The sequence below is a fragment of the Pholcus phalangioides genome, unplaced genomic scaffold (genome assembly GCF_987345545.1).
Source record: "Pholcus phalangioides strain wild (caught in Gottingen) unplaced genomic scaffold, Ppha-v1.0 ptg000015l_1, whole genome shotgun sequence".
In the NCBI taxonomy this organism is placed as follows: Eukaryota; Metazoa; Arthropoda; class Arachnida; order Araneae; family Pholcidae; genus Pholcus; species Pholcus phalangioides.
Window position 1 is genome coordinate 7,780,166 of NW_028301608.1, and position 288,358 is coordinate 8,068,523.

At 35.4% G+C, this 288,358-nt stretch overlaps 1 protein-coding gene across 1 annotated transcript; it reads right to left on the reverse strand.

The window, feature by feature from the left end:
- Positions 1 to 87,982: 87,982 nt before the first annotated feature.
- Positions 87,983 to 224,588, reverse strand: LOC149075430 (uncharacterized). Its single transcript, XM_089242761.1, has 8 exons — positions 223,679 to 224,588; positions 184,986 to 185,298; positions 170,986 to 171,146; positions 170,637 to 170,766; positions 170,383 to 170,552; positions 143,834 to 143,999; positions 110,078 to 110,161; positions 87,983 to 92,839 (listed from the first exon to the last, which is right to left on the reverse strand). The coding sequence occupies exons 1-8, from the start codon at positions 223,871 to 223,873 to the stop codon at positions 92,463 to 92,465; spliced, it is 1,596 nt and encodes a 531-aa protein (XP_089098887.1). The 5' UTR covers positions 223,874 to 224,588; the 3' UTR covers positions 87,983 to 92,462.
- Positions 224,589 to 288,358: the final 63,770 nt, after the last annotated feature.

The window sequence follows — 288,358 nt, forward strand, 5'->3', positions numbered from 1 at the left end:
ATGGAATTTCAAAGTCCACTGAGAGAGAGAGAGAGAGAGAGAGAGAGAGAGAGATCCATTCAGGTACATCCGATATTTTTGAGTATTGGGATTCAATCTGCCTGACAAAAATTGCATTTTAGGCATTTCTATGTTGAATATCATTATGTGGAAATGGAGGTAATTTGGCTCAGACTTCTGTGAGTGTTTCTGAAGTCGTGATTCATCGCGTGAAAGACACACTATGAACCACAAGAATGAAAATATAACTCTTCAACTTAATATGCAATTTTTTTCCTTTCTGTAACAATTGTTTTTCTTCCTCTTGTGTAATGTTTCTCATTTTCTTCCTTTCGAATTAGTAAAAAATCTCCTTTCAGCAAATTGTACAAATCAAAATCAAAATTTTCGAAATTATCAACCTCTTTGCCACTTCTTTGGTGTTTTTTAGATAAGTTATCACCTGCTTTATTATTATCGTTGCTCATTTTGCACGCAATTTCTCTTTTCATTGTGATTTCATTCAAATTGACAACTATTTCCTGTGTATATTTTATTTTACTCTTCCATATTCTATATTTTTTTTCTTAGACACTTTAATCACGGTTTTTTTTCCGAGAGTGTGGATAAGGAACAAAGCAGAAATCACAAATAAATAACAAATAAATTGAAAACTTTGCATATATGTATATATTTAATACTCAACTCTTTAAGCGGCACAGCAGAAATCACCGAACCCCTTTCAAAATGTCATATCTTTTTTAATGAAGTAGGTCTTTCCTCTGATTTTCAATAGGTAAAAGAGATAAGGAAAAGAGTCCCATATTGAGTAATTAACTTTACAAAATATCTCGATTTGCCAATGCTAAAATGAGACATTCTGAATACAAGTGTTCTAATTTTTTTGAAAAAGACTCATACACACTCAAAACACGAGTCGACATTCTGATCCTACAGGTAGACGAAGAGTAATCACTTCTAACAATAGTGTCGTGTTTTTGTTTATGAGGATCTCAAAGTAGGAAATCGAAAGCTACGCTGAATTTTATCATTTAAAATTTCGCAGAAAGTCAAAAATTCCGAAATGTGTATTTCACAAAAATTTCTAGAAAACAGCTGGAAGAAGAAGAAAAAACTACATGGATCGATATCCAGTGTGTGACATGCATCAGAAACGAAACAAATTAGTTCTATTTTTGAGATAACCATTGTCTTCAGTAAGCTAGAACAAATTCAGTGAGATAGTGAGATAGCTGACATGTTTATCATATCAGTCAGTCATATAGTGACCTCCTCCTTCTAACCAGATCATAGCTCGCGACTCTGTCTCAATGAAAAGAGAGCAGGTGGTCGAAGAAGACCTGGAACATGCTGGAAAATGGGCGTGTAGGTATTGTGAACCTACACGTGAAGTTTGTTTCTGTATGATGCTTGATTTAGTTCAGTACTGCCATCAGTTTTTGAAACTATTAGTAAAGTGAACTGATTGGATAACTGTACCGTTGTAGTCCTGTTGCTAGCTGTGGCGAGACTTTTTTAACGAGGAGATCGGCTTAAATTCGTGACTCGAAGTTGAGAACCACAGAAAAACAGTTTCAGCCTGCCACAACTCTGGCGACGGTGGGGTTGGAATCCAGGCGAGTCCGTCACTATGACCACTCAACCACCACAACTGCAGCCATACCGACCATAACGACACACGCGTTTCAGTTTTCTCAGTGCCGCTGCGGTGGCTGAATGGTTATAGTGACGGACTCGCATCGCGACGAATCCCGGTTCGAACCCCCATAGTGGTGGTCGGCTGAAGTTAGTTTTCTGTGGTGCCCATCTTCAAGGCGCGAATGGGAACCAATCTCTCCGTTAAAAAGTTTCGCCAAAGAGAGGAACCGCCCTACAACGACTAAAATTATTCAATCATTACACTTCACTCATAGTTAGAAAAATTGATGACAGATAGTAGCAGCACTACGCAGTTAGAAAAACTGGTGGCAGATGGCAGCACTACACATAGCAAGCATTACACAGAAACAAACTTCACGTCAGGTATCATTACATGTACACGCACATTCCAACATGTACCAATTCGTTAGAGCTTCCGCAGATTAATATGGATGAGGTGCATGTCTGGTGTAGTAGAAGTAGTAGCAGCACTACACATAACAAGCATTACACAGTAACCAACTTCACGCCAGGTTCATAACACATACATACACACACATTCCGACACATGTATCAATTCGTTAGAAGAATATGGACGAGGAGTGTGTGTATGGTTTAGTAGTAGTTCCATTATATCGAAAATCATTAGCTGATGGAATGCTGATGGAAACCCCAGAAACGATCTTTTCATCCTAAAAAAAGTCAAGTTCCATAAGACATAATTTCGCAAGTGACAGGAAAATAGTTTAAAATTCTTTAGGGTGAAAATTGCATGCTTCGAAGAATGGAAGCAAAGTCAAATATTTTCCTTCACTCAATAACTTAAGAATAGCAAAGTTAGTTAGTTAGTTAGTTTTCCAGTTAACTTAACCAGAAAAAACGTTAAGAATTTTCCGGTCAACCTAATATTAACTTCAAATATTTCTATATCGATCTCCAAGTTCATTCAGTCTAAACGAAACAACACTAGACAAAACAAACATTCGTCGAAACGGACTACTTCCTGTATTGATTGTATATAACAGACCACGAATCTTATATCCGAGTAATAACACGTGCTCTGAACGCAAAAAAATCCACGTGAAAACTGTGAAGGCAAAACAACCGTATAAACTATATATCATTATAACTTTTCTCCGAACAGGTAAATTTCTAGGAGAAAAAGACAAATTCGTGTGGAGAGGTCTGAAAAACCATTCAAGTTTTTTTTTTTTTGTCTTCTATCCTTGAATAAATATCCATATTACTTTAAATGCTCCACAAAAAGCAAAGGCTCATCATCTGAGTATTTTAGTTTTTTGGTTCAGGAAATAAAAGACCGACCGGGTCGGAGCCAAAGGAAGGGTAAAATAGAACCCAAGTCAAGTTTCCACGTAATTGGAAAGCTTCTATACACGATACGGAAAAATACACACCACCCTCATATTACGCTATATTTGATACCATACACTTTTTTTTTACAGGTGACAACAACAACGACCAGCTTTACCTCATTTTTTTTACCGGCTACTGATGATTACGGGCTTTTTACCGATGTAATGATAGTACTGGGTAAAATACCAGTACTGATCCGTCTGGAAGTCAAGTGTGGGAGGGCGAAAAATAATACAAAAATAAATCTCTCTCTATAGATTTTTTCGTTAGTCTGCAGTATTCAATGTCTCCCTCAGAATTTTTTTTTCAGCGTTCGCATTCAGTTTTACGTTCTTATATTTTCAGTTAGATATTCCTGGAAAACCAAGTCATGCGTTGAAAAGATGTCCGAGATGAAGAAGGCACCGTAAGAAAATAATTGATGAGTTTCTTCCAACACATACAATTTAGTTTTCCGATAATGGCGTCCATTTCTCTCTTTCTCTCCTTCCGCGTATTTTCTAAGAAACGATTTTCTTTCAAATTCTTTGATTTTCATGTATTTTTTTCCTGTGGATGTGAAAATTCCAAGTATTCATGTCATGAAGATATGTATTGAAACTCACGAATTTTTGGGGAGAAGGAATCGAGTAAATTACAATCTAAAATAAATTTGGTTTTGATGATGTTTTTTAGATGCTTTCTTCGATTGAAGTACGCAAATTCGAAGGAAACGTTTAGATACGAAATGAGGAGCTTATTTTCAGAAAAGAACATTTCCACTTTTTTTTTTCGAAATGCACTTTCGTAGATATTTTTTGCACTTATTAGATATAGTTTCTGAATTTTTGGAATGAGGTCTATCGGATGCAACAGGGTTTATTCAAACGGGAATATTTTTTGGTAGAGATCACAATGCAAAGTTATTCGTTTCTACCAAAAGGGAGCGTATCCACTTTGTTCATGGTATTTTTCATTCGGAAGGATTTGCGAACAAAGCAGTTCTCATACTTACATTAAGGGTTTTTTTTTTTTTTTAAAACGGCCAATTTTTAAGAAACGCTTTCGAACTCGTATTTTTCAATAGAATCTAACGGACACCTATGGGATCGGAAATTTTGCTCGCTGACGAGGAGCGTCCATTATTAGATAGTAAAATACGTCGAGTCCCGTTGACGTAATTCAATGAAGTGGAGGTGTTCGCTAACATGATGCCCGTTATGGGAGGGTCCACTGTAGAAATATCGTGTTTCTTATGTCAGTGACGAGAGGGGTACCTTCCTGGACTAGTTAAAACCTTCTGGAATCAGCAGATGACGCAAAAATTTCAAAATTTTAAGATTTAATCAGCTTTAATTTCAAAATCAAGAGGTAGTATTTCCACTGATTTTCTTCCAAAATGGAACATTTCCAAAATTCAAATGTAGATCACTCTCTTCAATGTTGAGATCAAGAAACATAATATTTAAATATTCTTAATGCCACTCCCTTATGCTGATACCTGCTAGGATATTTCTCACTTTTGCAAAGCAACTCATTCCGGAGAAGAAAGGCTTCTCACTTCTGTGAATTTAGTAATAGTGAAAATGTTCCCTTTTGAAAATAAGCCTTCAAATAAATTCGTCTCTTTGTTGATAAATACCGAAAGAAAATCCATCTTTTAATAATGTTAAAATTAATTTCGTGTAAAAAAAGCATTTGCATTAATATCGATACCCTCGCATTCTCTTGTAGCATATTCCTGGCCAAAAAATATTGGATACTAAATGAATTTTTAAAAATGTGCTATCGTATTCATCATTATCTATAACTTCATTTGATGATAAAAAATGAAATAAAATAAAGAGTATTTATAAATAATGAATTTTACAGGTCATTTAATGTCATGAAAAAAAGTAATATGCATAATTTAAAATCTTATTGCATTTACATTTCTACCAATCTGTTCGTAAATATGTGTTGAACGATATTGAAAAAAATGTAAAAAACTAATTTATATTTCTATATTGGAACTTATTTATTAATTACATTAAGGAATTTTAATCGAAAAAACTAGAACTGGCGTAATGAAGAATTTCGTGCCAAGTACCGTAATTTTCTGTAATAAACTTCAAAAGCCCCAGACCCTATTGAATAATTATTTTTGATAATCAGATTTTAAGAAAATTCATTAATTCCTTTTAATCCAGTTAATGAAAAAGGAAATTTTTATTCCAGAATAATGTTTGATATCGCGTAGTATATATATATATATATATATATATATATATATATATATATTATAAATTTCGCAAAGAAATCTTGGACTGTAATTAAACGTCCAAAGTTTCATTTTATCTCGATGTTTGTTTTTAGTTTTTGAACGAAAATTACGGTCGGCTTATACGAAGGTGTGGCGTGTGAAAAACTGTGGCTTTAAAAGAAAAAATTTTTTTTTCTTAGTGCAGCTTGTTTACCAGAAATTACAGTAGTTAAAGTACTGCTTTTTCCGAGAAGGACGTAAATACTAACTTGTTAACTAAAATAAAAAAAAAAAAGCTATTAAAATGCCTTTTTTTCAACAAAAACATATTTGACCATTGTCCTATTTATAGGACAGCGGCTTCGAATGGTCATGACGCATTTATAAACACTTCTTAACAATTATAAACAATTACTTTCATATTTCAAAATTAAGACTAAAACGCATATCGATGCATCAACATCACTTGAAGTAATTTAAATCAAATCAAATTCTTATAAAATGAAAATTTCCTGAAAAATTAAATGAAAAAAGAAAGATTCCTTCAATAGAAAAAACTTAAAACTTTCTTCCTTGTTGGTAAAATATACAAACATACAAATACAACGCCACAACAGGCAAATTGCCCAACGAGGTGGCTGACTTAAGAACGTCATGGATCCCCGAGACATTTTTTGGTGGCCCTACCTACTACTGCTACACCACACATGCACCCCCCCACTCCCCCACGGAACCCCCAACGAATCGGTACATGCGGGAATGTGCGTGTACGTGTAGGGAAACCTGACGTGAAGTTCTTTGTTTCTCTGTAATGCTTGTTATGTGTAGTGCTGCCATCGCCACCAGTTTTTTCTAACTATGAGTGTTAGGATTGAATGATTTATCGTTGTAGGACTGTTGCTCTCTGTGGCGAGACTTTTTAACGGGGAGATCGGCTCGCATTTGCGCCTTGAAGTTGGGAACCACAGAAAACCAACTTCAGCCGACCACCACTGTGGGGTTCGAACCCGGATCCTCGTATCGCGATATGTTAATACTGTATGAATGTTATACGTAATCCTTGAAGAGAGAGAGTTACATAAATGTTTTAGGGATCACCTGGAAAATGTCCATTGTCCAGAGCAGTGTTCCTCACCTTTTTGTCTCCCACGGCCCTCTTAGACCATATTTTCTTCTTGTGGTCCCTAATCTTATTCCCCCGAACCTCCAGGGGCAAAGGCAGATTTATGGGTTGCCTCCTGTTTTCTAGTTAAAGTACTGCTTTTTCCGAGAAGGACGGAAATACTAACTTGTTAACTAAATTTTAACAAAAATGCTATTAAAATGCCATTTTTTCAACAAAAATATATTTGACAACTTAGTACCCTAACGTGTCGCTCTAGGCTACAGCACGCTTAGCTCCCTCCCCCCCCCGTTTCCTTCTCCTCCGGAAATACGCCTCTATCCAAAAGTGTGACCCTTTCGACATATAGAATAGATTTTTTTGAGTAAATTTTGATAAACAAAAATTTTATAAATGAGGTCCGCTTCCGGATCCCCTGGGCTTCAGTGAACTTCCCTCTTGTAGAGTTTCTATACAGGGCCATTTTAACACCGTGAACCTTCATGATGAGTGATGTTATGAGGCCTCGTACTTAACTGAAAGTAACAGCTTACATTCTACATACATACTTTCAAAAATGATATCAACAGATCTCATAATGTAGTCTCTCTATTCACATGAGGTTCCGAGCCATACCCGGATGGGCTCATGCGTTATGGATGGACTCACACTTAAAATCTTGATTTTTTCACAGCTCTCTGTGACCCCTTAACCCTCTTCCGTTTCACCCGTGTCCCTCTTAGAATATCCCAGTAATGCAAGGGGGGCTATATGGGTCCCGGTTGATAACCACTGGTCTGGAGTAGAGGTATCCAGTGTTTTAATTTAAGCTGGAACTTCGATTATGATGGTTCCGAGAATGCTTCACGGAACCTAAACAATGACGAACACTACTCCAAAAAGATATTTTTATTTTAGGCACAACGTCTGGTAACGTGCCAAATTTTGCATATAGATTTTGTATCGAAATTAGAGATTCGTGTTCGATACGGTCACACTACGGTTGTATCATCTCAATCTCGACACCTAATTTTTCGGAGGAATTTTTCTCTCTACTGGTCCAATGATTTCTGATTAGCGGCGATTAGGGCTAAGAAAAAATAAAATAAAAAAATTACATTCACTTCAAGGATAGAAGCAGACAGTCAACAAGATTAAGTCTAATATAATGAGGTGGTACCTTTTCTTTAAGCTTTCTTTATGGAACCGGTTGAAATAATTCTTTCGTTAACCCGAGCGATTATATACGAGTATGTATATCCTTGGAGAATTCTGTTTTTCGTGTGTAGGAATCCACATATAATCGGGAGGGTTTTTAATATTGTTTTATGGGTCAATACGAACGCGAAATCGTGCCTCATCCCACGATAACTCGGATGCGCTCTCACAGTTATAATATCTATGTTTTTGCGAACATAAAATCCTTAAAGCTTCTCCTAATACATCCATAAATTCTTTTACTACTTTCACTAAGAAACATTTTCTCGAGTTACTGATCTGTGCGAAGGCTTTCGGTAGCCAAAGCTAGATTTTTTTTAGTACCCCATGAGCACCGATTCTTATAAACGACAGCATTAAAGAAACAAGGAAAAAAAAACTACTGTTCAAGTTTCAACCCATAAGAAGATTGGCAAGGAAAGAAGATGAAACACATATATCTATCATATACTATATTGTAGAAAGACTGGGGGGAGGGGGGTAGAATAATAATAATAATAAAAAAGTTGATAATAATAGAAGAACGTCCGATCATTTAATGATGGGTGGGGGTCCCGTAGAAAAATGCAAGAAGTTGTTCCGAGAATTTGATCTGCTGAGTCTTGTGAGGATTGTGATCGCCTGAAAATGCTGCCATACTGCTAGATTTGGCGATATAACACCAATTTGGCTGTTCTTTTTCCCCTACATGAATTAAAAAACATTTTAATTAGAATGAAATGGCTCTTTCACATAATTCAATTTTTTTTTCAATTTAAAAGATGAAAGAAGAAACTAGTTGTGGCATATTAATTTTTCCTTACATTTGAGATCTCAAATTATGTTTAGACTTCAAAAAATCATGATGTAAACAAGAATGGATAATCAAGTGTTCTGGGTCAAAATTCTGACAAACAAAATCTTGATAACACCAAAATCCTGTCAATAGAAAATTCTCAACAGACAAATTCACAACGAGATGATATCCCGATACTACCGAAATCCTAGCAGCCAAATCTCAATAATACCGAAATCTCTCAGCCAAAATTCCGATAATAACGAGTCCTGTCAATTAAAATTCTAACAAGCCGATATTCTGATAATACCAAAATCCCGTCGGCCAAAATTTGAATAAGCCGAATATGATCAGATTAATTCCCAACAAGCTGATATCCCGATAATACCGAAATCCCATCAGCCAAAAAATCCCGACAATACCGAAATAATTTGCATCAAAGCACCAATAAGCCGAAATGTCAACAAATTCCAAACAAGCTGAAATGCCGACGATATCGAAATCCCCGTCAGCCAAAATCTTAGTACTACCGTAATCTGTTTAGGCCAAAGTCACTGTGGGGGAAAAAAAATCATATTTTCGGTTTATGAATTTTGTCGTGATTCTGAGGCTGTCAGGATTTCAGCTTGATGAAGGTTTCGGTACAGTCAGCATTTCAGATTTCCGGTTTTCGGAATTTTAGCAGAGTGGTAATTGAGGGCTGACAGTAATCAAGCTTATCTGGATTTTTGGCCGTCGGGATTATGACAAGATCCAGTAGTCAAGACATTCAAAAAGAATACTGATCACGAAAATATTAAAAGACAGAATTTGAATACAAAAATAACTGACAAAGGAGGTGTGATAGAAAATTATACATAAATATTTTTCTGCAATCATTGCAGGTAAATCGAAACTAGTTGCACATGGAAAAGCTTATCTTTAATTTAACTGGAAGAAAGAGTGTAATAGAGAAGAAATGGGAAGAATGTTTGGATATACCGGTATCATATAACTGTCATTACTCAGATATAATTACTGATTATGGTAAATGTTCGTTTATGGTTTCCTGGAAAACAAATTTACACACATAACTTATTATACAAATGACGTTTCACCGACCAAATCAAATTTATCTCATCAACGAAAAGATCTAATTTTCTATACATACAGGGGGATTCAAAATTCATGGAATAAACTTTAAGGGTGACGGAGAAGCGTTAAAAGCCTTAGCAAGCATTTTTCGTCATCGAATATGCACGATCGAATATGGAAGATTAAGGTGCAAACAATGGAATTGGTGACACGTTAATGACGCCAATTTTGGCGATGAAATCCCCAAAGGGTTGAATAGGAATTGCGTATTGGTATATAGTGCGAATGAAACCAACGCCTCCCCCCCGAAAAAAAAAAAAGAAGAAAAAAGAAAGAAATCGAGCGAGAAGAGAGTTCGTGGGAGACGGGTGCCATTTAATACACGTGCCGGATCAAATATATTACAGCAGAAATGTAGTGGTTGAATAATTATTTACTTCACTGAGAAAATGGGCATAACGCCGCATTATATTGGAACATATAATATATGCATGTACGGACTAAATTTTGGTTTTGATTGGAGCAGACACCACCAAGGTCATGCTGCACCAAAAAATTACAAGTGGTACAATGACTAATGGTAAATTTTGAGTTACATAGGTTGCAGCACCATGAGGACGCCTATCACATTATATCCCCTGTACCTTCGATCGATGGCATCGGTTTACGGAAACTTGGACAGAGGCGTTTCGTCCCCTGACGTTTCACCCCTGACATTTCGTCCCGGACAGGGGCCAAGAGAGCGACCTTAGTGAACGAGTGAGTATGTGATTGAGGGACTAAGTGAGTGGGTGAGTTACCGACTGAGTAAGCACATGTATGAAAGACTCACTGACTCACTCATCTACCGATGTCTCACTCACTCATATATTCATACTATCACTCACTCACGCATGCGGTCACTCATATAGTCTCCCGTCCACTCACTTAGCCCAGTCTGGGGCGAAATGTCAGAAGTGGAATGTCCGGGGCGAAACGTTCCTGGAAATGAAATGTGAGAGGCAAATTTTCCAGATCCAATGCCATACCGCAGTAAATCCGTTGAAAAAATATGGCATTTGCTATTGGTGAAGTGCTATTCTGCGCTCTCGAAAAGCAACCTATGTTGCCTTTGCCGTTGTGATTCGACCACAAATTCTCTGAACAAAAATGCCTGTTTAGGTGTCTTATACGGTACCACCTCTCAAAGTTTTTCTCATAAATTTAGAATCACCCTGCATATAATATCATTCCTAAAAAATTTCTAATTTGACACATAATAGTTAAAGAATAAGCTTGAAAAGATAGTAATTATGCATCCAAAATGCAATCTATTCAGAGTTATTGAATAGAATATATTTCACGCCAAAATATTTTCCATTATTGGATTGTTTAATTGGATTGAGAGCCGGAGTCATGGCGTGCACCGAGATCCTTCATATTCCAATTGAAACAAACAAAAAGACGATGGATATGTCTGTGGCTTTTGTGTGGTGTTGGCGTATTAACAGGTAACCCATGAGTGTGGCAACCAATGAGCACAGGGAGCATGGGAAGGTCAGAGGATGATGCCTTCCTTGCGTAGCAGCAGCTACCGTTTTTTTATGGAAAAAGAAAAAGTTTCTTATTATTTTTCCTTTCGCTTGTCTTCATTCATCTTTTACGCGTCTTTTTTTTTTCTTTTGCCTTTCACTTACTTCTCAGCTTATTTCTCTTTAAGTTTTCACTAGCAATTCTTACTTTACTTATTTGTTCCTTATCAGGAGAAAAAAAAAAAAAAAAAAGAGCGAGGGAACGGGCGTCTCAGAAAAGGGCGCCGCCGCCAATGCAGAAGCCAGTTTTCTTTTTTGTATTTGTCTTGTTTCAACCTCCTTTTTATGTATTTTATTTTTAAGGTAGAAAAATAAATAAATAAATAAATCGTATCACTCTGGAATTCTCCCGCTCGAAACGCATTTACTATTCAAGAGATCTTTCTGATTGACAGAAAGTGCTTTAGTAGATACATTTAAGAATGATCTTTAGATAGCAGATTTGCTCATCGTGAGTTTGAAGTTTTTGTTGTGTATTAAATTATTTTCACCTGGTGGATCAATGGTTTCCCAAATGAGGGTGTTTGGATCCCCAGTGGCCAACGGCCTTTTTACTGGGAGTCCATGACCCAATTAATGATGAGTTGAAAAAAACATAAAAAAAATTACTTCAAAAAAGTTTAAAATTTACCCTCAAAAGCACAGCTGCAACGTTGGTAGACTACAGCAGCAATAGTGTTATGATTTGATAATAATTGTACGTCTTGCGACAGTTCTCGATAGAAGTAATGAAACGTTGTTTAGCAGTCCAGTAGATTGCATTGCTATCGCATCAGATTTACTAGTACTAGAGAAAATGTACTCCATTGTTCAAGAACATTGTCGCTGTGGATTGATATAGTTTCTGCTGCTATAAATGGGGAGGGGGGGGGGGTCCATGACAGACACCAAACTTCTGGGGGTCCACGATTAAAAGTAGGGTCCGAGGCAGACATCAAGATTTCACGGGGGGGGGGAATCCCTGATTAAATGTATTTCGGAACCGCTGAGGTAAATGGCTATTTGGATAAAGAAATAAGCATTAAATATTTATGTTTAATATAATCTTCTCATACGACTGGTTCGCCTAGAAAATCACGTAGTACATAAATCAGAGATGCCGCTTTACCATTCATACGCGGTACAGACCAGTGTTTTTTAACCGATGTTCCACGGACTGGTGCCGGTCTCTGTGAATTTCTGCCGGTCCGCGAAATGTTTCACCCGATTCATGCAGCGACATGTAAGAAACATCATTAAAGTGATGCTCCTGCTGCCACCTTTGATATAAGAAACACAATTGTTATAATTCTGCAATCAAATTGGTGACCAGTTCTTGATTGATAAAATATTAAATAATATCACACTATTTTTTTTCCTGCGACATATCAATCAGAAACCGGTCATAAATTTCATCAAAGAATCACAGTAGTTGCGTTTTTCTTTATCATAGGTGGCTGCAGGAGCTCCAGTTCAATGATGTTTTATTTTATTTATATAGATAAAATTAATTTTCTATCTATGAGGGGGGGGGGGGGTGTATGCAAATCTACAATTTTATTTATTTATTTATTTGCATATCTCGACAGGCTCAGTCCAATTACAGAGATGGAAATCCACCACAGACATAAAAATATCAAAAATACAATACAGTAATTAAGATATAAAAGAAAAGTAAAATAATAAGAATAGTGAAAATAAACAAAAATTTGGGTATTACAGCTAGTGCTATATGATACTGTACTGCAGTGTAATCCGATAAAATAATTTTAATGAGTAATTTTACTCAACAAAATTTCAATGGGTATTTTTGAAAAAAAGAGGATTTTTTTTTAAAAAGAAAAACAGAGAAATTACTCTATTGAAAGAAACACCTGAAATTTGAAATGAAATGAAATCATCGGTTTGGAGTGAAAGAGTATTATCACACTCCAATGAAATTTGGAGGAATAAAATATTGATGAGGGAATCACGCATGTAGAGGGCTTATTGAAGAACACTGCTGCACTGTATATTTACTTTAAATATTTTCTAGAAGGCATAGTTTTGCTGACAAAATTTAATTTTTACTGTTATGGATAAAAGTAACTAAGGAAGGCACCATTTGTTCATGTTGAATAGGTTTACAAAATATGGACGTTTTAAAGTCTGAGAATGCTCTCGTGTACACAGCATTTTTTTCTGCGAAGAAAAAAAATACTTGTATTGAATATGGTGACATGTTATTTGTCCTTCCGCACCCATATCAAAATTTTGTGCGCAGAGAAACAACAGGTCTGTGTAGGTGAAATAGAAGAAGAGAACGTGCCCTATCTGGGGGAAAAGGGGAAAAAAGGGTCCCTGATACCAGTGTTCACCAAAACGCATCTAGATGAACGATTCATTCCCCGAAATTCAACTTCACTCCTCCAAGTTTTGTTGAGGTGAAAATAATCCTTCAAATTTCAGGTAATTTTTTTTAGTAGAGTTATTTTTCACTGATAAAAAAAATAATACCCCCTTAAAATTTTGGACAGGAGTAAAATTACTTTCAAGATTATGTTTTCGGATAACACAGTGATGACAAAAATATGCTTTCTCTACGATATTTAAATAATATTGCTTCAGTGCATTCAATGCTTTTATACAACGAAAATTAAAATATTTAATAATTTAGTAATTTTAATGTTAGTAATTTATATTAAAAATAGTTATGATTATTTAAAAAATATTTCACGAATCTTACATAAATATCTTTCATTTTCATTCATACCATAATGAAAGAAAGCTCTGTAATATTTTCTTCTGAAATTAATCCAGATTATAATTTTGAATTAGTAATGGAAATTCTACAGACGCTGACTAAACATTGCGTATTATCAGTTATATTATATAACGAGGCATCAGTTTAATCTACGATTCTGCGTGCAAACTGAAAGACTATTCATTAAGAGTATTGTTTTAGCAAATTATATGAACATCAATCAAGATCTCTGAAATGATACTCTTATGAAAAGACAATAATAATGCAAAGACACTTTAATTGCCAGTGATTGAATACCTTCTGGTATTATTTTTCATTTGCATAACAAGAAATATATGAAGGATTATCAATTTTCCTATTATGTCATACAAACAATAAGTTGTGACATGAAGAACAGAAATATGATTAGACTTATACGTTGCGTACATTTTGTCCGACATGAAATTAATTTTTTTGGATGTTGAATAAGGAAACAATATGGTGTAGTTGGGAAAATAAAAACATTCCCTACCAGAGATTTTAATTTGGTGCTTCTAAAGCTTGGGAATATGAGTCGCGGAAGCTTGTTTGTCCTTCAGTATTTATTTGGTCCTTATCACCAGAATTTTTTATTTGAGCTTGAAATAGACGTTTTTGAGTAAGAGTGAGTGACTTGCCTCATGACTTATCGGAGCTCATCACTCATCTGCTGTAGTTGCTTCTGGATTGCGTTGAGCACCTTGGGGAAAAAAAAAATGCTTTTACTTTTTTGTCAGTTCTAAAAATCAGATACCTCCGTGGCCATTATTTGTATCGATATCTCTGCTGCTTTTGACTGAGGCGTAGAAACTTTTATTTATTTATTCTAATAAATGTCTTGATCAAATCGGGACCTCCTAGATGTCAAAAACGGTAGACTTGTCTGCTGTAACTTCCACCACCAATTCATTGTAAAGATTCCGATCGGTAAAGTATTTCTCCTCTTACTTTTTTTTCCCCTTATGAATTCTCTTTATTTTTAAGTATCGTTCACTTCAGAATGTGACACTATCAATTTCTGAAAAAAAAACCTGATTCTTTTATAATTAGTTATTTTATGCATTAGTTACATTAAGGTTGATGTATCTAATTAATTGAAAACATTTTTCTTTTATGAAATTACTTGTTTTTTTCTTAAAATGTGAAATGATAATTGATTGACTTTAATTTAGAAGAAAAGAATTCATTCATTTCCTCTCTCTTATGCCATCAATTTATTTTTCTAAAATCGCCATTTTAAACGAGGTAATACATAATTTTTTGCTTCTATTTTTAATGTAGTTTCTACAGGCATTAAACAAATCTAGAAAACGGCAGCCGGGAATTTTTATTAAAAATTAAATTTTGTGGTAGGTGTTTTTACAAATCAACTAATAAGAAGGAGAAATAAAATATATATAAAAAAGCAATAAAAAACAATTCTTGTATGAATTTCGCCTACTTAAGGTCAAGAGATAGATCAAGTTAAATTTACACTGTTAGGGCTTACGACTGAGAAATCGGGGCAATACTGGGTGCACAATTCATAATTGTGCCCACCAAAACACATAGGATCTTCAATCTCTTCATCAGCGGCTCATGGGACCACATTTGGTCTTCCGAGGTTTTAGAGTGAGCCATCGATCATTTTCAGAAAATGGTTCAAAACCTTGTAAAACAATAAATTATAGAATTAATGAAAGAAATAATTTCAGAATAAATGAAAGAAATTAATGACAAAAATAATTTCAGAATAAATGAAAGAAATTAATGACAAAAATAATTTCAGAATAAATGAAATAAATAGTTTCAGAATAAGTGAAAGAAATAGTTTCAGAATCAATGAAAGAAATAATTTATGAATCAATGAAAGAAATAATTTCAGAATAAATGAAAGAAATTAATGAAAAAAATAATTTCAGAATAAATGAAAGAAATTAATGAAAGAAATTAATGAAAGAAATAGTTTCAGAATAAATGAAAGAAATAGTTTCAGAATAAGTGAAAGAAATAGTTTCAGAATAAGTGAAAGAAATAGTTTCAGAATAAGTGAAAGAAATAGTTTCAGAATAAGTGAAAGAAATAGTTTCAGAATAAATGAAAGAAATTAATGAAAGAAATAGTTTCAGAATAAATGAAAGAAATTAATGAAAGAAATAGTTTCAGAATAAGTGAAAGAAATTAATGAAAGAAATAATTTCAGAATAAATGAAAGAAATTAATGAAAGAAATAGTTTCAGAATAAATGAAAGAAATTAATGAAAGAAATAGTTTCAGAATAAATGAAAGAAATTAATGAAAGAAATTGTTTCAGAATAAATGAAAGAAATTAATGAAAGAAATAGTTTCAGAATAAGTGAAAGAAATTAATGAAAGAAATAGTTTCAGAATAAGTGAAAGAAATTAATGAAAGAAATAATTTCAGAATAAATGAAAGAAATTAATGAAAGAAATAGTTTCAGAATAAGTGAAAGAAATGGTTTCAGAATAAGTGAAAGAAATAGTTTCAGAATAAATGAAAGAAACAGTTTCAGAATAAATGAAAGAAATTAATGAAAGAAATAGTTTCAGAATAAATGAAAGAAATAGTTTCAGAATAAGTGAAAGAAATAGTTTCAGAATAAGTGAAAGAAATAGTTTCAGAATAAATGAAAGAAATAATTTCAGAATAAATGAAAGAAACAGTTTCAGAATAAATGAAAGAAATTAATGAAAGAAATAGTTTCAGAATAAATGAAAGAAATTAATGAAAGAAATAGTTTCAGAATTAATGAAAGAAATAATTTCAGAATAAATGAAAGAAATAATTCTAGAATTGATGAAAAATTCAAAATTACTTAAAAAATTTTTTTAGAAATTTTAAACAAATAATTTTAGAATTAGGGGTAAAATAACTTATATATAAATCAATGAGAGAAATAATTTCGGAATTTCTGCTGTAAATCATTCCGCTATCAATAAAAATAATACCTGCATAATTATTGAAAGAAATGATCTCAGTTAAGAATTAACGAAATAATTAATTACAGAATCGTTTCAAGTGATTTCAGAGTAAAATTAATCTCTGAATTAATCAATTTAATCAGTAATTAATCAAATACTTTTCCAGACACAGTGGAAAAAAATTATTTCAGAACGAATCAGAATTCATAATTTTCAGAAGAAATTATTTCAGAACAAGTAAAAGTCTTCAATTATTTTTGTCTTTCTTTATTGGGGGCGTATTGGCCCCTTCTATTAAGTTGTCACTAAATTACTTGAGTGACAACTAAATTAATTACGTGGGAAGTTACAATTTGGCCCATCGTGTCTGAAAGGTTGAGAACTCCTGGTGTAGTGCATAGGATGACCAAAAAAGAAGTAAAAGATTAGGGAAAAGTAATTTTAGAAGTACTTTCTCCCGATTTTTGGCCAAAAACTAGATACTTCAACTATGAAAAAAATCGAGAAAGGCATTGCACTACAATTTTTTTTCTCTCAAATCATTTCTTTGTTTAATGTCAAAATCTGTTGGCTTTTTTAATACTGAAATTTAAACAAGAAGATGGCTCCAAATCCATGCGACGGTAAGATGCCTTAAATTCCGTAATATTCTTCGTATTAACTAGAAATCAGTGTGACTATAAGACCAGTATTTTATGGGACAGTCCATATAAGTCGTAAGTCCGAGTATCCGAGTAGCGCAGTGGTAAGATGCTCGTCTTCCACTATGAAGGTTACAGTCATGGTCCACGGGTTCGAATCCGGGTATAGAATGCCAGAAAGAAGTTCCTTACCTACTGAGCCTGGGACGACCACCGATAGATGGTGCCTTAATTTCCTACCCAACTCTTTTGGTTGGAAATTGGCGATATGTGACTTGAGTTGGTGGGCGGTAAAAGTGACATAAGTCGTAAGAACAATTGATTTTCGAAAATAAAAATTTATTCACTTGGAGTGAGTTTTATTGAACTACAAAACTTTCATAAATCACCCATATGATATTGAAGAAATATTCAAAATTTATTTGGGTTCCAACCGACTAACTTCAAGAGTTTCACGAAACATCATAAAGGGTTCTGCGAGAGCTTTTACGAAGGAAAGCTCTGTTGTTGGAGTATATTGGAATGTGAGGGAAGTTCGTGAATGAATGAGACTGTTTGATGATGGCCGGGAGATTATGCATAATAAGTCAACCGTCCGTAATCACTAAGGCAAATGTACTTGTATGAGAAACCTTTGATTATCATACCCGAAAGTATGGGTTTCCAACTAGTGTTCCGCGGAACACTGGGGTTCCGTGCCAGCTTTTTGGATTTCAGGATGATCAAATGCCACGGAACCCTAAAAATCTCGTAACCCGGAGAACTTCCAAAGAAGAAACTTTCTTGTCACCTTGTTCAAAGTTGTTCTTTATTTTGAATTTTAATGACATAGTATCCTTTAAAAAAAATCAGCAGATCATAAGAACAGCATAAATCAGGGAAAGAAGCGTTATCCGTTATTGGACTGTAACGGATTTTTTATATTTAAATATCTCTGCAGAAATTGCATTTAAAAACGTGGAATTTTTTTTGTTGTCCTCAGGAGAGACCGGACAACAACTTTCTATTTGTGTTTTTGAACACAGGGTGTTTGTATAAAAAGTCAGGTTTTTTATTTTAATTACTATACGAAACCTTGCAATATGATTGACGTATCTATACGTTATTTGGATACTTTCTCTAATTGGAATTATGCCTCTAGAAAAAAAAGTTCGCTAGTAAATTGCGGAAAGGGCAATTAAGTAATTATCCTGTATGCTAATCATCATATTGTATGGAAACATAATTGAACTGGGACTCCTGCTGTCACCTATCAACTAAAAAACACAACTGTTGTGATATTTTGATTGAAACTGACTGAATTCGATTATTGTACCGCATTGAAAAATTCAGCATAATATGATATTACAAATACTTTTTGATCAATAACATTAGTTAAATTGTTGAGTTTGTTTCAAAATTTCAACAGTTGATGTTTGTGTGCGAGCGATAAATTCACATTAAGTAACATGCATAAAATTTTTTGTCACCACATTTCATAATCACAATTTAAAAAAAGTCGAGAAAATTACGTTTAATATTGTGCATCTTACTAACATTAATTTACCGTACACAAGCACCAACTGTTAGAATTTTGCAGCAAACTTGATCATTAAATTCAAATTATTTTTCAGAAAATATATTTATAAATATTATATTATCTTGTTTTTCTCATGCGGCGCATCAATCAAAAACCGGTCACCAATACAAATCGATCACAAAAGTTGTACTTTTTATTTGATAGGTGACAGCAGTCGTTCCAGTTCAATGATGTTAATACGCAATATAGAAAAAATGCAGTGTATATAACTGACACTAATTTTCAATATTTTCCAGAGAGAAGGCACATTTGTACTGATAAAATTTTATTTTTACACGTTTATTGGTTCAGGACAAAAGTAACAAAAAAAGGCACCATTTTTTTTTTTTTCATGATGAATGAGTTTGCAAAGTATGGACGTTTAGAGTCTGAAATTGATTGAGAATACTTTCCTATATACAGTTTTTTTTTGCCGAGCAGAGAAAAATTTCCTATATTATACAAGGTAGCATTGTATTTTACCGATACTCCAAAATTCTGTGCGCAGGGAAACAACACGTCTGTGCTGGTGAAATAAAAGAGAATGTGCCCACTATCTGAAAAAAAAATAGTCAGCAGCACATTTAATGCCGGAATAAAGTTCCCCCCTCCCGCAAGTATTTCGGTGCTTACCGTAGTCCCTACACAACATAGTCAGGCTCGCTGGACTGAGTTATTTGCTGGGCCTCCTTTACTATGAATTTTATAGTGCAATAAAATAAAATAAAATAAAATAAAATAAGATTTGTCCCGAGTGCCCGTGCTAGAGCCCTGCATAATTTTTGGGATGGGGTGGGATCATGGTAATCATTTAAACCATAGAGGATGAATGCTTGATTTCGTACCCAGAAGATATTCACTAGACACGGGCCCCATCAAGGCACGGCACGGGTAGACATGGCCTCCACATACTGGAGTAGGAGCTCTATGTCGGGATCTTCAGAGGGATCCCAGGTCAGACTGTTAACAATCCCATGCATTACGAATTTGTATTGTGAAAAACAAAAAATGCGGGGAGAGAGATGGAATCATCTCGGCCTCCACAGGCTGGAGCCCTGTCAGCCATGCGGGGACCTTATTGCAATGGGACTTCTACGGTAATATCTGGCACAATGATTTATGACAATAAATATGTTTTATTAGAGGTGGCACCTAAACCCTCTTTCGTTTTGCTTTGAGGCTATGATGCTTTTGAGACGGCAGTAAGGACATTTTTTTTGGGATAAATATTCAAATATTTGTCGGAGTTACGTATAACAAGCTCATCGTCATCAAGGGTTTCGTGGAAAAGCCTTAACTATCAATGGTTCCGCGAAAAACTTTACGTTGGAAAACCCGGCCCTAGAGGTCCTACTTAAGAAGCTTTATTATTAAAATATCCAAATAAAATATATGAAACACATTTACTGTGACGTAGCGAACACTCGCGAAATATTCGGAACCTCAAATTCACAGATTTTGTAACGAATCTTACAAAAGGTGAGCAACTTATTTTCTTAGTGCAATATTTATGCCATATTGATTCGAAATTTTCTGATGGAGATTTCGTTGTGCACTGCCCACGCGTAAAATGACAAACGTGAGCGTTTCAAAAAGATTTATCAATTACTTAAAATTTACACCTCGTACTTTGAAGTTACGAACATCAAAATTATCGCAATGATCTGTTGAAACTACCGGGATCTTAAAAAATAAAAGCAGCACAAATCAAGCACGAAGCTACAAAAAGATTTGCAAACGTGGGACTGAATATGAGATATGAAATATCACGCGTCAGATTTTTATTTGATATGGTAAATAACTTTTTTATTTTCGTACCAGTTTTAAAAATTATTGATTGACGGATACCGGATGCGTTGATTCAGGAAGAACCAACAAAATCTAGTTAGTCAAATGACACAGGCAAACAAACAAGATGGAGACGAGGAAGGAGAGAGAGAAAGAGGTGATGATAATCTAGTCATGTGGACCCTGGAGACCATTCATAGTAATTTTTTTTGGAACGGTAGCTGGTTAACAACCAACAGATAAGGAATACCCTTATATGTGCTTATACATTTCTCCATCCCCGAGGCTGGCTGTCAAATCACTCTTGAAGTTTGCTGATTAAGGTGCTGATAGAGTATTCAGGGCATATCACACGGCACAGACTAATGGCCGTATTTTCAGGTAGAAAAAAATACCGTGGGTCATGGAATATACGAACAATGAAGAAAAATGAGTTCCTAAAATTAATGTCTTGTGACAAGCATCATCTGAAGAAAAACAAAAAAAATCTGCAAAAGCGAATTAATGTAACTAATAATGCCATGATATGCATGGTTATTACATGATTCCCTTTGCCGCATTTTACTGACGAACTGTTTCCTAGAGGCATACTTCCAATTAGACATAGTATCCAAATAACGTGTAGAACTCAGAATACGTCATTCTTATTGTAAGGGGTTGTATAGTTGTTAATAGATAAAAATTGACTTTTCGTACGAACACCCTGTCCTCGAAAACTCAATTGAAAGTTATTGCCTTGTCTTTCAACTGAGGCCGAAAAAGAGAAAAAATCCATGTTTTCAAGTGAAATATTCGCTGACAAAGCATAAACTAGCGCACAACGCTTGTTTCCTTCGTTTACGTTGTTCTTTCTCAACTTTTCTATGATCTTCGAATCCAAAAAAAGATCTTTCCTAATATTGCACTTAGAAATGTAGAATTTCTTTTTGTTCGCCTCAGGAGGGACAGGGAAATAAATTTCTGATTGGTTTTTGAGGACAGGATGTCCGTTTAAAAAGTTATCATCTGAATTTTGATAAATATACAACCCCTTGCAACATAAATGACGTATCTGAGGTCTACATGTTATTTGGATACTTTTTATAATTGGAAGTTTGCCTATAAGATCGACGATTCGCCAGTGAAATGTGTCAAGGGAAATTATGGAATCACCCTGTATGTGATTTTTATTTTGTATCGTAAAGTGTGAAGTGTGGTGGACAGTGAATAAATGGGAAGAGGAAAGATATTTGAAATGTTCTTTGATCATTTTTTATAGTAAAAATATTTTATATATTATATTTTAAATTATTAATATACATTCTACAGGATGATTTATTTTTCACATAATTTTTCACGACAGATTTAAAAAAAAAATTAAATGTTTCCAATGACTTAGGGGCCACTCAAGTATTACGTAAGCAAATTTCGGAAAAAAAAATACCTTTATAAGTTAATATAATCAATTTCTGTTAATTTCAATGTTATTTGAAGACTATGAACGAAAAATTTCTCTCTTTAATAAATTCATTGCGACCTACCCTATAAGCCATATAATGATAAATCGCATAAAGGCCCACGGACTAAATATGGCCCCGAGGGGCGACTTGCCGTTCTCAAACCTAATTTTGTAAAACAATTAACTAAGCGGCATATGTACCGTTCGCTTAATTAGTCCCGTGGCACATTTTCAGATCACTTAAATGACCCGGGACACATCCGAGATCCCTTGAGTGACATGTGACGTAGTTTTAGATCTCTTTTTTCCCCCAGTGCGGTTCTACATCACTCAAGTTACCCGTGGCACATTCTCAGATTATTTAAGTGATCCGCGGCATATAATTAATGATCACTTGAGTGATGCGTAGCAAGGTTCCAGAGCATTTAAGCGGCCTGGACAAATTTCCAGAGCACTTGAAGGATCCGTGAAACATTTAGAGATCACTAAAGTGGCTCTGTAGGGCACTTAATAGAGGGGGAATGTTACTTCAGGTGCCCACAAACTATCGAAAGGTTTTTCTCGTCTTTGGAGCACGAGTAAGATGCTATTAAGAATATTTCATATTTTCATAAAGAGTGGTCATCAAATCGGAAGCCCCCATTCGATGATGATGTAATACTTGAACGGCCCCTTACGATAAAAATGTTTTCAAATAGAAATTTTGCACACCAGAAATGGTGAAATAGAAATAATATTTTAGGGTAAAACAATATTTTCAAACAATTCATTGAGATAAAATTGTTTTCAAATAGTTTTTCAACATTAACTGGTATTTTGGCGCGTGACTTATAAAACGTATACCGGTATGCAACATAATAACAAATATATAGTGCCATAACACATTTTATTCGTTTTCATGTTGCGTATTGATAGAAAAAAAATAATAATAAATGAGAGATTACTAAACTATCAGATTATAACTGGTAGTTTAGTTTTTATTAGATAGGTGGCAGCAGAGGTACTGTGAACTGGATTGAATTTCTTCCACGCGTTTGGACGAAATATTTTGTGCGTGAACGCACGGCCGTAACTAGGACTTCCAGCGCCCGGGGCAAACATGATTCAGCCACCCGGGCCAAACATTATTTTGCCGCCCCTACAACTTCAAAATTCGATAATTTTGTAATGGTGTTCTTTGTTCCCAGCTAAAACTGCCGTCCTCTAAATTTTGCCGCCCGGGACAGTTTCCCTCTTGCCCCCTCCAGTTACAACCCTGCGTGAACGTAAAGGGCTTAATGAACATTCAAATTACATAAAAAATTTCTCTAGACACCGTCTTTAGTTTTTTAATACAAGTTGAAATTTCATTATATCATTCTCATATATCTCAACTTATCTGAGTGTTTTCAGATGAGTGTATTGGGGGTGGAGAAGAACCCACACAATTTTTCAGATTTTTCTGAACCAAAAGCCATTGGAGTATTATCATGTTTGATAGAAAATGTATGATTATTCTTTTTTTCTTCCGAAATCTAACGTAATTTGCACGAGCACCCAACGTTTTTCAACAGAATATTTTCGAATTCCCTTTTCGAGAAGAAATATTCCATCGGCTATTTTTATTATAATTGAAATTCGATCTAAATTACTTAGAAAATATTTACGAGATTTGATCTTTGGAACGTCATTGAATCATTTCCCAATAAACGTTGCAATATGAGAGAAAAATAAACGAGAATGTTCCAATGAAAAATGACCTTGATCATAAAAAATAACTAAACCCAAACTTATAATGTTGCGACGTATGAAAACTTAATTTTTTGGCACCGTGCCACCGAGACCACAAACGACAAGAGAAATTGGTGGTAAATAAGAAAATTCTTTTGCCGTCTCCTTTCTCAACTTAATTAGTCGTTTCATTTCGACCGCAAGAATTTTTCGACATGTGCTAAAAATTGCACAATCACTCACTCCTCGCGTTGCTTGTTTATCCGGTGTTTTTCCAAAACCTCGGGATCATTACCGTAATTTTTTTTAGTTTTCCGTTGCGGAGAGAGCATTACCAGAATTAATTAGCGACAGAGTATTCGTTTTTAAAGATTTATGATTATCGTCGAAGAGAGAAACACGATTTCCTACCTTAGCTTTTTCCGAAGGATTTCAAGGACATCAAGGAAAAACTCTTATCTCATAATTCATTCATGAGTTTGTTTTACCGAATCATGGCCATTTTTTTCCCACGAGGGCTAATTACACTGCATCAAACGTCCCAAATCCAATCAAAACCAGAATCATCTCCATACAAAGCCGTAAGTCAGTGGAGACTGGAGTTCAGAGATTTTTTTCGGATGTCTAGGAAAATATTAGGTGAATTATTCTGAAACTTTGTTCATATAAACTCTATGCATGTACTCACAATTTCCAGTGGAAATTTACTCACGAGTGTATTTAGACCGACGAAAAATTAAATAAAAAAGAAAAAAGGTTTTTGATTAACTCTGTATCAGAAAAACTGCAAATAATTTCTAATAATAATTTCTTTCTTCAATGCTTGTATGCATTTCGCACATATTTTCATAAAGATATGAGTGTTTCTTCCAATTATTCTAATTTTCATCGCACGTTTTTTGCTTATAACAAGTGGGGTTTTCAGCTAAATTTCACGAAACGTACAGAAAACTTGACCACGTAAAAATTACACATTTTAAAATTTAAAATGGAATTATTTGATATGTCATGAAATTGGGGCATTTCTGGAAAAGAATTTTTACTTACGCACATTTTTACTGGAACTGAACAGAGGGACTTTTGTGAAAATAACAGTTGAATATCATGAAAAAAACGGAAAAATATAGGTGATAGAGTGAGCTGTATTTAAATCCCTTGCTGAGATTAACTGAATGATGAGGGATTTTACAGTAATTGTCTTTTTGGCTGTTTTCTGTCATTTTATTATTCCGAGAATTAGCGCACAACATTATACGAACGAGCGAAGACGCGTGCGCAATCCTATGTCAGAGAAGTCCTTGAGCATAACGCACATGCATGATGGTCGAAATGAAAAAGTTTAAAGAGGTAATCAGATGATAGAAAATAATAGAAATATGAATTTGCGAAAAATCCCTTATAATCTAGATACTTTCAGGAAGTAACTTGAATAGAGCTTCTCCTGTATTTTATATTTCTGTTTTTTTATGATACACAACTGTATACAATTTTTAAGAAGTTGCTTTATATTGTTGACAACCAAACTGTAAAAAATAGAATTGATTCCTTTCTCACATGTTTACTTAAAAATTATTTTCTACAAATGCATACATCATGATATGTGAAATAATTTCATTCCAAATTTCAGTAGAATGTGTAAATTTCACGTTGTCAAGTTTTCTGCATGTTTTGTAAAATTAAGTTGAGGGCTTCACTTGTTTTAGGCAAAAAACATACGGTAAAAGTTCGAATTTTTAGAAGAAATATTCTTATCTTTGTGAAAATACTTGCAAGTTTCCCGAAAATGCATACAAATTAACATTGAAAATAGGTGGTAAAATATTTCGTGTAAGTCAGAAATCATTTAGTTTTTACTGATATATACGAGTTAATCAAAAACATTGTTTTTCTTATTGGTCCTCTAAATGCTTTAGCGAATAAATTTTGATTGGAAATTGTGAGAAATAGCAAAGAATTAACACGATCAAATTTTCAAAACAATTCATCACTTAATTTTCGAGAAACTCGAAAAAATCTTTGAACCGGTCCAATTTGTCCACTGACTGGCTGATCCAGGATTTTTGAAGGATTCTGACCCCGCGGTTTTCAGTCCCGATTTTCTCTCGTTAATCAACTTAAAGGTATTTTGCATCATTTAAAATATTAAATACATTTCCGTTGAAAATTCTTGTTTTATTATTGGCCAAAATAACGGCGTAAATTCGAGATTCCACCTCATTTTATACTGTTTTAATTGTATAGTCAGGTAAATGCATGCCACGATGAATGCAGTAATTGACGTATAATTTTGTAGATTCGATGCGTAAAATTGTATAATTTGTGGAACATGATGAGAAGGCGGAGAGTGAAGACATGCGTTGTCCATCTGACCTTGTTATCCTCAAGTGGCCGGAAGCTAAATCGATAAACATGGGTTCACGTGTTCGGACATATTGAGATTATTTTTTTTTCTTTCTCTTTCCACTCGTTATTTGGTAATCGCCTCAACATATACACATTTTGGGCGTCCTATCTTTGCCCAGGGCAAGGCCACATCAAAAATAACAGCTGCCGTTCCAACCCACTACTATATTCGAAAATATACAAATATCACAATTCATTTTCATTATTGCAGATGGAATCTATGGACTACGTGAATCAAAAGAGAACGCTTCTCTTTCAATTAGAACAGCGTTTCTGCACCCAAATACCAGCAAAATATCTGAGATGATTCGGGGAAACCTCTAACTTAAAGCATGAGTTGCGTGGTCATGTGCCCCAAATTTTACGGGACATTTCTGCATTTTTGTCCGTTCCGATTTTATACAATTTTTATTGATCTTTTTTTTTACAACGAAGCTTATTCGAATTTGTAACTTTTACTTAAAATGGTGAATGAAGATAATTTTCATAACATATAAATTATACTATGGTAATTATGACTATGTATTAATACTCATCTCATATACATGATCAACGTTTTTTCCGTGAACTACATTTCAAGTTACTACGAGTTCCGGTAGTCCTTCATTTTCTATTCATTGATAATTTTCAGCCATTTCATCAACAATATTGGTGATTTTGAAAACTTGTGGCAATGCTTAAGAAAGCAATTGGCAATATCCCGTGGTTTCCTGCATTTCAAATTAGTGTTTCCCGTATTTTCTAAATGGAAATGGTTCGCCAGACATGATGAATGTTTTTTCATGAAATACATTTTAGTTAACTGCAATCTGCAGCAGAAATTTATTCCCCCCACCTAAAGCAACTTGATCAAAAAATTTGTCGCAAATTAAATTTTTTGGTTACAATTTGTCCCATATTTAATAATGTGGTGAATAGGACTTCCCTGAATTAGATATGGTTGCCTAATTGTGAAAGTCTAATTTCTATTTGAACCCGTATTTTAATCTTACTAAAATCAATAAAATTTAATGATAGGATATTGCTAAAATCAATATATAAGAACATTTTTCATTTAAATAGAATTAAAATAATCAAGTCTGCTTGCTGACCGCCTCTGATCCACGGACCATAGGTTGAGAAATGCTGAATTAGAGGTCTATGTTTCAATGTGCATAAAACCTCATATAAATCAATCGTCAGTATAATTATATAAATACTGTATTATATATAAAATATTTAGGTCTGGGATAAAATCATAATAAGCCAAAAGCCCAGAATCCCCACTGCTGCAAATCAATCAATTTCATTACAGAAAAATATTGGGATTACCTTAATTTTTTTCAAATCAAATCTTTATTAATTAAGACAAAAACATATTTTTATTTGGTGACAGCATAAGATGGTATATACAGGGTGCCTCATAAATAGTTAATAAATTGGTATATTTGAATGCAGTTTGAGAAAAGTTATCACGAAAGGGGATTTTGTTTTCGGCACAGGTAAAAAATTTAGATCAAATCTGCACGAAAGAAAATTACTGCAAGTAAGGAAATCAGAGTTCTATAAAATGCAGGGTGTACGATTAACAGCTCATTTCTGAATTTTCCTGTTACTGGCGCATACTTGAGATTTTTATGGTGATGTTAATATTGGTGGCGAAGTTTTACCACAGGCACGAATCACCGGCTGAAGCTTTACGAACGTATCGGATATAGTAGAGATTGAACAAAGGTTCAAGTCCAAAATTCTTGCGTTTGGGCAGAGCCATCTATCGAAAAAAATTGAATTAATTTTTTTAAGGGGAAAAAATATTTGTTAATGGTATGATGCGGAGTTAAAAAAATCAAATTTCCTTCAAATGTAACAAATTACCATAGTTTTGGGAAAATATGTCAGAGTTTTTTTCAAATTTATTCAAAAAAAACAAAAAAAACATTGATTACAAAAAAGTCAAAATCTATTATATACATATTATTTATAACTTAAATTTCAAGCATTAATTAAAACGCGCATAGCTCTTCTCTGCACCCCTTCAACCAAGAATGACACCTTTTTGAAAATAAAACAGAGCATTCTATTCGTTTTTTAGACCAACGCTGAACAATGTTCAGAAGGCCTAAGCAGCTCGTCAATGAGAATTTCCAAATCGGTGACCCTAGTTGCATCCGGGACAGTGAAAACATTCAACTCGTAAAACGTGGGTTGTTCGAACCAAAATGAGCGACCATGCACTTGCCAAAGCTAAACTTCATGCTCCATTCATTTGCCCATGCTCCAATCCAGTTTAAGTGGGCCTGGAGCAACTCCCTATCGCTTTGGTTCACGACTATCCCCACTAGCTTCACGTCATCTGTGAATTTGTTAACAACCCCATCGATACCCTGATCGAGTTTATCGATAAAAAATGGAAAAAAAAAATGAGGCCAAGGGCACTTTCTTGAGGAACTCCACTTGTGACGCCTGTCCAATCAGAGAATTCCCCGTTCAACATTACCCGTTGTAACCTAACTCTTAACCAATTCTATCCAAATCAGCCCCAATCCTAATCACGTGTAAACTCTTCAAGATTTTACCATGTTGGACCTGATCGAATGCCTTCTGGAAATCAAGGTAAACAACGTCTACATTTTTGCCCCTACGCAAAGCCTTATTCACGTGGACATAGAAACAAAGGAGGTTAGTTACACATGACTTCCCCTTCCTGAACTCACGCTGATTACCCGAAAATACATTATTCTCGACTATACACTTCACCAAATGCCTCTTGAAATAATTTCCAGTTTTCGAGAGGGAGCTCTTCAAACTCACTGGGCAATAATTGGAAAGTGCTTTTCTACTACCCTTCTTAAATATCGGAACAACATTAGCAAGTTTCCAATCCCGTGGGACGATACCCTCAGCAACACCACTCCTGTACATCTGTGCAACTGGCCCCAATAGTTCATTAGCACATTCTCTGAAGACCCTGGGATAGATATCAGCTGGTCTTGGTGGTTTGCTTGCACATACATTTTTTAGAAGATTTAGGACCTCCACATCTTTCACTTGAATATCGTTGAGGATTTTATTACCCCATGCAACACCAGTACATTGAATATTATTATCTCTATTAAAAACACACTCGAAAAAGTCATTGAAAGCGCTATACATGCCTATATTGCTTTCTACCCTAGATGCCCCTATCGAGAGGGGATCTATCTAAAACGGATTATGAATCAGAGCCAATGTTATCTGACAACCTAGATTAAACCTCCTATTTATTATCGCTTATCGCTTTCTTCAACGCTCTTCTATTATAAGTAAACAGTGACAGGTCACCTCGTCCATTTTTATACTCCTTGAATGCTCTTTTCTTTTCGATATAAAGATTACGCCCGCTGTCCGTGAACAATAGGGGGTGCGATGTACGAACAAGCTTTTTTCGAACAAAGGGTATGACGTCGTGCAAAACAGAGGACAGCCTCGTACTAAATTCTTTCCGTTGATTTACCACCCCGACTAATTCCAACCGATTTTTGAAAACTTCCGCTAGCCTTACTCTCAAAAAATCAAAATTAGTTCTCCGAAACCAAGGAACCAGTCTTTTGTTATCAATCTTAACCGAAGAAAACCTACAGAAAAACTGACGACACGGTGATCACTGGAAGAAAACTGGTGCCCCACCGAAACGTGTTCAACAAGATCCTTGGAACTAGTGAGAACTAAATCCGAAATAGCGGTACCTCCAGTGGCTTCTAATATATACTGATACAAAAAATTATCGAGCACCAACTTAATATATACGCTCTAGCGAAGGAAAATCTCTATCTCCTCTGTAGCTTAGTGGTCAGAGCACTCGTCCGGCAATCGAGGGACCCGGGTTCGACTCCCGGTGGAGGCAGAGATGAGTTTTTTCCTTCCTTAAAAAATAAACATCTGAAATAATAAATATCTTCACAACATCCAGTCTTCCGTATATCTTGTATTAAGAAAGTCTTTTTCATATTGATCTGTGGCTGAAAGGTTGTCCCAATCGATAACCGGGTGATTGAAATTCCCCTACAATGACAACCCTCTTACACTTACACATGTACGAAACTTCATCATGAAATTTGACGATGCAGTTTGGATCCATATTATTCGGTGGATTGTAACAAACCCCTACAATAAGTTTATGACGGCTTTTGTTTTCAAGCTCAATTCATATATAGTTTCAATATCACTTCTCTGCACGTTACACTATCTAGCCTTCAAACTTGATTTCACGTATATCAACACTCCACCCCTTTTCCTATCAGATCTATCTCTCAAAACAGTATCGTATCCTGAGATGTATAAGAAAGATTCATCCCCCATCGTTTGCCCAAGATTCTGTAATGACTATAAGACCCAGGCCCTCCACAAGCATCATAGTTTCTAAAACATCTTTCTTATTGTCCAAGCTCCTGGCATTAATTAACACACATTTTAATTTGCCCGGTGATTTAGTGTCAATCGAGAAGCCATCCAAGTCAGAGGTGGGTAATTCCCCGTCAGTACTGTTGTGATTATCATTAACTAACCCGCATTCCCGACTACGTGGTCTGGGAGTAAAAAACCTGACCTAAGCCTATCGGAAATCTCCTGGACTCCTTCCTAGTCAGATGAATCCCATCTCATCGAAGTCACCTTGGTAAATGCGGGAAGCTCCAAGAACGTGACCCCAAAGGAGGAGCAAATGTCCTTCAGGCCTAAATTGAAATGGTGGATCTGTTTTGGATGGATTTTAAACTTCATGATTTTGACCTTTTGGTGGAATTTGGATATAGCAGTCGGGATTATATCATGTACAGATTAACAAACAGCTTTTATAACAGCACAGTGAAAGCGCTCATTAATTAAGTAAAGAAATCAAATCTTTAGTCATACCAAGTCTGTTATTGACCAATACCGATGATGGTGTTGTTTATGACATAAATACCCCATAAAGAACTCACAAAACCATGTCTCCCTCCAGAAAAAAAGAAAAAAAAAAACACGCTCAAAACCAATGAAATAATACCATTAATAATTATATTATATACCAAATAATCTTCTCTAACTATACCACAAAAATAAAATAGCCATTTCGGATAATCCTAATTAAAGGATAGGAAAAAAATTATTAACGGCATCAACACAGACCAATATAACTTACTAAATAGTACTTTTCTGCGAGAGAGAATTAAGCATTTAATTATTCTTACACATCCTCGAAAATAAAAAGAAGAGAAGATAGGTACCTTAGAAGTCACTAAAAACCTGGGTGTGGTGGAATTTCACCGATATCGTGCCGAAACCTATAAAGATTACCTGGATGATAGTTTAAAAAGCTAGAAGCAGAAGAGGAGGAGGCGGCTTTCCTAAAAAATGAAATAAAAGAACAAGAAAGATATATTTTCGGGAGTCCTTTGTAGTATACTATATTAAATAACAGCTTTCATCTCTCGGTAGGGAAAAACGTGAAAGGTTTCCATACTTTATGGACTGTAATTGACAGCGGCGGATCTTTACTACATACTTCTTTGACGTGAAACGGTTCTTCGTGACCTATTGGTAAAAGAAAAGTGAAGGTTCTTAGGTTTTTTTTTTGCTGATAATCGTGGGGTTTTTAGCGAGGACATAACGTGATGAAAAATCTAGGTTAGCGGGAGAACAAAAAAGTCATTCTTCTATTATTATATTATGTATATATACATTTTTTTGTTGTTCTTCTCCTACGAGAATCTCTCACAAGGGCTTGAAATCAGACTGTGACGAACTGTTAATTGCGCTTCTAACGTGTAATTTCACATGTGGGAAAAAGTAATCTGTGTAAGGTGAAGACAAAAAAAAACTAATTGAAGTGTCTTCAAAAATGAAAAGTTCCGTAACTTATGAAACAGGTAATGATATTTAGGGGAAGGGGGGAAAAAAATTGGAAAAACTAGTGAAAGTGTTATTTTCTTTCTTGTCTGTGGAGGTTTTGAAGTTAATCGAGGTTCTTATTAGCGCTGTTTTTATGGCTTTAGAAACGAAACACGTTTGGAAATTGAAAAAGTTTCGTATTATAATTTGAGAATATTTTTTAAAAATGTTATTACACCCTTCAAAACTGATGTGATTATTCCTTCAAGGCCATATTTCAAGTTACTTTGTATTTAATACGTCACTTGGATCTATACTTAATTATATAAATTTTTTTTTTGAGGTAACGTTTTGATTTGTTTTTGTTGGAAAATTAAATTATGTTCTTTCAAGTATTATTAAATAAATTATACAGAATATTTTTTGCGTGCTATTTGAATTTTTTTAATTGATATTTTTGTGAAGCTAATATTAATTATTTTTTAAATCTAATTTGATTCTTTTTTAGAAGTCTGATATGAATTATGTTTTATAAATTTCATAGAAATTTTTCAAAATCTAATTAGAATTTTTAAAAAAAATCGAGCAAGATTTTTTTGAAATGTAATATCATTTTGAAACGTGAAGGTCACGAATTATTAATTTAAAAACTATTGAAAAAAATCTAATATGAATTTTATTGAAAAAAATCTGATATGAATTTCATTTTTCAGAAATATAACATGAAATGCTTTTTCTTTCAATCCAATATGAAATATTAAAAAAATCTAATATGAATTATTTTATTTTAAAATAGTAACATGAATTATTTAAAAATATAATACGAACTATTTTGTGATGAAATATGGGTTTTTTTTTGTATCTAATATCAAATATGCTTTTAAAATTTAATATAGAGATGGTGTTTTATGCGAATAAACTCTTCGACGGATTCTCGGATATAAATCTGAGAATTTCGGTAGGAAAGATGAGGGTCAGAGTGAATTCGATCGTAAAATCGAAAATTGACCATTCTGAACTGATAGTACACATATTCCGAACATTCCTGAAAAGTACGTTATAATTCTTGAATATTTCATGGAACTAGTATGAAAAAAATCCCTTTGGATCGAAATTCAATGGATTGAATGCATTTCATTTCAAAGATATGCTTCCGAAACCGAAGGAAATGTTTCAATTTTCAAAACTTCTATAATCTTTGATCACCCAAAAATGAATTCCAGGATGTTCTATTATATCCATAATATTAACATTACACTATTTAATTAAAATTTGTTCCGTTCCCTTGAAAATTTTTGATTAATAGGGGAAAGCAATCACTTATGAAATGCTATCAAGAACCATATACCATAAAATGACGTTTTTTCTCTCCAAACCAGCTAAGTTTTACAATGATGAATTTGTTAAATTATCGAAAAGTTGCTCAAAATTGTGAGGAAAAAAATTATATTTCGAGGGATAGATGTGGCGTTTCTTTTAAAGATTTCTTTTAGTTCAAAAAATTAAATGAAAGAGGCACTTTCGAGATATGACTCAATATCTTACTTGATACACTTTACATTGCCAAAAGTCTGTGTCTTTTCTGGAATTATCTTCCCGAATTTCTAGAAAAACACTAGGCAAATTGTTCTGCAATTTCAATCACCCGAGAACCTTATGCTTATACAGTACTCACAATTTCTAATGAAAATTGAGTCATGAGTGCATTTAGGAGACCTACAAAAAATAAATAAGAGAAAAAGTTTTTTGATCAATTCGGTATGATAAAAAACTGCAAATAACTTGTAACTTTCACAAAATATTGTAATAATTTTGTAAAAAACTTGTGTGCATTTTCGTGGGAATAGAAAATATAAATATTTTCTACAAAAATTCCAGTTGCTTTTTGATTATAACATGCAGACTTTTCAACCAATTTGTATGAAATTTACAGAAAATCTGACAATACACATCACACCATGCATACAATTTTTTTAATTTGATAATTTTTCATGCAATGAGATATGGGCATTTATATTAAATAATTTTTATTTGCACATGCGCAGGAAATATCTGTTTCCTGCAAATATCTATCCTGCAAATAATATCCTGGAAATATCTATTTGGTGCGCAGATACATAATGCGACTTATATAAAAATTCTAGTTGAATATCGTGAGAACTCAGAAAGATATCCGTGATATTGCGAGCTGTAATTTAAGTCTCTGGCTGAGAATACCTGGATGATAAGGGATTTTCCACAAATTGGTATATTGATGATTTTCTGTCATTTGATCATTTCATTCACTTTCTCAATTTTGACATCATACACGTGTGTTATGTTCAAGAATTTCTCTTATATTGAATCAGACACGTCTTCCCTCATCTTCTTAAAGCTGTTGGTTTGTTTTCGAAATAATCAATAACATAAAATAATCGAAATACCAATTTGTGGAAAATCCCTTGCACGTAACAAAAATTTCAGAACGATTTGCCCAGTATTTTTCTAGAAAGTAGAGAAAAATATCTCTATCTATACTTTAGAAAGGACATAGACTTTTGAAAATATACTGGATGAAAATATACTTTTTGAAAATTTGAAATATTTTTACTATACAATTACAGTAAAACCTGTCTTTAACGGGACCTCCATTAAGCGGAAACATGTCTTTAACGGAAAAAAATCTTGGTTCCGTAATTTTAATGCCAAAATACAAATTAAAAATCCTGGATTAAACGGAACCTGTCTAACGCGGAAACGGAAAGGAAAATTGCACCCTTCAATGGAAAATTTCACACAAACACCGTGAGTGTTTGGTGACTAATGCACAAAAGGATCATACAAAATGTCAAAGTGCTCCACTGAGGGTTTTTTATGCAATCTACGCTCGCAAATGTGAGTTCGTTTCTGTACTGTGTCTCTTGATACTGTGCTTTTGATAAACCATATTTAGTAAAACAGTTGCTTCCTGAAATTGTGACAAAAGTTTTCGGAAAAGCAGGCTTTTCCACGGGAGAGATCAGTGTAAAGTTTGAATTTCCAAATGCTATGCAGGACTTACAAAATTGTATGTAACCTATATACATTACGTGATAGTAAGACTGAGCAGAGCCGGAATTAATTAGAGAGAGGCAAAGAGCAACTGCTCTGGTGGCCAAATTCAGGGGGTGGAAAACTTCAGATGGTGACAAAAACACTGTTATAAAATCATCGAATTTTACAGTGGTAGGGGCACCAAAATCATGTTGCTGTTCCCTCAAATTTCTTTGTTACGGCCCTGAGATACTGAGGATTACATAAACACACACGATAATGCACAAACCGAACCTGACATGACAGATATTAACACCTTGATTGGAAAATTCAAAAAAGTTGAAAAAAGAAGGTAAATGGGTTATTTTAGAAGAAAAACAGTGTAGGCCGGAATTTTATACAGATATGCTGTCGAAAATCTAAATGCAGTACTTGGTAATTATAGGCTAATTATTTATTTTATCTACATTTAAATTATTTACTTTATCTTCGATTAATTTATTTCTACAAAATTGTACACATTATATCAATTAAGCGGAAACCTTTGTTCCACGGAAAAAAAATCTCGGTCCCTTGCGATTTCGTTGAAGACAGGTTTCACTGTATTTATATTACACTAGTTAAGATTTTTGCATGGTGGGGCTATTCTATACTTTCTATTAAAGAAAAGAGGATTATAGAGAAAGAGAGAGGTTCATCTACGTGACAAAAAAATGATGTTATAAAGTGCATCAATCTTAAATGCATCTGGGAATATTTTAATGCTCGAAGACGGTAAAAAAATTGACCGCTGGGGTTTGAGCCCCCAGGGGGCTCATCTTCTCTTAGCCAATTTAGAGACTTACCACGTAACATCTCGCAAAAAAAAAAAGGCAATTACAATTTTTTACCCTGGGCGATATATTTTCATATTAATTGCGAGTATAGATACTGTAACCGATTATGTTTTAGCCGGAGAAAGTAATTAAAGGGGAGGATAAACTGACGCGAAGGAGAAAAGAAAAAGAGCAAAACAAATTTCCCTCAATGTGTTCGATCTTTAATAAAGTAGATCTATTTTTTGAACTTTCGCTTGGACGTTTTTCTTTCAGATTGGAATTTATCGTATACGTAGATCAGGCGATGAACGGCGTGAAAACACAACCGGAGTAGCAAACAGGGTTGAGGTTGGCCCATCTCTTTTGGGATGTTTGTTGAAATGAAACAAGTCGATGATGAAGTAACAAAAGAGTCAGGTGCGAGAGTGAATTCACACGAGAAACAAGCACCTGTTGAGAATTTAAAGGGGAACGACTCCTTGAACTCTTTCTCGTGATGTTGAAAAAATACTCGAGTTAAAAAAATTCGAAGTTAGTTTACACGTAGCTCCATTAAACACTTATACAGAGTGTAAGTCCTATATAATTAGTTCTTTTTCCTCATCAATCGTTCGTCGTAGAAGTGTGGTTCTAATTTAAAAATGTTCAAAAAATGTGTTCAGAAATCACTTTGTACCACTTTCGAGAGCGACAATATAGTGTCATAAAATAAAAAAAATCTAAATTTTTATACGGTCCCCCGTCATTCAACTTCCAATTAGAAAATTGTTGCTTTGTCTCTTCTGAGCCGGAAAAATAACTCATGCTTTTTAATAGCAATATTTGCTGATATATTTGAATTCGAAAACCGGAGAAAAGTTGGGAAAGAACAGCATAAATGAGGGAAAGAAGCGTTCAACGTAACGCTGAACTTCTCCGCTAATTATACGACATACAATGACTGGATACCAAGTGAAGATAATTAGGAAAGAAAAGTCACATTCCTCTGCAGTTAATCGAACAACCCTCGCACTTACCAGGCCCGTGCTCTATGATTAAGTTACAGAGGTACAGCTACAGAATCTGTAGATTGATGGTAGAGCACGCACCAGGAAAGTGCAAAGTTGGTGATTCGATTACCTACAGAGGAATGTGACTTTGCTTTCCTAATTATATTCGCTTGGTACCCAGTCATTATACTTCGAAAAAAGCGCCGTCCTTTAGTTTATGCTGCTATTTCGCAACCTCTCTTCGATTTTTGAATTCAAATGTCCCAGCGAATTTCGCACTCAAAAATATGAATTTTTTTGTTGGCTTCAGGAGAATGGGGGCAACAACTTTCTAATTGGAAGTTAGAGAAGGGGGGGGCGAATAAAATTTTAGATTTTTATTCTATTTTATGACACACAGTATATTTCCATTCTCAGAACTGATACAGAGTGATTTCTAAACACATTTTGAACATTTCTTAAATTTGAACTGTACCTCTACGACGAACGGTTGATGTTATGAAGGCCGAATTAGGACTTAGAGGGTCTCTTTTATAATTGGGGATTTTTCGTTGTTCTTAAGAAGGACAAGTTAGAGGACAAAGGGGACCATATAGAAATGTAGATTTTTAATTTTGGGACACGTATTTTCACTTACAAAACTGGTAGAGGTCGATTTCTGAACATATTTTGATCTTATTTTTTTAAACTGAAACTATACGTCCACGACGAACGGTTTATGAGATGTGGACCGAAATAGGACTTACAGGAAACCCTGTATAGGTGATTATTGGTTACTGAAATAGAATGTTTCAGAAATTCAAAAAAAAAAAAAATTGGACTAAAATTTAGTATGCTTTTAGTTTTAATTAATGTAACTTTTGAAACTTTTAATTACCACAACTTTTAATTACAGCAAATTCAATTAAAATAATTAGTAATTATGATTACAGAAAACTTCATTTAACATTTGAAAAGGTGCCTATTTTTATTGTTTGATATTTCTTTTTATATGTGGTTAGGACAAAAAACAAAATTCCAGATCGAAAATCACGAAAAAATTCTGGAAATTTATTATTTAAAAAATAATAAAAGTAATTAAATTTCTTTGTAAACAAATTTAAACAATTTTGTGACACTTTATTAAAACTTTGAAGTTCATAAAATTAATAATTTAATTTTACTCCAACATTTAATGAGTAATAAAATTATCAAAAAGATTATTGTAAAATATTAATGCAAAAATTTAGTTTTATTCAAATTTCAGTATTACTTAGGTAAATGAATGAAAATTTTATGTAAAAAAAAGCCGCATTATTTTAACGAAAGAAATTTTTTTTTCTCTGTTCATTTTTATGGATGCATTGAATTTAACAGAAATTTCGGCACTAGAAAATTCGATCGAGAAACATCTTCCACGACATAAATAATATTGAGAAAGTGCCTAAATTTTATGGACAAGCATTTTCAACTGAAAGAAACGTTTATTTTTGACATCTAATATCATTTAAACTTTGAATCTTGAACACGTTTATTTGTCGTCAGAATCTTGAATACGTTTTCATATAGGTTGGCCTGGGGGTTCTTATTCGGTCATTATCTCATCAATTGTTCGTCGTAGAGGTTCTAATTTAAAAAATGTTCGAAATGTGTTCAGGAATCGCTCTTAGAGGTATGCGACAGGTGCGATCGCACAAATCCCCGAGGTTTCGAGGGGACCCGCACTTACGATAATAGAAACGAACAAATGTATCAAAAATACGTCTTTTTGTTGTATTAAACAAAGTATCTGAGCTTCAACTGATTTGATTTTGGAAATTTCACCCATTCTGGAATTTTCACGAATTCTGGAACTATTTCTCTCATATTTATACTCTGAATCATTATATTCTGAATTTCTATCGATTATGAAATTATTTTTGTCATTAGTTCTGAATTTTCATCAATTCCAAATTTCCATTAATTCTGGGATTTTTGTTTCTCTTATTAATTTTGGATTTTTTCTCTCATCAATTTTGAATAAAAAGAAAAAAAAATCTGATAAAAAAAGAATCAATTCTGAACTTTCATCAACTCTGGGATGTTTCTCTGATTAAATCAATCAATTAAACCAATTTTCAATTTTCATTGTTGAGTAGATATTTCAGCATCCCTGTATATGTTATAATGCATAAATCATTGTATGATGATTCCCTTTCCCCCAAAATATATCTGGGTCTGAGGGGATCCCCGAAATAATTTTTGCACCACGCCTCGCATCTGAAAAGGCGGCCCTGTTCAATAATCATTCTGCATTTTTGAGAGTAAAAATATACAGTTTGCATAAAATAAAAAATCCGAATCTTTATAAGGTTTCTTAACCTGCCTTTCTAACTTCCAATTAGAAAGCTATTGTCCTGTCTCTCCACAAGCCAACAAAAAATGTTCCCACATTTCCAATTGCAATATTCACTGAGATATTTGAATTCAAAATTGGAAAGAAGTTGGGAAAGAACAGCATAAACTAAGGGACAATGTTTTTTTCCCTCATTTATGCTGTTCCTTCCCATATTTTCTCCGAATTGTTAAATCAAATATCTCACCGAGTATTGCATTTAGATACATGAGATTTTGTTTTGGGTTCAGAAGAGACAGATCAACCACTTTCTAATTGTGAGTTAGAGGCCCCCTTTTAAAGATTCATATGCTTTATTTTATGGCGACACACTGTATCTGCACTATCGATTGTTACATAGTGGTTCTTGAATGCATTTTGAGCATTTTTTTAAACTGAACTATACCTCTACGACGAACGGTTGATGAGATAAAGCACGAATTAAGACACAGGGCACCCTGTACAGGCGTCCCTCGCTTTACGTGATTAATTGGTTCCTCAAAATAGTCTCGTAAGACGAAATCACGTAAAGTGAGTTGAAGTTAACATAGGAAAGATAGGGATACGGGAGTTGGTTTCCTTCAGAAGGATTTAAATAATTGAATCCAACAGAAAGGGACTTTTTTTAAATGAATTGATTATTCAAACATATGAATAAATCCCGTGAATGAATGAATTATATTAATGCTTTTTCTGTCTTCGTTACTTCTGATTGATTGTTGTGAATGTGGATGTTTTCTTTCCCGAAGAGCCTGGTATGATTGGCTGAAAACTCATTTAAATGAAACAGTCGAGATTCCTCTGATAAGCAGCATTTTTCGTCTTCTTATAAAAGTTTTAGCAGCAAAACCAGAGAATTCTGCGTATTTCTTGAAAATATGAAAATTCAGGTTTCTCTGGAACCGATTTTTTTTGGTTAAATTTCTTATAGCATTATCGACGTGTTGTCAAACATTGTTCGTCAGTGAGGTCTGGGGAGTTGTATCTGAGAATTTCTCTCGTATTTGTCTCAGCTACATCACCAAATCCGACGTATTTCGCCGTCAAAGGATTGAACTATGTGATATATCTTCAATTTGCAAGCTCATTTCCAGGATGAAAGTTAAACTCGAAGCCGAATCTTACAAAAATTCCTAAAATCAATTTTTTGTAAATCACGTTATAGCGAAATCGCGTAAAATAAGGGATACCTGCACATCGATTTTAAATTAAGTTGAGATACAATTACAAGAGCCTAAAAGACAAGTCAGCGAGAATTTTATCGGGTGAAGAGACTCGAAAACGTGTGTGAGATACGTATCAAGTTGCTTCCTGTAATTATTTTTGAAGTGCGCAGGTAAAAAGAGAGACCCTGGATGCATCAATTACATGATTGTTCGTAACTTGTTCCTCACAGACGTCAAAACTCCAAGAAGGGGAGGAGACGAAAAAAATGACAAGCGATTCCATACCCGAGAATAAAAAGTGTATAGTTACTGACACTAAAAAATTCCGGCTTCTCTTTCATGAAAACCTATTATTACTTATATGACGATTGTGAAATGGTCGCTCTTTTGAGGCGTCAGACTAATCTTCCATTATGTATGTGGTTGCTGCCGCTGTTTCTACCCTAAGTATATTCTTCAACACTGTACATTTTGTAATAGCTTGGAGATTTGGGAGTAGGTTGGACTAGTGTATCTCATATACTTTTTTTTTTGTATGGGTATCACAATCGGTCAATTAGAAAATTGCTCTTTCTCTTTTGCTCCCTTTAATCCAACCAACTGGAAATAGAAGCCATAACAATGTAATACTCTGTACTCGTGGTGCAAGATTTATCCTAGAGTCATTTTTTTACTTTCACTTGTATGTACGAGGGTTATTTTTCTCCGCGAAGATGGTTTTCCAAATCGCATAGACTACGTAATCAAAAATGCCGCAAGTTTGCGCGAGGGATGGGGGTTAGATACTTCACATTGTGCATATGTTACGGTAAATGTGAAAAATCAATTAATATACATGATAACCGGTAATTATGCATACTTACTAATCGTCTTGTTAAGTGTGAAAAACTTGTCACTCTTGCCGGCGAAATATGCATACAAATACAAATACAAATGCAACGCCACAACAGGCAAAATGCCCAACGAGGTGGCTGAGAAAAAGATGCCCATAAAGTGGCATAGTACCAAAGATGCATAGTACCAATGTTAGTAAATTTGATAAATACTAAAAAAGTTATAAACTTAACAGGAGATTAAGCATAATACCGAAGCGTCGCTGGTAAATTTGATAAGTACTTTAAATTTATCACCTTTATTTGTGATTATGCAAAATGCCGGAGTGTAATTGGTGAATTTGATAAATATATTTGAAAAAAAAAATAAACGAAGGAGTCTAGTATGTGTGATGACGAACCCCGATATAATGATAACAGATTTTACGATCGTACCCCGATATACGATATTAACCAGGTATAATGATACAATACATGTATGAATCATCTTGCATAGTATATCATTATAGTACGATTTATCATGGTATACCAACGACGCAACCTTTGGGTGTTATGCATAATCTCCGGTAAAAGTGATAATTTTTTATTATTTATTAAATTTACCAGCGACGCTTTGGTACTATGCATAATCGATGGTAAAAGTGCTTAATTTAGGGAAATTTATCAAACTTACCGCAACGCTCGGCGATTAGGCATAATAACCTGTTATAATGTAAAACAACCGGATTTCTTACATTTACCGTAACATATATAGTTACTAAAGTCCGGAAACATAGCCACTAACAATGGTCAAAATAGGCATCAAGGCACTAAAAATGTCTATAATAGACACTAAAAAATCATTTAAAATTAATGTAAAAAGGAAAAGTAACTGAAAGCTACGATATTAAGGGTTCAGAAATTGGCTAAATTCTTAGCCACATTCACTCAATTTACTTTTCAATGAATTTTTGTCAAAATTTTGACACAATTTTTCTCAAAATTTCTAAATATTAAGCTTTGTATTCGGTCGGTGTACATCGATTTTGAAAAAGTTCTTTAAAATTCTGGAAATGCTTTTTACGTATCTGAAATAACTTGCCATGGTTGTTTGCAGTATATTTAACAACTAGCTGTAACCCGCGGCTTTTTGGTAATCTGAAAATTGTTCTGCAATGATTTCTCTCATATAAAATTTGGATCCCCATTCGGGATTAAATTTGAAGAAATCCCGTCCTATTGATTCCTTGCATAATGAAATTTAATACTCACCAAATTTCATATTTATAGCTTCTGCTGTTTAGACTCAGTGATAATTGTGCCATATAACCTTTGAAATCCCCTCTCCCCCGAGACCGGCCCCTTCATTGAAATATCCCTTCATTAAGTGCGAATCTCTACATTACAAACCAAAACTAAAACTACTGACAAGATTTTATATTTATAGCTTCAGCGGTATCGGCGCCATTTCTCTATGTAACCTTTGAACCCTCTTATGTCCCCGTTTGGGGTTGAATTTCGAAAAAAAAATTTTTAGTTAGTTTGTACGTCATGAAATGAAAGTATTCACTAAATTCCATATTTAAAGTTTCGGCTCAGCGTGATTTCTCTAAATGACCTTTGAACCCCTCTTAGACCCTCTTCGGGGTCGAATTTCAAAAAGCCTTTTCTTAGTTGGTTTTTGCGTCCTGAAATAAAACTACTGGTGAAATTTCATAATTATAGCTAAAGTGGTTTCTGTTTGGCAGGATTTCTCTATGTACCCTTTTAACCACCTTATGACCCCCAAAGGGGTCGAATTTCAAAAAAACCATTTCTTAGTAGGCTTTTACTTAATGAAATGAAACTTCATTCATTTTGACTAAAGCTTTGGGTAAGGGCAAAAATGTATATGTTTACCTTTATTTCCAAAAGGCATTCGATCGGGTCCAACATGGAAAACTCTTGAAGCGTTCACCCGAGATTGGGGGCAACTTGCTGAATTGGACAGAATCGCGGTTGAGAGATATATCACAACGGGTTATGGTGAACGATAAAATATCGATAAAATAAAAAAAAGATGTAAAAGATCTTTCAGATCTTCTTCCCAGACCCTAAATGATACTAAGGGTTGATTTTACAAAGACAATTTTTTTTTCAACTCCATGCTGAGATTATCTAATTCTATAGAAAATGGCTTCTAAAATTCACAAACAAACATTAAACAAATGTAGAAACAGGCATTTACGGCAGAAAAATCTCAAAAGGGCATTTTTACCAAAAAAGTTTGAAAATAGGCAAAAAAAAAAAAGCCTTATATATATGACATTTTGCCTGAACTTCCGGGCTTTATGATTACGAACCAGCTCGCGAGTTTGAAAAATATATTCTTTAACACTCCTTATTCAAAAAATAGTCACATTATAGAAAACAAACCATTGAAAATAGAATGTCTAGCGCTGCCCATGTATCGCGATTTCATGGCGTTTTTTCGGCCCATCTTCGTCTTACACAGCTTCTGACAGCCATTCAAATGCCTATAAATATCAAATTCTTAAAACTTTTTTTAGGGGTTAGAACCATAACATAGCATATATGAATGAATGGCATATCGTACAGATACGCGTATCGTATAGCATTGTAGTCAGTTCGTCGAACTCGACACAGAGAAATTTCAAAATTAAATCCTTCATGAATAAATGATGAGCTGGGTTTTGTGGTGTCGTGAAAACTCTGTGAGAAATGCAATAAGATACCGACGGCCATACTTAATTAATACGATATACACGACTTGACATACTAGCCCAGTGTAAGCAATGAGAGAGTGACAGTTGACAAGCTGTTTGAAGGAGTGGTTTGCTCCAAGGCATATTATAGGCTGGATCGAAACCCTGTATTTATTCCATTTGACGCGGTGCCATTTTCAAAAAAAAGTGATTTGAAACGACGATTGTAATCTTGAATTACGTAAAAGATCGTAAATAATCATGACTTTTTGGTTGTGTTTCGTGACAACATGAAAATTCAGAGGGAATAAAAACTAAAAACTCTCTTTAAGATGCCATGAATCTCTCGGATCCAAGATGTTTTCAAGATGGTTATAAAGAAATTTTATTTTTTGAATTTTTTTTTTCCATACGATGAAGACTTGACAGATTTTTAATGGCGTTTTCAACCCTTTTTTTCTCTTATACGTATGTATAAAAAAATTCTATAGCAAAAAATAGGGTGTAAAAATCTTTTTTCTTGACACTGGTCACGCTGCTCACATATAGGCGATGTACCAGGTATTTTGGAAAATAAGTTTCTGTCTATTTGTTGATAGATGCTGGGAGGCCCCCATGGGAAGCTATGACCCGATTTCTTAGAGAAAATACATGAGTTGTATTTCGATTTCCGCTCTGTTTCTTTATTTTGTTTCAAATAAAAGGTTATAGACAATCCTTTTTAGGTTAGTAAGGATTTTTATTGAGTATTTATTGTGTTATTTTGTTGTTATATATCGAATTGAAGGGAAAAGAAAACTCTTGGATTGCGCGAGAAAGCGTTTGAAATCGAAAAGATTTTCGAGGTAGTTTAATATTGTAAGTTTTCAAATCCGTTTAGATTTCATGAATTTCCACCTAATGCTGGAGATGTGTTATAGAGCAGGAGATGTGTGTAGGGCAGCGTTTCTCGATCTATGATAACATAGGTGGTCCGCAGGCAGACTTCATAATTCAATTGTAACTGAATGAAAAAGTATTCAATTATTGCAATTTATATGACTAAATATCCATATGAGCTCTAATAAAAATTGCAACCTTCGTACTTAGGTTCACCATACCTCATCAAGTAGAATGCGGGGGATGTGCGATCCTAAAACTGATTGTAGCCAAAAGATATACTGTATGATGAATTTGCTAATTACTGCAGAAATGAAATGAAGAGTGGGGATTGGATAAAAGGCTGCTGCAAATCGTAGTAAACAAAAATATATCTGACAAAACATTCAAATCAATTGACGAGCATATTTCATTGAGAAAAATAATGGGGAACTGCGATCTTAAATGCGGTAAAACACGGGACAAAACAATGACCAATTGCCATCAGAAACGGTGCCGTAAGTCGGAAAAATCCCTAATTGTAGTGAAAATCGTTGAAAAATTGAAGAAAAAACGTTGCAGTTCACAAATACGCAAAAAGGAATATTTATATTTGTAAACACAACTATCATAATAATTATGAAAACTTTGTTTATTCGCGACTTTAGTAAACATTAAGAATTTTTATTAGCATCGTTGAAAAAGCAGAAGAAATGTTTAAAGCAATTCGCAACTGTGCTAAAAATACTAGAATATTCCGTAATATGGGACACAAGTGGTCCATCCAATTTTTTCAGATATTTTACTGGTCCTTGGGTTTAGAAAGGTTGAGAGATGCTGCTATATTGTACAGGTACAGAACCTTCGGGTTTCGGGCCTAATGTGGCCCCTCCAACAGGTCATATCCGGCCCGAGAAAGATGTTCGATAGAAGCGTATCAAAACACACAACACGATGCATGCAGTACTTTGACATTTCATCTATAAAAATTTGTTAAATCGGGATCCCTACAAGAAAATGCAAGACATCGCCAATCAGCCAAAAAAATTGTCAAAGTTGTCATAAAGCACTTAAAAATCGCCAATGGCGGCAATAAAGTGCTACTGCAAACCACAGTGGATCAAAATTTAATTTAGGAAAAAGTCTAGTTCGACAAACATGTGAGTTGAATGTTTATTATGAATATAATTAATTATGATGATTATATCTTAATACACAATAAATTAGAAATGTTTTTATTTTTAGCGGGTGCATAGTAATCGAGTTAGGGAAATGTGTTCCTTACAAAAATTCCTATAAATAGTTATACATTATATCCGATCTTTTCCTTGCTAAAATTAAAGGCTTTCAAGGAAACGGAATGTCTTGTCAATGACGGTGAGAGGGTGAAGCATCTCCAGCCCACGCTATTAAATGTATATGTTATGGTAGATGTGATAAATTCGATTATTATGCATAATCACCGAGAATTTGATTGATTTCCCTAAAGTTTATCACTTTACCGGTGATTGCACATAGTATTGTACATATATATCATCCCTTGCGTCGTTGATAAATTTGATAAATTTCTCTAAATTAATCACTTTTACCGGCGATTATGCATACTTTACTCAAGCGTTGCATCGTTCGAAAAACATGATAAATCTTACTATGTGACATACTGTACACGATAATTCATACATGTATTGTATCAATATATCGGGGTAGGATCGTTAAAATTTTTATCATTACATCAGGGTACAGGTACAATCGTAAAATTTGTTATCATTATACCGGGGTCCGACTAATTCATCACACATTCTAGACTCTTTTGGAATATTTATCAAATTCACCAATTACACCAATTTATGCATAATCACAGATAAAGGTAATAAATTGCAAGTATTTATCGAATTCGCTAACGGCATTTGATTATTACGCATATTCGCCGGTAAAAGCGATTATATTATCATTTCAACTTTCATTCACACTCTCGTACCTGAAATATATATATATATTTTTCAATAATCACTATCACTCTTGTCTTTCAATCAGAACGCTAATTTTCCACAAATCAAATACAAAGCAAAGTAACAAGTCATGCAATCATGCGAAAGTAAACGAAATAAGAGTTCAATACACACGATTAAGTTATTTTTTATTTCAAATTAAAAACTCAATTTCTTCTATCTACTCGTCAATGCAACAGAATCGGTGGGCGGAATCAAAACATTCGTATATGGAAATCCCCGGAATGATTTAATAACACTTTCGAGAACAATAGCTTAAGAATGTGACACGCAATGAGCATTAGAAAGCTTCGATACGTAATGGTGTGTGAGCTAGCTTTTTCAAACAGACATTAATCACTTTCTTTCAAGAAAAAAAAGGAAAATTACAAACTAGTAAAACGATACCTTTGTTACTTCGAAGTAAAAAAAAAAGTACTGAACCTAAGAAAATGAAGCAAAAAAAAAGAGGACATTAGCAAAAAATACATGTAGGTGTGACCGAAAAGAATAAGAAAAACTACTTTATTCTGATCACACACGAAAGTTATTTCCTAAATCGATCGGAGGATCTTAAAGGCGAACAAAAGACAAGACAAAAAAATTTTCAACGAAAAATGTTAATGATACATAAGGAATAAAAATATACAATTGAACTACGAACGAAGGCCTTGAATCTGACGATTGTTAAAAAACTTCAAATGTATAGGTTAAATTTACTTCCTTTTAATCTAGAGTATTAGAATGGAAATTGAATCGGTAATTGAAAAAAAATAATTATATCGTTTTATTACTTTCTCTAGCATATGAGGAGTGTCTTGAAAGGAATAAAATTCCATGGCCGATTCTGAAATTGAAGCGCAAAAATTTGATAAAAGATAACAGTAATAGTTTCAACCTGATAAAATAATAATTAGGGTGAATTATAATAACTTAAAATTTTCTATGGAAGGAATTTAATTTTTGAAATTTCGATGAAATTTCATCTAGATACCTTTGTTACGGTATTTTAAATTGTTTATTTTTTTGCCATATTTTACGACAATCTCTGCCAACTTTTGAGTAATTTTAGGACGTCAAAAGTGACAGAAATAAATTTGAATTATTGATATACTGATATCAAATATCGATCAATTTTAATTCTAATATTACTGAATAGTTTTTTTTAGTGTTATACATAGAGGTAAAAAATTTGTAATAATTAATTTTTTTTTCATTTGGAACTCAATTTTTTAAAATTTTTCTAGGTCTAGCAAATAACAATCTACAAAGAGATATGATGACAGCTAAATTTCTTTTTTCAATTTTATTTCAGTATTTGATTTTAATTTAAGAAACACCCATAGAATTTTTATTCCTTTCTGACAGTTTTGGAGACTCTAATCGTCATTTTCTTAAAATTTCTAAATTAAAAATAATTTTTTCCCCTTTTCTATTTTTTTTCTTAAATTTTTTTTTTGCGAATATATAGCTGCATAATTTCTTTGGCGGAAAAATCTAAAGGTGCAAATTGTTTAATCATTAAAGGTTTTTGAGTTGGGAAAGAGTAAATTACTTTTAATTTTTTATGTCTCGTAACTATATCATTTTACAAAAGACATAGAATCACAGCTAACTTTCCTTTGTAATTTTTTTCGATATTTAATTTCAATTTTAAAGACAAACATAAAATTTTTTTCTTTTCAGACACGCTTGGTGCTTCTCATCGGACAATTTTTTTCTAACTTCTGAAACTTGGAGTAAAATTTTTAATTATCGGTTGTAGAAATTTTGAGAAAAATTTATAAAATAATATTCAGACATATACAATTTTTTCACATCATTGATGCATTTTTAGAAATATAGTTTCATTTAAAAATGTAAATTTATAAATTAGTAGAAGACATTCTCAGTTATAACCGATGATTTACTACAGCGAAATTTATTGATTTATTTATTCATTTATTTTTGCCACATTTTACGGCAATCTCTGTATTTTGAGTAATAATTGAGTTAATTGATAAAAAGATTCAATATATCTTACCAATATTTTAGCTCGACATGACTGGATGAATTTCTCTTGGTGTAATAAAATATGAATATAGAAGTAATAATAATATAAAGATGTAAATTTTTAAATTAAATTTTAATTCTTTTGTTATGGAACTAAAAAAAACTTTAATTTTTATATATTTCTAGTAATTATTATTTTACAGGAGAGACATTCGGAACTAAAATTTTCTTTTTGAAATTTTTTTATTTCAATTTTTGAATCAACTATAGAATTTTCGTTGTTTTTAGACACGTTTCTGATCTACATTTCTTTTAATTTAGGAATAAAATGTGTATTAATTATTGAATATTTATATTGAATATTTTATAAATTATTAAAACTTTCCCGATTGCAATCCTTCTACCACGAGATATTTTCTCAAGTAGTTTGGAAATATCTATATTCTAGTTTTAAACATCTGTCTTTCGATATAACGATAACCCTTCTACAACGACATTTTTTCTTCGTCCGTATCGTTATATCAAGGTTTCAATGTATATAGACAAAACATATTTTTTTTATAATATTCAAGCTTATAGTTTTCAAAACGTGGTTTCATCTGAAATGACGCAAAAAAAAGATAAATTAGTGGAAGACATTCTCAGTTACGACTATTATGAAATTACGCCGAAAATTATTGATTTATTTGTTGTTTTCGCATGGACTGTAGGATTTACACAACTCGGTAACATAGAGAACGAAAATCCCTCATATAATAATTAATTAAGTCGAAACGATATGTAGTCCAAAATGATTTCTCCTTCCTTCTTGATTCCTGACAAACATTATTTCAATACCTATAAATGATTACTCGCAATTACCGAATATGTATTCAATTCACATTCTTAAGAGTACTTTGTCTTGGTTGGAGTTCTTCGCACTAGGTCATCACAGGACACACACAAATGTAAGGTTACATTGCGAAAAAAAAAGATGAAATAAAATATTTCTTGCATCACCCGCTCGTCCCATTTCATTTTTAATTACATTGCGCATTTTTCTTTCTGTGTATTTTGTTTTTTGCCTCGTAATTAATATGTGAATCGCAGCAACTAAACAATAACTGACATTATTTAATATCGGGGCATTTTCTTGTTTTTCTTTTTATTGCAATCAAAACAAAAAGAAGTGTTTTCTCTTTTTGTTCTGGTTTCTTCTTTTATTTTTATTACTGGAGACGCGATAGGAATCACTTATAAGGCAATATGTCCCGCTTTTCACTTTCTATTACTTTTATTATTATTATTATCATTATATATTTGCTACTTTACTTTCTATTTCTTTTACTGTCTTTTTATCTCTAACTTTTTCTTTTAAGAATAAATAAATTGATTTATTTTAACGGGAACTATTCCTGACGATGATAAAGCTATAGGTACGTGTATTGTGTATGCAAATAAGAAGAGTTCTGTTTCCATTGTTTCTCAAATAACCGACATAAAGAGTAATTCGAGATATAAAGGAAAATTTATTTTTTTAATTAGAACTCAATACATTTTTACATTTTGTTTCAGGTTGTTGCGCATGAGATGTCAGATTTCAGGAAGAGGTAATTAGAATATTCATGAATAGATATAGCGCTGGTGCTTTGGATATCGAAGACTGCTAAACCATACATGCATCTCGTCCACATTCCACTGAGGAACTTCTAACGAATTGGTACGCGTTGGAATGTGCGTGTATGTGTCGTGGACCTATGTGAAGTTCGTTTCTGTGTAATGCTTGTTATGTGTGATGCTGCCATCTGCCATCGGTTTTTCTAACTATGAGTGAAGTGTAATAATTGTATCGTTGTGGGTCTGTTGCTCTCTCTGCGGCGAGATTTTACCAGGGAGGACCGGCTCGAATGCGTACTTCGAAGCTGGGAACGACAGAAAACCAACTTCATCCTACCACCACTGCGGTGACGGTGGGGTTCGAACCCGGGTCCTCACGATGCAAGTCAGTCACTATGACCAAGATATTGAAAACTGAATTACCGTATTTTCTCCTGGGTATAATCCGTGGATTATACGTTAAAGAACATCGGGATTTTTCAGTGCGGATTATATCCCACTGCGGCTTTATTTTCTGAGAGGCTAGAAGAGATATAGATATACCATACCTACAGAGAAACATAGATTTGGTTACGCGGAGAAGAGCTACGCGTGGTCTTGTTGGTACACAAGGCTTGAGCAATAAAGACTTGATTTTTTGAATATTTTTACATTGGAGGAACGCAGGTGTCGGGGAATATGATCGCGTTTAAAATTTTCAACGATATATTATCTCGTTCAAAATTTTAAACGCGATCATATATATATATATATTATGTAGGATGCACCATGAGTTATACCGTGAATCAACTGCCTCGACAAGGGGACACCGGCATAGCCTAGTAGGGGACAATTCCTATGTAGTTGTGGTGTCGCAGGGAGGGTCAATGAATGAAATAGCTTGCCTCCGGGGGTCGTGAATTCGAACACAATTTTCATGTTTAAAAAGCTATACAATAAATATAATGGGATACATCGAGAAGCTATCCGTACATAGAATGCGAAAACCACAATCTTTTTTTTAATGGACAGTGTATTATAAAGTATTAATTATTAGTCTTTTCTTTCATGAAATATGCTTTTATATTGGGTTGTTGTATTTTGTTTATATTTTACACCCATATTTTGTGTGGGAATCTTTTTTTCAGAAACCTCGCTGCGAAATTTGCTCGTTGCGGCGTTTGTATTTGTATTTGTGCGTATAGAACTTGTTTTGAATGTGAAAAATTATGGCACGAATAACGTCAACGACGGAAAATATAGTCTTACGTAGATGCCCGTTGTAACAGTTACCCTACCCATAAAAGTTTGATCAAGTTATCAAATGGTTCGAAATATATGCGAATGGTGATTCCTAATTATCCACGGCGAGAGGTCATGTTCTTCTTTTTTACTGATCACCATACGATATCGTTCAATCATATCTTACGCCCTGAGATAAGATAGAGAAGAAAAATAAAGAGTTTGGCGAGAGATACATATCAGGTCTTGATTAATATCGTGTCGTAGGAGTTTGAATCAGAGAGATGTACTTGATTACGCTTATTGAGCATCACCATATACAACTACCGTTCCGATTAGAAGGGAAAAAAACGCATTTATTTTAACGTTAAGTTGACCGGATGGTTGCGTAGTCATCATAATACAGTTGCGCGTGTATCTTTTTTGCATGGTGCAGATAATTCACGGAACTTAATCAGACTTATATGGGACCCATTAATCTTGCGATTTCGACAAAACTAATTCCGATTTAGAGACTAAACAGCAAAAGAGAAGGGAGGAGAGAGAATAGTGATTTATGCTACTTGAATGGAAATGATTCAAAGACATGTGATACCATCTACGCAATTTCTCGGACAGACGGAGAGAAAACTGGGCAACAACCATCCATTAATTTATTAACCTGATTTGCCGTATCAGGAGCAAGGACTGAGTTGTTGATGATCGATTCCATGCTGCAACACAACAAGCGGATGGTAATGGTGAATAAACATCTCGATGACGATGATTAAAAAATGCAAGTGTTTTTTTTTTTTTTTTTTATAATTTACTTGTTAAATAGGATGAAATTACCACGGAAAATGCTGTTCAAAGGACATTTTTCAGTTTAGTTTTACATGTTCTTCACAAGAAATTCTCATAAAGTCGGCCTCGCGTAATCGGGCAACGAATAAGCGGATATGTCACTTTCAAACATATAAAATCTGCAAAAAATATATCTCCCATAGAGACAATGCTAACGTTTCCCCTCTTTAGATTGATTTCAACAACTTTTGCCCGCTTAATCGAATATTATGATTTACGTGACAACTGTAAACCATATTTATATAATGCTATTTTCCTCCAACTCCCCTCCGTTTTTCACATTCCGTTATATCGAATATATCAGCGAGTATTGAACTTAGAAACGTGGAAATATTTTTGCTCACCTCAGGAGAGATAGCGCAACAACTTTCTAATTGGGTTTTGGAACACTGGATATGTGTTTGTATAAAAAGTTTTTTATTTTAATTTTAATAACTGTACAACCCCATTGCACCATGAATGACATATCTGAGTTCTACACGTTATTTGAATACCTTTTCTAATTGGAAGTAAGCGTCTAGGATCAAGGGTTCTTCAATAAAATATGGCGGAATCATCGAATCACCCTGTACACATAATAATTTTTATCAGACAATACATATTTGAAAATTATAACAAAAACGTTGATAGTTAAGACATAAAAAAATCTAGACTTGGGGGCTCACACATAGTGTCTTCAGATGTCTTCAGTGCATTCAATTATTTTCTCTCATTTTTGTTATCCCTGTTAAGCTAATAAAGAACGTCAACTTTTTCGGTAAGAAATAAAAATCTCAAAAAATCTGTGCAAAAGCTATGAAATATCATGGAATTAGAAAAAAAAATTATGAAAATACAAACTCATGCAAGACATTTTACACACAAACTCATGCAAGACATTTTACACACAAACTCATGCAAGACATTTTACACACAAACTATACAAGACATTTCACAAACTATACTAACGGCAATTGAATTGTTTCCCACATGATCCAATAACCCGCTAAATCAGATATTATGTGCTGTAAACATTGATATCCGTTTAAGTGGGGACGACTGTACATCCAAAATCAAAATTTCAACGCTATTTAAAATAAAAATAAAATAAAAAAGGAGAAGAAATCAGAGCGGACAATCAGATATGTCCAATCATTCAAGTGGGAAATTGTGACACATATAAAAAAAATGTAGTGTCCGAAATATGGCCTCAACCTCAAGGCTAACTTATATAACTAAAACTTGGTAAAATGACAGAATACCTGATGAAATATCTTAATATGACGTTGTATGACCTCGAGGAAGGCTTTTGAATCAAGCCATCCTGCTGGGAAGAACTCCATTTTTCAATGAGTAACTTGCAAAACTCACGCAGTGTTGTGGGTGTTGGATATTACGCATGTTTTATGTGAATTTTTTCACTATTTCAAGAATTTTCTATATACAGCATGAATTCTATTTTGGACATGCGCATGTATATCTGTTATGTAAGAGTGTGATAAGTCAGCGATTATCCATACTCGTCGGTTATCATGCATAATCCCCAATTTTCTTGGTAAGTTTGATAAATTCTCCCATATTTATCACTTTTACCGGCGAATGGTGATTAATGCTTAGTTCAAAAATGACGTTACGATAAACATGAAAAAACCATGCGGAAATATCATTTCAATCCAACGAGTTATCAGTAACGCCCGTACGTGATGCGTATACTACACATACTTCACGTGCTATAAAAATAAAATTAAATAAAAGTTGAAGATACGCACATAAGAGAGTTATTATGTCTTCTAATGTTAGCTTTATTTGCATTTACCAACATTTTTAAACATAATCAACATCATCGATCGAATCCATCCTCCTAGACCACCGTTTCCCAGAGTGGGCAATATCGACACCCTGTGGGGGGGGGGGGGGCAGTGGGAGGATCCAAGGAGGAGGTAGAAGATTAGGATTTAGTGTAGAATCCTATGGGTTGGCTTGAGTTGGGGGGCGCGATGAGAAGAAAATTGTTTTGAAGAAGCAGGTGATGGAAGAAAAAGTTTCGGAGACTGTCCTAGACAGAATGCAGAATACAGAATGCAGAATACAGAATGAACCGAGCACGTCCAAGCTCTATCGCTATTGCAATTTAAGCACAGTGGTCATAAGACTGCGGACGTGACGGGAAAACCTACTGGTGTATCAGCCAAGCGAAGCCACCCCAAGCCAACCCAACCTCCCAGGGCGTCCCTCGCCAACTCTCTCGTCACCCTGCCTCCTTCACATTCCCAACCCAACAATAGTCCAGTATCTCCCCCCAGCACCACCAGGACGTTCGCGCCCCCAACCCCAACTAAACATAATCAGCCAAGTCCCACAACAGCCGCCACCCGACCAACCAAAAAAACCCACATCACTCCCCACGACTGTTCTCCCGCCCCCCAGAACCATCCCGCCCCTTCCGGAGCATCATTGTAAATCAAAACAATAAATAGTTACACACAAAACATATTTGCACAATCCCACTTTCCTTATGGATGCTTCACGACACTGGCTTTTACGGCGCATCCGTTTCGTAGGAATGCCAATTTTTTCTCAACAGTTTCTCAGATATTCATTGCATTGCGTGTAGGGGCCCTTATGGCCTGGCTACACAGTTATCCGTCTTCACGTACAGAGCCCCAGTGGCCAGTCCACACTGGTCTCTTCCTCCTTCACGATCAGGGCCCCATTGGCCTGACTACACGGGTATCCAATTTCTCCACTTGTAGGGCCCTCATCCTAAAAAATCCTCGAATGGAAACCGGTGGGCTTATGGGCCTTTTTCCCTTATTGGGAGCTAAATATTCCCGAGCTAAATATCTTCTTTTCCCCTTATGTTCATCGTCAAGATCTTAGGATATGCCGGTGAGCATAGTAGCCTATACCCTCAAAAAGGGCCAGCTGAGCTACGTAGCTTCTTTTACCTCCTGCATCAAAGGTCAGAATACTTATTCTTACACTACTATCCTGGAGGTTGTTCTGTGGACTGTCCTAGACAGAAGTTTGAGCAAAATGTCTGGCAAATTTGAGTAATTTATTAACGATTCATTATATTTATTAATACGAGCTACGTAACCATCGGTAAATATGACAAATTCAGTAAATTTATCAAACATACCAAAATGGTTTGTGATTATGCATAATACCAGGAAATTGTGCATATAATCACCGGATTCATCATACTTACTGTAACACATGCATCAGTCAAAACTTGAATTTCGTAGATATTAACGATATTGAAGGTAATTTTTGAAAGAGCTATAACATGTATACCTTTTGAGACCCTGGTGCCCTAAATGTGTGGGTTGCTTTTTCTCACTGTGGATTTATTTTGGTTTTTTTTGTTATCTCAGGGCGTTAAGCCGTAATTTAAAGGATTGTGGAAGTTTTGAGTTGGAATATGGTGAAAGTGAACTTTGGAAGGGGGTGGGGATGCATTCATCAGAAGGCAACAATTAAAGTTGAATTTTCAGGGTTTTTAAAAAAAAGGCTTCCAAAAGAAAGTGATTCCGGGAAAAGTGCTAAATTTCATTCAGCAATAAAATTCTAGGAAAAAATTTTGAAATTTTATATGTGGAGATATGAATGTACTCTGCATCATCTTGGCTAAAAAAAAGCTTGATCGAAGTGAATTATATATTTCTTCACAAAAAAAAAAAAAAAAAAAAAAAATGAAAATTAAAAAAAAAGGAAAAAATAAAGATTTTATCAATATATTTATCTTTTCAATATGCATTTTTTTTTACTATAAAACATTCAAAAACATTTTTGAAAATTCCAAAAAAAAAATGAATGTTCAGGTCTGAAAGGGTTAAAATAGTATAAAGCCATGTGAACTTTATATAATAGTGGAAAATCAGTTTTATCGAAATAATTTCAAATTAATACAGAATTTTAATCTAAGAAATACTCAAAAATTATTCGCTCAAGATTTACGAAAATTAATTTTAAAAGTGCATCGTTCTTTTTCCATGTTGAGTTCTTGTTGAAACGAAAATTTAAAGAATCAGAAACGTTGTTGAAGTTGTTACGTAGACAGTTTCGAACCAAAAAAATCGATATGGGATTTCTAAACTCTCAGTATTAATGACCTTCATAGTTTTCTGACCTGATAAATGCATATATGGCCTCAAATGAGTTATAAATCTGAATAAGTTACTTTGTACATCCCGAACAGAATATGTTAAGTAAGTGGTTCCGTCTTATTCACTCATTGAATACGTTGACGTAATGATAATGATATCCTGCACGTAAATGTATATGTGATGCGATGTTCCATTGCATGTGATGGTGAACACGTACAGCGTTGACGCATAAATGTGAACTTGAAAATGTGCCGTTGAATTTATTTAACTTCGAGGTTGCTTTTGGACTAGAAATGAGCAATCTAGTCTTTAAACTGTGACAATCGGTTATGTTACTGAACAAAAGCCACCATTGCACATTTTTTTTTCGTGTGGGTAAAACTGCATAATCTCTTATTTTATGGAACTACAAAGTAACGTTTATCTGACGAGCGGTACATTTGTGGTATAAATATAACAAACCGGAAAACACACATTTTCCTTCGGGCAATTGCATTTCGAACTAACTAAGATGAGTAACCGTAGCAAAGAAAGCTGAAACGAAATTAATTGCGTGGACGGTTTAGAGGTCGCGTGTCGCGCTATCTCTTCCTACAGATTACGCGCTAAGCTTAATTTACAGATGGACTATTCGGCTTATTCATGATATTCATTCAAAGTAGAAATTAGAATCAGCAATTAGTAGTGATCGTGTACTCCGCTTAATAAGCTACACATTTTTGATATCAACGAATAAATCAGAACGAGCTTAATGACGTGAGTGTTTCGCCGCTCCACCAAATACCAGCCGAATCTCGTTATTCTGAATTATTGCAGCTCCAGATACATATTAAGTCCCTGTTTAACTCTACCACAAAATTAGTTCGACGTCACAGGTCGGCTCTTTCTAATCAGTCATAAGCAAATTATTATTATCCTGAGACAAGGCTCCTTTAATTATTTAAGGTGCAGCGGATTTGTAATCATTCATACGCGGAAAAACAATAGGCAGAAGTTATGAGGCAACCTTTCATCCATTAGAATTCATGGAGTGTCATGGTATTCTTCGCTCTTTTCGGATCATAGAGTGCCGTTTTCTGTGGTACTGGACGTTGGTATTAAGGCCACAAAGAAAGGAGTGGTGCGAACACGCGTGTGTGTTGGTCAAATCCCACACCCCATACGTACAAACACGCGTTCTGTGGTTTTCTTATTTTTTATATATATATAATATATAGAAGATGTGAAAGAAGAATAAGAAAACAGTGTTTCAAGTCAACCAGTCCTTGGGATGCAGGCGCTAGAAGTAGCCAAAACCTTGACGGGTGCGGAAAAGAAAATATTGTATATTAAAGAAGAGGAACAACTAATGTTTTATCAACGTTTGATTCATTCATCTATTTCATATCTATTTCCGGTGTTGTGCATTCATTTTATATTTTGTTTCGAGTCCACTTCCAATAGAGAAATTAGTGTTATAATTTTGAATGCGGAAACACGAGTTACACAAATAAATGCATTTATAAAAACTATTTCGATTTTAATGCGTAAAAGATTTGGACTGCATGACTACATTCTCAAATGGAAAAATTCAATGCCGAAAACTTTTTTTTTTCTTTCGAAATAGGTATACAGTGATATCTCGCTAACGAAGATGTTTCGTTCTAGAATCACATTCGTTAGCCGAAACATGATTTCCCATAGATTTCTATGGAAAATCGTTTGATTCGTTTCAGCTACCGCGCAAAATTTCTAGATGAGCTTTTTTAAAACAACAAGGAATGGTATAAAAACTGGTTGAAGGTTCAAATTGACAGTTTCCATATTGAATAAATGAGAATCTACAGGAAGATTAGACGCTGAAAACCGTTTTATTTTTCAGTATGTACACACAGTGCCGTAACTAGCCATTCCTGTGCCGTGTCAAGAATTTGCCTTTAGGCCCTTTCTGGCCCATTCTCGGGCACCCCCCAAGTGGGCCCTGTGCGAGTGCACCTGTTGCACATGTCTAGTTACGGTACTGTGTACACAGCCAACAAAAGCAATGGTGTTCGTGGGTGTCTCAATCCATTTGTGATTTGGTCAAATCATTTCTGCGTCTGATACAAGCAGATGGTAAAACAATCTCCTAGAATGTCCAGGCTGTTGAGCTTTATGCTGTGTCTTGCACTGAAAGAACGCGTGCTCTGAAACCCTACCTTTTATTTTCAATGCAATTTTTCTCAGCCGATTTTTTTTATTTTACATGAAATGGTAAATAGTTCAAAGAATTTCAGAAAGAAAAATTAGGTATATTTGGAAAAAAGATTCCGGTGTGGACATAGGACTCTAGTGATAGTAATTCTGATGCTGATGATTGTTCCGAAAATTGAGCTCTCATGCATTAGAATGTGTATCCATATCAACGAAAATACTCAGTCGAGGCAGAAAAATAACGAAAAAAACCTTCGTTAACAGAGGTATCACTGTATTCGACGAGAGCTTGACGATTTACGAACTGTCTATGCTCAAGATGAAGTGAAGGGTGCTAACCAAAGGTTGTATTTTCTATTGAATGAGTCATAGAGAGAGTCAATCTCATTTAAGAATTTGTTCGTTAAGCGTCAGTTTTGATTTTGGCATTTCCTCGTACAAGGTGGGTGTGTGTGTTGCACCTAATTTACCATTGATCATTGTCTATTTTAAATCAAGTGAGAAATGAATTGGCACAGATGCATATTCCTACTTCCCGTCTCCGTAATATTTACAAACAGTATCCATTCAAATTTTAGAACTATATGTAATGTTAAATTCATCAGGATTTTTCATGACTTAACGGATAAAGTAATGACTGACACGATCAAATACTGTTTTACTGATTCTTGTATGAAAAAAAGTTAAACAGCTGTTATATATGTAATTTTGATTTCATTTAACAACCTTATTATTATTATTTTAATTGATGCAAGTTAATTACACCCCTCTTAACGGACATTCTTCAGATGTGGTCACCCCTCTTTTACGCGACCAATTTTTTTAACCCCTCTTTTTACGGACGAATTTTTTTTGTCCACCGGTGGCCACAAAAGACTGGTTTTGCAGTACTTTTTATTGAAAATTATCGTATATAGTATGTACTGTATACTGTAGCAAAGGGGTTCTGAACCTGTTGTCGCGACCCAAACTTCGGTCACAGGAGCTTTTAAGATGGGTCGTACAAAATCCATTTACAGCCAGGGATTTTTAAGCTATGGATCTCGACGCAAACTGGATTCACAGAGGCTGGAATTCTTGTATGAGCTATGGGTCTCAATCCATACTTGATTAACAGAGGTTTCCAAGAAGCGTTGTAAGAATCCACTTACAGCATTAATTTTTTAGCTATGGGTCACGATCCGAACTTTATTCACAAGGGGATTCCGAAAAGGGTCATTCAAAATTCACTTTCAGCGAAGGGTTCTTGAGCTATGGGTCACGACCCAAACATAATTTTCAGGGACTTCCGAGATTAGTCGCGCAAATTCACTTACCGGTTATAAATGTCTATGCAATAATGCAATTAAAAAAAACGAACAGTTGCCATTGGTCGCGAAGATGATCTTGTTGATTTTGAGTCACGGCTGAAAATGGTTAAGAACCCACTGCTGTAGCAGCAGCATTGCAGCAAGCAGTATATGATCTTCGATATACTTGGTTGTTTTGGTTTCTGGCATGTTTTTTCTGTACTTAGTTCTCTTCAGGACAAAAGTTTATGTGAAATTTGAAAAACAAAAATTCATGTGGCGAAGACCTCAATTGAGCTTATAATAATTAAAATGACAATTCCAGAAAAAGCCGATAGTGATTTGATACCAAATTCATCACTTTCTCATGCCCCGGTCATATTTTTCCTCGTGAGTTGCAATCAGACAGGGAGTTACAATTTGCAAAAGCCCGTTCCAAAAAGTATTGCTTAAGACATGTCAAACCAGAGATTTTTGCGTTAACCATCCGGTTGTGAGGTGACATAAAAATGTAATGCTATGAATATTATACAATAAAAAAAATAATAATAAGACAGGCCACAATAAAAGCAAAACGCCCAGTAAATTGTCTGCAGGAGATTAATAAAAACTAGTCCATAATATTGAGAAACTCTGCATGTAATCCATTTTGTAAGCAATTGTTGTATTGAAAGTGAAAGGAAAAAAAATATCTAATATTCAAGAGCAAATCTTGTAAGAGGAAAATTATTTTTTTTTTGAAATTTCTTCAGATGCCAGAAGAAACATATACATATAAACAGTTTCCTGATGTGGTGTATTACGTATTTTTTATATAATATAAATAAAATTTATTTAATCAGAACAATTTTATGCACTCAAATTTGAATGACGTTTCGAATAAAGAGCATAATTGTATTGATTTTAATGCTATGATTGATAATTGATGATACATTTTTAGCCTCATTATCCATGGTAAACGATGATTTAATTATTCTAAAACAAGTAGACAAGAAGCTGATTTTGAATTAGAAATTATTTTGACTTTAAAAATATAAAATTAAACATGACATTCCAGTAAAAAATAATATACAATCGTACCCCGATACAACGAGTTCCTCGATTCCACGTATTTTTTTTAGTAGGAGTTTTTGTATCTTTGTGTCAATCTGAACCTCAATATAACGATTTTCCTCGAATTAAACGAATAGAAATTCGGTTTTAGCTCATTCGTTAAATCGGGATTTAACTGTAATTCTAATCAAAATTAGGAATTTTGATGCCATTTTGAAGTCGAGCATTTTTTCGTGTTTTTTAGATTGCTATTTAATATAATTTGGATGGTTGAAATCCGCAATATTTCTCGGAAATCAATGATATAGAGCAGTGTTTCTCAGCAGTGTTTGTGCGTCGTGGCTCGTAGGGTTTCACGTACCTTTGTCAGGGGTGTCAAAGTTATTTTTTTTATATATGTATAGAAGAATACTTGTTAGCGCTATAAAGTTGTATTCTTGTAACTTTGTATGTATTTTTCTCATGCTTCATTTTGCTTATAATCTGAAGCTCTGTATATATTTTTTCTAGTATTGCATTTCTTCAACATATTCTTTTCATTGTCATTTTTTCGTCCAACATGTTTTGTGAAAAGGCAGGCGTCGGGGAACAAGGACTTACATTTTTAATGCAATCAGGCATAGTCACCCTTCAGAAACGCCTACTCGTTTCAAACCATGCATGGAACCATCCCTCCTGATGACGACTTACTGCATAGGTTCTATTTCACTCTCATAAAATTCCATTTTGTATTCATTTTTTTCTTTAAATAATTACCTTTTTAGTATATATATATTTATATGTATATATAAATATATACAAGCAATAGTGATAGCCACTGAAGAGTGGTGTGTGAATCATGATTTGTGCAAGGGAGCCGCGATCCACAAAAGTTTCAGAAACGCTGATATAGGGTGAGAATCCCCGATTTTTGGCAGGATAACCGGATATTTTTCCCATTAAAATTTCCTTATAAAAAACTATAGCGATCATACTCAGAATTATAACGCGTTTCTTCCCTGAATTACACAATATCCCGTAAAGAAAGTATTAAAATAAATAAAAATCACTAACGGTATTCAAAAAATAAAATTTGAAACTTCCTGAGACATCTAAAAAACTCCCCAAAAAAATCAAAAAATCTGTCAATATGCATTTTTCCTCTCTCTCTCTCTCTCATGAGAAATACGCACCATGCGTATTAAACTACGTAACTCGATATTCATAATGTTAATGCGACAGGTATTTATAAAAGAAAAAATGAAACACAAAAAAGTATTTTTTTTCCTCCCTAATAACGTATGCATCGCTTAATATTAGCATAAATTCGAGACTGAAACCCACGGTAGGAAAAAGAAAACGATCAAAATCGAATAAATAAGAAATCGATACCCGTTTTTTCTTATATCGCTTAATTGAGTTTTCTTATTTATTCATAATCAATGAGACAGAGCAAAAAAATGATAATAAACAAAATCAAACAGGAAATCAGAAGAAATTAGAAAAATAACAACCATCTTCAAAGCTGTCAATACAAGTTATTATTATTCTTTTTAATATTTAGATCTTACACAGTTTTTACCTTGGATGCAATAGAAGAATGTACGTATTGAAACAGCAAAAAAAGCAGTCAATTTGCAATGCATTAAGCTATTTTTTTCTTCATAGAGCCTCATTATGGATTTGTAACGGGCTAGCCTCTTCAACAGTCAAAAAAAAAAAAAAATTATGATTAATCTACTTTATACTAGTCATTTTTGATGCTTTTTCTAAACTAGTTTTTAAGAGCTTGACCTATTTTATTTATTATTATTATTTTTGGTTTTTTTGATAGCGCTCCTACAATTTTCTTCTTTGATTTCTCCAATGCATTTTTTGCATGGGTGTGGACGTTGAGGATGAGGTATGGATATGTAAAAAAAAACAGCGGATAGATATATTCATCTTTAAATAAGTAACAGCAGTTCAAGGGAGTCACTGGTACGATGTTGCTTGAGGTTTGAGGGTCAACAGCTCCCGTCTTGTTGTTTTTTTTTGCTTCAAAGACGTTAACGAAGATCGAGAATTTTCTTTTCTCATACCTTTCAGCCCTTCTAATCGAAAAATATAATGTGTATGTATATATATTCACATGGTTTTGAAAAGTCGAGAAATAAATATGGATGCTGCACCCCTCTCTTTCCCACTATGTTTTGTAAACGTTTGTTTTAAGACACACCAAATCGACTGCCAATCAAAGGGGTTTTGAAACGGTATTGCGTATTGCGTGGGAAGGTCACGGTATTTCGGGAAATCGTTATTTTTCCCCGCTGTGGTCAAGTTTCTTATTTACCTAGTTGGAAATTAGAGATACGGAATACGTTTTAATATTCCACTCATATACATTTGAGTTTGTATTTTTCTGCCTCATTATAAAAGATAATCGAAATGCCAAAAAAAAGAAGAGATTTGAGATTTATGATACTTCCAGTTATAGTCAGTCTTTCACGCCCATATTGTTTTTCACCAGTACCATGGTTTATGACGTGAGTATCATCATGGACAAAAACGTAGAATTTCCTTTTAAATGTCAGTGTCGTAGTCGATAAAAATATTGAAAACAACTAACCGCATTCGAAAACAAAGTATTAAAAAAAAATTGTCCACCGTATAGTCGAGAAGCAGCCGAAAAAAATAAATAAAATGCTGTCGAAAAAAAAAAAAGAAAAGAAATTAAAAAAAAATTAAAAAACATATAGTTTTCTTTTAAAACGCAAGGTCTACAGTAGAACGGTAAATGATCCATTAAAAAAGAAAGAAAAACATGTATACATATATTTAGAAAAAATTTTCATGCAAGCATGAGAGAGATGTTCGGAAAAAGAAGCAGAGGGGGAAAAAATTAAACTTAAGAGCGGTGCAGTTGAACAAAAAAATGTTCGAAAATCAGTCGGAAAAAAGTACTAAAAGAATGTCGAATGAAAAAAAGTGAAAAAGTTCATTATATGCAGGACATTCGGAAAAAAAGAGAAAAATGTTAAACATAAGCATCGCAGTACAAGGGAAATCTCTTTAATTAATAAATAAACATAGAAAAGAAATTGTTGAACTTGAATATTGTAGTCAAACAAAGAATGATCAATCTTCGAGAAAAAAAAAACATGAAAAAAATTGTTAAATTTTAGCACTGCAGTCGAAAATAAATTTAAAAAGTTCAACATAAGCATGCCATCCTAAGAGAAGCAGCAAGGAAAAAATTGAACGTAAGCGGTGCAGTCGAAATTGAAGGTTAAAAAGAAAAAAACGTTTAAAATACCTTAATCGAAAAAAAAACCATTTAAACTTTGTCCAACTTAATTGCAATAATCAAGAAATTTTTTTTATTATTAAACTATATTCTTGTACACGTTCTGCCGTCCAGTCTCTTGTAATATTATATTCTACAAACTATATGGAATGGGTCACCATCCGATTAGAATAAATTATACAAATAAATATTTGTTATTAAACTTTTGCTTGGTACAGAAAATCTGTAATAGTACTTCTAAATAGTTGAAATTTTTATGCAATGGGTGTCGCTTATAAGTGGGAAAAATATAAGTGGGTTCCACTGTAATTACTTGGTTACTTCCTTAATTAGTTGCCATTTGAATTTTATATAATAATACTCATTCTCAATTTCTCGAAGATTGTGTTTTTTGAACAAGTATTAACGTAAATGCCATAATTTGCAATCAAAGTGAAGAATTAATTTTTAATGTTTCATGTTAGTGTGAAATTGAAAAAAAAACCCACACAAACTACAAATAGCATAAATATTGAAGGACCAGGATATTGAATCGTTTCAAAGGATGGATGCATACAAAAATTTATTAAATAATAACAATAAAAAAAATTAAGCACAACGCATTGCCACATATACAACATTGCTTCATTATATAAGTATAAATTATAAATCGTAAATCAAGTTCGAACTGTCGCTATAAAAATATCTACAAACTAACCGTCTCTATACTAGAATAAACAACACGATTGGTAACAATTTGCATTTTAAAGCCTATTGACTAGATGCCACTCTCAAGTCGTAATGAAACACGGCCGTGGGTGCTAGTACATGCACATAAATAATGATATATTTCTACTAACAAAACATACAATGTATAATGTATTCCAAATGTTTGGAGTTAAGTAAAATTTAGAAAATTGTACAACACGATCGTTGATATTGCAACGAAAGGCAAGACAACGGAAGACACTGGCAGGTATGCGTAGTGTACTGGAAGGGACTATATAGAAATGTACGCAAGGAATTCCAAAGAAGGAAAGCCTCTTTATTATGAACCCCAAGTATATCTTCAATCGATTAAAATTGCTTACGCCCCGTTTCGTGAAATAGGGATAGATCTGCTCGGGCGATTCCCACTGACAACTCAAGAGAACCGATGGATAATTGTATGTATCGATTATCTTATACGATTGGATTTACGATCACGAAAGCTCTGCCAAGCGGTGATGCAATGGAAATCGCAAAATTTTTAGTTGAAGATGTGATCTTAAAGCACAGATCACCTAAAGAAATTATCAGCGACAGAGGTTGATCGTTTTTGTCGAATGTAGTAAAGGAAATAAACGAGCTGTGCAAGAAGACTTCTCATCTACTAACTACGGCATATCATCCACAAACGAACGGCCTAAAACGGAAAGGTTCAATAAAACTCTAGCAGATATGCGGCGACTATGGGCCTCGCACCCGCTCTGCTATCTGTGTATGTCGACGCAGAACAAAAGGATTGTCACTGTATTTTGCCATATGTCACGTTTGCGTATAATTCGGTAAAACAAAAAACAACGGGCTTTAGTCCATTCTTCCTTGTTCATGGACATGATGTAGAGACTCCACTGGATGCCATATTACCGGATGATCCCAACCATACCCCTAGTGACTATGCAGCCAAATTAATAAAAAATGCAGAAGAAGCTCGAGAACTTACAAGATTACATATCTTCAAGGCCCAGGCGAAAGATAAGAGCCGTTACGAAGCGACGCATCGTGATTTACAGTACAAGAAAGGCGATCTCGTCTGGATTTTCACACTGGTCCGCAAAGTCGGTTTGTCCGATAAGTTACTGAAGCACTACTTTGGACCATATCATGTTTTCAAGAAGCTGTCAGAGGTCACGCATGAAGTGGAACCATGAGAGGAAAACTCCCGAAGAAACGGCAGTTAAAAGATACCATTGATGTACTACGGATGAAGCCGTATCATGGCCCAAAAGAACAACAAAAAGATCTACATCCATAGGAGCCAAGAACCACACAACAAAAGAATGCAATCCAACATCCAGAGATTCGTAATCTTCCTGGACCTGTGACGAGGAGTTGGATCAAGCAGTTGCAGTGAGCCGCTGAAACTCTTGGGGGGGGGGGGGGGAATGCAACGAAAGACAACGCAGGTATAGCGTAGTGATAGCGTACGTGTCTTTCATCCGATGATACCGGGTTCGAATCCATACGGACGAAAAAATGTGTTTTTGAAGGGGCATCTGTGTGATTTCTAAAATTCTAAAAATGTTCTCTCAAACCGGAAATACGTTTGATATTGATTTACATACTAGTTTCTGGAACGTTCTAAGATCCGTATGTAACCAGCACCTCCTAGAGATAGAAGGCCTCTGCACTGTTTGCCATAAACGTCATTCAGACTACCTAGCAAGTTTTCCACATTTTGAAACACAGCATCCTGTTTCGTTTCTTCTTAATTTAGCGTAGAATCTTCCTGATTGGCTCGCAAATACCGCATAGTGATTGGATGTGGATTGGATAGTGTTGTTTCCTCACAACGATGATACTGGCATGAGCAGGGAATTTTATCCCCTGAATATTCTGAGGGAAAATGAACTACTTACTGACGTCACAAGCAGACTGCGAAGGCATATCTCTAGGACGTGCTGATATAACGCGGCACATCTCTAGGACGTGCTGATATAACCCGGCACTGAACTAGTGCACTCAGTTGTTCTTTCCTGCAACGATTACCTTCACAAGTGTTTGAAGAATAAATCCAATTCAAATTCATAAGTACTCCGTTGTTGCCATAGACTAAAGATATATTTATTATTACTAATTAATCAATAAATACTATTTATATTTATTATTACTAATTAATCAATAAATACTATTTATATTTATTATTACTAATTAATCAATAAATACTATTTATATTTATTATTACTAAAGATATGTATATATTTATTTATCTATATAGATGTATTAATATTACTTTATGTGTTAAGCCTTGATTAATTCAACAAACTACGTGGCAATATAAGTATTTTCTGATTGTGTGAAGAAATTCGTAATTTTTATACGTTTTATTTTTTCATTTCCATATTGAATAAAGTATTTTATGTGTCTCGTAAAATACATTAATTTCATTCCTGCATGTAAAAATAATGTCTGTATATGGGCAATAAATAGATAAGATAAGATAAAACTCCACCGTCAAATGTAGAGATTTGATAGCATCTCCATAAGTTTATTGAATAGATTTATTTCGTACTCTTAAGCATTATATAAAAGCCATAATATAAAGAAGAGTCTGCATTCGACAAGCCCATGATTCGTACTTGTCAGGGAATCCGTACGTACGTACGTATATATTAACGTTTAACGATATTTTTCATAATAGCGTGGGTGTGTGTGCGATATGCTATAATGCAGCAACCAGCTCAACTACTTACTACCTGCCATGAATACCAAAGACTGTTGATACCAGAAGTCGTTATAAAAAGAAGATGGGAATTCCAGACACGTTCTTATAGCGTATTTCAGTCTATGCTTCCCTCTCCTTTATTTTTATCTATATGTTTCTTTTATTCGCTCACTAAATTAAAGGGTTAGTGTATATATGTCTGTTATCTATCTTTTCTTTTTCTGCAGTCCTATTGGATTTATGTTTGGGGATCTTAGAAACTTTCCCAGACAATTCCACAAAGAAAGAACCAACGCATTTAGGGTCTCTCTCTGGTTTGACCGTTTTAGTAGGAGCATGTCGAGCTGTTATAGAAAATGTGGGGATTTGGGATAATCGGGTAAATACCAGGTTTACACCACCTCCAGGCAACAATTAAAGCGATAAATTACTTCAAAATGCTCCCTCCCCATGATGATCTATAACAGAGTTTCTCAACCTATGGTCCACGGAACAAAGGGGGATCCGCGACGATAGCACAGGTGGTCCGCAGGAAGATTTGATAATTCTAAGTAAATGAGAAACTACTCAATTGTCGAAATCGATATTAGTAATATCCTTATTGGTTCAAATAATAATTAGACCTTCATACTTAAGGTAATCATATCGCATCGACGTAAAATTCGGACGTGTCATGCAAAATACAGGAATGCCATAGGAATCATGGCATTGAAGAGAAATTAGAACCGGTTGAAATTTTCGAAAATTTCTCAGGTAGGGCCTCAGAAAAATCACTTGGCCCGGGAGCCCATAATGCTCTTAAGACGACCCTGGTCATGTGGTCCCAATAATTATGCTGTAAGTTGGTGGTCCGTCGGATTGTTTCAGACATTTTACTGGTCCTAGAGCTCAGGAAGGTTATGAAACTATCATATAGCCAGTGTCACTCGATTGTCACCATTATTACGTCTGCTATATGAGAAAATTAGTTTTTTGATCTCAAGAAATTTAATCGGACAAGTTCAAATTTTTTATTAATTATTGAAAGAGTGCCTAATAATTCAAAACCAGGCACAATGTGTAGAAAATGTCTTCCCCACTTGTTAATACATGATATATAGAAAACTGGCTACATGTGGAAGTACTAATTTTTTTGGAAATAAAAAAATTAGCATCTCTCTACATACAGCCAGTTTTCTGTATAAGTTACAGACATCAAGGAGTTGCATTTCGATATGCTCTGATCATTTTTGGGTTAGCGGATCCCTGGGTTATTTCTTAAAGGTGGTGAGTGGGGTTATATCAGGGGTTCTCAACTTACTGGGTTAACACTTACAAGCGAGTGTTCTTGAGCTATGGGGCACAAACCAAACTTGATTCATTGGGTTTCTAAGATGGGTCCTACAAATTCTCCTACAGCTAGGGATTCTTGAGCTATGGGTCACAACCAAAACTTGATTCGCAGGGTCAAACATAGAGAAAGTCTACGCATAACGCTCTGTTCGCTGTGGGCCCGCCTCGACTGTTCTGGGGTAGAGAAGAAAGATAACACTTGTGACTTCTGTAAACGATGTGACCACGCCATCATCAAATACTTAAAAAACTGCAATATTTTTTGTTTTGTTGACAAGGGCTCATTAAATCCTGTTTTTTGAATCAATTTTAGATATTTTTGTTTATTTCGAACCATCCTATTCCATATTAATCAACTATTTTCTATTATGAACACTTTTTATAATACATCTTTTCAGACGTACTTATTTCAAATCCATACTTTTGTCAATTCAACGACAAGAATGCCAATTTGATAGAAATATAGGGTTCAGGTTCGCATCATCGTTTAAATTGGAATTATAAAAAAAAACCATTTTTTCCCCTTCGTCTGCCGAAGGTTAATTGAAAAATCCGGCTTATTTGAAAGATTCCGGTGACTTTGCAAAAAACCAATATCGAAAAAAAACGTGTTCAGTTGATAGTGCAAGTTTAAAAATGGATAAACTAAAATAAGTGATCATTGATTTGAACAGAACAATGGGCGTGGTAGCCCAGGTCGATAAGATACTCGCCTAAAGTGCCAAAGGATGTTTAGAGGTGTCGCGAGTTCGATACCCGGTTCGTCCTTCTCCTGACACAGGGATACAACAGAAACGGCGACATGACCACAGAAAAAATTGCTACCACAGAGAGTCCCCATCACAAATCTCTCGATTCGATGAGTATAAAAAACAAGCCTGCCATTCGGAATTGGCAATGAATTGTAGGTCCCGGTTTAAAAAAAAAAAATAAGCCCTCGTGTGCAGAAAGTTACCATGGTGCGACAATGATCAAATGAACAGAAAAATGATAAAATATTACAGCTAAAGGCCGAAACACACTACACTGACGTGACGTGATTACCTGTCAAGTCAGTGTATTGTGTTTTGGCCTTTACAAACATTTCGTCGCACTTTCTTTTCTTTCAAACCGAGCACAACTCAAGTGTATCGCCATTGGCAATTTATCACCTAGCTAGTTGCTTCGGAAGTGTAAGTATGTGTGTACCTAACACAGTCTGAATGCATATCTAGTGTTGTGTTTGAGTTTTCGATGCTGCCATCTATATTTTAGAAGTGAAGTGAGTGTAATGATGGAATATTTCTACCGTTTGTAGGGGTCTTGCTCTCTGTGGGGAGATTTTTTTAACTCGGTCAACACCTATATTAGGAAACAAGACCTCAATACGAAGCTTGTGACGCCACTCAAGTAGGCCATCTCACCTATAGACATTGGATACAGCAGGCTTATGCATGCGCTATCTTAACCCTTTTTGTAGCATAAAGAATGGCTATAGGTGAGATGGCCTACTTCAGTGACGTCACAAGCTTCATGTGGAGGCAGGCCTTGCTCTTTAGCAGGTGTTGGATCAGCTCGCATTCGCACATCGAAGTTGGGAACCACAAAAAACCAACTTCAGCCGATCACCACTGTGGTGACTCTGGGTTTCTAACCCATATACTCGTGATGCGAGTCTGCCAATATGACCACTCGACCACCACAGCGGCTGCACTGCTTACGTTCAACTGTTCATGTGGAGAAGCTGTCGAAAGGCACACACATAGCTCTTTTATTTATTACCTCTGAACCAGCTGAATTACACATGCACAGGATTTTATAAACTAAAGGAGCAAGCTTAAAAATGTGGTAAATTGAATGAAACTGGAGAATTGACGAAATGAACAGGAAATACCTTGGAGAATAATGGTGAAGCCTTACACCTTACAAGAAAAACGTCCAGAACTTTCACGCCTCCCTAATATCAGCATCTTTCACGAAAATATAGACCCATTTCATTACTGCTCGATATAGATTTCAATATTTCAAGTAAAAGATTCAAGAATGACAGAAAAAATACAGTTTCTCAACAGTTAATTCATATCTAACATGATTCATAACACATTTATATTAGTCATTTCCAAATCATTAACGCTATCCATGTTTGTCTAATTGAGTTGTTCAAACAATTATTTGATACGGCGTACTAATCCCATTGAATAATTAAACCATTAAGCTTTATTACATGAAACAAAATGATAGAGAATAAGCATTCATTACTACAATCGTCATCGTGGCAAAAACCAAATATACACATACTTATATACAAATCAAGTGCAAAGAACTCCTTCGTATACAGCATGCATGCATCATGTATACAGCATGCTTGGTTGTATCCGTGTTTGTATAAATACGATGAGATATGAATGTATTAGTTCTAATAAAAAATAATAATCCTTTTTCTCATCAAGGTTAGGGTTCAAGGACGTAACATCTGACCTTGTATTAATTTCGGATCGTGGCGTTTGATTGTGTTGTTCCCTTTCGAACTAATGTGATTTATCGAAAGTGGGTCGCGGTGAAAACAGCGGAAGGGCATCAACAAGAGGTCGCTAATTACATTATTTAGTGTTTTTACGGTCTGTAATTATGTGTTAGCACGTGGTTATTAGTGTTCCGAAGGGGGAAAGGGGGCAGGAAAAAAGGCGGTATAAATTTCGAAATTCTCGACGACAGTCAAATCGAATTATAATCCGATTGAATACCAATCAATTTAATTCAAAATCATAAGATCAAAAAGAGATAAGAAATGCTACATAAATTAGATTTCGGAAAGATATGACGTTATTACATTGACGTTTTAAAGTGCTTGCTTATTAGATAAACGATTTAAAAACTTTTTGTAGAATTACGTGCGTGTTAATGCCTTCGTGGCGTAACCTCGAATAGGAACAATGCTTTAAGAACAATCGAAAGTGCAAAATCCATTGGTTTTGACATCAGCCAGCGTTGGCAAGAAGAGTATTGCTTTTTGTGCATGATCAAGGCCACACATGCTCTGTGTAGAAAAGTCACACAAAGAAGGCTACTGTATGCATATTACAGAATGCTAACAAAGTTATAATGCCTTTGATTTCCGATTGATTCCTACAAATAACTGTTGATAACAATGATTCTTCCAACAATGCCCTAGACAACAATGCACTCGACAACAATAATTTACCTACAATGCACACGGCCAAAATTATCGATCTAACAATGCATTCGACAACAATGATTTATCTAAAAATGCTCATAGCAATAAAATAACAATTCTTCAGTTTTGAGTGCTTTCGGGACATTATGATGATTTTCTATAATTAGCAAAAAAAATCAGTCTTGGAAACATTTTTTAATTGCTACTTTAAGCTTAATTTTATCTCCAAGCTCATCGAGTGGCAGCTCATCGAGTTTGCGGCCATCTTAAAAGCATCATATACATCCCGGGCAAATGATGTTCATGGTTGAAACTCACAGCTATCAACTCACATACTTTTTCTTGAAAATGGTTCTTCCACATCTGAAATAATCACGAGACCCTCCTATGCGTTCAATGTGTCCAAGCGTCCCCCCCCCCCCCCGGTTGAGATTCATGCGTTAACAACCAATTTAAAAAAAAAAAAAATTCTTCACATAAAATTCGAATTTTTTAACTAGAACCTCGTTCGTGAATGCCATTTTGGGATTCATCAGGGATATAATAAGTTGATAAAAGAAGGCTTTTTGAAATATTTCATCCATTAAAAGCGAGGATTGTTGAATTGCAGAATTTAGTGCACGGGACACCCAGGGTTATGTAAAAGCATGATCGTTAATTTTGGTGATTCTTTGTTGTAGAATGTTTGAATTCGTTCCGTGAACATCTTAACATTCACCAGTGGAACCCCGAGGGGAGTTTCAAAGGCCAAAGGCCAGGCCACTTTTAACATCACCTGTAAACCACTTTTAACATCATCATCTACAAAATACTAAAATGAAGCTAAAATTAATGAAGCATGCGAATAGAATACGGAAGTAAGAGCGAATAATTAGAATTTTTCCACATAAAATATGTCCATAGTAGAATAATAATTCGTGACGTAAAATTTGGGTTATATCTAGAATATGTTTATAGTACATCAAACGTGGAAATAGTATTTTGTAGTCATTGAGGGGCACAGTTGTTAGGAAAATTGATGGAAATTAATCAATCCAAATTACAAGGAATTACATACAATTGACATGATATGACTGTTTTGAGAGAGACATGATATGAAAACCCGATACACTATTGTATCAAGACTCCAACTGTGCTAAACTCAGATCTTGATTGATAGTGGAAACGTGCGGAGCTTTAAATTAACCGAAACCACGACTGCGTTATGTTACTAATCGCATTCGATAGACACTTTTTGACCTGATTCCTTTCTTTTTAGCAAAACATCTTTCAGGGTGAATTCAAGACTTCATAGGGGAGAGAAAAAATGAAGGAACACATATATATATACCATCTTTCTCAGTAGGGACACAAGTAATTGATGAATTGAGAGCCTCTGCAGCACAATTATGGAGAAAAAATACGACAATATTTTTTATGCCTACATGCCGCTGTGGTGGTCGAGTGGTTATAGTGACGGACTCGCGATGCGAGGATCCGGGTTCGAACCCCACAGCGGTGGTCGGCTGAAGTTGGTTTTCTGTGGTTCCCAACTTCAAGGCGCAAATGCGAGCCGATCTCCCCGTTAAAAAGTCTCGCCACAGAGAGCAACAGTCCTACAACGATAAATCATTCAATCATAACACTTCAGTCATAGTTAGAAAAACTAGTGGCAGATGGCAGCACTACACATAACAAACATTACAGGGAAACAACAAAATTTCACGTCAGGTTTCACTACACGTACACGCACATTCCCGTATGTACCGATTCGTTGGGGGGTTCCGGGGGGGGGGGTGTGGGCGGGGCGGGGTGCATGTGTGGTGTAGTAGTAGTAGGTAGGGCCTCCAAAAAATGGGTCGGGGATCCATGATGTTCTTAAGTCAGCCACCTCGTTGGGCAATTTGCCTGTTGTGGCGTTGTATTTGTATTTGTATAAATATGCTTCAGAAATTTAGGAAATTTGTTATCAGTATTAATCGTAATTCTTGTAGTCAAAGAAATGCTCTATAGAATAAGTGCCTTCAACTTTTTTTACTTGCGGGCCGGTGAGATTAAGTAAATAATTTCACGGATTGGCGTAGATGGGAGAAATAGTGTTTATACGCGCGCGAACTGGCAAAAAATAGGAAGAAAATTCTATAATATATTCTGTTTCATTACACGTGTGAAAACATCGCTAAGCTGGGACCCAGGATGCCACCTATCAAATAAAACAAAACTATATTTGTTGTTATTCTTCAAGTGAAATCGTTGTTAATTTAAACCGGAGAGCAGCATGGAAAGGAATAGTATATGGTATGATACCGAATATTTCTTATTTTTATGATACACTTCAGTGTGAATTTTCTGTGCCATAATACCGGTTACTATGCTTTCAGGCGGGCATTTTTGACACAACAAAATAAACCAAACGAAAAAAAAATTGCTGCCATCTATGAAATAAAAATAGATTAATTATTAAAATTTTTCAAGTAAAACTGATTATTGGTCTTGAACCGGTGCGCAGTAGGAAAAAAAAGTATGTGATATTAAATATATTTATATTTCCATGCTACATATTGGTGTGAATTTTATGAGCCATGACACCGGTTACTATGTTTTTAGGTTTACCACAAAATAAGATATAGTAACCGGTATTATGCATGGTATCATACCATATACTATTGATTTTCATGATGCTCACCGGTATAAAACAGTTAATTTTACATGGACGAATTTATAACAAATAGTTTTGTTCTCATTTAATAGGTGGCAGCAGAGCTCAATAAAACTCTGGAAAAATTGTACGTGAATATGAATATACCCTGCATTATCTTGGCTGCAAAAATTTGAAAGAAGTGAATTATTTCTTCACAATAAATAATAATATTGAGAAACTACAAGATAATAAATAACGTTTTGCCTATATTTATGTTTATACTGTATTTTTGAGCATCAAAAATGCAAAAACATCTTGAAAATTCCAAGAAATAAATGCTCGTGTCTGAAAGGGATAATATGACTAATTCTTCTAAACAGGGGGTATGGCATTTCACTGGTGAACCATTGATCTTAGAGACATACTTTCAATTAAGAAAAGTTTCCAAATAACGTGCCGTACTCAGATATGTCATTCATGTATATGTTTTATGTATATTTTTATACATTTTTGTGCATGTGCATTTTTATTCTGTGTATGCTATTTATTTTGATTAAACAAAGATCCCCCCAGGCGAAACCACTATGACAGAAATCATTATTTAATGATACGTCGAAGTTAGGTTCGGTTTTCGAAGTCGAAGGCCCACGTCAGATATGCATCTACATAGTTGATTGGCTCTTCGCAGCATTTGGGTCTGAGATAGTTGATCTGGCATACAATTTTAACAACTCATTTTATTGTAATGCTAATAAGCAGAGGCGTCGAAACCTTGAGTGCCGTGGGTGCTCGAGTACTCACCATAGGCGGAGATAGACTTGAAAATCTGGGGACATGGTCATTATTGCTGGGGGGGGGGGCACGATGATAATGATGCCAATTCATCTATACATATATGCATCATTAGATCAGTTGACTTCAACTTTGATGTTAGGGGGGGGGGTCAATGCCCCTTTCTCTCTCCCCCCCCCCCGTATCTCCGCCCATGGTACTCACACACAGAATTTGATGCAAGTGGGCATCTACAGATTTTTTTTTTCAGGAATTAATCCCCGCTACGTAACTCTCGAGCCGAACACCCCCACAGGTCTAAAACGCACCAGAAGCCCGATATATACTAATGTATCGAAGTCACAAGGATTGTGATGTGATTGTTCTTCATTTAATCCACTCTCAGAATGCGGTCCGGAAAATAATTCCTTTTGCTAGACATAAAAACTAAACGTTCATTTTTTTTCTTGTGAAAGCCACATTCTCAAGTAACCACATCATCGCCCATCTGTACCGGAGCAGTAATTACAGCCCTCGTGTCATTTTCTATTGTTTCGCAAACTTTAATTACGGCCAGGAAATGAGGGCTTAATGACAAGATCGAGAAATAAAATGATCAATTAAGAGGAAAGAAAATATATAAAAAAAACTTTATTGTTTATCGTGCGATACTTTTTACATTTCGTTATAGTTGTTTTTTTTAAAGAAATCGGTATATCCAATGACAAAACCATGTTTGATGAATTTTCGAATCGGGAAAAAACGTGATGAAAATCAATGTAAGTATATTTTTTTCATTCTAATACACATGGTCCTTGACCAAATCCGATTGGACTTGCAATAAAAGTCGTGCTTATGTGTTAAAGAGGAAATTAAAAACAAAAATTCAGTAAATATATATAGAAAGTAAATTTAAAGGACAGAAATAAGAAAAGAACAATGTAATAGTGTGCGTGTGTGTGCACAATGTCACGATTTGGGCGCGTCTGAAAACATATCCTTTACAGATGATCGTAGATTATCACGAGATAGCAATGAGCTAAAAACTTGTACTTCGTGCTCTACTGCAAACAACACTTTACTATAAGTTATACATGAGGAAACAATAAGAATTAAGTTAATGAAGTATTCTATTTAGCCACTTTTTTCTTTCAAAGGTGAGAGGTTTAACCTAAAAATAAAAATAATAATAAGGTGATAAATGCATGACCCTGCAACCTATGGCTCTAACCAAACACATATTCAATTAAGAATTGTATATTGTTTCATGTGACAATCTCAATGGATATTGTCCAAGATATTTATTCACACGTGTTTATGTGTGTGTGATTTGCATAGGTTAAAGTTGAAAGACAATGTATCGATCTTCTCCAGGAGTATTTGAAATGGAAATATACAGTTAAAATTCAGTTTATAATACTCCATAAAGTTAGGTGATGTTCAAACATGGCGGTAATATCCTGTTTAACGTACGTGAGTTAAGTAAATATGAAAAAAAAAAAGAAATCGCATTTCCACGTACATTTTTATCTCCGAAGGACAGTCAAAGACGTGACGAAATTTCAAGGAATATTTAGAAATATATATCACTACTACTATTTATTATGGTTGCCATTATTTTTTTTCCCGTAACGACAGTTCGTAGTATAAACATTCTATCGTAATAAATCAGTGAAATTTAGGAATTCCGGAAACATCAATTGAATATGAGAAAAAAAAAACCACTTGAATATGTATAATATCGTACGACACACAATAAACAAGAAGAATTTACATTAGAAATAAGCCGTCCATACGGCCCGTTCTTGGACCCGAATTGATGACCTTTCGCTTGGTGCAATTTTGATTTCACTACTAATATGAATCAATTGACGATAATCGGCAGCATTTTCTGCTTTAGTCTCAGTCAAATATGATCACTTAGTTAGGGAGTGTCCGTCTTTGAATGTTTGAAATCTGATGTCCCTCTTCCTGAATTGTTGTTTCATAGTTTATTGTTAGTTACATAGGATAAATAATAAAAAATAAGAAAAAATAAGAAAATATTACATAGCAATCAATATTACGTATTCGCTGCTTAGTGATGAGATTTAAAGTAACTGCCTGCCTTCGAAGTAATTTTTTTTAAAGATAAATGCCATTTTATATAAAACGAATGAGGTTTTGGTTTGTAATTAAGGTTATTTCATGAGCATTGTAGCGAAAAAATTCAATTTATATTGTCAATTTCACACGTAAAATTAGCATATTTTTTCAGTACTTCTGCTAGTCATTGTACACTAAACAACTACTGTTTGTATCAACATGTTTTTCACACAGACTATTGCTATGACATTGTTCTGCGCTAAAACTTTTAGATTTACTATGAAAACTTTTTGAAATGTGATTGTTTATGTGAAAAAATACATATTGTGTGTAAAAAATATGCTTGATATTCTGAATCTAAAATACGTATATATATTGAAAAATTAAAAAAAGTTATAAGTTATAAGTTAATTGAGATTGATTGATTATAGATTAATCATAAAAAAAGTTCCAAACATATCTTTTAATTTTCAATTCGTTGCACTGGCAGATGTGTTTAAAGTGCAGTGGGGGAAGTTGAATAGAAATATTGAGAAATATTCATGAAGTATCAAGTTTTTCGTGAAGTGAAAAAGCAAAAAACACAAATATTTAGAAAATGCATTCAAAGATTTCATTTTCAGTCTAAGAGCACAAAATTCGTTTCACTTAATTCGCAATATAACTTTGCTTCTAGACATTGTAGGGATGAAAGCAAAAAAAGTTTTAAATTCTAGATTAACTGCATTTTCAAATGAACACATACAAAATGATTTAATTTTTTTTGTGAAATTTGAAGGCAGGCAGTAGCCTTAAATAACAGCCATATTCAACAGAAAACGCGATCCTGAGAGCAACTATAACCACCAAGAGAGATAAACTAAACATATTTACTCCAATTTTAATTAAAATTTTAATTCAAGTATAATTGATATTTATTCCGACATCACCTATATTTCATTCATATCGTGTAATTACGTGTTTCATTTGAATGACTTCTTTCTGTATAATTTGAACCCCCCAAGATTGACATTTAGGGCATGATATAGCCTATAAACGCATACAGTGAGGTATTCATGTACATGAATGAGGTGAAGCAGTGAACGCCCTGCATGAAAACTTTTTTTTTTTAATTTTTCTTATGATGAATCTTTTAACAGAACGATTATATTCGATACATGCATAGGTCAATTTTGACCCACCAATTTTTTTTATTTCATTTATGCAGAGGTTATTTCTCAGATTTATAGTTAAGTTCGATAACATCCAATCCATCTTATTTTCGACAAAAGAAATATGCAATTAACTGCTATAGAGATTGTGGCCGGCAGACATCTTCTGCGTGAAATGTCGTCGAGCGAAATATAGAATGGCGACGAGATCTAGAGCATATCCTCTTCAATACGTTTATTCTTATAAACATATAGTACTAATATCGGTCACTTCCAGGTAATGACACGCTATAATACGCCGTATGAAATGCCGTATTCGCGTATTTAATGCATTGAATCGGGTAACGAGATAGAGACAGTCACGGACCTATAATTGAATATCTCAGAAATAATAATTTCCAAATATATATATGTATTTTGGCTATTATCATCTATTTCTTTTGCTGTTCGGATTACAGCTTCTGGCTATTTCCATCCATATTGATTTACACTGTGAGGCACTTTAAGAAGAAAGAGGAGAAATTTTTCGTTTTTTGTGTGGATATATACAGATATATACTAAAAAAATAGTAAAAATTCCCAACCGATGCGATGACCTGAAATAAGTTAATTTTGGGCGTGGGCTTAATTTAATAGATGGTCTTAACCGAATGTTCAATTGATAAGTTAAAGATTATTATAACGTAGGAAATCGAATGTTTCTTTGCAGTCTGAATTTTTTTGACGGCACTGCATTTTACTGAAATGAGGTGGAATGTGTGTGAATAGTTTTTGGTATAAAAATTTGCGATGTCTTTTGCCATTGAGCACTTTTGTATGATTCAGGGGGCACATCACCGTGGGTAACTGATACAACCTCCTCAGTCCTTGCGTCTCACGTGGGGCAATATTAAAAAAAAAAACCCATCTACCTAGCTATATGAAATGCTCACGCAGTCCTGAAAATTATTTCTCAGTAAAGATGTTGTAAATATTTGGTAGTAACTCAGTCATACTCATCTGTTGTCAGAAACTAATTTTAAGCAGTTTCACAGTTAAAAATAAACATAAAAACGTGAAATTCGAAGTTTCCTTCGAGACTGAAGAGGATAATATGTTTTTCAGGAACGGCAGTCTTCAAATCTCATTTTCCTCATCGATCCCTACCTCAGAGAAAATTAATTCCCATCGCGAGCCCATAAGATTTCATTTATGTCCTCTATGTCTTCTATAGCTTCTAGAGCTCTTTTGGTCCGTTCCACCGCTATCCCCAAGAGTCAATTTTGAGAAAAAACTAGCCCAAATCTCTATCTTCCAAACTCTTAAAGTTTGACGCAACGCAAAAAGTACTGCACCCAATTTCCAAATCACTTTATGGGAAGTACCTCGGATAACCCAAAATTCGGATTATTAGGTTCCTACAGTATTTTGAAATTTAATAGACTTTGAATTTAATTAGAACCAAGTGAAAGTATAGACGACACATTTGATACCTTCATTAATGTCTTCGGAAATTAATTTATTAACCAAAAGGGGGAAAACTTTCCAATAAGTGAATGGATAGCTATGATGTTGCAATGGCCCCAGGGAAGCAAATACGACTTCAAGGAAATGGTTTGGAGACAGTACGCTCTATACGTGACATAACTGAATAACTAATAAGAAACAAAATAATAACAAGAAGAAAAATCAGGAAAGACGTTCAAGTCCTAGAGACTATTAAATACGCATCAACGCTTCAATATTAGAGATTAACAACCCATTCCATGGCAAGCAAGTGTACAAAAAAAATAAATAAATAATAAGTGGAAAAAAAAAATAATAATGATAATAATAAATGAAAAAGTTGTCAAGATCAGTTCTTTTATATTTTTCTTTCTCCTTCTTCTTTATATGCCAATATCAAAAATGATAATAAGATACAATTCGGGTAAAGAAAAAGAAAATAAGAGGTGATTTCTTGCAATCAACATAAGAAAGAAACTAAGAAAAAATAAATAAATTGAGAAGAAGAAATAAGAAGAAGCAGAAAAAAAGGCGTAGCAGACCTTACTTTTGTTTCTTGCTTGCAATGGTCTTATTCAAGGCTGGATGCCTGCCCCTCCCAACTGTAATCCGAAGATAGAGCCGGGCTATGTTTTTTTTTCTCTTTCTTACCGGTGTTTTAGGAAGCCTAGCTACCAAGGACAGACACAGAGAGCCCAGCGATTCACTATATTGGCCATTGCAGGGACAAGGTCAAATTTCCGATTTAACAAAATAAATAAATAAATTGAGCGGAGAAAGAAAAACCTATTTTTTTCATCCTCCGATATTTAAAATAAAAATGCATTCAAAACATAATGGCATCAGTTTGTAAATTGAAATTTTATTTGTGATAATGGCCACACCGCTTTCATTTTCGAATTTGCGGGGTTGACAAGAATCTCGGTTAGTGGGACACTTACTCTTAGTGTTTTTCGAGGGGATCAAATTTTTTTATCCGGACACTGTGATGAAACTGAATGAAATGGCAAGGCAACAAATGTATAAAGTATGCAGCTTTTGAATGACAGGCGTTACCCAGTTTTTGACTCAGAAAAATCAAAGTATTTCTCATCGCAGCTGTAATTGGTTTCGCGTTTCTGTCTTTCCGAAAGTACCGATTTTTGTTTTCTTGGTCACTGGAAAGAATTATTGGAATTCAATCAAAAGATTAAGAGTTGCATAAATCACTGCTGAATCAAACATTACTACGCGTAACTCCCCGTGACAGAATAACAATAGACGGCAACAAGTGAATAAAGTGAAGAAATATATGAATTGTTATATACTTGCAGAGTGGTAATTAATGTCGAAATACGGGAGGTATTTTTTGAATAAGGACGATTCGCCAACACATCTTTTAGAACCGCACTCTCATAATTTTTGCAATATCCTCTCACATCCTTAGCGCATATACAGGTGACGTTTTTAATCACTTCGGCAGTGGAATAAAATTAATTTATTTTAAAAAATATATAAATACAGTAATAATTTTAATAACCAATAATTTTTTTGAAATAAAAATAAATTTCTCAAGAAAATTTTGTTACCTGACTTTGTAATAGAAGGTCCGTTACTCTATTCCTGATTGCGACTGTGAGAAATGCCTGAACCACAGGTGTGTCTCTTCCGGGTATGGTTTCAATGTCATGAGTGATGACAAAGTTCGCGAATGGATTGACCTGCCTAAAGATGACGGCAGGACAGAGAATGGTTCATGATGTACGTTCTACTGATACTTTAAAAATATACCTCTTATGCAACTAACTCATTGAAATGGTTGAAATGGTTGAATTGCATTGTTTAAGAGATGACACAGAAAGCAAACTCTCGTAATTTTTGACGCTAGCGACACTTCGACATTCTTTGTGAAAACGCAGTTGCCATTTTGAATCATGCCCGCAGTTTGAATTGCTTTTCTTGGGATGGATTTGTATACGAAAATACAGGCACCCGCCCTTGTGAGATAAGGTCCATCATTCACTTCCGGATTACGAGAGATGTCACAACAGCAAACGAGTCTTCTGTGAATGGTTTCAATTCATTTTGTCAGTAGTGATAGCAATTTGCTGAAGTTAAGATAGGCTATGTACTAATGCCTCTACGCATTCTGCGCCTCACGTCGCAGCGCGTGAAATAAGGAAGGCGGGATCGTGTCTCCATTGGTGTAGATGGTATGTTTGCCCGATATGCAAGAGGGCCTCGGTTCAGGTCCCAGCGGACACCAGACTTTTTTTTTCCAAGTTTATCTCAGCGTAAAAATTCAAAAAAATATCCGTTTCTTTCAGTTATAGCAATGTTCGTGAATGAATCGAACTGTTTAAGGAAGGCCGGTAAAGTGCGGTTCATGACGCACGTTCACAAGCCGTTGGGCATAGGTGAAACAAGGGAGCGCGTGAGTTTTGAGAAAGTATTGACAAATGGTATACAGAAAAAATACATTTCGTGCATTTTGAAAGGGTTGAGTTGAATTATTTCACAGATGAAACACACTCTCGTAGTTTTTTGACATTCGCGAGTCTTCGACATTCCTTTTGCATATGCTGATGGATGGCATTTCGAATCATGTCGGTAGTTTTAGTTGCTTGGGATGGATATATTTAAGAAAATCCAGTCGCCCACCCTTGTTGATAAAATCCGTTATTTACTTCCTGACAGCGAGAAACACCCCAGCTGCAGACGATTCTCTTCCGTGTATGGTTTTAATCATGGTTGATAGCAGACTTTGAAAATGGATCAAACTGTTTGAGGAAGGCCAGATAAAGAGTGGTCTATGATGCACATTCTCAAGATTTTGCAAGTAGGTGAAATAAGGAACGCATGAACTTCGAAAAATTATTGGCTAATACTGCGAGTCTTCGGCATTCCTTGCGTATATGCAGATGATATTTTGAATCAGGTTGCAGTGTGGTTGCTTTTCGTGGCATGAATATGTAGAGAAAGCTCAGTCAAACACACTTTCATGAGTAATAAGGTCCGTTAATCATTTCCCGACTACGAGAAATATCACAACCGAAGATGTGCTTCTTCTGTACGGTTTCAATGTCATCAGTGATGGCAAAGTTCGTGAATAGATCATGATGTTTAAAGAAGGTCGGACAAAGTTTAATTAATTATACACTTTTCTCAAGATAATGCTCATAGGTAAACTTACGAACAGTGCGTTTTGGAAAGATATTCAAATGGTGCGCTAGCCCAATACTTTAGAAATATACCTCGTATATTTGAAAAGATTGAGTTAGTTCATCTGAAACAGTTTGAGGAATGACACAAAAAACAGACTCTCGTAATCTTTGGCATTCACGATTTTTCGGCATCCCTTGAACACATGCCATATTGAATCATATCGGTAGCTTGAATTGCTTTTTTTGGGGTAGAAATTTTAAAGAAAATCCAGTCACCCACACTTGTGAGGTAAGGCGTGGTACTCACTTTCTGATCCCGAGAAACGACACAACCACAGATGAGGCTCTTCTGCGTATGGTTTCAATGTCATCATGAGTAGTTTTAAGTTCCTAAATGGATCAAACAATTCGTAAATGGATCGAACAGTTCGTAAATGGATCGAACAGTTCGTAAATGGATCGAACAGATGTGCAAGCTGTCAAGACTTAACATATTGGTGAAATTATGAACGCGTTTTTAAAAGACAGCCAAATGATATACTTTAAAAATATCTCTCGTATTTTTAATACATTGAAAGAGTTGAGTAGAAATTGATGATTTAGCGTTTCATCAGTGAAAACGAGGAAATATCTGTTTGTTTGCAATCTAATCTAAACACCACTTTTCTATTGCTTCATTCATGAAGTGGGTATTTCCACAGGATTTCGTGACATTTTCCATGTTCTCTCTGAAAAAAATGTCACCTCAAAAGCTTTTGGTTCTATTTCGAGGGGAAAAAACGTTCTGATAAGTCTTGGTACTTGAAAACTTTCCTTATCAAAGAATTCTACGTAAAAAAAAAAATGTCTGTGCGGAATAACTTATCAGTAGAGCAGCCTTGGTTTTTTGGTTTTTTTTTGAATATCAGATCATTAATTTCAACTTGAAAATTAATTTTTTTCTTTTGTTGATGTGTAGGCAAGCAGTTTGCAATTAATTTTTCTCTCGTACGAGACAGAGCATTTTGCCACCACTCCCAATACTTGATTATACTGCTTTTTTAAAAATCAGAATATTTACTAATTATATGTTTTAGAAACTTATTTACCTCTATTTTGGGAATAAAGCTGGGAATAGCTAATTAGCGATAAATTACGGTGGTTTTTAGACATCGGGGAAAAATTAATATTCAAATCCTGATGACTCTTCTATAAGCTACCGTATATCTCGGTCTCATTACCTTTCGTCTGCATAAGTCGTCCGTTGTGCAACTTAATTGAAATAGAGAATATATTTTCAATTATATTAATAGAGAATGTTTCAGAAATTTTTATGGAATAACACATAACCACGGGATTGAAAACTGGAAAAAATTTGGATTATGGCATTGCATTGAAATTTGTCGTACCAAGATGGTCCTTGCATAGACTTCGCTAGGCTATTCAGACAAACATCTTACTCCATACAGCAATTTTGAAGATGACGATCAAGACAAACGCAAGTGAGTAGAAAATTGGGAACAGTCCTGGAAATTTGGAGAATCGCGCAATATCTTCAAGACGATGAAGGCAGATGCATAGTGAACATTTGATTTTACACTTTCTGAAGTAATACAATTTGCTCACACACAGGGAACAAGTTGCTTATAAATACAGTGGAACTTCTGTTAACGAGCGGTTCGGTTAACGAGCAATTCACATAACGAGCAAAAATTTTGAACAAATTTGGACTCAGTTCGGACTCGAATGATGGTTCACAATACGACCAAAAATTTTGCCTTTTTTTAATTTTTTTTATTTTTACGTTATCACAACGGAGCTGATGGTTTTACGCTTTCGCCCACAGACGTGCTTTGGAATTTTGGGTAATATTCTCCACTACGGTCTCAGTAAGTGTGTCTCAGTCGAAAATTTTACACACGTGCGTGTGCGAATATTTACGATACGAAACTTGATGTAACACACCAGTGATGCGTATGTGCACCTGAAGTTTTTTTTAAAAATTCTGCTTGTGTGTGTGTGTGGTGTGTGTGGAAAAAAAACTGTGGGTTGATTGCATTATTGAACGTGATTTTAAAGGGGCTAGATCACGTACAAGAGCCATTACTGTACTTGTGGAAGAGATTTTCTGCTTGGAAAAGACCATGGACTGGAGGTGCATGAGGATGACATTCAAGAACCAGTGGTGAAAAATGTCTATAAGTTGACGGTAGATGAAGTGATGGATCTCTCATGCACACACCAGCAAGAGTTTGTGGACGGTATTTATCTGAAGAAGAAGAGAGAAGTAATAAAGAGAAGTCCCTCACACATAAAATGAGATTAGAGAGGTGTAGACTGTGGGAATCTGTGCAAAGTTCTGTAGAAATGAACCACCCAAATAAAGCTGTAGCAATGTGTAATCTCTCCAACGAACACTGCAATTTACCATTTCCCAGAAATCCTAGAAAACAGGCAAAAGCAAGTGTCAATGGATAAGGTTATTTTTGAAAGTCGCACAAAAAGGATATGTTTGCAAACAAAAGTGAGTCTGTAACTCGTCCTTAACGATAGTCCTCTTCTCTCGCGTCGTTTGGAGTAAGTTAATTTGTAAACATTATCGTATTGTACGTTTATTTGTGGTGTTGTTTATATTACGCATATTTTATTTCATTATGTATAAATATTAATGTGTTTTAATATTGATTAAATGCCGGGAAGTTTGATTCGCATAACGAGCTATTCGTATAACGAGCACGTTGGCAGATCGAATCAAGCTCGTTAACCGAAGTTCCACTGTACATCTATATCTCAATTGATACGAAAGTTCACACTTGCTCAGTCAAAAAGTTGAGGTTGGTACCTGCCTGATGGTATACATAACTTTTTAAAAATTCGGCCGGGCGTAATAACATGTTCGGGCGCAATTCATCTGAAACATTAAATTTTTGATTAGACAGAAGGGAAAGCTTATCAAACTACTCTTCTATCAAATAACTTTTTTTTACATTTCCTTTGAATTTCCACTGTAAAATTAAAAAAAAAATTCAAGTTCTCTCGGTAAATCTCGATCTTTTTGGCCCAAAAAGAAAAAACAAAACACAACAACAAAAAACATGCGCCCGACCGAAGGTTAAGATTAAAACCTCAAATAACGATCACCGTCCCAAGGTAATTGTTTGCCTGAATGTTATTCCAGATGAGAACAATAGTTCAGATACGAAAAATTTGCCAAACGATTGCGCTGTATTCAGAAATGAAACTTTGTATCAGTGCTTTCCATTTTACGATTACTAATCGTGTTAATGAGAAATCTGAATCAGAATTGATTGCGCAAGTTAAAGTTATTATTATTTTTTGAACTTTTTTTTAATATCAGTTCATGCAGTGCCGTCTTAACGCATGGGACCACCCGCGCGCGGCCCGGAGGCCTCAAGGGAAGAGGGACCTCACAAAAATGAAATTTGGTTGAAAGTCTCTAGAATGTACCTGGTGGGGCCTCAGAAAAACTCCTTGGCCTGGGGGCTCATGATCCTCTTAAGACGGCCCTGAGTCTATGGTATTTTGATGACTCTATACATCAAAATGAACATGGAAGTCAAAAAGTAGTACTCGCCGCGGCCCAACCGTTTATATTGATTTAAAGACGAAGTAGGATATATCGAGGAGTATATTGATCAGCCCGAATCTTTCTTCTATTGGTATTTTATAACTTCAGGAAACGAAGGGGAAAAAGATGAGTTGAGTGCGTCTGTTCTCTTCATTATCAACCGCATCCACCAGTCTTTCCATTTATATTCACGTATTTATTTTTACAAGACATACGAAAAACTGGCTATATATGTATACATGTAGAGATGCTATTTGGAAAGAAGAAATCGTCTCTGCCATGAAACAGTTGAAAAAAAAAAGAAATCATCTCATTCATGGGGATACTCACATGCCAGACGAGTGCTCTACCACCAAGCAATGAAAGCAGATTGAACATTCCTTCCTTGGAGCGTATATTTAACACCACCACTGTGATGGACAGTGGAAACAATCATTTAATTACTCGTAAAAGACATCGGGGCCGCCAGATGATGACATATACGTAGTAGTAAGAACATATGGAAGTAGCTCATATGTGTAAGAAATATTATATCTGTCTCATAGCTTAGTGGTAGAGCACTCGTCCAGCATACGAGAAACCCCGTGGGGGCAGATATGATTTTTTTATTCCAAAAAATTAGCATCTCAACCTCTAGCCAGCTTCCCGTATATCTTGTACTAACAAGTGGTGAGAACTTTTCTACATATTTATTTTTCTACTCGTCAAACCGCATCCTCTCCATTGTAGAAAAAATTATTTTCATATCCCTATAACACTAGAGGAGAGAGTAAGTGAGATAATACAGTAAAAATAATGCTGAGATGAATGAAAAAAAAATCAAATTACATTCATAAGGTTAATCAACAAAACTCTACTATGATGAGAAGGAGAAAAAAAGGAAGAGAGGCAAACACATATTCCATCGATCTACTCTAAGACGAGATAACTCTCCCTTGTAACGCAAGATGTCGAAAGTGTGGGATATACGTACTTCATTCCAATACTATACTTACATATAAAAGAGACAATAATGACTAAAAATGAGTCCAGAAACATATCTTGGCGATCAATAAAGTTTATTGAAATGTTTGCACAAAAAAGTTTTCACAGTAGTTTGATTCAAGTTTTCATCATTGTGAAATGTAAAAAAAAAACGAAATAGATTTGTGACTAGATGTGTGACCATCATCAAGTGATTGATTAAATATTCCCATACTTATACAGAAAGAAAGAGGTATAAAAGAGTTTTTGTCTCCTCTTATGATCATTTAAAATAAATCCTCGCCTCTTAATATTTTGATATTCGAAGAAAACAAAACACAATCATCATCTCTTATTCATATTCAATTAACATTGATTGGCAACATGAAAGAAAAAAAATGCACAAGAAGAAGAGGGAAGCGTGAAAATATGCGAAAATAGGTTTATATTATATAATAACAGGAACTAAAGAAAACTTCAAATGCGATCAAAATGCAGACACGACAAGAAAATAAATGGATATAATATATATATTATACAAACGAGTATCATTTCACTATTTTTTTTTTTTTTTTGATTCCACCTCTCAGAGGTAAAAAGAAAAAAAAATACACATAATATTATACACAAATATATAATAATTATAATTTTAACCTTCAAATTTTTTCACAATTTTCTGCAATTATTAGCATAATTTTTTCTCTAATATTATAAGGTATCCTTTTATATGAATTTTTTTGGAAGAACTCGAAACTTTTAAAAATTTATGTTGGAAAAAAAATGATACATGCAATATAATAAATGACTATGTTACGCCTAAAATTTTTTGATAATGTCCCATTTTTGTTGATATCTTTGGATGTTCATTAAGACACGTGGATGTGCATATACTAATAACCGATCTCTTCCACTAGTGTAAAAGTGATGGCATCGAAATCTTATTACAATATGCTACCGCAAACACTCCCAAAACTGAGTGGATAGTGCATCAAGCTCTCAGTAAGTGACGTAGAAGATAATTTATTTGTAATCATTCATAAACAGTTGGCACCAGACAAATCAGCAGTTGTGTCCATAAAAGAATTCTTTTGAAATTGTCATCATTTTTTATAACGGTATGGTGACCACATTTTTTTCGTTGACACGGAATGACGAAAGAAGGATATCGCGATTCCAAGCCAATCGTCTCCAAATAAATCGCCAATCATGGTTGAATCTGCCAAAAGTTGATATTCGGCACTAAAACAATTCGCCACCTGGCAGGAAATAAGGGGCCAAATTCAATTTACATTTAAAAGTGGAAATCCAATTATTGGATTTACACTTTTGAATGTAATTATATTAGCGTTTCTCAACCTATGGTCCGTGAACTAGGGTTGGTCCACGACGATGTTCCAGATGGCCCACAGGCAGATTTTATTATTTTAATTTTAATTAAATGAAAAATGTTTCTTATTGGTATTAATAATATTCTTATGGGTTCAAATAAAAATTAGACCTTCATACTTATGGTAAACCTATCTAATCAAAGACAATACTAGGGTAATATTAAATATGAAGTAACTTGCAATCGAAAAATGCAATTTATGGCAAATTTGCTAAAATTACTGGAGAGTCAGAAAATGAAGGACTCTGCAACAAATCACAGTGAAAAATCACTGCACATTATGAATCAGTGGGAAAAGCTAAGTACTACTGGGACTCAGTTCACGAGAAAAACGTTGAACATGACAAAAATATGTAAGATCCAAGATGAGAGAGAGTATTTTCTGTCATAATTATAATATATACGTTATATAAAAGTTATATCAAAATCCACCATTCCAAGTATTTAAGTAAAGATTACAAATTCAAATAAGCTTCGTTGAAAAACACGGACGATTGTATGAAATCGGAGCGGACAAAAGCACAGGAATGTCCCGTAAAATACGAAACGCACGGTCAAGCTTCTCACGCTATAAGTTATTGGTCCGCCGAATTGTTTCCAATATTTTACTTCTCCTTAGATTCAGAAAAGTTGAGAAACGATGAATTAAATTATCATTACCTAAATCCACGATTTTAGTAAACGTAATGTGGCATTGTTCAATATACGGGACAATTTCTTTAAAAACGACGAAATGGTCGAAAAATGGGAAAAACGGTTAAATTCCATTAAATATAAGACTTTTGGTCACCCTGTGCATTGAAGAAATGTAAATATAATTATTTTTAAGCAAAATGTATTTGAATCGGACGGAATTTCCTGGTTTTATCACAAAAATAAGGCAATAAGAGAAATATGAAAATACTTGAAGAAATATGGTCTCTCCATCAGAAAGGTGCAATAAATTTCCATATTTTTTTTTTTCCACTGCTGCATTTCTTTTACCCCATTTTTGATTATATACAAGTATATACACATACATAACTACGGAAGACTTCTTATAATCACTTGGAAATTATTATTTCCGAAGAGAAGCAGAAAAAATAGAAAATATGCAGTTACCAATGAATATACAAATTATTTTAATGAATAATATTTACTGAAAACTGATGAAACACAGAACAATGTAAAGGAAAGGAAAATGGCGACGAGAAAAAAATTTCCCCAATAATTTTTTTTAACATGTCGACAATGTTAAAAACGTAACATGTAATTAACATGTATAATGAGGGAAAAAACAATTAACAATATATATAGCACTTATGTATAACAAACGAATGTCACGAGTAAAAATTGTATAAAAATAGATGGCACATACATTTGTACAAAAATACATCATATGAATGTATAATTGATGGTATATATGTATAAAAAAAGTGAATTGTCCAATCAATATTCACATAATATTTTTGATTTTACTGATTATCGCTCAGAAGATCCACTCGAAAAATTTATTTTCCGATCTTGAGACCATAGGGTTGAAGATTATATATTTAATGAATCTTTCTACCCTGTGCTCACACATTATAATGATTGATTTTTTAAGGCACCCATCACAGAGAGTAACGTTTCGAAACATATTCACTTGATACATGAATAATAATAGCATGACACTGAATTACCAAAGCAACAAAAATACGCAATGGGTCCATTGGAATTAATGTCCAATGTCTTCATTGGAATTTACAAACAGACATGGAAAAATGGACGGATATAATTATATACATGGTGAACGTGACCTCATCTGCAAACGAAAGGGGGTGATAGACGAGCGCAGGCGGAACATGAAACACCCCACCAACCCTGTCCTATTTCGAACCATTTTCGAGTCATGGTGGATATGATCGGCTATGGAGGAAAAAAATGCTCAAGTCTGAAAAAAACCGCAAACTTGTGAAGTTTTTGAAAGCTCTACACGCAAAGTAAGCACATATTTGGAAAAAGCAGATAAAATCCTATAACTTTCCACCAATTTCTTCGACACGGGTTTTAATTGCGAGCTACAAGGACTGAAAGATTGGCAAAGTTTAAAATCGATTTGTCACCAAAAAGTTTAATCGATAATTCTGCAAATGCAGTACTCTTCTAGATACAATCGGTAAAATTTACCAAAAACTTGTCCAGCTTTCGCTACTGTAAATCATATTAGTGTTCTAGTTGAGGATAAATTCAGTCTTTTGTTTGCAATACGTCACTGAAATCAGCGATTAGGAAGTAGACATACTAGTAGATTTTCGTGACAATTCGGTTTTCCTCTTCGCCAATCTATATTACCGCTTGTGGTTCACCATTAAATGCAGATATCCCGATAGAAGTGGTGTCGGCTTACAGGATTTTTTCGGCAAAATCAAATTGTTGACAAAATATGTTAACCAAATCCGAATTTTCATCGAACATCTACTAAAACGAACGCTGATTTCAATGACGGATAGCTGAATATATTCTGAATCAGAGAACACCGGTATGATTTACCGTCGGTTCTTTCAAAAGCTGGCGTAATGAACAGTTTTTTTGGTAAATTTGACCGATTGAAATAGAAGAGTACTGTATTTGAGGAATTGACGATTAAAAATTTTGGCGACAATTCGATATTAAACTTTGCCAATCTTTCAGTCCTTGTAGTTCGCTATTAAAACAAGGTATGTCGATGAAATTGGTGCGGAGTTATAGGGCTTTTCTGTTCTTCCCAAATATGTGCTTAGTTTGCGTGTAAATAGTTCAAAATGTCACAAATTGGGCGACTTTACGCATTTTTTTTCCATAATCGATTATATCCGCCATATTACTCGAAAATCGTTTAAGATAGGACAGGATTGGCAGGATGTTACATGTTTCATTTGGGCTCGTCTATCACATTATTCGCAGTTCACCCTGTATATCGAAAAAATTTCTAATCACAAAGACTAAATAAGACACAGAACATTTTGGAATGTTTGAGTATGGAAGCGTTCGAACGGAATACACGCACGTTTCGATTTCCGTATTGGTATCGAGAGTATGTCCATGCCATGGTTTGACAGTTTCCCTTCTCGATTGAATCTAAATTAATGTCCAACAGGAAATGAATGCGCATCAGTTGTCCATTCGATACAGACTGATTAGAACTGTCAACGACTGTTTATGTTCGTAACGTTCAAGCTCAGTTTCGTTGAGACAGTAAAGGCATCCCTTCGAGGAACCTAAGTGCAGACAAAGATGGCGGTATAAGTGCCCCAGCGTCTCTGTATCGCATCATGACCTGATCCAGCATTCCAAGAAGCATCGGCGGCGGCGGTGGAGGTGAATGTGGTGACGGCAAGTCCGTCTTACCATCGTTTTGTACTGAGTTCGAGTCGTCAGCGGCGATGATTGGCGAACTCGTGGAATTCCTATCGCTCTGATCCGGAGAAAACTTCTTGTTTGTTAGCGCTATGCCGTTGCTGTTCTGGTAGCAGGTTTGGCAATAACCGTGGGTCAGCTTTCTTGCCGTTGCGGGGAATGTTTTACTGCACTGCGTGCATTTCTCCATGTTCTCTCCTACAAAATCCAAGAAAATGAAAAGAATGATCAATAATATGCTATTTGTATAAAAGAAATGCGAATCTTTATAATATAAGGAAGATAAATGACTAATACACTGGAAAAATGGAATTATGTTGACAAAATCAGAAGACTTGTGAGAGAATGTCAAAAAGCCCAGAAAAAATTTCACAAAATTCTAGGATATATATTTTCAGAGACATGATTTATTTTTGAATTCACTTAAGAAACGATAGGCTGCTGCCAGTGCCATCTAAAGCGTATCTTTAGCTCCCGGGAAAAATGGTTTTTCAGAGGCTCTAATGCGTACCTCACTATAACTGAGCCAATAACCAATTTACATGCTTGACATCAAAAATCTTAATGAGTTCGCATTATCATGTGGTATGTGGTGCCCTCTGCACTTGAGGGCCAAGGACAGTGCTTTGGTAGTTTTGCCCATGCATTAAGACAGCGCTAACTAATACAGTGTCTTTTAATAGCAAAATTCAAATGACAGTCGGTCTTGCATTTTAAACGTCTCTCCGCAGACAGCAGCCATACTTTCATCACGATACCTATATAACATGAAAACTCCAGCATTTTAACCATCAGAACACATTTAATACAGCACACGAAATAAGCACATCTCTAACAATACAAATGCGTTAGAGGCATTAGATTCCCAGAGGGATGGATACGAAGTGTATGTACGGTTAAGTAGTAAGTAGTAGTGTTTTCCAATTGCAAAAAAAGGGAATGCGAACCCGTCTCTCGCTTGAAAGACTCCCTCTTCAGACAGCAGGCAGACCTTCAAAACGGTATTCGCATAAACACAAAAATTCAGGCATTTACCACTTTCAATTCTAATATTGAAGACAGATGGCAGCACCATAGAACACCATAGCAACATCAATAGAACCCAAAACACGTTTAACTCTGACAGCGTAAATATGTTAAGGCCACACATATACACACGCAACACGTTTCGGCATGTATCGGGGATCGTTGGAAATTCCTCAGATGAATGATTATGTGGTTCATGGACGGTTTAGTAGTTGTATCATTTTTAAATGGGCCTTCGGTTATTGGTCAGGGGCAGAAAGAATGAAAAACCTCTTGTGTGTGGGCTATGCCTCAGTGTCTTTAGTCTAATTCAGGAGTTCATAACCAGGGGCTTACGGACCCATTTGGGTCCTCGCAGAGGTTTCAGAGAGTGTGTGAGCTTGGATGAGCAACTTATTACTTTTACGTTGTTATGTGCTGAATAACATTCTGTAGAGGAGTCCACACATGGCCTTCATCTTAATTAGCAAAGAGCGCTGGCGTTCGTCTTATTGGCACAACGAGTTCGTGAGACACATAATAGGTTAAGAACCCCTGCCATAATTTCTCCCATTTATCTACAACCCTCTTGTGAACCGAATTCATCGGGGCACTAAAGATCCATCTTTTGAAAACCACCGGGCTACTATACAGTACAAATAACTATACAGAATCATGGTGAATAATAAAAACGGAGCAAGAAAGAGCAGCTTCATTAATCTCTCATTATTCTCATTAACTCACAAAGCTGTGGGACAGGTTATTTCCTATTACAGTAAAATAAACGTTTTTAGCAATTTTTATTCCATATTTTGATAAGTATCTCATATGATCGAACGATAAAATATCATTTTCTTTTCATTAATGATCTCCACTGATGACACCATCACTCGTTTTCTTCTTGTTGTTAACATGTTGTCACGGTCGATACTATAAATATAGATCAAGGTTGTTTTTTTTTACACGATATTATTCACGAAACTGTTTTTTATACGTACTGTGTTCCATGATTTTTTCTTTGGTTACACCCTTTCGTGAAACAAAAGCTTAACTTGTTCGTCTTTTTTTTCCACATAAAACTCCACCTATATTTACTCTTTTTTGATTCTTATAATCCAAGGGATATTTCGCATTCGTTTATGGATCAGAGTCCGGGAGAGGAATGGAGACACCACTGGATATCCTTGGATGAAGACGTTGTCTGTTATGAGACTTCTTGGATGCATCCCAAAAAAAAAAAAATCTAGCGGCAATACCATATATACATAAACGCCGCGAACATCGTATGGGCAGTTTAAAGAAGTGGCGTAATTGGGGACGGGGGATAGGCTGGTTGCTCAAGAGGAGACTTCGGATCGAGACTAATAATGATGAGTGATTCTACAATAACCGCAGGTGCATTTCAATCACATGACCTTGGTCATGTCCAAGATAATTTCTCGATAGGAAATTGATTCCGTTGAGAAGGACGTTGCGCATATATGGAGATATACCAGCGTATACGGAATACAGTACGTAGTAATCGGGGGGTATTATTATGAATATTATTACGAGGACCACAACAACATCTGTCGGTAGTCGAAATTGAATGAAAATAACCACATGCGTTACCAATAATGATAGAAACAATCGATTGAAAGTTCAGATCAATATACAGAGTGATTCCATAATTCCCCTTGGCCTCTGTTTATTGGCGAACAGTTGCTCCTGGAGGCATATTACTTACAATTGGAAAAAAGTATCCAAATAACGTGTAAATTCAGATACGTCATTCATCTTACAAGGAGTTGTACAGTTATTGAAGTATAAAAATTAACTTTTTATAAGGACACCCTGTCCTCGAAAACCCAATTAGAAAGTTGGTGGCCGGTCTCTTCTGAGGAAAACAAAAATCTTCCCTTTTATAAGTGCAATATTCACTGAAATATTTGAGTTAAAAGTTGGTTAAGTTGGTAAAGACTGGTAAAGAGCCGCATGAACTAACGGATAATACTTCTTTACCTTATTTATGTGGTTCATTACCAACTTTTCTCTGCTTCTTTGAGCTCAAATATCTCAGTATATATTGCAATTAGAAACGTGGAATTTTTTGTTGGCCTCAGAAGAGACAGAACAACACCTTTCTAATTCGGTTTTTGAGCACAGGGGCAAAATATAGTAGTGACTATTGCATGGCAAATGTGGTCACTGGTTCCTTCATTGTTAAACCCAGTTATCCTATGTAAGTGCTAATTGAAAAATACTAAAACGCTTACACAGTAGCCAAGGACATTTACTATATTCACACTTTGTAGATAGATATATAGAACCACTCACGATCAAGGAACTTGCTTCCGTTACCTCAAATGAGGCAGTGTTGTGCCGCAAAAGAAAAAAAAAAGTGAAAATGTATAGCAGTAGCCACCCCCCCCCCCTTCCGCCTCGTGCTCGCAAGCACCAACTTTGTAGATGGCGAAACTTTCTGACCACCAAAGTGCAGAAATGATAAATACGCAGACGCGCACAATATCCATACAAATACTTTTCGGCGTACGCCAACACGTTGGAATGTCCTCAGAGGAATGTGCGACTGTTGTTTACGAGCGGTTCGAAGTTCGGCGACATTGACGAATATACAGGCATTATTCAGCGAATTAGATCCTATGCCACTTCACGTCTATATTTAACGAATCAGCGATAAATCTGGTAACTTTGTCCTAACCTAATCGTACGTTAGAGAAAGGGAGATTCGGGAGAAAAAAAATATAAAAGGAAAAAGTATAATAGATAAGGGTAGACAAGAGAGTATTTTGTTTAGATTCGTCTTTCTACCCTCACCCTACGTGTTATCTTTCACTCTTACATGTATATAGTAGAAAAATAAATTATAAAGAAAGGAGCGAAAAAAAGAGGAAATAAAAAGCATCCCCCGCAGATAATAGGGTTGCTGCAAAGCTTCGCGATGGTGAAGAGAGAGGAAAGAAAACACAGAGAACTTTTTTGAATTCATTTCACTGGTATTTGGACGTAATATTACGCCCGTGATCGTTAAGAGGTTAATCCCTAAATGAAACATTTCTTCATTTAGCAGCAGAAACTTTGCTTTGAAGTAAATTTGAGACAGTATTGATTCAAAGATTACTACTATGTAATAGCAATAAATTAAAATAAATCAAGCACAATTTTTCCTCTGAAAAATTCGAGAATTTACCCCATAAATATAAAAATCCAAAAATTTCCATTTAATTTTCATTTGCGACATTAAGTTGGATTTTCATGAAGGAAAGACAATGATATAATTCCAACTGGTTCTTCATCATTTCTCATCCTTCATGAGAGCCATACGCACGGATATTCATGAGTTGCTGCACAATATTATTCAGAAATACTTCATAAGTGGTTGCTACTTAGCATCAGGAAGTGATGTAGGGGAAGATCTTAGGATACAGATCTGATCACATGTATTTTGTGCGACCTTGTGTGTCTGAATGTTGAGTAAAAATTCACTCATGAGATATCGAGATAATGTTTCCTTTTTTTTTTCTCGATTTTGATTGCATGTAGCCAATCGCGAATCATTCATCACCGTTCAAGGATCAAATATAAAACATTCTCGTCGATCACTAATTAGTATGCAACTTGTGATCCGAGGAAATATTACTGTTTGCAATTAGGCACGTGAAGCCCATTTGTAAGATTAATTCTGTTATTTTTGCTGGGCAGAATTCAACTGAGATACATACATAAGACATACGTAAAGGCTCGGAAATTTTAAATATAAGAATTTTATTTCGCATATTTTTAGCTTTTACGCTGGAGACGCCTAAATGGTGTTCTGCGAGGAGGAAGGATGCCATAGGGGGAAAGTATTCCCCCGCATCTGCCGGTATGTCGGGAAACATCGAGAAAGATCAGCAGATGCCAGAATACTCATAATTTTCGGCAAAATAAGCGGGGAAATTTGAGTCATATATATTCTTAAAAAAATTACTAAATATCTTTATTCTGAAAATCGTTTCAATTGACTTAATGCATAATATGATGCTTATCAAACTTCTTTTTTCTTCGACATTCTTGAATATGCTGGGGAATACGGCATATTCAGTAATATGTGTGTGATTTAAACCGGTGCGTCAAGGTATTTGAGGATTGCATAGAAGGGCATTGAGATCGGGCAAGGGTGGTCCGAAAGTTTTAAAATTCCAATCTAATTTTTGAGGGTGACATGGATGTATGAAGTTTGAAATCTTAAAATGGGGTTTCAACATTTTTCTTATCGTCAGCAACGTCCATTTTCGTCATAACTATTATATATAAGCAGTGCCGGATTTCCATATAGGCTAGACAGGCTACATCCTAGGACCCCGAGGTCTGCAGTGGGATTCAAAAATCTCTAACTGTTATTTTAAAAAAAATTTCCAAGAAAATACAATTTTAACACATTGAAATAGGAACTTTAGAATGTTGTTATCTAACATTACAAACGTTTGTTTAAAATGCTTTAGATACATACGTATCAAGCCCATAAATTTCCATGTATCATTATATTAAAAAAAAAAAAACCGGAATAATTTGTCGGTGACAAACGACACCTGGAGTTGGACATATAATGGAAACTTTTACCTTCAATCGTCTGTGCCCAATCAAACCTAAATCCACCATGTTCATTTTGGCAATATGTCCAAACTCAAATTAGCGTAATATTAATTTTCCAATAAGAAATTTTTTAATTAGAATATCGATTAATACTTCATGAGTACAAACATCGAGCAATCGTGCTGATTCATAGAGCAACAGGCTATTCTATACTAACGCATTTTCATTCATCGAAAAGACGGGTATAAAATCCTTATAGGATATGAATTTGTCTTTGATGAATGAAAATGCTTTAGTGCAGCCTGTTGTCGAGAACACCAAAGTGTTCTATGCAACTCTATAACGTGTGAAATGTTTTTAGCTAATTTTTCACGCTATTTCTATATTATGAGGATCCAAATAAAATATTTCTTCAGCATATAAATGAGAAAAATAATAACTAAAATTATTTATTATAAATTTCAGCTGCACGATATCCAGGAAAAATATCAAACCAATCATAATATTTATACTTCTATTATTTTAATGAAATATAATCCCATCAAATCAGAAAAAAATAATGAATATTTTCGTAGCCCATTCCATTCACGAACGGTTGATAAGTTCAACGATACTCATTATTTCATTATTATTACCATTCCACTATAATCAAGAGTTTGTGAAGTATTATAAGGATAAAATAAATAAATAAATAAAATCAAATCCTTATAACCATAACCATTGAGAAAAAAATAGACATATCCTCAGGCTAAGTATATTTTTCTCTCCAAGTCATTAAAAATGAGCATTTCAAAAGGTGCTTTGAACCTCGTACATAAAATATGGCTATAAGACCCATCTAATGAACAGCTAGTACCAAACATATAGGTAAAAAAAAGAGAGATGAGTAGCACCATATATATGAGAACAAGTTATGGTGATATCCAAAGTACCGCTGTAAAAATGGGATATTCGGCCCGCCGCCAGCCCAAAAAAAAAGCCATAAATTAATACGTGCTTAGGCCGAGGGCTCACTTTCTACAGATAAAAAAGCGAAAAATAAAAGAAAAACAAGCGTCGGAAATGAAATCAAAAACGAATATCGCTATTGGAGTGATTGTAAGACTACAACGCCCACTGAGAAAGTTCGCCAACTGAAGAATATAAATGTCTTTCTTCTAGGCCTTATAAGATGCCTATTTGTTCAATGTCTTCTCAGCCTGCACGTTAGATCCATTCGAGTTGAGCAGAAATTAATTACCGTCCACCTTCATGATATTTTTCCTGGCATGTGGATATCTACTTGATGAAGCGACTCGGCCTGGGTGCAGTTCTCAGATTGGGTAGTAAAGTGTCTTTGGCATATTAAATCATACGCGACTACCAGTAAATTGGATAGGGTTAGCTGTACGAGATATACGTTAACTGCGTGTACACGTAAAAAAAAAAAAATTTCCACCTTCAGGGCAGAATATTGACTTTCAATAGAATGTTGTCCCGTTTTTTTTTCGGTTTCTAACCAATCAAGAATATCATTGAATTCAATAACCTACACGTGTATGAAAAAAAGCCGGCTTATCATTTTTGTGTAGAGATAAGTTAAGAAGAAAATGGACAAGGGAACATATTTTTTTTTCTTTCTTGAGTCAATGAAATAAGGTATTGCATTATAAAATAATGACGCAAAAAAAGAAATTCGTATGAATATATTAACACATTTTTTTTTTCATGCACGTACGATTTTTTTAACGTGTTATAAATGTGCGTATCTTATCGGCGATTTCAATAGCGGACGTGTTTATGAATTTACATGTTTCGTGACTTAGATGACAGTTCGAAAAGATATTGATTTTTTTTTTTTCTGAAGGAAGTTTCGTTATTCGTATGATTTAAGATTATGTAGGATTCATTACTTTCAGGGATAAATTAAGCAAGAAATCGTAAATAATATCTGATTGGGTTTTCGCGCCTGTCGTCAATCGAAAGACATGATGAGAGTTCTATGCTAAGAGGTTCGTAGTTCATTAGAATCTGTGATTCGCAGACTTACCTGCGGGGGCAATTCTCAAGAGTTTTCCTCCGTAGATGTAGACGGAATATCTGGAAGTTCAAATTCTACTTAACTATGACTGCTTAGCACAGAACTATCTTTCAATATCAGCTGCGAGAGCCTCCATTCGCCTATAAATTAAATGGCAGTGTCTTATAGATGAAGACCACCGCTCCTTTGTAATTACAATATAAGTATACGGAAAACTGGATGTGTGAGGAGATACAATGTGTTTAGGAAATTAAAAATTCATTTCTGCCCTCACGCATAACTCGAACCCTGGTCTCTCGTATGCCGGTATCTACGTCGCCATCTGGCGAACTTGATGTTACATGCGGGCAATTAGCAGAATGATGCCACCGTCCATAGCACGGAGCCATCCAGCAAATACATACGCTCCAACCAGGGAATATTCTATCTGCTTTCATAGATTAAAGGTAGAGCACTCGTCCTTCATACGAGAGACAGAAGTTCGAGTCCCCATTAGGGGACAGCGGTGAATTTTTCCTTCTCTAAAAACATCAATATCTCCTCACACAGACAGTTTTCCGTATACAGTGTCTTGTGGTTAAGAGCATCATTGGTATGCACGACTTCATTCTCAATGTTTTCAAACGCTTGACGTTGGCATTATCGGGACACATTTGTAGGTATGAAGTGGAGGCGTACGCAGGGAGGAACACGGGAGGCCCATGTCCCCCCACCCAAGATGATAAAAAATTGAAAATATATTGAAATATCTTTGTAAAATAATTAAAATATATTGAAAGAAGATATTTTTATATGCTATGTTAATTTAAAATGTTTTTTTGAAGGATAGCAACGGAAAATTCTTTGGAAAAATTTCTTGTTCTCCCCCCAACCCCACCCTCCAAATCCGGCACGTCCCTTCCAAAAGCTGATCCTGCTTATGCCCTTCTTATGAGGTTGCCTGTAATCGCAGCGTCACTGGACTTGGCAAGACCTATTACATTGTGATGAATATTTGAGTTGCGCAGCGGATATTTATGGCTAGGCTAGAGAGAGGCTTGGCAGGAGTAGTCCGGTGAAACCAATGTTGTATTAACTATAGGCGGAAATAGACTTGAAAGTCTGAGGGGGGCACGATGATGATTGCTGGAGGGGGCATGATGATGATGACGATGATGTCAGTGCATATATACATTAGATCAGGCCGATCCGCCTTTGACGCTGGGGGGGGGGAGAGGTTTCCCCCTCCTATTTCTGCTATGGTATTAACCTCCTTTGTGTGTCACGAAAGTTGTAGTTCGACAAAATAGGCAACAAACTGAGCTCAAGAGATCTGTACCTTCTATTCAATTACTGCCCTTCGAACTCATGGAAACGACTCCAGTACGCACCAATTCCATTGTGTAAAAATAAGCCACAAGACAACAGCTCCCGTCAAGTCATGAATATAAGCTGTGATCGCAGAAAGTTCCACACTTGGCCACAGCATTTTTAGCCCTCCTTAGACATTCCCAAATGTAGTCGAATTGTCTTCTTGGAATCACTAAAGAAAATATTTTTGAAGAGCGCAGGTCAGACCTCAGTACTGCAAACATCTGAAGACAATAATCACCAGGGGTTGAGGAAATGTTGAGAATGAACTTTTATACCAATGACGGCCTTCAGTCTGATAAACTCTCCTTCCATAAATAATGCGAGATGCTACGATATTCTAGTCTTATTTGAAATTTATCGCAAAAGGATTAGGATATTGACTTGTCAGTTCGCTTCACAAATACCATCATTCCGGTACTTTCGAAAACGTGGAAGTAATTCACACTGTATTTGTGCTGTCTTCTCAAATGTAGACCCATCACAATAATAGAAGCTCTGATTCGAGTTCTTAGTTTTTGTGATGATGATTAAAAAAAGGTGCCATAATGACTTCTTTCTCTCTCTAATTCTGACCTTTCATTTGTTCATATCGACATAGTTAATAATAATTTGACTTCCTATTTTTGAAAAGAATTTATTTCGCGATGCCATGGAACTAATTGAATCTCCTTGGTATAATTTCAGCTTCACACATTTTCCTGGAGTGCTGATCCAGTGTTAGGTTTTAATTTTATAAATTTTTCTTCTATACAATTACAATTTTGAATAGGGGCGATGTTCTAAGAGCGTGGCTTCCAAGTGCGGATTCAAAGAGAGCAATGGGCAATGGGGGGAGATCGCCCCTCCCAAGAGCCGAATAATATAGGGGAAAAATTTGTCGGTCCCGTTAAATACGGGATGATCCGATGCACCTACAAAATAAGTAGCTTCTCCGACACATAATCCTGGATCCGCCTGCCTCCGCTCTATTCACTATCTGACTCGGCTTCATTCGTTGCTCAAGATGCCTGTCTCTATTCCATTCGTAGCCTTCGCTCCATTTGAAGCTTAATATATCTACCTCGGCTTCATTCGTAGCTGAAAATGTATACCTCGGCTTCATTCGTAGCTGAAAATGTATACCTCGGCTTCATTCACAGCCTTGGCTCATCCTCCTGAAGAGGCTTGCGTCCACTTAATTCGCAGCTGAAGAAACTTGCCTCCACTCCATTCGTGGCTGAAGATGTATGCCTCGGCTTTATTCGCAGCTGAAGAGGTCTGCTTTCGCTCAGGCGTGGATCCAGAAGAGAGGGGCGAGCGGTTGGAACGACCACCCCTCCCAAGAGCCGAATAATATGGGAAAATTTGTCTGTCTCGTAAAATACGGGACAATCAAAGTAAGTCACCGCAATTCCCCCCTCCCGTCACATCATCCTAGATCCGCACCTGGTGGCTTCTGCTCCCTGCGACGGGTGGCAAATAAGTCGCAGCTTTACTGTTTATCAGGTGAGAGCCTCAATTCTGTGATATCACTTCTTCCATCTACACTTCGATGACATAAACCACTTCGATGGAAATATCCACAGCACAATAATAACGCATCCAGTATCCATAAACTTATTAAGTGCCAAGTCTAATTTAGTTCCAACCTAGCAAATAGATACTTTTATCCCGTAAGCCGTTTCAGCTCTGACTGTTTCTAGGCGTGATTCCGAGACTGTCTTTATACCCCGCGACCACCTCCTATTGTTACAGTAAGGGCGATGCCTATTTAGTCTCACATTAACATTTGGTTGTACATTACTGGGATAATAGAACTAGTTAACGGGAGAGGAACTCAAACAACCGTTTCGCTCCATCAGGAGCTACGCCTTTTGAAACGCATTTAACATGAACCTGTAAACATTGCCTCAAGTCAACTACTTGCGCAATTTACCTAAGACATTAATATTATGTCATATCTTATCTTTCAGATACAGAAAAAAAGGTGCCATAATGACTTCTTTCTCTCTCTAATTCTGACCTTGCATTTGTTCATATCGATATAGTTAATAATTATTTGACTTCCTATTTTCTTTTATTTAAATCTTAAAGAGTTTTCAGTGAGATAATGATCATTCGTAACGACCTCTTTCTCTTCCAGACAAGAAAAGAGAAAACAAAAACCCATAAAACACCAGCGTGTCTCAGAATAAACAGGTTTAATGTTTTCAGTAGTAGTTTTCAAACTAATGAAATGCGTTTACCCGATTCCACGCCCAGATTCGTAGATATTCACTTTTTCTTTGAGTTCGAACACGAATGATTGAGTAATTGTCAATAATACAACACGAGAAAAGAAACAAACTACTATGTATTGCACCGGAAATTTCAAGGTCTTGTTTTGATTCTAATGCTGGCTCCCTGCCATACGTAACAAATATTTTATATCGCAATTGATGAGTAATTTATGCTAATAATTTGCTATCGATTAAAAAATATCAATATCGAACGCATTCAATATTCAATTTATATTCCAAAATACAGAATGTAATTAATTTATAACGCTTAAAGTTTTTTTTTTTGGAATTGGGGAAAATACTGTTGGATTAGCATGACACATGTATGACTGTACGACTCGAGAATATTACGAGAAAATAAGGGAAATCGCCAATTATCGCTGAAAACGGTACCAAAGATAAGCAAAGTTACCAGTTATTGCTAAAATCGCCGAAAAATCGTTAATCACGGGAAAAGAAGCGCTTTTGGAAATTGCACTGGATTAAAATGAATTTTATGAAATAACATGAAAAATGTGCGAGATACATAATTATATAATAAAACCCTTCTCTTGCGGGACAGAAAAATTCATTCATAAAATTCATTCTTTTAAATAAACGTTAATTATTATTTGTGTGTGTGGAAGTAAAAGGGGGTGACCGCTAATAAAGGTTCCACTGAATTTCTAATCAGTATAATTTATACAAAGTTATGAAAATATTGTTGATTAGCTCTCCAGTAAAGAATTAAAATTCAAGCAAGTTTGGTTGAGAATACGGGAAATATCGGGACATTTTTTTTTCTAGAGCAGTCGCGATGGCCAGAATTAGGTGAAAAATCACGGGAAATATGGGTCATATGGTCACAATACGTATGACTAACTAAAATTGAGGTTTTTTTTTTACATCGAGAAATAAAAATTAAATTGAAGAGGTAGGCTTCTCTCAAGCTCCGAAATTAGGCTTTTAGAAACGTAATCACCGTGGCAGACATTTAAAGAAATAGAATCATCTCGATTTCATTACGGAAGAATGCACTAATGCCTTGCGAAATATGGGGCCGTATGGTCATCATATGTATGACGAGATAAAAATGAAATGAACGTAAACGCATCAAGCCCTGAAATTGAGTTTGAGTTCATTGCGGACATTCTTCGAAATACGAAGTTATCAGAATCATTTCGATTTCAGTAAAGAAACCGATTATCACAAATTATTATCGAACGATTAACGAATCAAAAAAAAAAAAATCAATTTTGAAAGCGTGAAATTATATATACCCTAGATTTCTCAGTCATCGAGATCAATCCGTCTCTTTGTTAAAAAGATCGAACCAGGGTGGTCTATATTTTGATGTTAATTCCATGGCACACGTCGGTAAGTGATAATTCTTATTGAGGACACATGTTTGGTAAAACAAATTCTCACAAAATGTATATAGCTACATACACCTCTCCCTACCAAAACAATATCGGATCAAACATTAACTAAAAAGAACAAATTGATGAAGTAGAAAAAAAAAGGCAGTCTTCTTTGAAGAAAAACATTGACCTAAATTGTTATACTATCTTTTTTGCCCGTTTGTTCTACATTGCTTTCTTATTTATTTTTGATCAACTAGTCACCACACCTTCCTGCATCTTTCATATCTTCTTCTTCATTCATCTCTTGTTATTTCTTCTCTTTGTATCTATGTTGCTATTTATTTATTCATTTATTTATTTCATTTTTTTTCTTATCAATTCCTGTTTCCTAGCACCTTGGTCAGATTACCCTTTGCAACAGTGGAACCTCGTTTATACGTCGCTCAGTTATACGACTTTCACATTTATACGACGTTTGACTTTGGTCACAATTGATTCCTATACATTTTAATGTTTAAATAATTCATTTATTTGACGCAAATAAAACCTCAATTATTCTACGTTTTTACTTCGACTCGCACTCCGAATCTTTTTGGGAAATGGCCATTTATACCCATCAAATGCGCACAATGTTTGTATGCAGTGAAAACGCGTTGCAGCAATAGTTCTTTTTTCATATTGTCACCGCAAAAGCCATAAATTTTAAAGTGACATATGAAAATAGCCAGTGAGCTGGCTGATGGCTATTTACAGTGGAAACTTAACTGTGATTTCTTTATGACTTGTTTTTTGAAAATACGCAGACGTGGCGAGCCCCAAAGAAACGGGTTTCAATTGTTTTGACGGTCATCTGTACTTTCAGAAATATTTCACCCAGTTCAGCGTTATCGCCAGAGAGTAAGTCCATTGCATGTGTGTGTGTGAACATTTGGAGGGTAGAGGTCTGCCGATAAGAGACATATATGATACACACACATACACACAGTAAGTTCTTTTGATAATTCTTGTGGAATTTTCTTTCGTTCTGATGCTTTTCTTGCTGGCTGTGTGAAATCCACCAAACAAAAACAAAAAAACAGGAAATTTTGGGAGAATTCGACCAGAATTTTAAATTGATGACGAAAAGATGATCTTGCAAAACGGTTAAATATCCCTGTGGCAACTTTGAAAACGATTATAAAGCAGAGAAACAAATTGAAAAAAAAAAAAAAAAAAATGTGAGTCCAAGTTGAAAAAAATTTTGTTGCAATTATTTACCCAATGTCGTGTCCCAAAGGTATTGTTATTCTTTTATTATTTTTAATTAAATTTAATTAATTTTTATTTCTTTAAGTGATTTAAAATGTAATTTAATTTTTTTATCCCTCAAGCTTGATTAAATTATTTTTTTAAGAACACAATTTTAAATACAATCAAAGATATTGAATTTTATAATATTTTGCATGTCTGTAAGGAAGTACTTTAAAAAAAAAAAAAGTCGCAGTTATTCGACTTACATTCGAATCTCACATTTATACGACGTTTTGACTCGGCCTCTTGAACGTCGTATAAATGAGGTCCCACTACATATATACATCTTTTCTCTACCATTTTCTTTCATTCTTTATTTACTTTATTCCCAAAGGGTTTTTTAGGAGTGGAAATAACCAAAAAAGCAGTAAGGAAAAGAAAACCCAGCCTTAACTAGTTTTTTTTTAAAGCGTTATTTTGTGTGCATGGAGAGGCCGTGTTTAATTCGTTGTAATTATTAGTTGCACATATTTCCATTTCTTTTCCACCATTTTTTTTAATGTTTCTTTATGATATCTTTAATTTGTTTCATTTTATTAATTGTCTTGTTTTTTTGTTCATACACACACTCTCTCTTTTCTTCTTTGATTAGAGAAATACGATGTGTTTGTTTGACGTCCGCCCAAAGGCGTTTGTAACAGCTTCAAAGTGAATTATTGCCTCACGATTTTGGCATGTACGTTTGAAATGAAGCTAATGTGATTTGATATCATTTGATATAGGCTATATACGTAAGAATAAGAAAGAATACTTGGTCGTTTGTATTACGTGAATCAGTTTGGACTAACGTGCTAAATGATTATGTATATAGGGGATAATGCTATAGAGGAGAACATTTTTGTAGTGTATTTTTTGTTTCGATTACTATTTATAGTTGAGGTTTCAGAAATTATGTTGGTGAACGCATACTTTTTTTTATTGGTCGATTATGAAAGCACAGTGCGAACTTAGAAAGTGGTAATAGAGAGTTCTGAGAAGCTCAGTATATATACGTGTTGGTCAGAAAGTTCCTTTGCTGATTCGCAGGGCCTTGCGGGAGTCTCTGATGAATGAAGTGATGCGAAATTTTGGAAATCGATTTTTTTTCCAGCATGTTCTCGAAATACAGTCGATGCTCGTTTTTACGAACCCGTATGGACATGAAAAATTAGTTCGGAAAATTGATAGTTCGTGAATGGGAAAGACTTTTAAATTTATAGTATATTGTTTGGGACCAGGAAATTACTGTAAACACATTACTCGTATAAATGTGCCGTTCGTAAATTGGAGGTGCGTGATATCGAGCGTTGCCTGTATCTGGAATTCCGTCACTGTAATACGTAGTGATCACGGTTAAGGTTACTAAATTCCGAAAAAATTAAAAAGCAACACCCAAATTTTATTGCGGAAATGGAACAAACACAGTGGAAAAACTACCAAGAGCGTTAGAATTTTCACTCCGAATTCAGATTTATCTTCATATGACCTGCGAAAATGTTGCGAAAGAAGTTTCGGAGGGCAACAGACATTTTACGGCAAGGTCCCAACTTTGCTCATATCTGCCGTTAAGTTCCAGTCAAAATGCGTGACAGAAAGCCTATTTTCTACCAGACTTGTTCGCTAGGCTGAAAAAACCAACAGTGCCTTCAGCCAGTGAAAAGAAACATTGGTCTTTTCATTTTAAATAATACAATGTGAATAAAACATTAAAACCGATAAACAGCATTGAATAAATCGCTAAAACTCTTGTAAAAAAGTCATATCTTTTTTAATGAAACACTAGCTTTCTTTCGATTTTCAGCGAGTGTGAAGTATAAAGCGGATAGAAAATGAGTTCCATTGAGAAAACCAGCTTTATCATTTGATCATTTTTGTCGCACTGCGGTCATTTTCTTCAAATGAGGGTACTTAGATGGGACCTGCAATTTTTTGCCGATTCCGAACGATAGTTTTTTTATACTCACTGAGAGGTTGGTATTCCAAACCCGTCGGTGTGGGACTCCCTGCAGTAGAAATCTTTTTCTGTGTTACCATTTCTGTTGAACCTCCGCGTCAAGGAATTTCGTAAAAGAACGAACCGATTATCGAACTCGTAATACCTTTAAGCATTCTTTGGTACTTTAGGATAGTATCTTATCGACCTGGGCTACCGCTCCCTAAAATCAGCTTTAAATAGTACCTTGACTTGTTATTGCTAAAATAAAGATTTTTCAAGAAATCGGGATATCTGATCAATGCCTCTGAGAGGGTTAAAGAAGCAATGGAAATACGGATTACGTAGCAGTAATTGTGTTATTGATCTCCCGTGAAATAACTACAATTAAATTCCGTACCACAACCAGTGCTTAGATAGCCAGCCATAACCCGTAGGCATCACTTCCACCATCTATTTAGTGACAAAACTTGGTAGTGCTATTGTATTCTATCCCTTTCAAAAAAATTTCCGTGAGTATTTGACTCACTGTGTATAACCATGGATTCCAGTGCAAGCAACCATAAAAATCCATTGCACTGGCAGAAGCCGGAAGAGAATATTTTATTAGTCGAAGAAAACCAATTGAACGAACGAAGAATAAATTCATTACATTGAAACAAAAATCCTCTATCTATATCACTTTACTGAATAACAGCGATGAAATACGCTTATAGATTTCTGTTCAGGGCGGACTCATTCTCCCACAGCCTTTTAATTTAGCGTTAAAATTCTTTTAGGTATAATTAAGCCCGATTTTCACGGTGATATTTTTTTTCTGCGGAATACTTTGTTGGTGAAGTCATGTAATCAATTCTCATGTCAGGACGAGAGAGAGTTTTACTTATTCATTAAATATCCTCCTACGGTTACAGATACAGGGTGGCCTCCGAAACAATCTACCACACGCAGCTGAGAAACAGCTTCTGTAATTCACTAAGACTACTTTGATTCTTCATTTTCGGAATGAATTTACCACCTACTGCTCTACATTTCAGCATCAGGGGAAAAAAGAGAGAGCAAACCTTATAAGAGATATTTTCTCCGAAACATGTACGTTTTTAAACTTTTTTCATCCGAAAGAAAATTTTGGATTCGATTTGCGGAAAAGTTATTCTCACAAAGGGGAGATTTTTTTTTTGGGCAAAAAAAATTAGTTTAAATTTTCGTCGATAAATAAAAGTGAATCGCTGGAAACATGCAAATAAGAGCCCTGTAAAATAAAGGATTTATGATTAACAACTCATTTCTGAATTTTCTTGTTACTGGTGCTTACGTAAGTTTTTCATTGGGATGTTGACATTGGTGGGTAAATCACTATTGGTGAAGTTATTTACTTCAGCCACGAACACCGGCTGGAACTTTACGAACGTTTCGGACATAGAAGAGATTGATGAAACATTCGGGTCCAATCACTCTTAATTTACTTTTGTTCAGCTTCTTCTATCGACGAAAATTTGAATTAAATTTTTTTCTGTCCAAAAAAAAAAATCCCTCTTCGTAAAAATAATTTTTTTTCATGCATTCAGAAATGTACCGATTCCTTCAATTTTTTTGAATTTTCAAGCGGAATTTTTAAGAATTCATGACTTTATGGGATAACCTGTATATTTCCGAATAAAAAAAAAGTTAAAAACTTACCATCATGCGTCTTAAGATGAGCTCTAAGATTGCACGCGAGTGCAAATCTTTTATGGCAGTGTTTGCAAGCATGAGGTTTATCACCTGAAAAAAAAAGGAAAACATTTATATTTAATATATTTCAAAAGGGGATCACATTAAATTTAATTCCACTAAGTTATTAAATTATTTTTTAAAGTACTTGTGGATACTCAAGATTAATGATGCCCGAGGAGCAAAAAATCAAACAATCGCCGTTAAAAATACTTCAACTTCATAATTTTGTTTCTGATTAGTTTTTGATCGGAATTTAATTAAGAAATTTAATTGTTTTTGAATACATTAATGCAATAGGCTCCGGGATAGTAATCAAATATATATATATGTATGTATGTATATCGTATTGACATGCCAAAACTCAAAAAAGGATACAACAATAGCAAAGGTCATTAGGCGTGCCATTACTAAATTAACAATTATTCACGGTTTGAAATATGTGTTATAATAAAGAAAACTCGATCGCCTGATTGTTCAATCATTAGACTCCTTCGCTTTGTGTTTTCGATTGATTGATAAACAACAATTAATTATGAAATCAATCGATAATTAATCAGTTATTTCTAATTTTACGGGGACATAAGTGGGTGTATTAGTTAATTAGCTACTGTTGAAACTGTATTCTATATCACGTATACTTCAAAAAAAAAACTACTCGTTCCTACGGAGGTATAAATGACTCAGTGGGAAACACACTCGGTAATAAAATTTTGGAATGATATTACGGTCAAGATAATCTATCATCATATAGTAATGCTATGGGCCATCATAAGAAAGAATACGCGTGAAATTTCGAAACTTTTTGCAATATCCCATTGTTTCAACTATTTTTAACCTCTTAAAGAGTCAAGGTCTCTGTGATTGTTTGAAATCTGTGATAGTCGCCAAATTTCGATAACGTTATACAGTGGAACCTCGTTTATACGACGTCCAAGCCACCGTCAAATAAACATCGTATAAACGCGTAAGTCGCATAACTGAAACATGAAAAAATATCCATTGAATTCATTTGTAAATGTTCAAATAAATTCAATGTGTTTGATTGCATCTTACGGTTTCCACTTTTTACAGCGTATATATTCAAAGATTGCACGCGGGACAAATTTGGCCCTCGGAGTAATCTAATATGGCCTACGATCTCAAATAAAAGATCGTATGCATTTCCCAAAATATGCAAATGCATATGCGCATATGCATTTTCATATAAACCGGAGTCTAGTACTGTAATTGAAAACTGGCGACGTATATCATTGATTTGGCTACTTATCTACCAATTTTCTCACGAGTACCTCAAAGGTAAGCGATTGCATTTATATACACAATTGATATATATCATGCATTCGGGGCATAATATTGTTAAAATGTAACACAGAGACAGGAAAAAGATCTCTTCCAATGAGTGTTAATTTTCCAAGACGCATGCGATGGTTATTAAATAGAAATCCGTGTCATTGTATCGTTTGGAAATCGCAAGTTCACGCGTTTAAAAAAAAAAAAAGAGTCTCAATGTTGCAACGTCAAAAAAAGCGTCCACAAGCATCGATACATAATTTGCATACTAATGTAATTTATTCATTGTACCGCAGGCACACATTGTCATAGTAGGCGGGGATTAATCCATCAATTCGAAGCAATAGTTACAAATAAAACTTCTCGACGTGAAAAAATAAAATAAAATGAAATGAAATATATAGACAAAGTAAAAAGAGAACAAAGTTCCATAAAAAATCCTTGAAGATAAAATGTCGAAAAAAATAAGATAAGATAAGAATTAAGAAAAAGGATATAAGGGAAAGGAAAAAAAACCTCCTAATTGCGAGATAATATCAGAGATAAATCACTTTTTATCTTTATTGAATTGATGGATTAATTATTTGTTGTTGTTTTTATTTTTCAAGAGATGCCTTGGAGAAACTTTCTGTGTTTCTTCTCCTCTCTCTCTTCTTCGAAGATGTCTGTCTGGTGGTCATTCTTGGCCATTTCTTGTGTGGTCGAGGAGATCTTAGATTATTCTTTTCTTTTCAATTTATTTTATTATGCCCTATATTCTCTTGTTTGATCGTTTTACCTGTTTTTTGATGGATTTCTTAAAGATGGATGACAGGAATCTAAGAAAATGAGATTCTTCTTATTTGTTGGTTTCTCAAATTTCTTAATGAACTTTCCCCGAATATATTATGATTCGAAGTTGATTTGCATATCGTTCATCTTTGTGGTTTTAACTTATACTGTTGGGCTATAAATGAATACGATCGATGCATCATATTTGATCAGGTATGATTGAAATATGCAAATGAAATTTTATAATAGTTTCAGGACTGATAATTTTATGCGTATTTTTTTTTTCCCCCGGAACTGTCTAAAAAAAATATTATCTTTTGGAAATCTTGTTTGGGATAGAGAAAAATAACAAAAATTAGTGAAAAATGTAATTTTTCTCCTCTCGTAATTAATGCAAGAATATATTTTTGTATGTAAAAAAAATTTTTAGATCTGAGATGGTTTGTTCAGAGGATGAATTAATAAGCAACTCAAAAAATTGTATTCTTTTTTCAATATATTTCATTTCAATAGTCCACGATTTTCTCCCCATAGAACACGCATTATTACTGGTTTTTTTTCGAAAATGGAAAATTTCTAACAATAATTTAAATTTTGATCATGAAAACTCTTTAACTCCGGCATTTTAATGAAAGCATTAATTAGACACGCATTTTAAATCAGGGTTTTTTAGAATCAGAATATTTTGAATTTTGGTCACAGCGTTGAATCTCAAAATGTTTTTTAAATCTAGAATTTTTTGATCTCTGCATTGAACTCAGATTTTTTTAAATCCTAGCGACAATATAAAAAAATCTTCGATTTTTTAAGATCAAGCCTTTTCATCCAGAATTAATACTATTTTTAAATGAAGCATTTCTATCGCAGAATTAATGCCAGATATCTGAAATAAAGTACAGGGTGTTTCAAAAAGAATCACCCGATTTGAAATGCGTATATTACGAAAAATATTCAACACATAGACACTTAAGATTAAATTTGTATTACACATAGCTAATAATTTTTTTACAAACCAAATTAAAGGTGCTCAATATAATGTTGGGATGTACACATAGACTAAAGATATAACTAAAGATTCTAACTCTGTGGATGTACAGCATATGACTGTACAGTAGTCAATGTCTGCAAGGTATACCCATCCGGACACTGCCCGGGTTTCTCCAATGCATAAGTGACTCCGCGACCCCTATGCTAATGATACCTAGTCCTATGATTTTAAACGGTATGTAAAAAGTAACTTAATAACTGTTACTCCCAGAGGAGCCACGATTTTTTCCTGGGGCTCGATGATGCTGTTGATACAGCCTTCCAGCTTACAGATAGAGATCGGAATCGTAGAAATACCAGTTCCGAATATAATGCAGAAAATATCATAGTTATCACTATAACCTCTACTGAGGAATTTCTGAGTAATAAACTTAGGCGGAATTTATGTGTTCTTGTGCGTTCTTTTTTTTAAAAAAAAATGTATGCTCTGGCAAAACATATACAGTAAAAATCTGGCTTCTCGAAGTCCGGGAATTCCGTCAGGGTCAGAATCAGGCGACCGGAGGACGGTAAAGATCAGGATGCCATTCGGATAACGTCTTACATGAGTACATTTTGCTTTCGTTTTTTTTGTGACCTTTTCTTTTTATGGTAGGGGATCATCAGGTTGATCTTTTTGGGGGACCTTTGGCATCTTCCCTGCCGATTCCATTGTGAAAATCGCTGGTGTTATCGGTTGTCCGGAAGAAAAAAAAAAGTCTACAACATCACAAAAGAAACAGCAGTTTCACTGCTCGTGGCTCTTTTTTGAACCGTTTTTGTCCAAACCTGCTGTCAAACGGCTATTTTGTTTACAACCTTACTTCATCAGACACGTTTCAGACCGTACCTAGATATATTTCATTTTTAGCGTGCTCTTTTTCAGGTCTAGAATATTTTACAAGCTCTAAATGCTATTTCAGCTATTTTGTGTAAAAAAGGAATCCTGCCCGTAACAATAAAAAGATTATGTTCGTCTTTATTGTGTTCTCAATACGTACTGCAGATAAGTAAAGATAAGAAATGAATACAAGGCTTAATTTCAAGTTACTATGATAAGATATAATGATGTAAGTTACGCGATGGATATTTTTACTGTATCTGAAGGGAAATTTAAACAGGAAATATGATTCCAACATAGCACGACAATGTACATTATTTTTGATTCATGAATTCAATTTATTAACGTACATGGATTCTTCACAAATATGGGGGAAAAATCAACAATTCTTGGTAGAAATTAAGTCTAGGATAAGGAAAAAATAAACTAAATTCTTGAAATTGCTAATTTCTTTCTGGTGTAGATTTTTTTTCTTGAAAAAATCTCATCCATACAAAATTCCTCAATCATTAAATTGAAATTTCTTTTTACGTTTTTACGGAACATTTCATTTCTTTATTTATAATAGAAAACTTACGATGGCAATATGCGAATTGCATTAATTCAATTATAGTAGACTTTCGCTAATTTAGCGTATATCAGACCCGGGGTGTGATGGATTACTGGAAGTTAATGAGAAAAGTCCATGCTCAGTCCTGAAGAGTGCTCAACCTTCAGAAGAATGCGGGCCACTTCATTGGTTTGCAAATGTGTCGCGGGCCACTTTAATGATCTGCGACACAGTTCCAGGTCACTCGAGTGATCTGTGAATATGCCGGAGGTCAATTAAGTGATGTATTAACGTGCCCGTTCTCACTTAATATATCTTGGAAGCTGCAGCCACTTAGGTGATGTGAAACTGTACCGCGGGTCACTTAAGTCACCTGTAAATGTGCTGAATGAATGAACGCCAGGGGCTCTGCCACCGGACATATCCCGTTGCCGAGATCTCTTCCAACCCAGCTTCGTGGCAGAGTCTGGGACAGAATGAGTGCGCCTAACAATGTTAATGTGTAGCTAGTGTTGTGTTTGATATTTCAGTGATGCCATCTATACTTCAAATTGTGAGTGAAGTGTAATGATTGAATTTTTGTAACGTTGTAGGTCTGCTGCTCTCTGTGGCGAGACTTTTTAACAGGGAGATCGGCTCGCATTCGCGCCTTGAAGTTGGAAACCACAGAAAACCAACTTCAGCCGACCACCACTGTGGAGCTGGTGGGGTACGAACCCGGATCCTCGCGATGCGAATCCGTCACTGTGACCACTCGACCACTACAGCGGCTCTGTAAATGTGCTACAGATCAATTAAGTTCATCTATGTACGTGCCAGGGGTCCCTTAAGCTATCTTAGAAGAAGCTGCGAGACACTTAAGCGATGTGAAACTGTACCGCGGGTCACTGAAGTCATCTGTAAATGTGCAGCAGACCACTTACAGAATCTGGGACTAAAGTCATCTGTCAACACACCGTGGATTCCTTAAGTGATTTAGAACTGTGCCGCGGGTCACTCAAGTGATCTGTGAATGTGCCGTCGGGTGCCCCTCGAATGATCTGGAAATGTTCCCCGGGCCACTTAAGTGGTGTAGGAAATGCACCTGCCATCACTTAAATTATCTGTAAATGTGTCATTTACTTAGTTCATTTTTGCAAAATTAGGTGTGAGATCGCAGGCCACATCAGATGACGCAGGCCACATCAGACGGCCAAATTTGGCCCTCTGGCCACGGGTTGAACATGTATGATTTAAATGGCAAATACAAAAGACCGTTACATTCGAGCAAATGCAACCAATAAGCTTATTGGTTGAATTTTCCAAGTTTTATAAAAGGAGTTTCAGAAAACTTTTATAGTGTAATACCGGCCTTAGATCCAGAATTTAGATTCCTGCATTGATTTTTGTAAATCCACCATATCGAATCCATCACTGATTAGAATTTATTTAAATGAGACATTTTGAACTGGGTAGTGATTCAGATATATTTTTTATTTTGTGTGTGATCTCTACTTCTTCGATAACATTTTTTTTTTGAATGTCGCATTTTGTTCTCGGATTTTTTCAAATCCACAATATTTTGATCAAAGTATTGATTACAAAGCTCCCCCCCCCCCTCCCAAATCAAGCGCTATTCCTAAATATTTCTAAAACTTTGATGTTTTATTTTTGAATATCTATCATTTCGATTATGCGGCATTGTTCGTGAACACTGGCGTTCATGAAAGATATTTTTTAAATCAAACATTTTAATCACAGTTGTCTTTTAAAAGTAGCATTTTTTCTTTTGCTTTAAAATACTCAATTCAAATGCGTTTAAAATCCACCTCATTTACATGTATTTAAACATAATATTTCCTACATTATTCAGTTTAATGCAAAATCCATCCATTGATAGTTTTTTTTTTAATCCAACATTCTGGTTGCAGCGTTGGCCCTAGTTTTCTTTGTAACTCTTTAAGTGGCAATGAAGAGATATCTCTTTTCCATAAAATACGTTTATGTTACCATTGACAAGCTCAGATATTTGGTAAAGTACCTGGTGAAAATTGGGAGAAAGCCTCCTTCATTGAAAAATATATGGCATTTTTTGAACAGGGGCGGGGGGGGGGTTTAGTAATTTTAATTATTGCTCAAAAGGTTAATAAAATAAAATTTTCTTTTCTATATTCATATTAAAAAATAACAATACTAATCCCACATCTTGGAAATCCGGTAATTTTTCTTTTAAATACAGTACGGCATTTAGATTCCAACGTCGATTAGATTTTGTCTTCATAAATCCATCATTTCTACATCTCAAATCATTTACTTCAGGCAAAAAAATTTGTTCAAAACTTACTCCTTCGTGAAAAAAAAAAGTGATTCCAAGAAATCACGAATCAATCGAAAATTTCTTTCATGCGAATTTCATAAAAAAAAAACATGAACATTTTCACAGTACCGTGGGAAGTTTTTTTCCACAGTAAGTCATTTATTTCGTATTCTCACTTTTCGGGATAAATAAAGCATAATAATAATAATAATAATAATAAAGTGTTATCGTATTAAATTTCAAGTATCTTCTTTTTTTATACAAAATGAAAAATAAAAACAGACATGTATATATTGATAATTTTTGAAATAATTTTTTTTTGTATAATCCATTCATACCATACAAGCTTTGATGCGGAAACAATTTTCTTGTTCGTGAAAGTCATCCAGCGTGGAAGAAATCAAATCAAATAAAATATTCTTCCAGAAAACACCCTTAGGCTCGAAATTCGAACTCCTATTCAATTGTTCAATGAAAACTTATGATCGACGATGATGATGATAATATGCTATTTATATATATTATATTTTCAGCTCTTGAAGAAGATGAATCACTCTTCTGAGAAGAATTCCATTCATTCCTAAGTTAGTTGAGGTTTAGGCCCTATCCGATATACACATTTTGTATTCAGAAGGCCGGTCCTGTACATCATAGGAGATGGGAAGGGTTTATTAAAAGGCTGGGAGAAGAATATAACCGTGAAGGGATCTGTATTGCAAAGAGAAGAAGAAAAAAAAAAGGCAACAAGAAAATGAAAGACTTGCGATGAATGAGAAATGCCAAGGAAAGAAGAGGCGGAGAAAGGAATAAAGAAGCAAACTTCTTATCTTGTGGCATTACCCGTTTTTTCTGAAGAGTAAATCACCGCAATCATGCAACCACGGTTGAAACATCAAAAGGAATGTTGGGAGGAGTCTTTTACCGTCACGTAATAGTTATTCTCAAGACAATCAATACCTGGAACTGATACGGTCCCTTTTTATGGTTACATGATGTGAAAAATCGAGAAAGTTACTGATCTAAATTCGCTCACGCATGAAAATTAAAAGAAATCACAAATTATGTTTCCCACAGCCTTGGGAAAGAGATCTGAGTTTTGAATACCTTACGGCACATCTGTTTGATAACGAGGGACTACAGTGAAATCCTGACGCAACTAAACATTACGGATGAGCCCCTTTTATGTACGGAAAAACTTCCACATACAATATGGAATGCAACGTTTCTTAGAGAAGAAAAATATATTATTTAAACAGGATCAAAATTTCACAGAACCCTTAAATAATCAATTTATTTTTTTGAGTTGATAATTTTTTTCATTTGCAATGACACGTATTGAAAGCCGAAAAATCATTTAAAAAATCTATTTCAAATTCTACTGCTTATAGATGGCTTTTTTGTAGACGTGCTAAGACACAAAACAGATCATAAAATGAATGTATTAAAGTGATATGGTTTACTTTTTTCAAATATTATAGCTACGTTTTTTGTGATTCAAACTATAGTAAGAAAAAAATTTCGATTGTGAGCTTCAAGGTAAGAAAAAAGAAATGCAAGCGAATCATTTCAAAAAATTATCCCAGTGGATAGATTCCATCTTTCTCAGTTATCACTAAATATGTCCAGAAATATTTTACGTTTTATCTTTTATGAGAATTGCAACCAACCTACAACCCTTTTATATAAATATAATTATATAAATTTTATAATTTATGCCTTCATAAATTTTTATAATAAGAATTTTCAAAAGAAAAAACTAAAAACGTAGTGCACGATCTAAAAAAAATAGATATATCCATGGTTTGACGACTACTGATTTGGAGCATAAAATTATTTTCGAAATATTTCATGGCAACTCCCAAGAAAAAGCAATTCAATGTCACCCTTAAATGCCGTAGCACAACATTTGAGTAATGCTGATCAAATACAGCGTTTCACAAACTGAGGTCATATGGCCCCTCTTGCGGTTCTGGGATAGTCTAACGGGACCAAACAGGTGAAAATTATTTAGAAGAGGACTCATGACAGGGCCAGGGGGGGGGGGCTACAGAGTGCTGCCTGCAAAAAAATAGATGGAAGAATTTGGGGAAAAAGTGCGTTTTTTTAAGTAAAATATGGTGGAAAAATTGTGACTGCTTTTAAAATCCAGCGGAACTGCATTTAAATCCAGGCAAATATTTCCACATGGGTCCATCCAGGAATGATCCAGATGGGGGCTCTCATGTTCATATTAACCTTATATGTTGATATCTGATGCTGTGTTTTTGAGAGAAAATATGTTGTAACCTGTTACATCCAGCTTTCGTAAAAAATTTGATACTTAGAATTCTCACTTCACATGATTGATGTGAACTATTATAAGTTCCCATGTTATTTTTAGCATTTATCTGACATTAGTGTCTAGATGCACCTGAATAGACTCAAATCCTGCTTCTTAAACTTATATATATTTTTTTTCCTCAAAAAATTTGTCCTCCGAAAATCGATTCCGGTACAATCTTCCGTGATCTCTAGTGACTCAGATTGTATTGCTTTGTATAAGTACCTGTGACTTTCAAGGAGAATGTACAAAAATTTTTTTGTGACCTCAAAGATCACCCACTTTTTCTTGCTTAGTGTCACGTTTGTAGTTTATTCACCACGAAGTGTCGTAAAAAGGCTGAGCAGAAAAATAAAATAAAATAGACCGAGAGAAGAGTATTTATTCGCATAACGCAGAAGAGAGAGAAGTCTCTGAAATGTTACATCACGGAGTCAGTCATTCCGTTGTGGATTCAGTGACCCCTCGATCCTTTCGAATAAAAGAAGACATCGTTTTGCGGCGATCCATAACACCAAGAAATAAAGGTACTGGGGACTTATAATGGGACCTATATATGTCACTTTGAGCCATCTATCGTTGTTTGGGAGGTGCTTGTCCTACGGGAGGGCTTTAACAGGTGCGAAATTTCTTCATCATCGACAAAAATATAAATTCCGGGTAACAAAAAAAACCCATATTTTATATTCAAAAAAAAAAAAAAAAAATAGAGGAATTTATGTAATTTTAATGCATTCCATAGTCTTATTCGATCCAATGATTTAATTTCTCAACTAGGTAAAGAAGTAACATGAAATTGATTAATTTTCTCTGAAGCCGTAATTAAAGAGGAAAGACGGTATCTAAGGTATCCGACTACCTTCCTTTCCACGTTTTTTTTTAAATGGTACTGAGATGAATTTTAATGAAATGTTTTGATATATTGTCACAAAATAAGGAAAACAATAATAAATTTTGGATTATCTATGTCATTTTCTATGAAAAAGTCATTTTTATGAAAAATCCATGTAATATTAAAACCACTATTGCAAACAATTCTATGAATGAAATCTTTTGTTATTTTCACAGAAAATTTAGCTATTTACGATGCAGGCTAGGGATCAAAATTTAAGGGATTGCACTATATGCTCATAAGTTACACTTGAATCTGTCGATGTACGCGTGTTTCTCAAATTCTGTTTAACATATCACCGTAATTAGTGATAGACCTTAGGTTTTGATTCATAATCTTGAAATGATATGGCAAAATATCATACTAAAATTTTGTAATGATACAATCAATAGATTTTCAGAAATCGTGTTTCAAACTCAAGTAAAATGTCAAACCTATCATACTTCCTAAAGTACGTTTAAAGTTTTTCTTCAGAGATGGCTTGATGCGAAAACGCAACACAGAAGTGGACGTAACTTCGGTTATAAGTTTTATTTTTAGAAAATCTATTTTATAATCAAATATAAAAAGAAATGGGGCTTTCATAAAAAAATAAAAAATCGATATTTTCCTTCAAAATGACGTTGTAAATGTAGTCGGATACCAGTTATAACGAGGACTTGTATGTATCGCTTTGAGTCTTCTAACTTGATTTGGGAAGTCCTTGTCAAACAGGAGGGCTTTTAACAGGTAAAAAATTTATTCATCATCGACAAAAATATGAATTCCAGGTAAAAAAGAAATAACATTATAATCCCATATTTCATAGGCGAAAAATAAATTCATAAAAAATGAATTTATATGAATTTATCTTATTACATATTCTCATTTTATCTTATAGTTTCTCAGCTAGGCCGAAAAGTACCGAAAATTTAATTTTTTCCGGAACCTTAATCAAGAAGGAAAAACGCTATTTAAAGAAGATGGATCGCAACGTGTGAAAAAAGACGCTAATGGAATCAATCGGTTAATTAAATCGGAATTAAATTAAATTCATGACACGTCATTTCATGAACATGTTCACCTTCAAGGCGCGTCCACAATCCAGGTTGTGAGACGGTGTTTATGCATATTTATTAACATAATTTTTATACTACCATTTTTTTTTCATGAAATGGATAACAGCTCAAGTGATGTCGAAGGAAAGTTTGATATTGAATTAATTTTTACTGACACCTGATTTTCGATGACCTCGGTCATCTACGGATATAACCTTTCTATTATCGGTGGCCATTTTTTTCTGGGTATGGGGAATACAATACTATCATACATAACACCATCAGTGACCCAATTTTTTTTTTGTTTCAATATTTCAATATTTTTGAAACGAACTGAAATTTCTAAAAAATCTTTAGAATTCGAACTGATGAAATTGTAAACTGTTGCAATCGCTTGTACTGAGCTTCTGATAACGCAGAATATCTTTGTGGGAAAAATTCGTCTCTATTTCAGGGCTTACTGTATGGTGTGGTTTGTCTTCTCATGGTTTGATAGCATCGTTCTTCTATGAAGGTACAGTTTTCCGGTGTACTGTAAATCCAGTCATCAGTTTCATCTGCCATTAGAGAGCTATATCATAACAAAAGCTTTCATTTGCAACACGATTGTTAATATCGTGATTAGATGGTGCTCTACTTCACATAACCATGGAGATGACGTGAGGTACAAGGATGAAACCCTATTTGATCGACGGATAAGTCGAAAAAGGTACTGTTGAATTTCCATTACGAGTCCCGAGATCTTTCGACTTCTACCTATTTGCGATCGTGAATGATAATATTTATGGAAGAAAGCGTTTCACATTGGATACACTCCAGACACATGGAAATATGCGCAGTCACCACACTGGACTCATTACCTAGCTGCCGATGGAGATCAAGGGTGCGGTAGCTCAGGTCAATTAGATACTCGCCTAAAAGATGATTAGAGGTGTTACGGGTTCGATTCCCGACTCGTCTTTGTCAGAAACTTTAATTATGCGTAGGTACAACAGAAAAATATTTTTTCCGCAGGGAGTTAGCACGCCAACCTCCGGAGGAGCATAAAAAAATGTCGAATGCTGCCGTTCGGAAACGGAAGTAAAGTGCAAGTCCCGGTTTAATTAACTCTCTTGTGCAGAAAATGATTTTGGTGCGACAAAAATGATCAAATGGTGGTTTATATACTATAAACTGCATATTTACAGGATAAAACTTAACTATTTAAATACTAATCATTTATATTTTATGAGCAAACATTTGCTAAAAATGCTTGCTAAACACTCACAATAAATTCTGGGAAAAAAAAGATTAATTTAAATTTGAATATTATAGAATGATATGTATTCATACTCTATTTTTCTTGGAGATAATGATTTTTCAAAGAAACAAAAGGGTGGTGCTCCATTCGTTTCACCATTAAATGCTCAATTTCTTATTTCACTATTATTTATTTTATTATTATTTTTTATTCTTTTTAATCTGAAGGTAAAAAGAGAAACTTATGAAAATTCTTTTTTGTAATAGTCAAATACATAAATGTGTAATGCAATTTAATGTTCTAAAATTTTTTTCAACATGTATGCAAAATTTGAAATTTATGTGTAAAATATCAGAACGCTGTTTTAAAAAGTAGTGGATTATTTTAGTTAAATTCTTATTGAAAAATAAAAAAAAGTCACGTATTTTCAATGGTGGAGTGCCGCAAACTCCCAAAATTGTGTTTTTAAAACGGATAGGTAAAAATACAGTAAATTTTCCAAAATTCGAGGTAAAATTTCCTAACGGCAATAATGATTTTAAAGTAATATTTTCACTACTATTCGCTTTATAATTTGGTTTTTTTTGGGCTCATTTTTGCGTGAGTACGTTGATAAACTGAATTCACGTAACGGACCAAGTCAAGATCTCAGACGTCTATTAAAACATCAAATCTCATCTAGAGATACATTGTACGTACATAGCATGAAATAAGACCATTTATAAGACACTTATGAAAAAATATATGTAAGATATGTGGGACATTAAACTCATTTTTCAAATACTTATTCCTTATAAAAAAGAAAAAAAAATCACATAAGAAGTGTAAATATATATAAATGTCGTGTGTAATAAGACGATTCTTAACCATTTGGTAAGGATAGAAAAAAAGACAAGAAAATCCATTCGTTTTTCCTCAAAAATCTCGACTCGGACACGTGAAGTCGAAAAGAAAAAAATAAAAAGTAACGTTTTTATTCTTTTTTACCTTCATAAAAAAGGAATAGCGGTTAAATTTAAGACGTTGTTATTGTCAAACGGCAAGACCGTTTTTTATACTTTTCATGGTGATTTAAAATGCAATATAGGCCTCTCGGTTAAAATTCAAGGCGGCCATTTACGTAAGGAAGAGAATATGTGTCCACACACACAAAAAAGTCTTAAATTTATATAAAAAATAACAAGAGACATGTGCCTCTGAGATCTCGGGGAATTTTATATATGTATGTATTTTCTTTTCCTCTATTGTCACTTTGTTATTTGTTTTATTCGGTTTGTCCTGTCGGATAAGTTATGGTGAAATACAATGGAGGAAGCTTTATTTAACCTTTTTTCTCCTCTATATATGAAGTTCAAACGGTTAAAAATGTTCTCGTTGACGTAAATGTTGACCCTCGTGATCCATCTTATAGCATTGCGGTGACTTTTTACGACATTTTCGAATGCGATAGTGTGAATAGTCGTAATTTTTTTCCGAGAAAAATCGTTTGTTTTAATAGTGAAAATTTAGATATTTTTAACTATTATACATTGTGTTACATATTTATTGGAGGGAAATATCTCGCTTTTTCGTGCAACAAACACTAACGTTGATGACACTAGCGTAGGATTGAAATGATGTAAGGCTATAATACATTTCCTAACTGTAAAAAAGAGCCTAAGGATATTGAAGATATACATGAAAAAAAAGTGGTGTGGAGCCAACAGTATTCGACAATATATTTATTACTTCGGCCTACTTCGTAAAAATTTCAGGTGATGAATTCCAATTTTCATCCCCGAGGATTTAAGTCGACCAAAAATCAATGGAATTATGTAACAATTGTATCCACCATAATTCTCCTTGCTTTTCAATGATAAACAATAGTCTAAGTAGGTTAGGTGCCAGAGGGGCTCGAGTAATACAAAAATATGGCATTTGTACATGCCTGTATTTTTTTAATATTGAAAACATTCATTTTTCAGCATTTAATATCAAGGAGGAAACTTCTGTGAAGCCCACCTACATTGATACTCAGGTCCCTTGAAGGGCCTAAAGCAAAAACACACAAAATCGATTGGTGAGGAAAATATCCTTTCACGACGTAACGCAGCGCGTGATTCACGCTTTTCCTATGCTACACTATAGTATTTACTTTTTGGTTGAAATATAGGTGGCGTAAAACACACAGATGGATAAGACAGATAATATAATGATATAGGGAGAGGACTTGAAGAAATGTTTAGTTAGGGGGGGGGGGCTGTTGCAAAACTTGACATTAAAGTCACGTCAATTCTATATATTATTATTGAATTTATAGTAAGCCTATATTAGTAGAAATAGCCATCGCTGACGGGGTTTACACAACACTAGAGGCATTTTAAAAGAAAGTCTTTTCATTATTGAAAAACACATTATTGCCTTGAGATCTAGAGCAAGCCATTTTTTTTAAGCCGAAATTTTTGTTCGACATTTTTTCGTACATTTCAGATATTAGTTGATATGAAGGATCTCTTGGTCAAGTAAAATATACTCTCATATATTTGAAAAATTTTTGTATGGTAAATATAAACTAATTAATTTAAATATTCAACACGTTAGTGAAGAAAATTTGGATACTCACCGGTAATTTTATGTTTCATTTCGGTTTTAATGGGTTAAAAAAGCAAAACAAAAACAAATGCATGTATTTTATCGAAATTTAATGCTGATTTATTTCTTTTTCACCATTCAAGAGACTACTGGAGAAATAAAGCAGATAACGAAAACTAACTAATTTTATGCATGGAATACTTTTTGACAAGTGATTTAATACAATGAGAACACCAGCGTTTCCTTTACAATCTACTTATGGAAGTATTTTTGAAAGAATGATGGATTAAAACTTAAATTACAGCTGATTTTTCTAATTTTTAAATTATAGTTTTTTTTCCCCATTTTTAATCTTTTTTATAGTTTTTGAATTATAGCTATTTTTATAATTTTTTAATTATAGCTATTTAAAAAATTTTTTAATATATCTAGTTTTAAATATTTAAACTTCAGCTTTTTTGCTAATTTTTAAATAATTTTTTCCTAATTTTGAAATTATATATTTTTTTAATTTAAAATTTATATTTTTTTCTAACTATTAATTTTTTTATGATTTTTAAATTACCGTGATTTTCTAATTTTTTTAATTGCAGCTATTTTTTGTTATAATCATTTACCATAATCATTATTTAATCATTTTCTAATTTTGAAATTAAAGTTATTTTCTCATTTTTATTTTAAATAAATTTTCTCATTTTTATTTTAAATAAATTTTCTCATTTTTATTTTAAATAAATTTTCTCATTTTTATTTTAAATAAATTTTCTCGTTTTTATTTTAAATAAATTTTCTAATTTTTAATTTAAAGCCATTTTCCAATTTTAAATTACAGATTTTCTTCGAATTCTCAAATTCGTAAAATTTTAACAAATAATAAGAAACGAAAGCAAGTTTTTAAACTCATGCTAAAGGAATATCCTCCGAAAATTAAGCAATTGCTTTAATAGTTTCTCAAATATTTTTGCACATTCATTTATATGTTTAAAATTTCAACAGAAATAATTGACTATTGAGTAGTTTTTTTGCAATAAATTCACAATGACGTGGAGCATTATTTTTGCCTGGGAAGTCATAATACTCTTCAAATTATCCTATAGAATGTAGGGTCTGGTTTGGTATGCGTGCTGAATTTAGAGAAGATCAGTCAGAAATTATGGATTTTTAATGAGAACATACACAGAGAAGAAATCATCTTCGCGTAATATATGAATTGCCAGATTTTCACATCTGGTTTGGTTCATATAAGCGTTGACTTATAAAGCTTTTCTTAAACTAACAAGCTATCTCAGTCCTCAGAGATTGCGAGTTCACATATCGGTAATGAATGACCTGACTCATATGATATCTGAAACAGTTCAACGTTGTAATTTAGAGGCACGTGTTGAATGGACCGAAGTTAAGTGATTTTAATTGCGATATCCTCATTAACAAGGCGTTCGGTAATTTGAGCTTCACTTCGCAGGGCACTATCAGTAATTATACGGCTCACAGATCAAGAAACAGAGTCACGTTCGAATTGAGCAAATTGTGCAGAAGAAACATCTTAATTGCTCGAGAGTAAAATAAAAAAGAAACAAACGAAACAAATGGTTTCTGTGTGTGTGTGTATTTCTTAAAAAAAAATAACACCATAGGGTAAATGATAATAAGAGTTATATTGGAACGAGAGAAAAAAAAATTATTATCATTATTAACTATGGTGGAAGAATAATAGAAATGTATGACTCAAAAGGTATAAAGAAGTATAAGAAATGAAATAATATAAGGAAAAGAAAGAAATAATATTGCAGGAAGTTGAATAAATAGAGAAAGAAAAAGTCTCTATGTGCCTTTTAAAAGCGTTTAGGCCGGCCTAAGAAGGGCCTCTTTCTCTCACTGACGAAATTTAGGCTTGATTGTCTTTGTCTGTCCTCCGGGCCACAAAATAAAATAGAAAAACAGTCATACGTGAGTCTATTACTAAAGAATAAGAATCATACTGTTTTGTTGAAAATTATACCACGCTTAGGGGGTCAAGGCTTTTGAAAAATGTTCCAGCCGCTTGTCATCAATAGAAGAGTGTGGGGGTCTCGTGGGACCGTTCCTGTGGATATATGGGACTTTTGCACTCCTTGAGAGACAGAGAGAGGTCCCAAAAAAAATAAGAAACGTGAAATACGGAGAGAAGAATTGCGCCCTTAAAGTTAATATAAATCGTGCAGACGCCGTATTTCAAGTTAGAGTCGCATAAATCCGACTATGATATTGCTGTCTTTGACGGGAACGAGAGAGAGATGCTGATGTGGAGCACTCACGTGTGTGTCAAATCTTCAAAATCCTATATTTATGTGAACTTTACGTCATGTAAGTTGACTGCAGGAAACTGAGTTGTTTCGGTCTGTCTCGTAGCTATGAGTAAGTAACGCCGAGTTGTCCGAGGGCCTCCTGGGAAGTCGAATATCTCACGAGTACTATGGTTTGAATCGCTAGAGAAACATTTCTTTTGAAGGGCTAGTTCACTGGCATTGCGGCACAAAGGTCAAAGCATGAAATTTCGCCACTAAACTGTTCAATCCAGAAAGTTCGTATAGTATATACTTTGCGTTATATAGGGAATTGAAAAAACACCTTTGGTGAAAGTTATATATTTCTTCTAAGACATCCAATGCCCTGAGTACAGTTGAACGATAGTTATACTTATTGATTACATGATGACAATATCTGTGCGGAATGTAACCGATAGCGTATCTTGTCACAGATCAACGGGTACCATCCGATGTCATCCATTTAGTTCGCCTTTTCCAAATTAAGATGCTTAAGAAAATTTCCGAGTACCCGTAAAAAATTTAAATATATATAAAAATTTAAGTCTACATATTTAAGTTTACTACAGCATAAGTTCCCAGCCATAGGTTATCCTGAATAACCTTAGGGTTCTTTAAGAGCTTTTCTGAGATTTCGCAACATCAAAAGCTATAACATTTTTCATTGGTAGTGAAATAAGAATGTCGATATATATATTGTGGAAATACAGACATTTTAGTCTCGTATACTTCAAGAGTTCCACACGTATTAAAGGTTTGAGAACCTTGCTGTATGTTTATAATGATGTTTTAAAATATTAATATATAATATAACCGTATATAATATTTTATATTATAGAAGGTTTCTCAACTGGATTTTCAACGATAAAAAGATAAATAACTGCTCAAATAATTTTACAGTGGCAATGCAGGGGAACAAAAAAACTTCAAGTGTACTCTGGACCCTGGATATAGACCAGTGTTTTTAATCAGCCGAGCTCACCAGTTCATTTTGGAGTGGCTCACCAGTTTATTTTTACCTATTTATTTCCCATTAGTCTTGTGTCCTTCCACTCACATAAAAGAAATCAACTAGACCGCAAACCCGCAAGCTTTCAAAGGTTGATAGCCACTACTCTCGACCAATGTCCCTCGAATATCACCTCCTTGGAGACGATGGAATGTTCCATCGATAATCTGCTGGCCAGACACCGAAAGAACCAAAAAAGCTCAGGTAGTATACCATATCCAGTCACTACATACACTCATTGTCATTTTTCAAGGAAAAACTTTGTTCTAAAATCTCACACACCTCTTCGGAATTTCTTGCGTTTATCACTTGAAAATCACTAATCCAGAAAATGACCCAACCAAAAAATGTGGAGTGTTTCTTGGACATACAATCTACCAAGAGTATAGAATGTTCTTGAAAAATAGTGTACAATAGTTTGATATACATGCGTGCAAGTGGTTTAGAATTCATCGTCCACGTTATCAAAAGTAAAAAAAAACCAACAAGACATGATGAATCGATGCAAATATGATATTGCTACTGCACAACATCAGAGAGTTGCTGGTCAGGTTTATACATGTGTGGTTCAACCACGGTGGGAATTATTTGTTCACTATTTTTCCCACAAGATTTGTTTTCCCTCAGTCGCATACATTAAAATCGCAATGCCCCGTTCCTATACCTCGTCTAGGTAGAACGTATTAACCTGCTGCAACGCCTAGCGGATAACCATCACGGTATAGTTCTCGGGTTACAACCGATATTCCTTCAACGAAAGGATACCTAACTCAAAGGTAAGAAAAAGAGAAGAAGAGGAAAAAGAAGTTGAGAACAGAACGAGTTTTTACAGTATAGTATATAACACTGGTTAAGTTCGGCGTGGGGTGGAGCGATCCCATAGAGTTCTCAGCACGATTCCCCTCACAGCGGTTTTTCGAGAGTAACGAGCCCTCCTCTAGTGGAAGCCCAAGGGTGAGATGGTACGAGGGGGCCCCCACAAGAGAAAAAGCCCACTCTGTATGATGCGTGATTTATCACGGTAACGTCGTGACAACGCAGGCCGCTCCCGGTTGATTAAGGTCAAGCTACCGCCTTCGGTTAATGAGAGACCCCCTAGCACTTGGGCTACTTAAAAACTCCCTGCTTCCCAATAGATATCAGTGAGCGCGCGTGAGAGGCCATTTCTTGTTTATTGTTACCTTCGAGATAGTATACTACTACCATGGCTATATAATACTACTACTACTATAGGTTATACCTCTTTGGTAGGCTGTTCAAGGGGAAAAAAATTACCGGACCATCGATTCTTCTGGTCGACCGACTCCCAATGAGATAGTAATTTCTGGTAGGTAGTCCAGACACCACACCGTCCCGGGTATTCTTCGTTATACACCAAACGACCTCTTGTATGGCACGCATTCTTCAACCCATACTTCTTTCTTCTACCATCTGTTATGAGATGATGGAGAAAAATGGTCTCGTTAAATTCTTCGTGGAATACCTCCCCGATCTCGACACTACTGTTTTCCCATTTCGATCCCCGCAGCGTCAGCCTAATTTAAATCAAACACTAAAAAAACTTGCAAGTGAACTGGCTATATAGACACATACCGCAAGTGCTGAACTTGAACATGTTAATTTTGTATTTGCGATGTGCTTCATTCGAATATCTTGAGATTGTTCAGGTCAACACATCCAGTATGAAACGCTCCAAGACGTTCGATTTGATTAATATGGGTATTGATTAATAATGGGATATTTTTATGGGCATCTTTTTATCAGCCACCTCGTTGGGCATTTTGCCTGTTGTGGCGTTGTATTTGTATTTGAATTTGCAGTATCAGTCAAAAAAACTTGAGAGACAGAGAGAGAGAGGCTTTAGAGGATTTTCAAGACAAGGTGATATTTGAAAAATCCAAGGATATCCCATCTAGACCGGGCAAAGACTTACACATGGATCAACTGATTCAAGTGTAAGACTTCGCCCGGTCTGGATGGGATATCCTTGGATTTTTCTCGCTATGATCCGTTCGAGGATACCCATTATGCCTATTCATGCTTCAGATTTTCCAAGTAAAACAACATTTTCATCGTTGATATAGCAGTGTCTGCTCTAAGGAAGAGATGTTTTGACATTACGAATGTTCGTTGTCAACTTCCTGGCTCATGGGTCTCAACTTTTCAAACATTGAGGCAAAAAGAAAAAAAAATTCCCGCGAAGCCGGAGAGCCAGCAAGTCACTGCGGTATCTGGATACACAGCGGCGTCTGAAGTTGTAGGCGCATCAGGGCCCTGGCTTCGAACCAAAAAAGGGGCCCTGTTTTATTGGACAAGTTTATCTGTTCTGAGATTATTTTTCCAATAAATATATGAACTTTCACCAATTTGTAAAAATATTTCTTTCAATAATTCTGGAATATTTTTTATTAACTACAAATTTTCATGGATCGCGAAATGATTTTTTTAAACCGATTCTAAAAATTATTATTTTTTAATAATTTCAAAATAATTTCTGAATTGTTTTCCGAAAGTAATTTTGTAACTATTTCTTTCACAAATTCTGGAATACATTTTACTCACTGAAGTTTTTTTTCGGCATTTATATAAATTCTGTAAATTATGTAAGCCGTTTCGTCGGTAAGCCACTGGAAAACGTTTGGAAGGCCAAGTGCTGAAGAGACTCCTGGTCTATCTCATTAATATTTTGCCTTTAGACTCTGGCGTTGAGTGTCGGGGGGGGGGGGGGGGGAGAGAAAGAGATAGCTCGTGTATCATAGAACAGGGGTTTCCAGCGTAGAGTTTCTCGTGAAACCCTTGATGATAATGAGGCTATTTCACGAAACTTGAACAAATTTTTGATTATTTATCCAAAGAAAGTTTGTCCTTACTGCTCCAGCACACTTTGTTTAGGTACTAATGTTATTTTAGTCTACTTAAACATCAACTGTTAAATTTTTGCAGCAAACTTGTTGATTCAATCTATATTATTGTTCAAAAAATATTTATTAATATATCATACTCTATAACTACATAACTTTTTCATGCACGCACGCACGCACGCACACACACACACACACACACACATACACATTATTCTTTATCACTCCTATTTTTAAATATAATTAACAGTTGTGTTTTTTATTTGATAGGTGGCAGAAGGGGTTCCAGTTATATGATGTTTCTCAATATAATACATACCGTACTGTATAGTTATTTTCTGAAAGGCATATTTTGCTGGTATAGTTTTCTTTTTTTATCCGTTTGTTGGTTACGGACAAAACTAACTAAGAAAGATAAAATTTTTTCATGGTTAATAAGTTTGCAATATACGGATACTTAGAGTCTGATAAGGACTAAGAATCCTTGGTACCACCGAAATAAGAAATTTTATTCAACTCGCAAGATTTTTTTCTTCATTTGAGCCTCACTTTTGCACGAAATCCGAGCAATTGACAAGGGCCACATAATTTCAGGTCCTTCGATGAAGGCTTTGCCCCTCCCTCCTCCGAATGCAAATTCGATCGAATTTTGAAGCAGTTCACTCATCCATTCTAGTCTAGTTTTTTTGAGTACTCATTCTGACAAATTATCCGCCCCGGACTATAGCCTGTTTAGACTTTCCCCCCCTCTCATACCGTAAATATGTCTCTGTGCCACTATCTTTCGGTCGTTCACATGCTTTTACACCCTCTATGTCACTGTTTGGCGACCAGGTTATTCTTTTGGTCACTCGCATACTTCCCCATTCTCTAGGCTAGCCATTCTCAAGAGGTCTAGTTTTTTTTTTTAACGCGACACCATCTCGTTTAAATGCAAAACAAAGATCAGCTTTGTAAAACCAGCAACAAGAAAGTTTTCTTCTTTGAAAACGCTCCGAGATTCTGGGTTTTTTGTGGCGTTTGATCATGCGAACTCTCCAAAAAAAACGTTCACGGAACCAAAGGGTTGTGTAGAACACCAGTTGGAAACGCGTGATCTAGGACAGCGTTTCTTAAACTTTTTGAATGCCAGGACGGGTAAAATTTCAGAAACAGTTCAACGGATCACAAATTTACACTGTCTGAGGATAGCATTGGTATTAGTGGCGTACAGTACGAGTGAATATCTTTTACTTGATTTAGTTTTAATCATATTTATATTTTCAAGTCTTCCAGCACATCGTAGGTTGGTGTAATGACCTCATATTCTGGAGCAACGCATTCAGGCTGAGGTCTCAGGCGGGCCCCTCTATCATGAATTTGTAGCGTGGAAAGTAAAAAAATGATGAAAATCGTTCCGGGCCCCCGCTGCTGGAGCTCTGTCAGCCTCCCTTTTATGGAGCAGGGCAAGTTAGAGACATTTTTGACCATGGTTGGCTTTAGAGCGAGAGAGCTCTGTCGGATTCTCTTGTAGGCTCTGGTCTTAGTCACCTTTATCAGTGAGGTATCACTCTGGATTTGTCTCAACACGATCTATTCATAGTTCTGCCATTTTGTTTGATTTTTCCAGTGATTGCAGCCTAAATTATTGATATTTTGATTTCTATATTGTGTAAAATCTTGATTGAACTTCATAAACTTTTAACGATTCTAGTAAAAAGAAATAAGATTCGAAATCAGACAAACGAAAACATCGGGCCACTGTTTTCTGACCGTGGGATCCTTCCGTGATTCCCTGCATAATTGGGTACATCATAAAGTAAACGATTTCATTAAATTGATTTCGAATATCTAAACATTAGGAATCTTAAAGTCAATTGATTTAAGAACGGCTTCGATGAACATCAGAGAAACAAATTCTAGACACGATAGCCAATCAGGATGTGGATTCAGTCAGCTGGAAAAGGAAGGATGATACGCAGAAAATGTTGATATCACATGAACACGCAGACAAATAAAAACGTAGCACGTCTTGGATTCGCTTGCCCTCTGGTGCATGAAGTGAGACGAATGTGTGCTCATTCATTCCTGACTGAGATTTCGTAGAAGTAAAGAAACCCCATGTTTTGGGAACCAAAGGGGTGTGTGTGTGCGTATGTGTTTTCTTTCTTGTAAGAAAAGATAGATACACAGACCTATAGCAAAGAAGAGGATCCGTTATACGCTCTTCCAATGTCTGTTTTCTGTTCGCTAGACCGCGACATTTCCGAAGACACGCATCATGACATGGCAGGGCACCAAGATCGCCTGTCATGTTACGCATGGCGCTACTGCTGCGGCAATCATATTTGCTTCCGAGAAACTGACTCTAATCATGAGAATTAAATTAATAAATAAAATAAAATCTATACACTTAAAATTTAAAAGTAAATTCTTCCATTTCGGAATAATAGCGGTCATATGCCTGTATGGGGGCCGCCATTTGAAGGTGAAACAGTCGGCAATCACTATGGCTTGCACTCCTCGAATCGTTGTTGGATTTTCATGTTGCAGGTCTGAATAATGATAAGATTCCAGCAGCTATCATGTTATCACGAATGTGCTTAGCGTTTTTTGTTGAAGAATGTTTGTGGTACTGCCAGGGCTGTAGCTAGGATTTTTGTCGCCCGGAGCAAACATTATTTTACGTACCCCCAAACTTTAAAGTTCGATAACATTGTAATGGTGTTCTTTGTTCCCACCTAAAACTGTCACCCCTAAATTTTATCTCCCGGAGTAGTTGCCGCGCGGGAGCAACTTCCCCGGGTTTTTTTAATAATTCTACAATTGGGTCATTGACCCCCCTCCTCAGTAAAATGATCATGGACTCTTGGGCTGTCCAAGGACTCCCTACGAACCACTGGTCTAGAGGATTGGATGGAGCTTTGCAATTGACGAAGATATCCAAAAAATTAAAATAAAAAGGCCAAACTGACCACTTGTTCAAAGATTTTGAACACATCTGTCTACAGTCCATGAACATATCGTGAAACAAGTCGAAAGAAACCCGTATAGACATATACTGTATACACGACAGTGCATGATTTGCTTCTGGAATACAAAGGAAATTATCAATTTTTTGGATTAATTTTTTGTTTGACCGACCGGAACAACTATTATTGCAGGAGGCTAGAATTTTTTTTATCACGTTCTATATATTGACCAGACTCCCTTTGTAATTTTACATGCACGTTAAGAAACCATTTTTCTCATGTAGGTGCTATCAAAAGCCACATGGATGACATTTTACCGATTCAGCCTTGATATCGCTGGGTTCTAGCTTCCAAATTAGGTGAACACTATGAGTAAATAATTTTAGAACTTTATGTAACTGTGAGTAAGAAATGTATATCTCAAAGAATAGCGTAGTAGGGAGAAGAATTGAACTTTTCTCCCTTCTCTGTTCAAAAACTTACAAGAAGAACACTCAAAAGCTCTCAAGACGACCAAATAGTTGTGTGAGGAAAATAGTATTTCTTCTGAGGAATAAACTAGTCCCACAGTTCCTTGATAATACCTCCAAAGTGAATGATGGGAAAGGAGAATGTCTTTATCCTGAAGTAATCTTTTAGAAGATGTTGGAGAGAGATTGGCTAGAAAACTCGGACAAAAATATATGTACGTACCATCCGGCAGAGACATTTCTTATATTGCGTAAAATGTATTTTTAGGAAGTACGTTTTTTGAAGGAAAAATAGTAAGAATATCCTTGAAGAGTAAGAGAAAAGGAATAAATTTGCCCTTGTAACATCTCGAGTTTATGAACAGCGGTATCGGTAGGAGAAAGAAAAATGGATTGAGGAAAGTAGAGTCTGCATTCCACCCATGTTTTGTGGTGACAGAAAAACACCTCTTCTGTTCACAAATCTCATCTATCACGAAAAAGAACAAGAAAAGATGAACAGCATCAAAGAAAAGCATTCTTCTCTCTTACCTTAGTTTAATGTTAAGTAAAGAGGAGGGAGGAATTTTTTTTTTTTTTTTTGTGCGTGCGAACAAGTGTCGTGAAGCAATCGCCTTTTGCTGTCCTGGTCATGGGTGGAATCAATGTTCCTCAAGGTTACATACACACACTCACATAACACTCTTCGGTGTCTTCATTTATGTGTCATACTTAATGTTTTGGGAGGAAAAATTTTCTGAATTCCCTTTTCTCTCTGAGGTAGAAAAATAATTAATTTTTGTTTTGGCGTGTTTCTAAATCGAAATGAAAATTTCAAGTGCGTGCTGGGAAATTCGCATGGTTCTGAAGTAAAACAGTATACGGGCCAGCGACATTTACCAATAAAATGAAAGCTACGGTTCCATTTACAGAATAGTATTCAGCGTAAAACAATGTAAAAGCAATAAGTTGTTTTCTCATCCGAGCTCATAGACTCTCGTGATACCACTCCTAGGACCTCCAAGGGTCCTTGCATCCCCTGGTTGAGAAACACTACTCTATAGCCATTGAAGTATTTTGGTATAATTTAACTCTTGAAGAGATAAGTTGCGCGGTATTAGAGTAAAATACCTCTTAATGGTCACGCCAATTTTGCAGGCAAAAAATTATTTCTCTTGTATAAATACAAATACAACATCACAACAGACAAAATGTCCAACGAGGTAGCTGAGAAAAAGGTGCCTATATAATGAAAGTATGCATTTCAAAACCCTGATAAACGGTCACTCCTCTTTTACAGATTAATTTTTTTATCTCGCCGGAGTCCGAAAAATGGTTTCAATGTATTTCGTGCGCCAATCATCGCTAAAAAAAGTTGAAAAAATCGCCAATCATAACCGCTGAAATTGATAAAAAAATTGTCACTTTAGAGCTACTAAAAATCGCAGTGGATTCAAACGCAGCTCATGAAAAGAAAAACCTTTGAACATGACACATATTTATACGAAGTAAATATTTACAGTCATAATTATTATAATGTACTTTAACTCCTGTACGATCGTGGACGAGACATTTCGTCCAAACGCTAGTGTAATAAATTCGATCCAGTTCTCCGTGTCTTCTTTCCTCTCTCCTCACCGTCGCGAATTTTTATCGTAACCCTATGAACCGAAGTTGTTTGTTTATTAGTTTTCTCATCCAATCTGTTGAATCAGTAGAAATCTCCAGAAATCTCTCTAAGAATCTTTAAGGTGTTCGCGGACCTTTGACTAGGAACTGCTGCCTTAGACAATCACTGTGGCAGCTTATCAACATTAGTTATCAATGGTCACCGCCCAACAAACGGTCTAATGCTCTGGAGATTGACCCAATATTTACAACCAGGGAACTTTTCTTCAGCAATAAATATCCGTAAAGAATATCCAACTGGTCATACTTTATCTGCCATATCGTGTCCAAAACGCCATTCAGCGCCATGCAATTCACTGCTAGGACAATTCACCGAATGGAAAATTCATGTCCGGGAAAATTCACCGACCTCAATTCAACAATTCAGTGAATGAATGATAGAGTGAGTGAAAGAATAAACGAGTGAATAAATGATCGAGTAAGCAAGTGAGTCAAAGAATAAGAGTGTGAGTGAGTGAATGGATGAGAAAAACCGGCCTCTGTCACCAAAGCTAGCTCACTCTCGCTCACTCATCAGGTCATTCAGTTAATCACTAGGTGTCGCTCACTATAAATTTCTCACTCACCAGGCCGCTCATTTACTCACTAGGTAACTCATTATATCACTCTCAGTCACTAGGCCGCTCACTTACACCCTAGATCATTTACTCACTCACCAAGTCACTCACTCGCAATGCCACTCGATCACTCTCTCAGTAGGCTGGTCACTCACTTGATCTCATTTACTCCCTAGGTCACTCACTTAGTCAGTACGTTGCTCACTCATTTCCTAGGTTTCTCACTAACTCACTATGTCGCTTACTTTGCCATTCACTCATCAGGTCACTCATCCTATCATTAACTCACTAGGTTGCTCACTTTGTTATATACCCAATCACCTGGTCGCTCATTCACCAACGCTAACCACTCTGTCAGTCCCTCACTAACTACTGTATCAATTATTGACTCCCTCACTCAATCATTCCTCGCTCACTTACAAGGTCACTGGCTCGTGTCGAAGTTTAGTAGGTGAATTGTTAGTTTATGAATTCTTTTCCGTCGATGAATTTTCCCTAAAGCCATATTGACCTCAGGGATCCGTTACAGACCTAAGCCTTTTCTCATCCACGAAATGAATATATTCCATTTTTTTCTTCCCATCCAAAAACCATCCGAAAATAATCTCCCGCCGCTTTGCACTAATTAAAAAAAATAATAATAAAGAAATAACTTTCAACGACATTTTCATTTTCTTCGGGAAAATAAGAAAGGTAAGAAAAAGTCATTCTCCTCTTCATCTCATCTACTGTTTTATTTTGTTATTTTTGGGGAACTGCTGAGAAAGGGTCGTAAGGGTCACGGGACCCGCGACCTGCACCTGAACTTCTGCAGAAAAAAAACAAGAAAAAAGACAAAAGAAAATGTTCAGGTAAAAAAGAAAAAAAAAAAAAAAAGGAAACAGTTATATCGGGAGGAAAAGAAAATTCGGGGGCGGAAAGAAGAACATTAGTACGTAATGGAGGAAGTAAGAGAAAACCGCCCGCCGCCTCATAACATAAGAAAACATTCTTCACGGGTGGAATATGTATATTGATGCTGGCAAATGTCTTGCTCATCAGTCTTCCTTTGCTCTTCTTTTTTATCGCGCTTATTCTTCGCCCATCCTCCTATTTTATTGTATTCAATAACCCTCTGACTGCTTACGCGGTTGCCATTTTTGTCTATTATTATAAAAAAAATTTCAGATATTTATTATATTTATTCCGTCAGCTCTAATTTAAGAGCTATTGGATTCATAGATTTCTTGTCAATTAAGGTATCCGACTACGTTGAAAACGTCATTTTGGAAGAAAATATGGATTTTTTTTTTTTTTTTTATAAAAGCCCTATTTGTTGTGATTCGAAAACGGGCCTTGTTTTGTTTATATGATGCTTAGAATCAAAGTTACGTTCACTTTAGTGTTGCGTTTTTACATACAAGTAATACGCGAATAAAGATTTTAAACGTGTTTTACGAAGAATGCTATTTTTGACATTTTACTTGACTTTGTGACATGATTTGTAAAAATTGATTGCATCCTTACGAAATTTTAATGTGATATTTTGCTATAAATTGTTGAGGTTATGAACCAAAATCTAAGGTCTATCACATATATTTTTTGAATTACAGTGTTTTATAGACAAAATGCAGGATGAAATTTCAAATTGATTGCATATCATGCAATCCTTTAAATTTTGATTCATAACCTGCAAAATTGCTAGCTAAATGCACTGTGAAAGTCACAAAGCATTTCATTAATAAAACTTTTTGCAATTGTGTTTCGAATATCACATGAATTTTGCCTAAAATTTGACATAGAAACGACTTTTTATAGAAAATATAACAGATAGACCAAAATTTGTCACTGTTTTGACCATTTCGAGACACTTTCTATCAAAAAATGTATTTAAAGTTCACTCTAGAACCATTTTAAAGAAAAGTGACTGACTATTTTAAGAAAAATTTTATTACGTATTTGAAGTCATTATTAAAAAAAATATCGTATAAAAATTCATTGTTGCAAATAACAATATTGTTTCAGATTGTCACCAAAGAAGGATATCGCGTGGAATTTATTCTTGCAAAAAATAATATCTCTTTGAATGGTTGCGGAGAATATTTTGAAAATCATTTTTAAGAAATCGTTTAAAAGCAACCGCAGATAATCATCATTCAAAAATTCAATGCTAGAATTTGTTGCACGTTCAATTGTTACGAAGATCGTTTCAAAAGTTATTGTCACAGGAATCTCTTAACTTGGCGAAATCGGACGCAATTCAACCATTGGTTATGCTGCAATTATAAATTCCTATCGATACATACATCTTATTCTATTGAACATATTAATTGTATTAAAAATTTATTGACGTATTGTATCGAATCAGCAGAAAATGTATGAAGTGATTTCTCAAGATATTGAATCTGGAAACAAAAAGACTGTAATATTTTCTTGTATAAAACATCCACATCTATAATAATTATATTGTATTGCATGTAATCTTCCACGACCCCAGTACAATCGTTCAACAAACAAAGTCGAGGAGGAGTTTTCGCTTCTGAAAACAGGTGAAATTGATTCTACCTGTTTTTTTTCTCTCTCAGGTCCCCAGTGTTTACGAAACGCCGTGACCTTGTTTCGCGTTGTGCACACTGCACGGGGTCATGCTCATCACAGACAGACAGACAGAGAGAGGGCCATATGGCCAACGCCTACAACTATTAAATAGTTTGCAACACCTGTTATACGGAGAGAAGAATATACGGCAAAAACCTTCCTACACGAACGGTTCTCTTCCGTGAAAATAAAGCAGGGGCCAATCCAAAAATTGAGTTTCGTTCAATTGTTACCAACTTTATACTGTTGATCTTAAACACCGAGTTGCTCACTCAAGCCCTTATTTTTGACAGTGCTCGATGATTAATCCCGGTTTTCCATCACTGTGTATTTGGTCAGAATCACAGTTGAATGCTTAATTAAAGTCAAATTCAGGGATTAGCATTATTCGGATTGTAGTTTGAGCATGTGCCAACGTTATCATCCGTGTGCTCTTTTTTCTATATTATAAGAAGAGACTGTGCTCTCACGCCTCGGAAAAAGATTTTTAGTTCCAGGCCTAGTTTGAGGAACATTTGAAGGAACAATCGTTGAAGTCTGAATTATATATTTTGACCTTCTTTTGAGTTTCTCATAATCGTCGCACGAGTGCCTCTAAAGCATATTAAAAATTCAGCTATCCTATCAATGGGATCGGAGCCGGGGTTGCAGTGGGTACAGTATTCCGTACCATCGGTCTCAGCAGTCCCAGAATTCATTCAGAATCCAAAATTCATTCAAAGAATTCACTCAGAATCCAAAATTCATTCAAAGAATTCATTCAGAATCAAAAATTCATTCAAAGAATTCATTCAAAGAATTCATTCAGAATCAAAAATTCATTCAAAGAATTCATTCAAAGAATTCATTCAAAGAATTCATTCAGAATCAAAAATTCATTCAAAGAATTCATTCAGAATCAAAAATTCATTCAAAGAATTCATTCAAAGAATTCATTCAGAATCAAAAATTCATTCAAAGAATTCATTCAGAATCAAAAATTCATTCAAAGAATTCATTCAAAGAATTCATTCAGAATCAAAAATTCATTCAAAGAATTCATTCAAAGAATTCATTCAGAATCAAAAATTCATTCAAAGAATTCATTCAAAGAATTCATTCAGAATCAAAAATTCATTCAAAGAATTCATTCAAAGAATTCATTCAAAGAATTCATTCAGAATCAAAAATTCATTCAAAGAATTCATTCAGAATCAAAAATTCATTCAAAGAATTCATTCAGAATCAAAAATTCATTCAAAGAATTCATTCAGAATCAAAAATTCATTCAAAGAATTCATTCAAAGAATTCATTCAGAATCAAAAATTCATTCAAAGAATTCATTCAGAATCAAAAATTCATTCAAAGAATTCATTCAGAATCAAAAATTCATTCAGAATCAAAATTAGCCTTATACAGCTCAAGCCAAGCACCCACAAGTGCATAACACTTCCGACGCCTTTTTATTCCATGTCACCATGTGCTCTAGGGCAGCCATCTTCGACATAGTGGACGTAAGCACCACAGTGCTCACTAACTAACTAATCAATTGAGCTCACGTTCATATCTCCCAGGGGATTTGTAACCTAATCCGAAGGAAATGAATGATGCATCGGAGAATTTTCTATCACCTTTTTTGTCCTAGAGGCCAAACCAACAAAGTCATCGGTGGCCAGTGCTCACTCAAACACTTAAGAGTGCTGGATGATCACATACAATTTCGTTTTCATGAGGTATTGATGAACTTTCCTAACCGAATGTTCAATATAAGTAGCTTTACGAATTTGTCAAGATTGGCATTGTGGTGATTTGAGTCCGAACATACGTCTGAGATCGCTTATCGGTGCTCTTCTTCTAATGGACATAGACGCGAGCCAGAAAAAAAAATTTCAAACACCCTTGTTGAACGAATATCTTTTCATCAACAAGTGACAAATTTAAAAAATGTTCTAAATAGACTAGAGCACAGATTTCCAACTACTGTTCCAAGGTACTTTGGAGTTTGAGAGTCTTTCGCAGGTTCCACGCGGTAAATTTGCAACATGTTTAATTAGTGCTACAACAAAATTAGTTATATCTGGACTTATAACCATACAAGTTTCTACACGAACCACAACGTTGGAAAGCTCTGTCCTGGTGGCATCGCGGACGGTTTCTCAAGATGATCACGATGCAGTACTATCTGAACGCATGGGCTTACCAGGGGAACGGCCCGGGGCCCTCATGAAAATGAGATCTGATGAAAACTTTCGAGAGTAGTAATTCTACCATGTAAATTGGTAGATGGGCATATATTTCTAGTCAGTTGACCTCAGAAAAATAACTTGAACCTGGAGGGAGGAGCTGTCCATGATGCTCTTAGGACAGCCGTGACACGAATATTGGCGTACACGGGGGACCCCCCTGGAATCAAGATTATGGTGTTAATTTGCTGAAATAAATTTAATCCCCCCCCCCTTTCAGAATGGAAAAAAATGATGAAACCCTGCTTCCTGCCTAGTCCTGCGTACGCCTATGGTCACGGATATAGTGGAGGTTGATTTCCGATTCTTCCCGAGTCGGCACCGTTTCAGATCGGCTAAAAACCCCTGAAAATACCGGGATTTCAGGTTTTTTAACCAAATTCGTAACGGCACCGACTTGAAAAATCCGATTCCAGCCGCCATTATGTTTGCACCTTTAGATAAGGATCGATTCTAAAGTCATCCATGTATGTACCCCATTCCAATTTGTAACGGGAATTTTTTCTTTCGCTGATAATGGAAGAGGAAACATTGTTGGGGAATCTCAATAAATTTCTTCACGGCCCTAACTAAACACCCCCCTAAGGATAAGAGGCACTAACCTTCCTTCTTGTCTATGCCCTACACCTTCTGTCTTAGAAGTTTTCTGTACTCCCCAACTTTACAAGAAATCCCCTCGCGACATGAAGACAATAGGATTCCATCAGGTGCAGCTATAAAATTGATATCACTCCCTAATTCATCCAATTCTCCATCCCTTGTCAAGCAATGAATCATATTACTGTACTGGAAAACTACACCGTTTGTCATCTGCCAGAAGAGGATGGTGATGATGATAGTGATCAAGGCGATAGACAGTATAGGCCATATGCGGCATGAGGACAGACAAAAGCAAGAAAGACCATGATTTGTCCAACCAGGATGTGGTTTTCCACAACAAGTCCTTTTGTTTCCAAGTCCAACACACACACAAAACAGCTCTAACCAATCCCTGGAAGAGAAAAAGACCTAACATACGGTAAATGAAAAGACGTGCAAGTATGAAAGTAGGGAAATATAATAAAACCCAACACATCGCGTTTTTCCTACAAGGAACCCGGCAGTGCAAAAAAAAAGCAGATTGGATGAAGTCGCGTGGCCATGAAAATAATAAGTAGGTTTTTTTGGTTGCTGCCTCCTTGCACGCAGAGCTGCAGAGCAGATGTCCAGTGCCGAAAAATCATTATATAATATATATTTTTTATATCATAAGGGTTCTTTCTCTACTTCCGGGGCTAAGGTGGGCCTACCAGGCCTACATGTAAAAAAAAAAAACACTTTTGAGCATAAAAATCACGGAAAACGAACGCGATCTGAATATAATTATTCACGAATTGCGTCTTGAAAAAACAATTGTGTAATTTCCTCTAAATTGTAATTAAAATCTTGTGGTAATTACACTGGACCAACAATGAAATTGCGTCAGATACGAGAATATATAATCCCGAACGATTTTGAACTACTGAACACGAATATCACACATGGAAAAAAAGTTTCATTGGCTCTTTTTTGAGATATTTACCGTGTAAAGTGTGAAAATAGAACTTCACGAGCGTTATCTGTGGACAACAATGAAAGTGCGTCTGACATGAAAATACATGATTTCGAATGGTTTTGACCTGCTCAGCATGAATATATATTACCATCAAAAGGTGCTTTACTTGCAGTGTCTGTGGACAACAATGAAACGCCAACATGAAAATACACATTTCCGAATGATTTTGACCTGTTGAAGACAAACATCACCGTGGAAAAGTTCTATTGGCCTTTTTATCGGAGAGATATTACCATGTTAAGAATTGGTGGACTATAGTGCTATAATAAAATTGTTTTTTATGCATTTTGTTGATTTCATGCGTTTCGTTTTTTTTCGTCCATTTTGGTTGCATTTTTATGCATACATGTGTGTTAATCTTTGTGTCTCCCAAAATATTTGACAGCTTTTTATACATTTATGGGTTTTTTTGCATATTCATTATTTTTGCTTTGTGTTTCAAGGTATTTGTATTGTACTACTACTACATTGCGTATGTATTGCAAGTGCTACAATTACAGAAGTAACTGGAGCCAATCCAGCTTTTTAATGATCAGATTCGTGTTCAGCAAGCACGTCAAATTACATAGGAATTGACTGTTTTTATTCAGGACGCAGAAACGTTTTCCAAATTTGTTGTCCAGTGTTATATTTCCCCTGAAAAAAAAATTAATTAACTAAACTTTTAACTTACCCGTGTGTAGAAACAGATGATTTCGGAGGTTTGTCTGCTTGCTGAACCCGCGGTTGCAGATATGGCATTTGTACGGCCAGGAGCCATTATGGACGTACATGTGGCTTTTGAGGTCACCAGGAGTAGGGAAGGATTTTGAGCAGAGGTTACACTTGTGTGGTTTCTCCTATAAATGGATAAAGAGAGATGTTTTGTGGTTTAAAAAAAAAAAACACTTTCAGCTGGAAACTTTCTAAGAATGTTCGTGATTGTATTCTAGTGTTTGATTATTGTTATTATGTAATAAACTTTATGCTTTTCGAAACTGTTAGTGACATTGTTTGTGACTGTTTTATTCACTATGAGGTTTCATGGTACGTTGAGCACTGATTTTGTGGTGTGACTGATTTGATGGTTCCTAGTAAATTTCTGTGGTTGACGATGGATGAGATACTTTTGTGTATTAGGCGTATAGTGCCGAAGGATTGCAATATATATATATATGGTTCAGAAACTACGTATATAAAGACGTTTTTAGAAGATTTTACTTGTGAAGTGCATTGTTGGAAAATTATTATTTTGAAGAATATTGTTGGAAAATTATTATGTTGAAGGATAATGTTGGAAAATTATTCTTGTAAAGAGCATTATTGGAAGATCATTTTTGTTTGATGAGCATTATTTACAAACCATTCAATAAAGAGCATTGCTGAAAAACCACTCTCTTAAACAGCATTGCTTGCAAACCGCTCTCTTAAACAGCATTGCTTGCAAACCGCTCTCTCAAACGGCATTGTTAAAAAACCGTTCTCGTGGAGAGCATTGTTAAAAAACCGTTCTCGTAGAGAGCATTGTTAAAAAACCGTTCTTGTAGAGAGCATTGTTAAAAACTGTTCTTGTAACGAGCGTATTTGGCCGAAAATTCTTATGAAGACCATTGTTGACCGAAAGTTCCTATAAAGACCATTATTGGCTGAAAATTCTTGTATAAATCATTGTTGGTAGACCTTTCCTCGTTAAGAACATCCACAAACATACGCAGATAAGAACGATCCACCCAACGATTGATCCTATCTATTTTGTGAATAAAAAAAAAATGGAACATTTACCATTATACTTGTAATTTCGAGGTCCCAAAATTAACGCAACTTATTACTAATTGAAAAACAAATCGACCAGCTTTGAATCTAGTCTTTTGAGAAACCTTAATGTTAATTGCTCTCAAGAAACCCTCAAAACAAAGCGTGAGGGCCATTGATCGGTAGCTAATATCAAAAATATCATGCCAAATGTAAATACTTTTTTATTAAAAATTGTTGTCAATCATAATTATCAATTCAAATTTAATTTTTTTTATTATTATCAATTATTTCTGTTTCCAGAAAGTTTTAAAACAAACCACACGAAGAAAACTTTGCCCCAAGATATTTTTGTTCGTAACTTCAGTCAACATGGTTGATGATTTATTAGATTGGAGATTAAGTAAGGGGAGTTCTATATGGAGAAATTATTCAACAGGTTCATTATTGAGCGGCAACAAATCGTAGAGAGGGAAATTTTTCGCACGTGACAAAGGAAAAAAAACGCATTTTTCATCGACTAGTTCGTACCCTATTAGTTAAAAAAGTTGATTGGCCTTGGTAAGAAATCACGATTTACAGACCATTTAAGGAGTTACTTGCTCCAGTTCTGTCTCCCATAGGCCGCAAGTTTCTCCGATCTAAAACTTAATTAACTCAATTTATGTGTTGCTAATTTATTTCTTTAATGAGTAATAGTAATAGGTTGATGAAAATATCAATACATTTACGTCAGGCTTAGGCACGGCTGGTCATTTTTTTTAAGCATCTAATCTTTCATTGCGGTTGATCTACTTTTCCTTAAAACACGTTAATCCCCAAGCAAAAGCATAAACCTCCGCGTGAAATCCATCATATCAGTTTGTATGGGCCGCAACAACCTGATTGTGTTATCATTATTTTCATAGGTAGGTAAAAAGTCCGTAGAAATTTTAAAAAAAATTCATAAAAACCGGAAAAATAACCGAAATAAAAAACAGTTTGCAGGGTTTGCATCGCTAGGTCACGGGAATTTTTTTTAGGACAGAAAGAATAACAACTAAAAAAAACAGACAATAGGTGGCGCTGACGTACACAAGTCAAAGAAAAGCTACGCAAAAAACGAACAGAATTCCTTCAATTCTTATTACAGCAGTATGTGTTCCACATGACCACCATCACAGGGGATAACACGTTGCAGGCGAGTCGCAAATCCAGCAACGGCAGAGTGCAACAGGTTCGGATGACACCTATCGGTGGATCGCATCTTTCAGTTCCGACAGATTGTATGGATCGGATCGATACACTTTTCTTTGACTTGTGTACGTTTGTGCCACCTATCGGCTGTTTTTTGAGTTTTTTTTTTCTGTTTTAAAAAACTCCCCCCCCCCCCGTGACAAAGCGATGCTAACCCTGCAAACCGTTTTTTATCTCGGTTATTTTTCCGGTTTTTATTCACTTTTAATAATGGCGAGTCATGTGAGATATGGTCACTTGTTTGCTTCTGGACCGCAAAAAATTCGACAACAGCAAGGTCCAACGCCTGATCTATTCAGGATTAAAACTGTTTGAGGAACATCAGAAAAAAATGCAGGACGAAAATGATACTTAGGCAGGATATCTGCAATCGACGATAGCTTTGTGTGTTATTTACCATGTATACAGGTGCTTAAAATTATACTCATTTACAAAAATTTTCATCCCTCAAATACATGTCGACTATGCATTCCCATAGACTTAAAAAATCTGTTTTAATCGCATTTCTCGGGGTCAGTGAAGAAATCGTATTAACGTATGCGCCAACACGCCCACATCTCGGCGGCCTCAAGTGCATGGGGATCGGGGGGGGGGGGGGGTTCGTGATGATAGGATTTCGTACTATGATTTTGTTCGAGAGAGTGTAAAAATATGTACATGGGTACTTCCAACTATACGAAATGTCAAAATGCACGCAAATTTGCGGACATGATAAAAATAGCTTTGCTCAGATAGATGACGTCATTCTGATCTCATATTCATACTCTCTCTCTAGGGCTCCTTGAAATCCCAATCAGATTTGTCCGTCATCTTTGAGTGAAGTGTGACGTCGTTAGTATCGCTATAGCTAGTCGCTGTACCCTATCCTGCTTTTTCTTTAAAGATTAGACGTCACTTTAAACAAAAAAAAAAAAAAAAAAACTGGTTTTGCCGCTCCAAGATTAAGGATGATGTGTCTAGAAAGTCCACCTTTCTAAATGCTTTAGTTCATACGCTATTGGATACAATGCGATGATAAATTTCGGAATGAAAATTTATCTGTCATCTGCGGGAAATCGGACCACCATTCTTTCTCAATACGAGTGACCAGCGTTTCTCAACTGCCGGGCCGTGAGTGGTTCACTTTTTCATTTTTCCTCATTTATTTCTCATTGGTCATGTGCATAATCGAGCTTTCCACTCACAAAAATGGAGTCAACCTTGGCCGTGGGCTTTCCAAGGTTGAGAATCACTGCTCTAAACCCGTACGCAACAGAAGCAAAGATAACTCTTTTTTTCTTAGAGCATGCTAATGGATAGCGAAGTGTGACACCATCTCTCTATATGTTGATATCTAGTGGGCAATATCAGTGAACATGAGCCCTGAAATTTGATTGTTTATTATACAATCCTGTGCATCGTATGTATATGCTGCGGAAGGAAATAAAAATCGTCGCTTCTGTAGCGTAGTAGTCTAGTGCACTTGGATTGCGAGGGGGCGGTGGTACGATTCCCCACAGAGGCCAGTGTATGTTTTTCCTTTTGCAGCTTCTGTTTTGTACACGAGATGCTGGTGGATGTCACTTCGCATGCGCTTAATTATAAATCGCGATTTTTAGAAATAAACAGCCGAACAGTTCTTAAAAAATTACCGTATTTTATATGCAAAGTATGTCTATAACCTGGATGTATTTCGGTTATAAACTCAACGCATGTCTATAATCAAAATACATTCCTAGAAATAACCAAGGTGCCAGTTGCTCCTCCCCCTAAGAGAACAACTAAGACCGTTGAGTTGAAGTCCGAGTGTTCCATTCCATAATAAATAGCTTTTTGACTCGAAGGCTTTACTCCAAATTCAAAGACTTAAAGGATCGACTAGCCTAAAAAACTCGAAAAATAAAGGCCTATGCAATTAAAGTAGTTTATTTAATGCCTCTAACATTCGTCTAACATCAATCTCAGTTTAAAGAAATTAAGTTTTTATTTTGTTCTTATCTGAACTGTATGAAGAGAAGTGAGTAAAAAATAATAAAAGAATGACTCAATCATAATCGGTGCGGATGATGATGTAAGTATTTCATTATTTATTCAGGGCCCATAGCACTTCAACAGGGGAACATATAGACGAGTGAGTGAATGGTGGTTGACTTGAATGGATGGATAGATGAAAGGCCCACGCTTTGCTCTGGTTCTGTGATGACAAGGTAAGTTGAGCTGCGGAACAATACAGCATATTCGTTTATAGCCTGGTTATTATAGATGATAATTTCTTCTTTTAGTGCTTCAGTCTTATCTCTGGATATATATGCGTTGCCTTTTTTTTTTTCTTGTGTGTTCTCATGAATGTATGGACTATGTGGTCTGTGTTACCATGTGCTGTTTTCTAATAGCGCTTCACCTTTCGATCCTGGTCGGGAGAACAGGCCTCGAGGGTGTCCCTCGCTCCTCTTTTTTCCAATCTGTGTAACATTACACCCTTATTACGTGATCAGGTAAAGATCTTCCAACATTGCCTACCGCACCCTCGATTAACGCAGACGCGCCTAGTATTTGGATTTTTACTCCGAATAACACTCCTTCATCATATAAAGAACTCCCCACCTACTACAGTGTATGCGATGCGATACATATACTGTATATATGGCACTTGAGGCTATTGAACTCCATTCATTTTTTTTTTTACAAGGGAACATGGGGGAGGGTATGAGATTTTTTCATTTTTTCTCGGAAAAATTTCACCTTTATTATCCGGGTAATTGGTTTTTTCAGAGCCCACCTCTGTCTCTCCTAACTACAGGATTACCTGCATTATGAGCCATTTTGATTTGATAGAGAATAGTTTACAGATATCTCGAAGAATTATGTAGCTGCTCTATGGTATATAAAAGTCGGAAACGATATAAATTATGCAAATTTTCGATCGGATTGAATAGAAATATGAACAGGTGTTCACAAAAGAAATAGACAATTTGAACATTTCATGGGAAAACGAGTGCGTTATATGAGTTTAAAGTGTGTGTGTTATGATAAATCTGATAAATCGGCGATTATCCATAATCGCCGGTTTATCACCGGTTTGCTAAATTTTCCTGCATTTATTACTTCTACCGGTGATCACGCATCATTACTGAATGAAGCGGATAAGTATGATAAATATGGAACAAATCATCCGGAAATATCACTTAAATTCAACCACTTATTAAATTCTCCCGTACGTGCTGGGTGCATTACACATATATATTGCCATAAAAAATTAAATAAAATTAAAAATAAGCGTCATAAAGATAAAAACTTATAAATTATTATTACGTCTTTTAATACTAGCTCCTTTCGTATTTATTAACATTTTTAAACATGATCAACATCACCGATCGAATTCACGATCCTAGAATGAAGTTTGGGCGAAATGCCCGGTAAATTTGAGTAATTCATTGACAATTTATCTTATGTACCAATACCAGCAAGGTGATTCACAGGCAAAATGTGATAAATTCGCGAATTTTATCAAACTTACTAAAATATTCGGTGATTATGCATAATCACTGAATTCGTCACACTTAACACTATGTTTCAGTGTTTTTAAGGAGCATCAGTTATGTTTTTTATGTGCAAATCCTTGGTAAAGTGTCCAATTCTTGTTTTAGCCATATTTGAGCTTTATTCAAGTCACGCTGTTTATGTATCAATCAGAGTTTTCCCAAGATATCACTACGTACTGCGCGTGAAAACATATTGGAAATAGTTCTAGTCAGAAATATTTAACCAAAACTGTTTTCGAACTTATAAAACCCTAATTAGGGATTCCCTATAATGTGTACAAGATATACGTGGACATTCTTCAATTTTCTCCCAGAACATTGATATTACTGCAAGGATTTCTCAAGTCAAAAAAGTTAAGGATATGCTCCGCTACAGCATTGTTATCTAACTTTTTCCTCCCGGGATCATTTTATTCTTTACTTCTTTTCTTGTGGCCCTCTGTTTTAACCAGGGCACCTCAAATATGGGAGTGAGACACCTTCAACTTAATAAATTGATCTCTCACTAAATGTATGATCTATTTCATTTTTGTAAAACAAGGTGAAGCTTTGGATTCTCGGACTAGTTACTCATCAGCTTCTCTCTTGTGGGCGCTTTACTGGAACCTGAAAGTAGTTACCCTTTTTTGCCCACCATATTTTCACATAAATGTTTTTTTTTATTTTTCTCTAGAGGTTCCCTTGGTTTTTTCAATTACCTGTCATGGTTCCGCTTCTAATTCATCTTCACCCGTTTGTGGCACCCCCTTCGAAAATCGCAGGGCCACAAGAGAATCCCTGTGTTATAGGATAAAATTCATTTCCCCTCAAACTTCTTTTGTTTTCTCTAACTCTCAACTCAGTCCACAAATGATCAGGTTGAAGTGAAAAAGCGATCGAGAACCATTGTTTAAGAGATTAACTCAACAAATTTTGCTGCCGTGCTGATAGTAATTTTCACTGGTGTTAGTGATGGTGATTTAGCTTCGTCGTAACTGCGTTATAAGGAAAATAGATCTTTCGAGTGGGAGAAAAGCAAATAAAATGAATGATGAAATATAGGAAGTATGGCAGCAACAACAAAAAATAGACATGAAGAGTAACGAACTCGACGAACAAGTGCCTACGAACGTGCACAAAAAACATCCATATCGTGGGGCCCCGAGATATACATACGAAAAAATAATGAAGACAAGAGGCCACAGCAATTTGCTAATCATGTCTCAAGCTACACTTCCATAATAAATTGTCCATGTTGGAATTCATTCGTGGCTTTTATGTTTTTATAACTTAATTGGTGAACGAAAGGGGTTCCAAGTTTATGAAACGTATATAAAAAAAAAAGTGCTCAACAACAAGCTTCCGTTTTTGGGAACATACCGTGTTGTCTATCGCTCTCAATGTCCGTGGAGATCACCCTTTAATGATCTCGTCACGATTTACGGAACAGTAAAGCGTCGGCGAAAGCATTTCGTGTTTTCTGTGGTCTCTCTGTTGGTTGTGGGTACCCACGGGGTAGGTGCATGTCGTGTCTGTGTAACATGACTACTTGCTCCTGGAAACAAAAAAAAAAAAAAAAAAAAAAAAAAAAAAGAAAGAGAAACGTTGTTTTCGTTGTTGACCTTCCGAATAGAGCTTGAGAAGAAGAGTTCAGAGGGGTTGGCGTGTTTTTTTGGGATTCGTATCTCGAGCACATACGGCCGTGAAATCACGCACATGATGATGCATGATGTGAAAAATTGACAATGACATCAGCATGTTTATGAGATCGAGAAAAATTTCGAATAAGAGTCAGGTTAATTATTAGTTTGTAGTAAGGTGATCTATGTGAGCGACAAACTCGGTACTTTTGATGTCATGGTTTGTAGTTACGCGGATAATGCACCAGCAGTAAGATTAATACATACCAGGGGTGCACAACCTCTGGCCCGTGGGCCAAATGTGGCCAACTAGGAGGTCCCATTCGGCCTTTTAAAGGTGTCCCGATACAAAAGTATCTTAGTACAATAAATACCTGCGCTGACCATATTTCCTTTATGAAAACATGGGAAACGGGAAATCAGGATCCATACGGGATATCGCCAATTATCGCCAAAAAACTGTTGAATGCGAGTAAAGTTTCCATTATTAACAGCAAAAAAAAAACAAAAAAAAACTGTCCAATGTGAGCTAAGTTGCAAAGTACAGAAAATAAAAACCAACTTAAATATGAGTAAAGTACCCAACTATCGCTGAAAATGTTGAAAAATCGCCAATGGTGGGAAGTAGAGCCATGCGAGATGTGAATATATTTTTATATAACTATAATTAATTATTAAAAAAGTTGGGACATTCAAAATTACGAAAATGTCCCGTAAAATACGGGTCATATCGTCAGCTCCTTAGGTATACAAGCTTCTGGCCCTCGCGAGCGTCAGAAATAATTCATACGTGGCCCATGGAGTGAAAAGGTTGTGTTACCCCCAATGTACACCTATGGAATTGTACACCTCCAAAAAGTATTAAGCCTTTCGTGTTAAGAATGTTATAAAAATAATTCTATCTTCTCTCTCGAATTGAATGATCATATATGACCTGCATTTTTTGCCTTTTTTTCGCTCTGCCCCGACTTTTCAATAAAAATGTTGCATTTTTTTAATGAAACCGATCTGACTTTAGTATCTTTATTCGAATTAGCTCACATAAAAATGCATAACTACGTACAAATGCATGTAGATTCTTATTAAAGACATTCACTACGGCGATGACTGCTACTACTTAACCGCACATGCACCTACTACACCTACACTCCTCTGCGGAATTTCTATTGAATCGGTATATGTCGGAATGTGTGTGTGCATCTGAGTGATAATGGCAAATGCTTGAATTTTCATGTTATGTAAGTATCCTATTGAAGGTCTGCCTGCTCTGAGCGGATTTTTTTCCATTTGGAGACCGGCTTGCATTCGTGCTTACAGTTGGAAAACCGCAGAAAACCAACGCCAGTCGACTACCACTGAGGCTGCGGTGTCAACGGGTTTCGAATCTGAATCTTCACGATGAAAGTCCAGCACGAGAGATGCCCACACGCGTCTATTCTAAATTGAATGCAGATTTTTATCCGTACATTCGCTATAGTGGATTTCGAATCTAAACCGAGTTCCGTCAGTTCTTATTGATTGGCAATTCTCAGACGACGGTTATTATGATGTGGCAATTTCAGAAACTAATTGGTGATTATTTTGTGACTATCGTTAATTTTAGGTATTTTCCCATAGCAACTACCTCAATTCGTCTGAACGAGTCATGGTCATCTAGTCATCATCGCAGTCATGCCATTTATTCTATTGCCCCGAGATCGACAAGCACACATTGGGAGACAGTAAGCGAAACATCGGCCATATTGTTCTTAGTAATAGACTACTTTCAAAACGGAAAGATCTAATCAAAACATGGTACAATCGAACTTTTGAATAGACAAAAGTGCAATACAACATGTTAATAACCGCGATATTAAGTGCTTAAATGAAAGAAAAACATCGTAAGCAGATGATTAGGCTCGTATTGTATACATGCGTAGCATTGTATACGTTGTTTTTTTTTTCTTCTATACTCAGGATGCTCTTTTGTTTTTCTTCAACATTCATGTCGAAGATAGACCATAAGAAGAGGAAACGCATTTGGGCGTGACTGATTATTAGCCTTCATTGCCTTGACCTTGGCTCGTGTTTCCAATACAGGAATTTAGTCTTTCGGCAATATTTTTGATGCTGACTTCTATTAGACCGGTTTACCGTTTGAGCGCATTATATTCTCACAAGGCATTTATTTATTCATCGCTCGTTATTGCTCTCTCTCTCTCGCTCTTCCGTTGCCCCCCCCCTTATAAAAAATATATAATAGTAATAATAGTAATATGCATAATACTCAACAATTACTTTCTGTAATGTTCTTACCGATTTAACAACAACATCAAGAAATATCATCCGAAATGGCGCATTAGGCTTATATATACCTTTAGGAAACGGCCGTTATGGCTCTATGAAGGTCGAAAACTCGAACGATAATTATCTTTTATACTCATTTATGGGCGATCGATCCGAGAAAATCATTATTACTATGTATATACTACTGATTGCGTATGTGTCGACGAGTATTATTGTATACATGGAACGAAGTAATGAGGGGAAGGGACTCTTAGCATAGTATATTATTGTTTATTGGGAATTCGGAAACTTATTATCTTTGAGAGGTAATGAGTAATTATGAGAGAATATATTGCTGTCGTATTTTTAACGGAGCTTTCTCGTATTCTGGATATTTCTCAGGCGTGCCATCGTTTCCATAAAAATGATTCCGTCTCTTATGTTCAAAGAAATCAATGTATACTCGTTATATTCACTGAAATCGTAAATAGAGATAAATGCATGCAGTTGCAATTTTAATTTGTTGTTTTTAATTCATGTATGAAGTGTCCATTTTTAAAAATAAAATTAATTTTACTCAACTGTACTGTAGATTTATAGCAGTAGGTTTTTGAATTTGAATAGAATCTAATCTAGACCTTTAGTCTTAATTAGTGAATTTTTAGGGAGCAGTGATCAATTCCTTGCAGTTTTAGCGGCAGTTTGTGACCCCTGTCAATTTCCTGTATTTTTCCTATTAGACCACCATGGTGTCCGGCATTTCTCTTGCCAGAATATGGTCTTTAATTTATACAATACAATGAATCACAAACAGTTTTTCATGATTCACTGTAGAGCAATCTTTCGATCACACGGCACACATAAAATTATTGCTAAAATTACGCGGCACACTAAGAAAAGCGAGTTTCTTATATGCTATATACCGTTTTCATAGTATACAGTCAATCCTTGCTCCAATAAAACGAAAATCCAGTATACAGTCAAACCCCCGTTTAAGAATCAGGATAAAAACGATATTTTTATTCGTTCAGTAGGAGGAAAATCGTTATATAGAAATCGAGATCACCTTGGATTGCAAAGGAGGGATACAAAGTACGGGGTGTGTGTAATTTTTTATTTTTTATTTTCATACTTCACGTGGTCTTAAAAAGTATGAGTTTGAAAGTGAAGCTATTCAAATAATCTGCGGTCTACACCAGTGTTCTATAACTGCTGGTCCGTGAGAACTTTCTGCCGATCAACAAAAGATATTCCTCCCAATACGTGTAGCTGCTACATAATTCCAAGCTTTTATTTTTTACCGATCCTCAAATTATATCGCATATTTATTCATCTTTTGCCGGTCCACAAGTTATTTTCGATATTTATTTATCTTTCTCCGGTGCATAAATTATTTTCTATATTGGTTCATCTTTTGCCGGTCTATAGTGATATTTCTCCTATTTATTCATTTTTATAGTTGGTCTGTAAATTATTTTCCCCATTTATATACTTTCTGCCGGTCCGCAAATTATTGAACATATTTAATTTTTGACGGTTCGTAATTTATTTCTCTGATTTCCTCCGGTCCGAAACCAGAGGTGATGAAATGAAGAAATCATTGAGAAGGCTGGATGTTGCCAGTTGCCTAGTAGAAACGGAACTCAAACCCTTATGAGGGAGGGGAAGTGGTGCGTTGCATTTCATATTCATTAAATATTGGGAGGGAGATTGGGCTCAGCCCTCTTTGTAAAATTTGTCGAGGAGCTCGAACACCTTCAGCCCCAGGTTCCAGCACCTATATCGCAGCTGTAAAAAAAGTTGAACACTGGTCTTTACTCAATAGAAACTCGACTAAAGAAAGAACATAAAGAATCCGAATAATTCCCAAAATTTCACAAAACTCACCATAACCAATATGGTGATAAATAAATATATATGTTGAAAAAAATGAAATCACAAAATAATAACTTCATCAGAAGTAAAAACAAAATAATTAATCTTCAAAAAATACCGATGAAGTTCAGCTGTTTATGGGAAATAAGGGATTTTCAACGAGAAACGAATGGGTCATTCCCAGCTGCTCGTAGAATTATTATCCTCATTTTTTTTTCTTTTATGTGCATATTTCACGTGTTAGTGGAAACAAACGAACATAAATTTTAGATTCTCACAAAAAAAAGCAGAAAAACTGAAGCAGTAGCACGAAAATGTCCGAAGCCATCTGCCTAGGACCTGCACTTCCTCCAATCCAAAGAGAAAGAGCCCCCATCGCAATTACTAGGTGCAACCAAACTACTCGCTCTAGCACAAAGCTTAAAGTTCTTTTCCTTTTTTCTTTGGGAACATCAGCTCGAGGACATTGAAACCATCCAGAGCAGGTGGATTCAATAGTCCGTTCGATGCCCAATCGACTGATAGATAGATGGATGCTCCAGAGATTGGAGGCGGGAGAAAAAAAAAATACTCTCACTATATACCATTTACTGCGATGGAGGATAGTAATACCATGCCTATATATATATTTAACCATACCTTCTTATTCACAACAACTTCAGCTTAGTTTTATCTCAACCTTGGAATTGGGCACCTGGGTTCAGGATAAGTTTTTAAGTACGAATAGTTATCTTTTTTTTGTGTGTGTGTGTGTGAAGCAAACAGGGCTACCGTTCGGAACTTGGTGTAACTGGTTGTTAAAGTAATGCCTTGGCGTCTGCGTACGTGCAAAAATACTACGAAGAGGAGGGAATTGAGAAAGGTTAATGCCTAGGTATACAGTATCAGCTGCCTGAAACACCTTTTTTTTTCCTTTTCCTGCCTTAAATAAGAACCTGGCAGGTGCTTGTTTTAATTCCGAGATTAACCGAAACGACTTTTTAACTCCTGTTTTTTTGACTCCATCGTGGTGTAAAATGTGCATGAATATGGAATGGATTTTGTACTAATGCATAAACATGAAATCGACAGGCAGCAGCTGATTCGCATCGTCCTTGTTTGTGGTGTTCTGTCTGACACCGACGACACGAGTCATTTTGATAATTTATATTGAGTCTTTTACTTAATTAATGTGATGATTTGTGTTTGAAAACACTGTATCAAGTTCAAATATTGTATATCATAATTATTATCATCATAATTATCATCAAACATTTTTAATCAACATGGTGAAAATGGGGGCCTCATCTAAATTTTCATATTCAGTGTTTTGTTAGTTCAGTCGAATGTTATTGCTCGATCTTGTTTTAGGAAGTGATCTCGGGCGTTTCAAATTTCAGGGATACAAGATAGAAAATTTGTGGCAACTTCATCCGTTGTTCCCTCTTTTAGCGATGTGTCGTGCTGATTTCAATTTCAAATGATTGTGATGCCAATAAAATTGTCTCTATTGATCTATGAGGAGAAGCTAATTCAATTTTTTCAGGGCTTTCAGAAGTCGACAAGGAGTGAGAACTTGAAGGAATTTGCTGAGCGCGAAGACTTGAAGAAATCGGCTAGGGGTCAGGACTCGAAGGAAACAATCAATAGTGAAGACTCGAAGAATTTGACGAAGGGTGAGGATATGACGGAATTGAATGGGAGTTAAACCTCGAAGTGATCGATCGAGAGTTAGGACTCGAAGAACTTGCCGGGAGTGAGGACTTGGAGGAATCAAGTAAGTCTGATGACTTGCAGGAAGTGACTATAAGTGAGGACTTGAAGGTAGTCATTAGAACTGAGGAGTTGAAGGAAGTGACTAAAAGTGAAGACTTTAGGTGAATTCCGCGATTTCTCTCGACACAGCCCGTAAGTTACCATACCTAGCTCAGTAAACTGATGTGGATGGGCTTTTTTTTATAAACATCTCTGGCCAACGTGGAGGATCATGACCGAAAAAGCTATCAGAAACGTAAAGCTCCCGGTTTTTATCAGAATAGTGGCAGTGAGACATCAAATTAGAGGATTCTTGAGCAATATACGTAACATAGTTTATATGAAAAATAGAAACCTGTTGTTGGTTCGGTGATGAAATTTTAAATAAAGTTATTATTAGTCTTACTTCCTAGTCAGAGACTGATATACACCATAAAGCTTTATCTACCTGTATAAATTTTTTGGGTTCCCCCCGAAACAGATTCTATCCACTTAGTGGTGGTAATGTATGCAAATTCCCTGACAATGTGAAACTTTTTCTGCTTTATCGCGTTACCCAGAGATAGTAGTAGTAGTAGTAGTAGTCGTAGAAGAGCCATTCGGGAGTTGGTCGGTTTCTCGATGTCTTCCCATTATCTCTTAACGCGGAGAGTTCAAGCCGCCTCTGATGAATTGATCGAGCGGGGCTTGTTGTCACAAAGTAGCCAAGAGCGATGACTTGGCCTACAATATTACTTTGCCTGATATGCAAATCTTCTTAACCCGCAGAAGAAGAAAAAAGAAGCTTAAGCTGTAAATACTGAGAGCGGAATTAGATCCACGTTATCAATCATTCGGGCTCCCGCTTTTTTCGTTTGACCGACCGCCATATTTTCTGGTTTGTTACTTGATTCCTTTGTTCTTTTCTTGAAACAGTGAGATTTTTTTTTTATGTATTCTTTTCTCACATAACCAAGGATCTCGGAACTTCGCGTAGGTGGGGCTTTTTTTTCTTAATTTTTTTTTGTTTCTTAGCCTCTAAAGAGCAAGATGGACGTTTTTTCTTGATGAATGGACGGCTATTTATTTACAATGATTCCGTTCTCTTGACCGAAACCGCGGTCCGTCACGGAAAACGCATAAAACTCGACGTAATTAATCGACTTTAGCATCAAGAGCGATGCGTTTTAATCTCGTTTGTTACAAGATATGCATTGTTCTTTAAAAGATTCCAGATAAAAAAATCTGGTTATCCACATAAATGTGCCGGAGGGAATAAACTTGTACACATTGCGTGTAATTAATTACAGTTTACGTGGAACTCCTTAGGAAGTTATTTGTGGATTAAAACGTATAGGTTCGACTTCAAAAATGCAAATTTACAGTTGAATAATTCAAATCGGGTTTAGATATTATCGCAAATTTTCACCAGAGGCTTCGGAAATTCACCACGGCACGGGGTTTCGCTTGATATTGAGAGAAATATTCGATTAGGAAGTACTGAATGAAAAAATAGTATGAGCGTTCAGCCTTTCGGTAGTTGCTGAGACAATTAAGGTTTTAAGTTGTTTTCCTCCACTCCATAGGCTTGTTTCGTTCTACGGCCTACAGTTTCCGGCATTCGTATAATGGATTCACACAATATATTAGAGCAACGGTGGATGATAACCCTATAACTACGTCAACACCCTAAAAGTATGTGTATTTTCTTGTATAACACTTTGACAACGTAATCAGTTTTTTCGACGCCGTACGTTTTTTTTTCGCATTAAAGTGTAGTGAGTGCGGTTTTTATAACTAAACAAACAGAGCAGCCTAGAAATATTTGAAGGATGATATATTGTACTATGGAAGATTCTTCACGATGAATGACTTCCTTCTGTTGTATGCTAGAAGTCGTATTATACAAGTCTACGCTTTGATATTTTCTCGTGTGTTACACATTGAACGAATGCTTCATTTGCATGCTAAAAGTTTGCTTACACATTGGATCTCTTAATTTGACTTAATTTCTCCAATTATTTTCCCATTTTCTTTTCGTTTGGCTTTCAAAAGCCAGGAGTAAAGTATTATCAGTGAGTTACAAGCTGTTTCCGGGCTATTAGACCATGATCCTAAGGCATTTTCTTCCTGACGTTTCGCCCACATCTGTGGCAGCATCTTCTGAGGTTAAACGCACTTGGGTTTCGGTGACAAGAAAGAAAGGCTTTGCACCAGGGCTTGTCGCAGAAACTTGTATTCATTTAAACTTATATTCTCCTTTTTTTTGCAAATAAAGTGATAAGATATGATGGGAAACCCACACTTACAGCAAGATATATACATTATTTGAGAGTTCAGCAAAACTCCAGTATTTGAAAGCAATTATAAAGTACTTCAAGATTACATCACCATCCAATGCGTTTTTTTCGATTTCAAAGCACCTGAAGAACTAGTTGCAACATTTATGCGGTGGGGCGCGGCAGACCAGGTCGATAAGATCACCTAAAGTACAAAAGAATGCTTAGAGGTATTGCGAGTTCGATACTCGGTTCGTCTTTGTCAGAAACTTTCCTGACATGGAGGTACAACAGAAACGTTGACAACAGTACCACAGAAAGAGATTGCCGCTTCAAGGAGTCCCATACCGAGGGATTAGCTCACCAACCCCTCGGTGAATATATAAAAGGCAAAACGTCGAACGTTACCGTTCGGAACCAGAAATAAATTGTAGGTCACGGTTTAATTAGCTCATGTGCAGAAAATGACCATGATGCGACGAAAATTATCAAAATTATGCGACTGTCATCTCCACGGAAAATAACATCATAAGTAAAATTTTCAAAGTGACTGTAAACCGTTGGTTCAGTGCCGTCGGTTTTGTCTTAGTTTCGATTCATTGCTGCTGGGAGGTAAGTTCTGGTCGAATCCTGTCTAAACAACAGGATTCGTGAATCGGCTTTAATTAAAGTATGCTCCTTGATCTGATAGATTCCAATCTATCTTCGTGAACATAATAAAAATGATCGGGAAAAAGATCAAGGACTGGCTACTTGATTTATAACTGCGAATTGTTTCGCAGGTGAAACAGCGAATTGTTTGAATATTAACGATTGCAAAATGTCATCATAAAAATGACAATGTCGCAAAAAAACTAGTACTTCAGCCATTAAAATTTTATCGCATCTTGCAGTCCTGGTGGCCATGTTTCAACATTGAGTGGAGAACCACAGAAGCAGACATACTCGTTGATATTTAGGCTGGTCTACAGATATTTAGTCACAGATGTTAAAGCGGCAGATGATGAAATTTCGCATTACACATGCACTGTCGGTAAAAAAAACCAATAAAACTTCCTTTACGAGAAATAGATGCGTACCTTCCGTAAGGGGTAAAGACCAAGAACATTTCAAATTGAAGTTTTGTTTGCACATTCACGAAGAGTGCGTTGTTTCATCGCAAATTCACATAAGGCGGGTTTCTCAACTTTTCTGAAAACAAGGGCCAGTAAAATGTTTGCCAAAACAATTTGACTGATCACTTGTGTCCCGTATTGCTGGCAGAGCCGTCCTAAGAGCATCATTGGTCCTCAAGCAAAATGTTTTTTCTGAGTCTCTTGCCTGCCCAGTTTAAAGACTTGCTTTCGAAAATTTTAACCAGCTTTTATCTTCATGAACTCCCCCCTCCCTGAACCTGAAGCCCCCGGGCCGTGCTCAGGTTGGTCGATGCGTTAAGGCTGCACTGATTACGGGGCAATCCTGTAATTTTCGTTGTTCGGATTTTTTTTTATATATTTGTCCCGTTTTTTTTAAATCGTGAATACATACACACAGCGTTTTCATAATAAAATTTTTTGTTAATGATACTATGACAAAAATCATAAATATTTATCTCATAAACTTGCCAGGTTTAATGTTTTGTCCTCAATTTTTGTGGAATTTCAATAACTGGTGATTGTATACTTTCTGACAATGATTTTGATGGCAATTACCCGTATTTTGCGGATTATTATTTGAGACCCGAATTTAGCGAATTTTATTTTTCTCAGTGAAATGTGGTCATCAGATAATTTGTATATTTTTTCTGAAATACATTTTTTTTATAATTTGTACCAGTCCTTCATTTCCACACCCTTCAGCAATTCTAGCAGTAATTACCAAATTGCACTTCAGGCAATAAATTGCAATTTCTGGCAAAATTTAGTGATATCCCGTATTTAGGATCTCAATTTCTTACATCAAGAACAAGCTCGATAAACTCAGGTGAACCCAAGTATGGAGGTTTTTATTTGATCCTTTATGGATATTACTAATATCAATAACAATGAATGAATAATTTTATCAAGTCTGCCTGCGGACGATAGGTTGAGAAACGCTGACATAAGAGATTTATCACGCTTTGACAAATAGAGCAGATCATTATGACACTACGCATAGGTGGTGCTGAAGTGCGTATAATGTAAAATCCGCTACATAGAAGCTATTTGAAATAGGAATCAGCCAGTTTTCTCTGATTGATTTACTTTAGAAAAGTCTGTTCTTTCTAACTACTTGTAGTTTCCGAATACCTTACGCACTCGTAAAAAAACAAGAGTCAGATCGAGATAGAGAAGAAGGCGAAGACCATTAATACCACATTCCCAGCGAAACGAGGAGGAGGAGGATTGACGTTTTAAGAAGCTGTCATGGTGAGAATTATGTTTTATCGCTACCGTCTTCCAACAGCGATAGCGTAACATGCATTTTCCATTAAAGTCATTCCTCAACAATGAAAAAGGGGGGAAAAGACGAGTCATTTTAAGAGCCACGCGATTAAGCTACTCGTTTAACAAAGCAGCATTGCAGAGTTCTCATTCTTTTTGAGCTTTGCATCCAAGAAAAATATCTGATTTTCTTAGATTGATGAAATTTGCATGCCGTGAATATGAAATGGCGTTTTTATTCGATCAATCATCACACCATTGACATAAATTATCGGAAAAATGAATATGAGGGCTGTAAGGAGAAGCCGAAAGTTAAATAGAGGTGGGTAATGATTTTTTTTTTCGCCGCACGATTAGATCGAATCAATGGACTTTCTGGATATTATGCCGAAGTGGACTTGGGGGAAAAATTTCGTTGTCTATACCGTGGGAATCGAACCCAGGAACTTTTACGAACCGGGCAGGCGCACTGACCATCATACTATAGCGACGCGCGTGCGAGATGGTTTACCCTTTAAAACACGCACAGTGGTGTGATATGCTGAAAAGACATTGCAGCTCCTCCACCCGTGGACCGGAAAAATCGTTATCCATATCTACTGCCGCCACCTTCAGGACATTCGCTAAAATTAGAGGTTGCAATGTCTTCAATCCGTCAGTTACGCTATACTGTGCATGTTTTAAGGTGAAAAAATTATTCGTTTCTATGGTGTAATGGTCAGTGCGATTTTCCGGTTTGCAAGAGGCCCTGGGTTCAATTCCCGGCAGAAACAACGGAACTCCCTCCCCCCCCCTCAAGTTCACCTCGACATGGCATCCCGAAAGTCTATCGATTACTAAACGCTAAGTGTTCCTAAAATTAATAAAACTGCAGGGTATATGGAGTTAAAATTGTCTACAGCCATACGAAGCACGACACTGTCATCAGCCGGCATTTCTTTGGTGTCTGGTTTACCTGAAAACACCTGAGATTAATTCAATCTAAGATTTTAGGAACATTCGGAATGATATTCAGTGTGACAACTTCGTTAGCGGCACAGTAGTGATCGACTAAAGTTGGGTTTTTGTGGTTTTCCATCTTCCAGGTGCGAATTAGAGCCGGTCTAACATTTGAAAAAGTCTGCAGCACCAGGGCACCGCGGTGCACAGTTTGAGAACCACTGCGTTAGGGCATAAACATTTACACACACAACACTTTTCTGTATGTAACCAATTTGCTAGAAATTCCCCCAGAAGAACGTTTACGAGGTGCATGTCCGGTTAAATAGTAATAGTGTGGCAACGCAACATCTTCATCAGATCGAACACACGTTTCTTATTTTTATATAGTTGATCATCCTTTCTAAAATCTTCTTTTTTTCCTTTCAGGTGGTAGCAGTCACCACGTTACGCATCTTTTAGTGGAATTCATCACCTCTTCATTCTTGAAGATAATCCAGTGCTCAAGCCAATCTTCAGCCAAGCACGAGAGATACATTTTAGTGGGGATATAAATGCGATCTAGCCCTAACTTTGGACTAAGAATGAGAATTCTTTACGACAATTAACTACAGAATCCCACTGTAATTCAGTGAGAGATATTCAATAAAACAGCAACACGCCATCTAGTGATAGACAGATAGAACCGCTCACAACCCCGGCGCCATCTAGTGAAACTGTTTTCTTCAAAAATATATTATTCCCATTTCTTTCAATAAAACGAGGGTGCTCAATCCTTTTGTATAGTGCGGACCCCTTCATTGGTTTGGAAACGTGTCGTGAGCCACTTTAGTTATCTGGAAATATGCCCTGACACACTCAGGTCATATGAAATTGTGCGGTGGGCCGCTTGAGTGATCTGGAAACGTGTCGCGGGCAATTTAAGTGATCTGGAAATCTCCTGATCACGTAAGTGACTCTTGGCACTTACGTGATCTACAAAAATAATGTGCGTACTGTGATGTGTCATGGGCCGTTCAAGTGATCCGTAAGTGTGCTGCGAGCCACTCAAGTGATCAGAAAATGTGCCGCCAGCCACTTTATTAAGATGCAGATGCACCTAGTACCAGTTAAATGAAATTCAAGTGTGCAGCGGGTCGCTCTAATGATTCGGAAATGTGCTTGAGGTCGCTTCAGTGATCTGGGAGTGCCTCGTTAACTGCTTAAATTATCTGGAAATGGGCTGCGAGCAACTGAAGTAATCTGGAACTGTGCCTTGGGCCACTTAAGGTGTGTTTTGATCATCTTTAGTGGGCCACTTGAATTGTTTAATTATCTATTGCCGTCACATCAGATAACTCTGAGGGCCACATTTGGCCCGAGGGCAGTGGGTTGAGCATAGTATTATCCGGAAGAAAATTTTTGAAGAGTAATTTCCCTCCTCTCCAAAATTTTAAGGGGTAATTTTGTAAAATGAGGGGGTATTTTTCTTTATGAAAATCAGAGTAATACTATATCAAGAAAATACACGTACTTGGAATTCGAAGGAGTATTTCCACTCCTCTACGAAATTTGGAGGGGTAAAATTGAATTACGATCACGCGTAAAAATCACGCGCATAGATGCGTATCGGAGAACACTGGTTGAGCATATGTGCATTAAAACGTTCCTAAAGTTGTTTGTGATCAATAGTTACGATGTGTGTGTGACTGACAGCTCAGAGAACTTCTACCTTTAATCTTAACACCTTATACTTATATTGACTGGTTTCTAGAATTCTTAATATTTATATAAGGAATTTTAGCAAGACTGAGATGTTATAAAAATAGAAAACACAGTTCGACAAACGTCGTCAAAAAAACCACAATTGAGGTCAAAGAAAACACTCCAAGAAAAGAGACGAAGCTCTGGTTAATATTCTTTGAAGAGTGTGGAGTCTATATTTTAGTTATTTTGATGTAATGTTTTTCTTACGGGATATAGTATTTCTATTGGTCTCACGAAAGAAATAGACGACCGACCGAGTGACGGGGCGGTGAATTTTACGCGTCATAATCAGCTTCTAGCAAAAATATTGTTTCAACGTCAAAGTCACAGCTGCGAACAAATCACACTGGCGTAGTGTGAGCACAGGTATATGAATATATTCATGCGTATAAATGTGTATGCGGTGGGATTGGAAACTCTTAAAGGATGATGGGGCGTCGATAGAAACAGATACCGACACGTCGAGGTTTATTTTCGGGTAAAAGAGAAAAAAGAATAGGAAAGGTGACGGTGGTGGGAGTATCATTCTTATTTTAGAGAAGTCGCTTCTTTTTCTTTTGTCGCAAGAATTTTTCCCGTGTTTTCTCAGCTGCAAGCAAGTGCGGGGAGTAGTCACTGAAGAAAACCCAGAACAATAAGAAAAAAATTGTGCTGGCGTTAGAGTATGCAGGTATGTTAACCTTGTCTGAGTCTTGCACCCGGTGGGCACGAAAGTGTGTAGTTTTAGAGGCCGGAATAAGAGAAACGAAAAATGTATCTGTCATACATGATAAAATGATAATATTCATTGGGATAAGATAGCATCTTGATAACCAAACTTTTCAAAATCGCGGTACTTTTAGGAATGAGATAAGAAAATTAAGATACCACGGACATTTTTAATTTTGAAGTTGTTCCACAGTGTATCCTAGAAGTGTTGAGACGACTTACTAGTAGTGATTTATTATCGCTAATTCCGCGCATGGAATTAGATCTCATGGTCCACCACTTGGGATAATTAGAATCACTACTTTTTCAGACTTTAGCAATGATTTGAAATTGAGGGACTACATAATAATGAGAGAATGGGAGTTTTGATTTGCATTAATATGATATAATTACTCGTAGAATAATGAGTTGCATTCCATTAAAGTTCATCAAAACCGATATTGTGAGGATAACGGTGGGACAAAAGATTTCTTCCGTAAATAAGGGGATGACTGTCTTTTAGAAGATTTCAAAATAAAACGTAATTATTATTTATTAGTAAAAGATAGGTTTCAGTGTTTTTGAAAAATCACGTGTACTCCCGCAATACTGCTACTATTTAACGGAACTTGCAAGCCGTGCACATTCCTCTGAGGAATTTCTAACGAGTCGGTGCATGCCGGAACTGTTGTGTGTGTGTATATGTATGACCCTAGGTATTTATGTTGTTAGAGTTGTGCCTGTATCGTGTTGTTGGCTGGTGCAGCCATCTAGGCTCCATATTTTGAAGTAAAGATGATAAATGCTCGAATTTGCATTGTTATGTAGGTATTATGTTGAATGTCTGCCTGTTCTCTGTGGAGAGATTTTTGTGCAGAGAACAGGCACCGCTTAAAACCAACTTTAGCCAACCACCACTGTATGCAAGGCCGTAGCAGGTGGGTAACCTTGGGGGTCGGGTCATTCCCCCGAAATGTGAGAAAATTACCGAAAAAAGGGGAAAAAAGATGGCCAAATCTATTGTTTTATCACTTCCCCCCTCCGAAATGAAAGTTGTCTACCGAACGAAATTTCTGGCAATGGGCCTGAATGTGTGTCAACGGGATTCTGGATCCTCATGATGAGAGTCCAGCATGATGCGCACACGACCGCACAGCGGCTCCTTACCAATGCTGAAATGTCTATTGGGTCGTTTTTTTTTTCGATTACCTAAAGTATTATCGACATACAAGGGATATTTTGAAAACGAGGAAATCTCTCTCTTTAAAGTCCGTGTATTCGCAATTTTTTTAAGAAAGATCGGGAGATCGCAGATGTGAGCGTGGTTTATCATCAGATATCTCCCCGTCTTCCTCAGACAGCCTCACCCAGTTTACGAGCTTTATTTCACGTTATCCCTCGTGGCATTAGGATCTGGTGTTAATCTCTTCCGTTACCACATTTCTATCGGTCAGGAACAGATTATCAGACCTTATCTCCCAGTCTGCGATTTCTCAGCGTTCAGATAAGCAGCTCGATTTTCTCAAATGTTTCCAAAACACGACAAGATTAAGCAAACGAGGTCGTGATGATTCTAAATCGCGCCTGTTGATGTGAGGGGGGGGGGGGGGGTATCGAAAAGCATAGCGCATGCGCATAACTACAAACGCGAGTTTTTAAAAGGCAAAACCTTGAACTTACTCGTATATTATGGTGTCGTAGATGAGACTCTAGCAGCTCATATCCCTTCCATTAACGCTCTGATAATTGAATGCAATAGTGCATTGAAACCATGGTTAGTATTTAAGAATGGGGATGACAACTTTTAAAAGTCATCTCGCACCATCTCTACGGAAAATTTTAGAAAAGAAATGTGGCTGGGGAAGTTCATCTTTACCTCGAGAATTAACAGCCACCTCCACAGGAATTAATGGACATCATATGTTCATGATCATTGATGCTAACTAGTTATATGTAATAATACGATATAATATGAGTAAATAATATTAAAGTCCCTATAGGATGAGTAAGATTCTGAAGATGTAAAATGTTAATAGTGATGTGATTAATGCTAAATGCATATGATAATGTAGATCAAAAATAATAATGATGGATAATATTTAACTTGATGTTAAATAGGGAATATAATATGTGTAGTCATGAAGTATTTATAATGACGTATGCAATGTGTATGTGTGTGTATCAATTCTGGCAGTACCAGAGTGAAGAGAATTTTAGTCATACAATGCAATAGCATGTCAAAGATCCGGAACATTGAGTCTGGACATCTCGAGGAAATTTTTTTGGTTCTTTAAGTCTAAAAGTATCCGTGATATTATAATTCGAGATTTCACGAAGATGACCGTAGTCAGAGTTCGGAAAACACAGTAATATCAGGAGAATATTTTGGCATAATCTATGATTGTCTCAGTCTTGGTAGATATTTTTGGGAAGCGTGCAAGAGAGCAATAATATCAGGATTCCTAGCATACATCTAGGGAGGAGCTACGTAAAGTAATGATAAAAAATAGTTATAAAAGAGAGAGAGAGAGATGAACATAGTTGTTGAAAAATATCGTATTTCCTAAGTATGATATTCAAAAAACTAAAAACAGCGGTAAAAGTATGTTTATTTCGTATCAATGAATGAATGAAACCTTCTTCATTAAAAAGCAGCACGGATTAAACGGACTTCAGAAATTAATTCTACTCAAAGGGGAGTAGCTAATTAATGAACCATTTATAATTGAACTGACCATTCACACACACGCATCGAACCAAAATGCTAGACAAACATTCAGATATAAATCTCATTTCGTATACTGTCCTCGTTAAGGTCTTTTCCAAGGTTTCTCACACGATGGGAAAAAAAAGTTTCGTTTTTTTTCAAGGGCGTAGGCACTTCTTTTTGCATTTAGAATTTGATTTTTCTCCTTCTCGTTTGATTCGGGTGGGGGAAAAAAAAGAAAACTTGCATAATAACAGAAAAATATGGGTTGGTCTTTTCTGATTACTTATGAAATGTTTGATATCTCAAGGAAAAGAAATATACTTTTTAACAATTTTTTTTTTCTCATAAGTATCGTTTTGGTAAACATTTTCTCAAAAACTGTCTGCCCACGAAGACATCTCAGCAGGCGTATTGTTCTCTAAAGGTCTCTACGTATTATTCTGGCCACGGATGTCTATCTATAAATATAATATAGGTATAGTGTTGTCTAGATTCTGGTCACGTCTCCTTTGGACAAAGTGGCGAAAATCGGTAGTTGGCAAGGAAAATGAGGAGGGAAAGGTAACCGGGAATTAAAACGGTGTTGAAATTTTCTTCAACGTCAAATAAGAGACGATAACGTCATAATAACGTCAGTAAGACTCATAGATTCGAGTAAGACACCTTTTTGATGAGAGACAGAGATTTCTACTCGGAAAAAACGTTCTCATACCCAGCTGCGTATGGATCACAGATCAGTAGTAAAGATTTATTGAAAAGTGTCACGATATAGGCCGTATCTCGGAATGGATCGATCATACGCGTCGTGGTACCTGCGACGACCGACGTACCACCTGATATTGTTATGGTCGAGGGATAATCCCTTCTCATGCGACTTATTAGTTCCGAGAACAAGGTTGAAACTATTATATTTGGTTGCGTAGAAAGGTTTAGAAAAACATCCTCCAGTGAATCCTCTATAAAATTTTCAGATTAAAGAACGAAATATTTTATCTATTTATTTTCCGTATCGCACTTCGTGTACGCACCTGTATGCGGATTACAGTCATGGATGCGATAAGAATTGGCCGTATTTGTCTTTCGTGACTCCTTCAAGGAAAAAACGATTCTTAAGTTGTAATCATGGGGGAAAAGCGTGACTCCAGTGCCTTCTACATGCAAAATTTCACATGATAAATAATAGAATCATTCCGATAAAAATTAAAGATGTTTTAAAGAAATTCATTGAATTACAGCCTTTCCTACGGGCCACCTCCCTATTGGGCAAATGTTTTCCGCTTTTGAATTTAGCCGTAGACATTAATTCCTCTTTACCAAGATGCTAGCTTTCCTTGGAGTTCGTGTGCACTGAAAGATTGAGATATTCGTTGCCTCTGTAGTCTAAGGTGTTCACCCGGAAAGGGAAAGAACGGGGGTTCGATTCCCCGCAGGGGCAGCTGAATTTCTTCTCTTTCCAAAATATATCTTCGTATCAGCCAGGTGATAAAAAATTTTGTATAAATTGCATTTTCATAATTTATTTTGATAATTATAGCTGTGAATACAGATATTCGTCTCACATATTTGTGAGGTTCGATGTTTGTTAAGATTCAATTTTTTAGTGATTCAACTATAATAAGGGATTTTGTTGACTTATGGCAACGTTTTTGATATCAATTGGCCACGTCTCTTATTTTTCCGTATGTGTTTTTGATCCCATTTCCCTCTATTTTTCTCAAGGGGGAAACATTACTCATTTTCACAGTAAGTACTCTAATTGTCGTAAATTGAATCTTTCAACCACAATTAGTGATGTACCGTATTTCGGATCGCAATTTCCCGCATTTTCGTTGATGATGTATGGTGAATATAAATATGGAGGCATAATTTTTATTTGAAACCAATATGGATATTATTCAGTCGTAATTGAATTATCAAGTCTACTTGCGGACCACTTATGCCACCGTGGCGGACCCATAGGTTGAGGAACGCTACTCAAATGCCACCCCCTCCATTCGGAGAAGTAACCTGTTTTTAGAGGTTCACTCATTTATTTATAGAGGGGAGAGGATCTGAACCAGAGATATATATAAAAAAAAAAAATTGCTCATAGGGCTCAGAAGGCCCCCATAGGGACATTTAGGGAGGTGGCTGATCACAGGGCATCACATTCTTATAGAGTCAACATTTCTCTTTGGAATTTTCTGTTATTTAAAACTTTCTTATGCACTTCTGAACGGCCGAGGAACAGAGGGCCCCTTATTAAAGAGGTAGTTCTGCATTTCATCATCACGATACGTAATGTATGCGCATGATATTTATCGATGCTATTCACAACTCATATTTTTGAGATGATGCACAAAAATGTAGAATATTCATGAAGCACGAACACACACTGTCAAGTGAAGTCTTCCTCTCCATTGTCTTACGTAATATTTGAACAAAATTAACAGCGTCGTGATAAACTAACAGCGTTTGTTCTATATAAGATTTGTTAGATAAGATCATGATTATTTTTACCTTGCTATGAGTCATTCTATGATAATACAGATTTGAGCTCGCAGTGAAGCGTTTCCCGCACACGTGGCACTGATGCGGTTTTTCACCGGAATGTATCCTTCGGTGCGTGTTGAGCGAACTAGACGTGCTGAAACCTTTGCCGCACACGTCACACACGTGAGGCTTTTCACCTACGAGTAAATAATAGATATTCATTAAAGATTGAAAACAAATTAAGTCATTCTGTATTCTAATTTGATCAATTAAAAATTTACCTGTATGAGTCCTCATGTGCCTTCTGAGCAAAGATGGGCGATCGAACGCTTTCCCACACACCTCGCAAGGCAAGAGCGTTCTTTCTCTACCCTTTTTGACGATTGTCGGACGTATTTCGCATGTCAGGGACTGAAACATGACAAACACAATGTGTTTAGAGCAGCAATAATCGCTTAAAACATGAAAATCCACATAAAAGTAATTCTTTAATATTTATATCAAATTGGGAGTGCAATTCCAATACACCCCTATCAATGAAGAATTTTCAACATTTTACTGATGCGCGGAATTTTACTTGTTATTCCAATGAACTATGGGTATTTATTACGTTGTCGTACGAGAACTCACTTCATCACTTGGTGACATGCCATCACTAGACACGGACCTCCGTTCTTCGGGTTCAGAAGGAGGTGTCATCAGAGACCTTGTTGGAGGTTGAGGAACGTCCAGCGTCGTCGTCACGGGGATCCTCGAAGACAATAGTGATCTTGACAGATCCAGAGGACAGTCTGATATGAAATATTTAAAGAAAGATGATGTAGTATTATATCAGCTAATATAATAATATAAGACTTATATAAAGACAATATAAAAAAACTAAAATAAGGAAATGTAATTTAAATTATGAAATTAAATTACACACATGGATTGAAAGGATGAAAACTTTAGTGATTCCGATTTGATTAAAATATGTTTAATATATGTATGTAACGTAATGTATGTATGCTTATGTATGTAAGTATTCCGTGCAAAAGTAAAGACGGTTTTCTGGCAAACCTTCTTAAAGCATATTGAAAATCATAGATTTATGGGAGAATTTTCATAGAGCCTTCTGATACTAGAGCAGGGGAGCACAGGTTGGAATCTTTTGAGTGCCCAGTTTTTATGGAACCCATTTACTGGAAACGTATAGGCAGACACAGTATTTCCCAAACTTTTTTAGCGTCGCTGGCCCCTGTAGGAAAGGTCAATGCCACGCGGCTCCGAGAGCCCATAAAATCCTAATTTTTTTTTTCATATAACTTATATATAATAAAAATTAAATTAATATATTAAGAAAGTAATAAAGAGTATTAAAATTTAAAATTTAGAGCGTGAAATGAGGCATTTATGCAAAGGAAGCAAACGCAAATGCTCCCGTGGAGTCCTTGCAAAGTACCACAAGTTGAGAAATACTGAGTAAAAAGACTGTCGATCCTGGGATCGAAGGCTAGAGATTTATCAGCGTTTTCAATGAGCGGGTGAACTTTACAAATTCTATTTAATTGGCAATCAGTTTTAAGAAAATATAAATAGGTCTGGATATATTTTCTTAATTTTATACGTAATTTGTTTCTAATTCACAATGATGGATTTCTGGAGATTTCTGGATTTCTTCAGATTTCTGGTTGATGGATTTTCTGGAGCTTAATCGGAACTTCTGTTTACCATCGGAATGAGGATTCTAGTAATTAAGAAAATCTAGAGATTAGCGAAAAAATCCTCTACAAAATTAACAAACCTCACTAATTACGAAGTTCATGATTAACGTTAGTTATATCACCATCTAACATAATTGACTCGACGATGCCTTGCCTCTTCCCTGAACGTGAAGAAAAAGGAAACTATAATCACAATATTTTAGTCTTTTGAGTGCAATTTCGGTAATATTAAGGCTGTTGTTTGTTTTCATTAGCACCTGGCTCTGAACCATTGTGTATTTTAACTCTGCGTATTGTAATAACAATGGCGACGGAAGTCCCAAAATTACAGCTTTAATTCATTCGAGCGGGGTGTGAGTAATTGAGGTTAACGATTTGTTCATGGGTTGGTAAAGTTTAACGAAGAAACTACTTGTAAAAAAACCTAAAAATGGGTTGAAATTCTCATGTTATCGTTGCCGCCGACAAGCACGGCACGCAACCATACACATTTCAGAATGACAGAGAGAGAGAGAACTTCAGAAAAAAAAGAATCACGGAATGCGGCAGTATTATTATCATCATCATTTTTTTTTTGAACGGCGGTAACATAAATGATGCTTTAACGACGCTCAAGTTTGTGACAACTACGCCCTTTAAGAAAGACTGTTGCGATTCAAAGGTAGGTAAGAATAAACATACGCATTACACAAGAAAAAACTCGATTATGAAACGTGTAAATCCGTTACGAGACTGTCGTGTCGCTGTTACGCGGGGCTCTCTCAAAGGTCCTTTGAATTTACCCGCCACATTTCACTGATGATAATTGTGAAGAATTTTAAAACGAGGGCATTTTACCGTCTGGTTAAATGAAGACTTGAAATTCGTCTACTTAAACAAATTTTCCGATCAAAAGAAGCCGATCGGAAAAAATCTACAGAGCAGCAACAATCACCTATTTACGCTGCTTTGTCGCTCTGACTGGGTGTTAAAATAGAGATGCATTTACCTGAATTAGTAATACGTCCTAATTAAATACGCGGTATGGGTGTATGTTTGGTTAAACTCGCCTCGTGTTTGACCTCTGGGTAATATCAAACAAGATCGTTATGCCGAATGCTATGCTTAATCACCTTTTGGCTCTTCCAATGTCTTCAGATACGAGCTAATCGAGCCGTAGAGAAATGAGAAACCATGCTCGATAGGCTACTTTTAAACATTGAAATGGCTTGAAATTCAGACGAAGTGGGGATTAGTGGGGAGGTTGCCCATTTGGAAACCAAGCCTCATTTGATAGATACTTCTTCAAAGCTCAATTTGTAGAGGAAAACCGGGTGTTTTTTCTAGTTTAAAACAATTAAAAATAGGCATAGGAAGCTTCCATGGCTAGGGATCAAAGATTTTAACTTAGTTGATCCTTGAAATGTATTGTTTGGTCAGGTGGCAGTGCATTGTTTGAATTTGGGGTCCCAAAATTAAGGAAGGTCCTGAAAAAACGCTCACTTACTAATGAGGAAATCATGTCTAATTTATGATGGAAACTTTTCCACAACACCAAGTAATAGAGAAAACCCATGCACAATGCTGGGTATTTTTACTGGCGCAAATTACAATAGATTTGAAAATATTTAATATCATATGAGCAGGTATGTTTTGTACAATATAAAAGTGCAAAACCTCCTAATATTATTACTATAAAAAACTATTTCATGCAATATTTTTCTCCGTATACCAAAAAAGAAATGAATGAGATCTAAACAATTATGAAGCATCAAAAAACCAAGCTGTCAAGTGAGTGGGGGTTTTGGCTCGGAAATTATAAAGAAAATAGTTGGCAACCGGTTATTTAGTCTCTTTCTTTTTTGGGCTTCTAGTTCATAGGGAACACAACATGAAACAACCAGTGACATTTCGCTTTAAAGATGAATCCAAAGAAGAATAAGAAGCACATATAATATATAAGAAACAGTGGCGAGATCTTACAACGAAAATGGGGGCCATATCAAAATATTGTAACAAGATCGCGGTATAGCGTCTGAGAAACTTTCTCCCCGTACTTAAGAATTGTATCTAATCTTATACATTATATTATTATTATTATGTATCTCACATTTTGATCGATTTCGTACCAGCGGCTCATATTCAAGGACTATGTCGGTTCTCAAGGCAATAATAGAAGAAGAAAAAAAAGGATATATATATAGCATTACAACTTGGCCATGGAGTTTATTTGGAGCCGTTTTTACAGTGTTAATTTAAAAACAATATAGGCCTATAGCATGAGATTCCTATCTTATTTTTTCATTACCAGAGATTTATCTAGAAGAAAGCTAATCGTATGTATTGCTCAAGTTTTTTTTTTTCTCTTATATTGAGCAAGTATTGACATCTCCAAACAATGAGTTCTGCCGTCGATTACCTGTGAGATTTACAGATAAACTCCCCATTTCATGTTAGGAAAAGAGTTGTTTTTTAGGGGGAAAGAATCAGTCAACAAGAAAGTCTTAAATGAACTTATGTCGGATAAAATTACTGATTTTTTTTAAATAATTAAAACAATGGATAGCACAATTACCCAGCGCCGAGTGGGTTTTCTCAAAACTTACAGTATTGAAATGCTAATAAACAAAATTGCAGAGAGATTATTTCTCTCTCTCTACATTGTTGAAAAAGAACGTGTTCGGGAACATTGTTTTCAATTAATTTTTTTAGTGTTACAGGCAAATTGCAAAATATTTCTAGAAAGGCAAGCCAATACAAGTAATACAGTCCGTTCAGTAATCAGCCGTTTTCAGGCTGTCTCCCTTAGTGCGTGGAAGAAGAAATCATGGTACGTTACTGCGTATCTAACGCCAGACTTTCATATTGGGGGCCCTGGGAAAATAAGAAATTATGGGACCTCCTCCAAATAAAGTCAAAGATGTTTTGTTAGTTAATGCATATAATGTTGTCTAAATTTTGGAGTCTTCCAAATTTATGAAGTACTTATATACTTACAAACCGAAACGGCGACCTAGTCCATATTCTGAAGAATTTCTCACCGATAGGTCACCGCCGGTTAAAAAAAAATCATGATATTGCATGTCGTTACTGCCGTGGCTTCAATTGAAAAATGTCTTTGCAAACGTGGTTATCGCGTGGGCGAAAAACTGATTCATTATGATCACAGGGACAATTATCTGCCGATCTAGATCAGCCATCAGTAATGATAACCAATACCGAACAAGATATCCACGAGGAAAAAAGAACTGTTATGTTTTGTAAAATAAAATTGTAGAAATCGTTCAAACCGGCAATGTTCCATCAACAGTACAACAATCGGCTGAAACTGAAAACCTCAATCCCGTGAAAATTTCCTACTGATTCCAATAAACGACTGTGATGGACCTCACAAAATCGTTATGAAAAATTCATAATTAAACAATTGAGGCTTTATGACACATTGTTTACTACTCTGACACCGTGTCTTCGTATGGAACATTGCCTAATCGAGATTAATTCGTCGATGCTGCAGGCGTTGAAAATTCCATCGCCGTGTATTTCAAGCTTTAGCCTGTCTTTTTTACACTGTGGCAAGAAAAATAATTCATCAAGTTACATCTTTTGTGTAATGGTCAATATTTTATTTTCGAAAAATGTTCTTTTCCACATTAATAATATTGTCCCTCCTTTTCTCTTAAAATGGTGGAAATTTTTGAGTACCCCTCTAATATACGGAAAAAAGACGGCGGTGCACTTCTGTTGCAATACGACCATTCTATTTACAGTAGGGCTTATCAGATGGATATTATAATGATAAAAGGATTTTTTTCTTCATCCCCTTTTTCCCATACAGTAGTAGGTGTGCGTTAACCACTTTGTATGTGCAAATTTTATTGTAGCCGTACACTTGACGCCATCTTTTTTTACTCGAGCTGAAGCAGTATCTTTGGGTATGATACAGCCTGGCTGAATGAATGAACGCCAGGGTCTCTGCCACCGGACTTATCCCGTTGCCGAGATCTCTTCCAGCCCAGCTTCGTGGCAGAGTCTGGAACAAAGTGAGTGCACCTAACAGTCTGAGTGTGTAGCTAGTGTTGTGTATGATATTTCAGTGCTGCCATCTATACTTCAAATTGTGAGTGAAGTGTAATGATTGAATATTTGTAACGTTGTAGGCCTGCTGCTCTCTGTGGCGAGACTTTTTAACGGGAAAATTGGCTCGCATTCGCGCCTTGAAGTTGGGAACCACAGAAAACCAACTTCAGCCTGGCTAGGATTTTGTTGGTTACAGTCTCATAAAAATTCGAAACGCCCTCTGTTACATTAGACATAATCCCCCCCCCCCCGACATCGGCAAAGGGAAATTAGAAGTGAAAATTAAGAAATTTCTCTAGTGGCGACTAGACCTGCTAAATCCAGTGCATACTAACGAAAATGATAATTTCCACGTTGGCTCCTTTTAATTTTAGGTATGGTGGTAACTTTATGGGATGGGGTGCACTGGGGTATCTCTATTCTTCACCCGCTGTTTAAACCCGTTCTCAGCAACATTTCCTTTCCTTCCCATAAAAAAAAAGAAAGAAAAAAGATGCCATACTGCACTAAGAAACTATTTTAACCACCTCAACTGTCAAGGACGAGATATCTCATTCCAACCGGAATGGAAGAAATTCATTCCAGCTCTCCCTGTTGTTTTTACCTATTTCCTGATAATTGCGAAACTTCAATGTAACCCTATCATCGGAAGTTTTTTTTTTAACCTTTCTTTTTTTAGCGTTTTTTCTTCCACAAAAAATGTTTCTTTCTTACATTAGAAAGAGAAAAAAGAACACATAGGGGGGGAGAAGCGAAAGTGAAATCTACTGCAGTGATCCCCCCCCCCCTCCCCTCTATTTCTAACATGAGAAGATAGGATCAGTTTTTGTTCCTTTTTATCAGATTTATCTCTGGTATTTGAAATACAGGTTATCAAAATTTATTGCCTAAAGCCTGTACGTAAAAGGGTTAAGAAAACTACAATTGCTTCTTTCTTTCTTTCAAACCGAGCACAACTTCGGTCTATCGCCGTGGACGATTTACTAAACAGTGAGTTGTGCCGGAAGTGTGAGTGCATGCACTCAATGGTCTGAGTACGTATGCAGTGTTGCGTCCGATTTTTTAGTCCAGCCACCTATATTTCAGAAGTGAAGTGTGAATATTCGTACCATTGTAATCCGTTGGTAACTGTGGCGAGGTTTAAAAAGGAGATCGGCTTGCATTTGCGCCTCGAAGTTGGGAACCAACGGTAGGGGACTAGGGACTACAATTGTGACAAATGAAGAAAGAAAACTGGTGGCGACTGCAGCAAAAAAAAAAAAAAAACTCGGTCCCAATTATCAAATGTCTGTTTGCTGCATGGCGAGTGGTGACCGTCAATTTTCAACCTTACTACAGAACCCAAAAATACTAAATTGACTTCAAATTCGAGAAAAATGAATCAAAATACGTGCAATAATATTACCTTATAATAATATTATTGTAGGACAATAATATTTTCTTGACACATCCGAACTAACTTTTTACACTGCCCCCAAACACGGAGAATGGTAAGGTAGCGGCAGTTATTTCAGACTATTTTCGTATATACCAGAGACATAGGGTGTGGCTTTCCCATATAAAAAAAGTGTGTGTGTGTATATATATATACATACATTTTTTTTTTATGATATCCTTTCACGATTCATCAAGTGACTCTTTTGATGGCCGTCATAACGTTTCCAATTAGACTTTTTATTTCTCTTCTTTCTGTTGGAATTCCTTTGAGAATTGAGCGTCAACGTCACAAACTTTAGGCATTATTATTATTTTTTTTTTTTTTGTTTTCAATGTTTTTTAATGACGCGTAAATGTGAGGATTCCGTGTGACGATCGCTGTTGAAAAAAAATGAAAAAATGGAGAGCTATATCTCCCTTTTTTTTCATTTTATTATTAGATTTCTTCTTCGTTTATTTTGACAGGACAATCATTTACGCTTTTTTTTTTTTCCTCCCGAAGAAGGGTTTCGTCGACATGAGACAGGTTATGAATGTGTTATTAGCCACACGAGTCTATTGCACCGTATGCAAATGGGTGCGTCTCGGCTAATTAACGGGTGACAATATTGCTGCGTGGAACGCCTGATGAGGAATTCTCCTTTACCTACGGAAAAGTCTTGAAGCATGTATAATTACATACTCAGACTAAGACACCGATTCGCGCATCGTATACAGTACTGACAGAAAAATATGCATATTTATCAGTATTTTTATTTAAATTTTGACGATGATGATGATGCATCAAAACATCGGCATATTTCGTCGTCATACTTCTTTTAGAAACTTAAGTCAGATATGATGTGCCATGAACTTGAAACGAGATGGTCGATATCCGGGTATCGCCGTCGTATTACTAAATCTACATATTTTATTATTAATATCGTTTGCGATGGTATTTTCGTTGCAATGTTGTAACTTTAATGACATAGATTAATTACGGCTCGTTGTTAAGGGAAACGTTTCCTCAATGTCTTCATTTATAAGGAGCACTTGATATATGGTTTCTTGAATTTATCTGTCCATTATCGACTCCTCATAAGACAATGAAACTGTAACCCTATCAGCGTAAGAATTAAAAAGTTTAGTCACTAGTCCAAAATGGACCAGTGGATATGAGAACCTACTGGTCTGCAGACATCATGACTGGTCCGATAAACCACAACTGATTGATTGATTTTGCGTTGTGGCTTTATCGGAAAAAAAAGTACGGAGGCGGTTTAAAGAGGCATTCTTTTTTAAATTACGACACGTATATTTTCAGAAAACATTCTATCAAATACATGCTCGTCAAAGAAGATACAGTCGACGTTCGGTATAACGACCCCCTTCGACCCGTCGAAAACGGACGTTATATTGGGAGGGCCGTTACATCGAAAGTAAAACATATATGATAGTAGTTCTATAACGATAGTAGTTGAAATTGTTTCCTATAACGTGAGGTCGTTATAACGAGCTTTGGTTGTATATATTGAATGCTTCGCTAAGACTCAAACGGCAATATTATAATTAAGATATAATTAAAACAAATATCTTCATAAATACACGTTTTTATTTTTTAGCATATTCAGCAAAAAAATAATCTTTGCAAACAGGTGGTCCGCAATTCTTGTTTCACAAATAATCTACAGATATTTACTTGAAGGGGGTCAAATTGACCCCTATTGGCTGTTCTAGGTACTGTTGTAATTATTTGTTTTAATTAAAAAAAATTTTTTAGGTGTCAGGGTTGCCGAGATAGACAAAAAAAAGAAGTCTGGAATGTGCTGTCTATGCACCCTCAGGAATAAGGGGGGGGGCACGTTTTTCATTCGACATTTAAATGGCTTAAACAACATAAAACGACTGCGGATTGGCTATTCTCCCGTAGGAGATTCTTCCGCGATCAATGTATCAGAGGGAAGGGGGGATATTCAACTACTGGTCCCGTGGACTACTACAATTTTTGGTCCGATCGTTTAACAGTGGTCTCGGACCAGCGGGCCACCAATGGTTTCGAACGCTGCCTATGTCGTACCCGTGGCTCCTATAATCTTTTTGGCCCGTTCCCCCTGAATGAATTATTTATATCGCCCACTTTAGGAAACTCTTCTAATACTTCTCGAGATGCTCTATCAACTGTGTTAGATTTCATAATCATGAGTGTAAATAACGAGTTCATTTTCATGGACGTCCAGATTGAATTTATGGCATTGCTGCATTCCCTATGCAAATCGATGTCCCCAGTCGCCCATAGCCACGCCCACGTCCACTTACGTATAAGAAAGACCGAATCACCATGTTTCGTTTACTAAATAATTTTTGTTCAAGTTTTAATATATAATGTTAAGTTAAAAAGTTCTCCTTTGCCAACGTTCTTGGATATGCCTCTCGTTTAATCAAACACAAGCCGTCATTATGAGACTTTAAACCAGCCAAAAAAACTCCTCATTCAATTGCACCGAAGGATTAGCATTATGCAAATTCGAATTTGAAGGTTCGCCAGTTATCGTATGAGGTCATTTAATTGAAAATTTTAGTCGCACCACGGCGATTTCCTGCACATAATGGCTAATTAGACCGGGAAGTACACTCTATTGCCGATTCCGAAGGCAGACTCACTCTTTTTTTCACACTCGCCTAGAGAGAGGTGTGCTAACCCTTCTGCGTGGGACTCCCTGAGGTAGCAATTTTTTTTTGTTGTCATTACGGTTACGAAATTTCATAATAAATGTCCTGATTACTATGAAACTGAAATTAAACATTCCAGATGAGCTCATTCCCATGAGCACAGATAAGTGAAAAATTCGGGATAAAATGTTCCGACTACGACGAAACTGGACATCGCAAAACAAATCAATATACATTATCAAGACCACCGTGGAAACGAATTTTCAAAATTTGAGCAAAAATATAGTGAAAAACTCGGGATAAAATATCCTGACTACCACAAAACTAGATATTGCAAACGTTTAGTACAAACAAAGTGAAAAACTCGAACAAAGCCACTAGACATCGTAAAGTTTGAGTACATATGCAGTGGTGAACTCGGACCAGAACGTCCCGACTACCACGGAATTTGGCGTTGCAAAATCTCAGAATACAATATCTTGACCATCACGAAACCAGACATTTCAATTTTTTGCAAATACAGTGATAAAAGTCAGTTCAGACCATGGCCCCACAAAGAGGGGGGGGGGGTAGCAGGGCTCTAGCCCTGGGGCCCGGGACAGTTCTCATCATTTTTTGCTTTTTACGCTATAAATTCACTTCAGAAGGGGCCCGTGAAAAGTCTGACCGAGGGGCCAGCAAAAGATCTCAGCTTAGGGGCCCCGCTAAAGGATGTAGGGGCTCTGGTTCAGACTACTACTAAAACAATGTTTAGACTTCTTTGGAATTAGACATTGCAAACTGAGTTCAAATACAATGAAAAAATCGGAATGTAATTTCCCGACTGCCACCAAGATAGGCACTGCAAATTGCGAGTACAAACAAAGCGAAAAAATCTTAATTCAGTGTACAAACCCACGGAACTAGACAGTAACACTGAGTGTAAATACACTGAAAAACACGGAAGAGACACGTCCCCTACTACCACAAAACTAGGCATTACAAATTTTGAGTCAAACACAGTGAAAAACTAAGAATACAATCTCCAGAGTAATCCAAATGCAATACTCAGAATACCACCAAACTAGACATTACAAACTAGCCTTTCGTGAATAAAGTATAGTAAACTTCACACACACACACACCCCGGGATGATTAAGTAATTTATTCATGAATATTCATCGTCCGTAATCGTTTTTTATTGTACAATCGGGTAATCGAATACCGATTACCCAAATAGAAATCGAAACACTTTTATTTTCCGAATGATTTATTGCATTAGATTTCGATTGTCAGATCGGCTTTTTTGATTGCGGAGTAAATCCACGTACTTATACGCAATTCGACCCATTATTAGATGTTTAAAAGAAAAATAACAAATCTTTTATTATCTCTTGTTGTTTAAGGTACCACAGAAACCTCTCCACCTCTTAAATTGTTATCATTATTAAAAACATGAAAGTAAGCCACGGTTTTTTGAAAAGTTTCTTTTTTTTCCCCCGTATTTGAATCGTTCAGTCGATCACATCAATTATGATATCAAACTATTGAGTGTTATCGGTTATTAGTGTCAAACGGTTATCTCCTCCTCCTCCTCCCTCCTGTGTTAAAAAAAAAAAAAAATGACTGTAACTTCAGAAAGTCGCGGAAGACTGTTTCAAAGTCATTACTCCGCTTTTAGAGCCCTCTGGCGAAGGTGGGTTCAATTGATCTTTACGGTTTAGTGACCCGTACGGAAGATTGGCACTTTTTTTCTTCTTCTCCTTCAACCTTATTCCCAATTCCTACCCATATAAGAGAACTTGAGCTGAAAATACTCTCAACTCAAAAACTTGTCAGTTTAATGCCTGGGGAAGAGGGAGACTTTGAAACTAGCGATGATGATAACACTTTTGCCCGTCTTCCGCCCCAAACTGAAGACAAGGGCGAATGAAGAATGCGACTGAAATCACCGTGGTTGTTTGTTGTTTCTCTAAAAGAGCTTTTCGTGGACTTAATGTTTAGAGAAGGGAAAGATATACTGTGGAACGTACGTGAGGTACGGAAGATGATGACCTGTCAAAATTTCAATTCCCCTCTTACCATCTCCCGAGGGAATACAAACAAACAACGAGTGTATAACTTGAGGTCGCAAAAAAAAAAAAAAAAAATGACTAGACATTGACTCGAATTCACTCCGGCTTATAATCAGTTTGACACAAATTCAAGACGAAAAGCGATCGTCGATGAACTAGAAATAATGCTATTTTTTCAACCTCGATGACTGACTTGCTTGAGATCCAGGTCTACCATATTTCCATGATATTCAATTAAGAGTGCTATTAAATAATCATGACTTATAAGACCTTTAAATAGCCTTAGTTTGAAGACTTAACTAGGAATGTGTGGGGGGTGGGAGAGATTCAGGTCCGATCTACATTCTTTCGTGGTTCAGTTTCTGGTAAATGGATGCAGATGGGCTCTCATAGAACCGCTCTGGATACATATTAGCTCCTGGGACGAACCAGCTTATATCCCTTGGGGTGCAGAGCGGGGGCCACAGCTGGTCTGGAGAACCCATATTAGTAAACTTTACATTCATACTAGTAAAGAGGAAATTGGTCGCTATCGATTGCAATGAGTGACGGAGGTACTTCTGGTTAACCGTAAATACACTTTGATGTCCTGCGTGTGTGTGCGACTCTGATGTATTCATGTTGTGAGAAATGTGCTTTCGTGTTCTTGCTGATGCTGCCATCTCTCTTCCATATTTTTAAATTAAATGGCAAATGCTTGAATTTTCATGTTATTCAAGTATCGTGTTGAAGGTATGCCTGCTCCCTGAGGAGAGGATGTTTCAGATGAGAGATCGGCTCGCATTCGTGACTCGAAGTTCCAAAACCACAGAAAACTAGCATCATCCGATCAACTGTGCCATAACGGGATTCGAACCCGTATCCATACGGTGAAAGTCCAGCACGAGGCTCATACGAGAGCCAGTGACGAAGGTAGTAAGTATACAGTGGAACTTCCCATAACGGACACTCCCCGTTAGCGGATAACTCCTGTTAACGGACACTTTTTTGAATTACGCCGACTCAATGTATTTTACTATCCATTACTAGACAGTCCTCGTTAGCGGACAAAAATCTTCAGTCCTAAAGGTTTCCGTTATCCAGTGGTTCTACTGCAATATCCTATTAGTGGCGGTGTTCTTGGCGAAGTTTAAGCCGAAGGTAGCATGGCGACCATTTTGCATATCGTTGTTATTACTTTTCTCTTGTGGTTACAGACGTTTCGTTTATAATGAATTTCAACTTTTTGATTAATTGACAAATGAAACGGTGAAATTTATTTCATACAAATGAAAGAATGTGCCTGAAATAACGTGAGAAAGTAATAGACACGATCAGCAAAATACAAAAAAGGGAGGGGAGCCAAATTGGCACCTCCATTTTTAACTTCGCCAAGAACTCCGCAGAAAATGTCGTCCTTTCTATCGTCATTCATTGCGACGAACTGCAGGACGCTATTCCCCTACTCGTATCAATGTAAAGCTTGTTAATATGCGCACTGGCTAGCATGGAGTATTTACGTCGAAAAATCCTTCTCAAAAGCAACATGGCAAATGAAATGAAATGCCATAAACGAAGTTCGTTGTTACGGCATTCCCCTCTCATTAACCGGCATGTCAGGAAACAGCAAGGGAGGCAAGCATGCCGGGAATGGCAGTATTTTCCTGAATGTCTGGAAATTCGAGTGACTATATTGCAGAACTCGATTGAATTGACTAATGCTTCTTTGACCAGTTTTTTTGCATCAATTGACGAATGTATACTGTGATAATTCATAATGCCGGGGAAAGTGAGGTTCAATAATGATCAAACAATTGACTGATGTATATGTTACGGTAAATGTGATAAATCGGATATTTTATGCGTATTTACCAATCACCTTGGTAAATTTGATATATTTATTACTTTTACCGGCGATTATCCATAATAACCAAGTGCCGTTGGAAAATTTGATAAATACTTGAAATTAATCGTGTTTATCTGTAATTATGCATAATACCCTTATGTAATTGATGAATTAGATAAATATTAAAAAAATTGCAAATGAGTCTAGTATGTGCGACGAATATACTCGAACCCCGATATAATGATAACAAATTTTACGATCGTACCCCGATATAATGATGTAATATACCTATGACTTACCATGCCATGCATAGTAGTATATCTTACAGTACAGTTTGTCATGTTTTTCAACGGCGTGACGCTTGGGTATTATGCATAATCGCCGGTAAAAGTGATACATTTAAGGAAATTTATCAAACTTACCAAAATGCTTGGTCAGTAAGTATGCATAACAACCGCACTTATCACATTTACCATAACATATGCAGTCGAATCTCGTTATAACGAACTGTTAGATAGGGGAGAAATCATAACTTTATGACGAAATTTCGTTATAAAGGAATTCCAGGTTATTGCATTGTTCCTAAGCAAACTTATCTGAGGGATAAAAAAAGTGTTCCCTAAAACGAGATTTTTCGCTATAACGGTATTCGTTAAAACGGGATTCGACTGTATATATACTGTGATCCTTATTCGACTTCACTTTTCCCGGCATGACGGAAACAGACCAGAGACATCAAAATTCAAAAACTTAGTAAAACTCGTGAACCTCGAGTTTTACTGTATGCCGGCGTATTCGAGGGAGGGGGGGGGGGAGGATCGGTATTAATTTTCCACGTACTGGCTAGTAACACCTCCGTTTCAGGGCAAAATACATTTGCAGAAAAAAAACCCAGCATGTTCTTACCTTCTAAAAGTAGGCCCATGGCATGCCTGTAATGTGCAGCGGTAAGGCTCCTAGACGCTAGTACAGCAACAGAAGTTCTCAACGTTGGCTCTTCCATGTCTTCGTGGTTTTCGAGGAACACCACAAGTTCTGTGTTTGGCGGGACAGTGCGTATCGTTTCGTAAACAGTTTCTCCTTTGACCTGAGTACCTAGCAGGTTGACTTCGTTGCTGAGGCTGGAGGTGTACCTGAGGAATCGGACCCAGTTACAGTGACGCACGCGGTGGGTCCCGACATCTTGGATCTCGTCGTAGCAACCGAATCGATGAAGAACCTGTGGAATAGGAAATAATCCGTTAAAATCTGATTTTTTTTTCTGGAAATCCATTAAACATACAGTAAAACTTGTTTTGCGAACACCGCGGATACAAAAATAATCGTCCGTAAAAGAGGGGGGTGACCGTTAATCAAGGGGTTTGAAATGCATACTTTTATTATATGAGGGGGAATTATATTATTTGGCCGTAAAAGAGAGTGGTAACCGCATCTGAGGGGGGTATTCGTTAAGAGGGGTTTCACTGAATATATGTTACGGTAAATGCGATAAATCGGTTATTATGCATAATTGCCAATCGTGTCGGCAAGTGTGATTAATTTATCTATTTCGCATTTACCGGCGATTATGCATAATTTTCTCAATAAATCAACCTGATATATTTGATAAATACTTGCAAAATTCATCGCTTTTACCAGCGATTATTATGCATAATGCGCTAGTGTAGCAATGGACAAACCTTTTTAGAAGAGGGCCAAAAAAGAAAGAAGTTTTGTGAATTAATTTAATCCATTAATTTATAACTGGAATTTTTATGCTGCGACAGGCCAGATAGAGCTTGTAAGAGGGTCACATTTGACCCACGGGCCGTAGTTTGACTATCACTATTCTTGTATAATTGGTGGATTTGATAAACATGAAAAAAAACCCAAATGAGTCTAGTACGTTTGACAATTATAGTCGGACCACGATGAAATGAACTACCATTTAATGAATGATTATCATGAAAGAGCATGATTTTATGATTAAAATCGTAGTTTCATAACTAAAAATTCGTCAAAGCGAAAAATTTGTAAAATGAAAATTCGTTATATCGGGGTACAATTGTTAAATGACATTGTGAAGATTTTTGATCGAAGTGTTTATTATATCGAGGTTCGATTTCAGAATTCGTTAGTTAAATTGGAGAAAAAATAAATTTCATCACAGCGATATGGGACCGATTTACCATATTTTTCAATACAAAGGTCATTATTTATACTATATGTGAGGAATTCAGTATAATTTATCCTGTTTACCAACGATGTTTTATTATTACGCATAATCGCCGGTAAAAGCGATCGTTTTTTCAGTATTTATTAAGTTTACGAACGACACTTGGGTAATATGCATTATCGCCGGTAAAGGTGATGAATTAATGGAACTTATCAAACTTACTAAAATGGTCGGCGATTATGTACATAATTGGCGATTGTGCATAATAAACCGGATTTATCACATGAATTGTAACATATGTCACCTCCCCCCGCCCTTATGCGAAAAACACGAATGTGAAAATTTCAAGAACTTGGAAAAATACTTCCTAAAATGTTATTAGACTCAACCCATGTTACTCTATAGAAGTTGTTTTACACTAAATTGTTTGTGAAATGTGTTTCAATAGGTGATACACACGTTCGTGTTTCTGGCAGATAACAAAGTAAGTGATCCGAACCAGCTGATAAACACAAAAGTGAAAATTTGCACAATCATGTGTCTGGTCGATTCATCGGAATGTTTTACGGGTCGATTTTCGTAAGTGCCAGGATTTCAAGGTCTTGGTCAATTTCTGAGATCAGTGTTCTTGACTTCATTAAGTACATTATCTCCGAAACAAGATCACACTGTAGCATGCGCCAACGGGCCATACTTCATGCACGCGAACGACACGCACGCGATCTATGTAAATTTATTTTTCACAGTGTATTATTCTCGATGCGACTGCCATAAGATAACAATAATCAAATCGGCACAACAGCTTCATTTTCACTAACTGCTCCATTCTTAAGTGTGACCTTGACTTTACGAGCAAGAAAGTCTTCTCTTAGGTATGTTCCAGCATGTCTCTGTCCAGATGAGTCGGATGGACATGTCCGGTGAGACAATAGACGGAGAAGGGGGGGGGGAAGAACAAAAATAAAGATAGTATCGCCAAACATGCGTCCGGCACACGGCCATATCATCTTATCACTACCGGAAACTCGGATCATCTGGTTGCCCGTGTTAAATGTTGAAGATGGCGAGTTTAGAGAAAGGTAATAAAGGGATCGAACACCACCTTTCCTATTTGCAGGGATAAGCGAGAGAGATAAGTTCTGCTGAGGGTCAAGCAACGGCTAAACGAACTTCAGAACTTCTCCGGTAAGCTTTTTGTAATTGGTTGAAGCGGAGCATTACGAGATAGATTCCGAAATGCTGATAAGGTGTTTCGACTAAACCATGCATTTGCAAAAGGTGAGGGGGGTTAGTGAATAGCTGGACAAAATAACAATGATAATAATTCGAGAGAAGAGAAAAAAATTATGGCGATTGTTTTTTGCAGAGCGGAAAATCTGTCCACGCATCGATGAGCGTCGCGTGTCCAGTTCGATCTTATTCTTGATGATGGAAGGGTAAGAGATGAAAAAGAGAGGCCTAACCGAAGTGGACGCATGGGAGAGAATAAGACAAAAGCCAATGAAAGGTAAATCATGCCCCCAAGGATACCATATACAGGTGAAAGATTCTCAAGACGTGTCGGGAATGGCTGATTCTCTGAAGAAAGAAACCTAATAGGTCCGCCTCTCTCTGATTGCGTAAAAAAAAAAAAAAAAAATTGTATTTTTTCACCTTGATTGCACATCCGCGGAAAGGTCAAACTGGATATCCAGTCATTTCATCGAAACAGCATACTGCTGATAACTTCGAAAATCTACGATGTGTATGGATTTGTAAGACTACACCAAAAAAATCACTTACATTAGGAGCGTACAGCACTTCTAAGAGTCTTATACAGTGAATCTTCGATATAACGATATTCTGTTGGACCAAGAGAAAATATCGTGGAAAAAGGGATTATCGTTATGTCGAGGGGGCAACATTATCCTTACGTATGGTCAAATTTATGCTGCTGTTGTCATATTTTCTACATCGACATTGCTAATAACATCAGAAAATGGACATTAATGAATTTATTAGCCGCAAAAAATTGTAATATTGATTAGTTTATTAATAAAATTTTCACTTATAGGTGCCATTGTAATATATGATATCCATACTTGTCATTGGTATCTTTTTCTCAGCCACCTCGTTGGGCATTTTGCCTGTTGTGGCCTTGTATTTGTATTGTCCCTGTGTAAAGAAGTTTACTGCGTTGAAATTTCATGTCTTACACAGAAAGTAGCAATGCCAATAGCTTTCGGTGATGATTTAGCGCAAAATATTGATGTTATTAGACGTCTTCAGAAGAACGAGAACAAGTGACGGAGTTAAAATTAAATTCAAAACGATTTTAGCAAAATATAAAATAAAATTATTTTTTTGTAGCGATTTAAAAAAATCTCCTAAAAATATAGTTATAGATGGGTTTATCGGAGTAGAGGATATCGTTATATCGACTTACCACTAGACTATATATAGGAAATTCCAAATACGATTTAAAAAATATTGTTGTGAAGACGGATTTATCGTTATATCGAGTATCGTTGCAACGATGTTTCACCGTATTCACATTAAGATATCCGACTATTTTTTTTAGCACTTATCTATAAAATAGGACCGGGATGAGCTAATAACTTCATTAATTTTGATTGAAAGTGTCTCAAAATATCAAAAACAATAGGCCTAATAAATTTTGGACTACCTTTAGTGATTATCTAAGAAAGAGTTCATTTTCATTTCATAATTTAGCTAAAGTTAATATAGTATTGAAAACACGATTGCAAAAAGATCTACGAATTAAATGTTTTGTCATTTTCACAGCCGGCCTACATTCAGCTGGTGATGATACAGATTATGAACTAAAATTTCAAGTAATTTTAAAATGATTGCGGTGTTCTCATAAGTTACGCCTGAATTTGCTGATGTACGTGTGAATTTTTTGAAATTCCATTCTAAATATCGTGTATAAAACAATACGTGTATGCAATTAGACCAATGTATTTGATGGGCATTGTGTGGATTTTGATTCATAACCTTAACAACATGGGAAAATATTATGTAAAAAATTCTGTTATGATACAATCAATAGATCTTTTAGAAATCGGTTTTCAAACTCGAGTAAAATATCAAAAATAGCATTCTTCGTAAAACACGTTGAAAGTTTTTATTCAGAGATACTCTGATGAGAGTATCAGAGATTACTCCCTCTTTATGATTAATCTCTTTTTACTCTTTCCTTCAAAGCGCAGCATTAAAATGTGCGTAACTTCGGTTCAAAACATCATATAAATAAAATAAGACCTGACTCGGAATCACAAAAAATGGGGCTTTCATTAAATATTAAAATTAAAAGATCGATATTTTCTTCCAAAGCGATGTTTTAAATGTTGTCAAATACCTTAAACAAGTAATCCATTATGGTAGGGTGGGGGGAGAGAATTGTTTAGTTAAAGATACTCACATCTCAACGTTCTTGATGGAAAAACTGTATTAAACTCATTCAAAGGAAGAGCAAAGTAGACGAAGAAATAAGTATGCACAATAAATAAGACATTGTCGTAGTTTTAAGTGCTTTATGGATAAGGAGGAGTCACACACAAAAAACAATCGCTACTGATATCAGCCCTCAACAGAATAATAGTGAATAAGTTATTGGTTTTGGTTTCAGTTCTTGTAACTGATAATTGAAGGCACTTGAAGATAATACAAGCAATATCAGCATATGTGAGGAAGAAATGGAAGAACGTATCAGAATTTTAAGGAGCTGCACAAAAAAATATATTTACATTTACGATACTAAGTTATTACAGTATTAGAAATAATGACAAAAATTTAGTGTCTTTGACCAACTTTAATATTACTATATACGATTCTATATAGTATTTACTGATACAGTATAACTCTTAGTATTCGCTGACTCTGAATCGAAAAGTAATTTTCTTCAATTTTAAAATAAATAACGTGATCCTCACGTATTCCCAAGACATCCGTACTATCTGTCCAGAAAATCCGTTAGTGTTAGTAAACATCCATGCCCGAAACGGGATTCGAACTTAGACCTGCACAGTCAGAAACTAACTGCCTAACCACTCAATTGCAAGGCGGATTCGATAGGTGGTAAGAAAATGTTGAGTGTGAAAAATGTGGTTTTTATTTGTTTAACCAAGTCATTCCCGAAAAGTTTTAAATAGCCGAAACATTTGATGCATTTATTGCATTTTTTTTTAATTAAAGCAATGCTGCTCAAACTTTAGCAATGTTTATCAAGTATATGGAGACGATGCTTTTCACACGAACCAATAATTTAATGGACAAAAATTTTAATAATATGCGTTTTAAATCAATTTCAGTGTAGTAGAAGAAGTGAATCGTTTAGCATAACCTGTTGAGGCCGAAACATGAGATCGACCACTGAAAAAAGTTAGTTTCAAATTTATTGAAATTTATAGTTGGAAAAAAAATTATTGATTCAAAATAATCTCTCTTTCAATGAATTGTTTATTTGATGAGTTAAAATTGGTTGATAATTATTTATTCCGTCTAATTCACGCCAGGAAAATATGTTTAGATTCGTAGTAACCAATCGAAGTCTTAAATCAAAAGCGTGATTATAGAAGGTAAATTATCATGGTAGAAACATAATTTGACACGGTAAGTTTTAAATTACAAAGTAGGGGGGGAGGTATTTTATCCCATCAACCATGCGTACCAGACATTGCAAAAATTGGATCAAAATCCCTCAATAATTCCTTGTTTAGAAAATAATTTACAGATATTATTACAGATATAAGATATCAGCTAAATTATAAAGAGTCCAAAATCTTCCGTTGGGGAAAAAATATTTGGATATTTCGAACTTTTGCTCTTTTGATCAACAACAAAAGAAACACTCAAAACTTTCAGGTCAGAATGGTGATATGCAATTACTTAGTTGCACCTCAGACAGCTTATTACTCTTACAAAAACGACGCAGGTGGAAAACGAACAACACAAAACGACGGCTTAAGAAGCTCGCATCGGAAGTGCAACTGCTTGATCAAGCAGATCATAATTAATACAAGTGTCTCAGAGACATGAAGGAATAACCACCTGGCTATGGTTTCAGTCGAAACGTGTAAATTTAAGGGTGTCTCCGGTCCGTGAGAGAAAGATTGCATCGAGTAACATTGAAAAGAAAAAAAAAACATCTGGCAAGAACATCATCACATTGATTTATATTCAGATTAGACTGCGTTTCCGCACTTTTATCGTAGAACATGAGCATTGTTTGAGGATTCGTGATGCGTTGAGAATTATCTCTCTCTCACACGGTAATCAAATAAGGATTTTTCTCATGTAACCCATTCGGAAAGCACCGCGAATATTAAAATTGACACTTCTTGATTTTTCTACTAATAAGAATGAGAATTAAACAATGACGTATTAATTCGGCAGTATTTTTCTTTATGTACTGCACTCCCCGTATTAGCCGGCATGCCGAGAAACATCGAGGAAGAACCAAGGTGCCGGGAAATTCGAGTGACAGATTCCGGAAAATTCTCAAATATCTGGACTGCATTTCGGATCTTTTCTGTGGTACGGACTGCTTTTAGGTATTTCTAGCTGTATTGTTGCTTTTGTTAATACAAAAAAACCTTGGTTTTTTTATAAATTTCGGACACTGAGCATGTTCGTTCATTGTCATTACACGAATTGATTGGAAATATGAGTAGATTGCGTACCATTTCTGCATTCGTTGATCATGTGTGTAAGATTACAATGAGCATAGTGAAAAATTTAAAAAAAATGCATCGGAAAATATAATTCAACTCACGAAAAAAAGCAAAAAACATATTTCTTCAATCTTTGAATATGCAGAATACCGTATCCGTTCATCATGTTAAGTAAACGTTATTAAAAAACAGCAATAAATACACTGAAGTGCCAAAAGTCATGGGATACCTCTTGATATGGTGTGGGAACCTCCTTTTACCCGGCGAAATGCAGCAATAACAAGAGGTATCTCATGACTTTTGACACTTCAATGTAAATTCTCAATTATTTTCTGATTCCCACGAAAAACGCGTTTACTTCAACAGAAAACTTTTATTTTATTTTTAATTGCTTATGTATTCCGTTCGTAATACATCCGACTACGTTCGAGGGAGTTTTTCTATAAAATGGTAATGGAGTGTACTTTAATAACATTTTTTGTGATAGGAAGTGCCCCAAAATGTTGAAAACAATACTAAATTTTGGACTATGTCATTTTATTTTTATGCCAAAAGTTATTATTTTATGTTAATTTTAACCAACATTCAAGGGATATTCCAAAAGCTATTGCAAAAAAATTCGATGAATGGAATATTTTGTTATTTTCACAAATATATTATCTAGTAATGATGCAGGTTATGAATTCTAATATGAAAGATTTCATGATATTCTCATAAGTTTGATCATTTTTGTCACACCACGGTCATTTTCTGCACACGAGGGTTAATTAGACCGGGACCACAATTTATTTGCCGATTCCGAACGGCAGGCTTGTTTTTTATAGTCAGCGAGAGGTTGGTGCGCTAACCTCTCGATGGGGGACTCCCTGCGGGTAGCAATTTTTTTCTGCGATCATGTGGCCGTTTCTGTTGTACATTCCTAAGTCAGGAAAGTTTTCTAACAAGGGCGAACCCGGTATCGAACTCGCAACATCTCTAAACATCCTTTGGTGTTTTAGGCGATTATCTTATCGACCTGGGCTACTACGCCCTTCTTATAAGTTACACCCAATCTATTAATATACGCGTGAATTTTTTTAAATTTCATTCTACATAAGTCCATAAAACACTGCAATTAGACAAATATATGTGACAAACCTTAAGTTTTGGTTCATATCCTTAATTGTACACATGGCAAAATATCATTAAAATTTTGTAAAGATGCAATGAATATATTTTTAGAAATCATGTTTAAAACTCAAGTAACAAATGTCAAAAACAGCATTCTTCGTGAAACACATTTTTATTACACGTGTTTAAACGAAGTTTTTAATCACAGATTACTTGAATGTAAAAACGCAACACTAAAGTGGACGTAACTTCAGTTCTGAGCGTCATATAAACAAAACAAGGCCTGTGTTTTGGAATCACAAAGAATAGGGCTTTCATAATGAAAAACGAAAAGGATATTTATTTCAAAATGACCTTTTTTTAACATAGGATACCTTAATATGAACTGTTATTGGTCTTTTGCATGTATTCTGTGATCCTTATTGAACCTCGTTTTTCCAGCGTGTCGGGAATCGACCAGGTACAAACATTCAAAAATCTGTTGCCCCCCCCTCGATTTTTATGGCATGCCGGGTAATGCGGGGGGATCGCAACATAAATTGCTATTTTTGTATTCATTTAATTTATTTCTTTACGTAACATAATTTTCTGCTCTCAAATATTAAGGTCAATAGCTAATAATAACATCGAACTTATAATACATGGATTACCAAATTCTATTCGAAAAACAGTATTAATTTCAGCCTTGCTATCTTGGGTAATAGTTATAGAGATTTCCATTACCTCCCAAACTATTATTATGCCTAATTTCCGTCAACACCACAAAGCAATATTCACCAGCGGTGATCGACAAAATGGCAGTTGATTGCAGTTATGAAGTAAAACTCCCATAATCAAGCCACTCCTTTTCCGCTTTTAATAACCAGTGGCGAAAAAAATATGAATCGATAACTGAAGGCCATGTACAGACTCGTACGTAATCAATATCGTATAAGACATAATGCAAATTCAGAAGTGAGAATAAAGAAAGAATTATTATAATGAAATCAAAGAATGAAAAATTGATACTTTGATTGTAATATGGGTGATATGTTCTGAGAACGATCGAATTCTCTCGAAAAAAAACAATTTTATTATTATTCTGAATATTGAGGAATTCTAATTGCGAAAAGGAAAGAGCGATTATTGAATATGAGCTTCACATGATGAATGGAATAGAGAAGAAAAGTCAATAGTTTCATTTATAACACCTTGTTGACCCGATCAACAAGGTCAATAGGCTTTACATTCGATATTGATTGATGTATTGGTGTGATGATTCCGGAACGCAACGTGTTACTTCTGATTTATTTTACTGAGTTCGAGATTTCGGTGCATAAGGTGAGGGTAAAAAATAATTCTGCCCGTGTTACGAGCGTTCCGTACAATCCATAGCGGGGTCGATACTAAAATTTGTACACGTTGTATTCGAAAGCGCACTTATAGTTACAAAATCACTCGAATTCTCATACCAATTGGGTTGAGGTTGACATCAAAATTTGTTCTGCCCCCATTAATTTAAAGAAAAACTGCAAATGGTAATGAATGGGGAGGGGTGGCTATTCGACATGTATTTTACGGGAAGTTCCCGTATTTTCCTATAATTTTAGCCATTCACTTTTTTTTAAAATAAAAATTTCTCCCCTTTTCCCCGTATTTTCAACGAAGTGAACATTAATTTTTATTCTTTATTGAAATCATACGTTAAGATCATTTTCATTACTTTTATTCCACTATTTCAAATACAAAAATAAAAGCAAGGGTCGCAGCAGTCAAACTGTCCGATAAGGTGGTCGAAAAAAAAGGCCGTATGAAATTCATCTCGCATATTAATAATGCTGAAATTTTTCCGTGAAATGTATTTTAATACATTGTAATAACCCATCATTTCACTATCCGGCCACTTACAATGAATTCAGTTATAATTCTCAAAATTTGTTTACCTTTGGCAACTTTTTTGATGGACATTGGCGATGTGTCCCATATTTTTCCCATACTTAGTATTATCCCAATTTTTCTTATAGTACTCTCTAGGGAATATAGTCAGCCTAGTAATGAAACACGTCCTACATCAGCGGTTGCAAATCCTGACATACTCCAGAAATTTGTGGTACTTTCGCTGCAACAAGGAGAGTGACTCGATACCATCTCTGAATTAGGTAGATATTGTTTTCAACATTTAATATTGGGAAATTTTTCATATGAATATTTCACTACTGATCGAGCATGTCAATCAGTCGCATGTCCCCCCACCCCCGGCTCCTCACTCGCTAGATCTAACTCTGTTAATTTTTAGTTGTAGTGATTCTGCAATGATGTAGTATCTGTGTCGCGAAACGATTGCCCCATTACCTGAATTGAAAGACAGTACCGCGGCCTTATTGCTCGAAACTTAAGATCGATCACTTACGGGCTATCATTATTGACCACACTTGGGCATGTTACTATTCAACTTCAAATGACACAAATTTATAATGAAGAACAAATCGAGCAATATCGCATGAATTACGAAAGCGTTTAATATTTAAATACAAAAATATAAAATATGGAGCTATCACAAGGCAAATTTGCCCAGCAAGGTGGAGGAGGAAAAAAATTGAAGAAAAAGGGTAAAATATGGAGAAAGACAAGAAAATATGAATGAATGGATAATATATTGAAGAATCAAATCAAATGTTAAAAAAGGGAACTACTTTTCATGACCATGTATGAAAGGAGGTTGTTTCTTTCACGTACACAGGGCTAGGAAAAAATCAAAACTCACTCTCGCTAATGTTAAAAAAAAAAAAAACCGCATAAAATTGTGCGAAATAAATGATTTTTTTTATGTGATGTTTTAATTTAAGTGCGTGTAGCTGTGAAAGTTGTCTCTATTTAGTGATTTTTGTTACTACTTTTGGATTAAATATCAATACATTCGGATTTTTAAGCCTTTAAGCGGCAGAAATAAAACTTTTAGCTCGTCAGAAATCACACTTTAGCTGGGCAGAAATCACTAAACCCTCTACAAAATACCATATCTTTTTAAATGAAGTAGAATTTCTTCCGATTTTCATCAGCAGGTGTAAACTAAGGAATATAAGAGAAAATGTTCCATTGGAAAGTTAACTTCACAAAATATCACCTTGTCAATGCTAAAATAATAGACTCTCCTGGAGGCAAGATATCTCGTTGATGCCGTTCAAGAGTTTAAATCAGTGGTAGTGTAGTGGAACATACACAACTTTTCAAAAGGATGTCCAGATTGATGGTCCAAAACGGCTATTACAGTCACTGTACATGGCTATTCTAAAATGCTAATTAAGCATGGCATATCCCATGATGACCTTGTGCACCATGCAAACTATGCCATAATTAGCATGATGTACACACTTCGGTAAAGACCCATCTATCTCTCAACAGGTCAAATAATTTCATGTTCAACTTGAATCCCAGAAATTCACAAACATTTACAATCATATAAACAGATAACCACAAATATTCAATATTTCAAACTGATTAATTGATATTTTTAAACACCCGGAAAGCATTTATAAGCTTCGTTCGCGATAATATATGATCTAATACCATCATGAACAAATAAGTAAAAAGTATAGCGATCGATTAGTCAATGTCCATAATCTTCTTTCTCTAGCAAAGAGAGAGTATATTCATACAGCGCCGGGGTTAAATGGACGGTGAAGTGACCAAAACACGCCAAGGTGTTTCGTAATACATACATAACACGCTGATCACGGAATCACTTTTTTTAGTACATTATAATCATTATAGAGATGCGGTATATATCATCGTTTACGGTCGTCGCTAATGCAGTCGTTTTGCCTTAGGGGTTTGTGTCGCTTCTTTCCTTCGCCATTTAAGGGACAACTTTCAAAGATTGGTGGTTTGACTTCCGGTCCCTTAAAAAAAAACTGCCCGAGGAGGTCCCTAATAAACTATAGTTATAACTAACAGTATCATCACTGTATATAAAAGCTAAATTTTCTTACAACATACACGATCTTTTCTTTGAGTGTAATTTGGCGTGACTTTTAATCTATGTGTGGAAAATACATAATACAGAAATACTTGTGAGTACTCAAGGATAACGGAGGTGCTTTTTTGTATTTTTATTACATAGAAGATAACGTTTTGGGTAGTTTATTATTATTATTTTTTTTAAGATGTAAGAGAAAAGATAAGTTAATTGGGTGTTCGGAATTCTTCATCGCGTGCAAGACGGCAAGTCGTGGCTGAATCTTTTGTCTTCTGAGAATTTGTTCGTTACGGAAAGATGGTTTCTAAGAACTTGTAAACGATCAGTTCATGGCATTCTAACCGAAAAGGAATTCCATAATGATATCCATTAGCGGCCTGTCATAAATGTACATACGCTATATACCGTTGTGTATTGAGCGAAAGAAAAGATCTGTGTATGAATGGATTCTAAATAGAAAAGATATGAATAGCCGAATCCATCGGAAATATCATGGAAAAAAAATCAATTTAATTATTCAGTAGCGACTGTATTTTCTATCGACTATATAGGATTCATTATTTGATGATTTTCAATGTATGGACTATTTTCAGTGTCGTGACAGCTAAATGGGGAGACAAAAAAAATAAGAATAAATGAACGAAATGTCTAATCATGTACCGATGGTTTAGGTATAGAAAATGTGTAAGGTGGAAATGTAATTATATGGAAAATGATAGTAATCAAGCACCGCGTTAAAGACAAAAGTTGACAGGATGTTCTAGTTAGTTTTATGGATAATAGTCATGCGGTTTCTATGCTTGCTATTATATTCGGAAATTTCGCTGGGTTATTGAATTAGTAGGAAAGAATGGTATGCATAACCTCCAATAGTTTCGCGGAGAGTGTGAAATTAATTAAAAGAGGGATAAAAATTCTGCGGTAGATTCTAAAATTAAAAAAAAAAAGAAAGAGAAAGTAGCAACAAAAAGAAAGAAATTAAGCTTTGCTTGAGGCCAGGGCCGCAAAGAGATGAGGAAAATTTGTATCTTTCGTTATCATGCCGAGAGAAATGTATCGCGTGATAAGGTGAGTCCAGTCAAGTCACAATGGAGGCAGTTTGTTTATTTTCGTGCTCCGTTAAAATTTTGTTTTAAAACGTGAATATTAGGTTATGGCAGGCAGTAAATGAGTAATTATTGTTTATTAAGTGTAGGAGTAAAGGTTCATATGTGGAGTTGTGTGATGTAGGAAAAAAATTTGGATATTGTTAATGCCACGCGTGCTATATCGGTGCAGTCGTGATCAACGGGCGATGGTTATCATCTTACGCTCTCAATGACTGAAAATTTTCAGTGATGATCGGTGTAAATTTTTCATCAGATTTGTCGGCGGGAATGTCAGCTTCAAAACGGTATGAAGATCGTTCAAACATTCCAATTAGTTCGAAGTGGATGGTATGATTACAAACTCCGGATATGAACTTCAATGGTTTTCAAGCGGTTTTCTAAACTACATTTAAAGACCAAGTGGACATGATAGGGGTGAGTGATTTTCGAAACTTGATAGCAGAGATTATCAACCAGAACATTTGCAATAATTCAACCTGTTAATCGTTGCTATAACTCTTATAATTGGTGAGATATGATTTTTTAAAAGTAATCCAGCGTTGTGTGTATGACTCACCATTTTCGAACCAGGTGACAAGTTTTATTATACATGTAAATGGTTGTTGGACTTTTCACTGCATTTAGCCATGTTTGGTATTTGAAGTCCTGAATTGTTTCTTTTACTGACTTTCTTTTGCCATGGTAAAAGTTTTTTGACAAACATTATACTATAATTTTTTGCGAACGAATTTCATTGGTGACCATTCAGTCGGGTCACACATGTTTCTCATGTATTGGTGTTCTTCATAATTTGTAGTGGCGTTAATAGTTTCGTACTGAATTTACATTTCTGAACATTTTAATATAATTTTTTGTGAACGAATTTCATTAGGTGGCCATTCAGTCGGGTCGCATACATGTTTTACATGAGTGGTTATTCTTTATAATTGGTAATGGTGTTAATAGTTTTGTGCTGAGTTTACATTTTTGAACATTTTTCATAATATTTGTGAACGAATTTCATTTGGTGACCATTCAGTCGGGTCGCATACATGTTTCTCATGTGTTGGCGTTCTTTTTATTGGTAGTGGTGTTAATAATTTTGTACTGAATTTACATTGTGAGAACATTTAATATAGTTTTTGTGAACGGATTTGATTTGGTGACCATTCAGTCAGGTCACGCATAAATTTCTCGTGTTAATATTCTTCATAATTGGTAGTGGCGTTAATAGTTTTGTACAGACTATGGATAAGTCAAATAAGACACCTATAGGGACCCCAGCTTTTGATTCAAACATGGACAAAAAAGAAATCCTTGTGGGAACTTCAAATCAACCAGACTGCACAGATCACCCATTCCATACGGACACAAACACGACAAGTCCAATACTAGATTTTGAGAGAAGCGAGCACAATGAACCGGATAAAAAGAAAAAAGAACAGAGAGATAATCGAATCAACAAGAAAACCTCCAAAATTCACAAAGTCTTTAAAAATTTGGCCAGGTCTTTCAATGAAACCTTCAATATTAGCTCCCGTTTAGCAACATCGGAAAACTCAGATGTCTCAATCTCGTCGTCAAACTCATCGATTGGCTCCCTCTCATCTTCGTCGTCAACGTCAGACGTAGTCTACAAACTGAATTCCTGCTACCCACAAACATCAATTTCAAATAAAGCAGAGCAGATAAAACGGAAACATAAAATTGGTATTTTCAACATACAGAAAACATCTTCATTTGTGCATAATGAACAACCAGAAAAGCAAGACTCGCTCAAGTTCAGCATAGAAGATTCAGAATGTCAGAGTGTCTTTCAAGCAACTGATGCCTATAATGGACCGATTACATTTACAAGTCAAGTAGCAGTGAAAATCCCATTCACAGAAAAGACACAAAACATAGATCTTGAAACAATGGAAACGAAAACTGAGCCCTCAATGGTATTGAATAATAACACTCTACATGACCTACAGATTTTCTCTGTAGAAGAAAGGACGAGCAATTCCGGGGAACAGGAACAGGGCAGTGAATCAAAGACACTCCTCTCTGTTGATGATCTCAATTACAATGATTCCCAAAGTCAGTTGGGTCTGTCAAACACACCACTTTCTTGCGGGCGCAAACTGCTTGGTAAACTAAATACTGACATATCTTGTGACCCTGAATCTCACTCGAAAGGAACTTCTCTCTCATTAAATACATCGACGGTCCAACAACCAAATCACTTTAGTTCGAAAATAATCGACTCATCAATTGAATCATGGGATGAAGGCAGTTATTTGGATTCTCTACCAGAGGGAAGTGATTGCACCGGGAACGACAAGGAACTTCAGACAACGCTTGACTATTTAGACTTCAAGAAAGAGAAACTTGATAAAAGCCATTTTTTCTTACAAGAAAAGTCAGCAGAAGTACAGAATCTCTCTTCGCATAAAAATTCCAAAAGTTATAATAGTGTAAAAAAAAATAAAAGGTCTGGTAAACAAAACGTCAAGTCTCAAGTTAAGAAAAGAAGTGAGGAGCACAATACTGACAATATGAACATTTCCCAAGAAACAGAAAGTTTAAAAACCTCCAAGAAAAAAAAAGAGAACCTTGAGATAAGGGTCAAAAAACAAACTCAATGTGAAGACAAAATTTGCTGTCGGAACAAGAATACAAAAAACACTTCTCGTCGGTTAGAAACACCCAAATCAGCTGAAAAACCTGTCAGACGAAGTTCATCAAGACTTAAGGAAAAAGACAAGAACCTTGCCATATCTAGGGGTCAAGGAGGTTCTGGGGATCTCCTCAAGCCCAGTTTGATAACAGAAATGCAATCCAGTGATAATTTGAGTACAAATAATTCTGTAACCTTACCTTCTCAACAAGCTTCATCTCAAGTCATACCCAAACTCAACGGTCATCAAGTATATGCACAAAAAACGATGGGTGCCAATACTTCAATCTCAACTGATTTTTCAGCGCATAAAACACTCCAACCAAATGTACAAGTACTCCTGGAGGAGCTTCGGGAAATTTTGAACTCCTATACAAGTGATAATGGCAGAGGAAATGTAGGGTTCTGCATTCCCGCTAAACAACGCAAAAGAAGCAATAAAATAATTGATGCAATCAATATCTGGGCAGACAACATCCCCAAATCTACTAGGGACAACTTCTGCCAAACAGAAATATCTTCTCCTCAGGAACTAACACTCACTTCGACTACACAACATTCTTTTACTCAGTCGCATCAAGACCGTCTCTCAGCTCAACCACAGATCGAAACAATTCTCCAACAGCAGATTAGCAAAATGGGTGAGATGTGCAACAGAGCACCACAACAACCTCCGAAACCACAAAGAGATATCGCTAAAAAAACTCACAGAGAGGCTGGAGTCAACACCAACATTCCAGAAGTATCGCATGATCTGCGACAATCAGAGAAGGTTATATTTTCTCCATCTGCAACCACATCAATTAACACTGCAACTAGTATTAAAGCTGTCAACACCTGCATCTCTGGAGTTGAAACTCGCACAAGACTTGAACAGTGGTTAAGCAACAATTACAACCCCCCTGCAGCGTCACTGGAAAAAACCAACTCTATGATAGATTCTATTGTGGAATGGATTGAAGAGACTGTAAAACAAGAACTCAGTGGTTTGACACAAACAGACTCCCCATCACTACAAGGACAACGCCTTGAAAAACAACATGGAACTGCGAGAAAATCGGCAGAGAAGAATTTGCCCGTTGTGACTAATTCTGAAAAAATCACACAGATATCAATTCCCATATCTTCCCCTCCTCAACAAAAGGACTCTATAATATCAAATCATGTAGATGAATTAAATGACAGTTCATCTTCCTATATCATAGTTGACGAGCTCTCTTCCAATACAGAAAATCCTTTCCAAGAAGTCAGCTACAGGAAGAAGCAGCAAAGGAAAAACAAGAATCGGCAAATCTATTCAGTGCTGTTATACAAGAACAGATTGGCTCAATCACATCGAACTAACAGTAACAACCAAATTATTATCAAAAAATTTGAGAAAAAAATTCACAACATCAGACACATTAGAAATGGTACGGCAGTTGATTGTTACACTAAAGAAGACTGTAAAAACATCCAAAAATTTATACTCAACAACCGAAGCCTCCGGCAGTGCATATATGTTGTGTGCCCAGGGGCCGATGCTTTTAAACAGCACCGACTTCAACCGCAAACATATGAAGGTTTTAAAACTTCAAATAACAAGAACTTTGGACGTACTTTCAATAACAAAAGAACAGCAATGTATCAGAAAAATTCAAACCTCTTGGGTGATATTGTCTATGAATCCGAGGAACAGAGCTGTAAGGGAGAGGCCTCTTCGACATTCAGATTTGGATCCGGCTTGGTCTTCTACAATCGTTGCCATCTTAAGAATCATAGTGAAATTCGAAGCAGCCATACTACATACGCAGGAATCTCTTGTGCTAACCAGAAAAATCTAACCACAAGAGCTTGTAATACCGTGTATAAGGATGCTGATAACAATGAATCTAAACTGACATTCAACGCTATTGACCAAAAGGAGATTAAACAAGTAATGAATGACTTAGAAGAACAGTTAAAATATAGCAATCTACAGGAGTTCATTGCTAGTATAGATGAACATAAAGGTCAAATTACTTTGATATGTACAGACTCGTCGGCTGCAAAGGTCATAAGTTCGGCAGTCGCGAACAATTTCAAGTTGAAGTTACACTTGAAAAATTGATAACAAGACAACATATCGTTTTCCTACTCATATAAGTAAGGTATAATAGATAACTATTTTAATATTTCATTTTTGATATACAATGCCTCAAGATAACCTTAAGGATGCAATAGCCAACTCCCGGATAACATGTCAAAATAACAGACGGGAAAAGCACCCAAGATTAAGTCGAAAAGAGCAAATTCAATGTTATTCAACGACACCATCTTCAATGGGCAATCTCAAAATACTACAAATAAATGTAGATCGAACTAGAGCGGCAATAAACTTGCTCATAGAGACAGCAATCAAGGACAAGATTGACATAATTGCTTTACAGGAGCCAGGAATACCAGGGAAGCCACTGCTTGGATTTCCGAAAAGATGGAAAAGATGGATGTCCAGAGATGGAAAGGCGGCAATCCTGGTACTCAATCCAGACATTCACCCTATGACATATCATACGAGCAACAACATCGCATCGATTAGAATCTCACAGCCTCAACATGATCTAATATTAGCTAGTGCGTACTCTTCACCGAAAGATTGTGTTGAGAATGTTCTCAAAGAAATGGACCAACTATTGAAACTGGCCACACAAGCGAACCTATTGTTGTGCGGCGACCTCAATAGTCATCACCCGCTGTGGGGAGACCATAGAACAGATACTAGAGGAAATAAGCTCATTGATTATTCTAATAGGAACAATTTATATTTCCTCAACCATAGTAATTCTCCTCCCACCTTCGAGACGGATTATGGGAAAGGATGGCCGGATGTGACTATTACGAACTCGCATGCAACACTTCTGAATACATCTTGGAAAGTGGACGAGAAAGTGACGCTCAGCGGACATAAATACATTTATATACAAACAAATGCGACTATTTGCCAAAAGCCACAACGACGATATAAAATAACAGTGAGGAAGCTAAAGGTTTTCAACTTGAAAACAAGAAGCGTAATTAAAACAATACAATACAATTTAAGGAAATGTCAAGACAAGACAACCCTCCAACGAATATGTCAGGAACTAATGGCATATATTACTAACATGTGTGAGCAGACATTTCCAAAAGTAAAACCTTCACCAATTCAAAACCTCGCATGGTGGAATGATGAACTAACGTTAGAAAGGAAACGTCTGAGAGCACTAAAGAGGAGGTGTGAAAGAGAAAAGGATCCGGACAATCAAATAAGGTTAAAGCAATTATATCGAAAAGAAATTGCATTATACAAAAAGAAAGTCAACAGTGCAAAAAAAGAAGGCTGGATGAAGTTTTGTGAAAAAGCGACGGAGCCTTTTGGGAAAGCGTACAAGACTGTCACAAATACAAGTTCATTTCCTCCACAAACATTCCTCGTAAATCCTGATCATCCAACAACATCTTTGCAAGCTGCCCAAAACATTTTAGAAGAAATTTTCCCCCAAAATAATGGGGGAAACGAAAATACTGTATGGCAGTCAAGAAATACACAGAATACTGATACTAGAAAAGATCCACCTTTCTCAATTCAAGAAATTAATAGATCAATTGATAAACTAAATGTGAAAAAAGCTCCCGGTCCTGATGGAATAACAAACGCATTGATTAAAAGTATACATGCTTTCCACAAATTCTTTTTCCTGACTCTATTCAATAAATGCCTCAGCTTCAATATTTTCCCTACAGCATTCAAGAAAGGGCAACTGATACTATTTCTAAAACCAGGAAAAGATCCGAACAATATCAACTCATACCGTCCAATAGTTCTTCTAAACACAGTGGGCAAAATTCTCGAAAAGTTGCTGACACAAAGGATCAACTACTACATCGAGAAAACGAAGTGGATCAGCGATAAACAACATGGATTTAGAAGAGGATTCTCGACTGAGACAGCACTCTCAAAGATTCATGACAGCATACAAACATTTAAGAGCCAAAAACAAGATGTTGCCCTAATATCAGTAGATATTAAGGGAGCCTTCAATAACATTTCACATAAAACAATAGTAAAACAACTTCTCAACATCTCAATGCCGGACAATGTGAGAAGAACAATGATTGTATTATGGTCAAATATCTTGATGGATTTTTATCTAAGTATAATAAATAAATACATATTTGTAATGAATATCATCGGTCTTGTCCTCGGAATATCTGTCAGATAACACGATTGCTTTTTATTTTCGTTGCGAACCTTTTTCAAGATATTGAGGAAAAACAATTTCATTAAAATGCGACCCGGTGCCTACACCGGAAGAGTGTATTATAACAACGGAAGTATATACTATCAGAGTTGCCTTAACGAGGTTTATCCGTGTACATCAAAAACACGGATATATTCTGAATAGTTCTTGAGATATGAGCGTTTAAAGCATTTTGTTACGCAACTTTTTGAAGATGCAATCCCGTATTATCAGATGATTTAAAAGACGCATTCACGTAAGAAACAATTAAAAAAACACTCTTTATACTAGAGATCCGCAAACTGTACTACCCTTTGAGTACACAGCTTCAAAGGCGAGAAACTTTTCCGATTTTCCTCCATTAGTAGTTTCCCCCATCTTCTTCAATAACCATTTCACGAGTGTGATTTGATCACGTTTCACTTGAATTCTGAATTTGTGAAACTTACATTCCTTTCCGACAGTTTTCGGAAAAGAGCGAGAGAGTGAAATTCCAAGATGATCCTAGTGAAATGTTTCTTTGGAGAATTTCAGCAGCAGAAACGTATCAAAGATTGCATAAGAGATGCAGGAATATGTTTCGAGTGAAAAGTATTCTATACAGAATTGATTTCACTTTCATCCTCTTGACTGAGACGTCACAGGGCATCATTGAGGTGATCACAAAAGTGGATTTAACGAGTTCAGGATCGAAAAGTCATGATGAAAGCTTTAAACACATCGAAAAAAATTGTTCACGATGTCCCTGTCGGTTCAGTCTGGAACCATGCGCAAACATATCACAACTGAGAAAGGAAGAATGTGAAATGGGCCTCACATGAACTGAGTGTAGATCAGTTGATGGTACACGGATTACTAACAAGCAGTCTACTGTATAATGTACAGTAACCATTGACGAGACACGAATGATTTAGTTCATGGATGAACGTGTTTAATCAGGATGACGCGATGTATTCACAATAACTATGGCAATCAGAACGGTTGAAAAAATTGCCAATTGGATAGAAGTCTTAAAAAGTGGAACAGCAACATCTGGTGTTGGGTCATTTATGACCAAAAATTGATGGATTTTCAACCTGAGTTACATACTTTAACCAAAAAACTGATGTAACCTATAAACATTTTGTGTAAACACTCCCTTTCTCCGTTAAAACAAATATAAAAGGTGTTATAACGTAGGTACATACATAAAGTATGCGTCGTGTCTGGAACGTCGCAATGCTTGACCAAACTTCCGATCTTTTACAGTAAATGGGATTGTTTGAGAGTGAGAGAGCAACTGAGGCATATCGCTCGTTGCTCATTCAGGAGAGTGGTTGGTTACTCGAGTGGACGACGTGCCGCGATAGAGCACGAACAATTGCCGTGTTAAAGTGTTTTAGGGTCGGTTGTTAAAAGAGAAGGAGAGATTCAACATCTCTCAACGAGAGGGTCGGTCGGTCGTGTTATAAGTCGCTTCTCGGTTGCATGCCACACGGAGCATGAAAGCGCCCATGTCGTGCATGGGCGCGAAAGTGGAAATTTATAGGTGCGGTGATAGTAGGAAGAGAAAAAAAATCATTTGGTCATCTCTCTTCGAAACAAAAAAAAGATACCCATTATGTACTGACAAAATTATGATTGTCATGTGACGATGTTATGTCAAGTGATTATTGTTACGCATTGGATGAATTAATTGTTGATAGTATAAGTTCATTCCGGCTTGACGAATGGATTATTTCGGTTGGACAATACACTTATTCGATATCAGTAATGGAAAAGAATATTCAATAGGCTTCCACGATGTTAGTTTTGTAGAGTACTCATTTCTCTCCGAATAAATTGAGCATCAATAGAATGTTTTAGGTATCTTGTTCCCGTTGCTCACGAGCTTTGCGACGCGTAACAATGCTCGATGTCAGCGATTTCTCACTTGTGACGTACTGATGGACTGTCACTAATCAGACCCCCATGCAATTTGAATGTTGAGTCTAAAAGTAAACTGTCTCAAGTCTAAGCATTTCGAAAAGATTGCAAAAATGGGTTTAAACCATTGTTTTTCAGACCTTCTACACCCACTGACGTGTCGGAGATGGATTTATGGTCTATCCGCATTTGGACAAATTTTTCTGCCCCTCTCTCGTTTAGTCTAATTTTCATTACCATCCATTTCTTCAAGCTAACGCCCTGGGCGTTATAGCCCGTTTGGCCTCTCTGTAAATACCCCTCCGAGACGTACAGGACGGCAGAAAAATCGTATATACAATCAAAACTAATATAAGAGGTGGTATTTCATCTCGAAAATCTAAAATCATGTACCGGCTACATGAATTAGGCGAAATGTTTCGCGGACCGGCAGGAAATCCCCACGGACCGGTGGTTTAGACGTTGTCCTCGACACGACAAAAGCTAGAAGTAAGAAAAAAAAGTTGGTTCGAAATTTTAGTTCCGTAACTTTGTTACCTTCCATGAGTTTAAAAAATGTTATGTTTTGTGTGGATGAGGAATAACATCGAAGCTTCGTGAAGACGGAAACAACAGACGGGAGATCGAATAGATGTGTGGTCATATCATTGTTCAATACCACAGGGTTCTTCAAATGCCGGTCCGCGAACAGGTGCCGGTTCGTAAGAATTTCATGCAGGGGCCCAAGAAACATTTCACTCAATTTATGTAGCTGTTACGTGATTTTAGATGTAATAAAACACATTCGACATGCTGTTTAGATATTTTTATGGGTCCGCGTATTATGTTTTCCTCTTTAAGAATTTTTTGCTGCGGCCCTCTAATTATTTCTAATTTTTTTTGTCCGTCCACATATTATTTCTCCACTTTTTGTATATCTTAGCCGGGCTGCAAACTATTTCTCTTATTACGCTGGTCTGGTTGAAGAACATTTCATTACAGTTTATGGTATATCTTGCATTCGTTCATAAGTGTCGCAAGTGTGAGCCACTTATGGATTAATTTTCACTCGACTTTGTACTACACGTGAAATAAAAAGCACATAAAGGTACATTTCACGGGCAGTGTCCGAAGTGTGGGAAATTTGCAAACTGGAAAGTATTTTATTTATAACTAGTCACCATTTTCAAAGCGAGGGAGAGTTACTTATACGCTAAATTGCAATACATCAGCGTTCCCCTTTTCTCAACCTATGGTCCGCAGACCAGAGGTAGCTCGCGACGATATCATTGGTGGTCCGTAAGCAGACTAGATAATTCGAGAATGAAACAATGAAAAATTATTCAATTGTTGTAATTGATGTCAATAATACCCATATGGGTTCAAATAGAATTTTTACCTTCATCCTTAGGTTCCCCCATACCTCATCAAGGAAATTGCGCGGAAAATCACGATCCTAAATACGGGATACTACTAATTGTAGTCAAAAGATGCAATTTACGACAAGTTGACTAATTACTTCAAAAATGTGTGAAGGGGGGAGGGGTCGACAGTATTTCGATACGAACATATTGTATGTATGCAATGAAAATTTTTTAATTTTAATTGCTCGTCGATCATTAGAGGACTCCACCGGTGAAATAAATACGACAATTATAAGAATGATTCAGAGAGCTAGTACAGTAATATGAGTTACTATATATTTTATATTAACATGTTATTAATTAAATATGCATTTGAAATACATTCGCATTCATTCCACTTGAAAAACCAAACAAGCTTTTTTTCCAACAAGTCCTAAAATACGGATCGGGCATTAATATAAAAGCATATTATGAAACCTGAATATTAATGAATCCAATGGGTAGAGAGAATATCAAGTCACGAAATTTCTATCTGAAAGCTACATGGCGTGAAAAAACTCAAAAAATAGAACCGCACGTAATATATGCGATATGCATTACATTTGATTTATTCATGATGGAAACTGAAACTTTTCAATATAATTTCAAATCCCGTACTAAAAAATACAAAAGAAATAAACAGAAGAAGTCTGAATATAAATATTCAGATATTCATCCGTGAACTTTGTATCAGTTTTCGTAAAGCGCGACACGGAACTATATTAAAAGATTAATTGCGGCGGCGGAAAAAAATAAAGTATTAAATAAACTATTACTTATATATATTCCGTTTCTTTTTTCTATTCCCATTATTTTCCAAATCTCATAAACTGGTATAGTCTTTCAAAATAATTATTATACAATATATTAAAAAAAAAAAAAATGTAAATGTTCCTTCACACATGTGTGTGTGTGTATGATACCGAAAAACTCTACCGAAAGCCAACGCCTTAAAGAGTATCGGGACATATTTAAAAACCTGTTATACCCACGGTTAAAATAACGGTCAATCGGTTGAATATTATTTACCAGACGTGAAACCTTATGCGCTTATGTCCTGCATCGAAAAAAAAAATGAATAATAAATAAAATAAAACAATACATTGGCTTTTCATTATTATTATTTTCTGAATTTTTGGCCCGATCGGATAATAAGGCATGTGCATTTTTTTTTTCGATTTTGTAGGTCAAGACGTGCGAAATTAAATCAACGTGCAGTTTTTAGTAATTTATATGTTTGCCCTTTTAGGAGGTGGACACGCCCAAAATCGCTCAATGTTTCTCTCTTCCATTTTCATTGCCATGACAAGAAAAGATATGGAATATCATTCTCTTTCTATGTCTTGTCCATTTTTAAAACTTGCGAGGAAGGACGCCGTAGGCGGGTATATATCAGTTATGCCGCATTATAAAGTAAATGAGAATGGAAAAGAGAGGATAGAAATGGGCAATTGCGCATTTGGCTGCCCCCAAGCGTAGTGGATAAGATTCGGATTGGATACATTGACGGCATCTCAGCTGTGATGAGAAGAATTTATGGACGCTTTGGTTATTGAATGTAAATCTTACGTAGCGAGTGATAAATCATTTCATGTTCTATTCTATGAGATTTCATTCGGCGAGATGAATGCATATGCTGATATATTTTTATGGATATTTGTGAACTCGTATGTCTTATTTCGTCAATATCCCCTTGACACTCTTACCGACTACTTTTTTTGGAAACCACTAATTCTCAAAATATGCATTAAGACTAATGTATACCATGAGTATTCGTACACACGGAAATTAAGTGATGGTGTCTGGGGTTTCTCCTGGTATGGGCTCATCTCGTTGGTTGATTTTAACGGCATTTGAAAACAGGCATCTTATTGTAGCAAGCATTATAGACACGTCGGCTCTTTACACACTGTGACGGCCCATGTTTGTTTCAGCATAATCGGGCACACATGACCATTCTAATATAACCTTTCACGGCTAGATGCATGAAATGAATGTTGCCGAACTAGACTATCCTTTCAGAGCCTTCACATAAATCCTATTGAGCACTTTAAAATCGGCTGATAGCTTAGTCACTAGGGCAAAAATCTATGCTATTCTAGCGTAGAATAGTAGAATCTGGTTTCAACCTTTCTGAAATAATGATGAGCTATTCCGATCCACATTTCCAAAAATAGGTAGATAGTGTTCTTGGAGTAATTGCAGTAAAGGGTGGGAATCTTGATCTTGACCTTATTAATCTCTGATCTACGGGCCAGTAACTTCAAACATACAGGTGCACATGAAATAAACACTTTTCTTATCTCTCAAAACTCTATTGTTTTTCCTTAATAATAATTTTGTGATAAGAGCGTTTCTTTAAAAATTATTTCGGAAGAAATTAACAATGTCAATTATTTCATGTAAAACGAGCCATGATATACGAGCATTCAAAAGGAATAGTGCAAAACAGATAACATCATTGTGACTGTATTTGGAGAAAGATGTACTTTCCACTTGTTAATACAAGATATACAGAAAAACTGGCTAATTTTGTAGAGACTGATTTTTGGAAAAATTTCATCTCTGCCCCTACCGGGATACCAACACGGGTCCTTCGAAAATCGAACATTCGCGTGTTCGCTTCCCTGTAGGAGCAATCAGTATCTCCACAAAATTAGCCAGTTTTTTGTATATCTTGTATCACTGTGACTGCAGTAATTAATTAATTTTACACAAACCAATACAATATGAAAGATTAAAAGGTTTCAATTGGCAACACTGATAAGCTACTATGTTCCTAGCATTCTGAAGAAATGCTGATGGTTTTTATCTGAGAGGTATACCGGACAAATCAAGCAATTGAGTCAAAAACATCATCTTTATCCGCCATATAACCACTGTGAAAACCTGTGGTAGTAGGATTTTTCACATATTCCCAAATTAACATTTTCAAGACAACAGCTTTTCAGTATTTTCAAATGAAACTTAGTTAACCTTTCACGTTTTGTTGACATGTCCGCAATATATTAATTATAGCAGTCACGCGCCGGTATCTTTTCTTTTGTACCATTTATTTTGAATTACCTTGCATCTAAGGATTAGCCGATTCTAAAAGCAATGTTCTATATTTGACCGATATAGCTAATTATTCGTTAAGGAAACTTCTCGCGGTATCAATGAGCGGTCACCCGGTGTTTGCTAAAAGGGAATTCGGGTGTCGTGAATAATGTTTCTCTTTAAAATTTCTTGTTGACGAAATTGTTTTTAAAAGAAATTAAAACCAAAGTTCATAATCATTGCCTTTCTTGCAATTTTTTATCATTAAATTCACTCGACGATTTCAATCTATAATACCCCAATAACATCGTGGATATAATGAGAAATAGAGTGTCTAAACTGATTTGAAATCATATTAAGGATTATGTCAGGCTGAAAAAAATTCTACTTTATACGTATAGAGATTTTCTAACCAGTGATACATTTGTAAAATAATGTTCCGAATAACAGTACACGTCGTTTATTCATGAACGTTAAATCATGTGAAAATTAATTGGGTGATAATTCTTTTTCAATGAAAAATTAACATTCAATCAATCACGAAAAAAAAAACTAATTATAAGAAAACTATCAATCATTAATGATCGATTAAAGGAAACATTAGTGACAATATTAAGATTGATAGGTTCTTTAAAAAAAAAAGTGAAGTTTATCCCCGTAATGTGATCATATCGCACTGCTTTTGGGTGGGGTAGCGAATTGGAAATTGCGCAGCAGCGTCGAAGTTGATTTGAGGTAAACCACATTTGATTATACAACACCGTTTACGAATTGTAATGAACAAAATATGCGTGAACGCCGATTTCCATTAGCTAGATGAAGTTTCAGTTAGTAAAAAGATCGATACGTAAATTTTCAGCATCCACTATCAACTGTGTTTGGAATAAGTTTTTTTTGTTTTTTTTTAGTAAATTCCGGTCATCCAGATGCCATTGTCTTCATGAGAAATTGAGTTATTTCGTCAAAACTAACAAATCGCTTTAAAAAAGGTTTTTTGTTAGTATTTTTGTGAACTTAGAGTAGCATAAAATAGTTTGAAACTAATGAGAATATTGGTTTGGTGCAGTATTTCTTGCACACCACTTGCTTTCTTCATGGTAAATCATGTAAAAAATAACAACTAGGCTATTATTTTTTTTTACATGAATATATAATACTTTTTGAATGGAAATTAACGTTTAATCAATCATAGAAAAAACTAATCATAAGAAAGTATCATTAATAATCGATTAAGGAAACAGGCAATTCATAAGTTCTTTAAATAAGAGTGAAGCTTATTTTTGTAATGGGATCATATCGCACTGTTTCCCCCAGCGGCGCTCATATTTTGGGAACATAATAATAAGCTTCATTGTTTCTTTAATTCTTCTTCAGAATGAGCTTCATTTGTATTTAAAGGAACTTACCAATCTAAGAGACTTGTAGCACCTGGGCTAATTTTTTTTTCCAAAAAAACATAATCTCTAAGAAAGTGACAATGAACGTGTTCTAAAGCATCAAATACTAATCAATTAAATTTTGCTTCATCAATGAGGAGTTATTTCTATATATTTTGCAACTATTTTCTGATGAACATTAATAACACAAGAAATAACATGAAAGTTATATTTGATAAGAGAAGAAAGAAAACATTCTTCATGTAGAGATCTTGTTGATGGAGCTTCGTTATCATGAAAATGTTTGAAAATATTTATTAAACAATTTAATCCTTAATTTTTAAAAATTTTAGTCAAATTACCCCCATTCTTAAATTTGTGTTTTTAATCTTTTGTCTGCAATGGATTATGAAGCTGTGATATTCAAATTCAAAAACAAAAATTTGAAAGGGGAAAAAAAAATAATTGCTTTATCTGACAAACATGACAATATGATTATTCCTGACGTACATGATCGTTGACTTCAAAGATCATTAACAATAATTATTGACAAAATCGGAGCACAACACGCAAACTTACAGTAATTCAAAGATTTAAATGCTTTCCTTAAATACATTAATTTATTTTATTATTGGTATTTCTTTCATTGATAAAGCCGTTTAAAACATTGAATCCATTTTGAGTATCTCATTCATTCCTAAAAGAGAAATTCAGCTCTTTTGTTTCCATGTACATCGTCTATTTCGAAACAGTTTTGTTTCATTTACGTACGATAAACTCACTTTAATTTGCTTAATGAAATATTAACACGAATCTTGAAATTCGACGGAACATCTTGCGTTCATTAACTAATCTCTTTGTAACTCTCCAAACTAGCTATTGCGATACAGTTCATACATGAAAAATAAAAGCCGCTTTATTTCACAAATGGTAGAATCAGAATTTAACTCATTTCATCCGTTTCTCGTAGGATGTAATCAACCGAGTTTTAATTTTTTTTTATCACAATAAAAGTGAAAAATGTTTAACACCCACGCGTAGAATGGAAATGAAACCTCATTAGCGTTTAGTAAGCAAATAAGGAGACGATATACAATAAAAACGTATTTTTTCATACAAAATACATCCTTTAAACATTTACACTAAGCAAACGTAGGCTCGTTTTAACGAGGGCATAACGATATAAATTCGTATAGTAAATGGAAACCCCTTTGCCTCCTATAACCTCAAGGTTGCCAAATTAAATTTATGGGCGTGTGCCCTTTCATTCAATTTCACAAGATTTCTTTTCCGTCTTTTATTCATTCGCCATGAATGAAAACTTATTCCGTGGCAGAGTAATTACATTTCATTCTAATCCCATAAGTTCCCATTTTCTTCTATTCTAACATTTCGTATACAAGTAGGTATACGTTAGTTACATAAAAATCCATTTGCAGTTCTTTCTTTCTCGTACGAGACTCGCTTATTATGTCAAGATTTATGAACATTACCGTCTTTTAATATTGCGCAAAAGATCACTATCTAAACGGATTAGTCTTAAAATTATATTACAGTTATATATGTATAACATTAGACATTATTTTTCTCTTTGAAAAGCTGTGAATGATTCAAAAATTATTATAAAGAGAATCTTTAACGGTATAATTTTGTGTTCGTTGAGTACAATGAAATTTCTTTTGTGGTAATCATGTTCTTTTGTATCTTATATAATGTGACCCTTCAAAATGCATGCTGAACATAGAAACTAACATGTGTTGAACGTGAAAGGAAAAACCATTTCTCTTATAATTTTTAATGTTCGTATTCTATGGGAAGCGAAATTTTAATTTTTTTTTAAGACCCGGTTTTTTTTATGAATAATATCTGATATAATTGTATGTTTTAAATTTCCACTACTTTTTACATTCTACAGAAAAGTGATAAATTCGATGATTATGCATAATCACAATCTTTTTTTATAAATTTGATTATTTTACTCGTATACTGAGAATTTATCATACTTACCGATTTTTACTTATATTTCCCAGCTCGTATTGGCGAATTTGATAAATAAGCAAAGAATTACTCCGATCTAACGGAAATTATGGATGAACTTCAGTCTAGGTAGGATGATGGATTCTGCATACTTGGTAACGTTGGCTATGTTTGCACATGCTGATGAAATTCGTAAAGCCAACATTGAAGATTGATAAGTATTTTCATATTTTTTTTGTCTTATTCATACTTAATCTCATTTAATTGTTTCTTATGACATAAAATCTTTTCCATAAATCCACCACGGGTGAAATTAATATATGGTTTCATGAAAATGCTATTTTAGCAATGATATTTTTTTCCATTTTAACAGACTTACCAAAATCGTTTGGGAATTATGCATAATCGCCTTTAAAATTGATAAATGTTGAGAAATTTATAAAACTTACCGAGACAATTGATGAATACGCATAATAAACGTCGATTATTGAATAATTGCCAATTTATCACATTTATCGTAACTCATATATAACTAATCTTATTATGGTAAATATTTTTCATGTTGATAAAAATACATTTCTTTTTGCAGAACGTTAGAAAAAAAAATCCCGTGTTGCATCATTTGGAGCAAAAACAGAATTTTTGAATGCAATTTCCAATGAATATTGCAGGGTTGCAAGACCCACACCTCTTATGGTGTGGGAACACCGGTCACGAGGGTGCCGATACAAGGCAACCTTTGAATTTTTTTTCAAATTTCAAAAGTTGGACTTAAAATTCTAGGAAATAGATCAGGTCCGCATATAAAGCATAATAGCTCTAGTTTCACAATAAAAATTAACTACTTAAATAATTACTATATCAATTAGGGGGACGCGTATCCCTTGTAATCTCTCACCTTTGCATACATCATTTGACATTTCTTTGATATTAATTGCAGATGAATTGCTCTAATCTTCAAATTAATACTGAACCAAAATAATTTAATGTAGAAATCAACTATTTATTCATTCACTGAAGAAAATCAAAATTTTAAACACGAAAAAAAAGTTTTTCCATAGAAATAAATATTCTATCCCACTGTGAAAATCCTGAGAAAAACTAAACATAAGAAAGTCTAGAAATATTCTATCTTTTTTTGCAATAGGCTATTAGCTGAATGAGAGTATGAATCTGTTCAGTAATTGTAATGCAGTTACGAGTCGGAAAACCACAATTTACTGTAGTTTGGGTATACAATTTTTTTTTCCAGTTACTGAATGAGCAAATAAATTTGGTTATAGCTTCTGTAACTGGATTGGATCATGAGCATTACTATACGTAGAACACGTATATACTTGGGGAGCTGACATCATAGATAATGCAATTTTCTTCATGGGTTCAATTAAACAAAACGTCCCGGAACTATTGAGAGGGAAAATTAAGGACCATGTACAATAATAAAGAGCAATCTCCGTTTTAAATGCATGCACAAAATAGCATTTAAGTGAAAGGTACAATAAACGTCGAAATATTCCGTGACTCGTAACTCGCGTATTCGGATGCGAATTTTTACTAATGAGTGAGTGAGCATTTGCAAGCAATTAATTCTTCGGGCCTCCCTAGAAGCAGCCTAGAGTTACTTTGAAAGGAAAACAAGCCTCCGTTCATCCTCTGCTTGGATCCATTCACTTTGCGTATTTGATGTCCTATTGTGTGATTGTGTGTCGATATTGATATTTGAACATCAGAACTTAAAATACGATTTAAGTTTCTATCCGGCTGGCGTTGCGTTTCGATGGCACAATAGTATTGGTACTTCACGAAGAATTATTTAGAGAACATCAGCCTTTTATGGAAGCAATTTTTTCTTCTTCAAAACAGAACGGGATTAATTTGTTTTGGCAATTAAAGGGGAACGCCATTTCGAATGTCTTGCCGTCATCAAAATTAATCGATATTATTGTTGGGTTTCATTTATTTGCTTTATGAGTTCAGACTTGTTATGTTCTTATTGCATTTGCAGTGAGCGTGTTTTTAAGAAGAAAAACTGCTACTTCTCCTTTGTTAACTTTATTGATTGTTTTACTTGTTTACCACATTATTCTTATTAACAAAAACCTATGCATGAGCACTGTACCTTCCCAGGTTAAAATTAAAATATCATGTAAGTTTTCTTGTATTCTAAAAGCAAATATTCGTTGAAAAGTCAGAACCAAAGCAGGATAGTTCAAATATATATATTGTTGATATACTATAATTTTATGTCATAAATTTTTTTACTCAGTTTCTTGGAGATTATGTTCTTTGATATAGAAATTAACTCTATGTTCCCGTGTGTATTTAAATATACATGGTCAAAAAACATATTATCCGAATTTTTTTTCTAAACTTTGTTTGATATACATCTTTCAGTGTCGTTTCAGTAAAAAATACGGCTACATAACTACAATGCTTTTTTACTTAGAAAGAGTTGATTGCTTGTTGGTGCTTTTTTTGAGAACTGCTGAAATTTTACGTGTTCAGAGATTCATAAAATTGCACCAAACTGAGGGAATTGGAAATAAGATTCAAAGTAAAAATATTCAACTTTGCTAATCAACTTTGTTTTGTCTGTTTACACATAACACTAAAATCAAGGGAAACTGTATATTTCACCCTGAAAATAAACTATTTTAGCCAAGTAAGGAATAATTAATTAATTGCTGTGATTATGTATTGTTAAAATTGAAAATATGTTTTTATGTATGTAAATGATTCTGAAGTACAGAGCTGCCCAAATCTATAAATTACTAGTAAATTGATTTTGGCGATGTGACTGGATATACTGTGCAGTAGAGAGAAAGCCAAAGATTCCGGTCTATGGGCCTGACTCCAGAATATAGGGCCCATGGTCACGCACGTGTCAATGTCGCAACCCTCCAAGATTATGCTTTTAAAATTTAAGCGTCATAACAGATGTATCATGTTTTAGATACAGAAAACTGACTTGTTGTATATGGAACACTGAAATTTGTTTATAATTTTATTTAAGTTACGATGGTATATCTTCAAAAAAAAATTTAGACATTTATGATCTTCGATCTGGTCTATAATGGTCAGCCGTTTCATGCCCAAATTTCTTTAAACGGTCGGGGATCGCCGTTTAAAGCCTGTTGACAATAGATATGTCTATTTCATCAAGATTCGAGCCTATATCGGTTGAACCAGAGGTTGACGCGGTTTCATTGCCATTGAAAGGAACACTTTTGAATGGTTTTTGTCATACTTTTAGCATAGCATTTTTTTTCAACTAAAGGTTGGATTATATATATAACGTTTCTACCTAGTTCCAAACATTTCAAGATCCTAAACACTACTGCAACTATCAAAACACACTTGATGAGTCAACTAGATTCGGTATAGAAACTTTTCGTAGAACTTTTTTAAATATATTGACTTGGGTAATCGTAGTTATGTTGAGTGATACCTGCTAGTTTGGCAAGCTTCCACGAATATTTCACTATTTAGTTCGACAGTCAAGGATATTGTCCGAAAATTAATTGTCGATTTTCTATTTCGCTTGACGCATATTATTCTTTCTCAACGTATATCAAACGGTATCTGTTCTGCATTCGGCATAATTGTCTAAAGAACCGGCCATCGTGAGACATTTTCTGTTGCCATTAGCGCAGTAGTTCTGTCACGTCCGGTGTTTGAATACGCATTCGTATATGGCTTAAGTCGCTTAGTCCGCAGCCAATTAGAGAGCATTCAACCTTCCCTGAGGGCATAACGCAATTAAACACTTAATTATAACTCGTGTATTTAATAGCACTTTGAGTAAAAGAGAAGAGGAAAGGAGGAGGAGGAGGAGAAGGAGAGAAGAGCCTAGTAGGGCCTAGAAGGCTATACGCGCTCTCATTGAGGATCGCTTAGGCATGAAATACGCAGTCCTGATATGTTATTGCTGCAATTATTATAATAGTGCGCATTTTTTTCTCTATTTTATATAGTATATTTTCTGTTTTTCCTCGGTGTCCTTTTATGGGCTCCTTATAAATTATCTACGAAAAAATACATCTATCGGTCCATCAGGAAGTTATAGCTGCATCGCAGGTGTGCTCTGATGTGTTTTCAGATTTTCTCTAGTATAAGAAACACTAGCTAGAAAATCGATTGTCCATCGATAAGACAGATAAATCCAATGCATTAGAATGATACATGCTGTATCTACGTAGCTGCTCATTGAGCCTCACCAGTATCCTTTCAGACGCGACGTTAAACCGGGTCCAGCACTTACAAGCTCATTCAGAGCGGCTAGGTATTCTTTTCATCGGTATTCGGATTCAGGCTTGTTGAATCGGAAGTTGGTTCGCTAACCATTCGACTGCTACAGGATCAATTAATTTTCCCTGTAGTATATTGGTTATGTGAGCTTGTGTAAAAACGTTGGTACAAGAGTGAGGCCGATTTGCATGACACAGCATGGTATTTTAAGCAAAATTTCTACAATTCCTATGCCTTTTTCATACCTACACAATGTCAACGTTTAGGTATTATACATAAGATATTCATTTGATACCTCTCAGAATTTTTTCAAGAGTGAAATCCAATATATCAAGTATAGTGAAAGGTATATATAAAAAAAAATGCAGCTAAGAAATAGTTTTATGGCAAATGATGCATGATGGCGATTCATATCGGCTTAAGCTTCAGCAGAATTACACAGTCTTCGATCTGCCATTAGAGATTAAAGGAATGTATAAATGTCTGTCCTAAATAATTGGGAGCACGATCATATATTATTATCGTGTATATAGCTTATTTTCAAAAGGGAACACTTTTGCAAACTTTACAGTAGAAGTAAAAAACGTATTCCTTGGGAATAATACGTTTGCTTTACAAAGGTAGAACTATACAGTTAGGAACTATAAGCTAAGTGGTACTGTGTTTATCGATCAACACTGAAGATAGTTGTCCGCATTTTAATTTTGGAAATGTTTCGTTTTGAAAGAAAATTAAGAGAAATGTTACCATTCGATTGAACTTTGAGCTTTTCAAGTCTGAAAAATTGAAAATTTTTACGTCAACTGTTGATTTCAAAAGGTTTTAACTAGCCCAGGAATGTACCCTTACTGGCCTCTCGTCATCAACAAAAGAAACACGATCATTCTAGAGTGGAGCATCCCATGGCGGACACTCTCGTCAGTTGACACCGCCACTGACAGACACAATTTCGAATTGCATCCAAGGGACTCAATATACCTTACTATCCATTAACGGACACTCCTCGTTAGCAGACAAAATTTTCTGTCCCATGGGTGTCCGCCGCTATCGAGCGATGAAAAATCCCGAAGTGTATGAAAAAATGTAGGTATGCTGTTCCCTTTTTTTAGAAACGATTAATTTAACATTGGAATTTCTACCAGAAATATTCCCATTTGAATAATGCCGGTTGAAGAACCTGACAGAGCATATCCCAACCAATTCACAAACCAATAAAAAGTGCATTTCGGTAAAAAAGTGGAAATGTTCCTTTTTGAAAATAAGCTCCTCATATATGCTTAACGCATGTTTTTCTTACGAATCAGCTAAACTGCAATTCGATAAATAAAAGCTATGGTAGAAAAGATTTTAGAACGGCATCGATCCTTACTTTTCTCTCAAGTATCTTTAGATTACATTTCGTTGTATAAAAATATCATAAAATATAATATCATAAATTGGGGGTGGGGGCGCAATTGCCCAGCTCGATAAGATACTCGCTTGAAGTACCTGAGGATGTACAAAGCTTTTGCGAGTTCGATACCCGGTTCGCACTTGTCAGAAACTTTCTTGACGCAGGGGTGCAACAGAAACAGTTACAACATGATAACACAGAAAAATATTCCTACTGTAGGGAATCCCACACCGAGGGATTAGCGCACCAACCACTAGGTGAGCATAAAAAGGATGCCGTTCGGAATTGGCAGTAAATTGTAGGCCCCGTTCTAATTTGCACTCGTGAACAGAAAATCATCTTGGTGTGACGAAATTGATTAAATATCATAAACTGATAACTAAAATTCATATATTGGAAGTGTTTCAGTATAGAAACGCTTATATAATATTTGTAAATTGATCATTTTGCTACATTTTCATTCACACGAGAGATAACTATACCGGGTCCTATTGTCTTAAGCTGATTCCAAACCGCATAAATTCTATACTTGACCTGCACTAGGCGATTGGCACGATTACCGTTCGGCAACCAGGTATGATGTTAATGTTATGCAGTACGGAAATAAAGTTGAGATCGATAAAATCGACCATCAGTGCGTGTGTGTGTGTGTCAAGGCGTTCATGAATGTATTTTGTTCCTTTTTGAAATATAGCCAAATTTCCAAGAAAAGAATTTCGATTATCACTTGTATAAAATTACAAATGTTAACTAATAAAATTGAATTTCAACAATTCAAAATTGGTTTTGAGCACGTAGGAAGCATTTCCTAACAATTATGTGTTCCTAGATTACAAGAAAAACAAGAATAGTATGAAATTTAACGGAAGATATACAGCTATAAAATTGTGTTCCAGACTCCGTCCTGAAAATGGACTGGAATAGATCTCGGTCTGGGATAAGTCCATCGGCAGATTTTTGTCGTTCACTCATGCTTTCAGCTATTAAATCGATTGCCTAACTAATCTAAATCATTTAAAATTATAGATTAAAAAAAAGTCATGTGCTCATTGAGTCACCCCAAAGTGATTTCGTGCTCGAAGTTAGACAGGGTGCTTGAGATCAGTGGTGATTTATTCACCGGTCACGAATTTAGACCCGTTGAATAGGAAATTGGTTCGCTAACTACTCAATTGCTTTTATCTTGGAAAATTGTGGCGTTTCCGATGCATAAATATACATTGTATTTTATTGCAGTGCTTATTCGAACACGTTTTGCTATGCTATATTATATGGTCAACATATTCTATATTACGTATAATCTGAAGTAAAAAAATAAAAAAATTCCTGATCCTCTTGAAACATAAACTAAATTTTCATCGAATATATCATAATTTATGCCATTAATTCATGGTTTATATAATTCAATGTTTCAACATAATCGGAACCATGCATTAATCCATGTTGAACAGCATCGAATGTCTTATATATTAACACTTAATTAAACTCCCTTGAGAGATGGAAATTACATTAAACATCCAAAAAAATTTAGTTGCAGAAAGACAAGTGTATAGTTGCAGTAGAACATCTGAATGACAAAAGCACAATCATTATAAACCAAGCCAAGTCCAGGTTCTACTTCGAAAACTTTGGAGCAAATGAACAAACATTAATGATCAAGATACGATCACTAATATGTGTAATGGACGAAAACGTATAAAATAAGTCGAAATTCGTGCACAGCGATTACCAGGTAAACACGGGAAAACTCTTCCGGCTATACGAGCTCGTAAACACATGTGTGTGCCGAGAAAATGTATTATTCAATGCGACTATCACGATATTTTGAGACATCTCGACAAAATCATTTCAATATGCTCAGATAAGAAAACTTATTTACATAAGCTAACGTTCATATGATATCACCAATTATTATTTTGTGACTGTGAGATGATCATCATTACAATTAAGCTATATTAATTAAAAAGTTATTGTTCTTGTATCGTAACTAATTTCATTATTACAATGTGTTCGTCCAGTGTTATAACTGTACCTCAGTGTTATAGCAAAGTTATAACTGTATATAAAGCAGTTAGCTACTTAGAATATAGTCGCATACTCTGTGAGAGCTGATCAGTTGAAATGGTGTAAAAATGTGTAAAATGCAGTTTCCATTTTATGCTAAAAATAATATACTGTGTATTACTTGGTCTATTCACTGCGGCGTTAACGTTTCGAAACATGATTTTAGAGGTTTGACATAAAGCGTATGTTAATTTTTCTTTCAAATAACACTATACCAAGAAATCGACTATGAACATCGCTGTGTAATATTGAAATTTAAATTACCGTGAGATTGTCCGTAATGAGAAGCCGTGACATATACAGCATTAAAAATAAACTTTTAGCTTTTGTGGCTAAGTTCAGTACCTGTTTGCTAGTCTTCTTTGCCTAGTATTCTAACGGTAATGGAATCTAATAAATTTTATGAACATTTTTACTCTCTCCATAAGAACATGTTTAATATTTATATTCAAAGAAAAGTGCGACTTGTTTGAAGCTGTGGCGTGTGAAATGCTATGATGTTTTGACAGAGATCCTTTTATTCTCTTTGGTAATTTTTCCGAATGATCAAGCTTTCCAGTGGCTTATTTACCATGAATTATGGTAAGTATTATATATTTTTTCAACTATTCCTTCTGAGTATCTAGCGAGTATTTGTTTTAAAACACATATTTACTTGTAGAATGTAACTGAGGAATATTTGAATGGATTAGTTAAGTTTCATACTGGAAAAATGCGGCTCTAATTCCGAGAAATACAGTACATAATTGTTTTATGTACTGTAATAACATAAAACTGTAATAACATTTAATGTCTAATACAGGGGGCTAATTCACTGTCTCATCCAGCCAAAAGCAAAAAGTGGCGTATGATAGATCTATACCGAAGCTGTATTCAATAATGAACTGTGACTACGCAGTGTGTACGGTAAAAACACCAACATTCGTAAAAGAGGGGTGGTCGTTAATCAGGGGTTTGAAATGCATACTTTATTATACAAGAGGATAATATTATTTGGCCGTAAAAGAAGAAGTGACCGCACCTGAGGGGGGTGTCCGTTGAAAGGAGTTTTAGTATCGACATGTACAAATTTTCTGAATCGATCATGAATTGAGAAAAAATCGTTTAAAATGCTTTCTATTTACGCAGAGAGTTTCAGTAATATTTTAAAATTTTGATTTTATTGAAATTCAAAAGTTTAAAATGTTTAGAAATCACTTTTTTCAATTGCATTAAAAGGCCACGGACCAAATGCGAAGCTCTCGCGGGTCGTATTAAGCTCACATACAGCCAGTTTGTGCCCCCATAATCATATAATTTTTCTAAACACTAAAAGGATTTAAAAGTACTCACATCAGCTTCGTCTAGACTAGAGTAGACCTCAAGCTTGTCGATGCGGACAGTTCCTTGAAAAGGTAGGAATCGAGCACCTCTCGGGATCCGTTGATTGCTCCAGACCGAAGCACCCATTTCATAAGGTTTCCTCGCACCCGGGTTCATCGTCAGAACCAGGCTGAACTCCGACGGTATCAACACACAAGTCTCCATTTCTATCTCGGAAAAAAGAAACCCCAAAGTCAGCTAGAACAAGACGGCGCACTATACTCAAGTCTCTCCCAGAATCTCCAGAAGTCACAGAGCCAATAAATCCATAAATAAATCACTCCTCATTCATTCAAAACAGTATATTCACAGCAGTTCGATGCAGCCACCAGGACAAACAATCTCATAAATTCTCATCGGGACATCCGGTACATCACGGAAGCCGAATTATAATCGAAGCTCCATGCAGTTCCAGACCGGCATAGACGAATTTCGAACCGAAGTCATTTCTCATACGGCGATGCCGGAAAAAAGCTTGATAATCATCTCTTGATTAAAAAGAAAATAATCAATAACCATATATCGGTAGTTAAAGGGTATATTAATGAGCAAGTAGATTCGAGCACATATGGACTAAAAAGAGCACCGCTCTTCAGATGAGGACCCCGAACACCAACTGAGTCCAACTGTGGTGAATAAAAAAACACGTGTTCCTCCGGTGTGGTGTGTCTTCTCATTAACTGGTGCGCGGAGATTCTCCTCTCTCTTCTACTAGCACAGGTACTAGTGTTGTTGTTGGCTTCTGGTGCAAGAGATTCATTCCTTTGGTGGTGGGAAAAAGAAAATGAGAGCCTCGTTTTTTTGTGTGTGGTTGTTGTAGTAGAGTGTGTTAGGTTAGGAAGACTTATACCATGGGCTTCTCTTTCTCCTCCTCTTCATCCTCATCTGTCTCTTTCTCTCACTCTTAACCTTGGGTTCGGGACGCGCAACAGGTGTTGTTGTTACTTGTTGGTTACCTGTGCCGCTAGGAGGAGCCACCTTCTGGTTGATCTGTTGATTGAGAGGCGGTGCCACACACACACACACAAAAAGTCGATTCCTTTACCTCAGAACAAACAGGTCTTTATATACACACATTATATTTATGTGGATAAGAACAGAAGCTTTTTTAGGTGTTGGAGCTTTAATATAGCATTGTAATTTTTAATTAGCATTGAATTTTTATCATGTTTGCTTGGAACTTAACTTTAAATAATTAAATTGAACTCATTATGATTTTTTAAATTATAATTGAAATTTGGTTATTGAATATTTAGAAAGGAATTAGGAATTTTTATTAACTCTGGAATTTTTAATTTTCATTAATTTTGGAATAATTTCTTTCACGAATTCCGAATTTTTAATCAATTTTGTTTCAAAATTTCTGAGAAAGAGAGAAAGAGAGACAGACAGACAGAGAGAGAGAGAGAGAGAGAGAGAGAGAGAATGTCGAATTATTCTAGAAAATTATTTCTTTCACAAATTCAGAATTTTCATTAATTTTGGAATTATTCATTTCATAATTTCTGAATTTTTAATTATGTAGAATTATTTCTTTCACAAATTCTCTGCAAATTTCCATTAATTCTGAATTCTGAATTTTTCTTTATTCTAGAATTCTGAATTTCTAGTGGTTCTGGAATTTTCATTAATTTTGAAATTATTTCTTTTAAGAATACCAAATTTTCAATTATACTAGAATTATTTCTTTCACAAACTCTGAAATTCTTTGAAGTTATTTCCTTCAAACTAAAATTCATTTCACCTACACAGCTACATGAATTCATGATAATCACATGAATGCATACACGGATGCAGACGAGACGAGGCGGAAAATATCATAGTATGATCAATAATTGATTGTATAAACAATAATAATGATTGTATATATAATACAAATTAAAATCGAAGTTATTTGGTTTTAATTATTTTTAATAAATAAATAATTTATTTTGATTAGTATGTGAAAATTTTACAAAAATAAATTATCGTTTTCCTGGGTGTAAGTGATAGTATTAAAAATGCTAATGTAATTATACTGTCTACTTTTATTCTCCGATAATAATATAATTGGGGGAAAAAATGTTGAGGAACAATTCTGAGTAGTTGAAATACAATTTGATCTGTTTATTTTTGTAATTTTGTAAGTGTAATCGAATGAAATTTAATGAGTATCACATGAAGCAATCAATTTGAACAGGCTCTAGATCAGTGTTTCTTAACCTTTTTTTGCCCGTGGCCCCCTTTGAACCATATTTTTTTCTCGTGGCTCCCCTGTCTTACTCAGAGTTTTCAACTCTCATCCAGAAGCAAGACATTTTATACATATTGAAATGATTTTTTTCAGTGAATTTATACTGAACAAAAATTTTGCAAAGAAAATTGGCCTCCAGACCACTAGCCTAGAATTTATTGATCTCCTCGCTAGTCCGAGTTCTATCAGTACCGTCTCAATATCATGGGGCAAAGTGATGCTATGGTAGTCCCATACTTTAGCTGGAAATAAACAGCCTATATATTTCCTACTTATTTTCAAAATTAATTGTACTATACAAACTATCATAAGGTGGGATCACTTATGGGCATGAGGCCCCTCACAAGAGTGGGACTGACAGAGCTACAGCCCGGGGCCTAATATGGTTTTCATCATTTTTTTTTTCATACAATAAATTTCATATAGGGAAGGGGGGTCTGAAAAATTTAGCCGGGGACTTGAGGAAAAACACCATCCTAGGGAACTTGTTGCAAAATGTAGGCAGTGAGGCCTGGGTGGGTCCATGCCCTGAAGAAGGCCCTGGTTTTATGGGTGGTTTTGCTGGATTCTCTCTCTCACTGTAAGTGTTAGTCACTAATATAAAATCTTTATTTCTTCACACCTTAATTTTTCTTCTCAGCTCTCCAAACCACCTGTCATGGCGCCTTTCTCTATTTTCTTCCGTGGTCCCCTTGAAGTATCCCAGTACCACAAGGGGGCCATAGGGCCCCCGGTTGAGAACCACTGCTCTAGATCACTCTTTGACTACTCACTGACATGGTTCCATGCTTTATGGGTCACTCTTTCGATCATTTACACGTTTACGCATGTTCTTTTGGTCATTTGGTCATCCACATGCTTGCACTCACTCTAGATCACTGTTTTGGTCATTCACATGCTTGCACTCACTCTAGGTCATGTTTTGGTCATTCACATGCTTCTGACTCTAGGTCACTGTTTTGGTCATTCACATGCTTCTGACTCTAGGTCACTGTTTTGATCATTCGCCAGCTTGTACGCTATCTAGATCAGTGGTTCTAAACTATTGGAAATCCACGGCCCGGTTGATTTTTTTTGATAGTGGAAGTTCCGGTCACAAATACGACTAATAAGAAATAAATATGGATAGAAATAAAACGGTGAACTACTCACGGTCCGGTTTGACTGATGTTTGACTGATGGCCAGGCGGTTGAAAAATACTGTTCTAGATAACTCTTTTGCTCACACATACACGCTTGTAAACTCTCTAGCTCACTTTTTTTAGTAACTCACTGACCTACTGTGGGGTAAATCGAGAAGCTATCCATACTTAGAATAAGAGAACCATAAATACATTATGGGCATTGTATAGTATTTTATCATGTGTATATATTGTTTATAATTTTTATGGTTGTGTTTTTGATTGGGTTGCTGTATTTTTGAAATACATGACATCCATACTTGTTATGGGCATCTTTTTCTCAGCCACCTCGTTGGGCATTTTGCCTGTTGTGGCGTTGTATTTGTGTTAGTTCCTAGCTGTCTGTGAAGAGGCGTATTTACTGAGGGTTGTACAAATTTTGCCGGCCTTCTCCCATTCTACTAATTTTCTTGGCCACTCATATTTCAAATTTGTCGCTCCTCTGATCTTGCCGCACTCGGCTACAGCCTGCTAAACCCCCCCCCCCCCGTAAGTACGGCACAGTATTATTGATTCTAAAAAATCCACAAAAAATAAACCAAGGTCATGACAATTCCTTTTGAGGCTTGTACATTGCGTACAATACGCGATGCTACTAATACGTAATAAATTCATTCTTCGTGTCAAAGAAAAGTCCTACATTTCGAGATATTTTTAGACCATACATTGGCACAAGATTTTTGATATTTTGATATTTTGATTTGGCAGAAGGTACTGTTACTATTGAAAGTACAGTTTCAGTTTCTCGAATAATAGTGAAGGATGAATAAAATGTTTGTACCCCACCCTTGGAAAGCGTAATCATCATCATCCACGCGTATTGATATAACATTTTCAGATGGTTATAAACAAGAGGGAAACAGGAAAAAAGTAGAAAAGATCGCGTCTCTTCATGGCCAAACCAATGCGGGTGTTTAGCAAATGGCATATTCTATGTTCTCCGGCCCGCATTATACGTATGAGAAACGAAAAATTGCTCTGCGGTAGCGGTACTACGAACTCATGCATCTGAGATTGTTTATTAACGTACATATTTGTCGTAATGTCGAATCATGAGGGAGTTCCAAAGCAAATAAATGCATAAGCGCGCATAACAAAGAGTAATACAATTTAAGTATTTAGACTCTAGAAAAGATTATTCTGCTCCGTTTATATGAACTTCATCACTAATTAAACACGAAATGAGGCTTATCCGTATTATCAAGTTTCAAAAGGATAGATACTTACACTTTTAGGAATAATCTTCTAAATAGTTGGTTATAAACAAGCATGTGGGTTCTTTACGCATTAATATTTATGTGATATTTGGTTGATGAAACTTTCTAGATTAAGCAGGATTCCCAAACGTATATACATTTGGGACTGTTTATCCCTGAAGTAGTCATAAAATGAGTGATTATCTATGATAGAATTGAAATATTCTAGGTTTTTACTATCATCGGGTAATCGAAGAAAGAGCCTTTTTGGATATTAATGTGGAGATGAACTTTGACAGGAAAGTTTGTTGTCTCCAGTGAGAATCAAACTCTTGCCTCTTGCATTCCGAGAAAGTGGACCAGGGTTCGATTTTAAACATTTCTTCATAAAGTTCGACTCAGAATTAACATTTAGAAAGTTCCTTTCTTTTATGTGTTATGGGCTGAGACAATAACGACATCTAAGGAAAGAGGATTCGTTGCTTTTGTAGTCTAGTGGTTTAAAGCACTCATCTGGAAAGTAAGAAGACGTGGGTTCGATTCCCTGGAAGGGCAGTTGACTTTTCTTTCCTGGATTTATCTTCACATCAGCTAGCTCTGTCGAAATCTTCATATCAATTTTTTCAAGTGAGTAGATGAAGCGATTATATTTTTCGGGCATGTAAAATATTGATTCGGAGACCAAATAGTCTAAGTTAGGGACCCGACCGGGCACGTAAATTTTGGAGATTAGTCCAGCCCTAATATCGGCCAAGACTATTAGGAGGAGACTATTAGGTATTCAGGGAATTGAGCTGAAGAGATGCAATGGAGAATTACTGCCATCGTTGAACACAACAGTCGGTCGATAAATGTTACCTAAAAATGCAGACCGACCCTTGAAGAGTGTATTGACAGATAAACGTATGTATTAACCCACATTAGACTGGTATTAAGCACCTTCTTTTTAAAGTACACATTTCCGTATAGATTTGTCTAGTGAATACAGTGTATAACTTAAATAGTAAACTCTAAATAGGCCAAGAGCAACTTATATTGTTCCTTGTCATTCACTGCAATTGAAACATAAGTCCATTCAAGGTATAGATGAATTCGAAACCACATGATAGAAAGCTGAAGTACATCAAATACTATGCGTTAATTGAAGTACATCAATTACTGCGTTTCAGGCAAAAAATGTAGAAACCCACTGAGGAACAAACTGCTTAGCTCTGCCACAAAGCTGGGTTGGAAAAGATACTTCAAGGCATATCGTATAATTCTGGTGGCGTGGCATAGTTCAAGCGTTCATTCACTTTTCATTATTTTTTGAGAATCAAAATGTCCCACCATGGCGATGCATGAAAGATTTTGATCTTTGGAATACCAAGGTTAAAATGCTCACCCAGAGCAATTCAGAAACCATCCAGGATTTCAAGAAAGGTCTTTCTAAACTTGACCCTTCTCAAACCCTGATTTCTGATCATTGGTAACTGACGGTAAAGCGCCTGACTGTAACCAGGCCTGTATCTCGACTTCGGTTATCGATCTCTTCCATGAAATAAAAAATATATAAACTCCCCCCCCCCTCCCGGCAGCATAATATTATAAGCATTCACATATTACGTAATTGAGTATACCAACCACAGAGATACATTCCCATGCGAATCCGTGATGAATGAACAATTAATTCACGAATGAAATCAATTAGGGAGTAATCCATTTCTTCTTGGTCGTGCTTCTTAAAATTAATTGCCTCATTTTTTACACGTAACGCGCGCGCGTGAATACGTGACAACGAAATCAGATGCTAATTTTGGACGATATTACAGTATTACATATTATCACTTGAACTTCTCAAAAGGGCTGGTACTGACGAATGCACAATATCCCCATAACTCATCCGTCCAACCAGCCCACGTGAAAAAACATCAGAAAAACATTTTCCATAGCATATGAGGATGAAAAATAAATAAAATTCATAACATAGAATAGGTCTAGTTTTAATCACTGGAATAGGTCTAGTTTTAATCACTGGAATAGGTCTAGTTTTAATCACTACTTCACCGCACACCAACTCCGGTCATATATCGCCATACAGCAATTTCCAACCAGTGGAGTTGAGTGGGAAATGAAGGCTCCATCCATCGGTGGTCGCCCTAGGTTCGGTAGGTAAAGAACTTGCTTTTGATGAGTTTTAATCACTGGAATAGGTCTAGTTTTTCTAGACCCTGGAAAAGTGATGGATAAATGTAGGAATAAACTCATATCAAACTACGGTATCAAGCACCCTCTGTCGGGACACCTTATTTCAAGAGTAGGTGTACAAATTTCAGTATTGACGATGCGATTAGTGGTTACAGGTGTATAATTGTCTGAACAGGTCAGCGTATTATTTTTTTCAAACAGGTCTTTCACTTTAACACAGTGGTTCTCAAACTTTTGTCACACGCGGCTCCCTTACTCACTTCATATGCGTCTTCTCAAAATAGTTTGGTGGGTATTTTCCCATACAAAAGAATCACTTCAAAGCATAAATAGGCACACAGATCGATATCTCCACAATGGCGAGACGTTATTGACAAAGGTTGGCGACGCACACTTTGAGAAACACTGCTTTAACGAAGCGTAATTACGTTCGCGGCGTGGACAAACTTGAAACTATGATTAGATTTCTCTATTACGGAAACGAATTATCCGGTTAATTCACGCTAACCTTCGCCAATCATTGTGTTGTAGCCTCAGGTTTAGTCAAATAATTATATAAATGCATTTGTGTCAAAATGCCTTATCTTACGTATTTATGAAAGTTGCTTGTGGAAAGTCAGTCTTGGAAATGCCCAAGTGAAATTGTTCACACCGTACAATTCAAAAACCATACAGGGAAGATCTTTCAAACCTGGACTCTGATCACACATTGAAGTCTACTGATTGTTAACTCAAAGTAAAACCATGTCTTTAGATCTTTATCTTCCTCATGCACAGTATATTACTATAATCATTCACATAGTACGTAAGGGAATCTACAAACCAGATGCATTTCCATACGAATCCGTGATGAATGAACAATTAATTCAAGAATGAAATCAATTAGGGAGTAATCCACTTCTTACCGGTTGCGTTTCGTAAATGAATTGCCTTATTTCGGACGTAGCCGTTATACGTGTATGAGGATAAGAGACGCAACACAACGGAATCAGATGCTAATCTCGGGCGATATTATTACGTATTAACACCGGAATGGGACTAGTTTTTTCTCGTCTCGTTAACGACATTCCACAAGAGAACCATTTTTTTGTGTGTTCCCAAATATATTCCTAGGGCTGGTGTAATCAAACAATAAAACTAGTTCCCCTCCATCATCTAACTAATATTAGCGAGTCGTCTTTTAATTCGATGCGGTGACCCCATTACTAAAACCACTCACGGTATGACTGTCTCATACGTATGTATGAGGAGTATGGTAACATACATTTATGCATACGATACCATAAGGATGAGTATGGCACCGCGCGGCTTCTTCTTCTTATTCTTAATGTTTACTTAGGTTCCATAACTTTACATTAATTACCATCTTGTCTTGTCTTGGGCAGAGCAGATGGTATTTTTTTTTTCTGGTTAGGCTTCTTGCGTAAAATGGGATAGTCTCTCTCTGTATCCCCTTGTAGGATAAATCACGCCACACTGTTCTTCTTCTTAAGTCATATTCTTCATATTTGAGACATTGGTTGCCCCTCCCAGAAATATCGAAGGAGAGAAGAAAAGACACCTTGAGGAATAGCGGGGCACAAAGGAATTTTTTTCTTTTTTGATGATGATGGCGACGCTTCGGGTATATCCTTAGTGTGGTTTGGTCTTTGTTGCGAGATATGGACGTATATAATTACGGCATATCCCTGCTTTTATGGATGATGTGGTGGGGAGGGGGTATGGTCGATCACTTTCTGTTATTGAATGAAGGTGGGGACACTGGAAATATTTAGTCGAGTCACGAGTGGTTCTTTTCGAAGGTGGAGTGATACGTGTCATTTTTGAGAGGCCGTACTGATACCTTATGCAATACCTGGATCGTATATGTGCGTAGTGTACTTAGTGTGAGGTTTTTAATTTATTGTGATCAAAGATAGAGGTGGATGACCCCAAGTCAGTGGTAGAAAAATTTTCCATTTTCTACGTAAAAATATATCCGGTAGATTTGAATGGTTGTCGGAGCCACATCACGAATGTATTTTTATATCCATTGGTAGGTACGCTTGGACGGTAAAGTGTCGTTTTATCTGAAACCGCCATAGAACCGGTCTTTTTACATTTGTTTAAGAAATTAACTACTGTGGTTAATTTTTCTACATATAAGGTGAAAGTTTGTTCGGGTCAGTTCTTTCAGTTTTCAAATAACATGAAACTAGCACGTCTAGCCAAATGTCATGAATGTTTTTGTTAAATATCACCGATGCTTGCCAAATATTGCCAATTCACAATCAAAAACAAAAAAACAACAAAAACTGTGTTATACAGTATCGTGGCTTTTCCACAGAGTTTACTTTGTTTTCCATCTCCATCTCCGCTATCCTCTAGCTTTACGTAGCATCATCAGGAATAATATCTGATGTTACAATAATTTCTAATTGCCTTGAGTGTGTATAATTATTTTTCTGTTTTGTTCTTCTCAGGCAACTCAATATCCAGTAATTGGCACAATAATGCACTTTCGGAGAGTTTATCAATGATTTTGCAACATACAAATTCTGGGTTTTTATTGATTGAAGCTTTCCTTCATGCAATAGTTTTTCATTGTACTAATCATTATATCACGCGAATTGTGTATACAGTATGTATAAACACCGTTAGCTATTATCTGCCGGATGTTAGTGCTCGGAATTAATTCAACTGCGTATCAAGTATGAAGGAACTAATTTCTTTTAGTCGAAAGAGCAAGCATGTTTAATGGGAGGGGGGGGGGGGTAACACCGGGAATGTCTTAAGGGATGTACATATTAACATAATCGAAAAACCCTTCTACAAATATAGGGTGATTCAGAAAAAGATGGGAAAAACTTTAAGATGTGATAGTACACACCAATACAAACAATTGTCATCACAGAATGCGTGGTCTAATATGAAACGCAAACGCGCGTTTCGAAACGGCCGCTCCGCAAACGTTAAATCGACATTCCGGTTGAAACTTATCGGGAGTTAAAGAACACCATGCATGCAAATGTAAACTGGGGAAGAAGAAAGGCCGCATGCAAATCTGCGTCGCAGTGAATAAAAGGCGCGAACGCCAGACCTGTGAAGTTATTCCAGCGTGCAACCGCGCGTTCTAACAAGTGTAACGTACGGGATAATGGCGTCATTCTTTCACTGTGACGCAGATTTGCATACGGTTTCTTTTTCTTTCCCAGGTTCCATTTGCATGCATGGTGTTAATTTTCTCCCGATAAATTTCAACAGGAATGCCGTTTTAACATTTGCGGAGTTGCCGTTTCGAAACGAGCTAGCGCGTTTGCGTTTCATGTTAGACCAGTGTTTCCCAAAGTGGGCAATATCGCCCCCTGGTGGGCGATGGAATGGTCCAAGGGGGTGATAGAACCTACTGATTTAACATAGGATCCTATGGGCTTAGAGTTGGGGGGTGATGAGAGGAAAAAATTCCTGATGAAGGGAGCGATGGAACAAAAAGTTTGGGAGACTATGTGTTAGACCATGCATTCTTGGATGACAATTGTTTGTATTGGTGTGTACTATCACCCAGAGGACCGTACTATCACCCAGAGGGTGTGTGGGCGGGTTGCATGTGTGGTGTAGCAGTAGTAGGTAGGGCCTCCAAAAAATGGCTCGGGGATCCATGATGTTCTTAAGTCAGCCACCTCGTTGGGCAATTTGCCTGTTGTGGCGTTGTATTTGTATATTTGTATTTGTATATTGAAAGGAAATGTATGGACTTCTTCCAACTAGCATTCGCTAACGTGGAGGGCTGAGGTCAATGGAACCTCTAAAACTCAACATGTGCCAGCACTGACTGATGGAGAGCTGCAACACGGAAAATTCTAATGAAGACAACCCTCACACCGCGAAGAAGCATAGAATGATGTGTGTCTAGATCAGTGTTTCCCAAAGTGGGCAACGTCACTCCGAGGTGGGTGGGGTGATGGAACAAAGAGACAGAAAATGAATCACTTGGAGGTGAATCCTACAAAAGCATACACGGTGTCATCCTTTTGTAGGATTCAGAGAGAGGAAAATTTTCGAAATGGAAACTGGTTGTACACACATCGGAAAAGAATGGACAGCAGATCGACAACAAATATTCTAAATCGATGTTCTCGGAATGTCAAATGTCTGAAAAATCAACCCCAAACAAGTTGGAGTGACAAGATTATGAAGCTGGTCAGAGTGGACTTGAACAAAAGCGTCATTTTTTAGAGTAATATTTCTCGAAATGAGTAATATTGCCTTAAAGCAGGGGTTCTCAACCGGTGCTCCGTGTGCACCTTCCAGGGGCTCCACGTCGACTCGAGGAAAATAATATAAATCAGTAAATTTGATAGTTAATAAATAAAAGAGGCCTACAAGGTTCTGCCATAAAAATTATGTACAAAAAAAGGGCTCTTCGAATCAAACAGGGCTTCACCATAGAAATTATACACTGGATAGGGCTTCGCGAGTGGAAAAAGGTTGAGAACCGCTGCCCTAACGGATAGACGAAATGAATGAATCTAAGGGGCGATGGAAGGATCTAAAGGGGCTATGGAATGATCGATGGGAATTATTGTAGATGTGACTGAAATATAGGATACTAGGAGATAGTTCAAGTTATGGAGGATGGGAAAAAATCACAGAAGAGAAAGAGGTAGTAGAAGGAAAAAATTCGAAAACTCCAATACATAGGAAAATGGAAAAATTTAAGAGATCCCAGTGCTGAAATGGATGGTAAAGTCACTGATAATGATATATGATCAACACACAGTTATTTTGCTGCTTCTGATTTTATGATCAGTCCACGAACTTTTGAATGAAATTTTTTTAACGTAGACGTATTTATGCACGAAAGTCCTTAAAAAAAAGACACCTGGTCCTTGTAATGCACGTCGATGGCTGCCGGGAGTGTTCTTACGTTTTCTTCCCAGCAATGAGAGAGGAAAGAGCAAATCGTTATGACAGTGTGTGTGTCTTGCGGTAAGAAGAAGAAGATGAGATACAAACTCGCATTTATTTGGCCAATTTCCCCTCTTGTGCAGCTCATTACGAATAATAATGATAATAATGAAAGAAAAAAAAAAGTATTTTTTTTGCTATGGAAGTCAAGCATCTGAAACGAGCTCATATCGAACTTTGGCTTGAGGCAACGGAAGTTCGGAGATACCTGAGGTCCTTTTCTTGTCCTTTTTCTTTATTTTTCAACCGCACGCGATGTTGTTTCTCTCATACACAACACACAGAAGAACTTTTTATGAGCTTTTCCTTGCTTGTTGGGATGGGATGGTATCATCACGTCTTCGTATACCCCTAATATACACTGCGAGCAAAAAAAAAAAAATAATAATACATGGGACATCTGCGTGTGCTTCTATTCCTTTCGTGTTCTTTCCATAGAAAGTTGTCACCTGAAGAAGTTCCCCATTCACTGGTCGTTTCGTAACTTTTGTTGTTTTCTTTTCCTTTCATTTTTTTAAGGTTAATTTTCTTTTATCTTTTATATAATGTACGTTTAAATTGTTGTAACATCCTTCCTGTCGAGGAGGGTGTGTACTTCCTTTTGTCTTCCATTTTTTAGTTGAATGGAGGCCGAGAGAACATTTTGTACTTCTACTTGCAACTTCGATATAATATTCGATATCGTAATGGATCCAAGTTCTGATGAACATGCAATCGAAGTTAATCGATTTCGGATGTTTTTTGTAAAAATTATTGGTCGATTCTTCGTTTGAGCAGGGTTTTTAAAACAAATGTAAAGATAGATATGGGAGAATTCGAAACGTTAACTATAGAGAGTTATAGAATGCTTTACTGATCGTTCGAATATGTGACAATAGACATTCATATTGATATTCTGCAAGGATCGTAAGATGAAATGCTCGCCCTTGTGAAACTTGGTTTTGGAGCCCCTCTGGCGTATAAGCCACACTAATGAAAATGACTCCGAAAACTTGTAGTTGTGTTCCCAGATAGATGAAATGGATTAGAAATTATATAGTTATCTCTGCAGATCATTCTATCCAACTCATTCATAGTTATTCAACAGCTCTGGGCGTGAGCGGTCATCAATCAATCAACAATCATTCATGGTTTTAATTTTGCAGACAAAATTTTTTTCCAGAATTTCTAATTATTTTTTCCTTTTATCCCTGATTCGGCGCTCTCTCTACTGCAACACTATGGGGTCACAAAGCCCTAGGAATTGTCCCTGGGCGTTCCGCTTATTGAGAATATGACATATACTTAAACATTTTTATAACATGCCAACTGGTGTGCGAAAAAGCCCACCACACCTACTATTTGGCCCACCCTAGTGTTGAAAAAATGGTCATTGGGGGGATATGACGTTGTTCTATAGGTGACACACAAGTTTTTGAAATCACTTCATTTGCATCTCAACCCCCTGAGATAAATAGGGAATCATCTCCTAAGGACAATCAGAAGTCTGAAAAGTGACTTCAGAGATTATACTCGCAGATCACTGCAAAAGGTTCCCAAAGACATGCTTCACAATAAAGCATGACATACGTATAGAATGAGATGTATTAGAAGGGGTTAATGCACGGCGCAGTGTGCCCTAGGGTGCAGCGTGAAATTACATTTCATTCTCAAGAGTGCAGCGATCAGGGGCGGATTAACCCATATGAAAGCTATAAGCACTCTCTATTGCAACATCGTCCCCTCACTTTAATTATCACCGTCCCCTTCACCTCCCCGTCTCCTTCACTTTTAATTATCACCAAAAACTTTATAAGTTTTTATAAGTCGCCATAAGTTGGCAAAATCACCGATTATTCTTTAAACTCGGAAATAACAAAGGATGTGTGTGTGTGTGTGTGTGTGACAAACATGTGAGATGAATATAAATATTTATATATCCATAAATATTATAACAATTTATAAGTAATGAAAAAATGTTGTTTATTCAAGATTTTATTAAATATTACAAATAAGCATCGTTTAAAAATGAGACAAATATATCTGGAACCACCAAAAATACAGGAATGTCCCGTAATACGAGATGCAAGTGGTCCGACGAATCGTTTCAGACATTTTACTGGTTCTTGGGTTCAGAAACACTGCTCTATACGTTTCATATCTTGTTTGAAATTGTTTCAAATCGACTATTCTCCTCACAACGGTGTTTTTCAGGCATACATCTCTCTATAACGAGGTTTTTCGACGAACCCTTGCAGCCATTTTTTTTTAAATCAATAGAAGTTCTTTTATATCTTCATTCTTTTGTTGAACAGTATTTCGTTTATTTGAAGTCATCTAGTATTATATCGGTTTTTTGCATCACCTACGCAGGTGTTAATAAAGTCACTGCCGCTGCTGGTACTTCTTGTTCAAGACACGAACGTGTTGAAGTGACGTGTGATAAGATCTTCCCCAGGGTGAGACACATCCAAGGTGTTTTTGTTTTTCATACTAAAAAACAAGGATGACATAATATGAGATACAGTCGAATCCCGTTATAACGAACTCCAAGAGACTGGAGAAATCACTTCGTTATAACGAAATTTCGTAATAAAGGAATTCCGGACTTTTGCATTGTCACTTGTAAACTTATTTGGGGGAATTAGAAACGTGTTCGGTAAAACGAGATTTTCGCTATATCGGTATTCGTTAAAACGGGATTTGACTGTATCTAGAAAATATCTTGTCAAATTTGGTCATAAGTTAGCTAAACTCTGAAAGACGCTTGACTAGTCTGTAGCAGGGTAAAGAATCGGCTGAAAGTGGGGGTTGGTGCATGAAAATTTTCTAAAAACTATTTTCTCGAATTTTTTCAATTTTCATATACTATAAAGTTTTCTGAGTCTAACTGCATTCACAAGTTTGTTTTCTACCTGTACTAGAAGTATTTTTTAAAATATTTTAATATAAACTCTGTGCATGTAGTATTATGTATATGCTAATATTTCCAACTAAAATTGCTCTTTTTTTAAAACTAAGTTTTTTGTTAAAGAACGTTTTTTTTCGAACACCACTCATTCAAATGTCCTGAAACTATGTGTGTGTCTCAACACGAAGGTGCTACATGCAGTACTTTATCGAGAGGATTTTTTTTCATAAAAAATCATTTCAAGAAATGAAATTTCATGGCAAAAGTAGGGGAAAATTCGTGATTTATGAAAATGCTGCATTCTATTGAAGTTAAAATTCCACAAAAAAGATAAGCGGCAATTAAAATCCTAAATTTTCACGTTAAGTTGTAAAAAAATATCCATAGAATTTCAGGGGAAAAAATTGACTGCCTAAAACGAACAGAAAAGTTTTCAACGTTCCTTAAATAAAGGGGATTTTTCCCATAGGAAAGCATGAAAAGCCAAGGTTCCACCCCCTTGAATCGTCACCTGATCAATCGATTATTGAATCGAATATTTTTTTTTATCATTATCTTTAAGTATTATCAATTCATAACAAACGCAGTATCGATGTTATAAATCGATGTACGATCTACATGCAGTGGAACTCAATTACAACGACATCGAAAGATTCCACGAAATTTTGTTCTGTCGTTATAACTGAGGTTTCCTTACAACAAAGGCTGATGTTTTATCAACGATGAAATCAATTAAGATGCAATTAAATTCATCGTATGAAGTTTTCATTTCTTCATGATTAAGGGGACCACTTTGGGGACAAAAATTGGGATGATTAAAATACGGCGCATCACCGATTCTTGCCAATGATTGTGTCGACGAATCTATCAATATCCTTTCGCAAGAAAATAAATGCTACCGAAAATTGCTGAAATGTATTTTAATGGAATAAAAAAGTGAAACTTGCCACGTATGTGAGATGAATATTCATATGTCATATGCATTGTAACACAAAGTAAGTATGCTTCATTGACAAAAAACGGAACATTTTTATTTAAAAAAAACAGTCGGGAATGAGAAAATAAAGAAATGTTTTGTATACTGTCCATTCCAATGAGCAAGTCGTAACGTGAAATGTACGACAAATATTTTCTTTTTCAAAGTTAGATATATAAATAGAACAACAAATGAACATTCGCTGCACGTGATGAGTTCGAATCTCAGGAATTTCTTGGGAAAACGTAATTAAAACGGAAACAAAAGTGTCGAAAAATTCGTTCTCTACATCCGATGTGGTTGCTTTTCATCGACGTTATGAGATGAAATGTTCATGAATAAAACCGAGAAAAAAAACCAAGAAAAAGTTTCCGACAACAAATTCACGTTATAGCCCTGGTGTCGTTACAACCGAGGTCATCATAACCGAGTTTGATTCCAATGTAAATTGATGGTACAAACATTTATTTTACTCATTTTAAAGATCATATTCGTCAATGCAAACAAGTAAAAGAATAGATAGAGAAATTAAGGTTTCTATTAGAAATGGAAGCCAGTAGAAATACGAAATGCTAAATTATTTATTCAGTCTCGGATTTTTTTTGCTCAATTTTATGGTTTAAAAGAAATTCTGTTAAATTTAGGTTTTTGGCTGATCTTTTCGAAAATACTGTGGTTTGAATCTTCATGCAGCTGGTGCCCTTGACAACTCCATGAAAATAACCTAATGCAGTAGTTCTCGGCAGGGCCGTCTTAAAAGCTTAATGGGCCCCCGGGCCAAGTGGTTTTTCTGAGGCCCTACCTTGTAAATTCTAAAAAATTTCAAACGGATCTCATTTTTGTGAGGCCAATCTTCTCCCGAGGCCCCCGGGCCGTGCCCGGGTGGGCCCATGCGTTAAGACGGCACTGGTTCTCGGACTTTTGCCACCCTCAGCTTTCCCTTATCCAATTAATGGTGCATCTGCGGCTCCCCAGAATGGTTTGGTAGATATTTTCACACATAAAAGAACCACTGGAATGCATAACTAGCTATTAATACCTCTAGATCACCAGGACGCTCCTGACTAAATTTGCGGTGACCCTAAGAGCCGGGACGCACACTTTGAGAAACAATGACCTGATGAGATGTTTCCTTTTTAATTAAAACCGAAAGGAGCTGTGACTCTGAGAAAATCAAAACTGTTGCTTGTAGTGGAAGCTATAAATTTTGTCATTGCTTTATAAAATTCAGTTTGAATTAAATTCAACACAGAAATCGTCTTTTAGTTTGAAAATACCATAAAAACGAGATTTATACCACCACTTGCATGAAACAAGTTGGTTCTATTTGAATTGTAGCTATTAGTAGGAAGTAGAGACACCACTGAAGAGTCATATATTTAATTGAAATTAAACACTTTGACCTCCCCCCCCCCCCGTTCTTTTAGATGTCGTCAGAGGTTACGTGGGTCTGCCGGGTCAATTCGATGCGCAACGGATTATAGGAAAGGAGGTTATATTCCCCAAGTATCCCCGAACCAAGAAGGGGCAATTTCTTCCCCTACGAGGGAAAAAAAGTCCTCAAGCGGGTGCTAGAATTCCTCATGCTACCACAATATTGTACATGTAAACATGGCTTTTTACGCATATGATTTCCACGAGTGCTGGCACCTATCTTTTAGTTTGGAAATGAAACTAGGATTTTGATTTAAAAAAAGTCTGTTTGACATGGTAATGATGTAATACAGTGAAGCCTACAACGATAATCTTTATAACGATAAATCGCTCTACAACGACAATTTTTTAAATCTTGTTTGGAATTGCCTATAGCCAAATGATGAACTCCTCTCGATACAATGATATCCTTTACTACGATAAATCCCCCATAACAATATTTTTGAAGTGACTTTGTTATCACTACAACGATATTCCATTACATTTCGGTAAAAATCACTTTTAATCTTTAAGCCAACTTGCTCATAAGTAAATTAAGTAACTCATAAGCAATATTCATAGCCAGTTTTTATTCTCCTGAGGGCTTCTAATCGCATCTATGTTTTGCGCAACGTGCCCCCCTGAAAGTATTCATGAAGTTGCCTGAAGCTACTGTCATCGAGAAGTACACAAAAGTGTAATGCAGTAAATTTCTTTACAGGGGCAAAAGATGCTAATAGTGAAATGTATTAATTAACTGATTTATTACAATTTTTAGTTGCAAATCAATACTTATGAGTGAATTTTTTGGTCGTACTAACAATGTCGACTTGGAAGAGATGCCAAGAACAGCATAAATTTGGTGGCGCATGATGGTGATGTTACCTCTCGATATAATGATAATCCCTCTACAACGATATTTTTTCCGGATCAGCAGAGTATCGTTATAACGAGGTTTCACTATGTTCAGATCATGGGCGGAGATATGGGGGGGGGGCATGGGGGGCAATGCCCCCTCCCCCCCCCCCCAGCGTCAAAGGTAAAGCCGAGTGATCTAATGTATTTGCGTATATATGAATTGACATGATCATCATCATGCCCCCCCCCCCAGACTTTCAAGTCTATTCCGCCTATGGTGCAGATAACTGCAGTAAGGAAAATCATATTTTGTTTATTGCCATTTAATATATCATTCAACAACTCATCTGTTAAATCAGTATTGTTATTATGACAGAAAAAAATTATTTGAATCATAAATTCCGAAAAAAGAATAAATAAATAAAATTCCAGTGGGAAATATTGAGTAGAATGCACAAATAAGTATAAGAAAATGAAACCAAACTTCAGTTTTTCCTTTTGGAAAAGTGAATGTGGTTACGGGAAATGTACCGCCATCTACCGTATCTATATTGAACTATAATATAGAGGGTAATTTGAAAAATGCTGCAGAAAAAAGAAAAAAAAAATCAATCAAAGAGAGCACTTTCATTTTTTTCAATTTTATTTAAAATGATAGAAATTTTTTTATTATTATTAGAACTTCTTTCTCTGTTCATAGTTTGTATAAATTTCAATGAGACAATCAGAACTGAAGGGATCGTTTAGGATTTCGATAACAGATGGCGCTGCCACTTCTTCAGCATTTCTACGCGCTAAAATTGAAATAAACAAGAAATAGATTTATTTATTATTATTAGATTTGATTTTTCTTTAATATATTTACAGAGGCACCCTTTGCGACAGGTGTGGTCGCATCGGTAATTTATTGGTGGCTTTTCACCAATTCCGAAATTATTCTTGCATTAATTCTGACTATTAAAAAATTATGAAATTGTTTCTTGCAAATATTGAATTTTCACTAATACATAAATTTTTTCTTGCATTAATTCTGTATTTCGCAAATTCCAAAATTATTCTTTCCATTTATGCTGGAAGTAGCCAGTCCCTTAATTCTCAATTTTTTCATTCGCAAATTCTCAAAAATTTCACTAATTCTGATATTATTTATTCCGTTAATTATGAATTTTTATCCATTCTACAATTTTTTATTCCGTAAACTCTGAATTTTTTTCCCAGAAATTTTGAATTTCAAAAAATTCTGGAGTAAATTATTTCACTGGTTCTAATTATTATTTTCATTCATTTTTCAATTATTTCATTCATGAATTCTGAATTTTTATTGGTGCTTTTTCTATTAATTATTTTGAATTCATCAAATATATATAGTTAGTTTCGGGAGTTTTTTTCCCACACAAGTGTAAAACTACCTTCGAAATTAATTACTTGATTTTACTTGCAAAATTACCTACGAATTCTCACCAATTTTTGTATTAATTTACATATTTGATTATCTCCAAAAAATTTTTATGGATCAGAAAAACTGGCAAAACAACAGCATAAATGCTGGTGTAAAACGCGTTTTACCCACATTTATCCCGTTTTTTTCTAACTTTTCTCAATTGGGCTTTTCAGCAGAGAGTGTCAGTATAACAAAGTGTGCCCGACTGGCATGGTGGTAAGATGCTCGTCTACCATCATGAACCCAAGGGAGAATATAGATAAGATATTGTCCCTAACGAACTCGAGGCGACCACCGATAGACAGCACTTCCAACCCATCTCACTAATGGCAGTAAATTGCAATAGCGATATGGCCAGAGTTGGTATTTGGTGAAGTAGTATAACAAGGTAATCTTTATATTTTGATAACTATACAACCCTTTGCAACATGGATGATGCATCTGAGTTTTACACATTATTTGGGTATTTTTTCTAATTGGAAGTGTACTTCTAGGATAGAGATTCACCAGTAAAATACGGTGTGTCCTGGTAGCTATGTACAGGCTGTATAATATCATATAATTTTTATCGTGCATGATAATGCTTTGCATTCTCCCCCCCCCCCTTGTGTTGAACACAACGCCAGGTTCGTGTGTGCATACTGGTTTCAAACAAACAATTTTACTTCGATAATTACGTTTTTTATTTATTTTTAAATTAAGAGATAGCAGTAGAAATCCAACGATTTTTCTCTCTATTGCAAGGGAGAAAAATCGTTGAATTTCTGCCAGACCAGAGGTCTATGGTCCTATCATGGTCCTAGCACCAAAAATAGGCTCTATTTTTTGGCGCTATGAACGAAAAAGAAAAAAAAAAATACAGCCTATTTTTGTATTGGAACCACTGCCGCCATCTACGAAAAATAAAATAAATAAATTGTTAGTTTCAACAGTATTCATATTCGACGGACCACAAAAGTCAGGTTTGGAATTTATTTAATATACAGTTTATATATATATATATAATGTGTACCATAATCAATTTTGAAATAATAGCTGAAAAAATATCTGGAGCTCTGCGGGAAACATAAAAACATATCAATCAAGGTATTATGGAGTATAAAATTTACACCACGGTGCAGCATGTAATGAACAATGTATGAAGACATTACATGTTACATTTTGATGCTGCATACCGGTTTCAAACGAACAACCACTTTTTAATTACAGAATTAATAGTTCAGTTATAATAGTCTGGTTTTACTTGATAGATGGCAGGCAGAAGGTGTTACAGATCATTGCTGCTTCCTGCATGTATATCAGTAGAGTATGAATATTTTTGTCCCACTAATGCTCGTCCGCGAATATGTTCATTCAATTCCGCCGGTCTAGAAGGATAGCTTGTAAGACATAAAGCAGAGGCTGTGACAGAATCGTGGGCCCTGCACGAGAGTAATCTCGGAGCTTTTTAGAGGTCCTAATTTTTCTTTTATACATCAAATATCTATTCAATAAAATTTGAAATGAATTTTTTTTCCCATTGAATTCTGAAATCATTTCTTTCATTAATTCTGAAATTACTTTTTTCATTGATTATTAATTTTCAACATTTCTTCAGTTTCATTATTTCCGAGAATACTGTATATCTTTCATTCATTCAGAATTTATGGAAATTCTGAGATAATTTCTCACAATGCTAAATTGGCCATTAATTCGTTTTTTAGTTTACGCTTTAGTGGTATGTTCTTAGAATTTCTGTGAATGTGTTTTTCGGAAACTGACGCTGCCCTCACCCATATTTTTTTTTTTTTGGAGAAAAGAGGAGCGGTGTTCAAAGGGACCCGACGCAAAAATACTCATTTTCTTTTTCTTGTCATTTGAACACGGTTTAGACGGATCTGTTGAGTATGGTACTGGGTACAGAGATTACACATACATTCCGCAGTCATTGTTTGGTACTTATTTGGGTACATACCCAATACCTTGGCAAGATTTCGTTCTAATTGTGGCGATGACCATTTTATTTATTGCTGGCAACCAATTGGTGACAATTTGCTAGATTTACCATGTTCTAGCAGGGTGAGTATGTGATGTTTGGGTTATGTAATCTCGAAACTAAAAAAAGTCATTATTATTTTTTTCTGTTCATGCTTTAGTTTTGATATGTTCTTAGAATTTCTGAGCTTGTCTTTTCCAAAACGGACCCTCCCTCTATTTTTATTTTTTTCAAATAGAAGTTCAAAGGGGTCCTCTTTTGAAAATATCGGGTTTCTGGTCCCAAACTCTTGTTAAAACAACCTGAGTATACCAGGGTATGAAAAAATACAGCATACCCCTTGCATGGTACCGATACTAACTGTTTGGTACTTATTTGGAGAGATTCCGCTTGGCACGAGTTCCATTTGATTGCGGCGAAGAAAATTTTATCTAATGCTGGTAACCACTTGGTGGGTCAAAAAAAAAAATGTGGTGGCCCGGACATATTCTGACGTTGATTCATTATTGGAATTTTTATAAATAGAAATGAAGTGGTGTACTTTGAAGACTGCCACGGTTTCATTGCAAATGAGAGACATTGGTTTATCCTTTACAACTGTGAAAAATAAATAAGTATATTTTAATAACTTTATGCATATTTATATACATAACTTATGCTTATATATAAGTTATTTTATATAACTTATATATGCATATTTATGCATAAAGTTATGTGTTGCATATTTTCTGCATATGCAATAGTTCTTAAACGAATTTGAATTCTCGCATTTCCATTCGAATTCTCATATTTCCCATATGCAAAAAAATGACCATTCTCTTAAATGGTTTTTGAAAATTCCTACATTATTATTCTGAAATCTGCTGTGGACCGGATAGAACTTGCAAGCGTTTAGTTTGCCCATCAATATTCTAGCCGAGTGAGTCTGCAATTTGGGAGTTAAAATCTCATATCCACATAAACAGTTTAATTTGGATACACTAAAAATGATTTATCTCAATTGTTATGATGGATCATACCTTCAGCTCGATAACTATTAACCAAATTTAAGCAAACATTTCTCGTTTGTTTTTCTTTAATTTCAAACTCGAGAAAGGAAAACTTTGATTTATTTCTTATCCCAGAAATCCATCGTGACTTTTTCTTATAAGGCGTTTCGTTGTAAAAACACTTGTGAAAAATAGAAAAAAACCCCATGTATTTCATCTATGGAAGTAAAAACATCTGAAAGAAGAAGACACACGCCAAACTTTTAAGAAGGAAACGAAAAAAAATTTGAATTAAATGGCGAGCCACTTATACATTTCGTTTTATTTTTTACTTTTTTGGGGGAAAAAGAGAAAATAACACAAGAAAGAAGTAAAAAAAAAACACTGATACGTTTTTCAACAAAAACACTTTTTTCCTGTTCGGAAAAAAAAAAAAATTCTATCCTCTTAGTGATTAAAACTGTAAAAGGAGAAACAAAATAAGTGTACATTAAAAAAAGTGAAAAAAAAATTGAAAACACACAGAAACTAAAAAATTCCTTTAAAAACACTAAAAAAAAAAAAAATGCAAGAAATTTTTCTTTCAAGTGTTTTCCGCGAAGGTACAAAAAGATCGCATTAAAATTCGGAACAAATTAGAAAAAAAAAATTAAAAAATTAAAAATGTAAGTCTATAGTCCTTCTTTTAGCAAAATATATTTTTTTAAACATTTTTATTTTTTAGTTTTTACGTAAAAAAAGTAAAAAAAAAAAAAGTAAGTAGATTTTCCATTATGGCATCTGATGCAAAAGCTCGAACACGAGAATTTTCTATAACAAGACACAGTTTTTGAACTTTAATTTTACTTTAGTGGAAAATTAATTTACCCTTAATTACCAAGGGAGACTTGAGTTCTTTCATCCTCGAGTCGTTACGCGGAATAAGGAGAATTTAAGATATCTCAGTATATGTTATTACTAAGAGAAGCTCATAAGTGTATAGAGATAGTGCTTCCATTTTTTCAAGTTCTTTTTCTTGCGTTGTAATAATTACTCCCAGCAGGCACACTTAGTGCTAGGTTTTTAGATTTTTGCTATGAATATTTTATGGGGAAGTTTCGTGAATGAGAGATTAGATGGATTATATGTGTTAATGAAAAAAAAATAGTAAGGGTTAGTTTCTTTTATGTGACAAATATGGGTTAATTGTTTTTATTTTTCGATGATTATTTGAATAATTAATTTTGAGTTTTTCCAGTGGGACGATACACGGGTATGAGGCAAGAAATGTTTTCTTCTAATTGTCAGTGGTTCAAACTGACTTCCATACTTAACGGATGAAATGATCCGAAAATTTCTTATGTTTAACACAGTATATGGCATCAGAAAATTCTGCAGCAACTCTTGAGGCAGTGATTCTTAACCTTTTGTGTGTGTGTCCTACAGATTTTTTGCACCTATACGACGAAGTAAAGGCAACCCCCCCCCCCTCCCGCTCTGATAAGATGAAAGTAAAATACCTCTTTACAGAATTATATTCAGCACATAATAATGTAACAATTAAAACAACGGATCAATTGTTTTTTTCATCCAAGCTCGCGGACCCTCTGAAAATTCTTCCCCCAAAGGACCCGAGGATCTTTGGTTAAAAATCACTGTTTTAAGGGTTTCCAAGGGTTTTGAGACGCAACTACGAGCGGGCTTCCCCTCCAAACAAATTTCTTCAAACTGAGCAGGTAGACAAAAAACACGCAAATTACAATCAAAATTGGGACATGATAAAAAAAATTAATAAGAATTTGAACCTTTAACTTAATAGTACCGAAGACAAATCATATGTTCCATTTATTTTTTTCTGATTTGATCTTGAAACTTATTTATTTAACGAAATTTATGAATTAGTGAATCAATTTCAATACCTCACGACCTCATCAAGCGTAATCGAAGAATATGTGAAAAAGAAAGAAACTGTTGTCGGCTATAAGAGAGGCATTACTTTAGGCAGGAAAAAAAAATTAACTCATGCAATGTACATTTGTACAACGTAGATATATGTATGTATGTGTATGTATATATAAATGTGTGTAATATGTGTTCATAAAACACATTTTCAATTCAAAACTCATTATTTTAATTCATTTGGAAATTTATTTTTTAATAAGTAGTAATTTTAGTTACTAAATTTTTATACAAATGATAAATTTACTACTCTTTTCATCTAAAAACCTCTCTATACTCATTTTAACCCAAAATTTCTATATATCCATTTGAGGGAAAAATTGTATATATGCCTATTATAATTTATTTTAAACGTTTAATTAAAAAGCAGAAATTTTTTTTTAATGCTAATTAGTTATAAAAATAATATGAAAAAAATCAGTTATTGAATTCTCGTCCTGGCCGCGGTAGGGATCGGGCGTGCTTTTATCGCACTCCTCTCGTCGACTAATAACAGTAGGTTTATCTGGAACCGTTGCCGAAGGATTACCGAAGCATTATCTGCCACGTCGGTGTGCCATTTTGTGGTGTTTTTTTTTGTGTTTTTATTCGTTCTCGCGAGTTTTATTTAACGTGCTTTTTTAGTTTTTGGGTCATATTCTGCGGTGTTTTTTTTGTTTTCCTAGATTAAGCATTTAATTCACTCTTTAGTTTTATTTGTCACCGGAGTGCAAATTGTTGAATTGGCGAGATAAGTGTTTTTATTTCATTGCTCTTAATTTTTTTAATTTTCGCTGTGCATTTTCGATCGACGTAATTTTCTTTTCCCGCTCTCATTTCACTTTCATTGTACTTTCGCCAGGTTTGTGACGTTTGTTTCTTTTTAATTTTTTGTTTAATCAAATCAATCAATTAATTAATTTAATCAATTTCTTTGCTCACGTTCTCGTATAAGAAGGAATATCTTGTTCTTTGTTTCCCCATTTTCGTGTTCTTTCCGCTTGTTTGATATAAATTCGACGTTAGTGTCAGTGAACAATGTATACTTTTTCCCGGGTACTCTCAGTAATTTTTGCTTTTTCCATTTGGTCCCTATTATTTTAGTGTTAGTGAATAGAGATAATTAGATAATACTAATAAGTATAAATTGTACTTAGTAGCTAAATACTTTTTTGGGGTGTGATGCATTCTTTATAAACATATTTTTTTTTCGTGATTTAGTGATGAACATTTTGTTTTTTTAGTTTTATCTACAACAACCTTTTATGTTTCGAGCTGTAATACATTTTACGTTATTTTAATTTCCTGTTAAGGTTTCTCATTTTCCTATTTTTTAAATAAGATTGTCTAGTTTTTAGCAATAGTGTTAGTATGCCTGAACCTCTCGACTAGTGTTGCGTAGAGCTTGCGACGGAGGTTTCCCTGATCTAAGGGGATAGTAGCTGATAGTTTCAAGTGCAAGGGGTGTTTGGAGAGGGTGAGGTTGGAACTTTAGGTCGAAGCATTACGGGAAATAGTAAGGGTTTTAGAAAGTCTGGTGGGAGTCTCTAAGGGAGTGTCATCGATGAAGAAGCAATGATGTTGTTGCAAACACCTGTTGATGAAGAAGAAATCGCCACGATCAACGACAGTTTAGAGGGCGAATGTTTGGTCGTGGATGAAGTAGAGAGGGATAGTGGTAGGGTTTAATCATCGTCTATTCTATGGTTAGATAACTAGTACTACTACCACTAAACCACCCATGTACCTCGTCCATATTCCTCTGCGGAACTTCTAACGAATTGGTACATGTTGGAATGTGCGTGTAAGGAACCTAACGGGAAGCTTGTTTCTGCGTAGTGATTGTTATATTGTGCTGACATCTATCACATATTTTTCGAACTATGAATGAAGTGTAATGCTTGAAGATTTTACCGTTGTAGGCCTGTTGCTCTCTGCGGTGAGACTTTTTAATGGGGAGATCGGTATAGGATCCACCATTTCAATTTAGGCCTGAAGGACATTTGCTCCTCACTTGGGGTCACGTTCTTGGAGCTTCCCGCATTTACCAAGGTGACTTCGATGAGATGGGATTCGTCTGAATAGGAAGGGGTCCAGGAGGTTTACGATAGGCTTAAGTTAGGTTTGTTTACTCCCTCAAATTTATATATGTATATATATATATATATATATAGAGAGAGAGAGAGAGAGTTGGTAAAACTTTCCAACAAGATTTTAGGCATGATGTATGACTGTTTCGATACGAATATCCTTTCTTAAATCTTTTTTTCTAATGAATTTCGGAGGATTGAGAAAGTAACGGAGTATGACATTTTGTGAAATCTTTCCATTTTGATAAGATTGTTCAACATGTGTTTAGCTTTTCTTTAGCTTTGATTATTGCCTCCTCACAATGAGCTCTAGTAGATAAGCGCTTGTCTAAAATGATACCAAGATACCTATTAGTGTTAACAGGTGAGATTTGAGTGTCATTAATTTCAATAGTAGTGTCAGGAGGTAAGTCCTTTTTGCCAGTGATCCACATGAAGATATATTTATTAGTATTAAGTTCGACTCAACTACTTTCACATCAGTTCTCAATCATGTGAAGCGTTTCTTGAAGATTGTCAAGTGTTTTTGCGGACACCCTGTCTACAGAAGTTATGATTAAATCGTCTGCGTAAAAGTCTGTAATAAATACCCTTAGGAGCGATAGGAAAGTCATTTATTTGAAAATTTTGCAGTAATGGCATTAGGACACTCCCTTGTGCAATTGAGACTCTGATAGGACGTGAGTTGGAAACTGAGTCATTGATTTGAACCCGAAAGGATAGAGCGGAAAGATATCGTCTCGTGAATTTGACTATGCATTACTATGACATGCATGTTCATGTGAATTAGTTAACACAGCAAACCAATGTATGTGTTAAAATATTTGTTAATTAAGATTTTTTGGAAACCTAGATTTGTGTGGGCTTTCTTATAGTGTCCAATCTGACTCCAGTACATTTAATTACTTGATTTTGTTTTTGTGCGGAATCTGCAGAACGTCATGGCTTCATATATACAATGCCTTATTCGAATAAAATGAAAAAAAAATCATTTAATTTTTATGTTTCATTTACATCAGAAGCTTTATTAATGTTGGTCTTTCATCAGTTTCCCATACACGAACCATACTAACATCGTGAGACCGCATTTTAATTGTTTCCCGCAAAATCGAATATGCCCCGCTTTAATTAGATATTGTGTGCTAAGGTCGATATCCGTTTCAGCGGGGCTGACTGTATGTGTAATAAATGAATGTGAAGCGAAATAAATACAAAAAAGAAAGAAATAATGCGTTTTTTCTTACATAATTGTTAAAACAATAATGAGTGGAGATTCATTTTTTCCTCTCATAAATGTATTAAATATATATATAGAATAGAAAATTTTTATTTTTATTATTTCTACTATTTCTATGTCTCCAATATCCGATTGCACTAAGCTAATAGGTTGGTCGATTCCATAAGAGGCTTGGCATATCTATTTAGTTAAGGTACAGGCAGATGAAATTGATCCTGTCACTCAAAGTTGGTGATTCCGTTTCTAATATGCGTCATGTTTGCGCCACGATCCGCTTACTGAAATGCGTGCCATATCACTGAATAAGCAGCATCAGATTATTGGCCTCGACTATTGAGGGGATATCTTCTCACTCAACTGATACCCCCGAAGAAACAAAATCTACGATATACGTACGTGTGTTACTTCCAATTTACATCTGGATGCTAACATTAATCGATCTGTACGATTACTTGGCGAAAAGTTTGTTCTTTCGCCAAATATAGTTATTAAGAGGATACAAATCGATGACGATAAGCAAAAAAACTTGTAGGTTAATTAATATATTATAACGGTGAAACATAAAATAAGAAAAAAAATTGAACATGAAATAAAAAAAAATTGTCTTAATGAAAATTTGAGCAATTTTGTTATTTGTGAACCTCTCGTATGTAATTTGATTTCTATATCGATATTCTCAGTAGATTCAAAATAGAGTAATTGATGTTTTTACGGAGAATAGCTGTTCCAATTATAATAATCACATTTGAACTTTAAACAATCTCATTGAATTTGAAGTAATCCTATTTGAATTTAAAATAATCTCACATCATTTTAAATAACTTTAATCACAAATTTGAATTCAAAGTATTCATAATTGAACCATTGTAAAAGAACTAACATTTGAATTTAACATCACAGTGGAATTCAACATAAAACCCCGTTTTAATTCAACTTGAAATCACTTTTTAATTCAACTTGAAATCACTTTTTAATTCAACTTGAAATCACTTTTTAATTCAACTTGAAATCACTTTTTAATTCAACTTGAAATCACTTTTTAATTCAACTTGAAATCACTTTTTAATTCAACTTGAAATTACTTTTTAATTCAACTTGAAATCACTTTTCATAATTCGACACAGAATCAAAGCAATAACAAACAAAATGACCTTCATACAAAAGCATATTTGAATCTAAAATCATTGCAGTTGAATTAAAAAAACAGTCGAATATATTCAATGCAAATTCAGAGACGACTTCAATATGTATCCTTACTCCCGAATTCATTAGGTCCATAGCACACTCATTTGAGCAAATGCATTTCAGCATATGCTTCAAAAATTACCCAACAGTAGCAAAAAAAGCTATCTAAAAATTTACCGAAATTGACCAAACATTCCTGTTATGTTCCTATGTTTCTACAAAGATAATTGAGATAAACCTGTTTTTAAGTTTCCAAACTGTTACTATAAAACTCACTGTTTTGATATTTTTAAGGGAACGAAAGACTTTCGAAATGATTATATTTCTTTAATGTTTTCACCTAAAGATATAAATAGCGTAAATGCAAACAATAAATGCATTTTGGTGAATTTAATCAAATTGTTGAACGAAACGAAAATTCTTACGTTTAACCCTAGTATACTAAAAACTTAGATAAAATCTGCATGTTGACTGCCTATACCTCTACGTTTCTGAGACGTAGAGTTAGTATTATAGGATTAATGAATATAGTATTGAAAAACAAAAACTGCATAACAGAAATGAGCCATATTTGTTCGGTATTATTTTCTATTTTGAGGAAATTCATTCATATTTTTTAGCGTGCTTCCAAAGACACATACAAACATTTATGAGCAATGCCTTTTAGGATGTGCCGAACGGTATGTGAAAAAAATGAAGACTTAAATAATCGTACAAAACGACAATTTTTTTAAAAATTAATTCATATTTTTACTACTAAGAATTGATAGATTTGAAAATGAATGCTTAGTTATGTGAACTACGTATTAGAGAGGGTTTTTTTTTTTCGTGAACGAATGTGACATTTGTCATTTGGAACCCATTATTGCGAATAAATGCTAAATTTCTGATCTGAATGTTTATATGTATATGCTAAATGTATATATATATATATATATATATGATCAAATTTTTTTGTTGCTGGTGTGCCATGTTTTCAGAGCGAAGTTGACGTTGGTGCATAAAGCACCAGTGGTGAAATTGTTTTTTTTCAACCACGAAGCGCCGGATGAAGCTTTAGAAAATCTGACATTTGTCGACAAAGAAACTGAACTAATATTTCCCTTGTATCCCCCTTCGAGAGAAAAACATTTCCCAAACTTCTTCAAGTATACCAATTACTTTACTCTTTCATTTTCAATTTAACACAATTTAGAAATTTATGGGACACCCTATATATTTAATGTAAGTCTTATGCATTTCCAAATTCAAAGTAGTTACAATGTAAAGTAAGCAAATATAAAGTCAAGTGTTAATCTTGAAATATACTACGTACAAAGGAATAATCATTCACAGTAAATTTGTAATAGCGTATTTATGGAATGTCTGATGAATAAACCAGCAGTTTTGTGAAGTATTTACGAACTTGTGTTTTAGTTTGTGCATGCATGTAAGCATATATTGCGGAAAAAAACTGGTAATGGCGTGACCGTCTTTAAACGAGATATAATACAGGAAAATGTCTCATCGTATGTCTGAACCATTAATTTTTTTCAGTCTTGGAATAAAAATCCAAAAAATAGAAGCATTATTTCATTTGACCTCAACATACTTTGTGTCTTATTGTCCGGAAATAAATGACGTGGTTCTTGCGGCTACACACGAGCCAAATTTCTGAAACAAAGAGCAAGTGTAACAAGAAGTGAATGTAACTTCGTGCACGAGCTCTAGGTCTGACTACAGCGCCTTTTTTTACTGGATGTTCTCCAATTCACAGTAAACTATTCATGAGGAATAAAGTTCATGTTTTCAAAGTCCACATCATTTTTCAACTAATCTCCAGAAAAGGCAGTTTGTGGGATGAGACAAATAATTTATCAGTTTTATTTATTTATTTACGATAACCCAGAAGGCATGAAATGCACTTTTACTGGAAAAGTAATAACAAAATAATGATGAATAAAAAAAAAAACAGAAATAATAGTTAGAAGGGAAAGCACTCCGCATGCGGAGAGCCAAGTCAAAATCCTCAATCCTCCGCGGAAGCAAATCTTGCGTAGGAAACGCATACAAATTCTCTGAAGGCAGACTGTTCCATATTCTCACCACACGACATCTGGAAAAAGTGATCTCTTCTGGCCGTTCGTATTCTTATTTGGATGCGATGCCTCCGTATGTTAACTCATCTGTCCATTATGTCGGAGAAAGGTTCTCCCAATGGTAGATAGACCATTTGCTTAACTAGTTTGTAGCACATCTTCAGATCTGCAGCGATTCTACGCCATTTATACGGTCAGTTATACGCCTATTTTAAGCCCAGATAATTTCGCAGGTTCATTGAGGGTGGAAAAATTAGTTGTGGATTTATGAGAGCTTCAAATTATTTGCCGATTAAAATTGTTCAGAGAATTGCATAATTCTATATTTTACGTACAGCATACAATCAAACCTGAATGTTCAATTGATTATTCAAAAAACACGGAGGAAAAAGATCATCTCAGTTTCACATAAAATTCGATATCGTTATTAATTCTGCAGAAGAAGAAAAATCGCTATATATACCGCACACCAACTCCGGTCATATATCGTCATATGACAATTTACAACCAGTGGAGTTAGTTGGGAAACGAAGGCCCCCAACTATCGGTAGTCGCCCCACGCTCAGTAGGTAAAAAACTCGTTTCTAATGTTCTTGCCTAGATTCGAACCCATGGACCTCGACGGTAACCTTCAGAGTGGAAGACGAGCATCTTACGAATGTGCCACTTGGGAGACGGAAAAACTCATTGGATTTAAATCATAATTGTTTTCCAAGATTTTTGCTTGAGTTTAATCACTTCGACGGAGGACGTTTCACACACCGCTGCAACGTAAATCACCAGTGCAAATAGTTTTGGGAAAGAAGATGATGATGTGTTCGCCTCAAAAAAGAAACCGTGATACCTAAGCGTGGTCGAATGTTTAGTGTTGGTGTGACGAGATTGGGTAACGTGTTAATGTTACTGTTACGTAATTACTTCTGATTGGTTGTTAGGAGGTGGGGGTGCATGAAGACTCCTAGAGTTCACACCAGGAGATCAGGAAGACCTCAAACCTAAAACTTAAATTAGGCTGGGATGGTTTCGCTTATGGTCTAGATCAGGCGTTTTACAACATATTGATTATGTAGGCTGCATTTAAAGAAAACACAAAGCATTTTGGGCAAAAAACACAATTTTCAGTCGCACTCGAAATCCAAATAATAGCTGAGGAAGTGCATATTGCATTTTGAAGCCAAATTCACCATTCTCAGTGAAGGATGGAGGGGTTGAGGGACTGAGCAAAGAGAGCTTTTTCCTTCTTTTTCTTTTGGTACCGAATGTACTCTAAATCCATTACAAACGTTATTTGTATTTGAGAAATATTTATTTATGTTTGAAAGAAAGAGTGCTTATTCGAGGTCGCATTAATATCGAACCTGGGTCACAGCTTTAACACCCGTTGTCTAGATCGCGGTCTTCTGTAAAGCTGGAATTCATGTCTTTCTAACGTGTAGTCATTCTTTTTACACATTAAAATTTCTCCCGTGTTTGTTTATGTTAAGGGAATAGAAGCAGTGGAAAGTGTGAGCAGAGCGAACTACCCTATCCGAATCTGTTTTTAGTAGCTGTGGGATCCTATTTCACTGAAAAGGTTATTTGAGTTATTATTACTATTATTTCTTAATTAGATCCACAGAAATAACTCATTGTGTACCGCAGAGTATGCAACGGAATTTGTATTATTTGTAATCACAATTCTGCTTCTACTTGGAAGATAACGATAATAAAACTGATAATAACAATGTTTCACTAATGTACACGAAATTAGACTATCGACACTTTAGTACAGTGAAATCTCGATATAACAGTACTATATGCACCACAAAAAAATATTGCAGAGAGACTATCGTTAAATCGAGAGACAGAAGTTTAATATTAGACTGCAGGCATTTAAAAGCAAGACCAGAAAAACTATAGTTGGAGAACTTTTTGTCGTTCTATCGAATAGTGTTCTATCGATGTTTCACTGTATTCATGCGCATATATTCTTGAAATATCTAAAATTTATTTCAATATAATAATAGTAATTAAAATTCAGTGACATCAGGAAATTGACTACATGAAATATTTTTCTTTCAGTCGTGCAGATTACACATCACATTGATGGTCACCCAACTAGATATGAGAAAAATACGAATACAGAGAAATATACACCAACTCGCGCGCATTCTCTGTTAACGACACGATAACACCAATTGCTCAACGACTACCGACCTACCTACATTTGTGGGGAAAAAAATCCGGAGCAGGGCAAAAAGGAAAAAAAAATTCCCGGCCCAGAAATTACTTTCAATATCTCCGGATATTGCCAGTGGTAGAAATCTGAATCGGACTGGCGTTTTTATGGTGCCATTTACAGATTGCGTGCCGCTGCTAAAACTAGATCAATGTTCATGAAACTGGAGCATAGACGAACAGAATAAAAAAGAAAGAAAAAAAATAGGAGATGGAAATGGAAGTAGAAATGAGACCCAGCAGCAAAATTTATTGCATTTGGTTGTAGATATGAACGTATATGGGAGGAAGAGCAAGCAGTATGTCATTCTCGCAATATTGCCGCCCCCCCCTAGATGACATGCCGAATAATTCCATAAATAGCTCTCACACACTAAGCCTTGTTGTATATATGTATGTATGAGCATTTCCTTTTTTTTTTGCTTTCACCCCTTACAGATTTATTTCCCATCTTATATATTTGTGACTCAGCACCAAAAAAAGACGAATTATTAAGTTATCCCGAGAGAGAACTTTTTTTTTAATGCTTCTACCATTAGAAAAACGTCTGTTTATCAAAAATTGAACAAGGATTCGAAGAAATTAATTTAATTTCATTTTTTTAAATTTTATTATAAACTGTTGAATTGGAGTTTGGAAATTTAAATATTTTTATTTATATATTTTTATTTAAATATTTTTTGTTATTTTTTTCTACTCTGTCGCTCTGCATACTCGAAAGATTTTTAATCTGTCAGTTTCTTTCACGAAATATATTAAATTTAATAACATTGACAGTAATTTAATAACACTTTGCTGATAAGTAATTATTTGTTTTGCCATTTAATCGCGTCAGAGTAATTTTTTTCTTTCATCTGGATCGACAAAATTTATATTGAAGAATGTATTTAATCTCTGTCTATGAAAAATCATATTTATATAGAGAACCTTTTACTTTATTACGAGTTATTTGTATTCATTTGTTACCCAAGTACTGATTTTTCTTGGCTGAATAAATTTTTTCGTTACAAACTGATATGTTTCATTTTGTAATGTTCATTGCGAACCAAATATCATTCAATTTACTCCAAATTTTACACACGTTTCTTATGACCTACACTGCTCAAAACAATTAGGGGAGCACATGGTTTTAACAAAATTACGCAAAGATGTATACCGATAAGTAACATAAAATGAATCATCCATAATTTAAAGCCTAGCAGGAAACCGAAGAAGAAAACTTCATATGCAAATCAAAGTTCATGACGTCAAAAATCCAGAAAAAGGAGATGAGGGCAGAAATCGGGATGTTGCAGAAAGGTCTGTTTTACTGCCGTAACTGTGAAATTCGATTGCGCAGTATTTCTTTTTTTTGAGACAAGGTGACTTTAGGATGTCTCAACAACGTGATTTACCGGAATCAATGGGATGGCGTGTTATAAGCAGACTGGAATCCGGGCAAACATAACGTAGTGTCGCGGACGCTGTTGGAGTCGCCAGAAGTGTTGTTGCAAGGCTGTGGAATCGATTCCAAGAAACAGGAAATGTTAGACGTCGGCCACGTGCCACTACAGCAACTGATGACCGGTATATACGGTTAACAGCCCGTCGAAACAGAACAGAGAATGCTACGCAGCTGCAAAGACGGTTGCTCTTGGCAACAGGACGAAGGGTGCCCAGCCAAACAGTACGTAATCGGCTTTATGAGGGAGGGCTCTATGCACGTAGGCAAATGGTCTGCATTCCGTTGACCCCACGCCACCGTGCGGCCCGAAGAAGATGGGCTGCTGAACATCGAGATTGGGTGCAACATGATTGGAGCCAAGTGCTGTTTACAGACGAGTCCCGATTCAGTCTGGAGTGTGACACCCGACGTGTTCTGGTATGGAGGGACAGGGACACTCGAAATAACCCCGCATTCGTTCGTGAAAGGTCACAATACAGACGAGCTGGTTGGATGGTATGGGTTGGAATCAGCATAGGCGGCCGTACGGACCTGCATATCATTCGGAATGACACTTTGACGGCCCGAAGGTATGCAGACGAGATACTGCGACCTCATGTCATCCCTTACGCTGGAGCCATTGGAGATTCCTTTGTTTGGTACCTTAAGTACTTAGTTGAAATCCCTTACTTGCTACTAATTTTTCAAATGCTTTTCTGTAGCATATTTTTCCGAAATTCCAAAAAATTGCATATACAGTCGAGTACACTTAGTATGCGGGTGATATCTTGATGCTTCTCACTCTCTAAAAAAGACCTACATTTTTCAATAATTTTTTCATTGCCGGAATAGTTATATTTCTCATAAACAGATGGCACGGAATATGGGACTTTGGTGCTACCTGTAGAGAATAAATGTAACTATTTTGGCAATAACATTTTTGGCATTTAATAAAATCCTGTCTTTCTGTGAAATTTGTATCGTCTGTTTGTCGAACTATTGGATTTTTACTTGTTTTTATTACTTTGTGATCTTTTCATTGGTGGCTGTAATTACAGAAAATTGTTGGAAATCAACTCGGTCACTGTTGAAAAGCTCTGCCAATTCAAGTGTATCATTGACTGGTGATATAAAATTCATAATCATCACAGGGGTTATTTTTTCTGAATTTTCAAATTGTACAATACTGTCAACTTCAAAGGAGAAAAATCGTTTGCATCAACTCAAAAAAAATCATTAACGTTTCCAAAAATGTCTGCATGTTGTTGTACATCTTGCATTTTCTAAGAATTTTTCATAACTTTTCAGATATCAATCAAAAACTATATTCAAGCTATATTATTTATTATAATATTACGTATTTCAAATTATGTGTCGCGTAAGCTTATTTTGTCCACAACAATCTCCAAAAGGCATCAAAAAGGCTACGTAAGCTATAGCGTACGTCTACTTCATCGTCTCGCTTATAGCGTACACGTTATTTATAATAAACACTTCTCGAATGACAAAGGGGCTTTTTTATAACCGAACTCGACTGTATTGACATCTAACACAATGTCAGAGGGGAACGAAGTGACGCTTGGTTTCCCTTTCAAGCACATTCACAAGTAAGAACCAAAATTACGACTTTCCCACTTGAGAAAGTGTAAATTACCTAGATTTTTCTAAAAAGTAGTAAAAAAAAATCAAATTTATCATTTATTCGTCAAAATTGACAAATTTCGCATTTATCGCATTTATTTCGGGAATTTCGCATTTATCGCGATTATTTCGTAAATACGAAATTTACGTATACCTAAGCATTTCATATGATTCTGATTTGCATATTTCCAGTAATTTACTTTCGTTCGGTGGCGTCTATTGAAAAGATTTGAACCAACTTTTTTTTTCTGTTCCGGAAAAATCTTCTTTCGTGAGAATAATTTATATCACACAAAATATATTCACATCAAAATATATTAATTCTTTCAATTTTATAAATTTTTAAACTATTTATTGATTTATGGGACACCCTGTACATGTATCAAACATAAGATATGCCAGGCTCAAAACAACTTAGAACAATTATGTGAAGTACATAACACTCTTTAATGGAATAAAATACAGAAATTTTATGCTGCTTTAGGAATAATAGTACTCCACATTGTAATGCAATCAGTCAATAATAATTCATTTCTCTTGAGATGATACAAAATTAAAAATACGTTTGAATGCATTACTTAGACAAATATTTTGATTTAAGAATTCTGAAATAAATTATATGAAGGTTTTTAACAACTGGCTGTTGCGAAGATATATTTTGGAAAAAGAGAAAATTCAACTGCCCCTGCGGGGAATCGAACCCACGTCCTTTCACTTTCCGGGTGAATGCACTAGACTAGAGAGGCACAGAATTTATCAATCTTTCCTTGGAGCTCGTGTACACTGAAAGGAAGATTGAGAGATTCTGTGCCTCTGTAGTCTAGTGGTCTAGGGCGTTCACCCGGAAAGTGAAAGGACGTGGGTTCGATTCGCCGCATGGGTAGTTGAATTTTCTCTCTTTCCGAAATATGTCTTCGCAACAGCCAGTTGTTAAAAACGTTCGTATGGTAGCGGAGAGTGACGTCATCCTTGAATAAATTATATATTCATATGTGTATCTCCATTTATGAGATTCTTTTCTGCCTTTTTCACCATTAAAGGGAAATTAATACGGACTTAAAAAAACAATGAGAAAAAGATTTTTAAAAAAATTTGCCGGTGAATTATTAAAGAATGATGAAGAAGCACATTCTTATGATGAAATTAGAATTAAAATGATTGTGGAGAAGATAGAAATTTTATCATTCTTGTTAACGTTGGGTTTCTTCATTTTATTTTATACATGGTAAACTAGATTTATCACAATCGCGTTATAATATATGTATCAATCATTATGAATTCAACAACAAATAAGTGGCTTTTTAAACCCTTGTTTTACAAAACAAAGCTTTGAAAACTGATACTTGGAGTTGATTTTGGAGATTTATCTGGAAAATATGCTTTTTTTTTGTTCAGTAGCTACAGCAGAAAGCATGAACATATAAGACGTGCGAAAGAAATTGAGGCGGATGATCATAAGCGAATATAGACTTCAATGTCTGGGAAAGGGGCATGGTCATTATTGCTGGTGGGGAGCATGGCCATTATTGCTGAAGGGGAGGCACAATGACGATGATGTCAATTCATATATATACACGTATACATTAGATTCAGATCAGACGACTCCACCTTTGACGCTGGCGGGACATTGTCCCCCAAGTCCTCCCCCATATCTCCGCCCATGCGGAAGATCAGTGAAAATATCTTATGATCAAAATTGATACGACAAATATCGCAAATGTTACAAGGTTGTGAAACACTGATCTACACTATACTTCGATTCGATAAATTTTCTTATGAATAGCCGTATTATAACATACGTTGGAAGTGAAAATTAGTACGCAGCGTATTTGCTTAACACAATTTTGTTAATTTGAAATTTGAAGGACCGGACACACCCCACTTGACATCTCTCAGACAGATATCTAAGAGTTCCTGAAGGGTGGATGTGTACGGAAATTTGATTAAATAACAAGAAACATAGAGATAGATTTAGGGCAATCGGGCCCAGTAACAATAACTAATTTAGAAATCTCGCATATAACATCCGTCGATCGTCCATCGGCGCCAGGAGCGTCCTTGAGGTTCGGTGAGTGTCTTCCTGTTACCTAGTATGTCGACATGTTTACATAGTCAGTTCACATTCTTGCTCTGCAGTTTACGCTGCTGAGGGGGGCTGGACGTCCAGCCGTCATAGTGTTCACCCTCGTTTAGATGAAGAAGGTCTTCATTCCTCTATTCATGTCACAAAAAAGACGCAATTAACGAGCTGATCTGCTACTTTAGCAGTGGAAAATCTGGAATCACAGTGTCATAATCGGGTATCACGGTGATCATTGTAAATAAAAATAAAAATCATACGCTGATTGCGTTTCTGCAGAGAAATATATGATTACTGGATAATATTATTGATAAAGATTATATAAAGTGTCTCAATTTCGAGCACGGTCAAGCCCAACGTATGCGACGCACACAGCTAGCAACTGATAGACCACCCTATTCATGCGCGGCCACAGCTGTAAACGTTTAGTCGGTTCCAGCCACAAAAACGCCGCTAATTACGTCTTAAAAATCTACTATCGTATCTCATTGCTGGAGTGAAATTCATTCATACAATTTCCCTGAAAAGCTTAAAATCCAAAACTTCAGAAATCACTTTTTGGATCATCCAAACAATGATATCTCCATCATATTTAGGTTTGTACGAAGGAAGTTTTGTTGAAACATAAGTGCGAAACATTTAGTTAACAATGGGAAATCAGCACCGACTATTCTTTCCCCGTAGAATCGTTTTCTTGTTCCGAAATATTTTTACAATACGTCACCAATTCATAAACCAATCATAGAATTTAATTAAGAATGAAAGAAACATAACCATCAACTAAGCGCTCGTTTTTACCTTTATTCCGATCTTCGTTGGCGTCCACCGTGATAGCTGGCTTTCTTCCAGACACTGCCCCAGAGCTGGGCTGGAAGGAATTTCAGAAAAACCCAATTTTCTTTTTTCTTTACGAACGGAACCAATGTTGTTTCGAAACGATTATAAGGACCAAGTTTTTATTACATAAATTGGTTTCTATTTCGTATTTATCGCGAAATCGTTGAATTTTACTGGTTTTATTCAAGTTGAATATTGCCGATTTTTTCCCCTTTGCTTTTTTTCAGCTTTCTTTTAAACAGAAGAAAAAATTAAAATAAAGAAATGAAAAGAAACATTTTATTGCTCTTTGTAAAGCAAGGTAGCTCTTTGTAATGGAAATGTCAAAGCAAGCATAAAATTAAAAAAAAAATTAAAAGTTGATAACGTTATAAGACTTTAAAACAGAAAAGAAAAAAATATCTCGGCAAGTCCAGCATCAGTTATAAATAATGCATAAGTGACTTACAGAACAATGACGCCTGAAGGGGGAAAAATAACGTATAAAATGTATAGAGGAAATACAAAAAAATAAGCAAGTCTATTTGCTCAAGAAAGTAGAAGAAAAAAAGTATTGTTTCTTTTCTTTTGTTCGTAGTTTAAGTGAAATGGAAAGCCTCAGAGAATAAATGAGAAATAAGAACGAATCAGGATAAGAGAAGATAGAAGTAAAGTGAGAGATAGAGAGAGAGAGACCAAGAACAAAAAGAGATCTATCCTGAGAGTTTTCAGATAGATACAGATGAAATATTGTGCTTTATTGATAGAGAGAAAGACGGAGTTAGTTTTTACAGTATCTCAACACAGATACTGAAGTGGAAAACTCTTTTAAAATCATCTAGGTTACAGATACCATCAGCACACTCCAAGAAAAGAAAATTGATGATGATACGAGATTTGAATATGATGCAGAAAATTGTATTCTTTTGAATACGTATTTAACCACATTTAACAGGGATTTTGACCAATAGAATTGGAGTTAAGGCATACTTCCTATCTCTCTGCAAGTTGCAACATGCGATAAAAACTGTAAACAATTTCTGTCGTAAATTTGCCTATTCTAGACATTTTGATGTTGATACGGCAAGTGTGGCGGCTGTGCCAATAGCAAAACGCATTAATAATAATAATAATACGCATAATTAATAAATTAACTGCCTTTTTACAGGTTCTGAATTCAATCTGGATGGTGCTATATCATGGGTTTCCCACTGGTGTTCGGAGGAACATTGGGGTTCCGTGACAGCTTTTTTGGAGTTCCGCATGATCATACGCCACGGAACCCTTAATAATCTCGGAGCCGAGAGAGCTTCCAAATAAGAAAACTTTCTTGTGACTGATACTCGCAGAGCTGTTCTTTATTTTGAATTTTAACGAGATAGCGCCGGGATAAAAAATTCCATACCACTAAAAGCGATTACTAAACAACTTAGGAAATAGTGGCATTGCATTTTTCACATCGAAACTAGACCGGAGGTTCTCAAAATGTTTTGGCTCATGGAGGCCTTTTTACTATATAATTTCTGCGGCTGAGCTCCGTGGTTTTATACACAGTTGAACCGGATTATTGATTTCGGTTGTAACGACAACTCGGTTGTAACGTCATGAATTGGCAGTTCCAAATAATTTTCACGGAGGATAATATTAATAAGTGATAACGCTTATAAGGTATCATTCAAGTAATACATCAGCATCGAGGGGAGGGGGTTTCGGATTTGCTGACTTTTGATGACGGGGTGGGGGGTTGAAGTTTGCTACGTCAGCAACCACCGTTTTTTGAAGATATGGAATATTCTAAGCTGCGGACGAAATTTTGCTGATAAGGGAGTGGAGAGGGTCAAAAATGGCTAAAAATCTGCTGACGTAATACTAAATGGCCCCTAACGTCAATTAAAACGCAATGACCTTGGATATAACGACGCATTTTTTGTCGTTATTCCCGGGGAGGGGGGGGGCAAAGAATATGTACTCAATGTATGTATGTACACTGCTGGCCACCCAAATTGCAACACCAAGAAAGACAAGAGATATCGCAACAATATTTATTTTGTAGATAACATGTTGACCAAGCATGAAATGATTAAATTTATAGACTTCTGTGAAGTGTGGTTCCTGCCAAAATCAGTAGCCAGAGTAGCCGCCATTGTAGGAGATCACCGCTGCCACACGCCTCGGCATTGATTCAAAGAGACTTTGGATGTGTTCTTGGGGTACAGCAGACCCAGCAGCTTCCACGCGTTGCCAAAGTTGATCTGGTGTGGCAGCTGGGGATGTAATCTGGGTCAATCGTTGAGCAACCATGGACCACATGTTTTCTATCGGCGAAAGATCCGGATAGCGAGCTGGCCAGGGAAGCAATTCAATCTGGTGATTGACGAAGAAACTTTGGACAATGCGTGCCACGTGTGGTCGCGCATTATCCTGTTGAAATATGGCTGTGGGCAAGCCCTGAAGGTAAGGAAGGACAACTGGCTCCAACACCTCGGAGATGTAGCGCTGGCTTTTTAAAGTACCGGCAATGCGTACTAGAGGAGTGCGAGAGTGATATCCAATACCTCCCCATACCATAATACCCGGTACAGGACCAGTGTGGCGGTGCATAACGCAGCTGTTCAGCACCATCTCTCCACGGTGTCTCCAGACTCGAATCCGACCATCGTGGTGTTGCAGACAGAAGCGTGACTCGTCAGTAAAGACAATTTCATTCCATTGTGCCGTCCACATCCTTCTTTCATCGCACCATTGGCGGCGGAGACATCTGTGGTTCTGCGTCAAGGGTAGACGAAGCAATGGACGTCTTGCGGACAGACCACTCTGCTGTAAACGGCGTCGAATGGTACGCGCAGACACTGGATGATGCGGTACAGACTGAATGTGCTGTGCTATGGTTCGTGATGTGGCTGAGCGATCCGTCACTGCCTACGCACAATACGCCTGTCATCACGTGAAGTGGTGCACTGAGGTGGATGCGATCGAACACGTCGGTCCGTCGTACCCTCCTGAATCCAACGATCACATATCCGCATTACAGTTGTTTGATTTCGTCCAACACGACTACCGATTTCCCTGAAAGATAATCCACAATCTCGGCCCCTTTCTTTTCAAAACAAAAATTAATTCATAACCCTTAAGAAAATAGGGGACGGATGTGTGTGAGTGCTAATTATGGCTGTAAATATTAATATCCCATATATATTATGTTGGATGCCATCTTAACGCATGGGCTCACCCGGGCACGGACCGGGGGGTGGCCTCAATTGCAGAAAGGCCCTCATGAAAATAGTCAAGTTTTCGACAGTGGATATGAAATTGGATGTACAGATATCTCTTTCTTTAGCCAAGGGAGCCCCACAAAAATATCTCTGCCCGTAGGACTGTGATGCCATTAAGACGGCCACATGGACGTATTCAACCTTCTTTTTCTCGCCAGTGGTTATTTTTAAGGAATTGACAATTTGTCTGATACTTGGGAACGTTTAAGCAACAATTATGACCATGGCTGTAACGCTATCTCGATTATAACGAAAAACATTCACCGAATCTCCGATGTCGTTAATATAATTAATTTATAATCAAGTTTGCTGTGAAATTCACTAATTTATTTTATTTTCCTCGAGTGGCCCTCCATGGAGCCCCGAAGGCTACCGGTACAGAACCACTGAAATACACAATACAGTATTCTATTGGGGGTCCTTCTAGTATTACGGCAGCATCGATAGGGAGGAGGTTTCCGATTTGCTGCCTTTTGATGGCAGAGGGAGGAGGTGCGGTTTGGATGATGTTACGTCATCAACCACCCTTTATGAAAATATGAAATATTCTTTATGGCATCTTACTCTTTTCGCCAAAAACGGAAAAAAACCCCCTTCCGATGGTTTGTGGGCACCTGAACTAACATTCTCGTTATTGATAAGTCCCCTACAGAGCCACTTTAGTGATCTCTAAATGTTTCACGGATCCTTAAAGTGCTCTCGAAATGTGTCCGGGCCGCTCAGGTGCTCTAAAACTGTGCCACATGTCACTCAATGGATTTCTAAACGTGATACGGATCGTTTAGGTTTTCTGGAACTCTGTCGCGGGTTACTTAAGTGATCTTTGTATGTGAAAGTGATCTTTGAGGCCTACTTCAGTGATCTGAAAATGTGCCACGGGCCACTTAAATGCTCTGGAATTGTTCCACGGGCCAATTAAGCGATTTGTAAATGTGCCGCTTAGTTGAACCCCACGTGAACCCCACCCCGGACATGGCAGGGGGACCTCGGTTGCATTCCACGATATCTGGCCCAATGTGTGTGTGTGATTTATGACAATAAATACGTAAATTAAGAGGTGGTCAGCAAGCAATCTTTCGTTTTTAATTTTTCCCTGGGGCTACGATGCCGTGAAAACGCAATAGAAGTAGGGACATACTGTTTTGGATAAATGTTTAAAATTTGTTTGAGTTCCGTGCAACAGCCCTATGACTATCAAGGGTTCCCCACGAGAAGAGTTTTATGTTGGAAACCCCTGTTCTAGAAAGCTTTAAGTAACCGTCTGCGACTGTAGGTACCGTTCCAACTGAATATCACGAGCATCAATATCTTGACCGATAAAAAGCATAGAGGGGCGTAGGACAATTTGTTGCAGGACTCCGCTTTCAGATTAGTTCCATCGCAAAATTCATCATTCACTCACTCACAATGACCGGTTTCAACCGGGAACACGGGAACCACGAATGTATTCAATCCAACAAGCTGTCTTTGACCTGACTTCATGTGAATGCATCAAGAATTTGGTATGATAAACAGTAATTTTTTTTCTTTTTTTTAAATTTTTTATGAGAAACGTAAAAGTTATTGCCCTTACCAAATATATATTATATAAATATAAAGTTATTGCCTTAGAGCAGAGGTCTTCAACGCATGGCCCACGGGCTACACTTGGCCCTCGGAGTTTTTTCGTGGCCCACCGACCATTTTCAAAATTAGAATTTTTGAAACAAATAATTTTGGAATTTTTGAAACAAATAAATTCAGAACTACTGAAAAAATAACTTATAAATCAATGAGAGAAATAAATTCGTATAATTCTGATATAATTATTTCACCATCAATAAAAGAGTAATTTCATAATTAATGAATGAAATAATTTCAAGATATTTTGGGAAGGAAAATAATTTCAGAATCACCGAAGTAAATAACAATTAAAGAATCATTTAAAATGACTTCAGATTTAACTTCATCTTAGAATTAATTAATCAAAAAGTTCTTCAGAAATAGTGAAAAAATTATTCAAAAACTCATCGAAATTGATAATTAATAAAATAAATAATAGCAGAATAAATAAAACTATTCTATTACTTCTTCCCCTGTTTAACTCTGGGCCCCAATAGGCCCCTTTTATTAAAATGTCAATAAATTACACGAGTTGGTGGTCCGCTTGCTTCGTGGGAAGTTCCAATTTGGCCCGCCATGTCTGAAAGGTTGAAGACCCTTGCCTTAGGAGCACGAAAAGAATGGTTACACACAACTCTCCCTTGTTGAAACTATGCTGGTCGATAAACACATGATTACTCTCCACCTATTTCACTGGATGACACAATGCCAATTTCTAGAGTAGTTTGAGAAAAGAACTCGTTAAACTGACCATTAGTTTGTGACCACTGCTCTACTTTTTTTAAGGACTTCAAACTACATTATATAGTCTTTTTTCCTCCCATCCTATGGGAGGACAGAACCATCAGCAGCTCTATTCCTGTATATCTGTGGAACTGTGAATCTCAAGATTTCATTTCATCCAGTCATGGTGTTTTTTTAACTTATAAATTACGAAGAGATTGTTCTCCTTCTACCTGAATAAATTTTTCAGAATATCTGAATTTTTTTTTTAAAGCGAAGCTATTTTATCAATTAATGCCTATGTGTGTGTGAATATATCTATCATCCAAAAATTGAATCTCTTTGAAAGGTCATTTGTTATTAAGAGAAACATTTCTGATTTTATCTATGAATCAGGTATAACGCATTCTGTGTGTTCGCTCCTACTTCAAAAGCAACAACTAAATACTAGTTGAACCATTTATACCTCTTAAAAAAAAAAAAATTATATTTCTTAACTACAGAATAAATGCAAATCGTGGTCATCTCGTTTAAAATTAATTACGAAGAGTAAACGTCAAAAAAAAAAAAAAAAAAAATTGCATTAGAGCGATGAGCCAAAAGTGAACTTTGGTTCAATCTTTTGACTTGAACATATGAGCAAATTTTTTTTGTATCCGTAACGCCTTGAAAACGAAAATCAGTTGATCAGGAAAATTTCCCAAAAAAATGGACTAAAATAGAAGAGCGTAATTAAATTTTAATGTTGTTACGGTTGACGAGGAAAATGTTCAAAATAAAATATGATTATTGCCCCGAGAAAGGGGGAGAGGGCAGAGATAAAGCAAATATTAAAGATGTATAAACGTAATTAGTAACCTCAGGTAATTTTATTTAGTTATTCGGAACACTCTCTATGGGAACTCATCACTGTAAATAAAAACAATTACGACGTGCTTTCTTATGAAAACTCATTGAGGTCATCAGCTTAATTAAAGCTTTAGCGATGGCGCTGGCCCATTTATAATCCATAAATCCCGTTATTGCCATCAATTACGTGCACGTTATTAAGCTGAATGAATTGCATTAAAAGGAGCATATCCGTATTAAGAAGTCTATGTTAATGTATTTATGCTACTTGGCGAATGTTTAGAAGTTTTTTATATTTCTAAATTGCTGCAATTCTTTGTGTATACAATTAATAATTCATGGAAAAAATTCAATTCAGAACATATTCAAGTTTGAATAAAAGCAATTACACGGCTGTTTACACATAAAATAGGGAAATAGTATTCTTTGAAAAATTTTAATAATTAAAATTTATGAGGGTATCTAATTTTCTGTCATATTAAATTATTTTGCTAGTCTACAAATTTAATATTAGGCGTATTCTTAGTAATACATATAAGTGAAGAAAATTACAATTAAAAAAACAACAACTCTTCCTCCTAATTATATGTGAGAAAAGTCGGCAATTCTGCCAAATGAAATTATCTATAACTAAATAACCTAAAATAAATAAATGAAGTCCAAAAGTTTTACAAATTTATTCCTTTATAAAATTTAAATTTGCACGGACGAAATCAATTTTTATTTTACAGCCAAAACAGTATTTGCCATAGACTGAAGAATGCGTTTCAGTTGAAAACTCTTGATTCAGAAAAAAATTAACTTCCATTATAGCTTTGTTAGAAGTATTTATTTATTTATTCAATATTAGTAGAAATAACTCATGCGGAATTTTTGGGTAAACAATTATATTCATCCATATTGTAAACCTTTGTAAAAAAAAATGATTTTTGTAGTAGTGCAAAATATACTTAGAGAACATGCCTTATTAAAAGTATTTTTATTTTTTGGAGCAAACATCAGATCGATCAATAGTGTTTGAAGTGTTTGGAATGTTCCACTGTTGATCTTTCAGCAAATACTTTTTTAGAAATCATATATATTTTTTGGGGGGAAAGGGTAAATATATAAACAGTCTACGCCGCTTAATGTGACCACGTCGGGAATCAGAGTTTCTGATAACACTAACTAAATGATAACTATATCCGAAAAATCCAGTTTGTAAAAATGATGACCATACATCCCATTTGGCTAAATTGTGAACGGGTCAAATGGGACGAATTTTAAACGGGTATTGGAGAAACATGAGATCATAACGTAAACTGTAATGAACTGAAATTTAAATCTGTTTTTTCCTTTCTGTTTGTTCCCCCCTAAACCTTTTTCTTCCTTTTTGCTAAAATCATGCATTTTTTTTGTTCAGCGATTGTGGGGGCATTAAGATGAGACTGTTTAATATATATCATGGATTACTTTTTGTAGTGTGTAATATACGTTTCATATATCTCTTGTGAAAGTCACTCGGAAAAAGAAATTCAAATCCAGTAAATTGAAAGAAACTGATTAAGAACTGAAGGAAAGAGCTTATTTTTTATTTCATATATTTGCCTTCACTGTAGGAAGGCCATTGCGAAAGCAACTCCACACATACGTGGATCGCAGCGAACACTGCGGACCGATTACGGAGTGCGAAAATGTTGTCAACACGGGAGGGAGTAGGGAGAGAGTAACTTCTTGTGCCGCCGACATAGACGTGAGGGCCTGATAACGCTAACCACAGAAAAATTAAGTTTGCTCAAACGTTTTCGCTTCAGAATACTAAAAAAAAAAAAAAGGAAAGAAAGAACCCATTTTATATTATGGATCCATCCCGTTCTTTAAAAAAGTGATAACAGTACTTTGACGATTACATTATCCTCCCCCTTCTCCTAACCAGAACATGACCACCTCCTTCTGTCTCAACGTGTTAACATTATTTATGATTTTAATAAGCGGCGTCGACCATATTTGAATACTGTATTCTGAGTATTCTGAATACTGTATAGACTGACTGTATTTGTTATAAATCATTAAAAGGTGCACAAAAGCATTGTCTTAAGCTAAAATCATGCAATACTCAGCGGAATAACAGAAATCAATAAACCACCTATAAAATGCCACATTAAAAAAAAAAAAAAATTAGGTATGCTGTTTGTTTTTTTTCGATTTCCAGCTAGGGCAAGGTAAGGAATATAGGATAAAATGTTCCAATATGGGGAAAATGGGGATTACAAAATAACTGGCTTGCCATTGCTGAAACAAGAGACCTCTAAAGAGGGTAAACAATTTAACTATCAATCCTTCAGAAATAGTGCACTGTCGTAAAATCTTATAGCAATAAGATATCTTATCTATGGGGAGTATTGGATATACACGTTGGGGTAGCTGCTGCCATCTCTCTTCTGAATCAAAAGTGAATAAATGAAAATCATGGGCCAAACAAATAAAATACAAGCCACAACTTATCGAATTCATATTTTCTATTTTATAAAATGATTTTAATTGATTAAATATTTATTGACTCTCTGAGTACAGCATAAACTGTGCATTTTATTATCTCTTATTGACCCACCTCTCATACACGTACACTCAACACACTTAACAATCACATACAAAGATTTTCTTAATCTTCTTTATCCAGCTCGTACTGAGCAGCATCAAACAAGGAAGGTTATGGGAGTCTGTAGATTCGGTACGCCCTGAGAAAATGCATCTACCTCACTCAGTCAGTCAGTCACTGAAAACATTGATTGAAAAAAAAAAAGAAATGAGGTTCTACATTGGGTATTCGTATTTCAAACAGTGCGTCCTCCGTAAGCGTATCTGATCATTTACATTAATGTGAGAACAATAGTTTTCAATTGTTGTTTCCATGAAAATTTACTCAACAAAATTATTTTAGGATTTTATGTTACTCATCTTTTAATTCACTGACTGTCAGTCAGTCAATCAGTTTGTTAATTCAAAACAATAAACAAAAACTTTTCTCGAAAATTCTGAAATTATTTATAAAAAAAAAGTCGCTTTCACAAAATATTTTTTCTCGGATAATATTAATGTTTGATTTATTTTGGGAACATATTTTTTATAAACTATATCTAAAAAACGAATTCACCTTTGTTTGTCCTTTTCTACGCCGGCAAAAAAAGCAAAAAAAACGAGAATTTCAAGAAGAAAGAGAGGAATGCATTTTTCATACTTATTTTGAAGAATGAAATATTCAAGGTAAAGAAAAAAAATGTAAAGAATGTACATGACGAACGGTACTTGAGGAAGGTATTTCTCGAGGCACCTGCCAATTTCTCTTAGTAAAATGCATTAAGTTGATGATAGTCAAACGGAAAAGAAAAAGTGAAATGGCAAAAAGGAGTAGGTTAGTTTCGTTTCGAAATGCCTTCGGGATCGTGAATCTTTTCATCAAAAACGAGGAACAAGATTTGTGATTCCTGAATATTGCATTTTTGACGTGATTCAAAAATGTATATTGTACTTCCTTTCTGAAAGAAGCTTTTCGATTTTAAATCATTCTCAATAATGCAACATAACTTTCGTGCAGAGATTGTACATTGTATTTTAACTTCACCTTCGGGATGATATTTCCTCTTCAATGTGTGTGTGTTTCGTGAACGGTCCATAATTTGAATAAATCGTCATTTTTTGAAACCAGGAGTTGGAAAAGTACAAGGATCATTCGGTTTCTAAATAAATTTTCTTTCTTGGACTTTTCTTTCATTTTCAAATCTAAAAAACAAGTTGTTTCCAGAAATATTCAAAACTTGCTCATTTCGAAAGAAACCGTTTCCAACAAATTAGAAATTTTTTTATCTCATTTTTATTCAATTCTTCAAAATCTTTAATAGTGCAGAGTGATTGTATCTACATTGACAATTTTATTTGCCACATTTACTATAATGTGTTCGCAAGAAATTCAAAGCTCAATGATACTGCAAAAGCATATCATCCCCTCCTAAAATTTGATATTTATACACTGATTCTCTACATTATGCTCGAGTAAATATTTCCTTTATGTATTATCTTAAAGTGAGGATTAAACTATAAAAGTCTGATAAAGTATATTTTACAAAACTTGAAAATGCAACCAATAAAATCGGTTAGACCAAGATTACACCATAAAAGTTTTGAAAAGTGATTTTATAAAACTTGAAATATACAACCAACAAGTTGATCGATTACATTCGAGCAAATGCAACCGATCAGTTTATTGGTTGTATTTTCAAGTTTAATAAAAACACTTTTACAAAACTTTTATAGTGTAAACCCTGCCTTAGACTGGCATCACACTATAAAAGTTTGATAAAAGTTCGTTTATATAACTTGAAAAATGCAACAAATAGGTGGATCAGTTGATAGAATGTAAGGGGCCGTTCAAGTATTAAGTCAGTGAATTTTTAGCCATTTTTGGCCGCCCCTTGTCAGCAAAATTTCGCCATCACTGCCCCCTACCTCCTAACAAATATTGGTGGGATCAAAAACGTGAGCAGGAGGAGGGGCATAGACGGCTTTTGCACCTCTCCCCCCAGACGAAAAATAAAATTTTTTAGTGCAAAAAATTAAAAAAAAATTAATTTCGAAAGAAAATACCTTTATGTGTTATTATAATTGATTTCTGTTAATTTCAATGATATTTGAAGGGTAAGAACTCAAAATTTCTCTTTACGAATTCATTGTGACCCGCCCTTTAAGCCACAAATGGTAAACCTTTGACCCGCGGACCAAATGTGGCCCTGAAGGTTATCTGATGTGGCGTGTCCCCCTCAAACCTAATTTTGTAAAAATGAACTAAGCAGCAGATTTTTGCAGATCGCTTAAATGACCCGTGGCACATTTCCAGAGCAGTTGAGGGGGGGGGGGCCTGTGGCGCATTTTCAGATCACTGAAGTAGGCCTCAAAGATCACTTTAACATTCAAAGATCACCTAAGTAATCCGCGACACAGTTCCAGAACACTTAAACGATCCGTAGCACATTTAGAGATCACTTGAGTGAGATGTGGCACAGTTTTATAGCTAAATGCTCTAAAACTGTGCCACATCTCACTCAAGTGAAGCGGCCCCTGGTGCGGTTCTATATCAGTCAAGTTACCTGCGGAACATTCCCAGATTACGTAAGTGATCCATGACATAGTTACACATGACTTGAGTGATACGTGGCACAGTTCCAGAGCACTTGCAGGATCCGTGAAACATTTAGAGATGACTAAAGTTGCTCTGTAAGGGACTTATCGATAGGGGGAAATGTTAATTCAGGTGCCCAATAACTATCGAAAGGTTTTTCCGTTTTTGGCGCACCGAATAAGATGCCATTACGAATATTTCACATCTCCATAAATGGTGGTTGATGACGTAACCACCCAAACCACCCTTGTCATCAAAAGTCAGCAAATCGGAAACCCCACCAACGTTGCTGACGTAATACTTGAATGACACCTAACAGATGTGCTTATTGGTTACATTCTTTAAGTTTTAAAAAATAATTTTTATCAACGTTTAGTGTAATACCGGCCTTACATTCGCTCGAATGTAACCAGTACAATTATTGGCTGCAGTTTTTAAATTTTATGAAAGGACTTTGATACAACTTTTATTGCGCAATACTGGCCTTAGATAAAATATAAAACGATGCAATTTTGAATTGAAAAACTGCTCTTTTACTAATGAAATCTCTCAATTTCTTACTGAGTTTATTTAGTTGTTCTGTCCGGAATTTAATTTATTACCAGACATACGCATCCAGGGAGATATTTCATATTCATTAAATTAATTTACTTGCGCAATTTGACTGAGAATACTAATTTTATTAATTTTTTTATTGCGTCTGATCATGTCTGTCGCTGGTGACATAAAAGGAAATGTAGGATAATGATTTTTCTTCTTTTATTTCTTCAAAAAATAGGATGTTTCAGAATTATCCGCTTCTTAATCCCCGAGTCGTTGATTTTCGTCACTTGTTCCTAATTGAATTCACCTGATGTACGAGCTTTCAAGTTTGATCATTGTGGAAGCTCACTTAACTCATCGCGACATTAACACGATTTGTGACACAAAGGATATGAGATCTGATTGATCATCATCTAATTTACTTTTTTTTTAAATATATTTTTATTATAGTCAGGAGGAAACTAACAAAACTGTGTTTCGTTCTTAAAATATTCAAATATTTTTGAGAATGTGAATTTAATTTTTTTTTCGAATAATTCACGTTTCGTCAGATGAATTCAAAATCAAAAACTGGGATCGGTTGTAATTTCATGTTTATAAAGTTTTTTTATTTTAAGACTAAGCAATGGTAGAACAAAACATTTATTAGAGAAGTAGATTTGCTTTACTGTCAATGAAAATAATCTGTTACGATTTTAGCACTTAAAATTTAGTTATAATTCAATTAGTAATTTACAGTAATGTATTCTATCATTTTCTCTCCACAAACGCCTCAAAATTCTAGTCTTCAGGAATGCAATTTAAAGGGCGCATGCCCTAACTATGCCGAGTAGTATGCGATCACTACTGAGTATTTGTATATTTTGTATATATATATATATATATATATATATAAATACTGGTACTATATAAAAAAATCTCATCATAAGTTCATTGCATTGTGAATTCTCTGTGTCACTCACCATTCGGAAAGGAATGTGACAAATTCCAATCTTCTTAAATTACCCTCGAGTCATATTAAATCAGAACTACTTAAAAAATTAAAATTTATTCATAAAAAAAATGACGACTCATAATGCAGTAGAGCGGATTTTATCAGATATGTTGTTGGAATAAGATAATTCAAAGCAAATATAAAGGATATCTGGAGAATAAATAATAGATGGCTGAGGGAATCATTTGGAATAATAATCTATAATTTTTTTGACATAATAACTCTGTCATTTGACATAATGATTCTGTCATTTGACATAATGATGACATCATTATGTCAAATGACAGCATCATTATATTGCATACTAAATGACAGCATCATTATATTGCATACTAAATTACAGCATCATTATATTGCATACTAAATGACAGCATCATTATATTGCATACTAAATGACAGCATCATTATATTGCATACTAAATGACAGCATCATTATATTGCATACTAAATGACAGCATCATTATATTGCATACTAAATGACAGCATCATTATATTGCATACTAAATTACAGCATCATTATATTTTGCATACTGAATTACAGCATCATTATATTTTGCATACTGAATTACAGCATCATTATATTTTGCATACTAAATGCAAAACATCATTTGACATAATGATGTTTATGCATTTAGTATAAATATGATGATTATACGGGGTTTTTTCCTGCGAGTGCTAATGCGGCCTGTATCTCATCAACCATCTTTCTTAGAGGTATGATTCCTATTTTAAAAATCCTCAAAAGGCGTTCATAAATTACCCTCTACCAGTTTTGAGAGTTAAAAGAGAGTTTGTCACAAAATAAAAAAAAATCTAAATTGTATACGGTCTCCCTTGTCCTCTAACTTCCGATTAGAAAGTTGTTATCCTGTATCTCTTGAGCCCAGAAAAAAAAAATCCCATGTTTTTAACTGCAATATTATGCGAGATATTTGAATTCAAATATTCCAGAAGATAACGAACAACGCTCCTTTCCCTCACTCATGCTCTCCTTCCTCAACTTCTTTTACGATTTTTGAATTCAAATATCTCAGCGAACTTTACACTGAGAAACTTGGATTTTTTTTGTTGGCCTCAGAACAGACACGGCAACAACTTTCTAACTGCTATTATACCTCTACGACGGATGGTTGATAAAGGCCGCATTATCACTTACAGGACACCCTGTATATAATACAGCCGACAGCATTTATTTCAATCGCGGATAATGTTATCATTCGGATATTGTTATCAGTTTTCAAAGGAACGGACCAATATCATAACACTAAAAAATTCGTTTGTAAGTATCATGAATTTGAATTATGTTATCAATTTTTTTTCCGTGGAAAGATTTTTTGTAGCGCTTTCTTAAGCTAAGGATTAACTAAACTTAATTTTTTTCCTGTAAGTTATCTTTATCAGGATGCAAGACTACCTAGAAGGCTCTAGAAGGTGTTCTTCTCCCTTCCCTCCCTTGTTGACGAACATGTCCATACTTAATATCGTAACCAGTCGGTATTCATTGTACTCCATCTACATGTGGAACCAGGGCCGGAACTAGATACTTTGTCATCCGGGACAAGCCGGCATTTTGGCGCCCCTTGCAATGTAGAAGTAGTAGTTAAAGGGTGAATTCGGCGCCCGTCCCCTTCTGGTTCAGAGCCCGGGGCACCAGATCCGCCTGCTACCTCCTAGTTGCGGCCCTGCTTAAATAACACATTCGAGAGGTTTGAAATCGTTGAGCATCATTTTTACATTCTTCTGTCAATTAATATAACTTTCCAATTAATGAAAATTAATAACTTGACCTTTAAATAAACACGAAAGATAGCTAAATCCCGCTCAAGTCGACTAAACAAATCTTCACGTTTCTAATGGCGATATTCACTCAGATATTCGAATTACGGAGAAAAGTTGGGAAAAAAACAGCATTAAATGCGAGTAAAACGGTTTTGTCGCTATTTTTTCTCCCCCGTTTTTACAGCTGACAGGAACATGAGTTTCTATATGAAACTTCTTATTTTCTTCAAGATAGAAATATTTACTACAAATACTGCTCAATTTTCTGATGCGAAAAAGTTCAGATCTCTTCAATTTAAAAATTGTTTTTTGATTTTCAGAAATTTGAAATATTAATTATATTGATATCGATTGACGATAGATGGCAGCACATCGATTAATCATGAAATCACAGTAAAGTACCCGTGCATAAAACAATTTGAAAACAAACACTATATTTATTTGAAAATATGCTGTAGAACAATGAATGCATATTCAAAGCGTAGGTAACGGAACGTAGGGGCCAAGGCCATTTCAGCCCCTCCAATAATTTCTGAAAAAAAACCCAATGTAATACACCATCCCTCATATACCAAGCGTTCAAGTCCCGTATATACGGGACGACCAACAACTTTTAGCCCTCCCAATGTTTTCTTCACGTCGGCGCCTCTGATTCAAAGTATTGATAGTTATGAAAAAAAAAAACAAACGCCAATAAGAATCATTCCGTTCGGACTGATTTAATTAGAATTTATCACATGTATATATATATATATATATATATATATATATAGACTAGCTATAATACCCGGCGTTGCCCGGGTTTTGTTCAATGAGGGAGATGCAAACCGTGTCGAAGTTCACCAATATGGCGACTTCCTGCGCGACTCATGAAGGAAACAAATCTAGATTTAAAGAAACGTAAACAAAGATTTTTTTTCTCTTTTTTTAAAGGGCGCTAGGTATTTCGATCCCCCCCCCCCCACCTTTTGAACTTCAAGTTATCCATCTCTGGCAGTTTTTGCTTCAAAAAATGCTTAATTAAAGCTGTGGAATTTTTTCAATGAACTTTTTACGGGCCCATAATTAATTTTAAAACGTCCTATAAACTACGTATATGAATTTATGCAGTTGAATATCAAAAGATAATACGGAGACATTAATTTTCATGCTTGAGAAGATATAAATAAAAAGTTGAAATCAATGTTATTGCATGAATGTCCAAGTCAAAAGTAGGTCCGGCTAATTACTTCATATTTAATCTCCTGGACATCGTATATCTATCTCTAAAGCGAACTCAATATTTCAAAAATCGAGAATTCAATACAATTTTTAAAATTATTGATGTGACAGAAAACCCCACTAAATTTCCGCATTTCTACATTAAAATCGAAAATTTTGACACTGATTTCTATGAGGATTCCCCCCCTTTTCCCGACCCTCAAAGCGATGTTGATTATCACGCCTATTCAAAAAGCCTCATTACTGGGAGGATTGAAAAAGTGGCAAACCATTATAAAGGCATAAATATTATACATACATTGGCAGCGTTGAAATGACAAACCATTGTAAACGCATATACTACACGTCTGAAACGCATTGCTAGGGAACCACGGTAACCAAAGTAAACGTTCGGAAAGTGATTGTTGAGGCCCAAAAACCATTGTTGCCCGACAGTTTTTTGCCCATTTCGGGCATTTGCCCTGCTCTGACGAACTTTTGAAGTAGCCTATCATTCAAGTCGGGTCCCATTTGGTATATATGCAAAATTTGGCGACGATCGATCTAAAATTGTAGATTTGTATAGAGAACACACACACAGACAGACAGAAAATCAATTTTATATATATAGATAGACAGATAGATTGCCACAGCAAAAGTAATTATTTTGGTATTTATCAAATTTATCATAGATACTTATTCATAGACGACAGTGTTATGCATAGACGGCGGAAAAGAGGATAAATTCGGAATTCGGCCCCAACAATCACTTTCGGAATGTTTACTTTGGTTACCGCGGTCCTCGAACAATGCGTTTCAGACATGCATATGCTTTTACAATGGTTTGACACATCTTTAATGCTGCCAGTATTATGTATAGCAGTTTATTCCTTCATAATGGTTTCCTCCCAGTAATTGAAGAAAACCCTGGCATATTGCCGGGTATTATGGCTAGCTGTATAACTGATTTATCACATTTACTACGTATAACATTTATATCTGTTTATATGAAGAGGAAAACAGAATTCTTCGACATTCGTTCCTATACACTTTCACATACGTATATAATTATCGCATTTTAACATATATAGGGGAGGTCTCTTATACATGGGGGTGATTCCATTATAGATATAACTTTTCAACTTTTGTTTTCCAAATTTTTAAGCCCAAAAAATCAGGGTGTTCCTTATACACGTTAAAATACGGTATTTGTCTCAGAACATTTTATTATTTCCTTAATTCCTCCCTTTTCTTTGTTGCACTAATAAAATTTCTATTCTTTCGACTATTTCGAGATTTTTCATCTTGATATTAGTTGAATAACTTTGATTTAAGTTCATGTTTTTATGAGCTTCAATACACATAAGTTGAAGCTAATATAATCAAAATTATTACTTTGTTGAAATATTTCTTGCACAAGTGTTTCTACGATAATTATATATCATATCAGTAACGAGAACGAGCCAACTTTTATATTTTCCGAGTGTTTATTCAAATCAATGGTTACATATGTCTGGATTCAGGAGTCCCGTCTAGGCTGCTACCGATGTCTCCTTAACCAGGGTCCTGAGACAGCAACAAGTTTTTTGGAACTGCAAGGAAGAAAATAGAATCGGCAGTATCACGCAAAAAAATATTTGGGAACATAGCAGACACGGAATAGCGAAAATTTGATTAAAGTTATTTGGAGTTTCTGAATCTTTATCATTAATATTATGTATATATTAGTTTTTTTATCATGTAAGAGTTAGATATCGAAGTTTTTACCATCTTAAATGATTTTAATGAATGATTTATCTTCAAAAATTTGATAGATTTAATTAGCATCTTAGTTAATTTATAGTTTTTTAGAGTTTGCAAACTATACAAACAAGTGATTTTCCTTTTAAAATATTAGTAGTATGATTATGATATATTAACGATAGTTTTAGAACCGTTAAAATAACAATTTGAATTAGTTGCTTGATATTACTGTTTTTTACGAGGGAAATTATTTCTATTTTTCTCCGTTGCATGTTATAGTCTACAGTTCTTTTGCTTTTTCTGCACTTTGGCGTCCACACAGATGCTGACAACGCATTCCGAAGGCAAAGTTTTCAGCAACGCTCACCTACTCGCTTGCCAGTGGAATAATGCTTCCAGAAATCTATGTGTGAGAAGTCTGTACAACATGGCTAAGACCAATATATATACAACCTCTCCATACCCTGTTCGTAAAGTTTTCTCTCGCCTACTCGTTTACCAACAGGGCAGACGCCGTGCCTTACATGGAAATCTAAACAGTTGAAACCTGCATTACATAAGTGATAGGCCTGAATAATATTATGAATAAATTGTTAGAAATTTAATTCCTCCTATATGAGAGATTAATCTATCGAAAGAAGTTTTTATGGATTTTGTATCAGTGTTTCCCAAAGTGGGCAATATCCCCCCCACCGACATTTTAGATTCAAATATGTTATAGTGTAATTTAAATACGTATAGTTCGACATTAATGTATTCTGAATATTAACTAGTATTACTTTTATAGTTAGTTTTTAGTCATTGATCTTATTTTCTGCACTTTAGCTTCCACGCAGACGCTGCCGGCGCATTTCAGAGGCAAACTTTTCAGCACGCTCACCTACTTGTTTGCCAGTGTAATGAGACCACAGGGCATCTACGTGTGAGAAATGTACAGGACTGAATACGCATATACAGATTCGTCATACTCTCTTAGTAAAGCTTTCTGCAACGCTCACTTACTCACTCTACCAACAGAGTAGAAGTCGTGCCTCACTTGGGTCCTAATCTCAACTATAACCGTCCTAAATATTGATCACTATCGTAATAAAAATCAGGCGGAATTATATTTAAAAAATTAAATTATCATTCTTCTCGATTCATCTGATTATCATAGTTTGTCCTGTCGTTTCGAATTACAATTGCTTTATTTCAAATTAAAATATTAATATTATTGCCTGCTGTGATTTTTACCTGAAATTAAATTAAATTGCTCTATGTTTAATTAATTATTTGCAAAAATAATTAATTGGCAATTAATTAATAAGCAATTTTTTAGTAAAATTTTTATTTAAATTAACATCCAGTTATAAAGAGATTGCCGTATCAAATGCCTTTCTTATTCAAACTTTGGATTCATTATTTAATTATTTGCAAGAGAAAGTTACGACTTATTCTTAAAAAAATAGGGATATACTTTTTGGAGTCGAGCTACACGCTTACAATTCAGAATGGAGTTTTTTTTTATATCGAATGTATCTATGCTAAATCGGAGTTAGAATGATTTTTAGATTTAGATTAGATTGTTCCGTGTCATTGTTTCCTGAAACTTTGAATTAAAAATTAACTGGCTTAAATTGTTTAAGTTTTGATTAGCGTGTGTGTGTAAATTATTGGTAGATTATATAGTCAGAAATGTGGAATTTGGGGAATACGAGGATGATTAAAAGTAATTTTTTTACTGTAAATAATTTATTTTTTTTAAACAAATGTATGTAAATTATTTTATTTTTTAATATAATTAATCAATTATTTAAAAAATCGAGCACAATTTATAAATTAGTGGGAACAGTGTGTAAATAGTCAATACTTTTATAGCTTCGTTAAATGTAGGTATATTAAATACGTATAGTTCATTATTTCTTTTCTGAATATTAATTACTATTATGCATTTCGTTTATAGAGGTGCCTCACATTCTCTGAACTTTAGCGTCCACGCGGGTACTGTTGACGTATTGCAAAGGCAAAGGTTTCAGCAACGCTCACCTACTAGTTTGCCAGAGAAATTACGTCTCCAGAAATCTACGTGTGAGAGGCTATACGTGGCCAAGAGATTCACACTTATAACCTCGTCACAACCTTATGGCAAAGTTTTCTGCAACGCTCACTTACTCATTTACCAACAAGTCAGACGCCACGCCTTACTCAATGGGTTCTAAATTCGAGCATTATTAAAGTCCTAAATTCTAGCATAACAAATTAGGAGTAATTAGTGTGACATTATTACACATTTTCCACACTTTTTTTTTTTTTGCTATATATATATTTTAATTCATTTTTTTATCATTTTTTTTATTATCGTGGATTTTTGAATTCTTCCATCACACCTAATGTTAAATTTTTAATAAAAATATTATGATTATTGCTGTCGCATCTGCACTGGTCCTAAGGGATTGTGGGCATGGATTGGAAAACATTTACGCCGATGGAAATTAATTAACTCAGCAAATTATTTATTCTGATATAGAAAGGCATTCTTAGGTTGAGATCTGCAGGCAATTTTTGGATTGATAATTTAATCCGATTACACGGCCTATTGATGGTGACTTTTCACGTGAATGCTGAAGAGTATGTGAAGAGTTTCGTTTATCCGACCTATTTCTATCACTTATTAAACTCATTATGTAACTATAACTACCTATCACAATTTAGATAACACCATAAACGTTATTTTTCTACTAGATATTCTGGGTACTAATCATCTACGCAATTTAATGTAAATATTAAAATACTATTCAGTTTATCCACTTATAAACTTCTATTCAAATTATTCTTACAATGAGCTTCTATTTTATTTTTCAAGTAACAAAAATATATTTACTTTGTTCAAGTATTAAACTTATATTCGGCGTATTTTTTGAATCCTATTTCTGCACTTTGGCGTCCACGTAGATTCTCTAGTTAGTTCATCAAAATCTTTAACTTCTATTTAGTTTATTCAAATATTAAACTTCTATTTAATTTATTCAAATATTAAACTTCTATGTGATGTATCCATTGTATTATATTCCTGCACTTTGGCGTCCCCGCAGACACTGTCGGCGCATTCCAGAGGCAAGTTTTTCAGCACGCTCGCCTACTTGTTTGCTAACGTAATGACACCGCAAGCCATCTACGTGTGAGAGGAATGTGTATAGCTGATCCACATATACAGATTCGTCATACCCTATTGGTGAAGCTTTCTGCAACGATCACTTACTCGTTTTACCAACAGGGTAGACGCCGTGCCTTGCAGGGTAAACCTAAACTCTTAAATCCTAAATCATTTTTATCTGTTTTGTGATATTTTTCCTAGTAGCGGCGTAAAACGCGCGCATTCATTATAATAACCGAAAAAACCATTTAAGTAAAACTCAACGATATCTTTCTACCTAATATTTTAACATTTAAACTCCTATTTAGTTTTATTAGTTATTTAACTTCTATTTGGCATACTGTTTGGATCCTATTCCAACACTTCGGCGTCCACGCAGATGCTGTCGACGCATTTCGAAGGCAAATTTTTCAGCACGCTCACCTACTAATTTGCCTCTTTAATATCGCTTCCAGACATCTGTGCGTCTGATGATTACATTGTCTGTCAGACAATGTACACTCTCAAGATGCCCTCTTGGTAGAGTTTTCTGCAACGCTCGCTAAAACTCATCTACCAACAGGGTAGACGCCATGATTTATAATTGGTAAAACTTTAAATATTTTCGGGGTAGTTTTACATCACATGAAATGTGATTTCAACGTATAAATTTTTTGAAAAATATTTTCTTAAATTCAAGTCTTATTTCGTTTCCTGTTGAATCGATTATATTCTTTCGTGGCATTATTTACAACGAAAAACTTCATAAAAGTTTTACCTCTTAAAATATTTATAATTATCTGAAGAAGATTAATTTGCTCTAATTTAAAGTTTATGAGTATTTTTTTCTATAAATTAATATTTCTTAGAATGAGTTACAAATCCTATGTTCACATTAATTATTAAGTTTTATATGAAATTCTTTGTTTAAAATTATATGTTTTATAAAATTTCTCAGTTATGTGTAATTTGTTGAAAAATAGTTTATAATTTTCTCAATCTTTATCTGTAATCTGTATCAAATGAGAATTATAGAATCAAAGGAATTTATGAGAAAATCTTGAAGAAAATATTTATTGTTGAATATTTAAGTCATTAATAATTAAGTAACTTTCTAATTTATGTTGTGTGCGTGTGTGTGATAAATATTTAATTATAAATATAATTGAACTTACGTGATTCGTCGAAAAGATTAATATTATAATTATTCATACAGGATCAAAATGCGTTATATTTACCGATTGTCAATAAGTATTTAATCTTTCATGTTACGATTAAAAATTAATAACCTGAGTTTTATCAATATAATTGGTGATTTAATGGATTTTTTGTTATTTTTACTCATCACTTATGTAATTTATAATTACAAATCTTATCGTGAATCCCATACTATTTATACTTTAGTTACATTATCTTTTGCTGAAAACATTATATTGTACTATTTGTTCTTTACATTTGAATATGTACTCCCATTTTTAGATCTATTGACTATGTATATTATATATGACTATTCGTGATGGGATTGGAATTGTGTCAGACGTAACAATGATGTAGTTTATCAGTTAGATAGCTAAATATGTTTTATAATTTGTAACCTGATATTTAATATTATTTGTTTCCTTGAAATATTAAATAAATTAGAAGTTAATTAGATGTGAAGATGAAAGTGTGTATACCTTTATCGTATTTTTTTACCTTTATTAATTTGACAGAACTGTTCATTATGGAATAGTTTAAAGTTATCTGTTACAGTAATTAAATTATTTTGTCTTTTTTTGTAAGTACGCATGATAATTATGGTTTACGCCTATATATTTCGAATCAGTTGATATCGTTCTACATCGTTTATGAATTGAGGATTTTTCTGTTGATTCAGTTTAGTTCCAGATTGGGGAACATGTCCGGATTACTTAATTATTTCACTTTTATCTTGAATTTTCAACAAAATTATCCATGACTATTAGTGTATTATAGATTCTTATCCACTATTGGGTCTCTTCAGCACTCGTGTGACTTATTTCGACAATTTTTTTTTAACTTTTGTCTATAGAGTTTGTATCTTAGCCTTGATATTAACAATCTGATTTGAGAAAAATCAAGTTGACTCAAACCCTGAATCAGTAATTGGTAAATTTATTGGGGGGAATATTAGTCTATAGTAGAGTTTCCCAGATTTCTCGTTACATAACCCCTTTTCTCAGAAATTTTTTTCCTTTTATCGGCCCCAACTCAAACTAACCCACATCCACCCACCTGTCATTCCATCGCCTCTCAGAGGATGGCATTGCCCACTTTTGGAAACGCTGATTTATACCTATGAATTTTTTTTAAATATCGCTACACCATATTATAAATAGTGGTAAGGTAAATATACATAGATTGAGCTCACCCCGTTTGTAAAATATCCCAGCAAGATGGAGTCTTTTTTTCGATGTCATCCCTCAGCAAGATGGAGTCTTTTTTTCGATGTCATCCCTCAGCAAGATGGAGTCTTTTTTTCGATGTCATCCCTCAGCAAGATGGAGTCTTTCCTTCGATATCATCCCTCAGCAAGGATGTCGCACAAGAAGACGATGAACCTCTTCAAGACAGCATGAGAAATCTATTGTAATATGATATATATAACGAATTATCATCTATTAAATACATTTCAATACGATATAGAATACAGTTACCCACCCCCAATGTTTTCAGAGCCAAAAAATAATAAAAACGATTAGTTTTTATGTACAGTATATCCCATATTCCTCCGTATTAGCCGACATACCGCTAAACGGGGGAGGGGGGGGGACGAGCATTCCATTAATACCCGTATTTTTCGGCATTCCAGGAAATTCGAGTCACAGATTATGGAAATATTCTTGAATATTTGAATATTTGAATTCTTGAAATATTTTTTCTTAAAATCCATTGAATTGGTTGAATGTTTGTGACCGTGATTCTTACCAAACCTCGATTTTTCTTGGCACCAGGAACTGACCTGAATGAAACACCCATTTTTCCAGGAACTGACCAGACCCCAACATTCAGAAAGCTTACCCTGCCCCTCGATTTTTTTCCGCACTTCGGCTGGGGCTGACGATTGTTCATTATAATGAAAGTCCGGTGCATAACATATAGTTCTTATAGGGATGTAAGGCACCAAGGTATGCATCAATGGAAGTACAATAGTTCTATCTATAGTGCATCAGTCCGGGGCTGTGAGCGGTTCTATCAATCTATCTATCTATCTATCTAACAACCCTATGAAAAAATGTTATATATTGAATGAGAAACAACCCCATAGCCCCCAAAACATAGGTTGAATTAAAATAGCTCATACAGTTAAATTTTTTTCAACTTTTGCAATTTTTTTATAAGCCAAGTCCATTACAGTGAAGTTCTACTGCAGTTTGAATTGAATATCTCAGGCCCAGTGCCGTCTTAAAGCATGGGCCCACCCGGGCACGGCCCGGTGGCCTCAAGAGAAGAGGGGTCTCAGAAAAATGAGAAGCAGTTGAATTTTTCGAATGTTTACTAGGTAGGGCTTCTGAAAAATCACTTGGCTCGGGGCCCCGGGGCCTCTTAAGAAGGCCCTGCACAGGTCTATAAATGCGAGCTTTTTTTTCAGAATCAGAAATCCTTATCAAACCCTTGCAGCAAATGCATGTGGAAATTGCAGTAAATGAAGTCGAAAGGGAATTTTTGTTAATGTGAATATTGTTATGAACTATTTAATAATCGAAGCGTAACAATCCCTGTTAGTGGGAACACTTTCTGAGAACCTTTATCAGCTGAAGTATTACTGAGCAAAACAAATTGAAAGAGTAGATTGTTGTTCATTCGAAAACAATATTACTCAGAACAAAGTTTGTCAACTCTCTCGCGTAAACGCCTGATGATTAAGAAGCTATTCAACGGAACCCTTTTTATGGTCACAATTCTGTCCAAGATGGAACAAAACTAAATATTTTGAATGATTCCTTGATACACGAGGGTTTCCCCCAAAGAGGCTCCGACATCAGCATGGGACCCGGGGAAAAAATATATTTCAGGACTCCATCACCTAATTCACATATACTTATTCTCAAAATTCCCAGCAAAGAACAACTTCATGAGGACCACTAACTAGAAAGTTATTTTCTTTGAAAGCTCTCCAGATTCAGGGATTTTTAGGGAGTACGTGGCGGTTGATTACGCGGAACACCTAGAAAGCTTTCCCGGAACCCTTAGGGTACTGCGGGACACCAGTTAGAAATTCAAGACTTGGAGCAAGGGTTCTTGACCTTTTTTAAGTCACTACCAAACATCCAACGGCATGATCCACTTCACGACCCATCGCTCTACTTTTAATTGAAACATTCTTATTAAATTTTTCCTTTCAACAAAATTTTCAGTTTCTGAAATGGAGCCAGTCCGTGGCATCTAAACAGATGAGTGAGCAGGACCTGAATCCAGGGACCCGAATCAAACAAGGAGGTCCCAATTTATTGAAAGCTGTCTCTATTTCTGAAGTTATTTCTTTCACACTCTGGAACTTTTTCTCACACAAGTTTCCGGTTATTTTACTTTTTGCTCTTATTTGCTAATTATTTTTTATTTGCTCTGAAATAATTTTCCATTAATATTGAGCAATTATGTTGCTCGTTCATATCAAATTCTCTGTCAGAATTTTCGTTAGTATTTGTTAAATGCGTTCATAATTTTAAAAAAAAAATAATTTTTAGCATTC

Coding starts and splice junctions, on each gene's coding strand:
- LOC149075430 (XM_089242761.1), bottom strand. CDS start 223,873: ATGGAGACTTGTGTGTTGATACCGTCGGAGTTCAGCCTGGTTCTGACG. Junction 144,000..170,382: donor ATAGAATGACTCATAGCAAG/GTAAAAATAATC, acceptor ATCCATTTATAG/GAGAAACCACACAAGTGTAA. Junction 92,840..110,077: donor TCATCTTAAGACGCATGATG/GTAAGTTTTTAA, acceptor TGGATTTTGTAG/GAGAGAACATGGAGAAATGC.